The sequence below is a fragment of the Cetorhinus maximus genome, chromosome 5 (genome assembly GCF_964194155.1).
Source record: "Cetorhinus maximus chromosome 5, sCetMax3.hap1.1, whole genome shotgun sequence".
Taxonomy (NCBI): domain Eukaryota; kingdom Metazoa; phylum Chordata; class Chondrichthyes; order Lamniformes; family Cetorhinidae; genus Cetorhinus; species Cetorhinus maximus.
This window is the reverse complement of record NC_135883.1, coordinates 93,699,509-93,987,866: the sequence shown is the minus strand read 5'-3', so window position 1 is coordinate 93,987,866 and position 288,358 is coordinate 93,699,509. Positions and strand designations below refer to the sequence as shown.

General features: G+C 43.6%; 1 protein-coding gene and 1 long non-coding RNA gene across 3 annotated transcripts; one reads left to right on the top strand and one right to left on the bottom strand.

Annotated features, from left to right (window-relative positions):
* The first annotated feature begins 58,478 nt into the window (after window positions 1-58,478).
* Window positions 58,479-275,181, top strand: lama4 (laminin, alpha 4). 2 transcript variants are annotated; one of them, XM_078542209.1, is made up of 40 exons: window positions 58,479-59,127; window positions 75,439-75,540; window positions 106,090-106,217; window positions 111,466-111,546; window positions 113,698-113,912; window positions 119,768-119,868; window positions 125,312-125,492; window positions 125,854-125,940; window positions 128,152-128,303; window positions 134,038-134,148; window positions 136,277-136,388; window positions 144,582-144,746; window positions 145,127-145,320; window positions 152,847-152,963; window positions 157,331-157,479; window positions 165,029-165,170; window positions 176,323-176,419; window positions 178,207-178,323; window positions 180,693-180,875; window positions 183,752-183,891; window positions 185,591-185,755; window positions 185,887-186,032; window positions 190,629-190,791; window positions 203,121-203,254; window positions 211,929-212,100; window positions 219,624-219,755; window positions 221,324-221,463; window positions 226,735-226,870; window positions 227,654-227,791; window positions 228,790-228,923; window positions 234,307-234,459; window positions 252,364-252,517; window positions 255,932-256,125; window positions 256,836-257,025; window positions 260,306-260,461; window positions 262,051-262,210; window positions 262,539-262,669; window positions 262,867-262,960; window positions 268,639-268,758; window positions 272,064-275,181. In XM_078542209.1, the coding sequence occupies exons 1-40, from the start codon at window positions 58,948-58,950 to the stop codon at window positions 272,207-272,209; spliced, it is 5,712 nt and encodes a 1,903-aa protein (XP_078398335.1). In that variant the 5' UTR covers window positions 58,479-58,947; the 3' UTR covers window positions 272,210-275,181. The 2 variants fall into 2 exon arrangements, with proteins under 2 accessions (XP_078398335.1, XP_078398336.1); XM_078542210.1 differs by lacking the exon at window positions 58,479-59,127 and adding an exon at window positions 59,294-59,990.
* On the bottom strand, window positions 64,924-72,878 carry LOC144680319 (uncharacterized). Its single transcript, XR_013576535.1, has 3 exons — window positions 72,444-72,878; window positions 65,772-65,956; window positions 64,924-65,028 (listed from the first exon to the last, which is right to left on the bottom strand). It is a non-coding gene; the product is annotated as an uncharacterized LOC144680319 (long non-coding RNA).
* Window positions 275,182-288,358: the final 13,177 nt, after the last annotated feature.

Genomic DNA, 288,358 nt, shown 5'->3' with positions numbered 1-288,358 from the left:
CTGGTGACAGAAGCTCTCTTCAGGCGGGTATTGACTTTCTTTTATTTCCATACGGACGAGGCCAGCCAGCTGCGCGAACCGGAGGCTTTGCAGAAGTGATGGCTGGGTTCCCCGGTGTCCAGGGTGCCATCAACTGCACACATGTGGCCATCTAGGCACCAGCAGGTCAGCTGGGTGCCTTCATCAACAGGAAGTGATTCCACTCCATGAATGTGCAGATAGTATGTGACCACAAGATACAGATTCTGCAAGTTTGTGGAAGATACCCTGGCAGCTCCCAAGATGTGTACCTCCTCAGACACTCCCAGGTGCTGAGGCTCTTCAGTGCTCCACCCTCACTAATAAGCACCGAGACACTAGCCGCCGAACTAGAACCAACTGAGGTGCTGGTACCTGTGCTGGTGCAGGTGCTTCTGGAGCATGGTGGTCCTCCGGTGTCAGGGGTAGCTCCTGAAGGTCCTGTGTTAGGCTGCTTGGTGGCAGATCTAAGGGAGAAGAAGGACATGTCATTAGTTAAAGTCATCACATGTCACTGTACATGCCAGGCACCCTGGCGAGACAATGGAGACCTGAATCATGGTGCCATCATCTTTCAATGATCAATGAGGAATCCAGTCTGAAAGCTCCCATCAATGATGAGACTACACAAAATTGTTTGCACCATCCGAAACTCTCACCTCCGTGCACTGCACTCTTAACTTCACCTGATACCGCAACCTCTCCGCAGCCGGTTGACCGGGGTGCATGCCACCTCTCGAGCTTCAAGGCCTCCTGCTCATATCTGTAGAGGATGAGGAGGCTTGGGGATCCTGCACCAGTCTGTGACCTCTCAATACTATTATGGGTTGTCTTCTCCTGAAAGGACAGAGGAGCATTGATCAGTTCACTCTCTACCTGTAGCACCGTTGCAGCCTGGCCAACCCCACCTGAGGAGCACCTTGCAGGGCACACCCGAGTGGTAGCTCCTGAGTTGCAAGGCACTCAGCCCAAGCAGCCAGGGCTCACCCCCTTGGCCAGCTTCAGCATCATTGACAGTTGGCACTCAGACCCTAACACCCCTGAACTCCATGGTGGGGGGGATGGCCAGCCCAAAACAATTCAACACACTGAACCATGCCAACAGGGTACCCTCACTTCCTGAGTGCAGCATGTCATTAAACCTCTCCTGGCACTGCACCTAGGTGCTCTGCACCACGTCGTGACTGCACACCCCGGGCTGCCACCTCCTCCCATGCCCTCTTTGTGAGGTGGAGTGGCCTCCTCCTCCCATCTCTGGGGACAAGGGTGTCACTTCTGGCAGCCACCTCCTCCAGGAGGGCAGTGAGGCACTCAGTGGAAAAAGGGGAGAGGGCCAAGTGCCAAGCTGACCTTACCTAGCACCCACATCTTGGTTTGCATCAATCTCGTTGCAGCAACTCCGATGCAGGCAGCCTCCCTGGAGCTGCCTGTGCCATTTTTGAACCAGCCACCGTGTTGCCATCGAAATCGGCGGCCAACGGGCCCCTGCCCATGCGGGCCCCTGCCCACGCCCGCCCCTTCTTGAACATTCTGCAGCCGGCGTTCACATTGGGCGGGTCTTAATTGGCCCGCCAGCATGAAATCACGGTCACGGCCCAGTCGCTGGCGATGGTCCATTTCGCAGCCACTCCTGCTCACCCCCGGCGAGCCCGCCCAATGAGGGAAAAGTTCTGCCCTTTGAGTATGTTTGGAATAATGAATGTTCCACATATTTCCCAGAAATGCAGCCATATCTAGGTTCCATATAGATTCCCATAGCAACATCATTTATTTGGGGTGGTTGAGGTGCATGGAGTTAAAAGAGAAGTTGCCCCATGTGAATACAAGTTCAACCAGGTGGAGAGGATGGTGGTGGATTGCGCATCTGTACAAGGAAGAAACAAAGAGCTCTCAGACCACCTTGATGGCGGATGGAGGTGGAGAGGAACTAGATATCCCTGGTGAAAAGGAGATAGATGGAAACTGGAACTGTTAAAGTGGTAGAGTGTGTCAAAGAGTTACAGATGAAAGAGACTGGACAGGAGAAGAAAAAGTATAGTCAAAGCTGGAAGTAATCAGTTCCACAGGGGAAGAACAGGTTGAAATGATGGGTCTACCAGGGCATTTCTGAAACCCTGGATCCTTCTGGTGCACTGTCTCTGGGTTAGAGGGACCACACTCCTGCTGCTGATATCCTCAGCCACTTCCATCCACATCTGCTTGGTTGGAGAGGGTGTCCTCTTCCTCCCACCCTTGGGAGAGCTCACCTCACTGCACCCCATCAGATTCCACAGCAGGACCTCCAGGTAAGAGTGAGAGACCCGGGAATTAGGTCTCTATTCCTGTTGTTGCTGCAGCCTCATAAGTCCAAATACTGGTGAGCTTTCCTTACCCATGTTATGGTCTCTTTAATTAGAAATCCTTCCTTTTAATGTAATCCGTTCCTAATTGGTAGGGGAGCCTGAAGGTGGTTTACTCTGGTGAAGAACAACTGCCAGGCATGCAATTCAGAGTTAAGTTCCAGAACCAAAAAGGGTGTTGCTGTTCCAGCAGAGACCAAGATTGTAGGATTCTGCTCATTGAATCTGTTTCTCTCTCCACAGATGCTGCCAGAACAGCTGATTATTTCCACCATTTTCTGCTTTTATTTCAGATTTCCATCATTCTCAATAGTTTGCTTTTGTGCACAGTTGGGCATTACTTAAGAACATAAGAACATGAGAAAATTCTTAAAATGCATCCAGGAGAGCTTTTGAAGCCAGTATGTAGAAGGTCCTACAAGAGAAATAAGTCCTGGACTTAATTTTAAGGAATGAAGCTGGGCAGATGATAGAGATATCAGTGGGGGAGCATTTTGTAGATAGTAATCATAACTCTGTTAGATTCAAGGTTGTTATGGACAAGGATGGGCCAGAAATCAGAGTTTTAAATTGGGCAAAGGCCGATTTTAATACGACCAGATATGATTTGGCCAGAGTGGACTGGGAGCAGCTACTTTTAGATAAATCGGCATCAGAGCAGTGGGACTCATTCAAGAAGGAAATAGGGAGAGTACAGGGACAACATATTCCAGTAAAGATAAAGGGTGGGACCAACAAATCCATGGAACCCTGGATGCCGAGGGATATACAAGATTGGATAAAGAGAAAAAGGGAGGTTTATGGCAGATACCGAGGGCTCAAAACAATGGAAGCCCTAGAGGAGTATAGAATGTGTAGAGGGGAACTCAAAAAGGAAATTACGAGAGCAAAAAGGGGGCATGAAAAGACATTGGCAGGTAAAATAAGGGAAAATCAAAAGTTATTTTACAAGTACATTAAGAGTGAGATGACAACTAGGGAAAGAGTAGGGCCCATTAAGGACCATAGTGATAATTTGATTGTGGAGCCGGAAGAGGTAGGTAGGGTTCTAAATGAATACTTTGTGTCAGTGTTCACAAGTGAGTGGGTATGGAAATCAGGCAGAAGGACTGTGATATAATTAAAGAAATTAGCATAGAAAGGGAGGAGGCTCTAAGTGGTCTGGCAGACTTAAAAGTAGATAAATCTCCAGGCCCAGATGAAATGTATCCCAGGCTGTTGAGTGAGATAGCAGGGGTGCTGACAATAATTTTCAATACCTCTCTGGCCACTGGAGAGGTGCCAGAGGACTGGAGGACAGCCAATGTGGTATCGTTATTCAAGAAGGGGGGAAGGGATAAACCAGGGAACTACAGGCCAGTTAGTCTAACCTCAGTGGTGGGGAAACTATTGGAAGCAATTCTGAGGGACAGAATTAATCTACACTTGGAAAGGCAGGGATTAATCAAGGACAGTCAGCAAGGTTTTGTTAAGGGGAGATCATGTCTGACCAATTTGGTTGAATTTTTTGAAGAGGTGACCAGGTGTGTGGATGAGAGCAATGCATTTGATGTAGTCTACTTGGACTTCAGCAAGGCTTTTGATAAGGTCCTGCATGGGAGACTGATAATGAAGGTAAGAGCCCATGGGATCCAAGGCAATTTGGCAAATTGGATCCAGAATTGGTTGAGTGGCAGGAAGCATAGGGTGATGGTCGGGGGATGTTTTTGTGACTGGATGCCTGTGTCCAGTGGGGTTCCACAGGGATCGATGTTGGGTCCCTTGCTGTTTGTGGTATATATAAATGATTTAGACTTGAATGTAGGAGGGTTGATCAGTAAGTTCGCGGATGACACGAAAATTGGTGGAGTGGTAAATAGTGAAGAGGATAGCCTTAGATTACAGGAGGATATAGACGAGCTAGTCAGATAGGCTGATCAGTGGCAAATGGAATTTAATCCGGATAAGTGTGAGGTGATGCACTTAGGCAGGACAAACAAGTCACGGGAATACACAATGAATGGTAGGACCCTGGGAAGTACCGAGGGTCAGAGGGAACTTGGTGTGCATGTCCACCGGTCCCTTAAGGTAGCGCGACAGGTAGATAAGGTGGTTAAGAAGGCATATGGGATACTTGCCTTTATTATCTGAGGCATCGAGTATAAGAGCAGGGAGGTTATGCTGGAACTGTATAAAACGCTGGTTAGGCCACAGCTAGTGTGTTGTGTGCAGTTCTAGAACCCGCATTATAGGAAGGATGTGATTGCACTAGACAGAGTACAGAGAAGATTTACCAAGATGTTGCCTGGGCTGGAGAGTTTTAGTTATGAAGAGAGATTGGATAGACTGGGGTTATTTTCATTAGAGCAGAGGAGATTGAGGGGGCACATGATTGAGGTGTATAAAATTATGAGGGGCATAGATAGAGCAGACAGGAAGGAACTTTTCTCCTTGGTCGAGGGATCAATAACCAGGGGGCAAATATTTAAGGTAAGGGACAGGAGGTTTAGGTGGGATGTGAGAAAGAACTTTTTCACCCAGAGGGTGGTGAGAACCTGAAACTCACTGCCTGAAAGGGTGGTAGAGGCAGAAACCCTCATAACATTTAAGAAGTATTTGGGTGTGCACTTGCGATGCCATGGCATACAAGGCTACGGGTCTAATGCTGGAAAATGGGATTAGAATAGTTTGGTACTTGTTTGACCGGCACATACTCAATGGGCCGAAGGGCCTTTTTTCTGTGCTGTAGACCTCTATGACTCTATAACATAGGTAGCCCCCATGGTTGAATGGGCTGCTGCAATCACTTTCAAACTCACAAATGTGCAGTGGCATTTTGCCTTTGAAACCTTGGTACTTACAGTGATTATAGGAAAGGAGTAGGCCATTTGCCCAATAAAGACACTAAATGGGATGATGCTCACCCATCCTATGTCATGAAGACTGTAATCACAGAAAATGGTTCGTCTTCAGGGACTAAAGACATTTTGGAAGAATTTGTGCCTTAAAATACACTGTCCCTTAACGGGTTAATGCAGGACTCTAATTGCTATTCCAAGAAGAAGCACCCTTTTACAAGAAAGATTAATTAAGCAGTTTTAATCAGTGGGATTTGTTTTTTTTTGAGAAGGGAAGGACCGACTACTTGAGAAGGAAGACAGCAGCTTTTTTGCAGTCCAGAGCCAGTCCACAGCCAGAAGTGAATACACGCTGCTCCCAAGTCGCTACATGCTTGAATAAAGTGTCCTTGAGTGTTCCTCGAGCCTGCATGAAAAGCAGTACCAGAGTCATTGATTGTTTCATGGATCAGTGCTGAGAGTCCAACTGTACAACCTGGATGCCATTTCAAGAACTCCACCGTCTAACCTTTGCCTTTGACCCTTTAATTCACCTTTAATGTTTGGTCGAATTCCAAATTTCTCTGTTTCTATTCTTATTTCATTGCTCCTATGTGCCTGCATGTGTGTGTTAACTGGATTAAAGCCAGCTAGTTTGGGTGCTTTGTTGTATAGTAGTTTGAGATGTTAATTAGATAAATGTAAGGAGGAATAGGTAAAGTGTAATTTTGCATTTGTTGAATAAACCATTCAAAAGAATGGGTGAAATATTGCACCTAGCTGGGAGATGCTAAGCAATGTGTTTATATTACTAATAAAATTGGTGGAATGTAAGGATTATTGTTAGGAGAGCTAAAATTAAAAAACCTAAATGGAAAATTTACATTCAAGGGAAAAGCTAGGTATAAACAGAAAAGAGTTTGTGTGTGTAAGTCAGAGGCATTTAAGATCTAACCAGCCTGTAAGCCTATAACTGAGTCTGCAAAGGGAACAAATTGAAAGGAACCTCATTTTGAATCCATAAGGTCAAATGTGATTTGCCTGGTGTCTGTTTAAAGTCTATGGGTTACTGTTGCCTTGGTGAAGATTTACCTGGGGATGATTAATTTGGGGATTTGTTTAAAAGTTATTATGGTAGTAACATGTAGACATGTCTATGTGTTTAATTTGTTGTTCAATTAATAAATGTTTAATTTAGTTTTATATTAAAAAGTCCTTTCGAGGCTCGGTGGCCTTATTCCTGAATTCAGAGCTGCATCCTAAACATATCAGTTGAAAATATAGGTTATGACAGTTGTTCAAGTTTCCCTCTGGGATTTAAACAGCTCAGCCTTTACCAACTGATGTGTCATAGCAACTGGGGGCTCTTGGTGGGATTATATTTGTAATTCATTTATTGGTTTGGAATTGGTGAATCTTAAGGTTATGAGTACAAGAAGCACTTTGAATTCAGGACTTGGAGGTTTTTTATAAGTGGTCAGGCTGCAAGATGGCTTTTGAAATTGGGTAAGACTTGTCTGGGATTAGAAGATATAACTCTGATTGGATTACAAAACATGTCCAAGAATAAGTTAACAGAGTTGGCAGATAAGTTAAAATTATGGTTACCTGTAGGGGTGAAGAAAGCAGATATAATTAAAGGTATGGCACAGGATCTACAGTTGGAAGTGATACCTGACACTAGTGAGTCACAGCTGGAGGTAGTGAGACTTCAGTTAAAAAATGAAGATGCTTGAACCTGAACAAGCAAAGGAACTGAAAAATCTTGAATTAGAAGCAAAGGAAAGAGAAAGGGCATTTAAAAGGGAGGAAGCAGAAAGGCAGGAGAAAACAAGGAAGCTGGAACTGGAATTTCAGGCAAGAGAGAAGGATAAAGAAAGATAGACAAGGGAAAGAGAGAGAATTTTAACTGAAAATGTTGGCAGATAAAAAAGAGACACCAGGAGGTGAGAGAGGACTTATCTCCAGAGTAAAACTCAGTGGAGAGATTTTTAAAACTTTTTCAAAGTTAGAGGAAAAAGATATTGAAGCATTCTTTATTTCATTTGAGAAGTTGGCTAAACTAATGAAATGGCCATAGGAAAACTGGACATTATTGTTACAGTCTAGGCTGGTGGGTAGAACGCATAAGATATATGCTTCACTATCTGAAGAAGTATCAGTGAATTATGATGTGCTGAAAAAGGGCATTTTGAGTGCATGTGAGTTGGTTCCTGAGGCATACAGGCAGAAATTTAGGAATATGAGAAAACAGCCTGGGAAAACGTATATTGAGTTTGAGAGAGTAAAGCAAAGTAAATTTGACCGGTGGATACGGGCATTAAAAATAGAGGTACCATATGCAGCTCTTAGAGAAGTAATTCTTTTGGAAGAATTTAAAGATTTAATTCCTTCAATAGTGAGAACTCATGTGGAGAATTGAGGGTTCAAATGGTAATCAAACAGCAGAGATAGCTGATGATTATGATTTAGTTCATAGAGCTAAACCTTTTTTCCTTTACCCTTTTAAATCCAAAAAGGATAGAAAGTGGGAAGGCGAAAGAAAGGTAGGTAGCCAGGGAAGAGAAGGAGTAGCTGGAAATTCCCGGGAAGTTTTTTTCAGAATAAAAAGGAAGGTGCTGAGGGTAAGAGTGACATTTGAAAGTTCAGGTGTTTTCATTGTAATAAAGTGGGGCATACAAAATCAGTGTGTTGGAAATTACTGGGAAAATCTGTTGGAATTATTGAGATACAGAAAAGTTCTGGAAATAAAAGTGCTACGGGTTCTGAAGTACAGGCACAGGAAAAACCAATGGTTTTCTCCAGGTAAAACAGAGAATCAGTGATAGTTAAGGAAGTGGGAATGTGTTCAAAATTTACCCAAGAGAATGGGCAGACCTATATTGAATTTGACAGGGTAAAGCAAAGTAATTTTGACCATTGGATATGGAAATTAAAGGTAGAGACAACGTATGAGGCTCTTGGGGAAATAATTCTCCTGGAAGATTTTAAAAATTCACTTCCTTCAGTAGTTAGAATCCATGTTGAAGACCAGAGGGTTGCAACAGCCAGAGAGGCAGCAGAGATGGCTAACAATTATCAGCTGGCCCATAAATTAAAACCCTTTTTCTGTCACTCCCACAAACCCAAGAAGGATAGAAGGTGGAAAGGTGAAAGGAAGGCAAGTAGCCAGGGAAGAGAAGGCACAGCTGGGAATGCCCCATGAATTCCTCCTCAAATCGGAAAGGAAGGTATTGAGGGTGGAGATGATGTTCAAAGGCCTAAGTATTTCCATTGTTACAGAGTTTTTGTCCGCCACCATTCACGACTGGATGTGATAAGACTGCAGAGCTTAGATTTGATCCGTTGGTTGTGGCATCTCTTAGCGCTGCCTATCACTTGCTGCTTATGCTGTTTGGCACGCAAGTAGTCCTGTGTATAGCTTCACCAGGTTGACACCTCATTTTTATGTGTGCCTGGTGTTGCTCCTGGCATGCACTGGTACTCCGGCACTCTTTATTGAACCAGGGTTGATCCCCTGGCTTGATGGTAATGGTAGAGTGGGGGATATGCCGGCCCATGAGGTTACAGATTGTGTTCAACTACAATTCTGCTGCTGCTAATGGCCCACAGCGCCTCAAGGATGCCCAGTCTTGAGTAGCTAGATCTGATGGAGGGTATCCTCAATGTGAAGCCCGGATTTTGTCTCCAAAACGACTGTGCGGTGGTCACTCCTACCGATACTGTCATGGACAGATGCATCTGTGGCAGGCAGGTTGGTGAGGATAAGGTCAAGTATGTTTTTGCCTCTTGTTAGTCCCCTCACCACCTGCCGCAGATCCAGTCTAGCAGCTTTGTCCTTTAGGACTCGTTCAGTAGCGGTGCTACCGAGCCACTCTTGGTGGTGGATATTGAAGTCCCCCACCCAAAGTACATTCTGTGCCCTTGCCACCCTCAGTGCTTCCTCCAAGTGGTGTTCAACATGGAGGAGCACTGAGGGAGGGCGGTGCGTGGTAATCAGCAGGAGGTTTCCTTGCCCATGTTTGACCTGATGCCATGAGGCATCATGGGGTTCCCGACTCAATGTTCAGGACTGCCAATAAACTCCCACGCGACTGTGTACCACTGTGCTGCCACCTCTGATGGGTTTGTCCTGCCAGTGGGTCAGGACATACCCAGGGATGGTGATGGTGGTGTCTGCGATATTATCTATAAGGTATGATTCCGTGAGGATGACTATGTCAGGCTATTGCTTGACTAGTCTGTGAGACAGCTCTCTCAATTTTGGCACTAGCCCCCAGATGTTAGTAAGGAGGACTTAGCAGGGTCGACAGGGCTGAGATTGCCGTTGTCGTTTCCAGTGCCTAGGTCGATGCCGGGTGGTCTGTCTGGTTTCATTCCTCTTTTGTGACTTTGTTGTGGTTTGTTACAACTAAGTGGCTTGCTAAACCATTTCAGAGGGCATTTAAGAGTCAACCACATTGCAGTGGGTCTGGAGTCACAAGTAGACCAGACCAGGTAAGGACGACAGATTTACTTCTCTAAAGGACATTAGTAAACCAGATGGGTTTTTACAACAATCGGCAATGGTTTCATGATTCGAACGCTCCTTCAGCTAGTCTACCAAATAAGAACCACCACCACATGCAAGGGTGGCAGGCTCCATACTAGATAGCTGGCAGGAACATTTGTTTGGTGAACAACATGCACTATGTGCCATTTCAATAAAGTTCAATGATAAACAATTCACTCATAACATCATGGGTTACCCTGCACCTGCAGAATTAATGTAGCACCCAGAGGCTTATTGAACAGAAACACATTTAATGCTGTGGTGCCTAGCACACATAATACAAATTAAATGGGAAGTTGTTATCCATCACACCAAATGATGTTTAATGTAACACTGGGGGAAAAAATATCACCAGTGATAAGTCCGTGGTGTGCTTAAGGTGCTTTAAGTTTTCGCGTGCGGGTGCTACATCTAGGTGCTCCCCTCTCGCTGGCACTGGCATTGGAGATATCCTGCTCACTCTGCTGTCCTGTTGGCCTTGATGACCTTGGCGGGCATCCTCTGACCCTTAGAGCCTGTGCATGGCCCCACCTAGGAGGGAATGGCCAGTGGCACGGCTGGCATCTCCTCAGTCGCTGCAGCCTCATCAGATGCCACGGTCACTGGCAGAGGGGCGGAGGAGCTGCTGCCATCACCTGGAACACCCTGCGAGGAGCCTGCAGAGACAACAAGCAGCTCATGCGCCAAAGTCAGGTCGCTTTGGACCTCCCTACTCACAATTGATGGATGGGCACCTAGCTGGGATACTGGGTGCCCAATCCATCTCCCACATTGACAGTGACCACCTGAGGTAATTGCCGCTGTGTGGGCTTGTAGGTCCGAGCGCATCCCCAGGGAGCCCTGGTTCAGCTCCTGGAGTAGCCTCTCCATGAGAGTCGCCACTCTCTGCACGGAGGAGGCAGTGCGCTCGGCCATGAGGGTCAATCAGCCACCGATTGAGCGTGTTCCTGGTCCCCAGCAGTCCTCCTACTGCCAGCATCCTCTGCCTCCACCTGCACCTCAAGTGAGTGTGAAGTGCCCTCACCGCTGTGCAACAAGATACTATCCACCGACCTAATGCCCACCAAGGTGCTGTTATCTACACTGGTGCCTGCTTGGCTGAGAGGATGTGACACTGGTGCGTTTCCATGGCTGTTGTCCTCTGGGGTCAGTGGTGGACCTTCAGGCTCCTCATCCTGATGGGCTGCTGGTGAGCCTGAAAGGAAGAATGAGGACATGTCATTAGTTGAAGTCATTACGCTGTTACTGTGCATGCCTGGTACCCAGATCAGGGTGCCCTCGTCTCCCTATTATCAATGAAGATTTGATGTTTGATGTTCACATCAATATAGAGACTACAGTGGAATGGTTGCAATGACAGACATTCTGACCTCAGTGCATTGCACTCTTACCTCCCTGTGGCACCCCAACCTCACCGCGGCTGATTGACCTAGGCGCATGGCGCCTCTCCAGCTCCAGGGCCTCCTGCTCATATCTAGTTGGGATTAGAAGGTGGGGCAGTCCTCCACCAGTCCGCAGCCTCTCTGCATTGATATGGGATGTCTTCTCCTGAAAGGAGAGAGGAGCATTGATTAGTCCACCCTGTACCTGCACTGCCATTGCAGCCTGGCCAACCCCACCTGAGGAACACCTCACAGGGCTCAGCCCATTCATGGCCCTGGAGCCGCAAGGCACTCATTCCAAGCAGCCAGGGCTCACACCCTTGCCCAGATGCTGCCTCATTGACATTTACCACTCACACCCTAAGACCTCTGAGGTCGCTCCTAACTGCTGTGCTAAGTGACCCATGCCAACACGGAACGCACCCTTCCCGATCGCAGGAGATCATTGAACTGCTAATGGCACTGCGCCCATGTCGCCTCATCGCATCATGGGAGCTCGCCCTGGATGCCAACTCCTCCCATCCGTGGGAACAAGGACCTCTCTGCATGCTGCCACCTCCTCCAGGAGGACAGCAAGATATTCATCAGAAAAACGCGGGGCCGACTGCCCTCCCGCCTGCTGTGTTCACCAGTTACGAGCTCCATGATGAGGTGCATGTGCTTCACTGGCAGCTATTGCCGGGTCGCCATTGGACCTGGCGGACTTTGAGCTCCTATCCCCACCCGCCCCTTCTTCACTGTCTTATGCTGGGTGGGCCTTAATTGGCCCTCCTGCGTAAAATGGCATTGCGGAGCCGATCACAGGCGGCAGTCAGCTTCCTGACCGCCCTCGCCCCCTCCCACCGAGCCTGCACACCGACTGTAAAATTCTGGCCAACGAGTAGTTTGGGGATAAAATAGTTAAAGTCCACAGCATATCATCCACAAACACAAGAAGCTTTAGAGAGGTACCATTAAACTCTCAAAATAATGATTAAAGCATATTGTCATAAATGTCTCCATGATTGGGACAAAGGACTGGACTTTCTTTTATTTGTTACCTAAGATTCACCAATGAATCTACTGGTTTTAACCCTTTTGAATTAATTTATGGACATGTGGTAAGAGGTCCTCTGAAATTAATTAAAGAAAAGATTTGAGGACAGAAGGACGAATCCTCTGTTTTAGGTTATGTGTTCATTTTCCAGGAATGGCTCACGGGAGACTACAAAGTAGGTCACAAGCATCTTAAAGTTTCTCAAACTGAGATGAAGGAATGGGCAGATATGCAAGCTGTGACCTGAATATTACAACCTGGGGATGAATTATTAGTTTGTTTTTATTTGTTCACGGGGTGTGGGCATCGCTTGTTAGGCCAGCATTTGTTGCCCATCCCTAATTGCCCTTGAGAACTGAGTGGCTTGCTAGGCCATTTCAGAGGGCATTTAAGAGTCAACCACATTGCTGTGGGTCTGGAGTCACACATAGGCCAGACCAGCTAAGGATGGCAGATTTATTTTCCTGAAGGACATTAGTGAACCAGGTGGGTTTTTATGACAATTGTTTCATGGTCATCATTAGACTTTTAATTCCAGGTTTTTTTTATTATTGAATACAAATTTCACCATCTGCTTTGGTGGGATTGGAACCTGGGTCCTCAGAGCATTACCCTGGGTATCTGGGTTACTAGTCTGGTTACAATAGTGCTATGCCACCGCCTCCCCCAACATGGTATTGTCTTTACAGGAGGAACCTCCGAAAGCACGATTCAGTAGTCCATACAGGTAATTAAGAAGTTTGGTAAAGTAAATTATTGGGTAGACAGCCCAGATCATAGGAAAAAGAAGCGGGCTGTATCGTATCAATATGTTGAAACAATACCATCATAGGGAGGAGGATAAGAAGGAGCAGGTATGTCAGGCTGTAAGTACAGTCAAAGATGGAAGAGACAGTGAGAGTGAGGCAGAAGAAGACTTAGGCAGATCACAAATTAAACCTCCTAATATCCAGTTAGCTAACACTGAAATATTAGGACTGTTAGACACCATATTTTCATACCTAGAAGCAGGAAACAAGAGGATCTAGTGAGATTACTTACAGAACTTAAAGGAATCTGTGGGGTTAAACCAGGATGTACAACCTTAGCCATACATGATATGGGTGTAGGAGAATCCCCTCCTATAAAACAGCAACAGTTTAGGGCCAGAGAAACAGGCTCAAGTAAAAGCAGAGATCCAGTACATGTTAGAAAATCACCTAATTGAATCCAGCCAAAGCAGCTGGAGTTCCCCTGTTGTGTTAGTGTCTAAACCAGATGGTTCGACCAGATTCTACACAGGCTACAGAAATGTCAGTGCAGTAACTAAAGAAGATTCCTCTCCAATTCCTCGTTTGGAAGACTGTATTGACAGAGTTGCTGTGCCATGTTTCTTATCAAAGTAGATCTGTTAAAGGGATATTGGCAAGTTCCTTTAACACCCCGAGGTAAAGAAATATCAGCCAGAGGGTCTTTTTCAATGCTGACTCGTGCCATTCGGGTTAAAAAATACTCATGCCATTTTCTAAAGACTAATGAATCAGGTGGTTACTAATGTTCCTTACTGTGTGGTTTAATTGGATGATGTAATGACTTACAGCAACACTTGGAAAGACCACTTAAAACAATTGGAAGCTTTATTTAACAACTACAGTCAGCAAATCTAGTAATAAACCTTGCCTAGAGTGAGTTTGCAAAAAGTGCGAGTAAGTTATCTAGGGCATATCGTAGGCAGGGGCAAATGTTGCCAAGAACAGCGATAGTACAGGCTTTAATGGAATTCCCTGTCCCTAAAACTAACTTACAAATTAGGAGCAGGAGTAGGCCACTCAGCCCCTCGAGCTTGCTCCAACATTCAGTAAGATAATGGTTGATATGAATGTAACCTCAACCCAATATTACTGTCCACCCCGATAACCTTTCACCCCCTTGTTAATCAAGAATCTATCTAGCTCCGCCTTAAAAATATTCAAAGACCCTGCTTCCACCGCCTTTTGAGGAAGAGAGTTCCAAAGACTCACAACCCTCTGAGAGAAAAAACATTTTTCCACATCTCTGACTTAAATGAGCAGCACCTTTTTTTTAAACAGTTCTAGATTCTCCCACAAGAGGAAACATCCTCTCCATATCCACCCTCTCAACACCCCTCAGTGTCTTAAAGGTTTCAGTTCACTCTCCTCTTACCCTTCTAAATTCCAGTGGATACAAGCCTAACCTGTCCATCCTTTTCTCATAAGACAACCCGCCCATTCCTGGTAATAATCTAAATCAGCCTTCCCTGAACTGCTTCTAATGCATTCTTTAAATAAGGAGACCAGTACTGTACACAATACTCCAGATGTGGTCTCACCAATGCCCTGTACAACTGAATCATAACCTCCCTACTTTTATCATCAATTCCCCTCGCAATAAATGATAACATTCTATTAGCTTTCCTAATTACGTGCTGTACCTCCATACTAAACTTTTGTGATTCATGCACTAGGGCACATAGATCCCTCTGAATTTCAAGAGCTCTGCAATCTCTCACCATTTAGATAATAAGCTTCTTTTTTATTCTTCCTGCCAAAATGACCATTTCACATTTGCCCATATTATACTCCATTTGCTAGATCTTTGCCCGCTCACTTAACCTATCTATTCACTTTGCAGCCTCATGTCCTCTTCACAATTTACTTTCCTATCTACCTTTGTGTCATCAGCAAATTTAGCATCCATTCCTTCAGTCCCTTCATCCAAGATTTATATAAATTGTAACAAGTTGAGGCCCCAGCTCTGATTGCTGTGGCACACCACTTGTTACATCTTGCCAACCAGAAAAAGACCCGTTTATGCCAACTCTCTGCTTTCCTGTTAGCCAGCCAATCTTCTATCCATGCCAATATGTCACCCCCTATACCATGAGCTTTTATTTTCTGCAATAACCTTTGACACCTTATCAAATGCCTTCTGGAAGTGTAAGTGCAGTACATCCACCGGTTCCCCTTTGTCCACAGCACATGTGACTCCTTCAACATCTATAACATCTTTCATAATAACTTCTAACATTTTCCCCATGATGGGTGATAGGCTAACTGGCCTGCAGTTTTCTGCTTTCTATCTCCCTCCCTTTTTGAATAAAGGAGTTATATTTACTCTAATAGAACCTTCCCTGAATCTAGGGAATTTTGGAAAATTAAAACCAGTGCATCAACTATCTCACTAGCCACTCCTTTCAAGACCTTGGGGTGAAGTCCATCGAGACCTGGGGATTTGTCAACCCGCAGCTCCAACAATTTGCTCAATACCACTTCCCTGGTGATTGTAATTTTCCCAAGTTCCTCTCTCCCTTCCATTTCCTGATTTACAGCTATTTCCGGGATGTTACTTGTGTCCTCTATAGTGAAGACCGAAGCAAAATACCTGTTTAATTCATCTGCCATCTCCTTACTTTCCATTATAAATTCCCCAGATGCACGCTCTATAGGACCAATGTTCACTTTGTTAACTCTTATTTCAATATCTTTAGAAACTCTCACTAGCCGTCTCTATATTACTCGTTTGCATTCTCTTATATTCTAATTTTTCCCTCCTTATTAATCTTTTTGTCATTCCTGCTGTTCTTTATATTCTTCCCAATCTTCTGACCTGCCACCTGTGTTTGTGTAAGTAAATGCATTTTCTTTAAGTTTGATAATGTCTGTGACTTTTTTATTTAACCATCTTGGGAGAATTTGTGTTTGAAAAGACACTGTCCATTAGAGGGTTAATGCAGGACTCTGATTGCTATTCCTGGAAAAAGCATCCTTTTACAAAAAAAACTGTAGACCTCTTGACCCACATGAATTGTGTACAAAAGGGGTCACATGAGTTCTATGGCTCTGCAAAAAATGCATGCCTGGAACTTTCTTTTAAAAAAAGTGTTTTTGTTTTGCTTGGAAAGGAAAAGCACAACTGCTTGAGAAGCAAGACAGCAGCCTTGTTTGCAGTCCAGAGCCTGTCCACAACTGAAAGTGAATACAAGCTGCTCCTAAGTTGCTATGTGCTTGGATAGTGTACCAGAGTCATTGAATGTTTCGCTGTTCAGTGATGAGAGACCAACTCTATAAACCGGACACCATTCCAAGAACACCACGGTCTATCCTTTGCCTTTGAACTATTGACTTTTAATCTTTGACTGAATTCTTCCATTTCTATTTTTATTTCATTGTTTTTGTGGCCAGGATTTCCCGATGGTCAGGCAAGCTCAGCGGGTGGGCCCAAGGAGCGGTCAGGAAGCTGACCACCGCCTGCGATCGGGCCTCGATCGCGATTTCACCTTGGCAGTCAAATTAATGGCCAATCAACATGAAATGCACACTGCAGCGCTCAGCACTGCCAGGGTGCGGCCAGGAGGAGAGCGGGTGCATACGCGTGGGTGCGCAGAGCTGCCTCAGGAAGCTGAAGATTTTCCAAATAAAAAATAAAGATATTAAAAATGTTTTAAAAAATGTCCCCTCAGTTGACTCTGTCACATGAGCAGGGACATGTTAGAGATGAGTGCAAAAAGGTTTTTCTTTCATCGTTGGCCGAAACCTCATCCCGCCTGAAGAATGAGGTTTCACCAAAAATGTAAAGGCCGCTTGCCCTTTTCGCCTGCCCGCCAACCGAACAGTTGGATGGGCAGTGAAAAATTTGAATCAATTACTTCATTAAGGGCCTTAATAGGCCGCTTAATTGTCAGCGAGCGCACTGCCAACTCCCACACGCGCCTGCCGACCGAATTATCACGTGTCGTTTTATGCTTGTTTGGGTCAGGCGCGCGACCACCCATTGAGTGCAATATTCTGCCCTGTGTGTGTGTGTGAGAGAAACCGAGAGTATCTCGAAAGAGTTAATTAGTATAATTTCATATTCCATACTGTATTTTGATAAGCTTTGCCTTTCTATTCAACAAAACTGGTTTAATAATAAACTAATAAGTTTGTTGTTTATTGAAAGAAGCCTGGTTAAAGTCTCTTTTATTCTGAGTAACAGTAGTGGTAAATAATTGGCCATTTTGGTGAGTGAATTGAACATTTAAACTAATGTTGCGGCCTGTGGAGTAGTGGGGCTAGACCAACTGCACACTTCTCGCATCCTGGTCTTAAAGCCTACAATAAATCTGAATGGCTATGTTTCACGGTGAGTCCTTTGGGTGCAGGACAAAGTCAGTAAAAGACTAGAATGTTGAGCTGTGAGAAAACTATGGAGAGCACATAGGGCCCCCTAACTTTCAGGCCCCAGGGCATTGTAACTGGGGGGGTATCCTAAAGATGCGCTGAGGACCACACCCCACCCCCAACCACAGACGTCCCCAGTAACCAATGCCCACCAACTGCCCGAGAAGTTAAAATTTCCGTTGGGCAATGGCCCTGCAATCTGACCCATCTGAAAGTACGATTTAATTGGCAAACTTTGGATGGTTCTGACTGTCCTACTGGAATAGCTACCCAGAAAAAGGTAGAAGAATTAAAAACACTTTCTAACTCCTGGGTAATTATAGTACTGACCACCCCCCCCCCCCCCCCCCACCCCCCAGGGGACTCCCCACACTCCCGCTGAAAATCAGAAATGCCCCCACCGACCACCTGACACCCCCACACCAGCGACGACCCGACCTCCTCACTCTGACCACCTGCCCCTGACAAAGACCCAACACCCCCAATGACCACTCAAAACCCCCCTCCACTGACCACCAGACCCCCCCCACACCATCACCACTGGCCACTCGACCCCACCAATCATCTGACTCCCCCACCAAATGACCACCTGACCCCCCCAAATATCCGATCCCCAACCCCCTGACCACCCGACCCCATTCCCCAAGAAGCACCAGACCCCCACCCTCCCACTGACCACCCAACATCCCCTTTCCCAGCTGACCCCCACACCCCCAAACATATGGCCCCTCCCCCTGACCACTCAACAACACCCCCATCCCCAATCCTACCCACTTACCTTACAAAGCTACATTCTCCCTGGCTTGAAAGTGGCTGGATCTTTAAACTTAACGCTTTGCCAGTCGTTAGTGTCGTACAAAAAGGGGTGTGGCCTCCTTATCTCTAACTGTGCGGCTCTCAACTGAGGCCTCGGGAGCGCGCTGCCCAGCACAGTTCTCACCCGGCCTGATTTGGAAGGTCGAGCGAGAAAGGATAGCCTGGATTTCGAGGCAGGAAGCTAGGGACGGAGTGGAAATCGGACTCCGATTGCCACTCTGTAAAACTTCAGGCCCAGGATCTGCTTACGTACGTTAATGAAATTGCTAAGTTGTAAAGCACATTTTGTTCAACAAATAAGTCTGCGCAAGTGAAATTGAACATGCTTTTTGTATGTACCACAAATCTGAAGACACAGAATTGTCCAAGTCTGATAAATTCTTTCACAGATCTCACTGACGTAAGAGAATATAGGGACTTGCATTTTCAGTATTCTGTTGACGTCTTTAGTCTGCAAGCAAAGCATGCCAGTAAATGTTATGAATGCAATCAAGATTACGCTTCCCGAAATGTTACTGTTGTTTTGAGCGCTACTGTTATTAATGAAAGGCCTAAGATTGTGAGAGACTGTAACTCGATCTATGAACAACAGAGAAATCATTGATATTCTGCATTGATACCATGGTGATTAGTTCACTAGCTATTTTAAGTTGATTCTTACTTGTCTCTCCCCTCTGGAGTAACTGTCTCCTCTGGAGTTACTATTCTCCAGTTAGTTAGCTTTTTCACTTATCTTCTATCATGTGCTTTATGACTAAATGGTGACAGGTCAAGGTCAGATTGCACACAACTCCAGTTATTATATGTGTGATATAATGGAAGGTACATAGGTTTTATTTTACTCCAGAGTTCAGCTGCAATACACTTCAAGCACATGCAAACTTATCCAAAGTTGGTATACAAATCTCATGAGTCTTCAATAGTTGACTGCAGCATCGCTCTGCTCCCAAGAATTAAATCCAAGCCCTTTAACCTCTAAACATGACCAGCTTGCCAACTAGCAAAAATACAAATACATGCTTTGTACAAGCAGCCTGATAAATCCCTCGATACATTAGACTACCAAAGAAAATAGACAGGATATGACTAAATTAATACATTTTCGTCAATTAGACCAACAGGAATTACCATCCCCCCCCCACACACACACACCCAATTAGCACAAGGAATTGAATTCCCACTCCAAGACTAACTTGATGCTAACTCAAACATTAAAATAAAATTTAACATGTTCAACTGGCATCAGATCACTTAAAGCAAAAGGTTTCTACAATTATGGTAGAATTTCCCGTGCCTGCTGGTGTCGGGCGTGTTTGCCGGCATAAGCGGACAATATGGCGAGAAGGCCAAAAAACAGTTTCGCTGCATCGTGAAACCAGTTTGCAATCGTCCACTCTGCCCATCAATGGTGGGCCATGTTTCCTGCCATCAGACATCAGGGACCTCATCGTAAAACATCTGCATATTGTTATAAGCCCAGCCCTCCAGAATCATCCCCCTACGCTAGATCATCCGAGCACAATCACACCGACGTATTTCACAACAGCATATATAAGGTGTGCACTTGGTGGGCTGCACTTCAGGGGGGGGGGAACTTGGAGGTGAGTGCACAGTAACATTGCGCAGCCCTTGCAAGGGTCGCCTGTTGGACTTCAAGGATGAGATGCGTTGAGGTGGTGGGGACAAGGACCACCCTGCATTTGATGGTGGTGCACATGCGGGGTGGGAGGGAGGGAAGTGGCCGTGCATTACGGAAAACTTATATAAAGTGACCATTTCTCCACAGTTGATACACATTGTGTGGCCACATTGGAGTCAGGCCTCTAGCTTATCTGCCCACTCAAGCAACACAGAGACATGAAAGTGCCACCAAGTGCTCCAGAGCTTTTCACCCCTTGGACACAGACTGCAAACTAATGAGCATTTTAGTGAACTGCAGAACATTTGGACGACCGGGCATGTTGTACAATTTCTTTGCTGGCCATGGAGCAGTCACTGATGGAGGCGCTCACAGCCCCTTGCAATGTAGTCATCCCGGTTTGGACCAGTTTCCCCCAAGGTTCAAGCTAACAGTGCAGCCTTGCAGCGCGGGTTAGGAGAATGCCTGCGCCTGAGCTGAGAGCATGGCATGCAGTCCAGTGGGCAAAGCTACCACCAATTGGTCAGGTGGAGTAGAGGAGGTTGGGATTTCGGGTAGCCATGCTGTGCACTAATCTCTGGCCATCCAAGTGTTCATCAGCACTCTCTGGGATGCATTAAGGAGACTTCAGACTTAACCAGGAGAGGTTCTTAGAACACCCAAGCTAACCCACTCATTTATTTCTTTCATTCTGCAGGAGGAGTACATCAGGAGCTTGGAGCCTGATGAACTAGCTATATGCCTCATGGTGTACAGAGAGCGGAGATGAAGGAGGAGAGTGATGGAAGCGCCTGGCTGTGCAGATGGAGGAACAGCACCATCAGAAAGAAGGGGCGGCTGGAGCTCCTGCACATGCCACTAAGAGCCACAGTGAGCCATTGCTAGCCGATGTCTAGCTAGACCCAGGATCTAAAGACGCCACTTTTCATTCCTGCAGATGACCGAGAACCAGTGTCACCGAACACCATGCACATCTAGGGAACTGGTTGGCCACATCTGCCAGCTGCTGCAGGATTTGGTGCCACGGGGACATGGAGGGCATCCACTGCCAATGGCCGTGAAAGTGAACACAGCGCTTAATTTTTAAGCCAGTGGCTCCTTTCAGGGTTCCACAGGTGACCTCTGTGGGATATTGCAAGCCTCCAACCACAAATGCACCCATGAGGTCATGGATGCCATCTTTGCAAGGGCACACAACTTTGTGCATTTCACCCGGGACCAAGAGAGCCAGGATACAAGAGCAGTTGGATTTGCCCAGATCTCAGGTTTCCCACAAGTGCAGGGTTTCATCGACTGCAATCACATGGCGCTCAGATCTCCATCGCAACAAGCGGTCAACTATATCAACCGCAAGGGCTTCCATTCTCTGAATATTCAGCCGATGTGCGACCACCAGAAACACATCCTGCAGGTCTATGCACAGTTCCCAGAGAGTGTCCATGACTCCTACATTCTCAGTCGGTCACAGATCCCTGACATCTTCCAGGGTCCACAGAAACTGCAGCGATGGCTCCTCGGGGACAAGGGCTACCCGCAGAGGACGAAGCTGATGACACCCATGTGGTGGCCTCAGACTGCAGCAGAGCAAAGGTATAACGAGGCTCATGCTGCAACAGGTACATTGGCGATTTCAGTTAGGCATTTAACAAGATCCCACATGGCAGACAGGTCAGAAAAGTGAGGTCCTATGGGGTACAGAGGAAAGTGGCAAGTTGGATCCAAAATTAGCTCAGCGACAGGGAACAAAGGATAATGGTGGATGGATGTTTTTACAAATGGAAAACCATTTCCAGTGGTGTTCCACAGGGCTCAGTGTTAGGGCCCTTGCTCTTTGTTGTATATATTAATGATTTGGACATAAATGTAGGAGGTATGATTTGGAAATTTGCAGATGACACAAAAGTTGGCTATGTAGTTGATATTGAAGTGGATAGCATTTGTCTCCAGAATGATATCAATGATTTGGTTGGCCGAAAAGTGGCAAATTAAATTCAATCCAGATAAGTGTGAGGTAATGCGTTTGGGGAGGGCAAAACAAAGCAAGGAAATACTAAATAAACGAGAAGATATTGAGAGGGGTTAAGAAAATGAGAGACCTTAGAGTGGATGTCCACAGGCCCCTGAAAGTGGCAGGACAGGTTGATAAGGTGGTTAAGAAAGCTTATGAAATGCTTTCCTTTATTGGGTGAGGTATTGAATACAAAAGCAGGGATGTAATGCTGGATCTTTATAAAACTCTGGTTAGGCCACAGCTGGAATTTTGTATACAATTCTGATCACCACATTACAGGAAAGATATAATTGCTTTGGAGAGAGTGCAGAAGATTTACAAGAATGCTGCCAGGGCTCGAAAATTGCAGCTATGAGGAGAGATTGGATAGGCTGGGGTTGTTTTCCTTAGAACAGAGGAGGTTACAGGGTGACCTAATTTGAGGTGTATAAAATTATGAGGGGCCTAGATAGGGTAGACAGTAAAGACTTGTTTCTCCCGGCTGAGGGATTCAATTACCATGGGGTATAAGGTGATTGATAGAAAGATTAGAGGGGACATGAGGAATAACTTTTTCACCCAGAGGGTGGTGGGTGTCTGGAATTCACTGCCTAAATCAATGGCTGAGGCTGAACCCATTTAAAAGGTACTTGGATCTGCATCTGAAGTGTTATAACCTGCAAGGATGTGGACCAGGTGCTGGGTAGTGGGTTTAAAATGAGCAGCTAGTTTCTTTTCATCTTTTTCTGGCTGGCACAGACATGATTGGCTGAATAGCCTCTTTCTGTACTGTAACTTTTCTATGGTTCTATGGCTCTTCTAGATTTGTGGAGGATGATGACGACATGCAGAGAGGAGACACCTTAGATCCTCTCATTGCATCTGTGAACATTTAACTCCAGTCTGGCTTATGGCAGTGCACATACCCTCTGTGACAAGGTTCCTGTCATGGAGGCGCAGTGAAGGCTCCAATAGACACTCGATTGCAGGGGAATGATGATGACATGCAGTGAGGGACACTCCATAGATCTTCATATAGCCTCTGTGAATGTCTGACTCCTGTCTGGTCGAGGGCAGCTCGTTTGCGCTATGTGATCAGGGTCATATCACGGAGACTCAGTGAAACTTTAAATGCACCTGATCCTTTATCAGCCTTCAGCACCACTGGTCACAGATCCTGAAGAGATGGGGGCAGCCCCTCCTTATAGGCGCTGAAAGTGCACAGAGAGAAAGATGGAACTCTGTGACGCCTGCCCACAACATTGCAGCAGCAATGACAAGCACCAGCAGGCATCAGTAATGTGTCCAGAGAGTGTGAGGCCAGACCATCACTTTGCTCTGAATGTTACACACTGCACAGGGAAGAGGCCCTGGACTGAGACACCTGCCTTTATCTTGTGCAGGAATCAAGGTTTCACATCTGAGTGATACGAACATTGCTCATCAGAACAAGAAGCCATAGGCAGGGAGACATTCTTGGGAGTTTATTGACAATAGTGAACATTATGTATAAGTGATTAACACCCATGCCCAGGCTATCAAACTATATCTTCTTAACCTTCCTAACCTTGCTGCTACGTCTTGGTGCTCCCTGGACATCCACATCGGCGGTGGAGGCAGCCTGCTGACTGCTACGCCCTGCCTGTGATGACCTTGGCGGGCATCCTATGGAGAGCCAAGACCTGGAGTGCCCCAGTCTGCTTTCAGTGTCCTATTGTGTGGCAGTGGCACCCTCCTCAGCCTGTAGAGCTGAAGCTGCTGGAGACACGGGATGAGGGGATTCGGATGGGCCAGACACTCTCAGGGTCACCTGGATGGATGGCCCTGAGGTGTACACCCGCTGATCCTCCTCCCTATGGGTGCCCAAGGGCCCCTGGCTGACTCCTTGAGGAAAAGGGGTAGCTGGAGTGAGATCGAGCTGCCCAGCGCCCCTCTTGCATACAGACTGTTGGAGACCAACTATGGGTCAGTGATGGAGTTCAGCCTGCACAGCAGTGCAGGAGTAACGTCCTGGACCAAGGTCTCCATGATGGCCACCATCCTACCAGTGTTAACCTCGGTGCGTTGGCATGCCGGCGCTATCACCTCAGCCTGAAGGCGGATGGACTCCTCCATCGTGCCTTGCAATCTGAGGAGTGCAGCAGACACCCCTTCCTGATGTTCCCGAGCTTGCCTTTGCAGCTCCAGCAAGTGTGACACGACCGAGTCCAGAGACTCGGACTCAGCAGATTTCTAGCCTCTAGCAGTCCACCGAGTGCCGGAGACCTGGGAAGTCCCTGCCTCTGTCTGCTGTGGATCAGGCAGCGTAAAGTGCTCACAGATTTAGATCCTGAGGCTACTCTAAAGCTATGTGCAACGAAGTGTATGTCCCTGTGCCAGTGGAGGGTGTAGGTGAGCGCTGTGACGGGTCTTCAATGTTATTGCCTTCAGATTCATCTTCAGAGGTTTCTTCAGGGCTTGATTGGAGGCCCTGGATTGCGGATTCCATCAGCTGTTTCCCAGATGTGCCTGTGAAAGCAAGGAGAGATAATTAGTGCATGGCATGTGACTGCAGAACAGGACATGCCACTCACAGCATGGATGTTTGATGTATGTTGCACTGCTGGATCCTCACTTGGTAGAGCACCACCGACCTCACCATCAGCACAGGACTGGGCCAGATTCTCGTCGGCCAGCTGAATGGCTCTATTTTCAATGTCCTTGAGGACCTTGATTTCAGACATTCCTCCACCAGTCTGCAACCTCTCTCTCTTGTTTTGTGCCAGATTGTCCTGCATGAATACAAATGGAGAGAGTGTAAGCAGGACGCCTGCCAGGCCAGATAATAAGTATGCTTGGCATGTGTGGGTGGTGAGTGGTCTCACGGATGGAGTGAGGACAATGAAGATGTGTATGAGAGAGTGAATGGTTATGTCCCTTGAACTGGCAGTGAGTGAGATCGCTGTGGATGTGTGCTGAGTTTGTGAATGTGTGAGTTGAGAGTGATGAGAAGAGTGACTTACCCTGGTGGAACGGAGGAGATCATTCATCCTTTCACCACTGGGTGGCTGTACCCTTTTGTAGGATGTTGGTGCTGACCACCACTGCCACCGCCTCCCATGCTGGATTAGTGAGGTTGCTGCCCATCCTGTGGCCAGAGCAGGGGTAGAGGACGACACGGTGTGCCTCCACTGTGTCCAAAAGGTGCTCGAGGGAAGCATCATTAAACCGGGGCAGAGGGGCTGCGTATCCTTGTTTTTTGGGGCCATGTCTTCGTTGCAGCAGTCATGGGCTGGAAGCACTGAGAGGTGTGCGCACAGCTGCACTTTAAATATGGTGCCCGGTGTGGGAAGGCAGCGTGATGACGCCATGGCGGGTGAATGAGAGCCCACTTGCCATCAAAACAGCGTGTTTCCCGGGAATGCATAGCTAATAAGGCTGGATTGGGATGATACGACGTGAAAAGCCACCATTGTGGCCGGTGGGTAAAATGCCCTTTGTCCCACCCACTACCACACAGTGCAAATCTGGGACAATACTGCCCTTAATTTCCATCAAAGGTTATCTCAATGTAGCCAGCTGGGGTGAAACTGTTCCATTTTACATGTTGCCAACTTTCAGAATGACTTGGTACATAAAAAAATATTGCAAAGATCAGGCTACAAACCTATATAACTGACTGATCTGCTCTTTCTCCATCTATTTTAAAAGAAATACTATAGCACCGAGGTTGCTCCTCCTAAATTGCTTGGTGGCATTGATGTTTAGATTGAAAACTTGGATGCTTTACTATCTGGCCAAAGATTTTATGGTCCAGGAAAAGCCCATGGAATAAAAGGGCCAGCGACAGTGTTGATATGAAATTAGCTAAAGGACAGAAAGTAGAGAGTGGTGGTGAATGGTTGTTTCTTTTGAACTGGTGGAAGGTATACACTGGTGTTCACTAAGGGTCAGAATTAGGACCACTGCTTTCTATATCAATGACTCAGATTTGCATTTACAGGGCACAGTTTCAAAATTTGAAGATGACATAGAAGCTCAAAGTGTAGTGAACAGTAAGGAGGCGGGTAAGAGACTCAAGAGGACATAGACTGGTGGAATTGGCAGACACATGGCAGATTAAGTTTATCACAGAGAAGTGTGATACATTTTGGTCTGATGGAAAAGGAGAGGCAATATAACGTAAAGGATACAATTCTAAATGGGATTGCAGAACAGACAGACCGGAGGGTATATATGCACAAACTGTGGAAAGTGGCAGGGCAGATTGAGAATGCAGTTAAAAAAAGCATACAGGAACCCAGGCTTTATAAATTCAGGCTTAGAGCACAAAAGCAGGGAAATGATGATGAACCTTCATAAAACATTTGTTCGATGATAACTAGAGTATTGTGTCCAATTCTGGGCACCGCATTTTAGGAAGGATGTGAAGCCTAAAGAGAGGTTGCAGAGAAGATTTACGAGGATGGTTCCAGGGATGAGGGGCTTCAGTTACATGAATGATCGGACAAGCTGGAGCATTCTCCTTAGAAAAGAGAAGGTTTCCAGCAGATTAGATAAAGGTGTTCAAAATCATGAGGGATCTAGTCAGAGTAGAGGGCAAGAAACTGTCCTCATTGGTGGAACCAGAGGACACTGTTTAAGGTGATTGGCAAAGGACCCAAGGGCAACATGAAGAAAACTTTTTACACAGCAAGTGATTAAGACCGAAGACACTGCCTAAAAGGTGGTGGAGCAATATTCAATCCTGATTTTCAAAAGGGAATTTTGGAGGGAATAATAACACTGCAGAGCTACAGGAAAAGGGCAGGGGAGGGTTAGCTGGAATGCTCCAACAGAGAGCTGACATGGACTTCACTGGCTGAATGACCTCTTTCTGTGCTGTGACTGTTCTATGATTCTATAAAAAGTCAGTTCAAACAAGGTGTACCATAGGAAGTTGTAAGAGAATAACTTGGCTGGTGCAACTATTTAGAATACTTCTCATGTCTGGGCTCCGGTTCAATTTCTTTAAAAATTAAATAATCCCTGTGCCTAATTACTGTAAGACGCCCCATGTGAAATTAATTTAAGCAGTTCCAAGCCCCTTAGTGGGCATCAGTATACCACAAACGAGGCCCATTATTTGTGTCTAATTGCCACTAAATTGATTATCCCACTAAAGAGAGGCTGTCATGCTGATGGAACTGCTGATTTTAATAAAGCTACGGCAGATCTGCCGATGTATTTGATGCCAGATTAGAGCAGGATAGAACCACAATGTTCATGACAAAGCTGACAAATGTATCTTTTATGCCTGGATTTAATATAATCCATGGATGCTCTGTTTGGTTTCTGCTAGGACCACTCAACTCCAGATCTCGTTGCATCCTTGGTCTAAACATGGACAAAAGAACTGAATTCCAGACATGAGGTGAGAGTGAAAGCCTTTAAATCAAGGCAGCATTTGACCAAGTATGGTATCAAGGATTCCTATCAATGAGAATTGGGGGAAAATTCTCCACTAGTTGCTGCCATACCCAGCATTAAGAAACATGGAGATAAAAGCAAAAAACTGCGAATGCTGGAAATCCAAAACAAAAATAAAATACCTGGAAAAACTCAGCAGGTCTGGCAGCATCTGCGGAGAGGAGCACAGTTAACGTTTCGAGTCCATATGACTCTTCAACAGAACTAAGTAAAAATAGAAAAGAGGTGAAATATAAGCTGGTTTAAGCAGGGGGTGGGACAGGTAGAGCTGGATAGAGGGCCAGTGATAGGTGGAGATAGCCAGAAGATGTCATAGACAAAAGGACAAAGAGGTGTTGAAGGTGGTGATATTATCTAAGGAATGTGCTAATTAAAGGTAGAAAGCAGGACAAGCAAGGTACAGATAGCCCTAGTGGGGGTGGGGTGGGGTGGAGGGAAGGGATTGAAATAGGTTAAAAGGTAGAGATAAAACAATGGATGGAAATGCATTTAAAAATAATGGAAATAGGTGGGAAAAGAAAAATCTATATAAATTATTGGAAAAAAAAGGGGGGATCAGAAAGGGGGTGGGGATGTAGGAGAGAGTTCATGATTTAAAATTGTTGAACTCAATATTCAGTCTGGAAGGCTGTAAAGTGCCTAGTCGGAAGATGAGGTGCTGTTCCTCCAGTTTGCGTTGAGCTTCACTGGAACAATGCAGCAGGCCAAGGACAGACATGTGGGCATGAGAGCAGGGTGGAGTGTTGAAATGGCAAGCGACAGGGAGGTCTGGGTCATGCTTGCAGACAGACCGAAGGTGTTCTGCAAAGCGGTCACCCAGTCTGCGTTTGGTCTCTTCAATGTAGAGGAAACCGCATTGGGAGCAACGAATGCAGTAGACTAAATTGAGGGAAGTGCTAGTGAAAAGCTGCTTCACTTGAAAGGAGTGTTTGGGCCCTTGGACGGTGAGGAGAGGGGAAGTAAAGGGGCAGGTTTTGCACCTTTTGCGGTTGCATGGGAAGGTGCCGTGGGAAGGGGTTGAGGTGTAGGGGGTGATGGAGGAGTGGACCAGGGTGTCCCGGAGGGAACGATCCCTGTGGAATGCCACCGGGGGGGGTGGGTGAAGGGAAGATGTGTTTTGTGGTGGCATTATGCTGGAGTTGGCAGAAATGGCGGAGGATGATCCTTTGAATGCGGAGGCTGATGGGGTGATAAGTGAGGACAAGGGGGAAACAAAAACAGAATTACTTGGAAAAACTCAGCAGGTCTGGCAGCATCGGCGGAGTAGAAAAGAGTTGACGTTTCGAGTCCTCATGACCCATAGCCACACCTTTTAATTGGAGGAAGTGAGAGGAGTTTAAGGAGAAATTGTTCAGTGTGAGAACAAGTTCAGCCAGACGGAGGGGAGTAGTGGTGGATGGGAATTGTTCGGGCCTCTGTTCGAGGAAGAAGCAGAGAGCCATCAGACCATCCTGGTGGGGGATGGAGGTGTAGAGGGATTAGACGTCCATGGTGAAGAGGAGGCGGTTGGGGCCAGGGAACTGGATATGATGTAGGGTGTCAGAGGAATCACGGATGTAGGTGGGAAGGGACTGGACAAGGGGAGAGAGAATGGAGTCAAGATAGCAAGAAATGAGTTCCGTGGGGCAGGAACAGGCTGACACGATCAGTCTGCCAGGACAGTCCTGTTTGTGGATTTTGGGTAGGAGGTAGAAAAGGGCCTTCTGAGGTTGGGAGACTATGAGGTTGGAAGCTGTGGAAGGAAGATCTCCAGAGGAGATGAGGTCAGTAACAGTCCTGGAAACAATGGCTTGATGTTCTGTGGTGAGGTCATGGTCCAGGGGGAGATAGGAGGAAATGTCTGCGAGTTGACGCTCAGCCTCTGCAAGGTAGAGGTCAGTGGACCAGACAACAACAGCACCACCCTTGTCAGCAGGTTTGATGACAATGTCAGGGTTGTACCTGAGAGAATGGAGTGCAGCAAGTTCAGAGAGAGACAGGTTAGAGTGGGTGAGAGGAGCAGAGAAATTGAGACGACTGATGTCACGCCGACAGTTCGCAATGAAAAGATCAAGAGAAGGTAAGAATCCAGAGGGAGGGGTCCAGGTGGAGGGAGAATATTGGAGGTGGGTAAAAGGATCCGTTGAATGGGAAGAGGACTCCTGCCCAAAGAAGTGAGCACGGAGACGAAGGCGGCGGAAGAAGAGTTCAGCATCCTGCCGAGCCCGAAATTCATTGAGATGAGGGTGCAAGGGTATGAAACTAAGTCCTTTGCTGAGCACTGAACGTTCAGCATCAGAGAGGGGAAGGTCAGGGAATATGATGAATACAGGGCCGGGGCTGGGATTGGAAGACGGGATGGGGACAGAGGGACAGGCAGGGGTGGAGGGTCCTGGATGGGTTGTGGTGTTGATGAGTTGTTGGAGCTTGCGTTCCTTTACACCTGAAAGAAAGAGACAAAGTTTCTTGTTGAGGCGTCGGAGGGCTATCTGTACCTTGCTTGTCCTGCTTTCTACCCTTAATTAGCACATTCCTTAGATAATATCACCACCTTCAACACCTCTTTGACCTTTTGTCTATGACATCTTTTGGCTATCTCCACCTATCACTGGCCCTCTATCCAGCTCTACCGGCCCCCCCCCCCCCCCCCCCCCCCTTAAAGCAGCTTATATTTCACCTCTTTTCTATTTTTACTTGGTTCTGTTGAAGAGTCATACGGACTCGAAACATTAACTGTGTTCCTCTCCGCAGATGTAGCCAGACCTGCTGAGTTTTTCCAGGTATTTTTATTAAGAAACATGGCTTTGGTTGTTTGAGTCAATCATCTCAGCTCTAGGATTTCATTGCAGGAACTCCACAGGGTAGGGTCCTAGGCCCAACCATCTTCAACTTTTTAATCAATGACCTTCCCTCCACCATAAAGTCAGAAGTGGGGATGTTTACTGATCATTGCACAATGTTCAGCACCATTCCAAACTCCTCATATTCTGAAGCAATCCATGCCCACATACAACAAGACCTGGATGGCATCCTAACTTGAACTGATAAGTAGCAAATAACATTCACGCTGCACAAGTGCCAGGTAATGACTTAGGAATACAGGACTTAGGAGCAGGAATAGACCATTCGGCCCCTCAAGTCTGCTTTGCCATTCAATAAGATCATGGGTGATCCGGTTGTGGTCTCAGCTCCACTTTCCTGTCTGCCCCCATAAACCTTGATTCCCTTGTCCATGAAAAATCTGTCTAACTCTGCCTTGAGTAAATTCAATGACCCAGCCTCCACTGCTCTCTGGGGAAGAGAATTCCACAGACTAATGACCCTCTGAGAGAAAAAAAAATCTTTCCATCTCACTCCTAAAAGGGAGGTGTCTTATTTTTAAACTGTGTCCCCTAGTTCTAGTCTCCCCATAAGAGGAAACATCCCCTTGGTATCTACCCTATCAAGTCCCTTCAGAAACTTATATGTTCCAATAAGATCACCTCTCAGTCTTCTAAACTCCAATGGGTATTGGCCCAACCTGTTTAATCATTCTTCATAGGATACGCCCTTCAGCTCAGGGATGAGTTGAATAAACCTTCTCTGTACTGCTTCTCATGCAATTATATCTTTTTGCAGATAAGGAGACCAAAACTGTACACAGTATTCCAGATGTGGCCTCACCGATGCTCTGTTCAGCTGCAGTAAAACTTCCCTAATTTTATATTCCATTCCCCTTGTAATGACCATCTCTAACAAATAAGAATCTAACCATTTCCTTTTGACATTTAACAGCATTACCATCATTGAATTCTCCAACATCAACGTTCCAAAGAGGCAGTCAACATTGACCAGAAACTTAAATGGACCAGGCACCTCCTCATCTCCTGACTCCCCAAAGGCACAAGTGAGGAGTGTGATGGAATACTCTCCACTTGCCTAGATGATGCAGCTCCATTAAAACTCAGGGAATTCAATACAATCCAGGAAAAAGCAGCTTGATTCCATCCACCACCTTAAACATTCACTCCATCCACCACCGGTGTACAGTGGCAGCAGTGTGTATGTGATAGCGTAGTGGTATTGTTGCTGGACTAGTAATCCAGAGACCCAGGGTAATGCTTTGGGGACCTGGGTTTGGCATATGGTGGAATTTGAATTCAATAAAAATCTGGAATTAAAAGTCTAATGCCAACGATTGTTGTAAAAACCCATCTGGTTCACTAATGTCCTTTAGGGAAGGAAATGTGTCGTCCTTATGTTGTCTTGCCTACATGTGACTCCAGACCCACAGCAATGTGGTTAACTCTTAAATGCTCTCTGAAATGGCCTAGCAAGCCACTCAGTTGTAACAAACCGCTACAAAGTCACAAAAAAGGAATGAAACCGGACGGACCGCCCGGCATTGACCTAGGCACCAGAAACAACAACGACAATCTCAGCCCTGTCGACCCTGAAAAATCCTCCTTACTAACATCTGGGGGCTAGTCCCAAAATTGGGAGAGCTGTCTTACAGGCTATTCAAGCAACAGCCTGACATAGTCATCCTCACGGAATCATACTTTACAGATAAGGTCCCAGACACCACCATTACCATCCCTGGGTATGTCCTGTCCCACCAGCAGGACAGGCCCAGCAGAGTTGGCAGCACAGTGGTACACAGTCAGGAGGGAGTTGCCCTGGGAGTCCTCAACATCAACTCCGAACCCCATGAAGTCTCATGACTTCAGGACAAACACAGGCAAGGAAACCTCCTGCTGATTACTACGTACCGCCCTCCCTCAGCCCGTGAATCAGTGCTCCTCCATGTTGAACACCACTTGGAGGAAGCACTGAGGGTGGTAAGGGTGCAGAATGTACTCTGGGTGGGGGACACTCAATGTCCATCAGCAAGAGTGGCTCGGTAGCACCACTAATGACTGAGCTGGCAGAGTCCTAAATGGCATAGCTGCTAGACTGGGTCTGCGGCAGGTGGTGAGGGAGCCAACAAGAGGGAAAAGCATACTTGACCTCATTCTTACCAACTTGCCTGCGGCAGATGCATCTATGCATGACAGCATTGGTAGGCATGACAACCACACAGTCAGTGTGGAGACAAAGTCCCGCCTTCACATTGAGGATACCCTCCATCGTGTTGTTTGGCACTACCATTGTGCTAAATGGGATAGATTTTGAACAGATCTAGCAACTAAAGACAGGGCATCCATGAGGCGTTATGGGCCATCGGCAGCAGCAGAATTGTAGTTGAACACAATCTGTAACCTCATGGGCCAGCACATCCAGCACTTTACCATTACCATCAAGCCGGGGGATCAACCATGGTTCAATGAAGAGTGCAGGAGGGCATGCCAGGAACAGCACCAGGCATACCTGAAAATGAAGTGTCAACCTGGTAAAGCTACAACACAGGATTACTTACGTGCCAAACAGCATAAGCAGCAAATGATAGACAGAGCTAAGTGACCCCACAACCAACAGATCAGATCTAAGCTCTGCAGTCCTGTCACAACCAGCCGTGAATGGTGGTGGACAATTAAACAACTCGCTGGAGGAGGAGGCTCCACAAATATCCATATCCTCAATGATGACCAGTGCATCAATGCAAAAGATAAGGCTGAAGCATTTGCTACAATCTTCAGCCAGACATGCCGAGTGGATGGTCTATCTCGGCCTCCTCCAGAGGCCCTCAGCATCACAGATGCCAGTCTTCAGCCAATTCAATTCACTCCACGTGATATCAAGAAATGGCATAAGGCACTGGATACTGCAAAGGCTATGGACCCTGACAATATTCCGGCAATAGTACTGAAGACTTGTGTTCCAGAACTTGCCGTGCCCCTAGCCAAGCTGATCCAGTACATCCACAAAACTGGCATTTACCCAGCTATGTGGAAAATTGCCTAGGTGTGTCCTGTACAAAAAAAGCAGGACAAATCCAATACGGCCAATTACTGCCCCATCAGTATACTCTCGAGCATCAGTAAAATAATTGAAGGGGTGATCAACGGTACTATCAAGTGGCACTTGCCTAGCAATAACCAGCTCACTGATGCCCAGTTTGGGTTCTGCTGGGGCCAGTCAGCTCCTGACATCATTCCAGCCTTAGTTCAAACATGGGCAAAAGAGCTGAACTTCCTGAGGTGAGGTGAGAGTGACAGCCCTTGACATCAAGGCAGCATTTGACCGAGTGTGGCATCAAGGAGCCCCAGCAAAACTGGAGTCAATGGGAATCGGGAAAATCTCTCCGCTGGTTGGAGTCATACCTAGCACAAAGGAAGATGGTTGTGGTTGTTGGAGGTCAGTCATCTCAGCTCCAGGACATCACTGCAGGAGTTCCTCATGGTAATGGCCTCAGCCCAATCATCTTCAGCTGCTTCATCAATGTCCTTCCTTCCATCATAAGGTCAGAAGTGGGGATGTTCGCTGATGATTCCACAATGTTCAGCACCATTCGCGACTCCTCAGATACTGAAGCAGTCCATGTTCAAATGCAGCATGACCTGGACAATATCCAGGGCTTGAGCTGACAAGTGGCAAGTAACATTCACGCCACACAAGTATCAGGCAATGACCATCTCCAACAAGAGAGAATCTAACCATTGTCCCTTGAAGTTCAATGGCATTACCATCACTGAATCCCCCACTATCAACACGCTGGGGGTTACTATTGACCAGAAACTGAACTGAACTAGCCATATAAATACTGTGGCTGTAAGGGCAGATCAGAGGCTAGGAATCGTGCGATGAGTAACTTACGTTCTGACTCTCCAAAGTCTGTCCACCATCTACAAGGCACAAGTAAAGTGTGATGAAATTCTCCTCACTTGCCTGGATGAGTGCAGCTCCTACAACACTCAAGGAGCTTGATACTGTCCAGGACAAAGCAGCCCGCTTGATTGGCACCACATCCACAAACATTCACTCCCTCCACCACCGACGCACAGTAGCAGCAGTGTGTAGCATTTACAAGATGCGCTGCAGGAATTCACCAAGGCTCCTTCGACAGCACCTTCCAAACCCATGACCACTACCATTTAGAAGGACAAGGGCAGCAGATAGATGGGAACACCACCACCTGGATGTTCCCCATCAAATCACTTACCATCCTGACTTAGAAATATATTGCTGTATCTTCACTGTCACTGGCTCAAAATTCTGGAACTCCCTTCCTAACAGCACTGTGTGTGTACCTACAATACATGGACTGCAGTGTTTCAAGGAGGCAGCTCACCACCACCTTCCCAAGGGCAACTAGGGATAGGCAATAAATGTTGGCCCAGCCAACGAAGCCCACATCCCGTGAAGGAATTTTAAAAAAATCTACAGGGTGCACCGCAGCAAGCCTGGAACCAAAGTTTGGTGGGAAAAACTGTAGCTGAACAATGGGCTACCTTCAAAGAAGAATTGGGTCTGGCACAGTCAAGGTATATTCCCTCAAAAGGGAAATGTAAGGCAAATAAATACAGAGTTCCCTGGCTGAAAAAGGAGATAGAAATTAAGATAAAGAAGAAAAAGTGTGCTTACGACAGGTGTCAGGTAGAAAATACAACTGAGAACCAAGCTGAATACAGAAGGTTCAGGGGAGAGGTGAAGAAGCAAATAAGAGAAGTGAAGAGGGATTATGAGGAAAGACTGGCAGCCAACATAATGGGGAATCCCAAAGTCTTCTTTAGGCACATAAATAGTAAAATGGTGGTAAAACAGGAGTAGGGCCAATTAGGGACCAAAATGGGGATTTACACATGGAGGCAGGGCTGAGGTGTTAAATGAATACTGTCTTTACCAAGGAAGCTAATGCTACCAGGCCATGGTGACAGAGGAGGAAACTGTAACCAATAAGGTTAAAAATTTGTAAGGAGGAGGTATTAGATAAACTGTCAGTACTTAAAGTTGACAAGGCACCAGGACCAGATGAGGAGCATCCAAGGATATTGAAGGAAGTGAGTGTGGAAATTGCAGGGGTACTGGCCATAAGCTTTCAGCCTAGACTCAGAGGAGGTGCCGGAGGACTGGAGATTTGCAGACATTACATCCTTGTTCAAAGAAGGTTGTCAGGATAAGTCCAGCAATTATTGACTAGCCAGTTTAACTTCAGTGGTAGGGAAGCTTGTGAAAACAATTATTTGGGATAGAATCAATAGTCACGTGGAAAAATGTGGGTTTATTAGGAAGTGCCAGCATGGATTTCTTAAGGGAAAACTATGTTTAACTAACTTACTGGAGATTTTTGAAGAGGCAACAGAGAGGGTTGATAAAAGTAATGCTGCTGGTGTGGTGTACATGTACTTCCAAAAGGCCACTCAACAGACTTGTGATAAAAGTTATAGCTCATGGAATAAATGGTACAGAGGCACCGTTCATTAAATTTGGCTGAGTAATAGGAAACAGCAGCTAGAATTTTAAGCTTGACGGGTGAGCGTGTGCCCGGCCAGACCGAGCATGCAATGATGCGTGATGATGTCGGCCGAGTGCGCCGATGTCAACGCAGTCGCGCGATAGTTCGGTCAGTGACAATTAAAAGGCCTATTATGGCCATTAAGCTATCAATTGAGTTTAATTTTTCACTGCCCATTCAATCTAACGGTTGGCGGGCAGGCAAAAAAGCCAAGCGGCCTTTGCACTTTTTTGGAAACCTCATCCACGGGCAGGATGAGGTTTCCAAAAGCAAATACAAATAAAAGAAAAACTTTATTTTTTAATTAAAAACATGTCTTTGCTCATGTAACAGAATCACATGAGGGAACATGTTTTATTAAATCTTCCTGGTGTTCAATAATTTGTTCAATATATTTTTCATCTCCCTAAGGAAGCTCCATGCCTCAGAGAGATTATTCTGTGCTCTGCTGCTTGTGTATCACGCTGGGCGGGCCTTAATTGGCCCACCCATGTAAAATCACCGAGCACTGCCGATCGCAGATGGCGGTTGGCTTCCCGACTGCCCCCACCCGCCCCCGCCGATCCCACAGCCAAGGGCAAAATTCTGCCCGGCGAGTAATGGTTAATGGATATTTTTCAGGCTGGAGGAAGGTTTGGAGTGAGTTCCCCAGAGGTCGGTATTGGGACCCTTGCTTTTCCTGATATATATTAACAATCTAGATCTTGGTGTGCAGGGGACAATTTCAAAGTTTGTGGATGATACAAAACTTAGAATCATTTTGAACTGTGAAGAGAACAGTGTAGAACTTCAAAAGGACATAGACAAAATGTTGGAGTGGGCAGATAGGTGGCAGATGAAGTTCAACACAGAGAAGTGTGAGGTGATTCATTTTGGTAGAAAGAACATGGAGAGACATTAGAAAATATGGGGTACAACTCTAAAGGCTGTGCAGGAGCAGAGGGACCTGGGTGTATATCTGCATAAGTCATTAAAGGTGGCAGGACAGGTGGAGGGAGCAGTTAATAAAGCATACAGTATCCTAGACTTTATTAATAGTGGCATAGAGTACAAGAGCAAGGAAGTTATGTTGAACTTGTATAGGACACTAGTTAGGTCTCAGCTAGAGTACAGTTCTGGGCACCACACTTTAGGAAGGATGTGAACACTTTGGAGAGAGTACAGAAGGCGTTCACATAAATGGTTCCAGGAACGAGAAACTTCAGTTATGAAGATAGATTGGAGAGGTTGGGACTGTTCTCCTTGGACAGAAGGCTAAGAGGAGATTTGATGAAGGTATTCAAAATCACGAGGGGCTAGGCAGAGTAGATAGGGAGAAATTGTTCACACTTGTAAAAGGATCAAGAACAAGTGGGCACAGATTTAAATTGATTTGCAAAGGAAGCAAATGCGATGTGAGAAAAAAACTTTGCCACACAGCCAGTAGTTTGTGTCTGGAATGCACTATCTGGAAGTGTGGAGGAGGCAGGTTCAATCGAGGCATTCAAGGGGGCATTAGGTGATTCTTTAAATAAAAACAATGTACAGGGTTAAGGGGAAAAGGCAGGAGAATGGCACTGAGTCATAATGCATTTTTGGAGAGCTGGTGCAGGCACGATGTGCCGAATGGCGGCCTCCTGCACTGTAACAATTCTGTGATTCTGTGAAGCTACCAAGCCTCCTTAGCCAGCACCTTCCAAATCCACAGATTCTACTACCTAGAAGGACAAGGGCAGCAGACACATGGGAACACCATGTTCCCCTCCAAGTCACACACCATTCTGACTTGGAACTATATCATCATTCCTTCCCTGTTGCTACTTTAATCCCTGGAATTTCCTCCCTCACAGCACTGTGGGTGTACCTACATCACATGATCTCCAGCAGTTCAAGAAGATGGCTTACCATCACCTTCTCAAGGGCAATTAGGAATGGGCAATAAATACTGGCCTTGCGAACAAAGTGCACATCCCATGGATGAAATAAATAAAAGAAAGTCCAAAATTTTGCAGACAAGTGGACCGGAGTATGGAGCATCCCATGTTGGAATCCACTAACGGTTAGATTATGGCCACAGTAGCGCTAGAATTAAAGTTTATGCCAAACATCAGGATTACACTAGGAAAAAAGGAGCTGTCCCTTAACATTCTGAAGTCCAAAGGCCCAAACAGAGAATCTACAACAAAGTTTCAACCACTTAGCTTGCCAGCAGAAATTTATATGAATCTGTGCTTTTTAGGCAGAAATTTTAATACAAAGTTAGTCATCATCTGTAACTTTTTTCAGACATCAGTTGGATTTTCCTCTTCAGATGTGTTTTTGTGGGGCAGGACTACTGGCCACACCTGACATCACTGCAACCCTAGGGCATTTTTTCATTTTGGGGTACATTACCCTTGCATGATGGGCTTGCAATGGGATTCGCAGTCAGAGGAATTCACAGTCAAAGGGAACACATAAATGTAAAAGTTGAATATCAAGCAGTGTTACAGCACCAGAAGAGGTAGTGAGAGACCCTAAGTGGAGGAATGCCCTGAAGCCATCTGTTGCAGCTTCCTAAGCCATGGTAAGTATGTGCTTGAGAGCCAAATTGCATCAAAATCCAGCCTCCACTATGTTTTTCTCACCAGAGATACATTTTTAGAGCATAGCCTATCCCAGGCCTAACACAGTCACAGGGAGGGCAGGCCAAAGATGGGTTGGGGTGTGCGTGGGGCTGGGGGTCATGTGGTAGGTTGAAATGGGGCAACCAGCAGTGGCCCCAGCAGAGACGGGAAAAGAGAAGTTTAGCCTAGAGCAATAAACTTACTGTTCAATTTTTCATCCTTCTCTATTATTACCCTGCCCAATGTCTTGTTTCATTTGTCTCTAACAGCACCTGTTGTGCCACTAAATATTTTAAGAAAGTGTAAAATCATTTCTTTTTACACAAAATATCCATCAGCTTAATGAGTAAAATATTCAATATCGACCCCAAGGAAGTAAATAACTCAAAAAATATGCTGACCCAAATCAAAACTTTCCCCCTGAAAAATGTTGTTAGTTTTGCAAAAATAAGTGGGGCTCTGAGGTGGTGGCATATTGGTATTGTCACTGGGCTAGTATTCCAGAGGTATAGTATACCTGGGGGTCTGGGTTTGAATCCCACCATGGCAGATGCTGGAATTTGAATTCAATAAAATCTGGAATTAAGAAGTTTGGTGATGACCATGAAGCCATTGTTGCTTGCCATAAAAAAACCACCAGGTTCACTAATGTCCCTTAGGGAAAGAAATCTGCTTTCCCTACCTGGTCTGGCCTATAAGTGACTCCAGACACACAGCAAGTGGTTGACTCTTAAATACTCCCTGAACAAGGGCAATTAGGGATGAGCAATAAATGCTGGCCAAGCCAGTGACACCCACATCCCATGAATGAATAAAAAAAACATAGGCCGTGGTTTTTTTTCACTGCTGAGCTTGCCAGTCCATACATTTCTGTTATTTTACTTTCATAATTGAAAATTGCAGGCTTTTGAAGGTTGAAGCCAGACAACAAGTTTGGAATCCAACCTTTGTGTGTGCCTCATTTGAATCGAATTTCATAATGCTGCTCCAGTATGAGGGATAAACCCTGTTTAAACTGCATAGCTTCTTGTTGATTAGAAGTTTTTTTAAACTCCATGTGACAAACTGTTCCAACAGGAAAAGATGATCTCACAGGGTGAGTGATTACAGGATGTCAACTCATCAACTAGTAAGCACGGAAAACATCTAATATTTCAGGGAATGGTAGATTGAGTGAAAAAAAATCAAATATTATGTCTGCTCTAGTCTTTTTTTTTCAAAATGCCATCAATTCAGCTGCACAAAGCTAACCAAATGGAAACGTGATACGCAATTGAGTAGCACTCTCACCATCCATGTTTAGGTTTTCCACAATTAGTGAAGTATCAGGGAAACTATTGCATATTCATTGAGTCAAACTCAACTGCTGCTCCAGTTTCGAACACACAGCTGGATAGGGTTGGAGATAAAAGCTTTTGGACAGAATGATCAAAGATGCATAGAGAGCTGGCAAAGCTGTGTTAAACCTCAAGCTATGCAGAGAGGGCTATATCAGAGTTACTCTAGTTAAACATAGATCAGTTCATCATCAGATGTTTATTGTCTTTGTTGCATTAGCAATTTAGAATTTTGAAAATGACTGCACTCAGTTCTACAACTATTTTAATGGTGGTATGATACAGTAAGCACCAAGTTGTTTGCTAATATGAAGAAGGTGGTCAGGGAATTTCAATTATTTGACTTTTTAAAAAAGGGATACCATGCATTCCATAATAAAAGTATAATTTTGTTTCGCAATTTTTGCTTATTTATTTTCAAACTGCAATATAGGCCCAGAGCATGGGATAATTATATTAATTTTATGGAGAGCCCTTAATTACACAGAAGTATCATTCAGGGACATTCTTAACCTTTAAACTGAAACAGCAAACAATGTGCCTTCTGTACTGGGGCTTTAGGAAACATTCAGTAAAATTAGGAATTTTTAATTCAATCAGCATAGCTTTGAAGTTCCCAATCATGTCAGAAGCCTGCAATCGTCTAAAGTTGAGATTGGAATGGATTTCTAACATGTATACAGGCATATTTTTGATTAAATGATTCAAGATAAGGATTTTTGAGCATGTCTCAAAAGAAACACTTTTAATACATTGCTTGTATATAATAATGCCCCAACTCTTCTATTGGTTTAGGAAAATTCATCTATTCTTCATAGCTTAATGCTTCTTCCCAATGTAAAAAGGCACATAGAAGGTGTCTTATGTAACTAAAGTATGTGCCAATATAGGCGGCTTTACAGAAATTTGACAAAACTAATTAAAGAGTAACTGCTCGATTGGTAGATTCCTGGTAGGTTGTTGGGCCTAAGTTTGAATCCCATATTTAATGATCTAAATTAGATGATGGAGAACTGGTCCCAGTGCTGGACCTGTTCAAGCAAAATAACCCGACTCTTAAGTGGAATGAATGTTTTAAGTCACCCAGGTTACCTACCTGCCCTGGAATCAACGATTTCCGATTTTGCATTTGGCAAGGAAACCACCCAAAGCTGGTGGCATCCTTGTTAGTGTATGTGTGTCAGATCACAATGACAGCAGTAAGTATGCCTGAGCCAAATTAATACAGTAGAAAAGATCTGCAACAGACCTGAATGAAAATATATATTTTAAATTTAAAATTAAACCTTCCCTGTGGCACAAGGAGGAGCAGGAATAATGCATCTCTGCACTGTGCAATTAAAGTTTACTGTTTCCCTGCTGTGGACTCACTACTCTCCCTTTCAGGGATCATCAGCTGGCCAATCTTGCTACCTACTTGTTGTCAGTGGGCTCAAAACCATACTTTGCTGCCCAGAGCAGGTTGGAAGTCAAGTGACTTGTTGTAAATGTGGTCCCAGGCATTAAAGATTAGAAATTCAACAGCGTTCATGCCTGGGCACCTCATCCAGAGAGTGTCAGCAGCCTGAACTCAAATAGTGAGTTCAAGAAATCAGAAATTTTAGGGCTCAGAGCTCATGATTATGTAGCAGGTGCAGCAGCAGGAGCCCGAGTTAGTTTGTGCACCAACGTTCAAGTAAGTAATTGGGTAAAATCATGGTGGTCTGAAGGAAGAATGGCTGAGCCTGAGGTGCTGTCAGAGATTGGGAAAAATGATCGTGGGGACCTATAGTATTTTTGAGGGGGGATCAGGAGGGCTGCCAACTGGGGAAAGAAGGGTTACGAGATGAATTAGGAGGAGGATTGCTGGTATCAGCAGTATTGTTGGGTGTTAGGTGTGCTGTGGTGTCTGGAGTGCTAGGAGATCAGGTCGGGAGTGAGGTCAGAGATCTTAAGATCAGAAGAAGCAGTGATTAAGGTGAGAACTGCCCTTTAAGAAATTTTGTTGCCTTATTGTAGGTTTTCTAGGAGATAAAAAGCTCTAATGCTGGTTGGTTGCCTCAGGATCAAAGCAAAGTTGCAAAAGTGAGCAGAAGCAGACATTAGCCCCTTAATTATGTATGTTTATAGGTTAATGCCTGTTTCTGACATGGTTAAATGATACCTCTTCTTTGGCCTTTAGCTAAATGGTACCTAGCACGGCCAGTATCTCAATTGTTTGTGTCGGGTCTGGATGCTATTTTGGACATAAAATGGCACCCAAATTGCTGCACGCCCGGGCACTATGGTGCCAAATTTCTAGCCCAAAATATCAAGGCCTTATTTTCTGGAGGTGATGTGGTCACGATGATGTGACTTGTGAATGAGTGATATTATTCTGTAATTTCATCGGCTGATCAAACATATATTGAATTGTTTAAAAGGGACTTTAAAAACAAAGCAAGCAAGCACACTGAATTAAGATGGCTGTCACAAGTCACCTGATGCCTGGTATTATGAGTTGACCAGTTTTCCGGAAGATTCTAATTTAGAATACAACTAATATGTGCCCAGATATCTTCATGGAATTTCACATGTGCTGATGTCAAGAACCTCTTCGAAAGATTTACTGAAACTGTACTGGACTTCACATTTGTATTTCTATAATGCTACCTCTCAACCAAAGACAAAAAATCTACCAGGACAATAGCTATATGAAAAGGTGTCCTTCTTATTTCATCAAGGTGGATAATGCATCATTCAGAAGTCAATGGCAGGGACATTATGGAACCTAATCACCTTGGCCATAAAATAATAGTCCTGGTGGTTTCAGACATGAGCTATGAAAATATCTCCTGAAATCATTATGGGGAGGGAGGACATGTGACTGGAGTAACCATTTTTCTGCGTGTCTTTTAATACAGCACATAAGCTGCTAAACAGTAGTCTGGGAAAAAGCTGCCAAGGGGAGGCAGTAATGCTTTCCCTCTTCCCCTTCTCTCCCAAGATAAGAACCTATCTCAGTTACAGTTTAAAAATCCAGCCCAGAGATAGTAAATTTCCATTGAACGGAATCTCAGGTGCAAAAATCATTGTCTTCTGGAAAAGATGGATTACGTTTTAAAAATAAACTGTCTCTGGCAATTGCAGTTTTACATGTGCTTCAAATCCTGGAGTTTCAGGATCACCATGGAGAAAACTTGTCGCAGTCACAGATACCAGCTTATAACAGCAAACTCTCTTTTTATTTTGCACTGAACGTTAATTTGGCTAAGAAAGTACCTGCCTGCTGTATAACTTACAATTCTGCATGTCCGTGTGTGTGTGCGTGTGTGTATTGCGAAGATCGGACACAGGTTTACCTTTTTAAATATCTTTATATCTTTACCTGGGTGGGTTTTTAACTCAGTAAAAACCAAACCCTTTATGTTTTAAACTCAAGAAAGCCTCCCAGAATAGTTTTTTTGCAATCAGGACGTAAATGTTTAAGCACTGATAATGGCAGAATCTTCTGTTCGGTGAGCGAGGGCAGGGCCCGCTCGCCAATGCGTAAAATGACACGGGGTGAGGTCGAGCATGTGTTCCAACGTCACCCCGCGTCATTTAGATTTTCAGGTCGGCGGGCTATTACGGCCATTAAAAAAGTAATTGAAATCATTAATGGACCTGCCCGTCCAACCTTAAGGTTGGCGGGCAGGCCGGGAGCCCTGGTGGGCTTCTGAAAAAGCGTGAAACCTCATCCACGGGCAGGATGAGGTTTCAAAAGTGATTTAAAAATCTCAGAACATTTCAAAATAAAAGTTATGGACATGTCTAACTCAAGTGACAGTGTCACACGAGGGGTCATGACAGCAAAAAAATTTTCTCATCTTTATTCGAAGTTTCAAATCTGAGCTGATCTCCCTGAGGCAGCGCTTTGCCTCAGGGAGACCTGTGCGCTCTTCCGCGCGCATGCGTGAAGGAGCGCACGCCTGGCTCAGGGAATCTCCCCCCACCAGCACAGGTTCCTGGCGGATGTCGCCTTGGTTGGCCCGCCCATATAAAATGGCGGCACACCCCCAACTGGGGGCGCAGATTGGGAACCCGCCCACGCCCGCCCATTCCTGCACACACCCCCCCCTACCCCCGCCAACGGGGGGAAAATGTTGCCCAATGAGTAAATATCTTCATCCTTACAAATTCACAAAAAAAAGCCTGTTCCAGCCATACCTGGGGTGGTTGGATAGAAGAGTCATTTTTCTACCCCTCTTCACATGGCTATAACAGAAATATGGGGGCTTACATCCACGATTTGAATCAAAAGGCAACGAGAGCAATTAGATGTGGGAAATAAGTTAATCCCTACACATAAAATTAAAAAACCAGTCCAGGCTTTCTTGTGTACAGTGCTACAGTACTAACAAAATGTCCAAATTGAAAGCCAGTGCCTTTTCTAGAACAGGTGAAAATTACTTTTGAGGATTTAAAGGTCCTGTCCCTCAGGGAGCTGAAAAGTGTAGCGAAAGAGTTGAATTTAGACTTTCGCCCAAAAGCCAGGAGATTTGAAATGTTAAAACTGGTTGCCAGAGAATTGGATTTAAAACCTGAGAAAAGTGAAAAAGAAAACAAAGCTTTAGCAGAAATGCAGATAAAACAGACTAGATCTAAAACTCCAAGCATTGGAAAGCGAGAAGGAAAGAAAAACAGAAAGGGAGAGAGAGCAAGCTTACCAAAGAAGACAGCAAGAAAAGGAATTAAGACTACATGAATGGCGTAGGGGGGGTAAAGGCTGCCAAGGCAAGCTGGAGAACAGTATGCCCGAAAAGTCAGGGGCAGTTCAGAGAGGCTGGAGAAAGGTAACAGGGATCTGCCAAGGTGCAGGGAACCAAGGGAAGCTTGAAAGGCCTACAGGGGGGCAATAGAACTTATGAGCATTGGAGTGTCTCGGGGAGAGCCACTTGATGTTTAAAAAGACTGATGCCAGGCCCGTAGGAGTAAAATGAGTCAAGATAGAAACCGAGGAAGTTAAAAGGCCGAAGCTAGGCCAGTGGAAGTAAAAGAGGTCCTTGAAGGGCCCGTAAAGGTTTAAAAAGATGAAAGAAGAGAGCCGGTGATTTGTTGGAAGACTCGTTCATGGTAGATTTAAGTGGGGACCAGGGAAGTTCCAAATAAACCAAGAAAGAGTGAGGGTGATGCCCCACTCAATTGAAGAGCCACTGGGGAGTACAGCAAGAGCTGGCCATCTATTCAGGGGCAGTAACCTTCCAGTGGGCATGGGACAGGTTTGGGTAAAGTCCATTCCCAAAACAAAGGAGGAAAGGGAAGGAATATATCCCAAAACAAACGACACTTGTGGAACACATTAGGGAAATATCCACAAAACCCATGCAGGGTTAACCACTGGTAAACAAAATGAAACAGACCAAGTTTTAAACTTCAACCAGTCCAGTAGTGTTGATGGAAAATTCACCAAAGGTGAAGTGCCAGCACCAGTCCAGAATTCTTATAGAGATAAAAATCAAATTATAGCCCACTAACCTCCTCAAAATCATACTTGGAAAAGTGCCTGGGTTTGAGCTAATAAATTCACAGATTATAGACATGTGCAGCGTGGGGTTAAAACTGATCAGAACAGACCAGGCTAGCAATCAGAGACTGAGAGCCACTATGCTTTTTTTATTCATTTATGGGATGTGGGCGTTGCTGGTTAAGCCAGCATTTATTGCCCATCACTAATTGCCCTGCGAAGGTGATGGTGAGCTGCCTTCTTGAACCACTGCAGTCCATGTGATGTAGGTACATCCACAGTGCTGTTAGGGAGGGAATTCCAGGATTTTGAACCAGTAGCAGTGAAGGTTATTATTTAAAAATCCGGCACATCCGGAATTTCCATCAAACGGACCCTCAGGTGTAAAAATCATCAACTTCTAGAAAAGACAGATTACGTTTTAAAAATAAATTATCTCTGGCAATTCCAGTTTTACACAGGCTTAAACTCCTGGATCTTTAAGATCATCACGGAGAAAAATTGCCACAGCCACAGAAACCAGCAAAGGACTTTATAAACAGTGAATTCTATCGTTTTTCTTTTTGTATTGAACTTTAATTTGGCTAAGAAAGTAACTACCTACTGTATAACTTGCAATTCTGCATATATGTGTGCCTGTGTGTGTGTGTATGTGTCGGTGTGTGTGGGTGGGTGTGTTGCAAAGGTCAGAAACGGGTTTACCTTTTTAAATAATTTTGTATTTTTCTCTGGGTGGGTTTTTAACTAAAAAAAAACCACCCCCTTTTTGTTTTAAACTCGAGAGGCCTGCCAGACTAGTTTCTTTGCAATCAGCATGTAAATGGTTAACCACAGACATTGAGTAAATGCCTTTGTCCTTACAAATTCACAAATAAACCCAGTTATGGTCAGACTTGGAGTGGTAGGCTATGGGAGCCATTTTTATCTCTCCTCATGTGGCTGTAATAATGTTCTAACTCATACCACGTCTCACCCATTCAAAAAATGTCCCAGAGTTAAAATCAGGCTTTTTTTTCCCTATGTGCAGGAGCAATTTGCCCACCAAAACTCACTAGCTGTTGACCAAACATGCACTTAAATTAATAATAGGCTTGAGAAATCCATAGCCTGGACTTTACATCCTTCCTGGACATTGTGGTAATTACCATAAAAGTCAGGAAAAGCAAAGATATATTTTTTAAAACTTATAATTTTCACTGGAAATATTCAAAGTCAGATAACAAACAGGACTCAGTGCTGTACAGTCTGTACCTCAAATTCTTCAATAACTGGCCCAATTCATACAGTCATTCACTTCATTTATTTTTAGTTCAGAACATGCTGTCAGTTCGGCAGAAACAAGGAGATCTTTCATCTTTGAAATTTTTATTAAGGTCACATAGCATCCTGCATGAATATTCATTTATTATTTTTGTTATTAGCAGCTTCCTTTCACCACTTGCATACATTAAGTTTTACTCTGCATTCAGTAGTTCTTTGTAATCTCTTTACCACTGGCTTTGAAATCACTTCGATTTTGTTAACATACAGGTCTTGGATGAGTAACTTACCATTTGTTCAATTATATGCTAGTTCAAATGTGCCAGGGTGATGCTTTGGCATGTAGGTTGAAAAATCATATCGTGTGATAATGGGCATGTCAAGGCACGCACATAAAATTCCTGTTGTCCATTAGCTTCACAATGATACTAATACTTTTCTAATAACTGGAGTAAAATAGTGATCAGGAGGATTTGATATAAACACATGAGTATGCTTGTAACTAATATTGTACCACATAATAACTATTCTGTTGTAGAAACTACATATGTTATATTGCAGCTTTTAACAGGTTGTGGTACTACAATTAAAATTATTAGCACGGGTGCCCGAAACTTTGTTATGCAGTTGATTTGATTAGCAATTTGTTTCTTTTGAGGAAGAATATGATATTTTGCTCTGGTGAATGTGTCTTCTGATATTTAATGTCCAAAGTAATTTGAGTCATAGTTCAAAATCAGGAATGAGTTTGTCATCCCATTACCTTGAATGAACGCAAAGGGGATTCAATTCATACCAATTTAAAATAGGGCTTCAGATTCAGTGGCCAGGATCTTCCAAGCCTGCCTGTGGTGGCAAGCTTGGTGAGTGGGTGAACTTAATTTGGCAGGAGGCCAAAAATCAGTTTCCTGATGGTGGAATGATCTTTTGCAATTGAGCTCTGGGGATTTCAAAGGCGGGTCGAGCTGCCCAATGACCAGTGTTGGGAAAGCCTTTTTTGCATGTATTTCCATGTCATGCATGCTCTTTAAAAGGCCAGCCAGCCAGAATTAAGTGGCCCTTCCAAATTAAGTTCTCTGCCAGCGAGAAATTTGAATGTTCGCACTTACGACTGCATATAAACAGCACGCACCTGGTGAGGTCGATTCTTTCTGGACTTTGAAGTGAGCAGCCACTGTTTTGGCCTTCTTGGGGACCGCTTAGAAATAACAGCCTGTTGATTGAGATCGAGTGGCCATTGTCCAAGCTGAGCGAAGGCTGGACAGGGGAGGCAGGTTAAGCGAGAAAGGGTGGGAGGGTTGCCCGGAAATAAAAAGCCAGACTGTACCGGAGCATGTTTAGGAGGGTATCCAGGGAAGGAAGCAAGACTGTCCAGGGTTTGTTTAGGAGGCTAAACATGTAATACATGCCTTGATTTCATTTTACGGAGGTGGATGGCCTCTGTCAGTGAGCATTGTAGATTGATGGGTCTAAAGTGCATAGGCTGAACCTTTGGCTCGGCAAGTGGGGGTGGGGCCCGGTCGCCAAGGCATAAAATAAAGTGTGGTGATGTCGGGCATGTGTCCCGACGTCACGGCGCATTATTCAGGCTTTCAGTTCAGCGGGCACGCTATCAACTTGGGTGCGCGCCCGCTGAACTGTCAAGGGCCTATTAAGGCCAATCAACTGTCAATTAAAATAATTAATGGAGCTGCCCGTCCAACCTTAAGATTGGCGGGCAGGCAAAGACCTCAGGCGGCCTTCGCATTTTTCATGAAACTTCATCCATGGGCAGGATGAGGTTTCATGAATGATTTTAAATTTTGAAATTTTTTTTTAATGAAACTAGTGCACATGTCCAAGCTCATGTGATAGTTTTACATGAGGGGACTCATCTGAATATTTTTTTAAAATCTTTTTTTCTGTTTTTCACACTCAAATTAATCTCCCTGAGGCAGCTCTCTGCCTCAGGGAGATTTCTGGGCTCTTTTGCGTGCATGCGCAAAAAAGCGCACTCCCGACTCAGGCAACCAACCCCCTGCGCCCACACAAGGAGCGCACAGTGCTTCCAGGTGCGAGTCACGCTGGGCAGGCCTTAATTGACCCGCCCACATAAAATAGCGGCACGGACCCGATCGGGGGCGCCAATCGGGCAAACGCCTGCCTGTGTCCGCTCCCGCACCGCTCGCCCAACAGGCAGAAAATTCTGCCCCATGGTCCATGTGCTCAAGAATTTGGTCCTGAGTGTTTGAATGAGGGTACTAGGAGTCAGAGGGTATAGTCACAGTCAAAGGAGGGAGTTGGATCAGGTCGGGTGGAAGGGGTGCTCGGCTCATGGGCGGATAGTGGATGGTCCCATGGGAGAGTAGCGGAAAGTCAGAGTAAAGCTGGCCTCAAGAACAGGAGGGGTCAGGGTCCGGAGGAGCATGGACACCTCGACAATTATGGGAACGGGGGGAGAGCAGGCATGTCCACATAAATGATAATTGGGTCCAGGGTAACTGGGTGAGGTTAAATGATTACAGGAGGGAGAGGAATGACAAAGCGGTGATTGTGGAGGATGATGGAGGGAATCTGGTGGGTAACAGGGGGAGGGTAGAAGGTGCTTGGCACATTGGCAAAACAGACACACACCATGCAGAAGCTCTCAAGGTTGTTGTGCAGTTCATAAAACCTCTCAAGCATTCGGTATGGGAGGAGTCTCTTTATGAGTTGGAGGAGTTAATGCCTTGTTTTTTGGTCTGAGCAAAGGGGCACCCTATGAATTATTAGTCCACTCCATGGAGAACCAAGCTCAGCTAAGTTCTGCTCTCGAAGTTCCAACCCCCAATAAACCAGCATTGCTCCATGACTAATGGGTCACAGTCCAGCGGGAACCTACCAAGGTCTGGAGCTGCTGTACATTCTGTGCAATTTGCCATTTGCTGCTATCAGAGACAGGGATGAAACAAGGGAGGGAGGGAGGAAGGGAGAGAGGTAGATGCCTCCAAGGGGCATGGCTGGTGGACGGCAACAAACCCCAAATTCAAAACCTCCATTCTCCAGGGCGAATGGTCATGGCTGACAAGGGCTTATGTGATAAGGCTTTCTCTCATGCCAAGTCAATGGTCTCTCTGTAGAGTCTCAAGGGTAATGGAGGCAAGCTGAATAGTGTCTGAGGGCGGGTTCTCACACATGTCATTACCCCAGTCAACGTGCAATATCTCCATGAAAAGCCTTGTATAAACAGGAGGAACACTCATATGTGGCCTTCACCTGGAAGGAGTGGGGTGGGGGGTACCATGTCTAGATGGAAGCCAGGCACAGGGTTTAATATTAGCTTTGAGGCTCAGAGATAGTGGCTAATTCTACAAAGCATATGTTCACTAGATTGATTTCTGCAATTTATTTACAGATCCACTGAGGCCTAGATGATGCAGGCTCCAGGCAACCCTACCTTTCCACTGGCTCTTGTCCAGATGAGGAGAAGGAGGGAATGGCACAGGTTGGCACAGGGCCTGGAGGAGCAATGGCATGGGCATCAAGAAAGCAGGGCCTCCAGAAGATCAGGATGCTGGTGACCAGGGACCAGTGCGATGGTGAGCATTGGCCCGAACTCACGTATATCACAGGTGGTCCAGCTACCCTGCAGATGAACGTATGGCAATGCCAGAGGTGCTTTAGGATGTTCCAGAATGTGGTTGCTCACCTCTGCCAGCTTCTCCATGAAGATTTGCACCCACAAGGACTTGGAGGCGACCCCATGCCAGTGACATTAAAGGTCACTACTGCCCAATATTCTCTTCCAGGGCTCTACTGGGGACCTGTGCAGCATCTCCCAGTCAGCGACACATAGTACCTTGGGAGGTAACAGATGCTGTCTTTAGAAGAGCGCGCCAATTTGTTCAATTCGGTCTAGATCCCAAGAGCCAAGCAGTGAGAACATTGGGGTTTGCAGCATTTACAAATTTCCCACAAGTGCAAGGAGTATTGACTGCACACACTGAAAGCTGCCAGGAATCAGTTAGTCACATTCATCAACAGGAAATGCTTCCACTCTTTGAACATGCAGCTTGATATTTGAACACACAAGACAAATCCTGCATGTTTGTGCTTGGTTCCCAGGGAGCTCTCATGATGTCTACATTCCGATCCGCTCTCAGGTGCTACAAGTCTTTGAAGGATCTTAGCAATTGCAGGGCTGTCTCTTTGGGGACAAGGGATACCCCCAGTAGGCTTGGCTGATGATGTCCGCAGAGTGCCGCTAAAAAGAGCTACAAAGTTGCACATGCCTCAACAAGGGCCACCATTGTGCAGACAGTAGACCTCTTAAAGATGACATTTAAATGTTTGGACCACTCAGGCAGGGCATTCCAGTACTCCCCACAGAAAGTGTCCCAGATCATTGTTATCTGCTCCACCCTCCACAACTTTGTGCTGCAAAGGGGGTGATATCTTTGCAGAGGGAGATATGGAGTACTGAGATATCTCCTCCAATGATGAGGGCATTGTATGGATGCTGATTACGAGGGCCAGGGTGTCACAGAGGCACATGGCAGAAGCACTTGCAAGGGTACAATGCAGCAGACAGGCCCATGACAATCTAATAGCCAACAGATTCCAGGTAGAATAAGCTGCTGATGCTTTTCATTTACTATTTGGTTTTCTATCCTCTGCTAGCTGGCAGCATACTGCTTTGATGTAACCCAGATTATATTTTTCTGTCATGTACTTTGATTTATGAAAGCTGAATTAAATTGCATAACTTAATGTCTGCCTTTGGTGCGTTTGGCGCCCTGAGATTGCTCCTTCATGCACCTTGATTAGAGAAGTTCTTGCAACTGGTCCCTGATCGCCAATCACCCATAGCAACCCTATATCCCTTGGCATCTTTATCATCACAAAAAGTATCGAAGTAACTTTGCAGTCCACTTAATGATAGTGCCTCAGCTACACTATGGGATGTTGAGGACCAACCCTCCAATTGCTGAGAGTCCTAAAAATCTCAGTCCTAGATGCCCTTAGTATTACTGTGAGACTGTTGTAGAAGTACAATAAGAAAGGAACTTGTGATCAAAGACATTAGTCTCCTTTATCTCTTACCATCCTGTTGATTTAGGTTAGATAAGAATAAAAAGAATCCTTTCTGTGAATTAAAATAGTCAAAAGAATAATGAGTACAAAACATAGGGACGGGCCAGTCAGGAGCAGGCATGGGCGGGCACAAAGCCGATCACCGCCCACAATCGGCAGCGCACCACCATTTTACGTGGGTGGACCAATTAAGGCCCGCCCAGCGTGACGCATGGTTGGTAGCGCTCAGCGCTACCTGTGTGGGCGGGGGGGAAGAAGGAGATTCGGGGCCTGCGCTCTTTCACACATGCGTGTGAAAGAGCGCAGAAATCTCCCTGAGGCACGGAGCTGCCTCAGGGAGATTAAGTACATATTGAGATTTTTCAATAAAGAAACATAAAAATTATTTAGACATCCCCCCTCATGCGATAGTGTCACATGAGCTGGGACATGTCTATGAAATGTGAAAAAGTTATTTATCTATTTAATGGATGAGGTTTCCTGAAAAACGCGAAGGCCGCTTGGGCTCTTCGCCTGCCCGCCAAGGTTGGATGGGCAGTCCTGTTAATTATCCTAATTTGTATTTTATTGGCCTTAACGGGCCTTTGACAGTTCGGCGGGTGCACAGCCGCATCTGGCGCACGCCCGCTGAACGAAAGATCTGAATGATGCACAGTGACATCGGGACGCACGCCGAAAAGAAAATTCATTTTACACGTCGGCATGTTGGGCCTGCCCCCGCACGCCGAAATGAAAATTCTGCCAGGTCCCTTGACTTATTTTCAGATCTCCAGAACAAAGCAATATTGCCACAGTGGGTGAGGATCTGCCCTGACCCAGCAGGATGGCAATACCTCAATAGGTAGTAGGCTGAAACGTGGATAAATGGAGCTGCCATTTATTAGACAAAATGGCAAAACTCAATTCTAAGAGACATGCATATCTGGTTAAACAAATTATTTTCTTTTGGCAGGGTCTGGCTTTAAGCGATCAATGCAATAAGGACTCATTTCTTTTTGGGGGGAACTAAAGACAACCTGTGCATTTCCCTCATGTCCACTGTGAGAAAAAAACAGTTTTTGATTATTAAATGACTCCCCAGAGGAACATGTGCAGAATTATGCATGAGTGGATGTGCATATTTGAAAATGGGATTTGGAACTCTAGGTCTGTCACTTTAAAGAGAATTTTTGAAGTATCACCACAGATTTTAGAGAAGAGATTCATTAAGAAAATAAGATTTTCTGCATTACATAAATTGATGAGGAAAGACAAACATTTTTATTTGTATTAGTCAGCAAAACCAATTATTTATTTGGTAACGCAGACTAAAGTGAATTCATAGAAAAGGTGAAGTTGCATTTTTTCTCGTCCCGCGGAGTCACATTGCTCATATTTCTGCAGCAAAAACATTTTATAGAATGCCAAATGCCTGTTAAGACTGAACACAAAAGGAGAGATAGATTATCTTCTCTATTCGATGCACAGAAGTTGTTTATAAAATATAATATTTCTGGCTCAGTTGGGCCTCCACTCTTGGGAGGGTGAAAGGGCTTGAGCTGGCACGGCGCCAATGATGCATTCCTGCAGGTGCTCAAGTCCCCCTCAGCTGTAAAATTGATCTTATCCCTGGTATTTGGATGATTTCAGCCTTTGATGGGCATTCTGGTCTGCTGCACTTATGCTGCTCATGCAGCGCCTCAGGATTTTCCAGGCCACTGTCTCCAAGCTTCACAGGTGTTCTGATATTTAAAGAATAGGTGTGTAATCAGTACACTCTAGATTATTGCTCTCACAAACAACCACTGTTTTATAACAAAACACTTAATATAAAACCTTCACCAGAATAAAGCTTTTGAAATTTTCCTCTAGCTTTTCTTCTAATAATTTTGAAATAAAAAGCTGAGTGGAAACAGAAAAATATTCCAGACAGTCATTCAGCTAACTAAATGATAATACTGTGACCTAGGAAATTCAATTAACATTATTTATATACTTTTTCTATTTTGTTTAAATCCTATTGGGCAGGATTTTGCCCTTGGCGGGGGTGCTCGGCGAGGTTGGGCAGGGACGGATGGGAAGCTGATCGCAGGCGCGCGATTTCACGTGGGAGGGACAATTAAGGCCCACCAAGTGTGGAGTGTGAGCAACAGCACTCAACGCTGTCTGTGCAGGCGGAGAGAGGAGGGCAAGCAGGCCTAGCGCAAACTTCGCACATGCGCGCGAAAAGTCCTTCAATCTCCCTGGCGCATGGAGCTGCCTCAGGGAGATGAAGCGCTATTTAAAAAAAATATAAAGAAAATAAAATTGCCATAAAACATGTCTCCTCATGTGACTCTGTCACATGAGCTGGGACATGTTTTTAATTCGAAAATAAAATTTTTATTTGATGTTTATTTGCTTTAGTAAACCTTATCCCGCCCATGGATGAGGTTTCCTAAAAAATGTAAAGGTCACTTGGCCTTTTCGCCTGCCTGCCAACCGTTCGGTTGGACGGGCAGCATGAATGTGAATTTAGTTAGCTTCTTAATGGTCTTAATAGGCTTTTGAATTGTTGGCGGATGCGCAGCCGACTCCGGCGCGTGACTGCCGAACAAAATATTGTGAGACTGCGTGATGATGTCGAGAGGCTTGCCTGACATCATCGCGCGTCATTTTACGCTTGAGCATGCGCCCGCACACCAAGTGTAATATTCTGCCCATTTTATCTGAAATAGAAATTTCAAAATTCAAAGTTTGGCTCTGTACATGCCACCAATCTTGGCATTACAAGAGTTAGATGATGACAAGGATGATGTATCTGTGGCAGTGCAGTACTACCTCAGTATTACTGGTCTTTTCGGAGTGGTGCTTGACCCAAAGACCTTCTCATTTGGGCAAAAGTGCCGTTACTGAGCCAAGGTTAATTGATGTAACTTCCCTGTCACTACTTGCATTGTTTCTGGAAATAATTTTTTTTTTCTCTGAAATTGAAATTCATGTCTAAGTATAACCTTTCAGCATGGCACCTCTTCATCTTCATGCTAAAATTGTACATTGGAACATTCAGGTGAACTCGTGTGTATTTCTGCTAGGAGAATTTAAATTACTGATATGTTCACCTGAAGCTGTCCTCTTGCTGCTGATTGCAAAAATGTTATAATGTAAGTGTGAATATATTAGCCTTCAGAATAATGTGCTGCAATAATGAGATGTGTAACAGGGTTATTTAACAATAAGTAAATTCTCTGCATGAATCTATGATGCCTGCATTCAGCACCATAATACATTCAGCCTTTTTTCACTAAGGTGATGGTAAAAATAGATTTTCAATGCATTTATTTTCTGCCCTCAAATTACAAACTAATTTGGGGTCCCAAAGCAGGACCAAATTGAATGGGATTCAGTAAAAAAAAATGGCCACTGGGATGCAAAAGTGAATTCCCACCTCCATTTCCATTCCTGGTTATTCTTAGCATCATAGGAAAAAAGGCAGGTCAGGAACCTCATATGCTGCTGTTTAGAAATTGCTGGCACCGTTGTAGAAGTGGGCATTTCAGAACTTCTGGAAATTTCATGGAAGTGGCCACGTTTTGGAAGCCCCACTAAATCACACCCTCAGAATGGAGGCATGAACCATGGATTGGAGGCAGGAAGAGTGTAAAAGGTGAGTTCATCATGAACTGCTGTAGCCTAAATTGTATTTGTGTTTACTAAAGCGAGTGATGACAGTGGTGTAATTTGAAAATGTAAGTGCATATTAAATAATGTGATTGCCAGGTTAATACTTCTGACAATTGGCATGCTGTCAAGTGAAAGAACAGTACTGTAAAAGTAGAAGTCGTTGGATGCTGTAGAATAGATTAGCCAATGGAGCAAGTGCTTTTCTGCATTGTTCAATATTGAAAGGCTAGCCCAGTGTGAGATCTAAAGCTAATTGTTTAAACTCTACAAAATGCTTTCATTCACTTTTTGTAGACCAGCTCAGCCATCTGTTCGGCTATTTGAAAGCTTTGACTGATGTAAGAGCTTTTGGCTGCCTTCAAAAGCACTAATAAATCCTCAAGTGTATACTTTGTTTATTCAGTTGTCCTGGGGAATTTGAGTGAATTTGATGGCTTTGACAGATTTATGAACTTCTAACTTGGCTAATAGTTGTTCAAAGTGACGTTAGTTGATGGGATTCTGAAGAGTATACTTTTTATAACTGCCTATTTAAGGGTGTTTGTTTATTTTGACAGATATATGAGCTTTTCAATGAATTCCAAATGTTATTTTAGGGCTTACAAATGCTGTTTATGAAGTAGATACTGGGTAGAGGTGGGGGAATGAGTGGAGTAAGGGGGTAGGGGTATGAGGGAGGTAAAGGGAGGTGAGGGGGGAACAGTGGTGTGAGGAGGGTAGGAGTACGGGCGGTAAAGGTAAGGGGCATTTATACTGATCTGCAGGTTTAACTTCATTTGGAGGATCTTCTGATGGCAATGAGGAATGGGGCTGATGTTTCTGGGAATGGAGGTAGGCCTTTAAACCCATTTGCCATGGCATTGGCTCACCTCTCCTCCACCTCAGGCTTCCAGTGGCAGGCTCAACTCCAGGCCATATCACCTTCCAAGATATGAAAACCCCACCTATTGGCGCCACTGGGACAGAAGTGGATTCATGATATCGAGGTTAATTCCAATTCCTGCTTCCACCCTCCAATGGGAAAATTCCAGCCTTGGCCTAGGTATCCCAGATAAACCTCTAGGAATTCTGCCAGGCTAAAATTAATTGGATCTGCCCCAAAAATTCTTAAAAGATTGATTTACCAGCATTAATATTTCAGCAGTTATATTCCATAATATTTGAAGAATTGCTGCTAGTATATTATACTTCTACAGCTTCAAAATGACCATGAAGCAAGATAGATGATAACATTACTTTCAAGTGAACTTTCGCTCCCAAAAATCTTTACCATCGGCTGCTTTGTTGTGGAATCAGTTTATAATATTACAGTATGTTACAGGGTTTCATAAAAATATCATGAACAGATAGAGAAAATAATTAAAGAAGGCTAATGGAATGCTGACCTTTATATTTAGAGTATTAGAATATAATGCATTAGAAGTCATGCTTCAGCTGTACAAACCCAGGTTAGACCGCTTGAAATATTGTGAGGAGTTTTGTGCATCACACATTAGGATGGATATATTTGTCTTGGAGGCTGTGCAGCCTAGATTTTCCAGAATGCTACCTGGATTCAAAGATTAAATTAAGAAAAAAAATTGCACAAACTAGAATTTTATTTCCTGGAATTTAGAAATTTAGATGGGTGGTTTGAACAAAGTCTTCAAGATTTTAATGTGTACAGAATTTAATTTAGTTGATTTAGTTAATAGATTTCTGTTAAGCAAAGAGATTAAGGAATATGGGGGAAAAGGCAAGTATATGCAATTAGGTCACAGATCAGCTAAGGTCTTATTGAATGACAGGACAAGTTCAAGGGCCTAAATGGCCTACTCCTATTCCTGTGTTCCTTTACTGGTGGGTGCGGGGATGGGTAAAAAGGCATTAATCAATCTTACTGTACCTTGTGGATATGACATTCTGATAAAGGGTCTACACATGAAACATTTCCTGGCCTGTTCTCTCCAAATGTGCTGCCCAACCCACATATTTCCAGCACCAGCAGTTTTTTGTTTACAAAACTGTAGCAACTCACCTTTTGGCGATATTGGGGCCTCAACGATTTACAATCTACATTAGTGACTTGGATGAAGGGAACAACAGTATTATGGCCAAATGTGCTGATGATATAAAGATCAGTGGGAAAGCAAGTTATGAGGAGATACAAAGAGTCTGCAAAGGGATATAGTTAGGCTAAGTGAGTAGGCAAAACATTGACTGATGAAGTATAATGTGGGCAAATGCGAGGTTGTCCACTTTGGCAGGAAGAATAGAAAAGCAGAATATTATTTAAATGAAGAGTGGCTTCAGAATGTTGCAGTACAGAGGGATCTGGGTGCCTTTATACATGAATCACAGAAAGTTAGCATGCAGCTACATCAAGTGATTAAGAAAGCAAATGGAATGTTGGCCTTTATTGCAAGGGGGATGGAGTATAAAGGTAAGTCTTGCTACAGCTGTACAGGGCCTGGAGTACTGTGTACAGTTTTGGTTTCCTTAGGTAAGGAAGGATATACGTGCATTGTAAGCAGTTCACAGAAAGCTCACTTGGCTGAATCCTGGGGTGAAAGGATTGTCTTTTGAGGAAAGGCTGAGCATGTTGGGCTAAGGTGATTGTATTGAAACATATAAGATTCTGAGAGGGCGTGACAGGGTGGATGCTGAGAGGATGTTTCCTCTGGTGAGGGGATCTAGAACTAGGGAGAACAGTTTAAAAATAAGGTGTCCCCCATTTAAGACAGAGATGAGGAGGAATTTCTTCTCTCAGAGGGTCAATAGTCTTTGGAATTCTCTTCTTGGAATCTGGGTCTTTGAATATATTCAAGGTGGAGTTAGACAAATTTTTATTGACAAGGGAGTCAGGCAGGAAAGTGGAGTTAAAGCCACAATCTGATCAGCCATGGTCATGTAGAATGGCGGAGTAGGCTCGATGAGTTGAAAGGCTTAGGCCTGCTCTTATTTCTTATGATTGTAAGTAACTTCTTAAATTTAGGATTACTAACTGCCTCCTTTCAGAGCCCAAATTGTATGTAAAGTTATGTAGAACAGAAGATGGCTATAGGGAAAATCATGAAATGTTGCAAATCCAGCTTTTTAACATATAGCTCAAATGCTATCCAGGGGATTTTATTTGAAGAGCTTGTCATTTTTAAGAATACAAGTAGGGAAGAGTTTTTTCTTGCATTATATCTGTCTCTATATTGCAAAATATAACCAAATTATTATCATTAAACAGAATCTGGGAATGCTCAAACTTACAGTATTGGCTAGATGTTATTTCCCTCTGTGTAACATGTTATATACACTGAGGCTCTTGTTCGCTAGTTTCACAAAATACTCTTTGTATCTGTGGAAAATTCCTCCTTTCTATGGATTTATTCATTCTTAGAGAAGGAAGTACACTATCATAGCATTCCTGCTCAACTGAATAGCTTTTTTTCTGGAAAGCAGGATTATAAGCCTAATAAAATAAAGTTCTGTATCCATTTTGTCTTTTTTGTCTATTTCTTACAATTGTGACTCTTTATAAGTTTCAACTTTCTATTTTACATTAATCTGGTGAGCCCCTGTATGGCATAACCTGGAGAAATTTGGAAGACATACAGGCAGGAAGCTGCTGTGAACTGTAGACTATTTGCAAAACTCTTGGCTGTGGGTTTGGGCAGCAAACTGAGAGACTGAGGCCATTGGTCTGAAGATGAGGGAGAGCTGAACATGTGAAAAAAGCCAGAGCTGAATATAGACTGAATCTGTATCCTGATGAAATTGAGATAAGGTGAATGAGAACTGCGGGATTTTCCTGCAATACAAATCTCTTTTGACTGAGTTTGTTCCAAACGCTACCCAGCTGTACGTTGTTTAAGAGGAGCCTCTGGGGGAAAAAGCGGAGCAGAAGCTGGGAAAGGAAGTGAAAGCATTTTTTTTAGGGCTGTCATTAGACTGCCTTAAAGTGACACATCTGGCAATTGAAGACAGGGGGGAATAAAAACAACTGAAGCTACAAAGCAGGAGGAGCAAGCAGACTCTAGAAAAAGCCGGAGAACAACTTGAAGAAGGCTGTCAGGAGAAGGGGAGGAAATGGCTTGGCTTTCACCCTGGCTGTGTGCTTTCTCCCTAAACATGTTTGGATTGTTTTACCTAGCTACTGGCTCTGGGGAAAGCAGCGGTCTTTCTATCAGTACAGAAGATATTACCACGGGGAAACCTACCATCCCTAGAGACCAGCATCCATTGGACATAGGGAATCTTTATGATGAGGTAACCAACATATTTTACATAAGGGACTTGTTAATGTTGATGCTTCCTCAGGTGAAAATGGACATTATAACTGCTTAAGATAAAGTATAGCAATAACATATTGGCCAAATTGTTAGCCAGCTATTTAAGAAAACAAACATAATTTAGAAATGAGGGAAATTGTATTAAGGGTGCTAATTGCTTAAAATCCATTAGCTTAAATGCAAAGTCTGTTTTTTTACTTTTCTGCTATTGTTCTGTTTTTCCTCTTTATTGTGTTAGTAAAAGGAAATGGTTACTGACCTTTCCATTGCCTGTGCTCTACATTGCTTCTCTCAAAGTGCCACATTCCTCAAATATATATCAAATCATGCCAGTTTTATCTGCAAGATTAATTACTGTAAAAAAAAAATATATATAAATGTATAGGCCAGTCTGGTTCTTCTGGTTCTGTCAAGTTGCAGCTTGTAGGTGAGGAGGAATGAGTTAAAAATCCTGTTTATTGTGAGCAGGATTTATTCAGCGAATAGGGAATAACTAGGACATTGGAGTAGTAACTGGAGGTAGGGACATTAAAAACAGGAAATTAAAATCAATGCCTGGAAATACAAGAAATGAAAAAGCTGGATAAGGGAAAAAGGACTGAAGAGAAGCATATGGAGAAGGGAGGGGAGGAAGTGCCATCAATCAAGCAGACAGGGAAAGAAAAAATAACTACACTGGATATCAAATTTAAATCAAAAGTTAAACTACAAAGCAATGATAGTCTGCAAGCAAACATAAACTTTTGAAGATGGAAAAAAGGACACAGCATTTTCGTGGGGGAGTAACTTCCGGAAGTGTTTATTTTGTGGTTTATTTCTCCTTCCAAATCAAATGCATATGTGCCTGTATTCTGCTGATTCCTATGAAGAAAAATAGTCATTTCTAAGATAACAGAGGAGTCATTAAAAATAAGGATGTAATGATAATTGTAAAATGCAACCAACATCAGGAATTCTTCTCCTACCCGATTTACTTGCTTCTGAATATGGATGCAGACATTTGGGAAGGGGGCAGCAGTGAAGGGAAACTATGATCAGCAGGAGGTGTAATAAAAGCTGTCCAGTCTGATGGGAGTTTCTCACTACTCTGGAGAAAAACATATCACTGTTTCATGTGAGAAAATGAATAGCAATCTATCTGAGCTATGGCAATCTGTGGAATGTGCTACATACTTCTAGGGTCAGGAAAAAATGTTTTCGACATGACACAAAGACCACAGTCACTGAATTCAAACTTCAGAGTGCAAGCACAAAGTCAGTCATAAATTGCCATACATTCCACTGCGGCAAGTGACCTTAATTCTTCAAGTAGATCCCATGCCTGACAAGCAATTAGTTCAGTGAAATAAGAAGAATGACAGTCCTCAAATGGAGTTAGCAAGAAAGTAAAAGTACGCATGAATCTTGTTGCAAAAAGTTGCTATGAAATCAAAACCTATGATTTAAGTGTCAAAAACAGACATGATGCAAATTTATCTGTTCTTGGTTGAGACTGATACCATAATTTACCTTTTGTATTAGCGTTTTTGTATAGTTTCAATTCCAGAAGTGAAACTAATACGTTTTCTGATAACAGCAAGTCCAAAACAAGCAAACACTACTCTTCCTCCAAACACACAAGTTGGAAACACAATATACAGCTGAAGGAATTGTGTACTTAACTTCAGTGGTATGTGTGGCCTGCTTTGAGGCCCAATTGGTTTGAATGGGGTCAAGTTCTGTTTTTGTTAGCCAACACACACAACTGTGTACGTATAATGGTGACTTCCATACCTCCCATTCCAAGTGTGGCCCAACATTATAATTACACCTGTGAAAGTGTTCCAGCTCCTAATAACATCCCTTGTAGCCTTTATAATTGAAATATTGCTATTTTACTTGCAATATGGAAAAAAATAGCAAGATAAGTTTGGATCCTTCTATGCTAGCCACTTGCAGTCTTGTGGAAACCAAGCTAGCCAAAGCAGACCCTAGCCACCTAGTTAGTTATTGATTGTAAAGGGGATTGATTATCCTATGTAATTTCATTCAGACTAAAAATCATAAGTGTACACTCATGATTGGGAGGCTTATTGACACCTAATAATTCAATATCACGGAATTGTATTTTTATGGAATTTATTCTTATCAGAGGTTTTGGGGCTTTTTCCTATTAATTTGATTCAGGTTTCAAATCTGTTTATTGTGCTATTAAAATTTCACAGCATTCTTTGCCAATGTCTCTTATGGAAACTAAATAGAGGCCAGAATTTTACAAGGCTTTTGGTGGCAGATTGGGAGGCAGAAAGGCTGACAAGATGGGACAGGAAGACATCAGGGGAAGTGCCCCAAATCTTCCTGTTGCCATCATGCCATTTTGCCAGTGGCGGCCAAGGTGATGGATCACCACTCACTCAGAGCCCAGTTGAACCACTTAAGCAGCCAATTAAGGGAAGCTTCCTGCCTAGCCATTTTGCCCACATTGGGGTGTCCACTGTTGCATGGGAAAACTGCTGGATGAAACAGGGTGGCCTCCCAGCAGGCTCTGGTTGGGTGGAGGGGGGGCCTTCTTTTTGGGCACTCCATGGCCCACGGAAAGAGCCCTGACTAGCGTGGCCGTGTCCGTAGCAATTGCGCCGCCTGTGCCTCACAACCCCTCCTCCCAGTCACCAGGGCCTGCTTGTCCAGCCTCAGCTTCTTCCAAACCCACTTAGTCCACTTCAAGGGAGCCTTGACCATCAAGGTGCCTTCTCTCTGCAGCCTTGGCCTGAGCAATGGCTGCAGCCAGTGGGGGTACTGCTAAGCTGCTGGCCCTTTGATTGAGCTGGCAACTCTTGGAGGCAGGCTGCCACACCAATTAGAGACATTGGGCATCACAATGATTATGCTGCCCTGTGTCCTTCCACCATCTGAAGTGGGATCACCTTCCACTTTCAAACATGGTGAGAAATTTCAGTCCAGAATGTACACATCCCTCATTTAGCTTTTGCACATGGCTACTTGACAAATCTTGTAATGTAAGATCACATGATCTTGATACCCAATAGCAGAGGAGCGTGGGCTACCTCTGTAGTCAGCAGTCTTGAGTTAGAGTCTGAAAAGTAAAGACAAAGTTTTGAGTTGTAAGCACACAAGTGTAGCTGCTGAGTTCCTTTTGTAAATAAACAGAGTGTGTTTCTTCTAAGAATGGTCTTCAGATCTTCTCTGTCTTGGTACCAACTCGGTCAGCCTGAAATAAGGGTGCAACCCGGATCCTTTAGCCCCAACAAACCAGGGCACTGGATCCAACACCACTCCTCTCACTTTTTGAACTGACTTTAAAGTTGAAATCATTAACTTTGATTTGTTTTCCTTTCACAAGATTGTAAGTGACTAGATAATAAGTAAACAATTCTGTTGAAGAATTATGTTTTTTTTGTCCATTTAGTTAGAGTATTTCAGTATAATGTGAGCTCACAGTTCATCACCAGTACAAATTGGTTTACAATTTAGGCTAGTGTAGTCCAGTGCTTTGTTTTTTTATTCCTTTTGAAGTAAAAAGTTAAAAGTAAAGATTATTTTGAAAGTATAATGTTGGTAAAAATGAAGATGTAAAGGGTGAAGGCCATGAACATTTTAGTCAAACTGGCGGAGCGCTGATTGGTGTTGCTGGTGTCAGGGATTCCATGGTCAGAATTTTGCATCTTGTGGGCGGGTGTATGCCCAAGCCAAACGAACATGAAATAGTGTGAGATGACATCAGGTGAGCGTCCCGAAGTCATCCCGCATGTGAGCAATCTTCAGGCCTGTGGGCGTGCGCGGGTGTCGATGCCATGCCCACCAACAATTAAAAGGCCACTTAAGGCCATTTAAAAGGCAATTGATCCTGGTTTCACATTGCCCTGCACAATTTCGAGCTCACCGCACGGGTAAAACGGGCAGGCAGGCAGCCCACTTTTAACGAAACCTCATCCAAGGGCGGGATAAAAATGGTCAGCAGCATTGCCAGTGTGAGTAGTGAGGAGTTTAGGAGATAGTTTGCTGCTGGTTGCTTACTTGAACTTGACAGCTTCATCTCTGTCCTGAGCTTCATTCTTAGCATATCTAGGCTTCATTTCAGGACTCATTGGTGTCTCCAAGTTCCAAGGAGGATTTTGACCCTCCAGGCACCCGACAGCCTTCTGTGACCTTGGTAATGGGGATTAGGGTCTCCGCTGGTGGCATCTCCTCTGAGGAGGAAGAGAGGGGCAGAAGGGAGAGGAGGCCAGGTGTCCAAATGCAGCTTCCAGGGGAGCGACCTGCGGGAGAGAGGCGCAGACACAAGGGGCGCAGGGACAGCTGGTAGTCCAAGACATAAGGGGTGCAGAAGACACCACTATCCAGGGTTCACAGGCAGTGATACAGCTACCTCACTATGTCCGAGGTGCAATGCCAAAGGCGGCTCCGCCTCTCCAGGGAGACTGTGACCTCCATTTGTCAGATGATTGGGCCTGAGATCAGCTCCGACTGTGTAGGTGGACACCCCATGTCAGAGGCTCTGAAGGTCACAGTGGCCTTCAGCTTCTATGCCTCCGGCTGGTGTATTATGAGGGGCATAGATAAGGTAGACAGGAAGGAACTTTTCCCCTTGTTGGAGGGTTCAATAACCAGGGGGTATAGATTTAAGGTAAGGAGTAGGAGGTTTAGAGGGGATGTGAGGAAGAATTTTTTCACCCAGAGGGTGGTGGGAATTTGGAACTCACTGCCTGAAAGGGAGGTATAGGCAGAAACCCTCGTAACATTTAAGAAGTATTTGGATGCCATGGCTTACAAGGCAATGGGCCTAATGCTGGAAAATGGGATTAGAATAGTTAGGTACTTGTTTGACCAGCACAGACTCGATGGGCCGAAGGGCCTTTTTCTGTGCTGTAGACCTCTATGACTCTATGACTCTATGGCTCTTTCCAGTGGTCAGTGGGGGATTTTTGAGGAGTGTCCGAATCAGCTGTCCACAATTGCATCAAGCTGGTGACTGATGTTCTGTTCAGGCGGGTCATGACATTTATTTATTTCCGTACGGATGAGGCCAGCCAGGCTGAGCGAGCCAGAGGGTTTGCAGCAATTGCTGGGTTCCCCCGCACCCAGGGTGCAATCGACTGTACACATGTGGCCATCAAGGCTCCAGTGGGTCAGCTGGTTGCCTTTGTCAATAGGAAGGGCTTCCACTCCATGAACGTCCAGATAGTTTGTGACCACAAGACTCAGATTCTGCAAGTCTGTGCAAGGTACCCTGGCAGCTCCCATGACGGCTTACATCCTCAGACACTCACAGGTGCCAAGGCTATTCACTGCTCCAGGTTGACTGGATGGATGGCTGCCGGTTGTCAAGTGCTATCTGTTGAAGAAGTGGTTAATGATGCCTCTCTGTCACTCAAGAACGTTATAATAGGAGTCATGCCTCCAGAAAGGCGGTGATAGAGAGGACCATAAGTCATCTGAAGATGCGCTTCCGATGCCTGGACCGTTCAGGGGCTGCACTACAATACCCCCAGAGCGGGTGTCACTGATAGTGGTTGCAAGTTGCACTCTCCACAATCTGGCTCTGGCAAGGGGAGACCCGCTGGACAAAGAAGGAGAAGAGGAGCTTCAGGCAGCTCCTCAGGCCACAGAGGATGAATCCAGTGGTGAGTCAGAAGAGGAGCACGATGAGGAGCACTCTGAGGGTGTGGAGGCAGACCTCTGGATCCTTCATTGAGGCAGGGAGACCAGGGACGCCTTGATCAAACGCTCCTTCAGCTAGGCTGTCAGAGATCTGCTTCTGCCTCATGCCAGGCCTGCTGCCTCCATCCCGGTTGTCTGAGATGACCCTTTCATTTGAATCCAAAGTCCATTCACTTTAGAGCCACTTACATCCAGCATGAGACACTGGCTTGCTCTGCACCTAGAAAACAAGTAAAGCATACTCAGGCCATTAAGACAAAAGCAAAATTTATATCATATTGGCGCTCACATCAAATTAACGTAACTATACATTGTGTTAATGGTCACATCAGTAATCATATTAACAAAACATGGCAGAACAGAAGATCACCCGTGAACAGTCCCTCTTGTGCTCATGGTGCCTTAAACTTATGATTGTGGGTGATGCGTCTTGTTGCCACTCCAACCCCCTCTCTGGCAGCAGCATCGGAGACAGCCTGCTGACTCTGCTGTCTTGTTGGCCTTGATGATCTTGGCAGTCGTCCGCTGGCCAGTGGAACCTGTGATGGCCCCGCCTGGGAGGGAGCGGCAAGTGCCACAGCTGGCCTATCCCTACACATGGCCGCCTTATCAGAGCCACGATCACTGGCAGAGGGGCAGAGAAGCTGCTGATGTCAACCAGAGCGCCCTGAGAGGAGCCTGTAGAGATGACAAGCAGCTCGTGTGCCGATATGGTTCTCTGGCATCAAGTGTGACTCTTCAGGGGCTGCATTCGTGGGCAAGCTGCTGATTCTAGGGAGAAGAAGGACATGTCATTAGTTTAAGTCATCACACTGTCACTGTACATGCCAGGCGCCCTGGTGAGACAACGGAGATCTGCATCATGGTGCCATTGTCTTTCAATGATCAATGGGGACTCCAGGTTTGAGGCTCCCATTAATGATGAGACTACACAAAAGTGTATGCAGAATCTGACACTCTCACCTCTATGCACTGCACCCTTATCTTTGTCAGAGACCCCTGCCTCTCCACGACCGGCTGACCAAGGTGGGTGGCGGCTTTCCAGCTTCAAGGCATACATGCATACATCTCGTACTCGGCAGAATGAGGAAGTTTGGGGGGCCTCCGCCTGTCTTAGATCTTTCGTTGGTGACAAGGCTTCTCTTCTCCTAAAATGATAGAGGAGCATTAATTTGTCCACTTTCTAACTGTAGCATCATTGCAGCCTGGCAAATCCAGCCACACCACCCCCCCCAAGCCACCTTGTAGGGCACATCCGAGTTGTGGCCCTCGACCCACAAGGCACTCAGGCCAAGCAGCCAGAGCTCACCCCATTGGCCGGCTCCGGTGTCAGTGACAGTTGGCACTCAGGCTCTAACACCCCGGAGTCTGGGGGATGGCTAGCCCTTATCATTTCTTAGTTGTGGGTAGCAGAATTCAAAGGGGCTTGCAGGTTGTCAGCAATCCCACAATATGCATTCCAGCAGACTACTAGGATTCCTGAGGGACTGCCTGGGTGTGTGGCAGTAGCTCCATGGAGCATGAACTTGCTGTTCTTGCTCAGGATGACAGAATTCATGCTGCCACCACTGCCACACCATTAGTACCCTTGCTGTTGCCTGTCAGCCATCCAGTCTAGACTGCTACCACTGATACCAATGCATTGCAGTCCGTAGTCAGACCTTCAAGACTCAGCTGGCTGAGGCCATCCTGCAAGGCAATCTGCAGTCCCCCCAACTAAACATCAGTAACCTTCCTCCGGCCATAGTGCAGCTGCTGAAATAGTTCTGCAGGCACGAAGAGAGTGCACAAGGATAATTGGTTGAGTATTGTGTGGAATATTTGATATGTTTTGGATAAAGATGGAATGGAATAGCTGTTTTGTGGTGTCATTTATTTCAGGATTGTGGAAAGATGACACTGTGTTGGCGTGTAACAGAGGGCTGTGGTAAGATGGGGACCAACTGAGCAACAGGAGTCTGGGATTTTATTCAGGGGAATTGGATTGTGATGGTGCACTCAAAGATTGCCTGTCTGAAAGGTCAGCTGCGTCCTCCCTTCCTCTTTATTCTCCTTCTCCTGAGGAGTTCCCTTCATGATAGCCAAGTTGTGGATGATGCAACAGGCTAGAACAATTTGGGACACACACTTGATGAATGTTCCTCCTGAGCAGTCCAGGCAGTAAATCATTGCTTCAGCAACCTGATAGTCTGCTTGATTACATTCCTCATAGCAGCAAGGCTTGCATTGTCTGAGTGCTGACATGGATCTTGTGGAAGGGAGTCATCAGCCATCTGTAGAGCTGATAGCCCTTTTCATCAAGCGGTGGCATAGTGGTATTATCACTGGGTTAGTATTCCAGAGACCCAGGGTAATGCTCTGAGAACCCAGATTCGAATCCCACCAAGGCAGATGGTGAAACTTGAATACAATAAAAATCTGAAATTAAAAGTCTAATGATGACCATGAAACCATTGTCGATTGTTGTAAAAACCCATTTGGTTCACTAATGTCCTTTAGGGAAGGAAATCTGCTGTCCTTACCTGGTCTGGCCTACATGTGACTCCAGACCCACAGCAATGTAGTTGACTCTTAAAATGCACTCTGAACAAGGGCAATTAGGGATGGGCAACAAATGCTGGCCTAGCCAGTGACATCCACAACCCATGAACAAATATAAAAAAAACTAGCAACTACCATTTGGTTTAATGGTAGTTGAAAGACTGAGAGAACAGCAGACTGGCACAGGATGAATGCATCATGGCTGCTGTCAGGATATTGGGCATTCACCAGTATGATGTTCTGGGTGTTGTCGCACACTAAATACAAGCTGGGTGAGTGTTACCCTTTGGGTTTTGGTACTTTTCAGCATTTAGATGCAGCACCTTCAAAGCCATGGCTCCTTGCACCATGGGGAAGTTTACCATCCTGACAAAGCTACATGTCCATTCCTCCTGCTTCTCTCGATCTAAACAGAAGACAACGAAGTCCCCTTTCCAGGCATATTGAATCTCTGTGATCTCCCATATACAGCGATTGACACCGAACTGTGAGATGTTTGCTGAGTCACCTGTTCCAACCTGGAAGGATCTGCTGGTGAAAGATTTAGCATCATGGTCACCTTGACAGCCCCTGGCAGCAGCATCCTTGCCCTGTGCTGAGGCTGAGTATGGCTGGTTACAAGAGATAGCAAAGTTAAATGAGCACATCCTTGGTGGAACCAGGAGTTGCCAAAGACATAGCTCCTGATTTAAGCACAGGGAGGAGAAGTGCTTCCAGAAGACCCAGTGGATAATGTCTCCCTACTGAGAGCTCTCATCCACCTCCTTCAGCTCCAAACTTGGCTTCTTTGCTTCCTTTGCTCCATCTCCCTCTGACTCTGTAGCCCAAAAGGAACTGCAGTTATAGCACCCATGGCCGGGAGCATGCGGTGTACTCAGTGACCTTTCCATTACCACTAATGCCATCCCAATGTCCAGCAAACTCTCTGCAGCTATTACCACCATTTTTGAACAATCCCAATAATCTAATATTTCCACAAACTCTGCAAGAGCCAGGAGATAGTAATAAACAACTGATCTGTCAGCTGGATGGGAGTCTTTAAATAGCACTGGAGTGTGGAGGGGCCATAATATTGCTGAACACACGTTAGGCTGTGTGTGTTAAAGAGAAGGCATTAACTAGAGTGGTGAGGTCGAAAATGGCAGGTTAGGCATCAAATTAGCTTTATGCTGACTGACATCACAATCTGCCTCCTCTGCATAATTTCGGTCCACGCACATTACACACGGGCTATCAATCTCAAAAACATTGTGCTCTGCACTGGCAGCACTGGAAGTGGGATGCTCCACATCAAGTTTGGAGCAGATGCCATTTTTCATTCAAGCTGGTACCTCAGAGTAGAATTTTACAACCAAGGAATCTGAATGTATATCATTTCAACTGTCTAATGTTACTCAGTGGAAAGGCATTGGCAGCTGTGAACAGAGAGACCAAAGAGTTGAAATACATAATTCCTTTGGCAGTGAAAGTGCAGGTAAATAAAACTATAATCAGAACTCCAACGGAATGTGTGGTTTTATAAATAGTAAATGAGTCATGACAAATGTTCACAAAAGATTGGTTAGGTCATTGCTAAGAGACATTAAAGCCATGTAGCAGGTACAGGTGCTAGGGATCCCATCGACTTCAGGTTGCCCACTAAGCCGCATGCAATCCTGACTTGGATTTATATCTCCATCCCTTTATCATTATTGGGTCAACATCGTGGGAAACACCATTTTTGGAACATCATCACCACAAGGACTGCAGCAGTTCAAGAAGAAACCAATCATCACATTCTCAGGGCAGCAAGGGATGAGCAATAAATTCAGCCTTTCCGGCATTACTCACTTCATCAAAACCATTTTGAAACAGCGTAACCGCACTAGGATTATGCCAGCGATGACAAGGATTGCACTCCTCTTTTTTTCTTTTCTTCCCTATCTTTCCTGAACACATTGGGCAGGATTTTTCAGATGATGGGGTTTCTTGTCCTGCCACCCGATGAGTCAGCAGGGCACACATCCCTGCCAATCACATCCTGCCCCCAGCCATTTAACACTCAGAGGAGGGTGGAAGTCCCACTTCAGAATGCTGCCGACCAATCCAATTGATGGGAACTCTGTAGTCCGAGCAGTGCCAGTGCTAGCAGTGACCAAAACTGGAACTACAAGCAGTTGACATATTTCAAGCCCCAAGTCCAGGACTAGGTAAGTACGAGGGTTCTCATGGTGGGGGAAGGTGGTGATGCCCGGGGGCAGGGGCGGGGGTTTGTTTAGTCTCTTATTTTCCAATTCTTTTTCAAGCTTTTGAATCTTTTCTTTCACTCAGTAACTACTCTGGTGAGTTCAGTTGTCTTTGTTTCAGAGTTATCTGTGGAATCCCCATACAAGCTTAACAACTTCAGCTAGACATTCAGTTCCTTTCAGAGTCTTTCTTTCATGGTCACTGACTGCTCCTTAGACTTTTCCTGTTCACTTGATAGATCCCCAATTTGTTTCTTAGAATTTTCATTTTCTGCTTTTAAAGTCTGAATTTGCTGTTCCATACTATATCTCATCTCTTGTGTGCTTCAGATTGGATTGAGTTCAAGAATTTCATTGCTTTTTCACAATGACGTTCCAACATTTCATCAGGTTTAGTTGTTAATTGAGCCAACTGCTCCTAGTCATCAGCAATTCTTTTGTCTGTCCCAAGCATTTTCTCGCGAAAATTAACAGAGACTTCTGATACCTGAAGTTCATCAAGATCTAATTTTTCATTAGCAAACTCATCTTTCATCCATGAACACTGATTCTCTGCACTGATCAGTTTTCCCTTAGCAAAGCCTAATTTCTATGCGCTATACTTCAAGCCCACATTCTTTAACTGCATGTCTGCTAATTGTTTCTGAGGCTCTTCACACTCCTTTGTGTGAACTTCTATTTTCACTTGGGTATGCGACAGAAGAGGTAGAGAACTTTGCATTCATTGCTCCCAATGCGGTTTCCTCTACATTGGAGAGACCAAACGCAGACTGGGTGACCGCTTTGCAGAACACCTTCGGTCTGTCCGCAAGCATCACCCAGACCTCCCTGTTGCTTGCCATTTCAACACTCCCCCCTGCTCTCATGCCCACATGTCTGTCCTTGGCTTGCTGCATTGTTCCAGTGAAGCTCAACGCAAACTGGAGGAACAGCACCTCATCTTCCGACTAGGCACTTTACAGCCTTCCGGACTGAATATTGAGTTCAACAATTTTAGATCATGAACTCTCTCCTCCATCCCCACCCCCTTTCCGATTCCCCCCCCAGCCTTTTTTTTCCAATAATTTATACAGATTTTTCTTTTCCCACCTACTTCCATTATTTTTAAATGTATTTCCATCCATTGTTTTATTTCTACCTTTTAGTCTTTTTTGATTCCTTCATCCCACCCCACCCCCACAAGGGCTATCTGTACCTTGCTTGTCCTGCTTTCTACCCTTAATTAGCACATTCCTTAGATAATATCACCACCTTCAACACCTCTTTGTCCCTTTGTCTGTGACATCTTTTGGTTATCTCCACCTATCACTGGCCCTCTATCCAGCTCTACTTGTCCCAACCCCCCTTAAACCAGCTTATATTTCACCGTTCTTCTATTTTTACTTAGTTCTGTTGAAGGGTCATTCGGACTCGAAACGTTAACTGTGCTCCTCTCCGCAGATGCTGCCAGACCTGCTGAGTTTTTCCAGGTGTTTTTGTTTTTGTTTTAGAGAACTCTTTTTCTGATTGTCGAATAGGAGATGCAAGTTTTCTAATTTTTGTTGCTGCTATACACAAAAATTCAACATCTTTTCCTTTTCCTCCTGCAATCTTTCGTTTTGCAGTTTGACCTCTGCATATTTCTTCACCACTTTTTCCACCAGCTCATCCTTTCACACGTAGCATTAAAAAACTCACTTTCCATTTCTTCATATATACCTTTGGAAATGTGATGTTTTTCCAAGTTTTTTTCCAAATGTACAACCGTTTTCGTCAGCTCTGCAGTCTCTTTCCTGTACGTCTTGGCTTCATACTGGAGTATTAAACATTGCTGAGTCTTCTCTGCCAACTGGTTCTTCAGTTTTTGCAGCGTGAATTAATGTTGCTTCTCTTCGTAATTTTCCAGAGGAATAAATTTTGACCTGAGGTGTAGCATGTGAGGGTCTTTCAACAGATTTTCCTTTTCTTTGCAAAGCTCAATTGCTTAAGAGCATAAGAACATAAGAAATAGGAACAGGCATAGACCATTCGGCCCCTCGAGCCTACTCCGCCATTCAATAATATCATGGCTGACCTTGTTTTTTGATTTCCACATTGCCATCTAACCCCAATAACCTTTGATTCCCTTGCCTAACAAGAATCTATCTACCTCTGCCTTAAAAATATTCAAAGATGCTGCTTCTACCACCTTCTGAGGCAGAGAGTTGCAAAGTTGCACAATCCTCTGAGAGAAAAAATTTCTCCTCATCTCTGTCCTAAAAGGGCGACCCCTAATTTTAAAACAGTGACCCCTAGTTCTGGACTCACCCACAAGAGGAAACATCCTTTCGACGTCTACCTTCTCAAGACTGTTCAGGATCTTGTATACTTCAATCAAATAACCTCTCATTCTTCTAGACTCCAGTGGAAACAAGCCCAGTCTGTCCAACCTTTCTTCATAAGACAACCCACTTATTCCAGGTATCAATCTAGTAAACCTCCTCTGAACCGCCTCCAATGTATTTACATCCTTCCTTAAATAAGAGACCAAAACTGCACACAGCATTCGAGGTGCGGCCTTACCAATGCCCTCTATTACTGATGCATAACATCCTTACTTTTATGTTTAATCCATCTCATAATAAAGGATAGCATTCCATTAGCCTTCTTAATTACTTGTTGTACCTGCAATCTAACTTTTTGTGACTCATGTACTGGAACACCCAGATCCCTCTGCATCTCAGAATTATGCAGGCGTTCTCCATTTAAGCCTTTTTGTTCTTCCTGCCAAAGTGAACAACTTCACATTTTCCCACATAAACTCCATTTGCCAGATCTTTGCCCACTCATTCAACCTATCTATATCCATCTGCAACCTCATGTTCTCTTCACAACATACTTTCCTAATTACCTTTGTGTCATCTGCAAATTTAGCTGCCATGTCTTCACTCCCCTCATCTAAGTCATTGATATAAATCGTAAAAAGTTGACGCCCCAGCACAGGCCCCATATTTTCTTGTAATACAACCGAGTCTCCTCTACTTTGTTCTGCTATTCTTCCATTCTGCTGCTCAAGACAGTCTTCATTTCTTCATGCTGCTGAAACAGTTTTAGTTGTAATTTTGAACTTTTTCTATAGTGACAGTGAGCGGGATTTTCCGGGCCCGCTGTGGCAGGACCCGCCGTGGGGGATGCGGTGGCCCAGCCAAAAGTCCATTGACTTTCGGCAGATCCAGATGATCCCAGCAGTGGGTGGGGCTGGAAAACCCTGCCCTGTGTTGGCATGAAATCTCCAACAATCTTGAACCATGCATTGCAATAAGTATACCTAACTACCAATAGGAATATAAAATATATATGCATTCCCCACATCACTATAAAAACAGCTCAAAATTACAACTAAAGCTGTTTCCCATTTCATTACCTTGTAAAGCAACTAATCCCTTGTTGTTGTGAGCTAGTACTTAGAACCTAATTTCACAATATCTTTGCAAATACAGAAAAGCAAATGAAAACACTGACAGAATGTGCAGCAGATTTGTTTTGAGTCACTGAAACTAAAAGCTAATTTTTAGAATTTTCTTAACAGAGACTATTGTTTGAAGGAGACATTACAAGATCTTATACCCTTCGATAATATGTGTTGACACCTATTTAGTGTGAACGTGGCAAACATTTTTGTTGGTGATACTGGCCACCTTTTATAGATTTAGCTTTCTTGACATGGACATGTTTCAAGAAATAAGGCTATTCATGATATAATTTTATATAATTACCTCAAAAACTACCTCAAAAGCTGAGCATTTTGTTATGTTGCTCTCTCTGCTGCTCCCTGTGTTGAGGAGGTATAAATAAAATTGTTCAGTAATGCTGCTTGCTGCAAATCCATGTGGTGAATTCTTCTCAGTGCAACACACAACAGAAAGGTGGTGACAGGGCCGAGATGGAAATTTCTTGTACATTTCATTTGAAACATTAAGAGCTGAAGAACATTGTGACATATTTTTGGATCTCCTAAAGTTGATTTTGAGGAAGATTGAGCAACTTGGAATATTACTCTGGATGCACATTGTGTTCAAGTACACAGTGAGTCAGCACAGTATGTAATTGAAAAAAAAATGGCACTGCAGACATAATTGTGGACAAAGTGATAATTTGACCTTAACAAAGAGGATCAGTGTAATTATGAATGAAGGTTAAACATTTGGCTGAAAGCAAATAAAGGAGATGAGGATAAAGTAAATGTTTTCCTCATCTTGATGGGGCCAGATGCTTTTGAGATGATATATAACCAATGTTGCCCACAGGACTCCAGTACTATGGACTATTCTGAAATTAATGAGATTCTGGATTGACATTATGGCATGACTAAGAATGAGATTGCACTCAGAGATGCATTTCAGGAAAGAAAGTAGTTGCCAAGTGAAATGGTTGCAGATTACATTCTCAAATTAAAGAAACACCCTTGTCACAGGGGGTATGGCATGATCTTAGAAATCAACATTAGGGACATGTTTGTAGGAGGCCTAAAAGACAATAAAATCCAGGCCAAGCTTTTGAGCAAGGGCAATAAGTTGATGTGGAAGGAGACTTTCAATGAGGCAACAGCTATAGAAAAGGCAGAAAGAGATAGTTGCAAATTGCAAGGGAATTCTTTTCCTAAGCCAGCAGGGGAGGTCCACTGGATTCCAGTGGGATCCAGGCAGCCAAGTTTGCAGTCTCAGAGTCAGGAATGTAGATGCTACAGTCGCCATAATAGCCACCAATCATTTAAATACCCCAATTTGTAGTCAATGTGCTCTGCCTGTGGGAAAATTGGTCATATACAGATGGCATGCAGGAGTAGAGGAAACTGGAAAGTTCCAGGTCATGGTAAAGCACCAGGTCACAGCCACACCAGGTCAAGGTCATGGCATCTATCTGTTGCATATTGCACTGAGAAGAGCTCACATGTAAAGCAATTTCTCCATGTTTCTTAACATGCCCCTGCCAGGTGCTAACATTGGGTTAGTGGCTGAAGCACTGGGGCCAGCCTGGGATTGAACACTGAAATTGAAGCCAACCACTGGACAAGGCAGGGGACTACAGTACCAAGCAGGTGAGGGTGCAGTGCAATAGTTAGGCTGGGAATCAGGGCATTGGGTCAGGTAGTGGTGCAAATAGAAATCAAAGCCTGGAGTAGACTATGGAGTGGGCACTGCAACAGGCTGGGTTAAAAAAAACTTTGAGTCTCAAGAAACAGTGAAGTGGATTAGGGTCAGTAGTAGAACTTTTATGTAGATATTTTCTTTTGTCAGTTCAGAAATGTAGTCCTAGATTCTCCTCTGAGCTATCACTCATTTTGGGGTAGATTTGTAACAGCAAAGAGAGGAGAATGATTTCTTAAAGGCTAGCACCTCAAATCTGCCAGAGAAAGTCTTCACCTGAAATCTCTGCCGATAAAGCTTCTTGTTCCCTTTAAGGTTCCCCAAAAGGCCATTGCACCACATTTTAATGGGATGCAGAAGCCTAACCCTTTCACTGCACTCCCCTCCATTCCTGCTCTGAGTCTACCTCAAATAATTACTGGCAGTATATCTGTAGTGGTAAGAGCTGCTGCATGATATCCTTGAGATTGATACTATGTTGAGGAGGTCATTTTGTATTGTTGGATTCCTCTGACATGGAAACAGAAAGCCAGCCCTGTATATATTTACAGCTGAATATTGATCTCACTAAATTGTTTTGTTATCACAAAATTAAATATTTAACTTCATACATGATAAGATTAGTGAAAGTGCAGAGAGTAAAGTTTTTGATTACTTTAGTTGGTTGTTTCTGGGCTAGTTTTTATTAAACACTGGTTTGTTTTTGATTATCCTGTTCAGTTATACAGTATTTGACATCTTGTTGCTGCTCTTTTTCAGGATTGTACCAAAGGTTTCTACAGCACAGATTATGGAGAATGTTTGCCTTGTAACTGTCATGGCCACTCAGAACAGTGCCTTGATTATTCTGGAATCTGCACTGTGAGTAGCTGCAGCTTTTATTAACTGAATATTGTTAAGTTGGATTTTTATCTTAATGGCATTTATGATTAACTAGTTCCAACTGACTGCATTACATTTTGCAAGTTACCCTGCTTCACTCTCCTACTGATTTCTTTCATTCCCTATCTGGCAGTTTTAATGACCCAGATTCAGATGTTTTGCCAGCTGTTTCTTTTCAGTTTACACTCTATGTTGATAACATATGGCTCTGCTCGCTAGACAAAACCAAGCTGAGAATGATTGCAGACAACATGGATTTGTCAGACACTTTTTAAGCAGGGCATTTTTTTTTTTTGTTGCCAAGTAGTCACAGTATGGTGTTTTTGATAAGACGTCTGAAAGGTAGTAAAGCAAGATGTCATCAGTTTCTGACTTACTACTAAATAGGGATAAGGGAACTCTTCCTAGTTCACACTTTTTATCAGTTGATCCAGTTATCCCAACCTGTCCAACTGGGAATTAGTTTTGAATCATGAAGCAATTATTTAAAAGTTAAAAGTGCAAATAAGCCCTTTGCTTGTGCTGAAGTGATCAGTTGTTTGAGTTTTGGCTGAAGAGTTAAATCAGTTTAAGCATTAATCAGTGTCCAGTAATTGTGACCCACTTTAACTGAGGCAGAAGGATTTGCTTGGTTTTGACTTTTTTAGCCTGTTGCTGCACTTCACCCTGCTGGAGAGCTTTTACGCTGTTTAGTATGTCTGTTGTTTGTTCAGCCATGCACTGCTCTTATAAAACGAGTAGCCTGTGTTCTAAATGGCAAAAGCTGAGGCTATGGGCTAGATTTTCAAGGAGTCAGGGAGATTCCGTGGAGAGGTGATAATGTTTGCCAGGACCCAATTCCGGGATTCCCAACTCCACTCCCGGAGTTTCTGAATTTCAGTAGGCACTTTTAAGGATGCGGAGTGGTTCGGTCATGTGCCTGCACCCTGCACTCCAAACCTGGCTTGCTCCATCACATGGATAAGCGTGTCCGAGTCGTCCACAATTTCATAAAGTTGAGCGTCAGAGCTGTCATGCATCATAGTCTGCATGAGGGATCCTTTCGAAAGATAAGTTCAAAAGGCCCTCCTCATTCCCCCATGCCAAGGTATGACCCCAACCACCCTGCATGACCCCTCATGCTCCCCAAGCCAAGTTATGCCCCCTATGGCCCCACATGCCCCATGCCAAGTTATGTACCCTGCCTACCCACTTGGCCCCTCAACCTGCCATGCCAAACTATGGCACTTCCATGCCATTCACTGACTAGACACACAGTGTAGAACCAATAAAACCTATAATGGCAATAGGATGTGTGAAAAAACACTAGTCATTCCGTGATAACTTTACACTTTATTAAAAAAAAAACTCCTTTTTACTATAGTCCATCCAGACCGTTTAACATATCAATAGCAGAAACTAAAAGCACTTGAATCCTCTTTATCTTGCGTGAATAAACATTGTGCAGTTGACGGAAGAGGTCAGAGAGCCAGAGCTGTCAATCAAGCAATGTTTTCCCTTAGGCTCAGCTGTTTCAACAGGTTAATAAATTTCTTAGCTCTAAGCCAAACCTTATTTTTTGGTTTCTGCTATTGATACTTTAAAGGATCTGGATGATTGACATTTTTATTCACCTATAGTAAATAGAGCTTTTTGTTAAGAAAGTAAAAGGTTATCAATGAATGACTTTTTTAAAAAAGCTTTTTTCACACATCCTATTGTCACTATGGCGTTTATCGGTTCTATACCATATGTCTAGTGGGTGAATAGGCATGGAAATGCCAAAGCTTGTCACTGGGGCATGAGGGGCCATATTAAGTTGGGTGGGGGGCATACTTCAGCATGGGGGAATGAGGGGCCAAAGGGTGGATGTGGGGGCATGACGTGGCATGGATAAGGCATGGAGAATGAAGGATGAGGGTTAGAGGGCTTTCTTTTTTCATTATAACTGGGACAAGGTCCCATAGCACCAAGGCGAGCCTTTTAAACAGCCCGCCTCAGTACTTGACAGCCCTTGTGGCTGCCTCCAAACCTTTTCCTAGGTCAGTTGGCCGACTGCAGCCCACACCCACACCTCCAACCCACTCCCCTATCCTTCCTGGCACTTCCTTCTGAGATGGGAGATTTCCCAACTCCTGCTACCCGCCTTAAAGATGAAAATCCAGCCCTATGAAACTGTTTTTTGAGGTTATTATGCAATCATGTAATACATTTATAGGATCTGTGTTTCTTGGAAACGCTTAGTGTCAAGAATCTGATAAAGGACCTGGAAATGCAAGGGAAGAAACCAGATTACAAGCTAGAAAATGGTAAACAGATGGATGTTGGCAATGATACCCAAGCAACACATGCAAATGGGGGAACAGAAATAGGCAGTCACTGTGGAACTTGAAAGGACTTTAACTATGTAATGTATCTAGATAGAAGCATTAGGAACAAGAAACCAGAACTGAAGGCTGTAGCCGGAACACAGTAAGAAACTAGAATGTAGTAGCAATAATAAAAATAGTCAATGGTAATAAACTTAACATTTAAGAGTATAGATTGTTCAGAAAAGTATTCTTTAGTGGGTTAATGATGTTGAATCTGTGAGCTTCTCTGGTTAGGCAAGTCCAATATGAAATACATCAAGCTAACGCTCGGGGCATGCTGTATATATCCAGGTCAGCATGAAGAGGAGGAGAGTTTGCTTTATGAAGAAATAAAAAGGCATGTCAAAGGACAAAGGAGACTTCAATAACCAAATATAAGCTAAGAAAAACAAAGCAGTTTAGGTCACGATTTTCCGTGCCCACTGGCGTTGGCCGTGTTCAGTGGCGCGAGCGGACAATATGGCGCGACGGCGTGAAATCAGTTTGCGATCATCCGCTCAGCCTGCCGATGGCGGGCCACGTTTCCCGCCATTGGATGTTAGGAACCTCATTGTAATACATCTGCATATCATCATAAGGCCAGCCCGCCAGAATCGTTCCCGCCCCCTGTTGGATCATCCGTGCACATCCGTGGGAAAACATGCCAACATGTTTTGCAACAGCACATATAAGGCGTGCACTTGGTGAACTGTAATTCGCTCAGGACTTCAAGGTTTGTTTGCCTACCTTGCTTCAGTCAGCACTCGCAGTCATCAGCGCCAGGCTTCACAGGCAGCACCACATCACTTTTAGGGAGGTGCACAGGCAGGTCTCTACCTACCAGATCAGCTATATGTGGGTGGCTTTTCAATGGCTGCAGGGCTAGGGCTTGCTTGGGAAAGGGGAAGAAGTGGCCTCAGGCAAGGGAAGAGGCTGCAGGATGAGAGCTGGACTGGGGAAGTGGGGTATCCTAGGGTGTGTGTGGGGGCACATGTTGATCTGTACAAGTGGCCTCAGGATGGTGAGGGCTGAGGAGGCAGTCTCCAGAGGAGATGAGGCCAGATTGACATTTGAGGGTATGTGTGTGATAATGGGTGGTGACGTCCCTTGAGCTGGCAGCGAGTGAGATGCCAGTGAATGTGTGATGGGCTTGAGTGTGTGAGTTTAGAGAGATGGTTGCCATACCTTGGCTGCAAGGATGAGATCATTTATCTTCTATCTACATTGGATGGCCAACCTCTTCTGTGCGACATTGGCACTGATCACCACTGCCATCGCCTACCAATCCAGAGTGGTAATGTTGCTGCCCCTCCTGTGGCCAAAGCAGGGTCGGAGGACATCAAAGTGAGCATCTATGGTGTCCAAAAGGTGCTCGAGGGCTGCAGTTTTCTTATGTTTCAGGGCCATATCTTCTTTGTTGCAGTCCTGGGCTGGAAGCACTGAGCGCAACTGTACTTCAAATGTGGTGCCTGGCGTGATGAAGTGGCGAAGTGACGGCGTGGCAGGCGAATCAGAGCCCGCCCGCCATCAAAACAGCGTGTATCGTGGGAATGCATAATTATTGCGGCAGATTTGGGATGATGCAGTGGGAAAAGCCACCATTGCGGCCGACGGGTAAAACATAGTTTTTCCCACTTGCTACCACACTTAGTGCAAATCTGAGATGATTCTACCCTAGAGTCAGAATTGATAAATGAAATGCATAACTGCTTCCTTCATTATTCAATGCATCAAGGTAGTGTGGAGAATTAGTGCTCATCTTGATCTGGCATTTATTATTGGCTTGGGTAATGTGCAGAAAATGTATAATGCTCTGCTCAAAGCACATCTTGAACAGTGCATCCAGTTCTACTTAGCAAGAAATAAGAGACATTCAAGCACTGTATACAATGTAGAGATGAACCAGATGAGGCCTATCCCCAGGACCAAGGATTAAGGATATGAAGAAAGACTAGAGGAAGTTGGGCATTGGAACTTGTAAAACATTACTTTTTCCAAACCCTAAAGCTTCATGAAGATTCTCAAAACAGCCATACAAGCACAATGACAAGCTATCCACCAGGTTGTCTGTGTGAGGAGAGTGCCCCAGGCTGCTTTATTATAAATCCTGTTCAGTGGTTGCTGAGCATGGGCACTGTAGGTTGAATTTTACAAGGTTGGGTGGAGTGGGCGGAGGTGGAATGAGTTTTGGGGGTTAAGCGGGGAGGCAAAAAGGGGGCTACAATCTTAGGGGGAGGCCCCTGATGCATACGAGCACCCCCCCCCCCCCACCCGCCAAAGGATGCACCCCTCCTTCCTTCCCACCCTTTCACCAATTTTGGTGAAAAAAAACTGCCTTCCCACTCTCACCCTCCTTCCACTGGCCAGCATATTATGGCACTAGAGGTGTTTTGAGGTCCTTAAGTGGTCATTAATTGGCCACTTAAGGGCCTCAATCGGCCTAAGGTCAGGCAGGCACCTTACCCAACCCCGCATATTATGGACACCGTATCAGGAGAGGGCAGGAAGGTGGCAGGATACCCACCTGTTATATTTCATATGCCCGCCATTGAAATCCAGCCACATGTGATATGTTGGAGTAGCTGTATCGCCACTTAAACTGATGATCTTTATCAAATGCTAACCAAGAGAAACAGGCACAGGTGCCCAAATGATGTCTGACTGTATGAAGCACTGTGATCACTCACAATATAAAGTTTGACATACGGTGCTTTTATTCGAGCTAAAAAACAGATTACTCTGCAGGCCAACTGAAGACCAGGCTTGTTTTTTCCAAGCTTTTTTAGCTTTTTTTTGTTGAATCCCTAGCCTCAAGCCTTTGAATATTTTCAGAATCAAGCATTTAGGAACAGTCAGCAACAGGAATTTTAATGGGTATCCTGGGATATATGTTCAGCAGATGTACGAGGCTTCAGAAACATCTCTCTGATCTTTTGAAAGGGTTACAATCACCAATGGACCAATATGATTTTTGATCTAATTGATTTTTGGTCCTTTGTACCATTCTAACCCGACTGAAGTTTGGTGTTTATTTGTACTAAAATCAATTCCATAAAACCATCAAATTTATGCTATAAGAATACTTTAGTGCTATTATTCTCCTGCTGTGCATGTTGACCTGGCCTTTAGGCAAATTTGATCATTGGTGAAGATTTTTTATTGATGTTCTGAAAAAGTTGGATCACAAGCACTGCCTGGTCTCCATAGAAAGCTATAACCTATAATTATAATTATAGATTGCTGTATTTAGCACCTGTGCACCCACATGCAATTTTAGATATTATTTGTGACTAAAACTAGCTCCAATATTCACAAAATGTTGTTTTGTGATGTTTATCATTTCCATGTGAGCTAGTTACTCTATTGAACAGCTGATAAGAGGCAAGTAACATTCACGCCACAGAAGTTCAGGTAAGGTCATCTCCAACAGATAATCTACGCATCTCTCCATGACGTTCAATACATTGCCATCACTGAATTCCCCACCATCAACATTCTGGGGGTTACCATTGATCAAAGGCCTAACTGGACCAGTCATATATATATTGTGCTACAAGAGCAGTCTGAGAATCTTACAGCAAGTAAATGATTTCCTGATTCTCCAAAGCCAGCCCACCATGAAGAAGGCACAAGTCAGGAGTGAGATGGAATACTCCCCACTTGCCTGGATGAGTGCAGTTCCAACAACACTCAAGAATCAACACCATGCAGGATGTAATTAAGTAAAGGTTATTTTCATTTTCTTTGCTGTTCAAAATGGTTGTTGGCTACAGCAATGTATGTATGCCGCATGGGAAATCAATAAAGCTGGCAAATAGATGTAGGGATCCAATATTGATAGTCTACATCAAACGCAGAGAGGCAAAAGATGGCAATAGAAACACCCTCTATCCCTGCCAAACAGGGTTTCATCTCTGTTCTCTCTCCATTCCACATCTTGGTTTCCTGCTATACTGAACAACATTGTTTTGTTATGTTTGCAATATCAGCTTGAATAATCACTATGGCTCAATTCTCACAACTAGTGCAAATGAGCAGTTTATGAAAACCCCAGGTCCCAGCTCTCACCTGCCTGCTGCTGAGAAGGTCACTCAGATGTCCTTGAATCATTCCTCCACGTTTTGCAAATGTATTTCTTCTGTGCATGTATGGTATAGTATATGTGCAGGAGAAATAAACCTGCAAGGTTTTGTGGGGTTGTTTTTAAATTTTCTAGAAATGTAAACATGGGGATCACTATATGAGCCGCATGAATAGAGGACTGAAACACTGCTGATTTTCTTTGCCCTTTCTCCTTCTCTGCTCTTCTGAGGCCATTAACTCCTTTCTCAGTAGCCATTTCATAGATACTGAGTGCCCTCTGTCTGTTGACAGTGAATGCCAAGAAGTTATTTGACTTCAAGAAGTTCAGAGGCAGGGCCCTGTGACAGTCACATGCATGATCCTGTTCCCTCACCTGATATGCGCATTGCACACGTACTTTCCAGCAGCAGACACTTATCAGTCTACAGATGAACTAGGGCTGTTTTCCATTCCTAACTCAGGCCACTAGAACCAATCATAGTGACACACATTTCTGTTCTTGCTCAGACCAGCAAGCTCAGAACAGAGTAGTCTTCAAACCTAGGACTTCTCTGGTGCTTATGATTTATCCAATAACTGAATAATACTCAATAGTACAGCTAGGGAATGCAAAGAATTTCAGTTCTAACAATGTCTTGATCACTAAATTCTTGGTGCTACCTTCTTTATATAAGATTACATAGGATATATGGCACAAACAGGCCATTCGGCCCAATCAGTCCATGCTGGTGTTTATGCTCCACTTCAGCCTCCTCCCATTTTCTCTCATCTATTTATATCTTGTGCACCATATGCTTGAATCATTATCAATGATTAGATCCAGAACGGTATGTGACTACCCTGAGTTTGGCAAACTGAGTAAAAATATTGTAAACCTCTGATAACATATATTTAGTTTTTCCTCTGCTATTTTCTCAGTCAATTCCAGTTATAATCTCGTAGTTGACTTGATTACTGGGCTCTTTATTCATTATATCCTTCCCTCCAATCCAGAAGGTTTATTACAGCAACCAATAAATACGGTTCATTCACTATTCTTGCGCTATCCCGTGAATGACAGGGCTGGCGGGCATTAACAGTGGGCTGAAGCACTGTGGGCCTGTCTGGCTCAAGCATTGGTTTATCAGATCTGCAACAGGGCTCACTTGCCTACAATCATTCATCACTGGATCTGTCAAATTGCCATCTCAACCCCAAAGAGACCTAACATCCTTCGCCTGAAAGCATTATGACTCATTGGCCATTGGAGAATTGACAAGCACAGGTTTGGGCCCTTGCTAAGTGGATAGCATATAATAGTAATCCCTCATGAGTAGCATACTGATCAGCACAACTCACTGTGAGTGAATTGCCATTGATCTCTGGAGCACAGTATAGGCACATGTTACAATATACCTTATTATAAGATGATTCCATTAGTTATAGATTACAGTTGAAAGAAAGGTAGGGAGCAGACAGGACAGGAGGCATGGATTTTAAAAATTAATGTTGTAATAAGGCAATCTATTCAACTATAATTGAATATCATTTTAAGGCCCTGGTGATTTTGCAACTGTTGATCTATTTTCAATATTTTAATGTAAAACCACAATGCCAGATGAAAAGAGTATGCCAAATAAACAGAGAATATGGTGAAATGGACTTTTGTTGCCTGGAAACATTAGAAATAGCTTGAAAAATAAATGATGGCTTGTTGAGAAAAAAAACGAGCTGTCTAGCCAAAAAAGTGGATGCATAGCATCCTAATATGGCCATTTTGCTTGTAAAACATGCAAAAGCTTGCTAAGTGTTGCCAGACAACCATAATGTCACTATATTGCTATCATTGTTGTTTGCCAACCACACAATCTATGATGATGTCATTAGAGGCTCATAATATCCTGACTAGCTGGCAAGAAATTTCCCTTTGGGGCAGCACGGTTCTATAGCTGACTATATATTTAAAGTGACTCTCTCCCATCTAAGTTAACCTCATGGAAATAAGAGTTAGTTGTGAGATATATTCTTTTTAATTCCAGAGTTTTAACATTTTTTACCGTTATATATAGTTTAAGGGGGAGGTTCTTAACAACCCAGGACGTTTTGATAGAAGGAACTAAATGTAAGTGTGGATTGGGTATCATGTTGCTCATGGTACATTGGAAAATATGTCAGATTGAAGCCTTGGTGTGCCTTATGTCAGTTACTAACTGTACTTACTTTGGGAAAAAGGTGAGGAGCACACATACATTACAGAAACAAATTCTCTGTCAGTAAATGGATTTTTTTCAACCCTAGTCTGAATTGCTTTATGCCATGCTAGAGCTAAAGGGGACAGGAAATGGTGCTATGCAGGCCTAGAGTTGTTTTGCTTGGTCTTGCTGCATTGCCAGCTGCAGCAAGCCCCAGCTGCTGGAGTGGCCTGCATGGCACACCCCTTCGAAAAGGGTACACGAGTGGACATTCCCAGTGTGCATTAGGAGCTTGTGATGGAGAGTTATCCTTACAACACAGCAGTTCTGCCCTGCTCCTTTCTATTGTGTTCCATTTTGCCCTACAAGACTGAGGGCAGAATGTCAGCGGTGATGTTGCACTGTATTTGGGCGTGTTATGAACAGTGAGGATACATGTCAGGACTTGCCCTTCTTTTTAACTTCTCAATTGATTGTACATGGTTTTATGTAATTTTTAAGGATGTAGGTATTTACTCAATGTCTGTGCTTAACCATTTATGTGATTGCAAAGAAATTAGTCTGGCAGGCTTTCTCGAGTTAGAAAGAAAAAGGGGTTCATTTTTATTGAGTTAAAAACTCACCCAGGTAAAGGCATAAAAATATTCAATAATGTAAACCCACACCCAATCTTCACAGCACACACACACAATTACAAGCTATACAGTAGGAAGTTACTTTTCAGCCAAATTAAAATTCAACGCTTAAAGGTAAAAAATAGAGAATTCAAAGTTTATGAGTTCTTTGCTGGTATCTGTGGCTACAGCAGATTTTTCTCCACAGTGTTCTTGAAGGCCGAGAGCTGAAGCCCATGTAAACTGCAATTTCTGGAGATGGTCTCTTTTTGTTAAACATAATCCGTCCTTTCCAGAAGTTGATGACTTTTGCACCTGAAGTTCCCTTGGTTCGAAAATTTTCTATCTCTGTGCTGGATTTTAAACTGTAAAGAGATATCCTAAAAATGGAAGAGAAGGCGAGAGGGGGAATATTACTGCTCAATTGGCAGGTTTCCTCCAGACTTCTGCTTAGCAGCTTGCATTAAGTAATAAAAGAGATTTCAAAAATAGCTATTCTAGTCACATGACCTCTCTCTCCCCATCATGATTTCAGAAGCTATTTGCTTAGCTCATGTCTGGACAGACCATGGCTATTGTTTTACAGCCTAACTGATTAGCTTCTGTAATGTCCCAACTATTAACTCTGAAATGGTCCATTATCCATCTTGATGAGGTAGGAATACCTTTCCATATAGCTATTGTCCAGGTAGACTTTCTGTCTCTGCCTGGGAGGTACTTTTATAGAATTGCAAATGGTGAGAAACAGTGCAGCTTCAGTTCATCCTTTGAAATAGCTCTTGACATCAGCAGGTGTGAAATTCCATAGGAGGACGTTAGGGCATGTCTTAATTGTATTCCACATTGGAACCTTCCAGAAAACTGGTTAACTTTTAACACCAGATGTAGCAGCCATCTAAACTCAGTGGTCGGAATCATCTGGCCCTGTTGGCAGCAGGCGTCATGCGGGAAGAGGGTGACAATATGGGGAGAAGGCCAAAAACCGGTTTCACGCTGGCGTGAAAACACAGCAGGATGGTGTCCACCATGGCGGAACGCGAATCCTGCTGACAGCTGACATGGACCTGACTTGCTTTCCCGGTAAAGGAAGGCAAAGTGAGGCCTGACTGGAATCACCCCCATGCCAGATTTATCATTACGCCGGCAGGAAAACACACTACCCTAGAACAAGCCTGGACAAGTGAGACATGCAGAATTCAGGACTTACCATTTGGATCTTGCTCAGATCGTGGACATCTGAGGAGAAGAAGATGCTGGATCCCTACACCTACCGGACCCTGGAGGAACGCGTGCATCGCATGCTGGGTGGATTCTCATGGACATGGCTCTGCTGCAAAGCAGCTCACCGAGGGTGGGAGGTCTCCGTTGACGTTTTAGGCTCACTTCGGAACATCATGGTCTTGGCCATGGGCAGCAGTGGATGAACTGCGTGAGGTGGTGCGGGGAGGGAGGCCCAGCTGTGAGCGAGAAGGAAGGTGTACCGGAGGGGTGAGGTTGGGGAAGTGTGGCGGGGGGGAACAAAGGTGTCGAGGTGGGGTTAGGTTGGGAGGGGGCGGGACAAAGTTGCCCGGGGGGTGTTGAGGTTGGGAGGGGGATGCAAAGATGTCAGGGGGTGAGCTTGGGAGGAGGAAGGAGGGAGTATGGGAGGAGGAGGGTGTAACAGGGAAGAATGCAGTAAGTGGGGAGGTAGGTGTAAGGTGGGAGCAAGGTGTAAGGGAGGGCGTTCAGAGTGGAGAAGGAGTTTGGAGAGGGGAAGGTGTCCAGGGGGAGGAGGGAGTTCAGAGGGGGAAGGTGTGCCAGGGGGAGTTGGGAGTAAGGAGCAGGTATGTCCAGATGAACATGCAAGGGAAGGGGCTATGGAGTCAATGACTGCCTCCTGCAAGGCAAACTGAGGGTGGGCATGGGAGGAGGGCATGCTGAGTATGAAAGGAGGCAGAGTCATCTGGAAGGAAGGGAGGGTGAGAGTGTATCAGTAGTGGCAGATGAGACGGCTAGGGTGATTGGTGGGGACTCGAAGGCAGACACAGGCCCTGGAGGTGGGCAGGAAGAGGTGGGGAGCTCAATGTGGCTGGGGGTGGGATTCTCAGAAAGATGGGAAGCATTCATGTTCACCTGGACATCGTGGAAAGATAAGGGTTCAGGTTCATAGGTGACAGCGGGGAGGTGGAAGGTGATGCTAGGGGGGTCAACAATGATGGGGGAAAGAACATGGATGACTCAGCGAGGGTAAAGGACAGGGGAGCTAACAATGTATTTCACTATTACCATGGTTTTGAAATCAAAAGTGAGTGGAGCCTCATGTTGGACAGGCACTGGTGCTGCACGGGAGTGTGATCAGTGGGTGGGCGGAGATGCAGGTCAGCTCAGATGGACAACTGAAAGTGAACCCCAGCAGGCAGCACTGAAAATGCTCAGGGCAGTGAGATGAGTGTAAGGGATGAAGGTTCCACATGTGTGGAAGAGTGCTTGCACGAGGCATATTTCTCCCTCCAGAATCACTCGTGGTCTGGCTGCGTGCAGCTGAATTGCTGGTACCGGGGCGGGTCAGGGGGGATGCAGTGGGAGCACTCACGAAGCATGTCAATGAAGCTGAAGGACAATATTACACAATGAAAGTGAATATATTTTCAGATTATAAAGTGACAAAATGTGTTCACCCATGCAACCACTTGGCATCAGAATTTATTCACTTTTCCAGGCCTACCTCTTCTTCTAGGTGCTGCCCTGACATCCGCAGCAGGGGTGGAGAGAACCTATGCAATGATTGGCCCTGTTGCCTCTGATAGCTTCGGTGTGTGTCCTCTGTAGATCCTAGGCCTGGAGGACTTGGCTTGCTTTGGCTGTCCTCCTGTGGGCCAGCTGCTCCCTCAGCAGTGACAGAGGACAAGATGGAGGGGGTCACAGGCAAAGGGTATTTGGAGGGAGCGGACCACCTCTGAGTGGATGATCCAGGGGTGTCCAGTTGTCATCCTCCTCCCTTTGGGTGCCTGAGGTCCCCAGCCTGATTCCTTGAGGGGAAGGAGTACCTGGAGGAATATTGAGGTGCCACGTTTCACTCTGGCATTGCGACTGCAAGAACTCATGGCTACCATGATGGAGTGTGGCTCTGCAAGCATCTCTGCATTCTGCTGGAAGAGGGTTTCCATGGCATTCGCCATCCTTCCCATGGACCTCTCCATGCACGCACATGTGGGCAACACTTCATCAAAGAGCAGGCGGACACACTCCTCCAACTCGCACGTCACTCTGTTGTGGGCTTCCAACGGCTCCACATGATGTTCCCCCGCCTTCTGCTGATTCTCCAGGATGAGTTGGAAGGCCAAATCCAGAGGCTTGTCATCTGAATCAGATCTCATAGATGCCTCTTCCCCAGCAGTCTTCCAAGTGCCGGGAAGCTCGGCTGAACCTGCTTCCTCCTGCTACGGACACGAGTCCGTGCGGTGACCACCAGATTGTGAACCTGAGCCTCCTCTAGATCTAGGTCCCACCGAGGTGTGTCTCTGTGCTGGTGCAGGGTGTGGGTAAGCGTTGTAACAGGTCTTCCCGGCTTGTTATTTCCAGCTCTTCAATGGAGGAGGTGTCCTTTTGGCAGGAGGTGAGGACCAGGATAGAGCAGAAGGACTATTTGGCTGACGGCGTCAGTTGTTTAGCAAATCTCCCTGTGAACCAAAGTGGAGAGTGGAGATAATTAGTGCATTGTAGCAAAGTCAAAAACAGGAGAGGGAGCACTCACAGTTGCATTGAGACAGGGATGATGAGGTGCAGGAACCTCATGTGGGTGTTCCCTGCCAACCTCACCATCGCTGCAGGCGCGGTCCGCATCCTCACCAGTCAGTGCAATGGCACACTCCTCAAAGTGAGTGAGGGGCCTAATGTGGGTCACTCTGCCCCCAGTGTGGGACCTCTCCCTGCTGTTGTGAGCCAGCTTCTCTTGCATGAAAACAGATGGATAGTGTGCAAGAGGGACGCACGGCACTGCGTGGAATGTTAGTGTGGTGAGCGGAGCCATGGACGGGATGAGAGTGCGAGCTCCAGAGGATATGAGTCTGATGGAGATGTGAGGGTGTGTGTGAGAGTCAGTGATGATGTCCCTTGAGGTGTGAGATCCCTGTGGATGTGTGATGGGTTTGTGAGTGTCTGAGTTGAGAGTGATGAGGTAGTTGACTTACCCTAATGGAACAGATGAGATCATTCATCCTCCTCCTGCACTGGATGGTTAACCTCCTCTGTGCTGCGGTGGTGCTAACAGCCGTTGCCACCGCCTCCCAGGCTGGATTGGTGCCTTGTGGATCTCCTGCGGCCAGAGCGGAGTAGAGGACATCACTGCTGCATCCAGCAGGTGCCCCAGAGAGGCGTCACTAAATTTGGGGACTGCCATCTTCTTTGCTTTCGGGGCCGTCTGCTGTTGGAGCCATCCTGATCTGAAGACATGGGCCAGACATTTTCCCTCGTCAGGCGGGCTCGGCGGGAGCGATCGGCTCCGCTCCATGATTTCATGCGGCCGGGCCAATTAAAGCCCGCCCTGCATGGATCGCGAGTGGCAGTGCTGAGCGCTGCCTGTGTGGGTGGGGGGGAGGAGGGAGAGCCGGGCCTGGCACGCAGTTTACACATGCGCATGAGCTGCCTCAGGGAGATTGAAGTGCTTTTTAAAAATACTATTAAAGATAGTAAAAATTTAATAAAACATGTCCCCTCATGTGACTGTGTCACATGAGATGGGGCATGTTTTTAATTTCAAAATAAAGTTTTTATGTAATGTGTATTTGTTTTAGGAAACCTCATCCTGCTTGTGGATGAGCTTTCCTAAAAAATGGAAAGGCCGCTTGGTTATTAATTATCGGTGGGTGCGCAGCTGACTCCGGCACGTTGTGCGAGTGCCTGATGACGTCGGAACGCACACCCGACATCATCGTGCATCATATTACGTTCAGGCGCATTGAGCTGAAGGTAAAATTCTGGCCCTGAAGTAGGCTGCGCTCTGGTGCACTTTAAATATGGCACCAGCAACGAGAAAGCCCTGAGGTGACGGCATGGTGGGAAAATCCAAGCCGGTCGCCGGCTATCTGGAGTGTTTCCAGTGTTTGCATTATTAATGGGCCGGGAAGTGAACGATATGGTGCAAAAACCCGCCATTGTGGCTGACGGGTAAAACGACTTATTTCATGCCCAATCTGGCACCTAGTGTAAACCTGGGATGATTCCGCTCAGTGTCTTTGCTTGCTTTTTCAAAGTCCTTTTTAAACAGTGTGTTTGATCAACTGGTGAAATTAAAGATTAGTATTACTCTTGCACAATTTACATCGTCATGACAGATGATATGCCTGCCACAGCTGAATAGCTGGAGCTATGGGGACACAATGAGAGGCGGGTGTGAGGCTGGTATCATTGGAAGGTGCGTGAGGGTGAGATGGAGTAACTGGATGTTAAGTGTGTCTTGAGTGCCACAAAGTGCTGCTGGCTGAGTGATGCCGCTGTGGTACATTGAGCATTGTGAGTAGTTGATAATGTGGTGGTGTAATAACTTGACAGAGCGGACAGGTTTCAACAATGAACAGATAAACTTTATTACAGAGAGCTTTTCAGGTGCTAAATGCACGATCAGGACTCTCACCAGGAAGCCCCATCCCCCCCCTCTCCTCGTATTGCACATGCTTAGGGCTCATTGGTTGAAGCCTCCCAGAACATCACAGCAGGGGAGGCTATACCTTCAGTTATTACATTTCCTTTTCTTTTAGCTTTGCTACAATTTTTATTTACAGGGAAACACTGAATATCCAATAACATATACATATATACAACTTCAGGTAATTAAAGATCTAGTCTCTGAGGTGCTCTCCTTTTATGTCTAGAGCGCATAGCTCTAACACTTGAGGTTCCTAAACAGGATCAACAGGATCTGGAACTGCAGCATGAAACACATCATTAGAAAGTGGCAGTTCTGGATTTGGCAATTCTACAGAGACATCAGGCATGTCTATTCTAGGTCAATGTCAGCTCAGGAATTGACGGTTCAACGTTAATCACAGGCAGAATAGTTGGTCGTTGGAATGTCTGTCTAATACGAGTATGATCTACATGCTTACAAATAATTCTACCTTCCACTGTTACTTGGAAAGATAATGGATCAGTCTCTAAGCCAATGGTTCCAGGAACCCAACAAGGTCCACTTCTGAAATTTTACACGAAAATCGTGTCACCTAGACTGAATGTGCGAGCTCTGCTGTGTATATCTTGGTTCAATTTTTGATTACTCTGATTCTGCTCTACGTTCCCCTCTAGATTTGGAAACACGAGGGGTAGGATTTTGCCCTCATTGGGCGGGCTCAGCGGGGGCGAGAGGGAGCAGTTGGGAAGCCGCCCACCGCCTGCGATTGGGCCGCAACTGCCATTTCACACTGGCGATGAATTAAGACCCACTGAGCGTGAAACGCGTGCTGCAGCGCTCAGTGCTGCCCGTATGGGGGTGAGGGCAGAGGAGGGCAAGCAGGGAACTTCATGTGTGCATGCAGATAAAACTCCATGAGCCATGGGTGGGGGGGGAATGAAGATATATAAAAATAAAAATAAACAATTTTAAAATGTTAAAAAATATATCCCCTCATCACATGACCAGGGACATGTTAGAAATTAGTGTGAAGTTTTTTTTAATGACAGATCGAAACCTCATCCCATCCGCGGATGAGGTTACGCAAAAAATGCAAAGGCTGCTTAGCCTTTTCACTTGCCCCCGACCGTAAGGTTGGACGGGCAGCGAAAAATTTAATTAAATTAGATTGTCAATGGCCTTAATAGGCCTATTAATTGTTAGCGGGTTCTCTGCCAACTCCCGCGTGCACCCACCCACGAAATATCGCACGAGTGCGGGATGACATCAGGACACTCGATCGATGTCATCGCGCATCATTTTACGCTTGTTTGGGTCGGGCGCGTGTCCGCCCAACAAGCAGAAAATTCTGGCCCAGGTTTAATCTGGTATGTAGGTGGCGTTTCATCAATAATTCAGATGGTGTTGAACCCGTAGTCGAATGTGGCGTTGTATGGTAACTGAGAAGAAAGCGGGAAAGTTGAGATTCTAGGGCACCTTCTGATAACCTTTTCATACCAGACTTGAAAGCTTGTACAGCTCTCTCAGCTGAACCATTCAATAAGGGATGGTATGGGGCTGTTTTGGTATGTCTGATCCATTCAGACTCATGAATTTCTGAAACTCTGTGCTGGTGAAGGCTGTACCATTATCAGAAACGATGATTTCAGGTAGGCCATGTATGCTAAAACAGTGACTCAGCTTCTCGATAGTTGCGCTCGATGTTGGCAATTTGACTTTGTGTACATCCATCCATTTAGAATGTGCATCTACAATCAGCAAAAATGTGATACCTAAGAATGGTGCTACATAATCGATATGTAGCCTAACCCAGGGTCAACCAGGCCACTCCCACAAAGCTGAAACGGGCAACTTCTGTTGTTGCTGACACCAAAGACAGTGCTTGATCATGCTTTCAATGTCACTGTCTATGCCTGACCACCAGGCATAGCTTTGCGCAAGCATCTTCGTCTATGAAATGCCTGGATGCGGACTGTGAAGCTCTGTCAAGAGTGGTTCTCTTCCTTGTGATGGGGCGGCAACTCTTGATCTCCAAAAAAAAAAATCCATCTTGACAGTTTAACTCTGTTTTATGGGCATGGAATGGTCTCAAATATTCAGGTACGGGCGAATCTGACCATCCTTGCAAAACAAAGCCTCTGCATTTCGACAATATTGGATCTCTATTCAGCCAATTTCTAATTTGCTTCACACGCACAGGCGTAGAATCCAGGAAATCCAGTAATAGCACAACTCCTTGTGGAACAGGAGCATGTACAATAATATCTGGTAATGGGAGATGACTGAGTGCATCTGCATTTGCAATGTGTAAGCCAAGACAGTATATAAAAATATACGCAGGTAATATCGGAGCCCAATGTTGTATTCTTGCTGATGCTATTGGCAGAATGGCCTTATCCTCACTGAATAATCCCATTAATAGTTTATGGTCCGACACAATGGTGAAATGCCACCCATATAGGTACTGGTGGAATTTCTTCACTCCGAATACCACTGACAAACCTTCCTTTTCTAGCTGGGAATAACCGTTCTCGGCTGTGGAGAAGGTTCTAGAGACAGGGCCAATGGGTCTTTCTGATACATTTTCCATTTTACGTGATACCACAGCTCCTACAGCATAAGGAGGCATCACATTCATGCCAACTCTATCGATGGGTCGTAGTGTGCCAATAAACACGATGAATGCAACAGTTTCTTTACTTTCACAAAAGCTTCTTCTTGTTGTGAATTCCACCATCAACGGTGATTCATTTTTAACAACAAATGTAATAGTGCCAAAACAGTTGATAAGTTAGGCAAGAAGCAGCCATAGTAATTGACCATACCCGGGAAGGACTTATGTTTGGTTACATTGGGTGGTGAGGATGCGTCTTTAATTGCCCGAGTTTTCTCTTGGACCAGGTGCAAACCCATGGCATCCGCCCTGTGACCCAAGTAAGTAACTTCTGGCATTTGAAATGTTCATTTTTCTTTCTTTAGCCGCACGCCGGCTTCCATCAACCTTCTTAGCACCTCCTCTAGGTTGGCTAAGTGTTCGATCTCGGTTGACACTCTGACCAGAACATCACCTAGGTATACTACCATTCAGGGATCTCCTTGTAAAGACTCCCCATTGTTCTCTGGAAAATAGCGCATGCAGGCGATACTCAAAAGGGTAGGCAAGTACACTGATAAAGACCCTTGTGAATGTTAATAGTCATGTATTCTCTTGACGTGCTATCCAGTTCCAATTGTTGGTAGGCATGGCTCATGTCCAACTTTGTATAGGATTTACCTCCAGACAGCTTTGCATTTAAGGCGTCTATCCTTGGAATGGGGCACTTGTCTAGCTTTGTTGTCTTATTCACGGTCAAGTTATAGACCCCACAAATGCATTTGGTTTGTTCAGGCTTAACCACTGGAGCTATGGGTGCTGCCTATTCTGAGAATTGGACAGGTTGGATGATGCCCAGTTTTTCTAACCGGCAGAGTTCTGTCTCCACCTTCTCCTTCAACACAAGGCACAGGTCTGGTCTTAAAGAAACGTGGTGTCACCTGAGAATCCACATAAATTTTGACCTGCACGCCTTTTAACTTCCATAATTCATCCCAAAATGCCGTGTCGTATTTCGTTAGCAGTTCAGGAACTCCTCTTGTTTTCAGGTGAAGTATCTCAGACCAGTCGCGCTTGATTTTCTGTAACCAGTCTCAGCCTAAAAAACTGAGTCCTTCTCCTTTCACTATTACCACAGGCAGCTGGGCTGTCTGTTGCCTATAAGACACTGGTAGTGTGGCAGCATCCTTTACCCGAATAGATTCTCTAGTGTATGTCTTTAATTTAGCTCCAGGTTTACTGGCTTTCTACCTTTGTTATGGTATTTCAAACTGTGCTCTCCCACCACTGTAGTTGAGGCACCCGCATCCACCTCCATTATTAGTGGCTTCTCATTTACTTGGATTGTGACAGTGATAGGTTCGGTTTTTACAGCTGTTACGTTATTCAGGGAATAAATGTTGGTGTCGGCAGCTTCAGGTTCTGCTGTATTTTTTAATGCAGTCATGTTGGTTTGCTGCTTTATGGGCTGTTTTGACTTTGCCTTGCATTGCCTTACTATGTGACCTTTCTTATGGCAGTAATGGCATTCTGCCTCCTTGAATCTGCAGCTGTCTGGTCGTGGTCACCTCCACATCTATAACAACTTAATCTTGGAGTCGCTGTTGAAATGTTTCTCCTCGGCCTTTTCAGGTTTCTATAGCGAACATTGCATCTCACTCCGATGCTCTGGGTCTGTTTTTCACCACGCTCGGCAGTAGGTTCCCGGCCCATGAACAACGTCATGTTGTACGTGTTGCAAAGCCTGCAAGTCTCCCCCTGCACTTTCCATTGCAAGGGTGATTTCTAGGACAAACTTAAAGTCAATGTCGACCTCAGCGAGTAAACAACACTGTATGGAGTTATCCTGAACTCCACAAACTAATCGGTCCCAGAGCATATCATTCATTATGTCCCCAAAGTCGCAGTGTTCTGTTAATTGCTTTAGGTTCACTACATAAGTTGTGATGGACTCTCCCGTGGCCTTAACTCTGGAATTAAATTTAAAACACTGCGTTATTATGGATGGCTTGGGCTGGAAGTGTGTTTTCATGAGGTCCACTAATTCATTATAGGACTTGGAATTGGGGGTCCTTGGGGCCCTCAGGTTGCGAATGAGATTGTATGTCTTACTGCCACATACACTCAGAAGGATGGTTTTCTATTTTTCCTCCACATTAATTTTGTTCGCTACGAAATAAAACCCAGAGCGCTCTAAATACTGGCTCCAGTCTTCCATAGTCGCATCATAAGGATCGATTTTGCCAAAGAGTGTCATGACTGGTGAGTAATCTTTTCTTTTTCTTAAGATTCGATGTACTCACAGTAACAAGGCAAGATGCAGCATCAGAGCTATTTTACCCTCGACGACAAATGTAATGACTTTATGGAGCGGACAGGTTTCAACAAGAAACAGATAAACTTTATTACAGAGAGCTTTTCAGGTGCTACATGCTCGATCAGGACTCTCATCAGAAAGCCCTACCACCCCTCCCGCACTTAGGGCTCATTAGTCAGAGCCTCCCAGAACATCACGTGGCCCCTGATAGACAGCAGGAGAGGCTATACCCACAGTTATTACAGGTGGGTAGGATGAGTCCTGCAAAGATGCATTTACTGGCTTTTACCACCCACATGATGTCATTGAACTTCTTCTGGTGCTGGTGTCAGGCTCTTAGGTCTATTTTCTGCTCCCACTCTCATCTGAAGATGGTCCTTGAAGGCCTCCTAGCCTCCCACAGAGTCATGCCCAACTCCATCTCTAATGCATCCAAAGCTACATCTGTCACCTGGAACCCTCTCTCTTCCCTGGTTTTCATTTTCCACATTTTAAATTCCAACAAAATTATTCAATGTAGCTCCACTTTAAGAGGGGTAGGTTGACCGCCCCACATGCTAGCAACGCAATGCTGATCGGCCCCCTGCCAAGCATCAATACAGTCGGCAGCCTGAAGAGGACATGCTACAATCATGGTAATGTGGTGGAAGCATCAAGTTTGCATGTTAGCCATCTCCAACGAAAGCAACAGCGAGTTGCGAATCATGACCCCTGCGTCCAAAAAACAGGGCACACCGAATTTTAGCCCAAACAGCTACATTACTGAGATTGCACCAGCATTCAAGATGTGCCAGTCTGAACTCTGATTTCAGCTTATAGTTAAGGAAAACATCAGAATTATCCTAAGTGCCTTGTTTTTTAACTGTATGCTCAGTGCATCTGCAAACAGTGACTTTTCCCATTATAACTGCATTTGAAATGCAATTAATTCATGCAGAAACAGGGTCATTAAAGGTCAATTTATCTCAAATACAACACTGACTTGGGCAGAGATATGTCGATTTTGATTTATACTAAACTAGTTACTCACAAAATGGGTCTTTTCAGTAATTATAGGCAACATGCCAATTTTTCAGTATGCTGCTTCAGAGAAATTGTGCTACTGAGTCTTAAGTCTTAACATTCATGAAGGAAGCCTGCGCTTCTTTTCCTTATTCCAATTGTTAAACATGCAGTAAAACAGAAACAAACATATATAATAGTGAAGGGAATTGTTTTTCAGAGTTTTTAAAAAATTGTAAATAATTTTATGACAGTGATTTATTCTCACAAAGTGTTTGCACTTCCGAAGAAAGAAACATTGCAATAGAGCATATAAAAAGTGGAAAACAAATAGTTTCAATTTTTTGGATTATCGCGGTTGCCTGCCAGGATGTATCTGACGCACTTGAAGAAATTTACTTAACCTCTTAATAAAGGACTTCAGATTCCTTAAAAAACAGCAGCTCTTTTTAATCCAACAAGATCAGGGTGTATATCACCTCAGACACTGACTTCATTCAAAGCTTTCCCTTGCAAAATAAATTAAAGGCTTCATTTAGTGAAGTCCAGGGGCATAGACGAGCATATCAGCCCAACAACAAGGCATTAGCAGATATGGTTGGATCATACCCTGTTTTACCAGCTCCTACTCTCCTCTACCAATAACACCCATTAATCTAGGAATATCCTGAAGAGCAAGGATAACTCATCTCTACTATTTAACCACCTTCTTTAAACCAATCCGCAACTATCTCCACCCTGATTTCTAACAACATGTGTGATCTCATGATTTTTTTTTGCTAGTAAGATGCTAGAAACCATCTATTCAACTGCCCTCTCTGCTTTCTTCACTATTCTTCACAAATCTCCCTCGAGAAACTCCACTTTAGCCCTGAAACGTCTTCCTAAGATGAAAAAACAGTGAAAACTGGAAAATAAGAATACTGGTCCAAACTGGTCTTGTATACCTTAAAATGGAACACCAGTGTACTGGTCTGAACTGTTTTTCCTCCACTGTCTTCCAGCATGGGATCACATTTGTGAGTCCCACCTTCTACTTTCTCAAACTAATTCCAATTAAATTGTTGATCATATAACTTCCTTTCCTGGCCCCCATGCTAGTTGACATTGCAAATGGTTCCTTTCCCTCAGGCATTACAAAATCATTACTATCGCCAGATCCTCTTGAAACCACTGACTTTCTCCAAATTGTCTTTCCTCTCCAAAGTCAAAAAATATGTGGAAATGTGATTAAATTTATATCGTTTAAGGGGGGGTGGGGCAGGTGGAGCCCCCCGCCTTAAACAGTATAAATTTAATCACATTTCCATTCCCTTCAGCTCTGAAGAAGGGTCATATTGACTCAAAACGTTAACTTTGTTTCTCTCTCTCCACAGATGCTGTCAGATCTGATGAGTTTTTCTAGCATTTTCTCTTTTTGTTTCAAATTTCCAGCATCCGCAGTATTTTGCTTTTATCAAAAAATACGCTATTGTCTTCCAAACCCTTGTCCATATTTCCCTCAACTCCCGGTTGAAATCACAAAAAATAACTGCTGTAAACTGAACTTAAATCTTGTCATCAAAGGGTCCCTATGTTATTAAATCCCAGTTCTAACTTTTAAAGGTGAGTTTAGTTTGTTTTAGCAGAGCAAATGCAGCAATTTCTTAGCGCTCACTGGGAGGTTGAAAATGAGTTCTGGTTTTTGCAAAGCTAACATTCGAGCAGCACAGATTGTCCAGCAGCTTGTGACGATTCCCAATTTAACAGCGTATCACCACAAATTGCTAGGTTCTTCACACACAAATAATGGGTACCTCATTTGCTTTGCCATTTTTACCAAGCAAATTCTAGGTCAGTCTCTCTTTGGACTATGCAGGACCCTCTTAGGGGTTAGTTTTCCTGGATTCATCTTATCACCTTAAACTATGCAAATGATTCTGTTATGGGTCTTGCCTCTATCACTTGATGTGGGATGAGACATTTTGGATATAAAGAGACATTAAAGAAACTGAGCCCCTTTTTATTAGAACTAGAAAAGAGTAAGAGGAGAGTGATATAGATGTTCAAAATTATGAAAGTTTTTAACAAATGTACATCAGGAAAAACAATCGATGACAAACCAGAGGGAAGAAATTTAAGCTCATTGCCAGGTAATCAAAGGCAGGGGTTAGGAGAGGAATGCCATACCATATACTTGGTGATAACTGAATCCATTATAGCTTTTAAGAGGGAAATGGATAAATATTTGGGAAAAAGGTTACAGAGAAAGGGCTGGGAACACAGCTATGTTGATAGTTCTTGTAGAGAACTATTATACATATGTGAGCCTGGATTGTCACTTCTGTGCTGCAAAATTCGATTACTTTCAATAACTAAAAAAAGGTTTTTATGCCTTTTTATGCATTTGTTGACACCTGCATAGCATCAAGCTGCAGGTTTATCCTGTACTAGTTGGAATGATTTATAGCAATCAACTGGGGATACATTGGACTGTGCAGCCTCCAGTTTTTAGGCACTAGGCATAATATAATGATCACAAATAGAGTCCAAGATGTCCCAACAACCTGCGATGGAAAGTGTGCAGGGTACTACCTTGGTAGGGGAATAGAGAAATGAGATAGAAAGAAATAATTCCACTAGTTGGGGAGTCTAGGACTGAGGGGCATATCAATAAGATCCAGACATTTCAGGAGTGAAATTAGGAAACACTTCCACACACAAAGACTGGTAGAAGCATGGAACACCCTTTAGCAAATTGATGCTGGCTCAATTATAAATTACAAATCTGAGATTGATAGATTTTTGTTAACCAAAGGTATTAAGGGATATGAGACAAAGGTAGGTATATAGAGTGAGGTCACAGATCAGCCATGATCTCATTGAATTCAAAAAAATACATATTTATGTAGCATTTTTCCCAACCACTGGATGAATCAATGCACTTTTCAACCAATGAAAAATTTATGGGGTGAAATTTTACGGCAGCGGGATTTTACGTTCCCGCCCAAGCCAATCAGGTTTAGAATGTCTCACCGCATTTTACGGCCCTGTCCCCGCTGAAACGGGGCCGTAAAATTCTGCCCATGAAGTGTAATCGCTGTTGTAATGTTGGAAACGTGGCAGCCAATTTTAAGCACAGCAATATATTGGCCAGGATACCGGGGATAACTGCTTTTCCTTGAAATAATGCCATGGGATATTTTATACCCACCAGAGCAGGCAGATGGGGCCTCAGTTTAGTGTCTCATCTGAAAAACAGCCCACCAGCAGTGCTGCACTCCCTTAGTACTGCACTGGAATGGCAACCTGGATTCTTGTTTGGCAGAACAGGACCGTGGGGTTGAATGGCCTACTCCTGTTCCTAAGCTCCTAAGTTTCTGTTGTAAATGATAAACAGGAGGCCTCCTTTGCTCATACTTGAAGCAGGCATTAGTCTATTTGCATATTAAAATAAGGGGCTCAGTGTTGGTTTCTGGTTCCTGCTGCACCTTTGATTTGCTGCCAGTAAAACCAACTTAATAGGCAAGTGAAAAAAAATATAAGTGCTCAGCATAATCATGATCCCAATCCCTAGATCTCTGAAAACCTTCCTAACCATGACTTCCAAACACCCCTTCCAGATACCCCTCCAACCTTTCCTCAGCTGCAACCGTCTAGCCTTACCCATCCCCCAACCCACCTGCCCCCAACACCATTCCTGACCCCCTAACGGTATTCTGAAGGCTTGTGACCTTCCTACCCAATGCCTCAATGAATCCCAATCACAGACGCTGTCCACCCATTCTTCCTCCAGACTCCCATGATCTAACTCAATCTTTTACCTGAAATTGGAGCACTAACTTGTGTGGGTTCCTACCACACCATTTACACTATAATGAAATCTGAGGCTTAAAATCTGCACTCCTCAGACTTCACCCTTTGAGCTCAAACTATTAACACTGTGCAATTGACATGGTGCTCCAGAGTTCATTCTCCATTGTGGTTTCAGATAGCCATAGTGCAAGAAGAAACCCAGACAAAATATTAAAGCGCCATGATCTCACCTCATCTCCTCCGAAAGAAGTTAATCAGGACAATGTCCTCAGCCCAACTATCTTCAGCTACTTCATCAATGATCTTCTTTCTACGACAAGGCCAGATGAGAGGCTACTTGCTGATGATTGGCCAGTGTTCAGCTCTATGTTTTAGAGCCTCAGATACTAAGGTAGTTCATGATCACATGAAGAAGACCTGAATAATATCCTGGCTTGGGCTGTGAAATCATAATAACATTTGTGCAACACAGCAGGCAATGATCCCCTCCAACAAGAGAGAGCCTAACCACTTCCACTTGACATTTAATGGCGCAGCCATTGCCAAATTCTCCACTATAAATCTCCTGGTCATCAACATTGACCAGAACTTCAACATGGCTAGTTATATAAATGCAGAGCAGGTGAGAGGGAAGGCGTTCTATGGTAAGTAAATCACCTCCTGACTCCTAATATACATTCTGTCAAGGCTCATGTTAGAAGTTTAATGGAGTATTCAACGATCTTCAGGATAAAGCAATACACTTGATCAGCATCTTATAAATTAGCCTAAATCTCCACACTGGAGTCTTGTAGGTGCACGGTGTACACTCTCCATGATGCACTGCAGCAACTCACCAAGGTTGCTTCAACCATCACCTGGAAGGGCAAAGGCAGCAATTGTAGTTGCATGAGACACCGTCATCACCAAGTTGCACACCATCCTGACTTGGATATTTATCACTGTTCATTCATTGTCACTGGGTCAAATACTGGAATTCCCTAACTAACATCATTGTGTGAGTACTTGTACTACGTGGACTGCAGCGGTTGAAAAAGGCTGAGCGCCACCTTCTCAGGGCAACTAGGGCTGGGCAATTACATCCAAAAGTTTATTTTTTTTTAAAGATTTGGAGAACTTGTTAAATTTATTTATGCAGGAAACCAAACTCATTGAACGCATTAAAGGAGACACAATGCCAAAGAGGTAATGTCACTGGATTAGTAATCCAGAGACCCAGGGTCATGCTCAGGGAATATGGGTTCAAATCCCTCCATGGCAGCTGGTGAAATTTAAATTCAATTTTTATAAATCTGGAATTGAAAGCTTGGTGACCATAAAACTATCATCAATTGTTATAAAATACCATCTGGTTCATTGTCCTTTATGTAGGGAAATCTGCTGCCCATACGTGGTCTGACCTACAGATCCACAGCAACTGCTGTCAGAGATGGGGAACAAATGTTGGCCTTGCCAGCAATGCCCACATCCCATGAAAGAATTAAGAAAGAGAGAACATATGGATAATGAAGCTAAACAATACTCAATATAATTAGCACTTTTCTTAGACAAATATCACCACCTTCAACACCTCTTTGATCCTTTTGTCTGTGACATCTTTTGATTATCTGCTCCTATCACGGCTTGCTTATCTCCACAATCACCACACCGTCAACTTCTCTCTTCCCCCCCCCGCCCCCCCCCACCTTAAACCAGCTTATATTTCTCCTTTCTCCTAACTATGCTTCAGTTCTGCCGAAGGGCCATGAAGGCTCGAAACGTTAACTGATTTCTTCTCCACCGATGCTGCCAGACCTGCTGAGTTTTTCCAGGTAATTCTGTTTTTGTTTTGGATTTCCAGCATCCGCAGTAGCTTTTAGCTTTTTGTTTTTATCTCAATATAGGGTACATTTTCTATTTATACCGCTGATATAAATATGTAGTCAATCCAAACATGGAGAACAGAATTGTTTGAAAAATAGGAATAAAATAGTGAAGAACTCATCCCAAAGTAAGGTGAAACAACACATAGTAATGCTGTGAAATTGGAGAGGATGTGATATATTCCTAGAACAGTAAAAGAAAATCTTAGGTTTGTTGTAGTAATGGAAATGCCTGTTGTAAGTTTTCACATCATTTTCCTGTTGACAGTGTGGTGTTAAGAAAATATTACTTGTTCTGCAGCTAGTATTTATTAGGATATAAGGCACAGTAAACAGGTCATTTGGCCCAGCCAGTGATTCACCAAATAAACAAACCTTCCAGGCTGAAGTCCATACAGTCAGAAATTTTATAATGGAACATTTTCTAATGAAGTTGGGCATACTGTACACAAATTAGATCCCCAAACCCTGGAAAAAAAATCATGGGGATAGAGTTGGGCATAGTTGGCAAAATGGGTGTAATTTATGCCCAAAATTGGAGCCGTTTTGAAAATTTTTTTTCTTGAATGCCTATTCAAACTCATTTGCATGTCACCAAACACAAAATCTGCCATGAACAAGCACAATCAGCATTGTATTAAAACATATATTTTTTAAAAGTGTTCCTTTAAAAGAATATTCCTTCAGTATTGCTGAAAAAAGAGACATACTGTCAAAGCTTTTCATCTTGCACCCATCAGGACAAGCACAAGAAGGCCAAGGGCTGCATTTTCCAGTTGGGGTCGAGGCCCACTCGCCAACGCATAAAATGTCACGGGGTTACATCGGGCATGCGACCTGACGTCACCCCATGTCATTTACATTTTCAGTTTAGCAGGTGTGCAGCCGAATCGACTGCCCGTGCCACTGATCTGTCAAAGGCCTATTAAGGCCAGTTAATGAGCAATTAAAACAATCAACTGAGCTGCCCATCCAACCTTAAGGTTGGCAGGCAGGCAAAGAGCCCAGGCAGCCTTCAGAAAAAGCACGAAACCTCATCCACGGGCAGGATGAGGTTTCATGAGGGTTTTAAAATTTGTATAAAATTTTTAAATAAAAGAAATTGACATGTCCCAGCTCATGTGAATGCTCAGGGAATGCCCCCCACCCCCCACCCACCCGCCCGCGCAGGGAGCACACAGCCCTTAATTAGCATGCCCATGTAAAATGGCGGTGCACCCCAAGTAGGGGCGCCGATCAGGAACCTGCCCATTCCTGCACAACCACCCCCAACAGGGGGAAAATGCTGCCCCAAATTTCAAAAGAAGTAACAATTTATACTGCATGAGAAAAGGGTGCTGATTGGTTGTTACGTCAACTCTGATTGATCGAGGCGTTGCCATGGAGAATACACCTGGGAATTATTGTCCCCTACACTTTTGTTTAATTTTTAAAAAATTCCAACAGGGATAAGGTGCCGGGGAGATTCAGCAGTCTCTAACTCAAAGAGACTAGGATGTGCTTATACAAGTAATGCAGAAAGTTAGCATGCAGGTGCAGCAAGCAATTAGGAAAGCAAATGGCTGTTGGCCTTTATTGTAAGGGGGTTGGAGCACAAGAATAAAGAAGTGTTGCTGCAATTGTATAGCGTTTTGGTGCGACCACATCTGGAATATTGTGTGCAGTAGAAACTCTACCCCCATGATTTTTTTCCAGAGTTTGGGGATCTAATTTGTGTACAGTATGCCCAACTTCATTTCATAAAGGATATACTTGCATTGAAGGTGGTCCGGCGAATGTTCACTAAATTGATCCCTGGGATGGGGGGTTGTCCTACAATGAGAGGCTGCACAAATGCAGTTTATATTTTCTGGAGTTTAGAAGAATGAGAAGTGATCTCATTGAAACCTACAAAATTCTGAAGGGGCTTGATAGGATGGACGCTGAGAGGTTGTTTCTACTGGTTGGGCAGTCTAAAACATGTGGGGCACAGCCTCTAAATAAGGGGCCAACCACTTAGGATTCAGATGAGGAGAAATTACTTCACGCATAGGCTTGTGAATCTTTGGAATTATCTGTCCCAGAGGGTTGTGGATGCTCCATCATTGAATACATTTAAGGTTGGGGTAGACAGATTTTTGATCTCTCAGGGAATTAAGGGATATGGGGAGCAGGCAGGAAAATGGAGTTGAAGCCCAAGATCAGCCACGATTGTATTGAATGGTGGAACAGGCTCAACGGGCTGAATGGTCTACTCCTGCTCCTATTTCTTGTGTTCTTGTGTACTAATACTGAGACACTTCTCCTGAGGATGTGGAGGCCTTTCAACACGAACAGCAGTGCCCCACAATCGTCTGCTCTGTGACCCCATATGACCATTCCAAGCCAACAGCACTAAGGCCAGCAATGCATCCTGCATTGGCGAAGGAACCTCTGAGGACCAGTGCTGCCACGGACATCACCAATAATGAGCTTGAGCCCATGAGCTTGCTGCCTTTTACACTACCATCTAATTGTACGGCCATGACAATGACATGCATGTTCTTGGTCACAAATATTTAATAAAGCTCCTCAAGACAATCTGTCACACAGAAATCCAAAGTAAAGAAATACTCATGATGATCTATGTGTGTCTATGGTGTTTTCTTAATTCTTCTACATGTGCTGCATCGTGGTTCCCCTCCTTAGCTGCCAGTTGCTCTGGAAACAGGCTGGTGACCTTGATGACCCTTTGCCTGGGATGACCTTGGTAGGCATCTGCTGGTCACCTGAGGCCATGAGGGTCCTGGCATTTTGAGAGATTTCTGCACAGGGAGAAGAGGCTCAGCTGTCTCTGCGGCACCCTGAGACATTACTGTCATTGCCAGAGGGGTGGAGGAGCTACTGTCCCCATCAGGAGCAGCTTAAGAGGAGCCCCCAGATGCAGTAGGCTGCTGTTCATCCTCTGTCGTAACGTCCACTTGTATCTCCCTGCTTACCTGAGAGGGACGAGGGCCTTGTGGAGACTCCAGGTGTCTCATCCACCTTTGGAATTGACACTGCCTGATTGAGCTTAGTGACACTACTATGCCTTGCAGGTCTGCATGTATACCCAGCATGCCCTGAATGTGCTGCTGGATCTGGCTCGCCATGAGTGTCACCAATCTCTCGATGGAGGGAGACACTTGCTTTGGTTCCTCCTCTGTCCTTGACAGGGCATGTATACCCACTGGAAGCTCCACGAGATCTTCACGCCACTCGCATTGGACAGCCAACAAATGCTGGGCTTGATTGCTAGTCTATTGCCTGTTTGGTGCTCAAACCAAATTGTGCTACCCTTTCAGCTGACGCACAGATACCCAAGGTTTTCAGGCTCCACCTCACTTCTTTCCACGCGGTGCTGCCTTTCCTCCGGGCTGATGGGCAGCCAAATACTAGATGCTGACCATCAGGATGTCTTCAGCACTGGCAGCAGCCCTCAAAATGTAGTGCCGTAACCTCCTTCCCGTTCATGGCCCAAGCCCGCCTGGACCACCAATTTGTCAGCGGTCCTGCTGGTTGGTCGCTAATTGGCTGACCGGCACATAATGGCGGGCAGGAACATGGAGCAGAGTGGGATTGGGAGTACTGTGTGCTTCCACTCCCATCGTCGTGAGCCCGCCATAATCCATAAATTCCAGCCGCATCAGGTAAGCACATTATAACAGCCATCATACTGCAATGAAGAGCAGATCAGGGCAGAATTAAGGGCGCATTGTTAAGACAGGTTACTCATCACCTGAAAGGAATAGAACAGCAAAAAGTGGAATTTGCTTTGTTCTGTTTCCAAGCAAGTAACTAATTAAGCAAATTGGACCAACAGGTCATCGCATAGCTTGCATATGATAATGTTTTGCTGAATTTTTTTCCTCCACAAGCTAAAGAAGTCTATCAATTATTTTTTTTCTCATCACTGTGTCGAAGGAAAACAAGTGTATTTAACAGAAGCATAAGCCTGTAAAACTAAAAAACTAGAAATCCGTACAGCACATACATCAGACATTCGGCTGGTACTACATGAATAACCTATTCATGTTGGTTTAAAAATTTAAATAAATATTGCAAAGGGATAAGTTACTTTAGTTGCTTTTGGTACACGATTGCAATCTATTACTCAGTAAATGATGAAATATGAATTATTTATCACTTTGTATTTCAGAACTGTCAGAATAACACAACTGGAGACCACTGTGAAAAATGTCTTGATGGTTATATTGGTGATGTTGTCCAGGGTCATCATAAATCTTGCCAGCCTTGTCCTTGCCCTCTAAGTATACCTTCAAATAAGTAAGTGAAGAAAAAACAAAGATCTATTTACTGCATTCCTGCAATTGCTGTATGCTTTATAAAGTGGTGTAGGCTGTATAAGCAAGCTAAGTAACACAGATCTGATGTATGTAATGAAAGAATAAGAACAAAAAGATTAGCTTAGCTTAACATGTGAAGCATATGTGATTGTCATCATTTGGAGGTCCTATAGAGCTGACCATCACCTGACAGGAGTTAAGAATACAACTTTAGAGATGCTGAATTCAAGAGATAATAGATGTATATTGGCTTTGAAAAAGGGCAATATTGAAAACTGAAACATTACCTGCTTGACAGTGGACTTCAGTGCGCCAGAGTGGCCTTGTCTCATCTGTGTGACCTTGTATTCTGTACAGTCAAGTTTCACTCTTTGGTCCTTGAAGTAGGCTCAGATCAAATAGCAAAATTTATGTTTTGAAGTGTTTCCATGTAAAGCAAATGTGCCAATAGAAAACTTCAAAATAATAAAATTTGAGATATAAAGGAAAATATTCAAATTTTTAATGTTAAAATCAATTACAATTAGCTAGTTTATACTGAAGAATTATCACCTCTCATTTCTTATAAAGCATTAATTCACTAAAGTAGAGTCCCTCTGATTAGCCATATCAATAAGTGCAGCCATTGAATATAATAATGTTAAGCTTGGTCGACTGTAACATAGGGCAGAATTTCCTGGATGGCGGTGGTGGGGGGTGGGGTGGGGGGTGGGGGGGGGGGGTGGTGGAGCGGGAGCAGGCACGGGCGGGTGCGGACCTGATCGCTGCTCGCGATCAGGTCCACACTGCCATTTTACGCGGGCAGGCCAATTAAGGCCCGCCCAGCATACTTCTCGACTCCCGTGCATAGCGGGAGTGGGCGGGCGCGCCCAACCCGCCGGGTCCAATGGCGACCCTGCGGCCTGTATAAGGGGCGGCCTGGCAGCCATGGAAAGGCTACTCACAATGGCTGGGTGAAGGGCTCTGCACAGAGGCAATGGAGGTTATGCAAGTCCGGATGGTAGGCCATTGGGGCAGGCCAGTCTGGAGGGTAGGGCGGGGGGCCAGTGTGCCCCTCGTTTTTTGGATGACTGCCTTGCTGCCTTTTTGGAGGAGGGAGGTGCTGGTTCCCCAGGACGGGAGGAGGAGACCCACCCACATGATGAAACGTGCCTGGGAAGAGGTGGCGGAGGTGGTGAGCTCCCACGATGTGGTGAAACGCACCTGGATCCAGTGTCGCAAGCGCTTCAACGACTTGTTGTGCTGTGGAAGGGCGAGGACAATGTTGGCATTGGTCACTTAACCCAGCAGGTCGGCTTTTTCTCCTGCTGCCACCCCCACCAAGTCTGAGTGTAGTGACTACATTGAATCATTGACAGCATGTGTCCTTTGCTGGGCAGGCCAGCAGATATTGTCCATACCGAGGTCAGCCTGAGAGGGTGGTGAAGAGATGGGTTCTGCACCGGCAGCATGTGGTACACTGAGACCCACATTACTGTTTTGAGGGCAACCTGGAGGAGCTGCACCTAGGTGCAGTGCTGGAACTCCAGGACATGTCAAAGTCAGGGTGATGACATGCTGGGAGGGGAGCTTCAAGGTGGCGTGGCAATGAACCATCTGCTGCCCTCTGCACTCCATGTGCTTGTGCCTCCTTGCCATGGAAGTATATACTGTGTGGTGACTAATGTGATGTAGGCAGCATGTGGCCTGGGGGAGTTTGGGGAACAGGCCTAGCACCTTTGTGTGAGTGTTCAGCGACAGCGGGGTGAGGAGGCACTGGAGACCTGATATGTCCCACTCTGGTTGGGATGGACCGTGCGCGAAGAGAGTCCATGTACAATTTGCATAAATCAATGCTCTTCTCTCATTTTCAGGAGAAGACTGCACATAATGCTACAGACTGGCGGCGGCCAGGCGCAGTTAGTCATTCTCAGCTGGTTTGAGCAGAAGGTTCTGGATTTGGAGAGGCACTATGCGCCCAGGTCCACTGGTGTCGGTGAGGCTGGGGTGCCATGGCCAGGTATGTATGGCCAGCAGTGAGGTCAGCTTTGTTCCCCCAACAGACCTAGCAGTGCTGAATGTTCAGTGATTTAATTTGGCAACATGGCTTGACCATTGCTTATGGAAGGATGAGTGCACAATGATCCAGGGGACAGGGATGCACATTGACATTGTCTCCACTTTAACTAATCAAACGTCCTTGTTCTTCCTTTCAGCATCAGTGGAGCAGGGCCGGGAGGAGGAGCAGCAGAGGCCCCCTCTCACACCTGAGGGCCCTGAAGTCTCACCAGCATCACACCACCTCTGCCAGGCAGGCACCAGCGCAGACACTAGCACCTCGGTGGGAATTAGAACATCAGCTAGTGTCCCGGGGCACAGCAGTGAGGGCACTTCACAGTCATTGGATGAGCTGGCAGAGACAGAGAGTGCCCATGGCGCCAGCAGTCAGAGGACTGCAGGGGACCAGGCACATGTTCAGTCGGTGCCTGATGATGTGCCTCTGGAGTCGTCCAAGATGCAGCAGGTGCAGGAAATGCGGCCTAGTGTGTGGGAGCATCTGGGGGAGATACATGAGGCTATGCTTAGCTTGGTCTCCGTGGCGGAGGAGTCTACGCAGACAATCGCCAAAACAATGAGCCATATGTCCGAGCGCCAAGCGTCCTCCATGGAGAGAGTGGCGACTCTCGTGGAGAGTCAGGGCTCTGACCAGGAAGCCCTCACGTTGGCATTGACCTCAGCTGGTCTGTGCCAGTGTGGGAGATGGTGTGGGCACCAAGTTTCCCAGCTCAGTGCCCATCCGTCCACGGTGAGCAGGGAGGTCCAAAGTGACCTCACCTCGGCGCAGCAGCTGCCTGTCGTCTCTGCGGGCTCCTCTCAGGGCGCTCCAGATGAGGGTGGCAGTTACTCCGCCCCTTTGCCAGTGACCGTAGCATCTGGTGAGGCTGCGATGACTGGGGAGATGCCAGCTGTGGAACTGGCAGCTCCCTCCCAGGCAGGGCCAGCACAGGCTCCACAGGCCAGAGGACGACCGCCAAGGTCATCGAGGCCAACAGGACAGCAGAGTCAGCAGGCTGTCTCAGATGACACTCCCAGCAATGGGGCAGCACCAAGACGTAGCACCCGGAAATGTAAACATGAGTCACCTTAGGCACACCACGGGTTTATCACTGGTGCTTTTGTGTTGGCCCGAGATAAGGTCTTTATGATTTGCTTTGAATTGGAACACCCTTGTCATTTTGTTTCATTAAGTTTCTTTGCTTGTGATATTAAATTCAGACATGACTGAGGGTGACCATGGCTGAGGGTGCCTCTTTTCTTCTGCAGGTGCATGGTTTCCAAAAATGTTAGGAGTGCTTTGAGGGACATTCAACTTTATTAACAAGGCACTTAGTTACTGTTCCTAACCTGGAAGATTTTGCACTTAGGTATCGAGTATGGAGCCTGCAGCCCAGGCTTGTTCTGGAGGTCCGTATGTGGTGTGCTAGCTGAAGGGTCGTTGGATTAAAGCCTCCTGGGTGTCCCTGCCTCCCTGCAGTATGGCCAGGTCAGCGTCTACCCCGAGCATTTCCCTGTGCCTGCTCATCCTCAGACTCACTGCTGGACTCATCGTGTGCAGCCTCAGCCACTGCATCAACGTCTTCATCGTCCACTGCATCCCCCCTTTCCAGCGCAAGATTGTGGAGAGCGCAACATGCAACCACTATCACCGACACTGGAATGCACCCCCTGAGCGGTCCAGGCATTGGAAGCGCATCTGAGAAGACCGATGGCTCTGTCCACCATAGGTTTTGTGGAGGCATGGCTCCTATTGCAACGCTGCTCAGCTTCTGTTCGTGGATGGTGGGGAGGCGTCATGAGCCACCTTCTGAGAGAATAGCCCTTGTCACCCATTAGCCATCCATCAAGCCGGGCTGGAGCACTGAAGAGCCCCGGCACCTGGGTATGTCTAAGGGTGTAGGTGTCATGGGAGCTGCCTGGGTACCTTGTACAGACTTGTAGAATCAGCATCCTGTGATCACACACTATCTGCACGTTCATGGAGTGGAAGCCCTTCCTGTTGACAAAGGCACCTGGTTCACCTGCTGGCGCCTTGATAGCCACATGTGTGCAGTCTATTGCACCCTGGATGCGGGGGAAGCCAGCAATGGCTGCGAAGCCTCTGGCTCGCTGTGCCTGATTTGCCTGGTCACAGCAGAAGTGGATGAAGGTCAATGCACGCCTGAACAGAGTGTCTGTAACCTGCTTGACACAAGTGTGGACAGCTGATTGGGAAACACAGCAAAGATCACCCACCGAGCCTTGGAAGGAGCCAGAGTCATAGAAGCTGAGGGCAGCTGTGACCTTTAGAGCCACTGGCATGAGGTGTCCACCCACACAGTTAGCGGAGATCTCAGGCCTAATCATCTGACAGATATAGTTGACTGTCTCCCTTGAGAGACGGAACCTCCTTCGGCACTGCACCTCAGACATATCACCGCCTGTAAACCCTGGCAGCAGGATAGTGGCATCTTCTGCGGCCCCTTCCTCCTTGGTCTACCTCTTGGCCCTGCACCCCTTGTGCCTGCGCCTGTCCTCCAAAAGGTGCCTCCCCTGGAGGCTGAATGTGCACTTCTGGCCTCCTCCCCCTTCTAGCCCTCCCTTCCCCCTTAGAGGAGGTGCCTCCAGTGTAGAGTTCAGCTCCCATTCCCAGGCTAAGGAAAGGCTTCCTGAAACCTGCAGGCCCAAAAAAGATTCCTCACTGCTGACCTAAAGATTGTGAGTCCAGACCAAGCAGCTGGTATGAGTTTTGAAGTATTGCAGATCACACAGGCAAGTTTCAATAACTTTGAAAAATCAATACTTGAGAGAGCACACTCGCGACCCCAGTGAACCCTCTTATCCCGCCCATGGATGAGGTTTATACAAATGTGTCCTACCCGCTGCCCATTGCACCCATGCGCCAACCCGAAGATTGCACGGGCACCAAAAAATTGCCGTCAATTGGTGAGTTAAGGGCCTTAAGTGGCTTGTTAATTAATGGCGGGCATGTAGCGGATACCATCGCGCGCCCGCCCAATGAAATATCCCAATGGCACGTGGTGACGTTGGAACGCTTACCCGACATCATTTTATGCGTGGACGCGTGGGGCCCACCCCCGCACGCCAACGGGAAAACCCTGACCACAGAATATGGCAAGGGTGGAAGCAAAAGCTTTAAAGTTGCTATGAAAATGGAATTAACTTTTTTGTATTTTCTTTCCATTTTTCAGTTTTGCTGTTTCCTGTATGATTAAAGCTGACAAATTGCGATGTTTATGTCAGGAAAATTATGCTGGATCCAGATGTGAAAGGTCAGTATTTTTTATTTAATTGTTTGCACTAAATTGTCTGTGGTAGGGAAAAGTAATTTAAAATCTGGGAGCCCCGCAAGAGTTGCTGGATTGTCCAGAGGTTGGAATACCAGTGGTGCTGCCTTTCTCACATTACAAAGTAACACTTACAGCACAGAAACAGGCCATTCAGCCCAACAGGTCTGTGCCAGCATTTATGCTCGACACAAGCTCCCTTTCACCTTACGTCATCCCACCCTATCAAAATATCCTTCAATTCTTTCTCCCACATGGAATTATCATGTCTAACTTGGATTTGAAGTGTCCAGTCAATTGGCTCGATATTTTTTGTTCTGATATTTTGGGGAATTTGTCATCTTCATTGCATTGAAGGTAACCTGAAAGAATGGATCATATGCTCATTCGAAGAATTTGCTTATTTTCATTTCTGATTCAAAATGTAAATCAGATAGGTTATATGATGGGCGGGTGGGTAATCACTATGTACATTTGCTGTTTTAGCAGTGAAGATGACAATTGCCTTAAAGATTGGAGAGCTTAGATCTAAAGATTCAATCAGATAAAAAGACAGTGAACATAGCTCCTGAGGGGTAATGGTTTTACTGGATATAGCCATTACATCTCCTAACCATAGTGCTGTTGTTATGTAGTTCTGAGCTTTCAATGGTTGGGTACTGTGATCATCCTTCTCTCTTTGTTCTACACAGAATTAGCCATGAGTAGTGGACATATTTGTGCTGGGCCCTGCTGCATGGCAGTGACTGTAGATAAAGCAAAGACTTAAAAGTGTATTGCAGTAGGTCTCTATGCCAGATCCTTCCAGTCAACTCCACTCTATGGTGTACATAGTGAAATTCCCTGTGGGAAACATTACTGATTATCAGAGTCTTTTAATGGAGCATCTAGGTTTATCAATTACAGCTATAAACTGCCATTAGCTTAAACTGTAGTGACCTTAGTCTTATTACCTTGTTTCTACTGAAAAATTTATTTCCCCAAAAATTGTTGTGGCATGCCTACAAATGAAGCTCACTATTAATCAGGCTTGGCCTTGCCCATTTTCTGCAGTGATATTTTGTCCTGCACATTGATGGAATTGGGGGATGGAAAAGATGTGACAACCTCTACAGGACGTATGGGATCTGAGTGAGCAGGACAAGCAACAATGTATCTCCTTAACTAATTGGATTTAAGGGTTGTTAAATTTACTGTACAAGGTCTGAGAAAGTAAGTGTAAGCCAGAGTGGGTAAATTCAGAAAGAGAAATAAAGAGAGAGAAGGATTGGATTAAGAGATAAGAGAGACAAGGAAAAGTAAAACAAAAACATACTTTTTTAAATCCAACGACATTTAAAATCTAAAGGAATGCTAGGCCACAATTGTTGTAGTTACTTTTCAGTGCCAGAGAGGTTGAGCGGCAGTAATTAACACTTATGGCATTGTTTAAAGGATACTTAGACTAAAGCAGACAAGCCCTAATTTTCTGTGATGGGTTTGATTTGTATTTAACCTGCAAATACAAAAATGTCACATTCACATAATGCATTTGACTGAGAAGCCAAACAATGAGATGATGTTTTCACAAAGCTACTTTTGGATATCCACTTTAACTTGTGTATCTTCTCTCATTTTTATGTTGACAGAAATTTTTGGGCCATAAACATTTTACTCTGTACATCCTCTACACTGCCAAGCATTGTCTTGGTATGTAGAGGAAGCTTTATTCTACATTGACAGCATATTATAATTAGGAGCAATGCTCTCTCAAATTTCTCTTTGCTCTGCGCGGGCCACATAATTGCATTATGTAATCCTTTCAGATCACCACAAGGAGGCGCATGCATGCACCTTAAAGGAAACATTGCCTCGTACATGGTCTATTTATTCCTAGTGCAGTGCATCCTGGATTGCTGTGCAGTCATGCAGGTTAGAAGGAGCATTAGCTGGGAGTACTTTATGAGGCTTTTCAGTACAAAAGTAGAAAATGTTTCAATGCCCTACAATGACAGCCTTCATTTTAATAAGGCCTTCTACAAAAAATGCAAAGCATTTTAACAAAGCAATTACCATCCAAATATGAAGACCCCCAGTTGCATCACAACAAAGAGCAAATGCATTGTTTGTAGTTTTAAAAATGCTTGTTTATTCCAGATGTGCTCCTGGTTACTATGGAACACCTTTGCTCTATGGAAGCAGTTGCAGAAAATGTAACTGTAATGGTAACTCTGATCCCAATCTCATATTTGATGACTGCAATGAGGAAACAGGGTATTGCCGCAATTGTGTGCGAAATACAACAGGCATTCACTGCGAACGCTGCGCTCCAGGTTACTATGGAGATGCCGTCAATGCTAAAAACTGCACAGGTGTGTACATCTATTTAAATAGCTATTCACTAATCATAGTAACTTATGAATGCAGCTGGAGACCTTCAGAGTAAAACAGATTGACCAATAAACATTATTAATTCATTTAGTAACACTTTGCTAATGTGTACTTAATTACCAAAAGTGACATGTATGCACTGGCAAAATGTGAAACCAATGATTTTAGAAGTTAGAGTCTGAGTTTTGAACGAGAAGTACGAATGCACCTTTCGGACTCAGAATATAAAATTCCACAAGTTTAGATGTAATTTTTTCGTGCATTGTCTACTGTTCCTATCCTTTTAAGAAAATAAGGCTTTTTTAAACCCCACGAAAGCCTTTTCCAAATAATTTTCTTTGAGGATGGTTAAACAAATTCCTGGTGGAAGCAAGGTTCTAATTATGAACTTTAAATGGTGGTAATGTGAGCAAGGAAATTTTCCTTGTGGAAACATGGTGAGAACACCATAGGCAAGCAAGTCATACGCTTTGCGAATAGTCAGGGACCAACGCGTCAATTTATATCCAAAACTATAAAGGTGACTTAGATTCCATTGTGATTAGCTCACTAAATTTTCACCTCCATGCCCAAGTACGAATTTACTCCATGCTGGACTAAACATTTTAAAAACCATTTTTACATGGCTCGCTTGTCTTCTCCGAAGCAACTGGATAGCCTGCTCATACTACGTACCAACTTGAATGATAAAGTGTTATCAAAGAAAAATATTTACACCATTAATTTATATCATATAGCCTGAGTGAACAGCTAATTATCCACAAATGAACACTTAATAACACCATTTTATTTCATGGTAAATCAACATAACATGCAACAGATGGGGCAGGATTTTCCGGCCCTGCCCACCACCAAGGTTGCCTGGTCCCACCGAAAGTCAATGAATATTTGGCTGGGCTGCCTAATCTCCCGCGGTGGGTCCCTCCACAACAGGGCTGGAAAATCCCAGCCATGATTTGGTTCACTTAGTTCAATCAATAATTTCTCTTTGCACAACAACATAAAATATTACAAAATGTATGCTTCCCCATATCAATGGGTCATCCTGATTGACCTAAGCAGAACAGCCCCTAACTGCCCTCCTTCATAATTAACCTCTAGGTCTCACACAAGCTTGTTGATGCTGCTCTCTTTTTGAAAACACAATTCATTTTGTGTCCCTATCTTTATCTCCCTGTGCTCATAACCTGAGGGGCTGATTCAAGACAGATAACAAAAATAGAAAATGCTGGAAATACTAAGCAAGTCAGGAAGCATCTGTGAAGAGAAAAACAGATCTGTGACCTATCATCAGAAGAGATAACCCCTGTTGAGTGCCTGGGGCCCGGAACCTTCCACCATAATGCGTGCAGGATATGCATCAATTATAGATAGACTGTAAAAAGTAAACAATTTGTTAGTCTATGGGGATTGAAGTTAAAACCTACTTCAATAAAATAAACACCTTTTATGTCACTGCTCTGAAGCTTGTCGAGATACACTTTGCTTTAAAATACAACGCTTTCCAAATCCTTTCTGTGGAAGAGCAGATAACATACATAATAACTGGCCAGAATTTTATGCTCCAATGGGTTTTTAGGCAGAGGGGAGTGAAGGTACGGAATACCCACCCCCCGGGTTCCAGTCCAACTCGACCAGACAGCGATTTTATATTGGGATGGCTAAGGCCTGCAACAGAAAGCCTGCCCTTGCCCCAATTGAGGCCCTTAAGTGGCAAATTATTGGCCACTTTCCCTCCCAGCCTCAGTTTTCAGGCTGGCGAGAGGATTGAACTTGCGTGGGGGGGAAGGCCAAAAATCCACAGGGTTACATCTCGGGTGGGAAGTGGTGGTGTTGGGGGAGGCAGGAAACGCCTCCATCAGAAGCCCTGTTTAGAAGTTGGGCACCCCCCCACCCCGGCTTTAAGGTCTGCTAGCTTCTGGACATCCCTCCCCACCCTGGCCTCTCCCCCAAAACCCCAATTGCGCCCATCGTGCCCCCACCCTCGCGGCTTTCCCTACCCTCCATGTCCCGGATCCCTTGAACATACCTGGGCTTCCACTCCCCATACTTAGGCTCCGACGTCCTCCTGTCTCCTTCTCTGTCCACCGCAGGGGTGTCACTGCAGGGACTGGAGCGCTGCCAGCCAATCCAATTGTAGAAGCAAGACCTCGCCATACGAAAAATTCAAGTCATTGTCCTAAACTTAATATTTGACATTTATTAGCAAGGCTTAGTCACAAAATAATGTAGTCCTTTTTGATCTGGACTGCAACTGAAACTGTTCAAAAATGTGGTTATATGAATTACAACAGATTACAATGGCAAGTTCAGCTGTGGAATTTTTAAAGTAGCAGCCTCTCCTGAAAATCATATAGTTCCTTTAATGCATGCTCACAAAGCCTCCTCATCATTCTGTTTGTTTTAATCTAGTTTCTTTTGTTGTAAACTATATTTGATCACTGCCATAATGAACTCAATTCTAAAAATGCTCCCATATGTATTCTAATCAAGATCGGAATCCCATTCTATTTTCATATGCTCCATTACATTAGTGAATGGTTCAATTACACAATTTCAAACAACAGTTACAGTGGGAATTAAAAACAGGTGGACATTTATCTAAATATCTAGCATTCAGAAAACATTTCTAAAAATTCCTGAGGAAGAGAAACAAGAATGTTCAAGTGCTTCCATTTTAATAGATGGAGAATCATCAGAGGAATGGACCATCAATTTCTTAATATGTGCTCCTAACCTGCAATTCTCCACACTTCAGTGGGGAATTTAGGGGTCTGCAGGGGCAGGATAGGATGCAGCATATGAATGGGGGTTTGCGGGAGGGTGAGTGTGGGGAGGCCAGCAGGGAAGAGGTAGATGGCTCATCCACCCAGAGGATAATTGAGTAATTTATGTTGCCAATTAAGGGCCCCTTCCCAATGCCATTGGCAGTTGGGCCCTTCACTGGGTGGGGAGACTGCTTGGTGAACTCTGGAGGCCTCAAGGTGGGCTCTAGGGTTGGGGAGGGCCTCCTAATCGGATAACCTTCAGAGGGGCCCCCACAGTGGCAATGGTCACCCCTGCAGCAACACCCACCCCGCTGCTCTCACCAACCACAGTCTCATTGCTGGGACTGAAGAGTTGCAGACCCTCTGATTGGCTGGAGTTCATAATTAGCTGTCTGATGGACAGAAAATCCAGTTGGGGCTCTCCCAAAGGGCCGAGTCAGAGTTCTCCTGTGATTTTCCAGCCAGTCATCAGGGTCACCACCACCCTGACAAGACCCTGGCCTGAGAGTGTACCTTCAGGAAACCCATGCTTAAGCTTCAACAACACTCTGAAACTCGACACTATCCAAGACAAAGCAGCCTACTTGATCAACGCCTTATCCACCACTGGTGCATAGTAGCAACAGTCTATACCATCTACAACATGCACTGCTACAGTTCGCCAAGCCTTATTCAGTACTGCAACGTCTACCACCTAGAAGGACAAGGGCAACAAATGCATGGGAACACCACCACCTGCAGTTCAAGAAGGCTGTTCACCACCATCTTCTCAAGGGTAATTTGGGATGGGCAACAAACACTGGCCCTGCCGGCAGTGCTCACATCCCAATCACAGAATCACAGAATCACAGTGCAGAAGAGGCCCTTCGGCCCATCGAGTCTGCACTGACACGTGTAAAACACCTGACCTACCTACCTAATCCCATTTACCAGCACTTGGCCCATAGGCCTTGAATGTTATGACGTGCCAAGTGCTCATCCAGGTACTTTTTAAAGGATGTGAGGCAACACGCCTCCACCACCCTCCCAGCCAGTGCATTCCAGACCATCACCACCCTCTGGATAAAAAAGTTTTTCCTCACATCCCCCCTAAACCTCCTGCCCCCTTGTGACTGACCCTTCAACTAAGGGGAGAAGCTTCTCCCTATCCACCCTGTCCATGCCCCTCATAATCTTGTACACCTCAATCAGGTCGCCCCTCAGTCTTCTCTGCTCCAACGAAAACAACCCAAGCCTATCCAGCCTCTCTTCATAACTTAAATGTTTCATCCCAGGCAACATCCTGGTGAATCTCCTCTACACCCCCTCCAGTGCAAATCACACCCTTCCTATAATGTGGCGACCAGAGCTGCACACAGTACTCCAGCTGTGGCCTCACCAAGGTTCTTTACAACTCCAACATGACCTCCCTACTTTTGTAATCTATGCCTCGATTGATAAATGCAAGTGTCCCATATGCCTTTTTCACCACTCCACTAACATGCCCCTCTGCCTTCAGAGATCTATGGACACACCGCCAAGGTCCCTTTGTTCCTCAGAACTTCCTAGTGCCATGCTGTTCATTGAATACTTCCTTGTCAAATTACTCTTTCCAAAGTGTATCACCTCCCATTTTTCAGGGTTAAATTCCATCTACCACTTATCTGCCCATTTGACCATCCCGTCTATATCTTCCTGTAGCCCAAGACTCAACCTCACTGTTAACCACCCAGCCAATCTTTGTGTCATCCGCAAACTTACTAATCCTACCCCCCACATAGTCATCTATGTCATTTATATAAATGACAAATAATAGAGGACCGAGCACAAATCTCTGTGGTACGCCACTGGACACAGAACAATTTTTTTTAAAATCAGTTAGGCTCAGTTGGTAGCATATCCACCTTCATGTCAGAAGTATGAGTTTAAAGTCCTATTCCAGGAAATGAGCACACAATTTAGGCTGATACTTCAGTGCACCACTGAGGGAATGCTCCATTGCAGGTGCTTCTGTCACTTGGATGAAATGGATGTCTGTCTGCTGATTCAGGTGGACATTAAAGATTCCACAGTGCTATTTGAAAAATAATTTTTCTGGTGCTTTTCTTGCACCATCACCACCATTGTTGTCTTTGGGATCTTGTGTGAAATATAACTGTTGCCTCCACCTACATAGCAATTATAATTACACTTCAAACTTAATTAATTATGAATTGCTTCAGGGCATCCTAAGAGATGTGAAAAGTGCTGTATAAATGTAAGTATTTCCAAATAACCTAAGATGACATGTAAGATTGCATTGAGGCAGATACAACAATCTGGAATTTCATGGAAAGTTTTGGCCTAACTATGACGCAACAGTATTCTTGCATTTTTGGTGAAAAGAAATATGTGCAGAACTGATTTATACTGGTTTTATGCTGAAACACTGGTACAAACGAATAGACTCAATTGTTTATGCAGCTTCCAAGGTGTATCTGCCCAATCCTCTTCTGCTTATTTATATAGGTCTACTCTCTGTGGGAAAGACACCTGAGTTTCTTATATTTAGGATTTATATCCCAAAATTCAGGTACAAGCCTTTTCACGAAAAAATTGGTTTTAATTGTTCGGACGTTTGTTTTCCACCCTGACACACTTAGAAGGATCAAACAGTTAGAATGTCTTCTTAAATGGCTCGCCCCAGTTCTGCACAATAATAGAAAAGGAAGGGGAGCAGGAAAGGCAAGAGACACTCTGAGAACAAGGCACCATAATGCAAGATAGCAGCCCATTCAATACTCCTATTTGTGGCACAATATTTGCATGCATTATGGTGGTTTTTACATGCCAGTGTCAGCAAAATGATTCCTGCAGGAAATTATGTCATAGATTTCTGGTGAAATGCTTAACCAATGTAAATTTGTACATAATTTCTATATAAGTACGATCCAAGAAATTTTGGGCCAATGTCTACTACTGCAGAAGCTTGTTTATCATGAATATGCAGCATTCAAGTGCCTCAATTACTCAAAATTTGTCAACTTTCCATTAGCCAATGTAGATTGTAAATTACCTTGGAATTAAAAAAAATCTTTGCTTTCTAAAAGACTGTCCCTGTCAGAAATGTGGCACGAATGAATGTGATCATGTTACCGGGCAGTGTCGTTGTAAACCAGGAGTATCAGGAGCCTTCTGTGACCACTGTGAGGTGAGTGTATCAATTAAAATTTAGATCATTGGTATGATAATATGGGATAACTAATCAATTTCCCATGGCATTGCACACAGTCAAAGCCACGTACAAGCAGGACTGAAGGGCAGGAAGATAATTTGAGCCAAGAAGAAGGATTGAGGGAGTAGGATGAGGAGCGGAGAAGAGGTGAGGTTGGTGAGGAGCAGACATGTGGAAAAGGAAAGAGGAGGGACCAAGGGAAGAGGAAAAGAGGAGGAGAATGTGGGAAGGTGAATAGAAGGTGAAAGACAGGGAAGGGTGAGGAAGAGGGGACGTGAGAGAGGATGGTTGAAGTGAATAGTGAGAATGAAAGGAAGGAACAGGAGCAAGAAGCAGTGGAGCAAAGCCTAGAAACTGTCCAAGGATGATGAGATATGAGTTCTCACACTGAACCAGACACAATATTTTCATCAAAATGTAGGGGGAGGGTAGCTAGCATGTTTCATGAGAAATACTTTCTACACATCATTTCACTACCACTAAACAGTGGTTTATATGTTGGGGTCACTTAAATGTGCATGTGCTCATAAAAGTTACTCATGCAGCTGATTTCCATTCCTCCGAACAAGTTGGCTGGTGGCACTGAGGGTTTCCTTTTTTAGTGCTTTCTTTATAATTAAAGTGAAGAGAAGGTTTCAGTGCTCATCAAATGAAGGGGTAATTGTAAAGCTTAAGAATTCAAGTTATCTCCAGCTGTTTGGAGAGTGGTGCAGAGGTGGGATGGAGCAGGGAGGTTTGCGGTAAGATATACAGTGAGGCTGTGCCATTGTACATCATGGGCTGAATTCTCCGGTCGGCGAGCAGAGGCGGGGCCCGCTCTCCGGCGCATAAAGCGACGCGTGGTGATGTCGGGTGGGCGTCCCGACCACCGCGCGTCAGTTAGATTTCCAGTTCGGCGGGCGCGCAGCCGTGTTGTGAAAGGCCTATTAAGGCCTGTTAAAAACTAATTTAAGCAATTAAATGAGGCGAAGAACCCAGGCGGCCTTCGCATTTTTCATGAAGCCTCATCCACAGGCAGGATGAGGTTTCATGAAGTGTTTTAAAATTCAATAAAAATTTTAAAATAATTCTTTGACATGTCCCAGCTCATGTGACAGTGTCACATGAGAGTACATGTTTTAAAAGTTTTTAATTGCTTTATTTTAGTTTTTAACTGTCAAATTGATCTCCCTGAGGCACCCCTGTACCTCAAGGAGATTTCTGTGCTCTTTCCCATACATGCATGAAAGAGCGCCCTCCAGATTCAGGGAATACCCCCCTCGCCCACACAGGGAGCACTCAGCGCTTCTGGACGAGTGTCATGCTGGGCGGGCCTTAATTGGCCCACCCACGTAAAATGGGGGCGCGGCCCCGATCGGGGGGCATCGGTCAGGGGGCGCGCCTGCCCCTGCACAAACCTCCTCAACAGGGGGAAAAATTTTTCCCCATGGGTTATGTAATGTTACCCTCACAGAATCACCTAGGGAAAAATTTTCCCCCCATTAGGGGGGTTTTGTGGGGGCGGGTGAACCCAATTGACGCCCCTGATCGGGGCCTCAGGGAGATCAGTTTGATCATGAAAAATGAGAAGGCCGCCTGGGCTCTTCACCTGCCTGCCAACCTTAAGGTTGGACGGGCAGCTCATTTAACTGCTTAAATTAGTCTTTAACCGGTCTTAATAGGCCTTTGACAGATCAGCGGGGATGCAGCTGACCAGAGAATTCAGCCCCTACAGATGTTGCACTGACAGAATGTTGCAGCCTCACCACTTTAATATATCATATCTTGACAAATTAAAAGGATGCCAAGTTTGGGAAAACATCATTTAATGATGAAAGCATTTAAATTCAAGCCTCTTAAAGACCTCTGTTACCATATGGAAGCTTTTGCTGAGGCCTCCAGTATGACAGATGCCAATCTTCAGCTAATTCAATTCACTCCACGTGAAATGGCTAGAAGCACTGGATACAGCAAAGGCAATGGGCCATGACAACATTCCAGCTGTAGTATTGAAGATTTGTGCTACAGAATTAGCTACACCCCTAGCTATGCTGTTCCAGTACAGCTACAACACTGGCATCCACCCAGCAAAGTGGAATATTGCGCAGGTATGTCCCATCCATAAAAAGCAGGACAAATCAAACCTGGCCAATTACCACCCCATCGGTCTACTCTCAAACACCAGCAAAGTGATGGAAAGTGTCAATGACAATGCTATTAAGTGACACTTGCACAGCAATAACCTGCTCACTGATGCTCAGTTTGGGCTCCGCCAGTGCCATTCGTCTCCTGACCTCATTACAGCCTTTGGTCAAACATGAACAAAAGTGCCGAATTTCAAAGATGAGGTGAAAGTGACTGTCTTTGACATCATTTGACAAGGACCTTTAGTAAAATTGAAGTCAATGGAATCAGGGGCAATGAGGGAAGGATTCATACCTAGCACAAAAGAAGATAATTGCAGTTGTTAGAGTCCAATCATCGCTGTAGGAGTTCCTTAGGGTAGTGGTCTGGGCCCAGCCATCTTGAGCTGCTTCATCAATGACCTTCCCTCCAACATAAGGTTAGAAGTGGGGATGTTTGCTGAGTGCACAGTGCACAATACCATTCACAACTCCTCACAACTGAAACACACTGTGCTTGCATGCAGCAAGAACTGGACAACATTCAAGTTTGGATTGATAAGTGGCAAGTAACATTCACGCCCCACAAAATTTCAGGCAATGACCATCTCCAACAGGAGAGAATCTAATCAATTCCCCTTGACATTCAGCAACATTATCATCGCTGAACCCCCACCATCAATATCCTAGGGGTTATCATTGATCAGAAACTTAATTAACTCACCTCCTGACTCCCCAAAGCCTGTCATTGATCTACAGGGCATAAGTCAGGAGTCTGAGGGAATGCCTGGATGTAGCTCCAACAGCACCCAAGAAGCTTAACACCAGGACAAAGAAAGTAACTTGATTTCCAACCCCCAAACACCACCTTACACATTCACTCCTTCCTCCAACAGCACATAGTGGCAGCAGCGCGTAATATCTACATGATGCACTGCAGCAACTTTCCAAGGCTCCTTCAACAGCACCTTCCACACCTGAGACGTCTACCACCTGGAAGAATAAGGGTGGGAAGTATATGGGAACAGCATCACCTGCAAGTTCCCCTAGAAGTCAGACTCTATCCTGGCGTGGAACTATATCACTGTTCCTTCACTGTCACTCAGCCAAAACCCTGGAATTCTCCCCTTAACAGCATTGTATCTTAACTGCAATGAGATCTTCTAGTTTCTCCATAGGTCTAGAAAAAAGGTGGCATTATTGGACTTCTGTATCTTAAATCATAATGGCTACTGTCCAAATGGAGAGAAAGAAAATGAGTTCCAAACCTAAAGTAAAGGTACAAAAAAATTTAATAGATAATGGTTATTAACGGCAAAATGATGCTCTTTAGCATCCGTTTTCTCATCTTCCACCGAGCCATCGTGACTCCCCCAGGATGGTGCCTCAGCAATCCAGTAATCAGTTAGAGGACAGATTGTTGGACTACTGTGAAACCCTGAAAGTCTCTTTGAGTCCTGGTATCCACAGCCATGATGGCAGCAGTCTGAGACTGCATGGCAATTGCATGACTCCAGCCCGAGCTTCCACTGTAGGACACAGATGTCGGGTGGTTTCTGTTTGTGCTGCAATGGAAGCTGAATTATTGGCCATAAGGTGCTGGATCATAATTGAATCCACCAATATTCTCACAAATTAGCCACCACATCCATGCTGGAGAGGATGAACTCCAAGTTCTGTGCTAAGCCCTGTGCAGGGCGGCCGCCTGCTCCTCAACAGTAACTGGAATATCTCGGGCAGACTGGTCAATGCACCACACATTTCACTGTGTCTACCCATCAGCCTTTTCCCATTTGCTGCCCCATTGGAGCTCTCACCTGAGTTCACGATAGTAGAACTGGTGTGCAACCTTGCATTCTGGTGAGTTGGCACTAGTGCTGCCTTTACCCCCTGCCTTGTCTGTAGACTACCCATGCCCAGTGACTCACCACGTGCAGATCCCATCTCTGTGCTACCCTCTAACATATGCACAGTGCCAATATCTGAGCTGGTGGCTGCAAGTGTAATGTTGATTGATGGTTTCATCAGTATTAGTCTCTTCTTCCTCTTTCACTTCACGCTCCTGCATCACTGCCTGGCTAGGTGGTAGACACTAGAGGTAGGCTTGTAGAAAGCAGGAGATGCATGGTTATAGCAAGTGCAGATTGGGAATCAGAAGAGATTGAGTGATGGGACAGAAGTGAGATGTGAGAAGGAGGATTAGGTAGGAGCATGCCTCATCTTCAATGGTTTCAGCCCTGCTACTGACCATAACCTCAATCATGGACGCTTCAATGATAGCAAGCAAGTCTCTTCCATTGAGGTAAGAACATGCAGCTGTTACTATCCCCCACCAATTAGCTACTGCTGCCTTTGGTTCTGCACCACACTGGAGATGGCAATGGAGAGGAAAATGTGTCAGTGAGTGTGGTTCAATGTTTGGGTAATGTGGCTCTCATGATTAAATAACTGCCAGTGTGCACAGGCAGTGAGATCTGGGTATGAGGCTTGCAGCAGTGCTATGTGTGTGAGTGTGTGGGGGAGATCTGAATGTTGGGTATGAGTCAGGATTAATGGAGATTATTAGATGATTGAGAGATGGGGGTGTGGTTTAGCAGTTGATGGAATGTTTGAAGATGAATTCACTAACTTTAACTGCTCATGTGGTGTCATTGAACTTCTTTGAGCATTGCATCCAAGCTCACAGATATTGACCAACTATCTGCTCCCATTTATTTCTCAGAGTTTGGGTAGAAGGCCTGTAGATTCCTGTCGATCTCTAGGACCAAGGCCACCAGTGTTGCGTTGGAGAGCCTTGGAGCCCATTCTCTGCCTTCTTGTGCCATTCCAATGTCTTCCTCAGGTCAAAGTCACATCTGCAATGAATTTCGGCACCTGTTGCAGCCAAAATTTCCCCCAGCCCAGCACCCCCTACCCCACCACCACTACCTTTAAGAGGTGCAGGCTTGCTATTCTCACAGGAACTTGCACCCCTTACTCAGGTATGCAACCGCACATCTGTATGCCTAGCTGGCTGGCTGCATGCTTCATTCATGTAAATGAGCGGGCAGTACAAAGTTGGCATGTTGCCTGTATCGAAACAAACAGACACAGGTTAATTGTGCATCACGATCCATGCAGCAATTTCCAGGCCTTATCTAATATTTCCCCCACTGTGTTTTTTAAGTTTAAAGTTATGAAATAAATGTATCAGGAAATATCCTGCACAAAATGACTACTAATCTTCTTTTGGAATCTAGCTCAGCTTAATAAATTCAAATCTATGGTTAAGCGTATTATTATTTTCAATTGTTTTATGTTGTATTCCTTCTTTATAGATTGGCTACTATGGATACAGCAGTTGTTCAGGATGTTTGAGATGTGAATGTGCTCTGGCTTCCAAGGATGAATATTGTGACCCTTTGAGTGGGCAGTGCAGATGCCTACCCGGAGTCACAGGAAAGCTCTGTGACCGCTGTCTGTATGGGTTCTGGAACTACGGACTAAATGGGTGCCAGAGTAAGTTTTTAATCCACTGTATTTATTAGAAAGAGAGAAAGACAAAGGCTTTACTGACAATAGCAATCAACAAGAAAACAAGAGAATGAAGGAAGTCAGAAAAGGAGAAAGGGAAGAATTTAAAGTGAGCACTCTTACTGGCAGTTCAAAACTAATCCATTGTGTGAAGCACATTGAGACATCTTGATCTAATGGCAGTGTGTGATTGCAAGCATTATTGTTAACTCATACAGAAAAAGATCTTAGTATTATTCACTGCACTATTTAATAAAGATGTTGCATCTATTTCTTAGTCCAAACTCATAAGGCCCATAATCACGAGTTATAATTTCAGGACTTCATTTGTTTCTCTTGCCTGCAGGGTGCGAGTGTGAGGGGCACTGTGACAGTGAGACAGGAGAATGTTTGTCAGTGCCCACCGAGCCTCCGACTGACTGCTCTGTTGTCAGTAAGTACCTTCATGCAGCTAAGCCCTACACCTATAATTCCAGATGGCCCCAAAGGTTGAGATTTTCTACAACTATGTTAAGTTAAAATAGGATATTGCATGACATCCTTGCTTCTGCAGGCAGTGACAGCCCAAAATACAACTGTGTGCCTCCCTTTTCCAGTGCATTATATTGGCCTGGCACCTATCGAACTGATCTGCCAATCACAAGGTTTGCAGTGTACTTAAACAAGCGATATGATTATCCTAACACTTAGCTACACCTGAAATTCAGGCACCTTTTGCTGGCTCCCCTGGCAGGACTGTAAAATTCTGCCCCTGATATTCTCTCATGTGAGTGCTGCATTGTACTGATGCATAAGATTTAACTTTATCATGTACTTGCAATGTTTAGTAACTATTTTAGTTGGATTTTTATGATTTAGCATATTATTTGGACTCGTCACCTATAAATAATCATATAATTTATATTAAGTATTAATGATACATATGAATCATGAAAAGATTTAGGATGACATCTGATCCCTATGGATATTTTTCTTCAGTGGCAAGTAAAAGATCTTTAAAAAGATTCATTGCAGGTACAAACATAGGATCAGCTGCTAAATTCAGGCTAAGCCAATTTTCAAACAATATAAGTGGATGGGATTTTAAATCATTTGTTAGATTTCATTTCTTCCTTGTCCTTTTCCTGAAAGTTCTTGACTCCTTGTTGTAGACATCTTCCACTACCCTGTCCATTATCCAAACGTGTTTTGAGTCAGTGTGGCCAGGCTACTTCATTATAGTGGCCTTAGTGGAAACCCCAAACTTGATCTCACTTTATGTCAGCCTATATTCATAACTACTAAGACTCAATTAATAACAATGAAGACTGGGAATCCTGGCTGATTTTCCCCTGCCCAATTATGGTAGGCAGGGAGGTCTTGTGGAGCTGTTGCGGAGTGTCCCTATCTCTGAGCCAGAATTTCCAGGTTCAAGTCCAACCCCAGGACTTGATGGGCATAGAAAGTGTATTCATGACATGGCCAAACATGTTGATTATCAACCTGTAAATCCTTCCAATACACCTATGTAGGCAGTAAGAGCAGGAGAGTTTCCAGGTCAGCCATCTGCAAAAGGCAACAGCAGACCACAGCAGTATCTTGCCAAGCATGATCATGAACCAACACAGAGATCCATGATTGTCAACATCCTTTCAGGGCATGGTACCTATGGTAATTATGGTTTATTTAGTGTCTAATATACCTTGAAGAATAAAGCTTGTTAAGGAAGATCACATGATCCTTAGTACCCAATAGGAGAGTAGCGTGGGTTACCTTTGCAGTTAGTAGTTAGTAGTGTAGAGATAGAGTTTGAGTTGAAAACACGTGTGTAGTTGCTGCTGAGTGCCTTGTAAATAAACTTAAAGTTTCTACCTAAGAAGTGTCTGCGGGTTAATTCTATTAATAGTACCAGCTTGGCCACCACTCACAACAAAGCAGGATTGAACACTGAAGAGAGAAAGAATCAGGGTCGCAGAACCCAATTGGATTGCATCGGCTATACAGCACGGAAACGGGCCATTAAGCCCAACTAGTCCATGACAGTGTTTATGCTCGACTCGAACCTCCTTCCACCTTTTCAAATCTAAATCTACCATCGTAGCCCACTATTTCCTTCTCCCTCCAATGCTGTCTAGTTCCCCCTTAAATGCATCTATACTATTTGCTTCAACCTCTCCTTGTGGTGGCAAATTCCACATTTTTACCATTCTTTGCATGAAGAAGTTTCTTCTGTATGCCCTATTAGATTTCTATTTTGATGGCTTCCAATTATGTGCTCCCCCACAAAAGGAATCATTCTCTTTCTATAGTTTAAAAGACCTCTGTTTGGTAACCTCTCAGCCTTCTTGCCAGCTTAGAATAGGTGAGCTAATTTACCCTAGAGATGAGATTGAATCTAGAAAATCCTAGTCTGTATAACTGTGTAATAAATATTCCTGGAACATATATACATGGTGGATATCCATATGTCTATTAAGAGCCATATTAAAAAATAGGATAGGTTGGGGATAGACAACAATGTAGCTCTGACAATATGGCTTACATTCCCCTTTGACCCTATAATTCTATCACCTTTGAAAGACAAGCTGTACGGACCCTGTGCTGTTTCTGATAACACTTTACAATACTTGCCTCTAACTCTGTATCTGTTCTATTATCTAACCAGGATGTGACAAGTGTATCTGGGACTTAGTTGAAGACCTAAAGCTATCAGGATCATCGCTGGAAGAAGCTAAGTCCAGTGTTCTAAATGTTATTACTGGAGATGCCATTAATAACCGTTTGCAACAATTCAATTTCACAGCAATCCACTTCGATGTAAGTGCCAACAATAATAGTCAAATAGAGCTGGGACTCTCAATGAAATTCATTCATAATTTTTGTACTTTTTGTCTTAATTACATATTTTACTGCTGATGAACCAGTGGGATATAAAGTGGACTTTGAATTTTATACATAGAATTTTGTAAAGCTGGAAGAAGGGGCAGCTGGGGCCCCTGCACGCAATAGCAAAGAGCCACAGTGAGCCGTCATTGGTTGGCGCCCCCCCTAGCTAGACCGAGGGTCAATAGACGCCATCTTTCATTCCTGCAGATAACCGAGAACCAGTGTTGCCAAAGACTGTGCATGTCCCGGGAACTGGTTGGACACATCTGCCAGCTTTGGCGCCACGGGGACATGCAGGGCCTCCACTGCCAGTGGCCATGAAAGTGGTTGTGGTGCTCAATTTCTACACCAGTGGCTTCTTTCACAGCTCCTCAGGTGACCTCTGTGGGATATCACAAGCCTCCACCCACAGATGCATCCATGAGGTTATGAATGCCATCTTCACGAGGGCACACAACTTTGTGCATTTCATCTGGGACCAGGAGAGCCAGGAAGCAAGAGTGATTAGATTTGCCCAGATCTTGGGTCTCACAGGTGCAGGGTGCCATCGACAGCCCTCACGTGGTGCTCAGATCTCTGTCCAACACGTGGTCGACTATGTCAACCTCAAGGGATCCATTCACCGAATGTGCAGCTGGTGTGCAACCACTACAAACGCATCCTGCAGGTCTGCGCAGGGTTACAAGGGAATGTGCACAACTCCTACATTCTCAGTCAGTCACAGATCCTTAACATCTTCCAGGGTCCACAGAAGCTACAGGGATGGCTCCTCAGGGACAATGGCTACCCACAGAGGACGTGGCTGATGACACCTGTGCAGTGGCCTCAGACTGCAACAGAGCAACGATATAACGAGGCTCATGCTGTAACTTGCAACCTAGTGGAGCAGATCAGCGGGATGCTGAAAATGAGGTTCCACTGCCTGGACCGGTCTGGTGGAGCCCTGAAATATAGTCCACAGAGTCGCCTGTTGCACCCTTTACAATCTGGTGCTGCAACGGGGAGAGGAGCTGGCTGAGGAGGAGATGCACGAACTGGAGGGCATCATCATTAAGCTAGCCAGAAATATAAAAACAGATAGTAAGAGTTTTTATAAATATTTGAAAAAAAATAGGGTTAACAAAGTGAGCATTGGTCCTGTAGAAAGTTGAGTCTGGAGAATTGATAATGGAAAACAGGAGATGGCAGATGATAGAGGATACAAGTAACACCCCAGAAGCAGCTATAAACCAGGAAATGGAAGTGGGGAAGGAAGTCTGGAAAATTACAGTCAGCAGAGAAGTGGTACTGATACAGGCCAGTTAGCTTAACATCTGTCATAGGGAAAATGTTAGAAGATATTATTATAGAAGTTATAGCAGGGCATTTGGATAAGCTTAAGGTCATCAGACAGAGTCAACGTGGTTTTGTGACAGGAAAATCCTGTTTAACCAACTTACCGGAGTTCTTTGAGGAAGTAGCGTGTTGTGGATAAAGCGGAACTGGTGGATGTACTGTACTTAGATTTCCAGAAGGCATTTGATAAGATACCACATCAAAGGTTTTTGCGGAAAATAAAAGCTTATGGTAGAGTGGGAAATATATTGGCATAGATAGAAGATTGGCTGGCTAACAGGAAGCAGAGAGTAGGCATAAATGAGTCTTTTTCAGTTGGCAAGATGTAACAAGTGACATGGCACAGAGATCAGTGCTGGGACCCCATCTGTTTGTAATTTGTGTAAATGAGTTGGATGAAGGGATTGAAGGGGTTGTTGCCAAATTTGCTGTTGACACAAAGATAGGTAGGAAAGTAAGTTGTGAAGAGGACATAAGGAGGTTACAAACAGATATAGATAGATTAAGTGAGTGGGCAAGGATCTGGCAGATCGAGTATAATGTGGGAAAATGTGAAATTGTCCATTTTGGCAGGAAGAATAAAAGAGAAGCATATTATCTAAATGGTGAGAGATTGCAGAGCTCTGAGGTGCAGAGGGATCTGGGTGTCCTAGTGCATGAATCACAAAATGCTAGTATGCAAGTACAACAAGCAGTTAGGAAAGCTAATAGAATGTTATCATTTATTGCAAGGGGAATTGAATACAAAAGAAGGGAGGTTATGCTTCAGTTGTACAGAGCACTAGTGAGACCACATTTGGAGTACTGTGGAGTATTGGTCACCTTACTTAAGGAGGAATGTAAATGCATTGGAAGCAGTTCAAAGAAAGTTTACCGGACTAATACCTGGAATGGGTGTGTTGTCTTATGAGGAAACTTTGGACAGACTAGGCTTGTATCTACTGGAGTTTAGAAGAGTAAGAGGCAACTGGATTGAAACATATAAGATCCTGAGGGATGTGGAGAGGATGTTTTATCTTGTGGAAGAATCTAGAACTAGGGGTCACTGTTTAAAAATAAGAGGTCGCCCATTTAAAACAGAAATGAGGCAAATTCTTTTCACTCAGAGGTTTGTGAGTCTTTGGAACTCTCTTCCTGAAAAGATGGTGGAAGCAGAGTAGTTGAATATCTTTATGGCAGAGGTGCATAGATCCTTAGTAAGCAAGGAGATAATAGGTTATCGGGGGTAGGTGGGATGCAGATTTGAGGTTACTATCAGATCAGCCATGATCTTATTAAATGGTGGAGCAGGCTCGAGGGGCTGAATAGCCTACTCCTGCTCCTTGTTTGTATGTTCGTATGTCTCCTCCGATGAGGAGGACATGCTGAGGGTCAGGAGATCCTCAAAGGCGATGATGACGGCGGTGAGTCCGTCGCACGGGCCAGACGAGGCAGGCGCACTCAGGACTCCCTCATAGCTGCTAGATTTGTGGAGGATGATGAAGCCATGCAGAAAGGAGACTCCAAAAGATCCTCACGTTACATCTATAAACATTTGACTCCAGTCTGGCTTTTGGCAGTACACTCTATGAAAATGATCCTGTCATGGAGATGCAGTGGAGGCCCTAATAGTCTCTCGATCTCAGGAGGATGATGACAACATGCAGTGAGAACGCTCCATAGATCTTCACATAGCCTCTGAGAATGTGTGACTCCTGTCCGGCTGAGGGCAACTCACTTGTGCTCTGTGATCAGGGTCATTTTATAGAGACGCAGCCATGAAACTTTAAAAGCATCTGATCCTTTGTCCGCCTTCAGCACCTGCGCCCTTCAGGATCACAGCGTCACTAGTCACAGATGCTGAAGAGATGGGGGCCAACCCCACCTTAAAGGTGCTGAGAGCACACAGAGAGAATGACGGAACTCTGTGACACCTGCCCACGACATTCTGGCAGCAATGACAAGCACCATCGAGGTGCAGGCATCAGTAACGTATGCAGGGAGTGAGGCCAGACCATCACTTTTGACTGAAGGCTGCACAAAGAATAGGTAAGAGGCCCTGGACACCTGCTTTTATCTTCTGCAGAAAGGTTTCACATCTGAGTGACTGCTCATCAGAACAAGGAGCCATAGGCAGGGAGACATTCTTGGGATTTTATTAACAATAGTGAACATTATGTACAAGCGATTAACACTCCTGCCCAGGATGTGCAACTGCATCTTCTTAACCTTCCTAACCCTGCTGTTACACCTTGGTGCTCCCCGGACATCCATATCCACCCTGTCTGTGATGACCTTGACGGGTGTCCACTGGAGTGCCCCGGACTGCTTTTGGTGACCTGCTGTGTGGCAGTGGCACCATCCTCGGCCTGTGGAGCTGAAGCTTCTGGAGTCACAAGAAGAGGAGATTCGCTTGGGCTGGACACTCCCAGAGTCACCTAGGTGGATGGCCCTGGGGTGTGCACCTGCTGATCCTCCTCTGAGGGCCCCTGGCTGACCCCTTGAGGAGAAGGGATAGCTGGAGTGAGATAGACCTGCCCCGCACCCCTCTCACATGCACACTGTTGGAGAGCAACTATGGCATCAGCGATGGAGTTCAGCCTGCGCAGCAGTCCTGGACCAAGGCTTCCATGGCGACCACCATTCTACCAGTGCTGACCTCAGTGCATTGGCACGCCAGCGCTATCACCTCAGCCTGAAGATGGATGGACTCCTCCATCGTGCCTTGTAATCTGAGGAGTGCAGTGGACATCCCTTTCTGATGTTCCCGAGCTTGCCTTTGCAGCTCCAGAAACTGTAACATGACAGAGTCCAGAGGCTCATCATCTGACTCAGACTCAGCAAATATCTGGCCTCCAGCAGTCCTCCGAGTGCAGGAGACCTGGGAAGTCCCTGCCACCACATGCTATGGATCAGATGGCGCAATGTGCTCACCAGATTGTGACCCCGAGGCTATTCTAAAACTAAATCCCACCAAGGTATGTGTTCTCTCCGCTGGTGGAGGCTGTGGGTAAGCACTGTGATGGAACTTCAAGGAGGGTGCCTTCAGATTCCTCTTCAGAGGTTTCTTCGGGGCTTGGTTGGAGGCCCTGGGTCTTGGACTCTGTTGGCTGTTTGGCATATGTGCCTGCAAAAGCAAGGAGAGATAATTAGCGCATGGCAGTGGCCTGTGAAAGAGGACACATCACTCACAGCATGGTTGTCTGATGGATCAACAGAAAATGCTGGAAAAACTCAGCAAGTCTGACAGCATCTGTCAGAAGAAGGGTCATACGGACTCTCTCCACAGGTGCTGCCAGACCCGCTGAGGTTTTCCAGCATTTTCTGTTTTCGTTTCAGATTTCCAGCATCCGCAGTATTTTGCTTTTAGCTGTTGTCTGATGGATATTGCACTGCTGGGTCATCACTTGGTAGAGCAGCGCCAACCTCACGTCAGCACAGAACCGGTCCAGATCCTCACCGGCCAGCTGGGTGGCTCAGTTTTCAAAGTCCATGAGGACCTTGATTTCAGATATTCCTCCACCGCAAAGCGACCTTTCCCTCTTATTGTGTGCCTGCTTGTCCTGCAAGAATAGGGGTGGAGAGAGTGTAAGCAGGACGCCTGCCAGGCCACATGATAGGTATGCCTGGCATGTGTGGGTGGTGAGTAATCCCACAGTTGGGATGAGGATAATGAAGGTGAGTGTGAGAGAGTGAATATTGATGCCCCTTCAACTGGCAGCGAGTGAGGGCCATGTGGATGTGTGATGGGTTTGTGAGTGTGTGAGTTGAGAGCGATGAGATGAGTAACTTACCCTGGTGGAACAGAGGAGATCATTCATGCTCTTGCAGCACTGGGTGGCTGCCCTCTTTTGCAGGGTGTTGGCACTGACCACCGCTGCTACCGCCTTCCAAGTTGGATCAGTGAGGCTACTGCCCATCCTGCAGCCAAAGTGGGGGTAAAGGGCATCACAGATACCCTCCACTGCATCCAAAAGGCACTCAAGGGACGCATCATTGAACCTGGGAGCTGCAGTCCTCTTGCTTTTCAGGGCCATGTCTTCTTTGCAGCAGTCGTGGGCTGGAAGCGCTGAGAGGTGTGCGCGCAGCTGCTCTTCAAATATTGTAGCCGGCGTGCTGAAGCAGCGAAGTGACAGCGTGGTGGGCAAATGAGAGCCCGCCTGCCATGGAAATGACATGTTTCCCTGGAATGCATAGTTAATGCGGCAGTTTTGGGACGATACGGCGTGAAAAGCCGCCATTGCGGCCGGCGGGTAAAACATTATCACACAATGCAAATCTGGGACAATTTCGCCCAATGTTTCTGGCTTACTCCCAACCTATTTATCATACATTATTTCTTACAATGCAGACCCAGATTGCAGAGATGAAGTTACAATCAGAATCACAGAAACTTAAGATAGAAGATATTGAAAGAGAAATCACAAACCTTATCGCCGATCTCAACATGCTATCTGAAAAGGTGCGTACCTTTGATTTGACTTAAAGACAATTTATTTTGTTGTAAAGATTACATATTTTGTTACGTTTATAGATCTTACTAATGAAGTTAATTTCAAATAATTCATTGTTATGATTCATAAAATACTAATCTTTTAAAATTTTCACTCAGGCATGTTCAATAATTTTGCAAAATAGTCACAGTTTATATTCCTCTAATTTTTATAACCTTATTGAAAATTAATGTTCTATAAGAACTTCATACTTGCTCACCAGTAATGTTCTGTAGACTTGGATGATGCAGGACCAGTGAGTACCCTGTGCTAGCCACTCACAGCTGAGAAGCTTAGCATGTGTTCTGAAAAGGGTTCCGCTCCATGAAAGTGCAGATTGTGTGCAACTATGCTGAGACCACCATGTCAGTGAATGCTTTCCTGGCAGCAGCCACAATGCCTTCATTCTTAGGCAGTCTGTCATTCCCATCATCTTTGGACTGCACAAAAACAAGGGAGGCCCCCTATACAAATGTTTCCTCTCTCTCCTCCGACACCTGACCATATGAGGACAATGTGCCTACAATGCAAGCCATGCCACCACCAAGAATGAGAAGAAGCAAACCATTGACTTTATCTCCCAAGTCAACTTTGGGGAGCCCTATCATACTCACAGGAGCATCTCTTCAAATATGTGGTGGTCTGTTGTAGACTTTATACACTCACTATTATGAGGGTGCAGCCCTTATTACCAGGCACACGGAGGCTACCTCAGGAGGGGGAGGCAGGGAGGAGGCATGTGAGACCCCTTCACCATGGACGGGCTGCCTGTGTGCATCCACTCAGGCTCATGTTCCCTTAGGACATCAATTCCCCAACTTTCAATCCATCTGCTATGGACCATCACAGTGTCCTTTTGGCCAAAATCCTGCAATAAAAGCCACCAGCAAAACTCCTTTTCATAGCAACTTTAGCCAACAAGACATTTAAAAATAGACACAAAACAGGACTATTCACTCTTTTTTAATCCTTTACTGACTGTTTTGCTGTCTGGTAGAAGGATGCTGATTTTCAGTGGGGAAGATTACAAATGGCATTAGTAGATGTTTTAAAACGTATCTGGGCATTTGGGGCTCAGCTTCGGACTGTAGTGCCTTGGTATATGTGGTAACAGTCTGGGCTGGCTGGCTGAATGGCACCAGCAATGGCACTGGCAGAGTCATAGTGATGGGATCACAAATGCTGTCACTAATGCAGGCGTGTGCTCCATAGAGCCACTGGCACTCCCCTGGATGACACCTCAGCAATCCTAGCTATCTATTGGAGGACAGATTGCTGGACTGCCATGAAAGACTGAAAGCCACTTTGAGCACTGAGATACATAGCCATGAAGGCAGCAACCTGAACTGAACCTGCATGGCAGCAAGCAGCAACCTCATGACTTCAGTATTACCTTCCATTGCAACACCAAGACATTGATTGACTTGCACTGCTGCAGTGGAAGCTGAGTCATCAGCCACCCGATGCTGCATCATGGCTGGGTCTGCAAGTGCTGTCATGGGGCTTCTACACTGGAAAGAAGAGACTCTCAGTTCTGGGTGAAGACCAGTGCCATAGCTCCTTGACAGCCACCTACGCTACAGGCACTCAGCAATATATTCTGTGTAATGATTAGAGTTCCCCTTTCAGGGAAACAGGCTGTCTTTAAGAGGTACAGGCTAGCTGCAACACATGCTAACCATGCCCCTTGTTGAGCATTCAGCCAGCCAACAGCACAGGCTACAGTTGACTGTTACTCAAGAGTGCATAGGTCACATTAATTGGCCAAGGAATCAAATAAACCAGTGTTTTCCAGACAAATGACTGTTTACATGTAATCAATATCAACAGAAGTAAGTCATCCCATTTAAAATTAGCATTTTATATTTCATTTAGGGTTTGTCTATTTCTTTATACTCAGGCCCTCATGTTATAAGAAAGAAGTTCTTGATGGATACAGCAATAGAAATTATTTTCGTTTCATAATTCTCAGTGCCTATCCCTAGTACAAATTCCTATAATCATGTAAAATCTATGCCTTCTATTTAATGAAACTAACTGGAACCTATTCTACCACAATAAGTCTTTACTACTATCAATCTAATTTTATTATTTTAGGAAAACATAACTGTCTCTAATGCACAGCTATTTGACGAGGAAACAGCCAAAATCAGTGACCGTGCCAACCAGATCAATGGACAAAGTATTACTATTGCCAATTTGATCCAAGGTAAAAGCCAAATTTATTTTCTTTGAAAAGCAAGGTTGACACTCACCTGAAGTAAAACTGTCGAGCATTTTCATCATATAATGTGTGGGTTTAAGAAAGGAAGAAGACAGAGAGCACAACATGAAAGAAGTTTGCATTCAGGGCTGATTTATATTTAATGCAGAATGCCTGACTCCTGCTCTAATTATAGTCATTAATAGTCATCTGGTACTACAGAACTTGAGTAGTGCTGAAAAAAGACACATTTTCATCTTGCACTCATCAGGGCAACTTGCATTTACATTTGGTTTTCTTGTGAATTGTACTGTTGAGTGCAAGATGAAAAGCTTCGCCAACATGTCTTTTTTCAGCAATACTCAAGTTCTATAGCTATGAACTAAATAGTTCCATTTTGTCAGTTTGCGCATGTGTGTTTGTATTTTCTTTCCTGGTATTCACAGTGGAATGTTTTCAATTCTTGCAATGGTAGGTAAAACTTTCATGGGGAACTATTTGGCAACATCCAAATCCTGACAGTTTGGTGGTAATGTGCTAATGTCCAAACTCCTGTGTAAACATTTGTCCATGTTCATAGTTGGCACAATTCTATGTCGGTTAGTGGAGGGATGGAATGATCCATTCATTTTTTTCTCTGGAAGAGTAAATGGACTGTTAGTTCCATTCTGAAATATATATTTGTCCTCTGAAGCTATCAGTATCTGGTCCCTTCCGGTTTATTATTTAACACACTGTGTATTGCTTAAAGGCATGTTACAGAAGTATGTTTATGCTCCTTGGTAGTGTAGAAATGTGTGTTAGTCAACTTTCCAACTCTCAGATCCATGACAAATACCCAAACTTTATAGCCTCTGAAGTTCAAACCTGCCACAATAAAACCTCATCTATCACTTGGCTTTTACCATTCAGAATTAATATGTGCAGTGTTAGTAATTTGTTTGGAAACTTACTATGAATATTTCATTCTACTTCTTCCTTTGCAATGCCATACAGCATTGAACGTTGCAACCATTTGAGATTATTGGGCCAACTCACCCTATGCTTCTTTCTTCTACCTGGAATATTTATTAAATAATTTACTTCACTCAGTTTCTCTTCAATCCTGTAAGGCCCATTAAACCTTGCCTTTAACGATTCACCCAGTACTGGTAACAAAACTAACACCATTTCCCCAACAACAAAATGAGCTGTGGCTTTCCTATTCTCCTTCCCTTTCATCACTTGCTGTGATATCTTTAAATAGCTAACTCACATGCTCTGTTCAATCCTTCTCTGAAGTTTGATATATCATCTAGGAGAGTAGTTTCAGAAATTTGACCCATCAATTTCTTATGAATCAACTTTAGTGGTCCCCTTACCTCATGACCATACACTAATTCAAAAGTACTAAATCCAGTCCATGCATTAGGAGCATCCCAATAGCAAATAACAAGATTGGAATTCCCCTATCCCAACCCTGTGGATAGTCCAGACTATAAAGCCGCATCATGGTTTTTAAAGTTTGATGACATCTTTCCAAAGCCCCTTGTGATTCAGGATGGTAAGCTATTGACTTAAACTGTTTTATCCCCAAACTGTTCATTACTACGTTAAACAGCCGTGCCATGAAATTTGAACCCTGATCTGATTGTATTTCTTTTGGCAAGTCATAGCTTGTAAAAATGTAGTCAACTTAGTGAGGTGAGAGTGATTGCCCTTGACATCAAGACAGCATTTAACCGAGTATGGCATCAAGGAGCCCTAGCAAAACTGGAGTCAATGGGAATCAAGGGAAAAATTTCTATTGGTTAGAGTCATACCTAGCACAAAGTAAGATGGTTGTGGTTGTTGGAGGTCAGTCATCTCAGCTCCAGGACATCACTGCAGGAGTTCCTCAGGGTAGTGTCCTGGGCCCAATCATCTTCAGCTGCTTCATCAATGACTTTCCTTCCATCATAAGGTCAGAAGTGGGGATGTTCGCTGATGATTGCACAATGTTCAGCACCATTTGTGACTCCTCAGATGATGAAGCAGTCCATGTCCAAATGCAGCAAGACCTGGACAATACCCAGGCTTGGACTGACAACTGGCAAGTAGTTTGCACACACAAGTGCCAGGCAATGACCATCTTCAACAAGAGAGAATCCAACCATCGCCCCTTGACATTCAATGGCATTACCATCACTGAATCCCCCACTATCAACATCCTAGGAGTTACTGTTGACCAGAAACTGAACTGGACTAGCCATATAAATATTGTGGCTACAAGAGCGGGTCAGAAGCTAGGAATCCTGTGACAAGTAACTCACCTCCTGACTCCCCAAAGCCTGTCCACCATCTACAAGGCACAAGTTAGGAGTGTGATGGAATACTCCCCACTTGTTTGGATGAGTGCAGCTCCCACAACACTCAAGAAGCTTGACACCATCCAGGACAAAGCAGTCCACTTAATTAGCATCACGTCCACAAGTATCCACTCCCTCCACCACTGACGCACAGCAGCAGCAGTGTGTACCATGTACAAGATGCACTGCAGGAATTCACCAAGACTCCTTAGACAGCACCTTCCAAACCCATGACCACTACCATCTAGAAGGGCAGCAGATAGCTGGGAACACCACCTGGAAGTTCCCCTCCAAGACACTCACTAACCTGACTTGGAAATATATCGCTGTTCTTTCACTGTACCTGGGTCAAACTCATGGGACTCCCTTTCTAACAGCACTGTGGGTGTATCTACACCACATAGACTTCAGCAGTTCAAGAAGGCAGCTCAGCACCACCTTCTCAAGGGCAACTCGGGTTGGGCAATACATGCTGGCCCAGCCAGCGAAGCCCACAACCCGTGAATGAATTTTAAAAAACTCTTCCACTATTCTTTTGCTGCAATATTTCTTAAAGGTATCAAAGAATCACAGAATCACACAGTGCAGAAGAGGCCCATTGGCCCATCGAGTCTGCACCGACACGTGAGAAACACCTGACCTACCTACCTAATCCCATTTACCAGCACTTGGCTCATAGCCTTGAATGTTATGATGTGCCAAGTGCTCATCCAGATAATTTTTAAAGGATGTGAAGCAACCTACCTCCATCACCCTCCCAGGCAGTGCATTCCAGACCGTCACCACCCTCTGGGTAAAAAAGTTTTTCCGCACATCCACCCTAAACCTCCTGCCCCTCACCTTGAACTTATGTCCCCTTGTAATTCATCACTTCCGTAAACCTTGTAGTCACATTCATTATTGTCAGCAAGTACATATTTCCACTTATAGTCTTGCGGGGGTGGTGGGGGGTGGGGTCCTACACAATCAATTATAGCCTTAGTAAAAGGTTGCTCAAATGCTTGAATTTGAATCAAAGGTGCCGGCTTAATCACTGCTTGTGGTTTCCCTATCACCTGTCATGTGTGACATGATCTACAGAATTTGACTACATTTCTATGCAGTCCAGGCCAATAAAAATGTTTTTGTATTTTCGCCTGTGTCTTTCTATTTCTTAACTGTCCCCCCTTGGAATTTTATGAGGTATTCTCAGTACCTCATTTCTATATCCAGATGGTATAACAACCTGATGCACTTCCATCCATTTTTCACCTGCTGAAACTTGGTGCGGTCACCACTTCCTCATTAATACATTACCCTTAAAGCAATAACATTCTGAAATACATTCTGCTTTGTTTTTGAGTAAGCTGTCTGATATAATTGTTTATTCATGGATATTTTTGTTGTAGCTCTACCAGCTGCCCTGAGCTAAACACTTCAGCTGCATTCTCTTCTATTCTGTCTTCCTGAATAATCTTATCAAAGACAATATCAACTAACTGACACCTTTTCCCTGCCTTTTAACTTCCTCTTCTTTCTGTTTCAACCTGTAAGCTTGGATCACATTACTATACAATCTGGAAACAATCCAGGATGCTCTTTCTGCAACACTTGAAAGCACCTCTACAGGCTGTTCAACTACTGTAAGCATCACCCATATCTGTGACCCAGCTATATCATTACCTAAAATAAATTGAACCACTAAAATGGCCAATTTTTCCACTAATCCAACAATCATCTCACCTGTTTTCCACTTATCCTTTAAATTTACCTTCCACAATGGGATAGATTTAGTATCTCCATGAACCCCACTTATTATCATCTGTTCCTGCAATACACCCTCTGAACAATAAATATCACTATCCCATAACATTAAGGATTGACTAGTCCGTGTCTCTTAAAATTATAATATCTTTACCTGCTCCACCCTGTACACATGGAAAGACTTCCCCTTCACGTACAAAAACTTTAAACATTTCTGCAATCTATTCCTCAGAACTGTCTTGGGTAAATTGTGAACACATACCCACTTCTTTATCTATCACTGATTCTCCCTGTTTTACCTGTACACAAACCACTGTTTTTTCTGTGCCTGAACCTCAGAACCCACAGTACTCTTACTTTCAGAACTTTTCTGCATTTCAATTATTGTACCATATATTCCCAGTAACTTCCAACACATTGACTTCATGTGACCAGTTTCATTACATTGAAAACACCTGTGTTTGAATGTCACTCCTACCCTCTGCATTTCCCTTTTTAGTCTGAGAAAAACATTTCCTGGGAATTTCCAACTATTCCTTCCCTCTTCTGACTATCTACCTTCCTTTCACCTTTCCACTTTCTATCCTTCTCTGATTTAAAAGGGTGGCAAATAAAAGGATTTGATCTATGAACTAACTCATAATCATCAGCTATCCCTGCTGCTTGTCTTACTGTTTTAACCCTCTGTTCCTCTGTATGAGTTCTCGCTACTGAAGGAATTGAATCTTTAAATTAATCCAAAAGAATTACATCTCTAAGAGCTGCATATGTTGTCTCTGCCTTTAATGCCCATATCCACCAGTCAAAATTACTTTATTCAACTCTCCCAAACTTAATATAAGTTTGCCCAGGCTGTTTCCTTATATTCCTAAATTTATGCCTCATGAACCAACTCATATGCACTCAAAAATAAAAACAGAATTACCTGGAAAAACTCAGCAGGTCTGGCAGCGTCGGTGGAGAAGAAATCAGTTAACGTTTCGAGTCTTCATGACCCTTCGGCAGAACAGTTCTGCCGAAGGGTCACGAAGACTCGAAATGTTAACTGATTTCTTCTCCACCGATGCTGCCAGACCTGCTGAGTTTTTCCAGGTAATTCTGTTTTTGTTTTGGATTTCCAGCATCCGCAGTAGCTTTTAGCTTTTTGTTTTTATCTTTGCACTCAAAAATAGTCTTTTTTACTGCATCATAATTCACTGACATTTCTTCTGACAGTGAAACATAAACCTCATGAGCTCTACTCACTAATCTAGACTGTAAAAACAATGTCCAGTTTTCTTGCAGCCATTTAATCTGTTTAGCTATCTTCTGAAATGAAATAAAGAACGCCTCTACATCCCTTTCTTCAAATTTTGGAAGAGCTTGCACAAATTTAAATATCTCCCCACTGGATTTTAGGTTGAAGGTTTTTTCATCATCAGAACCTTCTTCATCATGTGAGGTCTCTTTCTTAAAGTCCAGCTTTTTAAGCTGGTATTCCCTTTCTCTTTCCTTCTCCCTCATCTCCATTGCTAACTTTTCCCTCTGGAGGTCAAGTTTTCATACTTTGATTTCTCTTTGAAATACTTTGACTTTTCTCTCTTTCTCTTTCTCTGCTCTTTCTTTTTCTGCTGCCTCTAGTTCAAGTTTCTTTTTCATTTCCATTGCTTGTTCACATTCAAGCTTCTTCATTTGTAACTGAAGTCTCACTGCCTCTAGCTGTGACTCACTAGAGTCAGATATCACTTCCAACTTCAAATGCTGTGCTATCACTTCAACTATATCTGCCTTCTTTGCCCCTACAGGTAATCTCAACTGCAACTTATCCACCAACTCTGTTAACTTCCCCTTAGATACTTTTTGTAACCCAATCAGAGCTGTATCTTCTACTTCCAAAAAATTTTTAGCCATGGATACAGCCATTTTTGCAGTCTCACCGCTTTGAAATCCCACCCACCAACTCTAAAATTCAATGTGCTTCGCGTACTCATAACCTTAGGATTCACCAATTCCAAACCAATCAAAGAATGTAAATATCCCACAAAGAGCCCCCAATTTATTATGACATGGCAGATGATATGTGCCAGGTGGACCAAATCCATGAGGGAAACTTAGTCGCGCTATTACAATGGTTTTGCAATTTGTATTTATTATGAGATGTGTGCACTGTATTCAGAAGTAATAAGTCCACCAAGGCCTTTAGAGGTTTTAGAAATTAAATTAAAACATTTATTAGCAAAATATAAAAGATTTCAAGCACATACATAAGACTAGAATTACTACTATAACTCCTATTCATACTTACTCCCACTTACATTCCCTTTTAGGCAACTGTCCAAAATAGATTTTAGATTTAAAACAAACTCAGCAAGTTTACACAATACCCTGGACTGTGGAATTCCAAATGGCTTTTCTCCAGCTTCAGTTCCGTTAGACAGCAGACTTATGCACAAATGCTTGAGGCTTCTTAAAGGCTTTTCACACACTCCAAGTAGATCTAACATGGCCTTCTCCTAACACATAGCCTTTCATCTCACTTTATATATGTTTCTCTTTTTAATATGTAAATTATATTGTTCCATGTGTCTTTGAAACTGTATCTTCCTCATAATATAAAAGCTTTCATGTTGTCACTATATATTGTCAGTAAACTTTGGAAAAAATAAACACATTCCTTAGCCTTACTTATCTGGCTAGTTGTAAACAGGCTAAAATCCCTTTGAAATCCAAATATCCCTTCATGTATCTAAAAATCAAAATTTCCTTCATAGTTTACATGCTAAGCCAGCATCCATGTTTCCTCACTAGCACGTCAAGCACCTAGCTTCTTTTGATTTAAACTTTCAGTCTACATGACTCCAAATGTAATTAAATCACACACAAACAGTCCCAACTATACTTACCCCCATAAACCTACTTCACAATAAACCAAAAAAAAATTATGAAAATTATTATACTTTCATGACAAAGTAAATCAATAAATAAATAAATTGGATTAAAAAAGCAGTCAAGAAGGAGGAGAGAGTTCATGGTCTGAAGCTGTTGAACTTGATGTTAAGACCAGAAGGCTGTAAAGTGCCCAATTGAAAGGTGAGGTGCTGTTGCTCCAGTTTCCATTGGACTTCACTGGAACATTGTAGCAAGCCAAGGATGGTTATGTGGGCATGAGAGCTGGATGCTGTGTTGAAATGGCAAGCGACAGGAAGGTCTGTTTGTGGACTGAGCGAAGGGGTTCCGCTAAGCGGTCACCCAGTCTGCGTTTAGTCTCCCCAATGTAGAGGAGACCACATTGGGAGCAGCAAGTACAGTAGATCAAATTGAAGGATGTGCAAGTGAGGTGTTGCTTCACATGAACGGAGTGTTTGGGGCCTTGGACAGTGAGGAAGGAGGAGATAAAGGGGCAGGTGTTGCACCTTCTGCGATTGTGTGGGAAGGTGCCGTGGGAAGTGGATGAGGAGTTGGGGATAATAGAGGAGTGGTGTTATGGAGGGAACGGTCCCTACAGAATGCTGACAGGGGGTGGTGAGGGGAAGATGTTTTTGGTGGTGGTATCATGCTGGAGTCAGCAGAAATGGCAGAGGATGATCCTTTGAATGCAGGGGCCAGTGGGGTGAATGTGAGGACAAGGGGGAACCTATCATGGTTCTGGGTGGGAGGGGAAGGGGTGAGGGCAGAAATGTTCATTTTTTTATCCTTTTTCCCAAACCTCCCCTCCCCTAACAGCACCATCTGTCACTTGTTTTTATGTTTTGCTTTCACAGAGTGCTGACCTTTGTTTTGCTATTAGCACCTTCTGCTATCTTTTCTTTATGCCACTATCAGCACCTTCTTTACTCTTTACCACTACCGTTAACACTGCCTTTGTCTTGTGTGCATGTCATCTTTGTCAATCTCTCCTTAGCTGTCACCTTTCCCTGACCTTCTATCTCATTCCACCCACACCACCCCCTGTTAAACAGTATAACATCCATCACATTTCTACTTCTCTTTAGCTCTGAAGAACAGTCATATGGACTCGAAGCATTAACTCTGTTTCTCTCCCCACAGATGCTGCAAGCCTTGATGAGATTTTCCGGCATTTTCTGTTTCTATTTCAGATTTCCAGCATCTGCAGTAATTTGCTTTTATATTATCTCATTTTGTTTTGCAGATATTATTGAAGGCCTAAGTAAGTATGGAACAGAAGAAGAATTTTCAGCTGAGGAAATCAACAAACTCTTCCGTGAGGTGAACAAGTTGTTGGATGAGATGAGAAATCGGAACTTTTCTGACCAGAAACCACTTGCTGAAGAAGAAAGAACAATAGCCCAGAGTTGTATGTTTTATTGATTCACATTAATGTTATCTCTTTAACACTGAGAAAGAAACATACATTCAACGATATGGTAATAACTGAACACTATGTTGTGTGAAATAGATAAAAGCTCCCATCCTTCAGATGAGTAGACAATCACCTTTCGTAATTGTACCTTCAGTCCAGAGAATCCTCTTTGTTCTTCATTTGGTTCATGCAAGTTCAGTATTCAGAGGGCTGTATTATATGTAGCTATTTTTAGCTAATCTGTAACACATGTTTTGCTTCCTGCTCCACTCCCTACACCCTACTCCAGACCCTCCTAAATTCCCAATTAGTGCATGTTTGGGCATTTCAAAACACCAGTCTGAAAAAATGTTCAATATTTAATTACTTTCCAGTGCTAGATCGTGTTCATGGGCTCCAGGGTGTGATGATGGAAAATAATGACTCAATTCATAGAATACAGGACAATATTACTGATTACAATACCAATGTCTCAGACCTGAAGGAAGCACTTGAAGGTGCAATCAAGATTGTTCAACAAACAGAGGAGAAGAACAGAGAGAACATCAATGGATATCAAAAAAAAGAGGTGAACCTAATACAGTAATACTCCAGTTCAAACATTGAATAATAGCTCAATTTGTTACATATTGTAAAATGCAAACGTGATCTGCCTGTATTTACTGTTGACATAATATTTATTTCTGTGCTTACCGAGTGGCCTTAAGGTGAAAAGTAAATAAATATCAAGGGTTCATTGATCAGAGTATGAATATTTACCATATCCTATTTGAACAACTTTCTATGCCTATGATGAGGGTGGTAGTGCATAGAAGACATGTGCCTGATGACACAATGAGCCTTTTTTAAATCATATTTACATCTATTCTAATTGATGACTTTAAAGAAATTGGGATAAATTCACCAATCCTGCACTCTCAGTAACGTATGAGTATCAGGTGAATTTTTCCTCCTTTACCAACATTTGGATTGTTTTAATTTAATATATTATTTTTCCATCCATTTCCATTTTTTGTCAGAAAATTGTTGTATTTTAGCAAATATGATTAATCTCAGAGGGAAGTTATTGAAAACACCTGTATGAGGAAGTTGAATTAATTTACAGCTTAAATGACTCATTCATTGATGCACCCTGAGTACCGATGACTACTTCAATTCATCTAAGGCACCAGGAGGGATATAAACAAAATGAAACAAAAACCCATGTTTCCAATGAGCTATTAATTTGACACAGATGTAGAGTGGTACAAGCAAAATACTCACCTGTCCTTTGGAGTTCTAATCCTACCTATAATTCGAGAGTCAGCTTTATTAGCATTGCAAATGACTTTGATGGAAAGTTTGTGTTATGGAAAGAAGAGACAGGCAAACTGTACTTCTTTCCTCTCGCCAATTGTTCTTAAGCAGAAGGTGTTGTGAATTATTTTTAAGATATGCTGTGGTGTGTTTTCCTAAACCCTCAGTTTATATGATCCAATTTACTAATAATTCTCAGGAACTCACATTATGATTCACTCACAAGGCTAGCGTAGTGATTGTTGCTTTAAGGCCAGCCTTACTGAGTAAGGGTCAGATGGTCAGAACAGCCAATCAGCACCAAGTGTGGGGAATCTCATGATGGAGTGTATTGTAGCCTTGCTAGAAGCAGGCAGCTAGTCCAACAGCTCTGTAAATAAAGTTCGTTGATCAACTAAAGAAGCCTCTCGGTAATACATTTCTACATCTGATAACGATCCTGGCACTGCCTCTTGCCCTACAACTGTGAGTATCTCATTTTAAAGATTGAAAGAAAGAAAAAGGTATACTCACCAGGATGCCTCTCTTCGGGAGGATTGACACATTTGACTCCTCCGCGGCGGAATTGAGTCAATACATCGAGTGCCTCAGGTTTTATTTCCAGGCCAACAAAATAGGGGAGGAGGAAAAGTGCAATGCAATTCTCTTGAGCATCTGTGGGAGTCAAAGCTACAACCTTATTTGCAGTCTCATAGCCCCAACCGTGCCCGACTCCAAATCGTTTAGTGAGCTCGTGGATTTAGTGAAGGGCCATTTTCAGCCCAATCCATCAGTCATTATGCAAAAATTCAAGTTTAATACGAGGGTGAGGGCCCCAGGCGAATTGATTGCAACTTATATTGCTAAGTTGAAGCAATTGTCAGAGCATTGTGATTTCGGAGAGACCTTGAACGACATGCTACAGGATCGATTAGTTTGTGGCATGCACAACACCGCCATTCAGCATCGATTGCTTGCTAAAGTCGATATAGCTTTTAAACGAGCAATGAAGATAGCACAGGCCATGGAAGACTCTGAAAAAGATTTGCAGGAGCTACAGAGCTTGCAAAATGACACCGTTTACCAGTTAGGGCGGGAACCTGTAGCCAGACGTGGTGCCAAAACTGCTGAAGCAGCCGCAAATTGGGAATCATTCCCAATCACCCAGAAATCAAAAAAAAAATGCCAGAGCAATCAGGCAGTGATCCTGAAGTTGAAATGTTACTGATGTGGGGACTACACTCCTGAAACATATAGATTTAAGGAGGCCGAGTGCTATTACTGTTGCAAAAGGGAACATTTGATAAAGCAGTGCAGAGAAAAGTCCAGACTGCCAAGTAACCAGCCAGCAAAGATGTTAGAAGTACATAACCTGAAAGAGCCTGAGGTAACTGATTCTGACATTCACTCTCTTTTTAATCTTAAAGCAATCAAGGCAGACCCCATTACTGTCACACTCCACAAGAACAGGAAGCCTCTGGTTATGGAGGTGAATGCAGGGGCATCAGCCACAGTGATGGGTGAGCGCACATTTCACTACCTGAGAGAAAGTACTTTGAGCCTGGAGAGAACTTCTGCCCAGTTGAAGACTTACATGGGAGAAGACATAAAAGTAAAAGGCACCACCATGGTACCTGTGAGCTATGGGCAGCAGTCAGCCCAGTTCCCAGTAAAAACAGTGACTGGGGAAGGACCAAACTTTCTGGGCTGTGATTGGCTAAAAGAAATCAAGTTAAATGTGTCTGTGATTTTTCAAGTGTGGGCAGGAGGTCTGCTAGATTTGTTGAAAAAATGCAACAGTGTTTTTCACAACGAATTATCAAAAATCAAAGGCTTGCAATTCAAGATTTATGTTGATCCAAAGGCATCTCCTCGATTTTTTAAGGCAGGACTGGCACCTCAAGAGAAAAAGTGGATGCTGAGTTACACAGGTTGGAGGAACTAGGCATCAAACAGCGGGTTCAGTTTTCGGAATGGACAGCACTTATCGTTCCCGTACTGAAACCGGATACCGGATAAGACCATCCACATTTGCAGCAATTATAAGCTAACAGTTAATCAGGCTGCTAAGTTGGATAAATATCTAATTCCAAGAATTGAAGACTTGTATACAAAGCTGGCAGCAGGTCAATCCTACGCTAAATTGGATATGAGCCACTGTACTAGCAACTCGAGTTGAACAACACATCCTGAGGGTATGTCACAATAAACACAGACCTATTCCAGTATGTGTGCCTCCCTTTTGGTGTGTCTTCGGCTTGTGCAATATTTCAAAGGACAATGGAGAATCTGCTACAGGGTCTACCACGGGCTGTAGTATACCTTGGTGATGTCCTCATAACTTGATCAACAGAGGCCGAGTATTTAACAAATTTAGAGGAGGTATTAAAAAGATTTCTGGAAGCGGGAGTTCGCCTAAAAAAGGAGAAATGCACTTTCCAAGCCACCAAGGTTACCTATCTGGGGCACCATGTAGACACAAGGATTACACCCCATGAAAGAAAAGGTTAAGGCAATAAAGGAGGCGCCTTCCCCCACAAATATCACCAAACTCAAATCATTTTTAGGGATGGTAAACTACTACAGGCAATGTTTACCCAACTTATCGACTGTACTAGCCCCCTTTCATGTACTGCTGAAGAAACACCATCATTGGTCCTGGAAGGCTCCACAGGAGGCAGCCTTCAACAGAGTAAAACAACTGCTGCACTCCTCAACCTTGCTAGTGCATTTCGACCCATCTAAAGAATTGATATTGACCTGCGACACCTCTCCATGTGGCATTGGGGCAGTGTTGTTCCATGAAATGGATGACGGCTCTGTGAGGCCAATATGTTACATATCAAGAACCCTTTCAGTGGCCAAAAAAGGTTATTCACAGATCGAGAAGGAAGGACTGTCAACAGTCTTCAGAGTTAGAAAATTCCACCAGTACTTACGTGGCAGACACTTTACTATCAGTCTCCAATCATAAACCTGCTTTTGAAGACAAGGCTATCCTGCCGATAACCGCGGCAAGGATTCAGGCGACGGGCATTAATTCTGTCTGCCTACGAATACACTTTCAAACACCGACTGGAATACACATAGCAAAGCTCTTAGCCGCCTACCCTTGCAAGAAAGCATCATGTATGCTCCTGTACCCCAAGAAATCGTCCTTGCATTGAATTTCTTAGACATGTCGCCTGTCTGCGCGAAGCTGATCAGGAACTGGACCAATCGAGATCCACTTCTGTCCAAAGTGAGAGATCAGATACTTACAGGATGGTTAAATGAGCCAGTCTCTGAGGAAATTAAACCATTTTTTACCCACAAATACGAATTAAGTTGTCAGGATGGCATCATACTCTGGGGAGCAGAAGCAGTTGTTCCTGCACCAGGTAGAGAACTGCTCCTATCCAGAGCATTTCTAAGACGAAAAATCTCACCAGGAGTTACACATGGTGGCCTGATATAGATGCGGATATCGAGAAGCTAGTCAAGCACTGTCAACAGTGTCAACTGCAGCAAAAGTTGTCAGCCGCAGTCCCCCTACACCCTTGGGATTGGCCTAGCCGGCCATGGGCGTGGATCCATCTTGACTACATGGGTCCATTCCTCGACACAATGTTTTTGCTTATAATCGATGTACGCTGAAAATGGATGGAGATTGTTGAGGTGAAATCACCTCCGTCGCATGCTACCATCGAAAGATTACACCAATGCTTTTCGACTCACGGATTGCCCAGAGTTATTGTATCAGGACAATGCAGCTGTATTTACAAGTACTGAATTTCAGAACTTCACCAGCCTAAATGGCATTAAACACATCCAAACTGTGCCTTACCCAGCATCAAACAGATGACCAGAGAAGGCTATCCAAACTTTCAAGTCAGGATTTAAAAAATTGTCAGGAGGAACCTTGGAAACCAAAATCTCATGCTTCCTACTCTGCTACCACTCCGTATGCAACCACGGGAGTTCCACTAACAGAACTGCTTATGAAGCGTCATCTCAAAACGAGACTGTATTTCCAAATTTGCCAGGAATGGTAGAGAAGAACCAAGGTAATCAGAAAACAAGCCACGATTTGCATAGTAAAGCCCGAAAATTTATGGTAGATGAAGTCGTATATGTAAGAAACATCTGCAGCAGTCCAAGTTGGATCCCATGGATTATTATCTGTGAGACCAGGCCCCTTTCATACCAAGTAGACATGGAAGGCCAGATCATTCGTAGACACATGGATCACCTGAGGAGCAGGGAGACACTTCCACAGTCAGTGTTGCCACTAAGGAATGTTATCAAACCCGTAAGCACTGACGTACCTGATCAACCTGTTATAGACATAACTGATGTTTCAGTTTAATCAAAAACTGCCTCTGCCAAAAGAGGTCCCCGTTATCACAGTTCATGTTAGTACCTACCTTGTAGGAGAGCCTCAGGCTATAGAATTACACTGCTCTACCCGGAACAGAAAACCCCCTCAATGACTTGATTTGTAATTGCTGGGCCTATGTATATAAGTGTATAATCTGGATTCATGACAAAGTGAAAGTGTGATCATTTCTAAGGTTTTTGATATTGTTTTCTATTCACCTGTATAAAGTAATTTGTGTAAGTAATGTAAAACAAAGAAATAAAGGGGAAGGAATGTCGTGATCGTTGCTTTAAGGCCAGCTTTACTGAGTAAGGGTCACGTGGTAAGAACAGCCAATCAACACCAAGCGCGAAGAATCTCATAAGGGAGTGTACTGTAGCCCTTCTAGAAGTAGATAGCTAATCCAACAGCTCTGTAAATAAAGTTCATTCTTCAACTAAAGAAGCCTCTTGGTAGGACATCTCTACAGTTAGTTTATTTATATTCAAAACCCGGTGGGGGGAAGAAGTGTTCACAATGTCCCACTCCACTATGCACACAGTAAGGTGGGATAGTAAAAAGGATGTTTTACAACTAGGCATAGTTACAGTACAAGAACTACAGAGATAAATATTAGTCCAATGAGGAGTTCTTTCGCATAGGAGCTCGAGTTCAGCTGGCTGAAGACCAGGGTTGTAGAGTTCTACAGTTGGTGCTGATGCCATAAAATGAAGTTGGTACACAGAGAGTGGGTCAGTTCTGCAGGCAATGTTAGAAAATCTTCCAGCAGAGACAGGCTTCAAGGAGCAGGCTCTTGTTGAGCCTGGAGTTCTGCTTCTTGACAGTTCATTATTTGGATGTTAAACAGCAGACTGAGGATTTCTCAGTTCTCAATGGAATATAGAGATTTCAAAATAAAACAGAAAATGCTGGAAAAACTCAGCAGGTCTGGCAGCTTCTGTGGAGAGAGAAACAGAATTAACATTTTGAATCTGTGTGATTCTTCTGACTCTTCTGAAACATTAACTCTGCTTTTCTTCCCACGGGTGCTGCCAGACCTGCTGAGTTTTTCCAGAATTTTCTGTTTTTATTTCAGATTTCCAGCATCCACAGTATTTTGCTTTTATCTGAGATTTCAAAATGATCACTTGAGTCATGTGATCATTTTTTTCTCTACAATGATTTCAAAAGGGATGTTTATCCAGTGCCTGGAACTTGCTTTGATTTCAGGACTGATAATGTCCTAGCTAGGAGCTTTTGAAAGAGTTACCACCTATATTGAGGTTCTTGTGTCAGGAAACCATTGGGCAAAATTTTTACCTCGGCGGGCGCATGCCCGACCCGCTTGGCCGTAAAATGACACGCGTTGACGTAGGTAAGCGACCCAACATCAATGTGCAATCGCGCGATATTTCGGTCAGCGGGCATGCACCAGAGTCGGCAGCATGCCCGGCGACAATTAAGGCCATTAAAGGATCAATTTAATAGAATTTTTCATTGCCCTTGCAGTTGGTGAGCAGGAGAAAAGACCAAGCAGCCTTTTTGGAAACCTCATCCAAGGGCAGGATGAGATTTCCAATATGAAATAAAAATGAAATAAAATTTTTCAGATTTCACTTATAACATGTCCCTACTCAGGTGACAGAGTCACATGAGGGAACATGTTTTATAACATTTTTTTAATCTTTATTTTTTTTAACTCTTCATCTCCCTCAGGCAGATCTGTGCCTCAGGGAGATTCTCAAGCGCGCACTTGCATACATGCGCAAAGTTCACGCTCACCCCACTCACACTTCCCCCCCCGCCGCCCGCACAGACAGCGCTGAGCACTGCCACTCGCGTTTCATGCTGGGCGGGCCTTAATTGGCCCACCAGCATGAAATCGTCTTCCAGCCTTGATTGTGGGCGGCGATCAGCTTCCCGACCATCCCCGCCAACCCTGCCCGACAAGAGCTAAATTCTGTCCATTGTTTAGGCAGACCCTCTGACTGTGCTAGGGGGGTAAGATTATCAAGATGCAAGTGCTGTCCATTGTCGCCTTAATGGTCCCTTAGTGAAATGGACCTAGACAGTCCCAGGTGTGGGATGAGTCTGTTAACAGCTCTGTAGATATAATAAATTTCAATCTGCAAATCCCTGATTTTGTGATTATAATGTCCTTAAAATTGGATGTGAGATTCTCTAATGATCAGAGGAGGATTATTTCGTTCTTGTGACTCCTGTTTGTCATGTAATTTGTAGCAGCCATCTTTTTTGATCAGCAGAAAATCCATTTTAAAAATAGCAAAAAGAATAAAGTTTTTATAGATACAGTTTTAGATTTCTTTTCATGCCATATTGACACAACACTTGATACTGCATTACCAGGCAATTCATAAGGGAAGCTGTATAAGTACATTTATAAAACTCCCTAGAACATTCCTACAATTATAAATTATCCACTAATGTAAATTTTCTAAATACTTTTTCTTCTTCCACAGAGACTACGAAAAGTATTAAAAAAACATTTTGATGCTGTTAACATGACCCTTCAAGTGGCTAATGATGGCTTGATAGACACGGAGATTGCTATATCAGAACTAGAAAACAAGATTGTGGTAAGACAAGACAAACTTTAATAACTGGCTAATGCTCAGTAGGTGTGAAGAGAAATGACTGGGCCAAAATATGCTTACATTTTATTAGAAACTCACAAGAAAGGTTTCTGCTGTTCAACACTGATGTTAAAAAGTTACTAATAGGTATGGTTCTGCTATAAATAGAGTTCATGAAATCTTCCTCCTGGCTGCCTTTAAAGTTCCCTTGCAAGTCGTCATTCTATTATGTTTCCTGCCTATAGGGATCCTTATACTAGTGACAGCAGAGGCAGTATATAGATATCCTGCTTCTGACTACACTAGTATGGAATGGTCAACTATAATTTCTTGTCACATCCTCAGAATTTTCTAATGTAATTCAATGAATTACTTTTGAAATGCATTCACTGTTACATAGTCAATCGCAGCAATCAAGGTCCCACAACATAAATGAGATTAATAAGTGGTGGTGCTGGTTGAAGAAGAAATAATGGCTAAGACACCAGGAGGATTCCCTGCTTTTTTTCACATTTGGGATTTTTTCCCTCCACCTAAACAGGTAAACATGGACCAAAGTTTTATGGGCCCCCGCTGATGTGTTTGCAGGTGGGTGGCCCATAAAATTCCCCGGGTGACCATCCTACTGTCCTCCTGCCCACCCCTCACCTGCCCACAATTTTACAGTGAGTGGAGGTGGGGGGTGGTATGGAAGAGGCCCAGGACAGCCTGCGCTTCCATACCACAATTGAGGCCCTTAGGTGGCCAATTAACGGCCACTTAAGGGTTGCTTCCCACCCAGCCTCAGTGTTGAGGCTAGTGAGAGGGGGTGAGGGACAGGTTACCCAGCTCGAGCATCGGGTTGGGGGGGAGGGTGCATCTCCATTACTGGCCTCCTTTTGAGATCAGGCACGCCCACCAATCACCCACGCCCTCCACCACCCACCACCCATCACCAAGGTCTGCATCTCTGGGTGTTTCCTTTCCATCTGCCCCTCAAATCATGACCCCACTCTCCTCTCAGCCATTTCTTGGGTCATCCCTCCTGCCCCATCAAGAGACATCCGCTGGCATTTACCTGCATCCTGGCTCCAGTTTTTTGACTCTGGGACTGCTTTTAATCCCAGCAGTGGACACTGCTCAAGGTGCTACTGCTGGGATTACAGAGCTGTCAGCCAGTCAGATTGGCCAGCAGCTCTTTGAGGCAGTACTTCCGCCTGAATGAGGGGCAGAAGTCCCACCTCCAGTCGTTAAATTTCTATGGGACAGCTGGGGATACATTTCCTGCCAACTTCAATGGTGGTGGTTGGGAAACACTGCAGTGGGAAACATTCTACCCAAGGTCTCAGTTTAATGTTTGGGGACATAGTGGCGTAATCATTGGACTGGTAATCCAGAGACCCAGGTTCATGCTCTAGGGATATGGGTTCAAATCTCAACACGGCAGCTGATGGAATTTGAATTCAATGAATAAATCTGGGAATTATAAAGCTAATCTCAGTAATGGTGACCATGAAACCATTGTTGATTGTTGTAAAAACACACCTGGTTCACTAATGTCCTTTCGAGAAGGAAAGCTGCCTCCTTACCTGGTCTGGCCTACACGTGACTCCAGACCCACAGCAAGCAACTCAGTCCAATGGCAACAAATGTTGGCCTTGCCAGCAACGCCCACATCCCATGATAGAATTTTTAAAATGTCCTATAATAAAAACAGAAAGCGCTGGAAAAACTCAATAGGCCTGGCAGCATCTGTGGAGAGAGAAACAGAGATAAAATTTTGGGTCGAATATGACTCTTCTTCGGAATTTCTTTGGAACAAAGGGTCTGGATGTTTGATACTTTTATTGGCTTTCAGTCCAGATATTTTATTCATAGGATAAATTTATCAATGGAATACAATTTTTCAAGGCTTGTTTTACATATTCCACTTTACGCTGTGATGTTCATTGGTTCTAGAAAGTGTACAGTGGGTCAATGGGCATTGAAGTGCCAGGGCTTGGCATGAGGGGCCATGGGGTGGATGGATGAAAGGGCACAGCCTGGTATAAAGGGCATGAAGGGCCTGAGGGGGTGGATGAGGGGTGTAACTTAGCATAGGGGCATGAGGGGGACTGTTTGATCTTACCTTTTAAAAGGTCCCCTCATGCACATCAGAGTTCATGACTCCTCCAAGGGGCCATGAACCACGTGTCTTTAAAGACCTACACGGACTCCATGAAAATTGCAGAGGAGTAGGGGTTAGCTATCTCCGCAATCGAGCCGACCTGGTCGGGAGTGCTGGATGCAGGCTTCTGACAGGAAGCCCACACCCTTTAAAGGCACTCCCAAAAATCGCACAGCCCGGGAACGGTGTTGGGAATCCTGAAATTGGGACCGCCCCCGCCCCCCCCAACACCATTTTTAAGGGACTCCCAGGTCGACCTGACTCAGTGAAAATCCAGGCTTTATTAGAACAGAATGGGATTGGAGATGAACAGCATTCAAAATGGAATGGAATAAAGGGGAGAAGGGGAAACACATGGGTTCATAGGCAGATACGTGAGGGAAGAATAGAATAACCTGGAAAGTGCATGAGTGGGAAACAGAAAAATGTTAAATGGCAGAAATGATATTAATACAAGACAATCAGAAGCAACGTAAGGGAAACAAAAGACATTTATGAGAAAAGAGACATGCCAAAACTTTTTGTCTTGCACTCATCAGGATACTTCACAAGAATACTAATATAAGGGGAAGACACCAAGTTATACTGTATGAGAAGAGAGTGCACTCTCTTGAGTGCAAGACAAACAGCTTTGACGTGTTTCTTTTTTTAGCAATACTCAAGTTCTGCACTACCAAATGACTACATTTATGAGACACAGAGAATTTGTGAAAAGTTTAGGAGGTGGGGATAAGTCAGGTAGAATTGGGAAACATGGAAAACTGACAATGCTGCTCTCCACAAATGCATCTTGACCCGAACATTACCAGCACTTTTTTTAACAGCAGCCCGATGTCTGTCTAGCCACAATGACACCACCTAGTGGCGACAAAAATAAATGCAACTGAATTATTTCAGTGGCAATTTGCTCAAAATTGACCGAGCCCACACAATTTCAATTACAACAAAATTTCAAGTTCAAGTTACCTCTAGATAAATCGACTTTCCACTGATCATTGTGTGAGTTTTAAAAAATATTGTGCTGGAAGCCGGCCCTGCCCGCAAAACCAGCCACACTCACCAGATCAAATGAATCGCCATTTGGAGGGTCTGCCAATTACATTTCTTGGCAGGCCTTTGAAGAGGCTCTTAAAATTAAGTTGTATTTTTATGTACAAGGCACCAATAGGCACCTTTTAAAAACTTCTGAATTTTTTTTTGAAATTTGCAAAGAAACTGACGACTGCTCGCCAATATAACTAGCAAATGGTACTTTATAGTTTTTAAAGGCATTTTCAGTCATTTAAAGTTGTTAGTGGACTAGATAGCTTTTTTTGTGAGAAACCCATTTTCAGCCGTAATAATAAAACACCACTAAGTTACCACTCTTAAATATATCAAAGAATATTTTTAAAGCCAGATAACTCTATTCGGAATGTGATGTAGAAAAGATGATTCCCGAGTTAAGTCCCAAGATAAGAAAAGACAAGAACAAGGTAATATTGCTTAGGAGTGGTGGACAATCAATGTAGGACAGATTTCAGGAAGCACTCCTTCAGGCAAGAATGATCAATAATTGGGTCTGCCAGGTTAGCAAGTGGACTTGAAAATTCAAGACTTATTTAAATTACAATTTGAAGAATGAATGGGAAGGAACATAGGGATGAAAAACCTCACCCATTACCCCCATCACCATCGCATACTGTAAAATCACAGGCAACGTGCTCACTATGTTCTGATGCAGGATAGATAGACGTTACAACATAGAAATGATGAGGAAAATTTGGGTTTAATTAAAGCAATTTGTTTTTGGTCTCAGAGATTTAGATGGGATTGAAAATAAGAACTTTTTATTGAAGTCACTGGCATTGCCTGCTTAAGGGTGAATTGTCACTTCTCATCTGCTTTAAACACAATCCATTAGCACATAACACGTCAGTTTTAAGATTTTGAGGACTACAGTACTTGTGCTATCTTTTCAGTCTGATAAGGATGTTCACATCTGAGCAGTGGACGTTAGGCAGCTCTGTAAATTTTCAATGAAGTGGAAGTGTTCGGAATTCAAGATCTTTTCAAAGCTTGCTTACCCCTGTATCCCCTCTGTCTGAAAATATTTAGCTTTTTAATAACTTCAAACCATTATAGCAAATATCAAAAAGTACTTGCAAAGTTTTACTTCTTGTCAAATGGAATTTTAAAAAATCTAATTATCTTGTTTTGCTTTTTTGAATGGTGTTTGTTTCAGAACCTGTCTACATTTCATGCCTCAATAGATGGTGCTCATAAGCTACTGAATGAGAAACTGACTAATCTCTCTACGTATGACAAACCCCTGGCTCTCCGTGCTATAGAATTCGCCAAAGTGCTTGACAAGATTGCCTTAGAATTGACCAAGTAAGTTGTACGCTCCAGTGCCTGTACGTAACAAAAATGCTAGGATAGTAATAACATTGCTGGGAGCAGCAATAAAACGAACAATGGAAAGAAGAGATAGGAGTTCATGACACTCTCATAAACACATATTTTATTCTTCCTAATGGCTATCCACTCCTAAAAGAAGATACAAGATATATCCAGTTGTGCATCTGTTATGGAGTCACACATTTTTAACGAGACCACAGCTTTACAAGACAGAGTTGTATGATGTTGAAATGTGTCTTGATTATTATTTTGTTTGTAGTCCCTAGGGAAGGACTCAGACTTAAGTTTTACACTTATCTTAGCAGTTTTCTATCATGAGATGATAGTTTGTGCCTAGGTGGTCAACGCGGTGTTAAACATCGCTTGGTGTGGCTCAGGAGCCCCACTCTGGCATGGCAGTCTCTGCTGCATTTGCTACAGGTGAAAACAATGGGCTGAGAAGGTGCAGGATTCACCGGTCTCTTTTTTCTCTGGGCCGCCTTCTCAGCCAGCTGAGCTTTCCCTTTCTCCTTGCTTCTTCCAATGCTCCTCCAAACAGCCAGCTTCTAGTAGTCAGGGCCATTGGCGACTGTTTCCCAATGGCCTGTGTTGATGTCCGCCATCATATCTCACTTGCACATGTCCTTGTAGCAAGGTATGGATGTCCAGCAGGCTGTGACCTATTGGCTAATTCACCGTACAAAAGGTCCTTGGGTATAGCAAATTATTCATTTGATGAATGTGGCTGAGCCTGTACAGGCGTTGTTGGCTTAGCAATGAGTGTATGCTGATGGAATTAACACGTTCCAGGACCTCTGAGTTGGTGACCTTGTCCTGCCAAGAGATGCTGAGGATATTTCTGAGACAGCGACGGTGGAACCTGTTCAGTCTTTTCTCCTGCCTAGCACAGGTTGTCCAGGTTTCAACACACAAGAGGAGTGCACTGAGGACGCAGTGCAATTTGGTGTTCTCAGTCAGGTGACTGTTGCTCCACACTCTCTTACTCAGCTTGGACATAACAGCTTTTTCAATACTTGTGTTGATTTTAGTATCAAAGGGACAGATAGCAGGTGATTGTGGAGACTAGATATGTGAAGCTATGAACAACCTCCAGTATCACATTGTCAATGTTGATATTTGGCAGTATGGCAACATCCTGGACCATAACATTTGTCTTCCTGATGCTGATGGTCAAACCAAACTCTTTTTTTCAGGTGTGAGAGAGTCTGTCTATTTGCCACTGCAGGTGATCCTCAGTATGCAATGTTAGTGCAGCATCAGCAGCGTAGGGCAACTCTGTGATGAACATTTGATGTACAATTGTCCTGGACCTTAGGGGAGCAAGGCTGAACAGCTTTCCATCAGTTCTGGTATGTAGATAAACACCCTCCGTAGGTGACCTGAAGGCATATGACAGCAGCAAAGAGAAGAATCTGCAAAATCGGAACACAACCTATTTGACCTCACTGCATATCTCAAAGTGTTCTCATCACAACTAACCTTACCCATCATGTTGTCATGGAAAGAGGAGATTAGAGCAACTTCAGAGGGTAGTCAGTTTTCTTCAGCAGTTTAAATAGATCACCTCTGCTCACATGGTTGAATACCTTGGTGAGATTGATGAAGGCCAGTTATGGTAATCTCCTTTGTTCATGGCATTTCTGTCCAACTGAGAAGACCATGTCAATTGTGGGTTTTCCGGTTCTGAAAACACACTGGGATTTGGGATAGATTTGTTCGGCCAAGATCTGCAGTCTGACACGGGCAACATGGGCAAATACTTTTCCCAAATTGCTCAGGAGGGAGATGCCTCGATACTGGTTGCAATCACTGCAGTCACCCTTGTTCTTGTACAGGGTCACAATCTTTGCATCACGCATATTCTGGGGCACTGTCCCCTCCCTCCAGCAGAGACAGAATTCGTGCAGATGCTGCAGGAGTGCTGGTTTCAAGTTGTCACAAGGCTATGCCCTTTAATTTTTAAAAATATGATTTTTCAACTTTATATGATTGGAAATTTTTCAATTAGAAATGAGTCAGAACAACTACTTAAAAATATAAGGCCACCTTCCAAGGTTAAGGTGAAAAACAAACAAATCACTCTCAGGGGAGGGCAAAGAGAGAGACATTTCCTATAATTCAGAGACTCATCGAAACTCATCACTGTTTAAGGAAGAGACATTAAAATGCAAAGTCCTGGATATTGAAACATTGGCTGCCACAGACAGATCCAACCAAAACTATTTGGAAATACACAATGGGTGAAGTATTTCAGGCCGGGCTGCAGCCACTGTGGAGAGATTATTGCAAGAAATTTTTCAGCAGAGGAAGCAGGCAGAAAGCTGGGCTCTCTCCCCCTTTTCAAACAAGTGTATTACTCAGATTGGAAGCCAATGGGTAGAATTTTCCATGCCCACTGGCATCAGTCATGTTCCAAGGCGTCAGCGGACAATATGGCAAGAAGGCCAGAAATCAGTTTCACAATGTCATGAAACCATTTTGCGATCGTCCACTCAGCCCATCGATGTCGGGCCACGTTTCCTGCCATCGGACATCAGGAATTTCATTCTAATACGTTGCATATCGTTATAAGGCCAGCCCGCCGGAATCATCCCCCAGGTTGGATCGTACGCTCGTATCAGCAGGAAAATACGCTGGTGCAGAACATGTCTTGATAAGTGTGATGTGCAGAAGTCGGAACTTACCACCAGGCCCTTTCTCGCATAGTGGACATCCGCGGAGCAGAAGATGCTGGAGCACAACAGCAACGGCACACTGGAGTAACATCCATCACATGCTGGATGGATTCTCATGGACATGGCTCTGCTGAGAAGCAGCTCACAGAAGGTGGAAAGTCACCATTGAGGTTCTACTCACAACGGATGATGGTCGAAGGGATGGAGAGGAAGGTCCAGCTGTGGTTAGGAGAGGAAGATGTGCCAGGGGTTGGGAGATTAAGGTCTAGGATCGACTGGGAGAAGAAGAGGTGTCATGGGGGAGTGGGAGGAGGGGGAACCTAAGTTTTTGGGTGTGAGGTTGGGGGGGGCAGGGAGTATGGTGGGAGGAGGAGGTACCGGAGGAGAATATGGCAATGGGGGAGGTAGGTGTAAGGGGGGGTGGAAGGTGTGGGAAGGAGTTCGGGATGGGGAAGGGGCTTGACGGGGGGAAGGACACTACCCTGAGGAACTCCTGCAGTGATGTCCTGCAACTGAGATGACTGACCTCCAACACCACAACCACCTTCCTTTGTGCTAGGTATGACTCCAACCAGCGGAGAGTTATCCCCCTGATTCCCATTTGCTCCAGTTTTGCTAGGGTTACTTGATGCCACACTTGGTCAAATGCTGCCTTGATATCAAGGCCAGTCACTCTCACCTCACCTCGGGAGTTCAGCTCTTCAGTCCATGTCTGAGCCAAGGCTGTAATGAGGTCAGGAGCTGAGCGGTCCTGGCGGAACCCAAACTGGGCGTCAGTGAGCAGGTTATTGCTGAGCAAATGCCACTTGATAGCACTGTTGATGACCCCTTCCATTACTTTCCTGATGATTGAGTATAGACTGATGTAGCGGTAATTGGCTGGGTTGAATTTGTCCTGCTTTTTGTGCACAGCACATACCTGGGCAATTTCCCACATAGTAGATGCCAGTGTTGTAGCTGTACTGGAACAGCTTAACTAGGGGCGTGGAAAGTTCTGGAACACAAGTCTTCAGCACTATTGCTGGAATATTATCAGGGCCCGTAGCCTTTGCAGTATCTAGTGCCTTCAGCCATTTCCTGATATCATGTGGAGTGAATCAAATTGGCTGAAGACAGGCATCTGTGATGCTGGGTACCTCTGGAGGAGGACAAGATGGATCATCCACTGGCCGATGATTGTAGCAAATGCTTCAGCCTTACCTTTTGCACTGATATGCTGCGCTTCTTCATCATTGAGGTTGGAGATATTTGTGGAGCCTCCTCCTCCAGTTAGTAGTTTAATTGTTCACCACCATTCACATCTGGATGTGGCAGGACTGCAGAGCTTAGGCCTGATCTGTTAGTTGTGGGATCACTTCGGCCTGTCTATCACTTGCTGCTTATGCTGTATAGCACGCAAGTAGTCCTGTTTTATAGCTTCACCAGGTTGACACCTCATTTTTAGGTATGCCTGGTGCTGCTCCTGGCAAACCCTCCTGTACTCTTCATTGAACCACGGTTGATCCCCTGGCTTGATAATAATGGTACAGTGGAGGATATGCCGGGCCATGAGGTTAACAGATTGTTTTTGAGTATAATTCTGTTGCTGCTGATGTCCCACAGTGCCTCATGGATGCCTAGTCATGAATTGCTAGATCTGTTCAAAATCTATCCCATTTAGCACAGTGGTAGTGCCACACAACATGGTGGAAGGTATCCTTAATGTGAAGGCAGGACTTCATCTCCACAATTACTGTGCGGTGATCACTCCTATCAAAACTGTGATGGGCACATGCATCTGCGGCAGGCAGGTTGGTGAGGATGAGGTCAAGTATGTTTTTCCCTCACCACCTGTCACAGACCCAGTCTAGCAGCTATGTCATTTAGGACTCGGCCAGTAGTTGTGTTACTGACCCTCTCTTGGTGATAGACATTGAAGTCACCCACCCAGAGTACAGTCTGCACCCTTGCCACCCTCAATGCTTCCTCCAAGTGGTGTTCAACATGGAGGAGCACTGATTCATCAGCTGAGGGAAGGCAGTACACAGTAATCAGCAGGAGGTTTCCTTGCCCACATTTGACCTGATGCCATGAGACTTCATGGGGTCCAGACTCAATGTTAAGGACTCCCAGGGCAACTCCTTCCCGACTGTATACCACTGTGCTGCCACATCTGCTGGGCCTGTCCTGCTGGTGGGACAGGACATACCCAGGGACGGTGATGGTGGTGCCTGGGACATTATTTGTAAGGTATGATTCCATGAGGATGACTATGTCAGGCTGTTGCTTGACTAGTCTGTGAGACAGCTCTCCCAATTTTGGCATGAGTTCCCAGATGTTAGTAAGGAGGACTTCACAGGGCCAACATTCAGTGTTTCTTCACCTGAGGGAGGGCAGCACATGGTGGTTTCATTCCTTTTTTTGTGACTTTTGTAGCAGTTTGATATAATTGAGTGGTGGCTTGTTAGGCCATTTCAAAGTCAACCACATTGCTGTGGGTTCTGGAGTCACGTGTAGGCCAGGCCAGATAACAACAATTGATAAAGAACTTTAGTGAACCAGATGGGTTTTTCCAACAATCGACAATGGTTTCATGGTCATCATTAGATTTTTAATTCCAGATTTTTATTGAATTCAAATTCCACCATCTGCCGTGACAGGATTTGAACCTGGGCCCCCTAAGCATTACCCTGAGTCTCTGGATTACTCGTCCAGCGACAATACCACTACGCCATTGCCTCCCCCACTCCTTCTCACCTGGTTGTAAAAACATGCTTGATGAGCTCAGGTGGGATTGCATCTTCATTTGGAGCTTAGCCCATGGCAATTGAGTCAATAGCTTTGCTAAGCTCCTCCACTGAGAGTTCAATATCCAGTTCTACCATAGTAGGCAGGCTCTCTATGGTATCTACAGCTTCCTTGGTGACCATGTCTCCCTAGAGTACAACTCATGGTGGTTTGCCACACATATCTCCAGATGTTTATTGCAGTCGGTGATGACCTTACCTTTTGGTTTCAATGGAAGTGCTTTTTCGCTGATGGATCTGATGCCTTTTTGATCCCAGCATACATGCAACTAGCATTTGTTATGTCAAAGGACATTTGCATATTCTGGCATATTTGTAATCAGTAGTCATTGGCACGGTGCCTAGCAGTCTGTTAGAATTGACTTTGAGCAGCTCTTAGTGCATTCAGAGTATTCTCACCCGGATCTGAAACAAGCAAAGTAAACAAAAAGAAAGAAGATGCTAATTCTTCAATTGGCACACTGGAACGTCAGGACCATGTACATGGGACTGATAGATGACTTGCAGTTGGTCAACATTGCCCGCAAGACAACTGTGATCAACATGGAACTTCATAGGCTGAACTTCAGCATAGCATCTCTACAATAGACCAGGCTTGCCGAGAGTGGATCACTGAAAGAAAAGCTTTACACGTTAATCTGGCGAGGTAGAGTTCAGAGGAAATGTGTGAGCAAGGTGTAGGCTTTGCTATAAGGAATGAGCTGCTCTCAATGCTAGAACCTGTACAAATGCTTCACAATGTGTCCTCTCCATCCACCTTTCCAGTTAACCTCATAAGTCTCTATAGTCCAACACTATGCTCCATTAGGGAGAGGAATATCTCGTTCTATGAGCAGCCTGACACTGCTATCAGCAGAATCCTTAAGACAGAGCATCTTTACAGACTGAAAGATTTCAACACAAGATTGGGCACAGACCATGAAACATGGCCCTCCTGCTTCAGACATTACAGCTTGGGAAAGATAAATGAGAACGGACAGAGGCTACTTGAGCTTTGCTGCTACCATCAGCTTTGTGTAACTAAGGCTTTCTTTCAGAATAAACCATGCTACCAAGAGTCCTGGTGACATCCAAAATCAGGGCCTTGGCACCAGCTGGATCTGATCATCACCAGACGTGACTCGACAGCATTCCCAACAAAGGTAGCTTTGACATCACTGACTGTGATACAATTCACTCCATGATTAGCACCAGGGTTAAGATGCAATCATTGAAGCTTTTCCATTCAAAGCATCTTAATGTCAGCCATACTGCCTCTCCAGATAAGAACCAACAGTGACTTGAATCAATTGAACAGGCACACAACATCATTCCACACAGCATGCAGAGTGAAATGGAATGTATTAAGAGACACTATCACAATACCGCAGTCTGAAAATATGAGGAGCAAGAGCGGAAAAACACCGACTGGTTCAAGGCTAACATTGCTGTAACGGAACCTGACATTGAAGCCAAGCGATCTGCTCTTATTAAGTTTTATACTTATTTATGTGACAATACACTTATTTATTTGACAACATACAACAATGTGTTTTAATGTATTTTTGTGTCAAATGATTATGGTGGTATTGCAAATCACGAAGGTGACGCAAGAAGGGTTTACTAATGTCATTGGACTCTGAGCCGAAAATGTCTGAAACTATATTCCAGAGTTTGTAATTCTACGCATTCTCCTCCCGGCCCACAAGGAAACTATAAAAACATTTTTAAAAATTTGGCCGGGTTGACTGCAGCTCAGATCCTGCACAGTCAACAATTGACAATGCTGGCCTTAATCATCCCACAGTTAAACCAACACTTGCATCTCTAAAGCATTATCAGAGGATGGTTCTGCCATTTTTATTAGGTCCCTGCTTCTCTGGAACAGGCAACTAACCCATGCCTGAATTCAGACAAGTACAATTTCTGGATCAGGAATGCATCAGGAATGTGCTGCAGACCCATTACGCTCTCTGAATCCCCTGCCCGCAATGTTCCCACCCAGTGAATGGTGATTAAAGTTAGCTTTTATGTGTTACCATGTATAAAATTAGTTATAAAATGATTTTGTTCTTTTAACAGTATTTTGAAGAGTAATGATGCAAATGGTATTGTCCAGAAGGCTATAAATGCTTCAAATGTCTATGATAATATTGTCCAATATGTAGCAGAGACTGAGAAGAATGCAACTGCTCTGCTCAATGCTGCACAGCGGGCTGAGGATGTAAGTGTTTTAATTTTATTTTGTCCGATATACTGTAAAAATTAATTCCACACACTTCAATAACACCATTGACATTTAAATGTGTTTAACAGGTACAATTACATATTGTTTAACTACCTATTTTTCTTATTAAAATGAGAGTGAATTTTGTTCTATTGATAGCAAAGAATACTAAGGCATAGAATTCACTTTCTGTAGTTTCAAGTAACTCAGATGTTGCATGTAATGTAAATCACTACATTTGGTGTAACTCCAACCACTTTTATGTCAGTGGAATATTCCTATCTCACACATTAGCCATTCGTGTCATCTCTGAATGAAGTTGCCAAGATGTGCTGATTTGTTGGCAGAATTGCTGAACTTACTGCAAACATTTAAACTGCTTTTATTATAATGGATACAAATGTATTAACAGTTTTATTCAGCAACAGTTTTCTTGCAGTATTCTCTTTATCTTAGCAGCAAGATGACTTGGGGATAGATTTTGTGTCAGCATTAAATGGAAGGAAAATCAGGCTGCAAAAATATACAACAGCTGAATCACATCTCAATTTAGCTGCATTGTCTCAGCTTGGACTACCCCAAAAATGTGTTTGACAGTGGAGTCAAGTTGGGTGCATTGGAATTGCCATATTGCTTCAGAATGCAATGAGCATTGATGTATAATGATAAATGGTTTGACGTGCATTGAAACTACTCAATAATCTAAAAATTGTTATTGGTTTGCTATCAAGGGTTAACTAATCGTGTGTTTTGGCACAGCCAATGGTAAATGCTGAGTTGTTCAAATCCCAAAGGGAAACTTGAAACAGCTGCCACAACCTGTTTTGCAATTTGCATAAATTTCGAGATGCGTGCCTTGAATTAAGTGGTAATAAGACCACCAAGTCTTATAGGCTTTACAAAACTAGATTAAATGTTTGTTAATAGAAGAAATTATTTTAAGCACATACATAGATCCACAAATTACTGCCATGATAACTTCTAAATCACCTACTTAATCTGACTCCCAGTTATACTTTTGTTAAGTAGGACACATAGGGCAGAATTTTCTGCTTGTCGGGCAGGCCATGTGGGAGTGGGCTCAGGTGGGCACAGATCCGATCACCATGCACGATTGGGTCCACACCGCCATTTTATCCAGGCGGGCGAATTAAGGCCCGCCAAGCGTGAAACGCGGCTCCCAAGGACAGCAGGAGTAGGCAGGCGGCGATGGGACGGCTATGACTGCAGAGTCCAATGGCGACCAGCCCGCCTGTTTAAAAGAGCTCCTGCAGCCTTGCAAAGGCTGTCAAACATGGCCAGAGTGCTGCTGGTGAGCGGGCCAGGCAGGAGGGAAGGGCAGGGGGGCACAGTGCCCCTCGTTTCTCAGATGATTGCCTTGTCAGCGGGAGGTCCTCGTTCCCAGGGACAGGAGGAGGAGGAGGCCCCCCCGACGTGGCCAATTGTGCCTTGGAGGAGGTGGTGGAGATCGTGAGCTCCCGCGATGTGGTGCAATGCACCTGGATCCAGTGCCGCAAGCGTTTCAACGGCCTTTTGTGGTCTGGAAGGGTGAGTACCACGTTGGTGTTGGTCACTTAACCCAGCAGGTAGGCTTTCCCCGCTGGCCACAGCCCCCCCACCCCACCTCTGAGTGCAGTTACTGCACTGAATCATTGACGGTATGTGTCCTTCGCTGGGTGGGCCAGTAGATATTGTCCATGCCGAGGTCACCGTGAGAGGGTGGTGATGAGATGGGTTCTGCACCCGCAGCATGTGGTACAGTGACACCCACATTACTGCTTTGGGGGCAACCTGGAGGATCTGCACCTAGGCCCAGGGCTGCAACTGCAAAACATGTCAAAGTCAGGGTGCTGCCATGCTGGGAGGGAAGCTTCCAGGTGGCAGGGAAGTAATCCATCTGCTGGCCTTTGCGTTCTACGTGCTTGCACCTCCTTGCTTTGCAAGGTTGGACCGTGTGGTGCCAAATGTGATGTAGGCAGAATTTGGCCAAGTTGGGGGGACGGGCCTGGCATCTTTGTGTGTGTGTGGCAGCTATGCGGTGAAGAGGCACTGGAGCCCTGCAATGTCCCACTCTGGTTGGGGTGGGATGGCAGCAAAGAGAGTCCAGGTACAAGTTGCACTAATCAATGCTCTTCGCTCCTTTTCAGGAGAAGAATGCACATAATGCCGCTGAGCAGATGAGGACTGGCAGAGGGCCGGCCCAGTTGTCCATCATTATCAAGTTCAAGCAGCCGGCCCTCAATCTGGAGCGGCGCCATGCGCCCAGGTCCACCAGTGTCAGTGAGGCTGGGGTGCCATGGGCAGTTATGTTTGCCCAGCAGTGGGGTCACCATTAGTGTCCCAGCAGCCATGGCACTTCTGAATGTTCAGTGATTGAAGTTTGCAACATGGCTTGACCATTGCTTATAGAAGGATGAGCGCATAATTATCCGGGAGCTAGGGATGCAGATTGACATTGTCTCCATGTTAACTGATCCAATGTCCTTGTTCTTCCCTTCAGCATCACCGGAGCAGGGCCGGGAGGAGGAGCAGCAGAGGCCCCCTCTCACACCTGAGGGCCCTGAAGACTCTGACCCACCAGCGTCACACCAACTCTGCCAGGCAGGCACCAGCGCAGATACTAGCACCTCAGTGGGAATTATTTTATCGCCAATGACCTGGGGCACAGCGGTGAGGGCACTTCACAGTCGCTGGAGGAGCTGGCAGAGACAGAGGGTGCCCATGGCACCAGCAGTCGGAGGACTGCAGGGGAGCAGGCACATGCTCAGTCGGTGGCTGATGATGTGCCTCTAGAGTCGTCCGTGAGGCAGAAAATGCTGTAAGTCCAGCAGGGTGTGCGGGAGCATCTGGCGGAGATACATGAGGCTATGCTTGGCTTGGTGTCCGTGCTGCAGGAGTCTACGCGGACCATCAGCGATGCAATGAGTCTCATGGCCGAGCGCCATACTTCCTCCATGGAGAGAGTGGTGACTCTCGTGGAGAGGTTCCTCCAGGAGACCAATCAGCACTTCCTGGGGATGCGCTCGGACCACCAAGCCCTCACATCGGCATTGACCTCAGCTGGTCAGTGCCAGTGTGGGAGATTGTCTGGGCACCAAGTTTCCCAGCTTAATGCTCATCCATCTACGGTGAGCAGGGAGGTCCAAAATGACCTCATGTCGGCGCAGCAGCTGCCTGTCATCTCTGTGGGCTCCTCTCTCTCTTGGTGCTCCTGATGAGGGCAGCAGCTCCTCTGCTCCTCTGCCAGTGACAGTTGCATCTGTTGACGCTGCAACAACTGGGGAGATGCCAGTTGTGGAACTGGCAGCTCCCTCCCAGGCGGGGCCAGCACAGACTCCACGGGTGAGAGGACGACTGCCAAGGTCATCGAGGCCAACAGGATAGCACAGTGAGCAGGCTGTCTCAGATGCCACTCCCAGCGAGGGGACAGCACCAAGACGTAGCACCCAAAAGTGTAAATTTAAGGCACCTTAGGCACACCACGGGTTTCTCACTGGTGCTCTTGTGTTGGCCCCCAATGACGTCATGATTAGTTGGTGTGATGTTTAACACCTTAGTCATTTTGTTTCCCTAAGTTCATTTTGTTATATCATTAAATTTAGACATGTGACCATGGCTGAGGGTGCCTTGTTTCCTCTGCAGGTGGATGGTTACCTATGATGTTATGAGTGAGTTGTGCCACATTGAGCTTTATTGACAAGGCCCATAGTTAATGTTTCTATCCAGGCAGATTTAGTACTCAGGATATGGAGCCTGCAGCACAAACTTTTGTTGGAGGTCCATCGGTGGTGTTCTAGCTGAAGGATCATTGGATTAAAGCCTCCCAGGTGTCCCTGCCTCCCTTGATTATGCCTGGGTCAGCGTCTACCCCTTCAGCATTTCCCTGTGCATGCTCATCCTCGGACTCACTGCTAGACTCATCATGTACAGCCCCAGCAACTGCGTCTATATCTTAGTCGTCTACAGCGTCCCCCCCTTTCCAGCACAAGATTGTGGAGAGCGCAGCATGCAACCATTATCAGTAACAGACGATCTGGGGGGTACTGGAGTGCACCTCCTTAACGGTCCAGGCATCAGAAGCACATCTTGAGATGGTTCTCTCCATCACAGCCCTTGTGGAGGTGTGGCTCCTATTGTACCGCTGCTCAACTTCTGTTCTTGGATGGCGGAGAGGTGTCATGAGCCACTTTCTGACGGGATAGCCCTTGTCACCCAGCAGCCACCCATCCAGCCGGGCTGGAGCACTGAAGAGCCCCGGCACCTGGGAGTGTCTGAGGATGTAGGCGTTAAGGGAGCTGCCTGGGTACCTTGCACAGACTTGTAGAATCAGCATCCTGTGATCACACACTATCTGCACGTTCATGGAATGGAAGCCCTTCCTGTTGACGAAAGCACTGGACTCACCTGCTGGTACCTTGATGGCCACATATGTGCAGTCTATTGCACCCTGGAGGGGAAGCCAGCAATGGCCGCGAAGCCTCTGGCTCGCCCTGTCTGGCTGGCCTGGTCCCAGCGATAGTGGATGAATGTCAATGCAAGCCTGAACAGAGCGTCTGTCACCTGTTTGACGCAAGTGTGGACAGCTGATTGGAAGACACCACAAAGATCACCCACTGAGCCCTGGAAAGAGCCAGAAGCATAGAATTTGAGGGCAGCTGTGACCTTTAGAGCCACTGGCATGGGGTGTCCACCCATCCAGTTAGGGGAGATCTCAGGGCCAATCATCTGACAGATATAGTTGACCATCTCCCTTGAAAGACAGAGCATCCTTTGGCACTGCACCTCAGACATATTGAGGTAGCTGCTTCACCGCCTGTATACCCTGGCAGCAGGATAGTGGTGTCTTCTGCGGCCCCTTCTGCCTTGGACTACCTCTTGGCCCTGCGCCCCTTGTGCCTGTGCCTCTTCTCCGAAATGTGGCTCCCCTGGAGGCTGAATGTGCACTCCTGGCCTCCTCCCCCTTCTAGCCTTCCCTTCCTCCTCAGAGGAGGTGCCTCCTGTGGAGAGTTCAACTCCCCTTCCCAGTCTAAGGGAAGGCTTCCTGAAACCTGCAGGCCCCAAAAGGAAGTTCGCAGTAGACTGCTGACCTGAAGGTTGTGAGTCCAGACCAAGCAGCTGGTATCAGTTTTGAAGTATTTCTGCTCTCATAGGCAAGTATCAGTAACTTTCCAAATTAAATATCTGACTGAGCACATTCGCGATCCCAGTGAGCCCTCTTATCCTGCCCGTGGTTGAGGTTTATACAAATGTGTCCTACCCGCCTGCCTGTTGCGCCCATACAGCGACCTGGAGATCGCACAGGCCCCGAAAAATCACCATCGATTGGCCCCTCATGGGCCTTAAGTGGCCTATTAATTAATGGTGGGTGCGCATCAGAGATCATCGAGCGCCCGCCCAATGAAATATTGTGATGGCACGCAGTGACGTCGGGACACTCGCCCAACTTTATCTTTCTGATAATTAAAACCTCTCATAGCACTAAGTTTTATCAGTAATCTTTGGGAAACTTCACCTGGCCAGGTGATACATTACACCCCCTCCTTTGAAAACAATCTAGGCTGGTTTATTTAAAAATGCAAATGTCCTTTTACACCTTACATTCTAAACTTGCCCAATGTTTACATCAAAGCCTTCAGACCAGCTACCTTTAATGTAATTAAGTCTCACACACACATACACACACACATATATAGACACAGATACCACTATTTTGCAATAAATTCCAATAACATTATATCTTCCTGACATCATGTCTGTGGGCTTCCAAAGGTCCCAAAGAATGCTACTTAACAGCTAATTTATTGATTTGAATAGGTACACTGTGCACTTCAATACCACACAATGAGTTATCCAGTGGGAAGCCACGTTAATTAATACAAAGGAGCATTTATTAAGTGCTGCGACAAGTCATTCAGACCTTGAATAATAAAGGGAGCTAAGGTCAACTGTTACTGAAGCAACTTTTCTCAGATGTGCAGCCATGGGGATGAGTAAAAGGCAGGCTCAAGGGAGAGCTGAGGAAAGGTCAACTCAGTGAGGGAGTGAAAGGACAAACTATGGGAAAGGTGAGCAACCGTCCACTTCGACTTTCACAGAAGCACTATATGTTGTAAGCATGGAAATAAATCACTGAAAGGCTATGGACATCAGGAGGCACTGTCAGATTAAAGACATTTTCTAAAATAAGCCAACATATTTCCATGCATGCCAAATATCTGTCACAAGTAATTAAGCAAACAAGTTTCCTTCTAATAATCTTTCCATTCTTTCCTGATGTAACATACTAAGCTGCAGCAGGTTCGAACATCCCAAGGAATGAGCTTTATGCATGGAGACACTCTAATATATGATCTGCTTACAATTTTGAAGTCCTTTCAGCAAACTGAGTGCACAACAACGATTCTCAGCAGAGGTTAAACACAAGGAATATGCAATTATATGCTCAAGTATTCAGGATGTATCTGGAATTGAGCAATCATTTGACATTATCATTGATCTATGTACTTTCATATTTATGCTGCTTTTCTGCTTGCAAGGCAAGATTTGTCATAGAGCCATAGAGTTTTACAGCATGGAAAGAAGCCTTTCAGACCATCATATCCACACCGGTCATCAAACCCCTATCTACTCTAATCCCATTTTCCAGCACTTAGTTTGTAGCCTTGTATGCTATGGCGTTTCAAGTGTTCATCTAAATACTTCTTAAATGTTGTGAGTGTTTCTGGCTCTACCACCCTTTTAGGCAGTGAGTTCCAGACTCCAACCACCCTCTGGGTGAAAAAATCTTTCCTCAAACCCCATCTAAACCTATTCCTGCTTACCTTAAATCTAATTTAAACCTGAAAAGTGTGAGGTGATGCATTTTAAATGGTTATTGACCCTTCCACTAAGGGGAAAAGTTTCTTCCTATCTACCCTACCTATGGCCCTCATAGTTTTGTATACCTCTATCAGGTCCCCCCTCAGCCTTCTCTCCTCTAAGGAAAACAACCCCAGCCTATCCAATTTCTCTTCATAGCTTAAACGCTCCAGCCCAGGCAACATCCTAGTGAATCTCCTCTGCACCCTCTCCAGTGCAATCGCATCCTTCCGATAGTGTAACAACCAGAACCGCACACAGTACTCCAGATGTGGCCTTACTAATGCTTTATACAGCTCCATCATAACCTCCCTGTTCTTGTATTCAATACCTCGACTAATAAAGACAAGCACCCCATATGCCTTCTTAACCACCTTATCTACTTTCCCGCTGCCTTCAAGGATATATGGGCATGCACACCAAGTTCCCTCTGATCCTCTGTACTTCCTAGGGTCCTACAATTCATTGTGTACTCCCTTGCCTTGTTAGTCCTCCCAAAATGCATCACCTCACACTTTTCAGGATTAAATTCCATTTAATACTTGCCCATCTGGCCAGCCCGTCTATATTGTCCTATAGTCTAAGGCTTTCCTCCTCGCTACTTACCACACCATCAATTTTTGTGTTATCTGTGAACTTACTGATCACACCTCCTACAGTCATGTTTAGATTGTTAATGTACACTACAAACAGCAAGGAACCCAGCATTGAACCCTGTGGTACGCCACTGGATACAGGCTTTCAGTCACAAAAACAACCTTTGGCCATGACCTTCTTCCTCTGGCCACGAAGCCAATTTTGAATTCAATTTGCCAAATTGCCCTGGATCCCATGGACTCTTACCTTCTTGACCAATCTCCCATGCGAGACCATGTCAAATGCCTTACTGAAGTCCATGTAGACTACATCAACCGCACTACCCACATCTACACATCTAGTCAGCTCCTCGAAAAATTCAAACAAATTTGTTAGATACGATCTCCCCCTGACAAAGCCATGCTGTCAATCCTTGATTAATCCTTGCCTCTCCAAGTGGAGATTATTTCTGTCCCTCAGAAGTTTTTCCAAAAGTTTCCCTACCACTGAAGTTAGACTCACTGGCCTATAGTTCCCTGATTTATCCCCACCACCCTTCTTGAATAATGGTACCACATCAGCTGTCCTCCAGTCCTCTGGCACCTCTCCTGTGGCCAGAGAGGATTTGAAAATTAATGTCAGGGGCCTTGCAATCCCTTGCCTCCCACAGCAACCAAGGATACATCTCATGTGGGCCTGGGTATTTATCTACTTTTAAGCCCACTAAAACCATTAATACCTCCTCCCTCTCAATGCTAATTTGTTCAAGTATATCACAGTACCCCTCCCAGATTTCTATACTTACATTGTCCTTCTCTATTGTGAATACAGATGCAAAGTAGCCATTTAAAACCTCACTCACGTCTTCCACATAGATTGTCACTTCAGTCCCTAATGGGCCCCACTCTTTCTCTGATTATCCTTTTGCCCCTAATTTACTATATTTCAGATAGGAGACCCACACTAGGAAGATCTAAAACATTTCAGGAAACTGGTACCTTCTAAAGAGGTCACTTCAGACATCATAGATCAGCAAAGCTTCAAGAGATTGGAGTTGGTGAGGCTGGAGACATCGTCCAAGTTTATTGGTTGTGGCATAAATTTTATTTCATGTATTGTTGACCCATTCTGAGACAGGCACAGCCACAGTAAGTAAGCCACAAAGAGTATTGCTCAATGAAGGTGCTTACTTGAGGCAGTATAACGACATTTAAGAGTAAATTTTTATCTTTATGACATGGACAGTAATTCGTTGAAGGAATGAAAATCAGAATGAAAATTAAATCAATTGCTTAAATGGGTGGGCAGCATCTTTTTAGAAATGGAAAGTTGCTGCCACAGCTGCTATCACTGAGAAAACCAATGCTTCACAGTATTATTATCACTACCATGGTCAAGCACAAATACAGCTACTCATTGTATAGAATCTGAATAGCAGGTTTGAGAATGTAGCACATGGTGCATCACACTGCACAGGTGAGAAGGAGAAAGTGGTAGTGTATGCAGGACAGGCAACAGCCAGTACATGTCCAGCCCAGTTCCTGAAACCTGAGGCTGCCCTACATATCTGAAGAAAGCTGTAGTGGGCACATCCAATCATTAATGGCCTTCCTTGGTGATTTGTCATTTTGAGCTAACATGCAGGTAAAGGCTGCCTCAGTTGCCTCATGAATATTAGAGTGTCCCTTTAGTTGGCCAATTGTGCAGACCTTGAACTCCACCCAACCAAAAAGACATTCCTTCCACTTTGAAGTATCGCAGTTTTCCACTCTCTGACACACAAACCCTCACATCTTCATCTGGCCTCATCTACTCTGGAGACTGCCTCCTCAGCCCGCACTATCTTGAGGCCACTTGCACAGATCAACATGTGCCCCCCCCCACACAACCTAGGATACCGCCCCTTCCCCAGTACAGCTCTCGCCCTGCAGCCTCTTCCCTTGGCTGAAGCCTCTTCTCCCCCTTCCCCAAACAAGGCCTTGCCCTGCAGCCAGTGAAAAGCCACCCCCGCCTTACAGCTGGTTTAGTAGGTAGAGACCCGCCTGTGAATCCCCCTAAAAGTGATGTTGTGCTGCCTGCGAAGCCTGGCGCTGATGACCGTGAGTGCTGCCTCAAACAAGGTAGACAAACAAACCTCGATGCCCCGAGCGATGTGCAGCTCGCCAGGTGCACGTTGCTTATGTCAGTTATGTAACACGCTAGCATACCCAGATGATCCAGCATGGGGGGATAATTGCAGCAGGCAGGGATTATAATTATATGCAGATGTATTAAAATGACATTCCTGACATCCAGTGGCGGGAAACGTGGCTCGCTATTAATGAGTGGAGTGGGCAGTTGCAAACTGGTTTCATGGTGTCATGAAACCGATTTTTGGCCTTCCCGCCATATTGTCTGCTCATACCCGCCATGACACCCAACGCTAACGGGGACAAAAAATCCTGGCCAATGACTTCAGTGGAGTGTGAAGGCCTCCCATCTCCTGTCCTATTAATGAGGCATTAAGGCAACCACCTGAGGTATTCAACTGTTGGAGATGGCTATTAAGGTTAATCACTTGGACAGTGGAACCTTGGCTAAGATGAATTTCCAGACATGAGCTAATCAATACACAGGAATACACAGATGATAACCTTATTTGGAAACCCTGGCAGTTGGAAAAGGAAGGTCAAATAACAAGTCAACCTTTTGTCTATTTTAAGCACATGTTTTCTCAGCAGAACTGAGGCCAAGCAGTTTAAAGGGCTGACCCAAGTGGGCGCCCGCTCACTCTCTCCCCCTCCCCCACCCACTCTCTCCAACCCACCTGGTAGGCTTTGAGCCCTGTTTGCTAAGTGTGACCATCCAGGGATGCCCCACTGCAGACAGGTTTCTTAAAAAAATTCAATCCAGCACTACTGTCTCCAGAAGAGCAACCAACTTAGAAGCAACAATATCACTGAATTTAGCCTGAAGCCAGCCAAATCACCAAGTTACAGACTGAGTCTTCTTTTTACTTTTTATGGGCTTTAATTTGGCCAACCTACCCGTCCCCACACTGTATTCTGTCCTTGTGTCCATGCCAGCTTCGAGTGTGTGTGTATGTGTGTGCATGAAAGTCGGAGCATTGTTCATTATTTCACTTAGATCAGTTTAAGTACAATAAAGCTAACCTCTTAAGGACTCACTAAATTGGCAAGTTTATCCCCTTTCAAAGAAAAGATCTTGTTGCGGTCAAACAAGGAGATAGATAAAAGAGAAGCCATTCGACCCCTCCTCACCTAATCTTAAAGATATAAAGGATGGCCTTGTCCTTGGCTTCTCCAGGGCAGAAGGTCAAATTTTCAGACTTCATTCCAGAGGCTTCAACTTTGGACTTTTTTTTGCCAGTGCTTCTTTCCATCCCGTATAGTGATGTTCCAACTATAGCACTGCCAGATTTGCCTCAGATACCCTGAACTGCTCACTCTTGGAAGTCTGTCAAAAGCCTACCATTGATGAGTGATAAATCCCAACTCAAGCAAATGAGTCGGTGTTGCAGAGGTGTCAGAGAGTATACAGAAATTCCAATTTGCCAGAACAGTATTGCCAAAAGGAAAATCCAGCCTAATGTTTTGGTACCTAGTAAGATAGCAGGTCATTCATGATGTGAACTTTCTCTGACAGTTGAGACTGATTGGAATGTTCCTTGCCCAGATAGAGAATGCTTCTCAGTTGGACATGTTATTGTTTACAGGCTGTGGAAGGAATTCAAACGCAGAGCACATGGCTCAGAAACAGCAGTGAGGTAATTCTGAACAAAGTGAAGGAATTAGCTGAAACCATGGAGGACAGTAAGTATATTCAGTCATAGTAGGAGTGCTTTTTCAGGCCTCCTGCACCATCCTCCCCACAGTCTTCTCTCTCAGGGCCAGCATCAACATCTGTTGTTAATACCTTCCCTGCCCAATGAACAATGATTATCTCTGGAAATAAATTCTAACAAATTGCCTGTTGCTCTACTCAACAGTAATTCAATTTTGGTTTGCCCATTAAACATCCTGGATAGTTAGATGCAGTTCTGTGACAAAATCAATTTGTATGTCTATGTATTCACTTGACTGAGATGTGAATACTGACTTCCCAAAGATTCCATTTGAATCAGTGTGCATCTGGCATGACTTGCTCAACTTCAGTGAGCTCAGAGAACTTAAAAGTGCTGAGCTGCAATTCAAATTGATTGTCCTCTCTGCACCTCAGTCAGGTACTGGAGAAAAATACATGGCTTGTGCAGTAATTTGCACACTTCTCCAAAGCTGTTGCGAATCATCCATCTAAAGTGAACCACCATTGTGTTGAATTTGTAATGTCTGCATGCTTTTTTTTCAATTAGTACGTTGGTGATGCTGACAGGGCTGCATTTATTTTAATCATTCCTCGTTGCCTTGTGAAGTTAGTGGGCCTTTTCCTTGATTTACTGCAGTCCACCTATGATGATGGTGTTAGAACTTCGATACTTAAGGCAGGAGATAGTTGAATTAGAGATACATCTAATATTTGCATGCCTGTATTATAAATAAAACAAAGTGGAACCTTATTTTGCAAATTTTTACAAGAAATTGCGCCCAGTTAAAACTATGGGCTGAATTTTACATGCCCCCAGTGGGTGTGTTTCCTGCAAGGGGGGTGGTGGGGGGCACTTAAAATGGGGTAGACGCCCATCCCACCACCTTCCCACCCACCTCCGAGCTCACCTCCATAATACGGGGGCAGGCAGGTGCCGAAATCGCGGGGACACAGGGTGGGGGGGATTGCGTTCCATTCGCATCCCCGTAGTATCCCGCCCTACATTTTAGGCAATAGAAGAACTGAAGGAATAGTTTTTCAGCTTGGTACCTGAAATAAAATTGGCCTTGCAGATTGACTGCACATTGTAGAAACTACACAAAATGTGTCTTTCCTATTGAACAGAAATGAAAATCAAGCCAATTCTGTAATGGGAGCTCAATCTTGGGGCAGGCAGAAAGTTGAATATCTATCTCCAAATTTCTAAGAGAAACTTTCACTGAGGGGTAAATATTTTGCAGTTCCCATGACTTTTCAGTGTAAGATTTGCAATATCTGGCATTTTCATGCTCAATGGTCAATATGTGGAACTATGTAGAAGGCAGTGAAAGTTAGAAATTTTAATTTTAAGTTGTTGATTAAACATTTTTTGGAAAATGGTAGCAATATTTGGGATTACCTAATCAATGAACATGATTGTTTTTGATCCTGTATTGCCCTTATGTTACTAAAAAAATTGCGACATGGGGAAGGGAAAGTGAGGGGCTTTGTTAAGAATGTCTCATGAGTTAGGAGTTGGGAAGGAATTTTCCTGAATGCTTTTCCAAAAATTGTAAAATTTCTCTTCTATTTAATGCCCTCTCCTCCAGGAGTTAACATTAGTAGTGATTACAGAAGGACGTGATGAGGTTGCACAACCTTTGGGAGAGGGTGTATCGGGCCTGATGGTCTTTGCTCACCTTTTTATATATTCATACGTTGCGTATGCATTTTTTGTTTCAATGCCACTATGTTAATTTAAAGTTTTCACTATTAATTTTATGTCACTTAAGCTTATTTTGTTAACTTCCTACAGATAATGAGACAGCTTTTCATGATACCAGGAGCCATGTGAACGCAGTTATCAGCAAGAAAAACGATACAATGAGCCGTTTACTAAATGCTGTAAACCAGCTGGCATTGATTGAACCAAGTAAGTACTTCTCCAAATATATTTTTCCTTGAGGTACAACAATTTTCATTTATGTAGCAGCTTTAACATTGCAAAACAAGCAGGGGAGGGGGAGATTGACTGTAGCTGGTCTCATATAGTATGGCAAGGCCAGAAGCCTCTGTGCTGATATTTATAGATTTCAAATTCAAAATTGACAGCTAAGCATGAGAAATCAATGACCCTGCAATCAAATGCACAGATTTTCCAATCTTTAAAATGTAAATATTGCCCCTCTGCCCACAGGATGAATGCGCACGCTTTGCATTCAGCAAATCTATGGTGGAAAAGAAGGGAAGTGTCTTGGACAATGCTTGGGAAAACCTATTGTACATCACCCATCACTCTTGGTGCAAAATTGGAGGGCTGTAAAAGTGGGCAGAGGCCCGGAATAAGAGATCCCAACCCATTTTCTGGTGCCACTTGCCCCAATTAGCACAAAAAAATGGAAAGTCCTGGCCCAAACCTTTGAAATTTGCATTCAATGCTATTTTTTAGAGGGAAGTGGGAATCTCCACAATAATGCCAATTTGTAAAAAGATGTCAAGGTATTTGGTTATAGAATACCATTTCTAGTATATAACTAATAAGGAATTACATATGTATTTTGATGTGTCAACACCAATTTCAATCATAGCAGTCTAACATTATTTGTAATAGGAAGCACAGTATTAGTTCACATTTCCGCAGTTTGCAGGCAAGGAGCTGGGTCTCACTGCTGTTCACATTGTTGGGTATGGGATGTGTCAGCAGAAGTTGGTGTCACTTTACATTTTTCGGTAGAGCTTTGCAGTGGCTACTTTTAAACTTCAGCTGATATCCATCTTCATTGGTGCAAAACCATCTCTTTCAGGTGGTCTCACCTTCAGTCCACCAGTATCTATTCACCCACTTTATTAATGCATTTTTGGCATTGAATCAGTGCCTAAAGACCATAAGACCATAAGATGTAATTAAAGAATGTAATTAAAGTACAGAACAAGGCAGTATAAGTCAGAAAGTGTTTTGTACACATTTTTCGCATTTTACACAATTCTTTCAATAGGCTTTTCAATGTTTCTAAATAAATTTACATGCGTTAAGAACATCATTTTAATCTCTCTATCACCACAACCCGCCACATCCTTTACTGTCATTCACGTACAGCATTATGAACATTTTACACCCTTCCCCTCTTGTAACACCAAAAAACTCTGTGCCCCTTGTTCCATCTGCTTCATTATTAGTGACCATTTTTCAGCCACTTGAGTCTTGTCCCCTCAGCCTTCCCCAGTTCCTTCTGCCTTATCAGCTTCCTCCCTGTTTTAAAAAGCTTCTCAATCCTACCATCTCTGAACATACAATTAGCCTCACTCCAACTGTTGTTGACCTTTATTGCAAGGGAGATGGAGTACATAAGTAGGGAAGTCTTGCTCTACCTGTGCAGGGAATTGGTGAGACCACACCTAGAGTATTGTGTGCAGTTTTGGTCTCCTTATATAAGGAAGGATATACTTGCATTGGAGGCAATTCAGAGAAGGTTCCCTAGGCCGATTCCTGGGATGAAAGGTTTATGAGGAAAGGTTGAGCAGGTTGGGCCAAAATTCATTGGAGTTTAGAAGAATGAGAGGTGATCTTATTGAAACATGTAAGATCCTGAGTAGGCTTGCAGGGTAGATGCTGAGAGGATGTTTCCCCTAACTAGGGAGCCCAGTTTAAAGATAAGGAGCCTCCCATTTAAGACTGAGATGAGGAGATTTTTTTTTGCCAGATTCTCTACCCCAGAGAGCAGTGAAGGCTGGGTCCTTGAGTATATTCAAGGCTGAGTTAGACAGATTGGTGAGCAACAAGGGAGTTTAGGGTCGTGGAGGACAGGCAGGAAAGTGGAATTACAGCTGCAGTCAGATCAGCCATGATCTTATGGAATGGTAGAGCAGATGTGAGGGGTCAATTGACCTAATCCTGCTCCTATTTCTTACGTTTTTACGTAAACCTCCATTTTCCCTTTTCTTACCATCTATTAATATCACTTTTTTTCATGAAAGGCATTTAGACGCATTCTTCTTAGATGTGAGGAAGAAGATGTGAAAATTGTTGAACAAATACTTAGCAATATCTTAGGCTGATGGAGTATCTTTAAGAATTAAATAGGTATCAATAATCTTGAAGCACAATTTAAATAGATCAAGAAAAACAGAATTCTATTAGCTCACTTTTCTGCAGTTGGCATTAATGAATGGATTAAGCCTCTTTGAGCAGACAGGCCAGGCTCTGGGATATCTCCTTGCTCCACCTATGCCAAAGATCCAGTTCCATAATAATGGAAAATCTGACTCAAGATATGCATTTCTTGACATATATAAACATTTCAGGTAGTAGGAACCAGGTGACGCAATCAAAGCTAATTGCAGAAGAAGCAAAGGATACCGCTGAGATGGTTTTACAGACTGTCAGTGCTATGGGTGAATTGGTGAAAGGTTGGCCGCAGAATCTTAGCATCTCTGCTGATGATGGAACTGCTTTCAAGAGGACAGTGAGCTTAGCTGGTGACACAGGTACAGGATGGTTATCTTCAGCTCCTATGTAGTTTACTTTCATGCTTAGAAATTTTTTTTTAAACTTTACAAAAGTGCCTGATTATGGATTTTACCACTTGTAATGGTGATCTAAATGAATGACATGTGCCTGCATTGGTCTCTCAAATAATTTGAATTCAAGCTGTATGCTTCTGTCCTATATTGAACAACAAAAAAATGACTTTAAAGAATCTGTACTAAAATGTAATCAAGTTTTCTGAGAAGTTGCAGTTTTAAAATTAAACTTTATTAAGGTAAAGTGGCATAATGGTTACATTATTGGACTAATGATCTGGAGACATGAGTTTAGTCATACCACAGCGGCTGGAGAATTCAAATCCAATTAGTTAAATAAATCTGGAATGTTTTAAAGAAGTATTAATGATGGTAATCATGAAACAACTGGATTGTAATAAAAACCCATCTGTTTCACAAATGCCCTTTAGGGAAAGAAATCTAGTGTCCATACCCAGTCTGGCTTTTTTGTGACTTCAGAGCTACAGCAATGTGATTTTTTTCCAGCATTTTCTGTTTGTGATTAATTCTTAACTACCTACTGAAATGGTCTAGCAAGCCATTCAATTCTACTTAAGTAGATGGCTGGTGACTCACCACCACCTTCCCAAGGGCAATTAGGGATGGGCAATAAATGCTGGCCTTACCAGTGATGCTCACTGTGAATGAATAAAAAACGATGGACAGCTATTATGATATTTGTAGTTTTTGGCATTAGTCAAAGAAATATGGGGATGGTAGCATGGAAGTTAGGAACTTCTTCAATTCATAATGCATGGAAAAATACATTTAGCCAAGCCAAGCCACTCAATTGGGTTCCTGACTGAAATGGCATAAATAATTCTTGTTGAAGTGATTTGATCCTGTACTTAAAATGAAAGAGAGGTAGTAAATAAACTTTCAATTCATGCACCAATTATAGAATTAAAGTTATAGTTTTAATATTGCATCAGTAACATTGGGGCTGCATGCTCATTTTTTTCAGTGGGAGTCACTCCCTCCAATGGGATTGTTTACCAGCACAAGCAAAGCTTGCCAAAACAGCTTGACTCGTAGCTCACCTGGCTATAAATGCAAAATTCAGCTTGGCAGAAGCTTTTAAACAGCTTCAGCTCGCCTTATAAGCTGAGGTTGTGATGGCAGAAAAGTAGACTGAGTTCTTAACGATAGTGCACTGGAGACATGAGCAAGGTATGAAAGCTCTATTGAGGATGAAGGCCACATTTCATAAAATCACAGTACTGCTGCTTGGATAGAGATCACTGACTGAGTCAAAATAAGGCAACAGAATGCTGATATAGGGAGCAAGGTGAAGGTTAGTGTGCTGCTCACATTTTCACACATTTCATAGAATGCTATTTCTGTGACCAGATACCACCTGAACAATAAAAGAGCTCAAATCTTTCTGTGCATGAAGCTATGCCACTTTCATGCAGAGTCCTGATGAGCACCATAAGCAACATTTTTCACTTTAGGGCGCCCTGTCACCTGGAAATAGTTTCCTCTTACAAAAAACAATTACCACTTGTTTGATGTATAAATGTAGGCTTCCCAATATGGCAGATGCCACCAGACGTGGCTTGCAAGTATCTGGCAGCATGTAAATTTCCTATGGTAGTAACTATTACTTCTATGAGAAGAGTAATTTTTAAGTGCAGGTCATTGTACAGCAGTTAATGCAATGCTCTAGCAGCCTGCCTTGTGGAGGTCTATCCAGCAAAACATGACAAAAAATAGCAAATAGAACATGAAAACATTAAAAAAACACAAGAACAGTAATCAAAAATCTTAATTCCCTCTGTCAGATGCTTAATTCAGCATGCCAGGTTCTAGGACTCTAATTGGGCCCATTTGTTTTTATGAATGAGACTCCTGCAGTGGGCAGAATGTCAGAAAAAGACATATGGGTGGAATTTTACACCGGCGGGATTTTACAGTCCCGCCAAAGTCAATGGACTTTTGAAGGGCTGATTACATTTTATGGCCCCGCCCCCGCTGCAACTGAGCCATAAAATTCTGCCCATAAAATTTTGTATTGAGTGCTTCATCAGCTAAATATTTCAGTCAGTTCACATATGTTGGCAGGGTGGCCTTATTTTTTTAGTACTGAAATCTCATTCATATGCAACAAAAAAATGGTTACATGATCTTGCTCCTGATTCTGCAAGCTTGCCCCAGTGTATTTTCTGACATTCTGCCCACTGCAGGAGTGGGCCCAATTAGAGTCCCACGCTGAATTAAGCTTCTGACAGGGGGGATGAAGATTTTTTGATTACTCTTCTTGTGTTTTCTTTACGTTTAGATTTCACGTTGAAGAAACATTCCAAGGGCTTTCCATAATCCATGCACGTTGCTTTAATGGGCTGCTAATTGTACTTCTTCGACATCAGCAATGCACTTATGACTTTAAAATTATGGGTCCAAGCAGACTAATGGGATTATAACAATCTGTAGTGCAAATATTATGTTGTTGCAGATCAGTATTCCATATGTGTTAGTCATTTTTGCTAATCAGGCTCTTACATTTCTTTACATTAGGTATCATACTAAGCTTTCCATAGTCATTATGTCTGTTTAAATATTAGATGTTTTCTGTTATTTGCACCATGTTTGCTAGGTAAAATTTTGCAATGAATAGAGAGCTAATATTTAGGGTTTTCCACTGCTCTATTCCATTAGCCATGGCAATAATGGTAAAATGAAAAATGAACAACCTTCTGCTTTACATGTTATAATAAACTCAGAATCCTCATCAACTGCTTCCTATAGGTTTCTCTTGGTAGTTTCCAGTCCTTTGAAACTATGTAGCTTTTAACTGTTCCATTTCTGTCACGTTCCAGTGGAAAATCTGACAGAAATAGTACCACAGATCTTGGACAAACTTCGAATTGTGGAACAGAAAAAGCCAGCAAGCAATATTTCTGCCAGTATTCTGCGAATTCGCGAGCTCATTGCACAGACACGGAATGTGGCCAGCAAGGTGAGTAGGCCTGCACACTATTTTGATGAGTAGAACATCCTGTTAATTCTTTGATACTCAGACATGGTGTTCGTCTTACTTTAAGCGAACTTAGACCACATAGAGTGTATATTGAATCAGATCAATATGCTTATTCTTCATAATTATTTCAAAGCGCCCTTTGTTGCTAAATACATTCAGGAGAAAATTTTTCAAGTTTTCAATGTCTCAGCCAATGGCCTACGTGCTGTGAAATGACAGAGAATTTCTCACAATTATGGATTACTTATGAATAGAAAATCCTAGGCAGGACACCTTGATTTCTTCAGGGATGCAGCCATTTTTACAAATTAATTTCCCATTTTGTAGCTCATTGCTTATGGATTTACTGAATGGCTCAGTCCCAGCTGAGGGTATGTGACCCAGGCCTCACGGTGAACTTTCCACATGGACTCTCCCTCCCACCACACACCTCACATGCCTGAGCATACTGAACTAAAATTTGGACTAAAAGTTCGTATTGGCCTGAATTTCAAGCTTCCCTGCTGGCAGATTTTAGGCGAGGGTGGAGGGGGGCAGGTGGGGTGGAGGGTGAAAGCATTAAATTGATGGAACGGGATTCCCTCCGGGTTTCCACCTGCCCTGACCACAGCGATTCTACAGTGGGACGGGGAAGGCCTCAAGGGAGGATGCCCATCTTTGCACCAATTGAGGCCCTTATGTAGCCAACTATTGGTCACTTAAGGACCATTTCCCACCCAGCCTCAACTTTTCTGTTGGCGGGAGGATTTACCTGGCTTGGTAAATGAACAGACTTAGATCTTGGGCGGGAAGCTTGTTGGGAGGAGGACTGGTGGTTGGGAGTGGGGTGCCTCCATCAGAAGCTCCCTTTGACTTCGGGCACCCCCCCTTAAGGTCTGGTGGCCGCTGGACCTCCCTCCCCCCGCAACCTCTCCCCTGACAGCCTGACCACCCCCTTTGCACTCCCCCAGGCCTTCCCTACTCTCCCCACACTGGGACCCCTTAAATTTACCTTGCCCTCCAGTCACAGGGATTAGGCTTAGGCATCTTCCTGAAGTTCATCTTCAGTCCATTGTAACTCTTGTTGCTGCAGGGATTGGCCAGTAGCTCTCTAAGGCAGGACTTTCTCACAGGTGAGGAGTGGAAGTCCCGCCTGCAGCAAATTGATTCTCATTCGAGCGTGAAATGGCTGCAGGGCACTCGGAGTCGGCGGGGATGTGTTCCCCACCGACTCTTTGGATGGTGGGAAGGGAAACCCCGTCATCTGAAAAATTCAGGCTTTAGTTATGTCATTCAGTGTAGGTAAAGATTTCAACAAGGACAACTGAGTATAATTATGTATATTAAAGTATGCTGTTTAGTCTTCACACAATTTCCGCTTAATTTTTTTTCAACTTTCTCCTTAATATGATAGAATGGAATGCTTTGGATAGGGACCAGACTTACTCTGTGACTGACTTACATAAAGCGGGCTTGTTTTATCAGGTTGTGTCATCCCTCACTTGCCTAATAATAAAACAGTTCAGGTTAAGACTTGGCTTCATGAATCCCACTCCCTCTTTAATTAACATGCAACACTAGAGATTGCATCTTCTTTGTGTAGTCAATGTCTAACAGTTGCTCAGTTACAGATTACAGATGTACAGGTTTACTGACAATATCAGTTCAAGAAACAATTGCTTTCCTTGTTTCACTTCAGGTTCAAGTCTCCATGAAATTTGATGGTCAGTCTGCTGTAGAAGTCAATTCAAAATCAAATTTGGAGGAGCTCAAGTCTTTTACTTCAATGAGTTTGTACATGCAAGTTCCTTCAGATCACGCTGCCAACCAAGATAGATTCATCATGTACCTTGGAAACAAGAATGTAAGATCATGTCAATTTTGCTATAACAGTCCAAAAATGTGTTATACATAAGGAATATGTATACAAGCAGAATTTTGCTGAATAGGCTTAATTAAGTTTTATGTTTGCAAATGTTTTCTGCTATTTTCTAGGGAAAACAAGAATATATTGGACTGAGTATCAAAAATGACAATTTAGTTTATGTTTACAATCTTGGAAATGGAGATGTTGAGATTCCGTTGAACTCAAAACCTGTGAGCACCTGGCCAAACTACTTCAATTTAATCAAAATAGAAAGGTAATTGCTATCTCTTATGGACAAAGTAATTTTTTGGTGAAAGCATTTCAAAGTATATGTTTTCAGTATTATCTGTCAATTTTTAAAAATTCTTTGTTCATGGGATGTGGGCATCACTGGCGAGGCCAGCATTTATTGCCCATCCCTAACTGCCCTTAGTCAGAGAGCATTATAAGAGTCAACCACATTGCTGTGGGTCTGGAGTCGCATGTAAGACCGACCAGGTAATGACAGCAGATTGAGTGGCCAACCTCCACCACATTAGTGAACCAGACAATCTTTAATTCCAGATTCTTATTGGATTCAAATTTCAATTTGTGCCATGTTGGGATTCAAATCCTGGTCCCCAGAGCGTTACCCTGGGTTTCTGGAATACTAGTCCAGTGACAATACCACTATGCCACCGCCTCCCCTTAAATTAATATGGGCAATGGTAAATTAGATCTTTCTTTTCAGTTTATGTCCAATGCACAGACTTAATCTTGTGGGATTGGGTAGTGCAATATTTGAGAAGATTAGGATTTAAATATATATTATCAGACGTTTTGTGGGCTGAATCAGATCATAACAGAGGCGGGAAATCCAAAAAATGGCACAACACTCTTTGCTGATCTGAGGGCAGGAGGAGAGCGATGGGAGGTGGGTTAATGAACTCGCCCGCAGCAGCAACCAGGCCAGTTAAGACACTTAAGGGGCTCATTAGGAGCTTGCCTTTGAATCTTTGCGGGCAGCCTTCAGAAGCTGTGTAATGCAGACCAGCTCAAGGGCAGCGAGAAAAGGATCAGCTGCATTTTGAGTAGAGAAGATCAACTTATAAGTTGCTGTGAAGAGGCCTAGTGGAGCAGAGGGGCCTACCCCATCACATGAAAAGTCAAAAAATGATTACAAATTCTCATGTTCCTACCCTATCCTGGGCTTCATGCTACCATCTGCCCTCTGAAATGTGAAGAAGTCTGCACTTTCCATTTTTCCTACTTTAAAAATGGCGGCTGCAGCAATGGCTACCAAAATGAGTCAGAACATAGCCTGCATTTTTAGTGACCCTTCTCTCATCCTGACCACACCCCCCAGCCCCTGTCCTTGGCCAGTAATTGGCTGGCAGACCCATCCCTGACCCAACTGATAGCTTACCTCCACCAAAATACTGGAAAGTTTCTACTTCCCACTGGGGGCTGATCCGTGACCTGGGAACGAACCCACCTCCCGATTCCTAACGTCACTATGAAAATCTGACCGTAATATTAAATTTTTAATCTTTGCTGCCTGAGTAGGGAAGATCTGCCAGGGCAGATCAAAACCCATTAAAGATTTGGCTTGATTTCACTCCTATACAGTGGAAAGTTGATATTCAATATTATAAAAATTGGGCAAGTTCCATAATGGACAGCTGACTCACACTGCCAGATTACTACCTAGACAATAAAAATGAAAATTTGCCACTCACTAACTTAAATGTCCACTTCTGATCATGGTTGCAGTACTGTCTACAAGTGCACTGCAGTAACTTGTCAAGGCTTCTGTAGTAACATCTCCTAAATGAGTGACCTCCAACAACTGGAAGGACAATGTCAGGAGCTGCATGGGAACCTCTGTGCCTAACATCTGTCAAGGGAAAAATGTTCAAAGCTATTATTAAGGATGTTATAGCAGGGCACTTAGAAAAATTCAAGGCAATCAGGCAGAGTCAACATGGTTTTGTAAAAGGGAAATCATATTTAACCAATTTATTGGAGTTCTTTGAAGGAGTCACATGTGCTGTGGATAAAGGGGAACTGGTGGATGTACTGTGCTTAGATTTCCAGAAGGCATTTGATGAAGTGCCAAATCAAAGATTATTGCAGAAAATAAAAGCTTATGGTGTAGGGGTTAACATTTTGTCATGGATAGGGTGTGACTGCAGGTGAGGTGGGTATGGGGACCCGGGGGTAACGTTCGAGGAGCCTCAGCCCCTGCAACTGTCCGACAGTTATGAGGTTCTTGAAAGCTGTGTGGGCGAGAATGGGGACTGCAGGCAGGATGAGCGAACTGACCATGACACCATGGTACAGGGAGCCATTCAAGTGGGGGGAGAAAATAGGAACATAGTAGTGGTAGGGGACAGTATAATTAGGGGGATAGATACTGTTCTCTGCAGCCCTGAGCACAAGTCCTGAAGGCTGTGTTGCTTCCCCGGTACCAGAGTTAAGGACATCTCCTCAGAGCTGGAGAGGAACTTGGAGTGGGAGGGGAGGGATCCAGTTGTCGTCATCCACATTAGTCCCAACGACATTGATAGGACTAGAAAGGAGGATCTGCTGAAAGAATTTGAACAGTTAGGGGCTAAATTAAAAAGCAGAACCTCCAAGGTAATAACCTCGGGATTACTACCTGAGCCATGGGCAAACTGGCATAGGGTAAATAAAGTCAAGGAGTTAAATGCGTGGCTCAAAGATTGGTGTGGGAGGAATGGGTTTCAGTTCATGGGGCACTGGCACAAGTACTGGGGTAGAAGGGAGCTGTTTCGGTGGGATAGGCTTCACTTGAACCGTGCTGGGACCAGTGCCCTGGTGAATCGAATAACTAGGGCTGTAGAGAGGGCTTCAAACTAAATAGAGAGGGGGAGAGTTCTGGAGAGGGGATACGTAGGCTTACAAGCGAAAGAATATGGCTATATTGCAGGGAAGCTATTTAGGTAATGCTACCCAGAGTGTGGCAGGAAGGGACAGAGTGTGCAAACATAAAAACAGCAGCAAATAGGGTCAAAAGGGGAGAAAGATGGTAAAAAGGCAAAATGAATGGCTCTTTACTTAAATGCACATAGTATTCGGAACAAATTAAATGAATTAACAACACAAATAGAAGTTAACGGGTATAATCTTATAGCCATTACAGAGGCATGGTTACAAGAAGTTCAGTGCTGGGAACTAAATATTCAAGGATATGTGACTTTTTAAAAGGACAGGCAGGAAGGAAAGAGTGGTGGTGTAGCTTTGTTAATATGAGATGGAATAAGTACGATGGCAAGAAATGATTTTGGATCGGACGATGTAAAATCTATATGGGCGGAGGTAGAAAATAACAAGAGGAAAAAGACAGTGATGGGAGTAGCCTATAGGCCCCCTAACAAATAGTTATACTGTAGGAAAGATAATAAATCAGGAGATAATGAGGGCATATAAAAAAGGCAGTACATTAATCATGGGTGACTTTAATCTTCATGTAGATTGAGAAAATCAAATTGGCGGAGGTAGCCATGAGCAAGGATTCATCAAGTGTATTCGGGACAGTTTCCTAGCACAATATGTTGTGGATCAGGCTCTTTTGGATCTGGTAATGTGTAATGGGGCAGGTTTAATAAATGATCTCAAAGTAAAAGTTCCCCTAGGAAACAGTGACCATAACATGGTAGAATTTAGCATTCAGTTTCAGAGTGAGAAACTTGGGTCAGAAACAACTGTGCTAAACTTAAATAAGGGTAATTACAAACGAATAAGGTAGCAAAGTTGGCTGGAGCAGACTGGGAAAGGAGTTTAGCAGAAAAGACGGTTAATAGACAATGGCAGACATTTAATAGTTCGTGGGCAGGGTCTTCCGGTCGGTGAGCAGGGGCGGGGCCCACTCACTGACACGTAAAATGATGCGTGGTGATGTTGGGCAGGCGTCCCGACGTCACCTCGCGTCATTTAGATTGTCAGTTCGGCGGGCACGCAGCTGACTCGACTGCGCACCCGCCAAACTGTCAGCAGCCTATTAAGGTCATTAAAAAAGTAATTAAGGTAATTAATGGACCTGCCCATCCAACCTTAAGGTTGGCGGGCAGGCGAGGAGGCCTTTAGAAAAAGCATAAAACCTCATCCACAGGCGGGATGAGGTTTCATGAGGGATTTAAAAATGTAAGAATATTTCAAAATAAAAGATATGGACATGTCCCAACTCATGTGACAGTGTCACATGCGGGGACATGGCAGCAAAAATTTTTTCTCAGCTTTATTTGAAATTTAACAGCTGAGCCAATCTCCCTGAGGCAGCTCTTTGCCTCAGGCAGATCAGTGCGCTCTTTCACATGCATGTGCAAAGGAACGCACTCCCGGCTGAGGGAATCCCCCCCGCCCGCACAGGGAGCACATAGCGCTTCCTGGCGGACATCATGCTGGGCAGGCCTTAATTGGCCCGTCCACGTAAAATGGCGGTGCACCCCCGACCGGGGGCGCCGATCAGGAACTCGCCCGTCCGCGCCCGCTACCGCACATCCCCCCCAACGGGGGGAAAATGTTGCCCCATGACTCATGACAGAAATATATCCCAGTGAGGAAGAAGGGTTCTAGGAAGTATATTCAAGGCTGAGATAGACAGATTTTTAATCAGTAAGGGAATCAAGGGTTATGGGTAAAAGGCAGGAAAGTGGAGTTGAGAATTATCAGATCAGCCATGATCTCATTGAAAGACAGAGCAGACTCGATGGGCCGAACGGCCTACTTCTGCTCCTATGTCTTATGGTCTTATAGTCTTAACAGAAACTCTCAATAGTTCACTCCTCATTGACAAGACTTTCAGCTTTCTGAATTGATCAAACCAAAGAAGAATAATGTTTATATGTGCTCTTTTCCTTTCTGATAGAGTTGGAAGACATGGAAAAATACAATTAACCGTACCTAGCCCAGGAAGCACAGCAGAGCAAAAATTCATCCAGAAAGGAGCCGCTGAAGGCAATGATTCCCTGCTAGATCTGGAAGCTGATGACATGGTTTTCTACGTGGGGGGAGTACCTCCAGATTTCCAGGTATGCTGATGCTGAGTCAATTCTTGTGGTGCATTCTAAACTTGCAGCGTTTCTTCCTTTTAAAGTTGTTAACATTTTACAACTTTCACAAGCTTCACCTACATGTGAACTACCACAAAGTGTGTCCAAAACAGCACTAACAATTAATTGCTTTGGCACCTTTTGTTATCTCAGTCAAATTGCAACGAGATAGAATTCAAAAATAATTATCGTAGTCCTCCTATTTTTCCCCTGACCCCTGTATTATTTCACCTTTATTCCCAAGCTTCTTCCTGGGCAATTCTTCTTTCAATTTCTGAGATGGATTGTCTTATTGTGAACATGGTACTCCTTGACTGACTGAAAACTGATGAAATGCAATCACTGCAATAGATACATTTGCTGCTCAAATGGCCTGATTTGAAGCTAATAGAGGCCAATCAGAAGCAGAACTCCTCTATATTGGGGAGACCAAATACAGACTGGGTGACTGCTTTGCAGAATACCTCCGTTCAGTCCACAAGTATGACCCAGACCTTCTGGCCATTTGCCATTTCAATTCACCACCTTGCTCTAATATGCTTACATTTCTATCCTTGATCTGCTGCAATATTCCAGTGAAGTCCAATGCAAGCTGGCGGAACAGCACCTCATTTTACGATTAGGCACTCTACAGCATACTGGACTCAACATTGAGTTCAACAACTTCAGACCATGAACCCTGTCTTACATTTTGTATTTTTTTCTCCCAAATGCCAGTCTGTACCTTTGTATTAATTATAGTTTGGATAAACATAGGACTGTAACTTTAAGAATAATCCTGTGTTGTAAGATCACATGATCTATGTAAACCAATTAGTTAGCAATGCAGGGAACCTCTAGGAGAGAGTTCTTTAGTTGTGGAGTTTGATGCACACGTGTAGTTGCTGCTGCTGTCTTGTAAATAAAGTTAAATGTGTCCACTGAGAAAAGTTGTCTGGAAGATAAAATCTATAACAAACTGGCGATGAAGATAAATCAGGTATGTGCTGTACCTCTCCCAGCAATTGTTAGTATCCAAGTTCATTAAAAAGAAAATAAGATATATTCATCTGAAATGTCACAGTTTTGCAGAATCGATCCCTTTGAGCCAGCCACAGATGACTGATCTAAATATATAGAACACCTTATGTTCTACTTTCAAGCCAACAAAATCATGGGAGAGGAAAAGAGGAGAGTAATTCTCCTGAGTATTTGTAGGAGCAAAACCTACAGTTTAATCCAAAGCTTGACAGCTTCCAGTGCCCCAGGTTCAAAGACTTTTAGTGAATTAGTAGACCTCATTAAGGGACATTTTCAACCCAAGCCCTCAAGTCACAATGCAGAGGTTCAGGCTCAATTCATGGAATAGAGCCCCTGGGGAGACCATTGCTACCTACATAGCGAAATTAAAACAACTAATGGAATATTGTGATTTTGGTGAAACCCTGAACGACATGCTCAGGGATTGTTTAACATGTTGCATGCAGGAGGATGCTATTCAGTGAAGATTGCTGGCTGAAGTGAATCTTGACTTTAAGAAAGCGTTAGAAATAGCGCTTGCAATGGAAATGCTGTAAGGGATTCACAAGCAATTCAAGGGGTGCAAAATGGCACCATTCTCTGAGTTGGGCAGGAACAGTCAGCTGAAAATGACGCGAAAAGCCGGGACTCCGCCATGAAGTGGGAAACAGCCCCACTAACCGAAAAACGAGAGGAAACAGCTTAGCAACAAAATTGAAACTAATTTTATCATCGTGGAAATGATCATTCTCCTAGTAATTGGCAATTTTAAAAATTAGTGTTATTTTTGTCACAGAAGTGGACACATAATGAAATAGTACAAAGTGAGATTTAAACAGGCTTCCAAACAACAATTGAGGTCCAATGAAGCATATGGTGTAGAAGAGCCAGAAACAACCAATTCTGACATTTATTCATTATCCAACATTAAAGTTGGAAAGACAGAGCCAATTATTGTCATAGTGCAAGTGAATGGTAAACCCTTAAAAATGGAAATAGACACAGGTATTTCTACAACTGAAATAGGAGGACGCATTTTGAGATATTTAAAATGAAGATGATCAACAATTAAATTTGGAACAAACATCTGCCAAGTTGAAAATGTACACAGGTGAAGAAATCCAGGCAAAAGGTATCACCAGAGTAACTGCTCATTATAGACACCATTCGGCATAACTGCCAGTGATGGTATTAGAAGTTAGAGACCAAGCTTTCTAGATCGAAATTGGTTGAGGGAAATTAACCTTGATTGGCCAGTGAGATTTCAAAAGGAAGTTGTTTGAGTTCCTGTCTTGAAAAAGGAACGTGGCAAGATACTTCAGAAAGAGCCTGGAGAGTCCAAGGACTGCAACAGGATGAAAAAGGAATGTGTGAACATTCGCCAACCTGAAGAAATGAAGGCTGTCTTAAACAATGACATGGGAGAACAGCAGAAGAAACCCAAGGAGACTCTGCTGAATTACAAAATTCAAGATGAAGTGAGTGAGCTTCGCAAAGAAAAGAAAAACCTGTTGAAAGATCTTCACACTCTACAAGGGTCCGTTCAGTCAAAGTTTGTGCCTCTGGAAAAGAAACAGGAAGAATTTAACATCTCTCTGAACAAACTGAAGAACCAATTGGCAAAGAAGACGCAGCAATTTTCAAGGTTTCAGGAGGAAGCCAACAGGTACAAAAAGGAAACAAAAGAACTGAAGAATCAGCAAAATGAAGCTAAAGAGGCTTTAAAAGCACAAGTCAGAGCTTTCCAAGATGTGAGTAGATAATGAAGTCATGAGTAGCTCAACTACTGAACTAAGACAAGTTGAGATTGCATCTGAGAAAAGTGTGGCCGACAGTGGAGTCAAAAAGAAGGCGAAGACTAAACTCTGTGGTAAAAAGAAGAAGACACGTAGAAAGAGGATGCAGAATTACTGATAAGGCACCGACTTCTTAAAAAATCACACTGTGAAGGCTTCAGCATTGCTCAAAACTTCCCAGCAACATGCTGTCACTGCTGAGAATACAATGACACAACAACAAATAGCCAGAATGCCTGATGATGGATTAAGTAGTTCTAAAGGCCTGACCATCTTAATTAAAACCAGTTTGTTGTGTACAATGTAAGCAATAGTCAACGTGATTCACCGAAACCCGAAAGACATGTAATCCACTACAGTGTACTTGAAGTGAATGGTCTAGAAATATCAGAACCTTGTATCTGGACTTCAGGTATAGTTGAGCCACAGCAAGGGCTGACACAAGTCAATCCAGCAATACAAGTACCAGTTTGCAGCATTTGCTTATCCAAGATTTCCAAAGATACCTTTGCCTTTTTATTAAGGCACCGTCTTTGGACAAGACCAAGCCTAATACTTCCCAATTTAGAGGGGAAGGTGGAGAATAGTCAAGGGAACCAAAAAGCTACTCGTGATTTGCATATTCATGAGTGACAAGTTACTGTTAGAGAAGTAGTATACGTAAAGAATTGCGGTGGAGGACCAAAGTGCTTACCTGGCAAAGTAAGTCCTATGACCATACCTCTGAAAACAGAGGGCCGGATCACCCATAAGCATGTGGATCATTTAAGAAAAAGGAAGATACCCCAACAAAATGATGTTCCACCTGTAATCATTGCTGAACTAGTGGTTCCTGTTGAAGTTGCTTAACCAAGGATAGACATGTCCGATGTCTTTGACGGAGTGGAAGACACTGAACTGCAAGTGCCTAATGAGGTACCTGATATTAATGCAGTTCCAGAGAATGTGTTTCCTGCAAAATAATCTGAGGTCGTGGAGCTACGACGTTCCACACGGATCAGGAAACCACCTGAAAGACTGAACTTGTAATTTCATGACCTTGTAAATCTTGTCATATCATGGGATAAATATCCTTGTAAATATAAAATGTACAGAAAAGTTAAAGGGGAGGAATGTAGTAATTATAGTTTGGATAAATGTAGGGCTGTAACTTTAAGAATAATCCTGTGTTGTAAGATCACATGATCTGTGTAAACCAATGAGTTAGCAGCACAGGGAACCACTAGGAGGGAGTTCTTCTTTAGTTATGGAGTTTCATGCACACGTGTAGTTGCCGCTGTCTTGTAAATAAAGTTAAATGTGTCCACTAAGAAAAGTTGTCTGGAAGATCAACTCTATAAGAATCTTATTCTCATGCTTTCCTTCCAAACAGTGCTGACCTTTATTCTACTATTAACTTCTACTCTGGACCAATGCTTTGTTCTTCTAATACCACCATCCCCACTCTCTTTGCCTTGTGTTCCATGACATTTTCGTAAATAATCTCCCCTGCCCTTTAACCTATCCGTGACCTTCCCTTTTTTCTCCACCTGCCCCTCCCCTCTTTTTCAACAGCATAAAACATTTCTGCCTTTCTTCAGTTCAGAAAAGGAGTCATATTGGACTTGAAACATTGGGTGGAATTCTCCCATCCCACCCGCAGCAGGTTTTGTGGCGAGTGGTAGCGGAGAATCCAGCAAGAGTCAAAGAAATCAAAAATCTGTCATCGTAAAAACAGGTTGCAATTTTCCCAAAGGCGTTTTCATGGTGGGTCAGCTATCTCGCCACCTAGTGGTGCAAACGCCATTTGCATTCATTAGCATGTCATGAATGCTCATTAAGACAGCTGTTCGCTGGAATCTTACCATACCTTCCAATCTTCCGTAACACTAGTGGGAAATTACATTGGTATCAAACCCATTTGAAAAGGGATGGCATGCACAAGTCAGACCTCAATTCGCTGGTAACTTCGAGGTGATTGGAACATACCTGCCATAGCTAGCGCTGCAGTGGTCTTGTTGCAGTGAATGCCACTCTGCTGGGGCTGTAGGGTTGGACTGCTCTTTCTCTTTGCTTTCATTGTCCCAAGGAACACCACTATGCTGTGGTACTCATACAGGCCTCCACTTTCAGAGGCTAGCAATTCAATCGGGAGTGGGCTGTGAGGCGAGGGGTCGGGCTGACAAGCACGAGGGTGTCAACGAGGGAGGGAAAGCTGTGGAATGGTAGTCAGGGGGAAGGGTGAATATGAGGGGGGACTATCTGGGGTCACCCTCTAACCTCTTGTTGTTGCCAGAGTGAGCAGGAGTCTGCTTAGAAAGAAAGGAGGAAGACTTTTTTTTGCAAAAATATACTTTATTCATAAAATATCTTCAACCACATTCCAAACCATTTCAAAATCACCATTACCAAAGTACAATCAGGTTCAACTTTTACAACATGTATCACAAGGTGCATCAGTACAAACAATGAATATTACAATCATTTTCCGACATTCATTTTGAGCTGTACAGCCCGAGGGGCTCTACACAGTTCCCAGCCCCTCGGTGCACTGTGGCAGAAAGGTCTTAGGCAGCGACCCTTCCCTATTGGGCCTTTGCGGCAGCTGCCCCAAGCTTTAGTGCGTCCCTCAGCACGTAGTCCTGGACTTTGGAATGTGCCAGTCTGCAACACTCAGTCGGGGACAACTCTTTGCGCTGGGAGACCCACAAGTTTAGGGCAGACCAAAGAGCATCTTTCACTGAGTTGATGATCCTCCAGCTGCAGTTGATGTTTGTCTCGGTGTGTGTCCCTGGGAACAGCCCGTAGAGCACAGAGTCCTGTGTCACAGAACTGCTCGGGATGAACCTCGACAGAAACCACTGCATCTCGCTCCAGACCTTTTTAGCAAAGGCACAATCTACAAGGAGGTGAACAACGGTCTCTTCCCCACCATAGCCACCTTGAGGGCAACGTGCCGAGGGAGTGAGACTCCTGGTGTGTAGGAAGGATCTGACGGGGAGGGCCTTTCTCACCACCAGCCAAGCTACGTCTTGGTGCTTGTTGGAAAGTTCTGGCGATGAGGCATTCTGCCAAATGACTTTGACAGCCTGCTCGGGGAACCATCCCACAGGATCCACCTTCTCCTTTTCCCTCAGGGCCTCTAAGACGTTACGTGCCGACCACTGCCTGCTGGACTTGTGGTCAAAGGTGTTTCTCTGCATAAATTTTTCCACGAGGGACAGGTAGTACGGCATGGTCCAACTACTTGGAGCGTTCCGCGGCAGCGAGGCCAGACCCATCCTTCGCAACGCCGGGGACAGGTAGAACCTCAGCACGTAGTGACACTTGGTGTTTGCGTACTGAGGGTCTACGCACCGCTTGATGTAGCCACACACAAAGGTGGCCATCAGTATGAGGGCGATGTTGGGAATGTTTTTTCCCCCTTTATCTAGAGGCTTGTACATCGCGTCCCTGCGGACACGATCCATTTTCGACCTCCAGATAAAGCGGAAGATGGCTCGGGTGATCGCCACCACGCAGGAGTGTGGAATGGGCCAGACCTGCACCACGTACAGCAACAGCGAGAGTGCCTCACACCTGATGACCAGGTTCTTACCCGCAATGGAGAGGGACTGTCGCTCCCACATGCCCAGTTTCCTTTTCATCATAGACACTCGCTCCTTCCAGTTTCTAATGCATGCCCTGGTCCCTCCGAACCATATCCCCAGCACCTTCAGGCCTTTAGCCCTGACGGTGAAGGGGACAAAGGATCGGTCAGCCCAGTTCCCGAAGAACATGGCCTCGCTCTTCCCACGATTTACCTTGGCTCCTGAGGCCAGTTCGAACTGGTCGCAGATGTGGATCAGTCTGCGCACCGACAGCGGATCCGAGCAGTAGACGGCGACATCATCCATGTACAGGGAGGCTTTGATCTGAGTGCCTCCACTGCCTGGGATCATCACTCCTCTTATGCCCAGATGCTTCCTGATGGACTCAGCAAAGGGTTCTATGCAACACACGAAAAGAACAGGTGAGAGAGGACAGCCCTGCCTGAATCCAGATTTAATCGGAAAGCTATCTGATTCCCACCCATTGATTGAGACTGCACTACTGATGTTAGTGTAGAGTAGTTGGATCCAATTGCGAATTCCCTCCCCAAACCCCATTTTGGAGAGCACATCCACCATGTAGGTGTGCGATATTCTGTCAAAAGCCTTCTCCTGATCCAGGCCGATGAGGCAGGTATCCACACCCCTGTCCTGTACATAGGCAATCGTATCCCTGAGCAGCGCTAGGCTGTCAGAGATCTTCCTGCCCGGCACAGTGCAGGTCTGGTCAGGGTGGATCACCAATTCCAGAGCGGATTTGACCCGATTGGCGATGACCTTGGACAGAATCTTATAGTCCACATTCAACAGTGAAATGGGTTGCCAATTTCTAATTTCCTCCCTTCCCCCCTTGTGCTTGTAGATGAGGGTGATAATGCCTTTCCTCATGGATTCTGACATACTGCCGGCCAGGGGCATACTCTCGTACACTTCTAGCAGGTCTGGGCAGATCCAGTCCCACAGAGCCGAATACAACTCCACCGGCAAGCCGTCGCTTCCGGGAGTTTTACTCTTCTCGAAGGACTCAAGGGCCTTAGTCAGTTCGTCAGGAGTTTGCGGTTTGTCCAGGCTCTCCCGTGTACTGTCGTCTTAGACCTCCGTGATATAGGACAGGAAGGACTGGGAGGCCGTGCTGTCCGTGGGCTTCACGTCACACAATCCGGCATAAAAGGATTAGCTGATCCTCAGAATGTCGGACTGTGATGACTTTACTGAGCCGTCTTCTTCCTTCAGGCTGCTGATCACAGAGCTCTCTCTGTGTACCTTTTGGAAGAAGAAACGTGAGCATGTCTCGTCCTGCTCCACGAAGCGGACTCTGGAACGGAAGATGATCTTGGAGGCCTCTGAGGCAAAGAGCGAGGCTTGCTGGCTCTTTACCTCTTGGAGTTCCTCCTTGACATTGACCCCCATCGACTGCACCGGAGCAGATTCTGCATGTTTTTCTGGAGTCGGGACATTTCCCTCTGTTCCTTTCTAGCTTTCTGGGTGCCTTTGAGAATGAAAAACCTCTTGATGTTTCCCTTGATCGCTTCCCACCAGTGTGTCAGGGACTCAAAGAGGGGTTTCACGGTTCTCCAACCTTTGTAATCCCTCTTGAGCTCCTCAATGTTCTCTGGGGTCAGCAGTTGCACGTTTAGCTTCCATGTCCCCCCCTGCCCACCCTCTGGTCCTTCTCTAAGTGGCAAGAAAGAAAGGAGGAAGACCTCCTTGCGACGAAAGCCACTGAAAGCCAATGGTTTCATGAGCACTGTTAAAGGGCTACTCAGAACTTAGTGGCTACACATCACAGTCACATGGGAATGTAGAATTTGAGAATGCAGGCAATAGTGAGGGAGGCACAGCTGTATCAGATATGGCATTCCATCAATAAAAGCCTGTCACGTGTTTACCAGATTTGACGCTCCTAATGGCCCAAAAGGCATCCACTCATTGACCCTGAACAACTGATTGGTCATTAATATGCCACATCAGAGATTGTAGCAGAGCTAGGTTGGGTCACTCATCTCACTTAAACTTTAGCATCCCACACAGGGCTCATGATGTTACATATCTCCGGTGCCATCTTGGTCACCTTGATCTGTGTGCTAGATCAGGAACAAGATGGCATGAAAGTAGGGCAGGAAAAACTAAGGACCCTTACAGTCTCAAAATGTGTCATCCTCTGAGCTTTGTTTTTGTGTCCTTTAAATCATTAATGTCTTCAATATTTCCCTTCAGGGAGAAGGCAAAAGCAGATAAGGATCCAAGGCTCAATGTTGCCTTTGTCAGGGTCCTAATGCAATGCAGGAGGCAAAGGAGGGAGAGGCAACTCCATGGGCAGCTCCAGCAAGAAGGACTTGGTCAAATGGAGTGAAAACATGGACAGGAGGGTCAGGAGGAGAGACCCAGGCGACAGGGTCAACTCACCAGACCTAGGGTTTATCGTCCAAGTGTCTCCTATTTACAGATGAGTGAGACGCAAAGCCATGCACCCCTGTGCTTGTCCTGAGATCTGGTACATCATATATGCCACATTCTTTGTGAAGACCTGATGCCACGTGGAGTTGGAGGGTATCCCTGCCAGTGACTTTGAAGGTGACAACTGGACTCAATTTCTTGGCCTCTGGTGCTTTCCAAGGAACAACAGGCAAGCTGTGCAGCATCACTCAGCCCACAACACACCAATGCATAAAGGAGGTCACAGAGACCCTTTACAGGAAGGCCCATTATCTCAGGTTTGCTCTGGACAAAGATAACCAGGCTGCAAGATTCACTGGCTTCATCACTATCTCAGGCTTACCAAGAGTGCAGGGTGCAATAGACTGCACCCATGTGGCTATACAGATTCCATGTCAATAGGCACTAATGTTTATAAACCACAAAGGCTACCATTCCATCAGTGTACAACTGGTGTGTGACCACCAGAAGCACATACTGCACATTTGTGCATGGTACCCTGGGAGTTGCCATGACTCCTACAACCTGAGTCACTTCCAGGTGCATGAGATTTTCGAGGGGCCATTACGTCTGCAGGGATGGCTGCTTGGGGATAAGGGGTACCCACTTAAAAGCTGGATGATGACAATGGTGTGTCACCCTTGGAGTCGTTCTGAGGAGAGGTACAAAGCTGCTCACAGCTTCACACGCTCCCTTATAGAGCAGACCATGGGGCTTCTGAAAATGTATTTCAGATGCTTGGACCGCTCAGGTGGCTTACTCCAATGCATTCCCAACAGGGTTTCTCGTATCATTGCAGTGTGTTGCACCCTTCGCAATCTGGCTATGTAAAGAGGTGACCCCCTGCCAAAAGATGAGCTGGAAGAGGATGAAGTTCTGGAGGCCCAGGAACCTCAGGAGGCTGCTGATGGTCAGTATGAGCACGATCATGCCATGGAGGAAGGAAGACATGGGAGATGTGCCCGTGATACGTTAATCGCTGACAGGTTCCAGGAAGGGCAAAGTCAAGTGAAGGAATATGGCCACATCTCTCCTAGCCCTCAATGCCATCTTCTTTCAACTCTGGGGATGTCCACCCACTTGCAGCAAGAATGAGTCCTGCATTCACACTTCTGGCCTCACAAATCACCAGGCCATGACCTCTGTTTTGGCCTATGGGGCCCTTTGAGTGAGCTCACTCTGAGAACTGAGAGCCCACTTAGAAACAAGAGCGATGCGAGAGAAGACTTGAAGCCTTCGCTGCCACCTAATGATGCAAACACTGCTGCAACTGAGATGTGGACATGCCTAGGGATCTCCTCCTCCCATGTATGTCGTTTCTTCTGCCACTACTACTGAGGAGGCACAAATGCTGCTAGATTATCAATGCTGATGAGCTGCCCTCACTCAATGGGGTTCTTTGAGGAAGAAGGGTTAGAAACGCTTACATCACACACCTCCAATAAAAATTTAAACACATCTCCCTGACATATCACAAGGGGTGTGGATATTAGTTCAACTGAGGTTGACATCACAGGACTGTGAATCTCACAGTGGGACAGTATCACTGAGTGGGAGGAAGGCTAAACCTCGAAATAAGAGGACTCCAAAGTACAAAATCACAACACCTTCAGTTGACAGGAACATTCACATAACCATCAAATGTATTAACAAAAGTGCAATTTAGTTACATGTCTAGCACACCCGTGACCCAAAAGTGACATCAATTTTTCTTAACTTTTCTAACTCTGGCATTACTCCTGGGAGCAGCCCCGACATCTGCAGAAGAGGTGGAGGCAGTCTGCTGACTGCTTTGTACTGATGTCTGTGATGACCTTGGCGGACATCCTCTGGTGGCCCGTGGCCTGGAGGGCCCCTGCCCAATAAGGGTCACTTGCTCAGGGGCAGAAGTGCCCTCAGCCTAAGAGGCTGGAATGGCTGGGGTCACAGGCAGAGGGGGCTGTGAGTGGCTGTACACTCTTGGAGTGTCTTGAGAGGAGGCTCTCAGGGTATCTGGCTGACACTCATCCTCCCTGTGGGTGCCCAGGGACCCTGCCCTGACCCCTGCAGGAGGTGGTGCACCCGGAGGGAGGTCAAGGTGCCTCGTCGTCATATCACCTACATCCTGATGGTGCCCACCAGGGTGTGTGGCCACGGAGAGCAGGCGCGAGGACAAAGTCGGCAAGACTTTGCTGGACAACCCACTAATGGTTGCATGAAACCCCTGAAAAGAGTAGCCATTTGAGTGCATGATGCCATGATGAGAGTTTGATATTAGAGGGTGTTGAAGGATGACTTACCCTGACTGAGCGGATGAGATCATTCATCCTCTTCCTGCATTGGGTGGCATTTTGGGCGCAGGTGTCAGTGGTGCTGACCTGCTCCGCTACGGTGTTCCAGGCCCGAGAGGTGAGGCTGCTGTGCTTCCTGCAGCCAGCCATGCGGTAGAACATGTGCTGTTGTTCCTGCACCCATCTGACCAAGGCCCAGAGGGCCTTGTGGGTGAAATCGGGTGCCAACTTCGTCCTGAGGCTCTTGGCATTTCTCTTATGAGTTGCAGACATCTCTGGTGGGCTGGAGAGATTGAGATTGTGTTGGACAGGCGTTTAAATATGGCACCCAGACCTTCGAACCCAACAGCTGACGGCGGGTGGATGAATCAGCTCTCGACCTGCCAGATGATTCGGAGTGAAATGCGCCCCTGCATGAGTAGTGAGGCTCCAAGCGCAGAATCGGGCGTGAGTTGCCACTGTTCTGGACACTGCCGAAACCACCCACCATCGCACTTAGTTTCATTTTGAGAGAATTCTGCCCATTAATCCTGTTTCTCTCTCCACAGGTGCTGCCAGAACTGCTGAGTTTTTCCAGCACTTCCTGTTTTTATTTCAGATCTCCAGCATTGCAGCGTTTTGCTTTTATTGTATGCTTTCCCATGTGTCTACCGCATTTTATGCTGTGCTTGTATTTTTTTCCTTTTGATTATAATGCTTATCCTGGATAAGTTTTGATGGCGTTAGGAGTTATTTCAATAGACTTCCACTTCCTCCAGGCATATTAACCAGGTTTCCTTTTTATGAATTTTCTATTGACTCGAAACAGTTATATAGCTCATGTACTGCTGCCATAATGAGATCATTATTGAAGTAACTTCTAAGTTTTGGAAGATTTAGGATTTTCCCTGGGAGTGAGTGAAATCGAAATATCTTGCTAGTCTCTAATAAGAGCAGTAATTAGTCAATTAGATTATAGAAAGAAGTGAACTTTAAATCATTTTGTGAAGCAGTGAATCATAATGTTGTTCAACCACATTATGTAACTTCTTTGTACTACTTATGCATTGTCTTTCTTATTAAACTGTCAGAATATTCATAAGCAGGAGACAGAATAATATCCTAATAAGGGTGACAGCAAGATGACAGGTTGACAGAATAACATTAAATGCATGTCACTGTTTCTGTGCCTTGCCTTCCATAAGGTTAGGGCTGTGTTTTGCACGTTAATGGAGCTTTTTCTGTCTTTATTGTCACAGCTTCCTGCCAGCTTAAACATTCCTGGCTTTGTTGGCTGCATTGAACTGGCCACACTTAATGATGACATAATCAGCCTCTACAACTTCAAGCAGATATACAAACTGAACACAACAACCAACCGACCCTGTACAAGGTAAACAGATCACTGTATTTGTCACACTCTGGCAAGGCATGGCGTTTTCACTTTTGTAGCACCAGGGACAGCATCTTCGGTTGGATGTGGGGTGGGGATCAGGAGAAGGGAGCACAGACCCATGATCTTGTATCACCGACCATTGTGCCAGTTTGTGCCGCGTTCCGTTTTTAAAGAGGCCAGGTCAGGGTCAGAGTGGCTATTTGCCACTTGTGGGCAGGTAGTCAATTTAGGCCAATTAAGACCCCTTTCTCTTGCAGACTGAGATTTCCAATTGGCATGCTGGCTTTGCACATTGGGCTGAAACAGTGCCAATGTGTCAAGGCAACCTCAGCAGAAAAGCAGGGGCCACAATTAATCCTACAAGGGACCCCCCACCTGCACCCATCATGGGCACAGCTGCAGCCGCTGGCCGCCCTGTGGAGATATTGCTCCTCCACAATCGTGGCCAAGCAGCTGTGGCCATTTAGAATTTAAAAGTAAAACTGGCCTCTTCAGAGGAGGAGGACTCTGTGTTGAGGTGCCCTCTCTCTCTCTCTCCATCTCAAATGAGCAGCTTCCACCTCCGCTGGTGGGGCTGCCAATGTAGCCGTGCTGGGGGGTCTCCCAAGAGCCCTTCAGCCTTGGGACCCACCTTGAGGACAGTGAGCCTGCTCCCTGCCATTAATTGGCTGACACATTAAAAATTGAGGTTGGAATGTGAGCCAGAATCCATTTTAATCAATCTTAATCTTATAATAAGATATAGCTTGCACTTCTGATAGTCAAGAATATTAAATTGGTGAGAAGCTTAGCTGCACAGACCAGACAGGCCCAGCTTCAGTTCCCAATTAGTTGATATTGGCTCGGATGGCATTAAGTTCTGGCATTTGGTTTCAGTGCACCTCCTTCAGTGTCAAGGTGCTTGTCACCCAAGGGCTGCCCTCACTACCCCCACCCATGCTATCACCACACAGCCCCCACCTCCCCACCCTGCACCGGGTCTCTGTCTCTCCCCAAGGTCATGTGCTTTCTTCTCCTGCAAGGAGTGAAAGCAAAGAGTTCAAAGTTATGAGTTAGAAGTGGCTTGTGTGGCTAGGAGGGAGATACATCACCTGTGGAGGGTGGCAGTGAAACTGCAAGAGGGCAAGGGGATGATGGTGAATGTGAGTGTTGGCTGGGTATGTGAGGAGATGGCTGGATAGAGAGGAGCGAGCGGAGCTGCCAGGTGTGTTGTTCTGAGTCATACTGTACAGGAAATGCTAGGCAATGAAGGTGATTTGCCTTCCTAATTGCTTGCTGTACCTGCCTGTTTTCTTTCATTGGCTGGTGTACAAGGACACCCAGATCCCTTTGTACATCCACATTTCCCGATATATCACCATTTAGATAATTCTCTGCCTTTCTGTTTTTCGCACTGAAGTGTATAACTTCACATTTATTCATGTTATACTGCATCTGCCATGTGTTTGCCCACACACACAACTTGTCTAAATTGCCCTGAAGCCTCCTTGCATCCTCCTCACAACTCAAAACCCCACCCAGTTTTGTGTCATCAGCAAACTTAGAAATATTACATTTAGTTCCCTCACCCAAGTCATTTATATATATCGTGAGTAGCTGGAGCCCAAGCACTGATCCCTGCAGTACACTACTAGTCACCGCCTGCCACCTGGAAAAAGATCCATTTGTTCCCACTTTCTGTTTCCAGTCTGTCAACCAATTCTCAATCCATGTCAGTATATTACCCCCAATCCCATGTGCATTAATTTTGCTCACTAGCCTCTTATGTGGGGCCTTTTAAAAAGACTTCTTGAAATCCAAATACACCACATCCACTGGTTCTCCCTTATCTATTCTACTAGTTACATTCCTAAAAAACTCCAGTAGATTAGTTAAGCATGATTTCCCTTTCATAAACCCATACTGACTTTGTCTAATCCCATTAATGCTTTCCAAGTGTTCTGTTACCACATTTTTTTATAATAGACTGTAGCATTTTCCCCATTACTGATGTTAGGCTAACTGGTCTGTAATTCTCTGTTTTTTCTCTCCCTCCTTTTTTAAATAGTGGGGTTACATTTGCCACCCTCCAATCTGTAGGAACTGTTCCAGAGTCTATAGAATTTTGGAAGATGACCACCAATGCATCCAATATTTCCAGGGACACTTCCTTTAGTACTCTGGGATGTAGATTACCAGGCCCTGAGGATTTTTCAGCCTTTAATCCCATTATTTCTCTAGCACCAATTTTTTTATTAATACTGATTTTCTTCAATTCCTCCCTCTCACAAGACCCTTGGTTCCCTAACATTTCTGGGAAATTACTTATGTCCTCTTTTGTGAAGACAGGACCTAAATATGTGTTCAATTCTTCTGCCATTTCTTTGTTCCCCATTATAATTTCCCCCATTTCTGACTGTAAGGGACCTACATTTGTCTTCACTAATCTTTTTCTCTTCACATATTTATAGAAGCTTTTGCAATAGTTTTTATGTTCCTTGCAAGTTTATTCTCACACTCCATTTTCCCCTTCTTAATCAATCTTTTTGTTCACTTTTGCTAAATTCTAAACTGCTCCCAATCCTCAGGTTTGCTGCTTTTTCTGGCAATTTTACATGCCCCCTCTTTGGATCTAATAGTATCCCTAATTTCTTTTGTAAGCCATGGTTGAGCTACCTTTCCTATTTCATTTTTGCGCTAGGCAGGAATGAATAACTGTTGTAATTCATGCATACGTTACTTAAATATTAGCCATTGCCTATCCACTGTCAACCTTTTTAGTAAGGTTTCCCAATCCATCATTGCCAGCTTGCACCTCATACCCTCGCAGTTCACTTTATTTAGGTTCAGGACCCTAGTTTCGGATTCAACTTCTTCACTCTCCATCTTAATGAACGATTCTATCATTTTATGGTCAATCTTCCCCCAAGGGACCCCGCACAACAAGATTGTTAATTAATCCTTTCTCATTGCACAATACCCAGTCTAGGATAGCCTGCTCTCTAACTGGTTCCTCAACATATTGGTCTAAAAAACCATTACGTACACACTCCGGGAAACCCTCCTCCACAGTATTATTGCTAGTTTGGTTTGTCCAATCTATGTAGATTAAAGTCACCCATGATTACAGTTGTACCCTTATTGTATGTGTCATTAGTTTCCTGTTTAATGCTTTCTTTTACATCTCCATTACTGTTTGGGGGCCTATAGACAACCCCTACCTATGTTTTCCGCCCCTTGGTGTTTCTTATCTCCACCCAAACAGATTCCACATCATGATTTTCCGAGCCAATATCCTTCTTCACTATTGCGTTGATTTCCTCCTTTACCAAAAATGCTACCCCATCTTCCTTTCCTATTTGTCTGTCCTTCCTAAATATTGAATACCCCTGGATGTTCAGTTCTCATCCTTGGTCACCCTGCAGCCATGTCTCCATAATTACAACTATAACATAACAGTTTATATCTATTTGCACTGTTGATTTATTTCTTATTGTGAATGCTCTGCACATTAATATACAATGCTGTTAGACTTGTTTTTTTAACCTTGTTAGTCATCTTAGCTTTACTTTGTACTATGGCCGCATTTGTTTTTTGCCCTTGTGTTTTCTGCCTTCCACTTTTGCTTCTTACCTTTCTGTCTTTCATTTCTATCCCTGTTTCCCCCTCCTCCATCCCTCTGCTCAGGTTCCCACCCCACTGCCATTCTAGTTTAAACCCTCCCCGACCGCACTAACAAACACCCTGCAGTCAGGACAGGCTGCTGACACTTTCATCATTTCTACATGGAAGTGCAATCAGTGATGTAGAGATGGTACCTGCTTTGTTAAGATACAATTCTGTATCTTAATTGTACGATACAATTCTGAAGGGGCATAACAGGGTAGATGTTGAGAGGATGTGGAAGAATCTAGAACTAGGGGAAAATAAGGCACCTCCCATTTAAGACAGAGATGAGGTGGAGTTTCTTCTCTCAGAGGGCCACTAGTGTTTGGAATTCTCTCCCCCAGCGAGCAGTGGAGGCTGGGTCATTGCATATATTCAAGGCTGGATTAGACAGGTTTTTAATCGACAAGGGTGTCAAGTGTTATGGAGGGGCAGACAGGAAAGTGGAGTTGAGGTCACATCAGAGTAGCCATAATCTTAGGGACTAGCAGAGCAGGCTTGAGGGGCCAAATGGCTGACTCTTGCTCCTGTTTCTTATGTTTTTATGTAAGCCATCAGGTAGCCTTCAGGAGAGGAGATTGGCCAGCAAAACAGCAAGATAAATGTGTGTATGTATGTACCCACTGTACCGACCTAATTACTGAGTAGTTTAGTTCTTGGAAAATTATTCCCATATTGTCAAGCAGAGAATTAATCGATAAAAATTATTTTTGAAGGAACTGTTGTTAGTAATATGCTTAAGGAACTAATTATTCAATCAGAGCCTCAACATTGCGTTTAATTGGTATATGTGACCCCACTAAAGCAACAGAATGCCCTTTTCAACCATTCTGTCTTGTCAGTTTCAAATCAATTCCATGCAATTACAATTTGTCAAGCTGCTGTTTCTGTGCACTTTCAAGATGTTGCATCATCTGGCTAAAATCCCTTGCAGGAAAGGAATTATCCAGACTATGATGGTATTACAGAAAAACAGCTGGTGCAATATGCTTTCTGTTACGGATATGATTAAAAGCGCACATTATAATGGACAATACAACATTAATTATCAATGAATTTGAATAGAAAATGGGGTGATGATGTAATATTCTAGTGTTACAGCGTTTTGAGCAATGGAACATAGAGCATGGAATCAATCCTACAGTTTCCATATAACTGATACCCAATATGACGAAGACTTCGAGGAAGATGCTTTCCCACAGGAAGAGAGAAATAAATTGAAGGATCAATCACTCTAGGTTGAATTTCACCTCCAGGCTTTTGACTCAAGAATGAGATTGGCTCAACCCGAGTAGGAAAGTGCATACCTGCCGTCTCAGTCAGTACATACTACATAGCAATCAAGGTGGAGCAAAAATTAGAAAATAAGTGACAAGTCTAAAAATGATTTAAAGAATTCAAACATTTGTATCATTCATATGATAAAATATGAGCCCCGGCACAATTTAAAAAGATGTAAGTTGGGCACAATGGCCCCATTATTTATCGTGAGGCTGGGGAAAAGCAGGGACACATGTTTTGGGGGGCAAAGATGGAAATGCCAGGAATTGGAGGTCCTGCCAAATTTAACAGCTTGGCCCCTTGAGCATTTGATTTACTCCGTTGCCCACCTGGCAGCCAGCTGATTGAGAGCCAACTGTCAGATGGGAAAACCAGCCACATCCAGCAATCTGAAATGACTGGGGCATGGTCAGGGTAGGGGTGCAGGGTGTGGTGAGCACATGGAGCACAACAGCATAGAGACAAGAAAGAAAAGATCAGTGCATTGCGGTGAGTTGTCAGAAGGTGGAGGGGAGGAAGGCAGAGAGGGTGCCAGGAGATTGCAGGCGGGGAGCTATCCGCCTGAAGTTCGTGGCCGCAGGTTTGCTTGTTGGGCTGGACAAAGTGCTCATGTCCTCCTGGCACACAGGCAGTACTTTAAAAAACACTTGCACTTCCCTTTGGTTGCTACGTTTCCCAAGCCTTGGGAAGCCCAGCCATCCAATGTTAAATTTAAATGGTGACTCAAGTCTGAGGAGCGGAGCCTCATTCACATATAATACTAATCACAGCCCCGCCTCTTCAGATTGCACACCCACAAACCCACCATGCTTAAGCTGGCAGTAGAAGCGTTCACTACAGATTTTACACGTCAACTTAAAACCACCCACCCATCAACACCCGCCCCCATCCCCTCCCAACCCTTTTCCTTCCATCATGTTGGGGTTAAAATTGCACCCAAAGGGTGGAATCTTCAGAAGGCAAGGAAGGAGCCTGAAAATTAGATGGGTTGACACTGGGACTGAAACCTGACACCTTCTCGCCTCCACCGGTAATAAATTTTGGGCGGGATGGTCCTTGCTGGACCTTCCTGCCTCACCTCCACTTGAGACCCTTGTGGCCAATTAACACCCATTTAAGGGCCTCTTCCCACCTCCGCTACAATTTTCACAGCTCCAGGAAAATCTGCCAACGTGTGGCCTGCACAACTAGTTAAACTGGAGAATCTCTCAATCTGCATGACCAAGGCCACGGACATGGGGTAGGAGGGGTGGCCTGAGAGGCACACCCCTGCCCTTGCTACCAACCCCCATAGAACACCTCTCGCCATGACCCCCATCCCACAAGAACCCCCTACCCATCAGCACTTACCTTTTTCCTGGGTTGCTCTACGATCCGAGGACTCTGGGGTTCAGGAGGTGCGGGAGGGGGGGGCGGGTGAGGGTGTTGTTCCAACAATAGCTGCGTCCTCCTCCGTAGCACTGCTGAGTACAAGAGCTACCATCCTCTAATTGGCCAGCAGCTCTCGGTGGGCAAGATGTCGTATCCCAGGGTCCTCAGTTGGGAGGAAGGCCCCCTGCAGTCCCCTTAAGTGCCTGATGAGCAGAAGATATGGCAGGCCTGAATCCTAAGAGTCAGCTCGGGTGTATCACCGTTATTTCAGGCAGCACACGAGACAGTTGCTGGCCCACTATTTCCGAATTCCAGTGAGGAAGAGATAGCAGCCTGTGGTGGGGCAATGTCATCATAATGGTAGCTGGGGGTTGTGTGGGTGAGGTGGAAGCAATTACAGCTCAGAGCTGCCACAGATTCAAGTAATGCAGAAACTTCACTAATGTTGTCACACGTGAGGTTAATGAGCTCTGCCAGCACTCCTGTCATCTGCTACTGATGCTGGGAAGGCAACCTCACTACCTGTACGTAGGTTGATGTCTGTCAAACCATGAGATCTGAATCTGCTACTAGAGGCAACTGCAGAAAAGCTGAGACCTCATCCAGTACCTGTTCCAACCTTCCTAATTTTGTTCACTTGCTCAGCTGGTACAATGTCAGCCAGACGATTAGATTCTGCCCTGCAGTCAAGGATGAGAACGAGGGAGAGGCAGTTCAATGGTGGTTTAGTTCTTTAAAATGCTAAAGCAAATACAAGTACTACTTTGCATCTACTCACCTGCAGAGGGCACAGGCCCACAAACCTTGCCATTGCCCACTATCACTGCAGCTTTCTGACCCATCAGGCTGAGTACTTGCTCCTTGAATGCAGTGTGCTACCTTAAACCTAGGATCCCTGTCACTGAAAGGCTGCCTCTTTTTGATATTCTGTGTAATTACAAAATTAACAGCATTAAGAAAAAGCAGGTTTCTAAAGGGAATCTCCCAGGAGGCAATGGCCAGCTGAATTACCAGGGAAGACAAGTATCTAAAGGACCCTATAAAATGAAAACAGTGAGGAGAAGATCAGGTGGAAGAGTTAGAGAGCTATTGAACCATGGTGCGCTGAATTAAATCAATTAAATTCAAAGCATCCAAAAATGTTAGTCACATTATAAAGGTTCTCTTATTTATTTCTGTGACTGCTAATACTTTCTGTCTCATGATATTGTGAATGAAGTATTTTGAATAATGAGGTGATACAGAAACAGCATATTGCATGCTCAAAGCAATATGCCATGTTGTGCAATGAAGTAACATGAATACATTTGCACCTGCGATTCATTATGGGCAGGATTTCCCCCCCACCGTCAGGGGCGAAGTTGAAGGACGGCCGCGCACAGGCGCCCCCAATCGGGGGCACGGTGCCATTTTACGTGGGCGGGCCAATTAAGGCCCACCCAGTGTGACATCTGCACGGAAGTGCTATACACTCCCTGTGCAGGCAGGGGGGGGAAATCCCAAAATCGAGAGTGCGCTCTTTCGCGCATGCGCACGAAAGAGCACATTCATCTCCCTGAGGCTAAGTGCAGCCTCAGGGACATCGGCTCTAAATGTAAAAAAGCTAAAAATTGAAAAATGAAATTTCCTTAACACTGTCACATGAGTTAGGATATGCCCATAATTTTTACAAAAACCTTATTAAAATTTTTTAAAACCTACATGAATCCTCATCCCGCCCGTGAATGAGGTTTCATGCTTTTTCTAATTCCCGCTGGGGCTCCTGGCCTGCCCACCAACCTTAATGTTAGACAGCCAGGTCCACTACTAAGTTCAATTACTCTGTCATTGGCCTCAGTTGGCCACTGACAGGTCAGTAGGTGCGCAGCTGACTTTGCTGCGCCCCCACCTATCGGAAAATTTAAATGGGGTGCAGTGACGTCGGGAGTTCTGCCCGATATCACCACATGCCATTTTATGTGTCGTTGAGCGGGCCCCGTCCCCTGCTCGCCGACAGGGAAATCCTACCTATGAGCATTTTTCCATCTTGCTTGTAAGGGAAATAATTGAGTGTAGGCTTCCCCCAAGGGAGATGAAAAATGATTCCAAGATTCTGATCACCAGTGATCAGATCAAGTGCACAATTGGCAGGGACTTGAAGTATGTCACCTGAAATCCTATTTAGCCTGATGATGTTATCCATCTCTGATGGGGGAACTGGAGGAGGAGATAAATTTACTGATGGTGAAGATTAACAAGAATAAAACATAATATTCATTATAGGGTTGCATATTTGCAAAAGTAATAGAAATGTGTTATCATCTGTTACTACTGTTGCACAGATCATTTCAATCCACATGTGTTTCATTCCTTTCTCCTCTTGAATTATTTGTAGGTACAGACTCTCTTTTGCCCAGAGTAGGACAGCAAATTTCTTCTTTGACGGCTCAGGCTATGCTTTTGTGCGTAACATACAAAGGAGAGGGAAATTCAACATAGCGACTCGGTTCAATCTGGACATTCGCACACCAGCTGACAGTGCCCTCCTGTTACTGATGGTGAAAGGGGTAAGGACAACCAGCACCATGCAGGAATAATTTAATAATGGCATTTATTTTGATTCTTTAGAAAGTAAAATACAATTAACCAAAAAGAAAAATAACAGGGAAACTTTATCAAATTATGCTCTAGGCACAGAACTTCATACACCGAGAGTGTGTTAAGGAAATTTGAGCATAAAGGTTAGTGTTGCATGGAATTTTCCATCCAATATTGAATAATAGAAATTAAAATTAATAGATGGAAAATCCTGTGGTTGAATTCCCGATTTGTGTTCTCAGAGCCTGAAATTAAATTTCATAAAATCCTCCTCGCATACTTAAATATCTTGTGATTCATTTAAATTCATTGTGCTATTGAATAATGTGAACATTTAGTATACTAATCCACCCCACCATCTGTCATTAATTTGTGTTTAGCAACCGGATTAATGTTGGCCTGTCAGCAGAATGAATATGGAAATCACAAAATTCTGCTTGTGATTTTACCATTGATCATTTTTGTGCCCATTAAGAAGAGACAACAATACCACTTGTACTGTTATTAAATATAGCTGTGTAACTCTCATTACCAATGCAGAACAGGAGCAAAAACATGCATTTATTAAACAACTTTAACATTCCAAAATGCCCCAAAATGCTTCACAGAAATGGATGCTCAGCCAAAGAGGGAAAAATGACGAAGGGTAATCAGAAGCTTGGTGAAGGAAACAGATTAAATTGTGACAGCAAACATATTCTACTATCCTCATAAAATTTTGCAAGATCACAAGGAGCTTTGACCAATCTTAGACGGAACCTGTATAACCCTTTTAATAACTGCTAGTGAAAAACTAATGATTTATTTGGAACAGTAGTAGTAATATTATCACAACCATATAAAAGGGCTTTGTAGAAGCAAAAACATTAACAATATGAGTAAGCCATCAAAATTGGATAAATTTCCATCATATAAGTTTCCATTAAATTCAAATGAGAATTTTACTCCCATGTCATGAAGAGATATTAATGTATATAATGTTATTGGAAATTATTTTAAATGAGACTTGTAGTAGGGTCTGTGTCTGTGAGGTTGTGTGTGTTAATTGGATTAAAGCCAGCTAGTCTGGGTGCTTTGATGAATAGTAGTTTTGAGATATGAAACAGTCAGGCAAAGAGTGCATTTGAAATTTGTTGAATAAACCATTCAAAGACTGGGGTAAAATCTTGCACCTATCTAGGAGCCACCAAGCAACATGTTTATATTACTAATAAAATTGGTACTATGAAAGGGGTTTTATTGTTAGAAGAGGTGGAGTTCAAAGGACCTGGTGATACAATGAGAATTTACATTCAAAGGGAAGGCTAGATATATACAGAAGAGTTTTGTGTGTGGGAGGTAGAGGCATGTGATATCTAAGTGCCTGTAAGCCTACAACTGTCTGCAAAGGAAACAAATTGAAAGGAACCTCATTTTGAATTTGTAAGATAAAATATGCTTTGCCTAGTGTTTGTTTAAAGTCAATGGGTTATTGTTGTCATGGTGAAGACTTTAGGAGTGATTAATTTGGAGATTTGTTTAATAGTTATTATGGTAGAAATTTGTAGATGTATATGTGTTTAATACCTTGTAAAATTAATTAATGTTTAATTTAATTTATACAAACAACCTCTGGAGGCTTGGTGGTTTCATTTCTGAATTCAGAGTTGCATCTCAAACATACCAATGGAAAATATAGGCTATGATACTTGTTTAAAGTTTCCCACTGGGATTTTAAATAACTCAGCCTTTACCAACTGCAGTGTCATAACAACTGGGGGCTTGTCCAGGATAATATTTATAATTCTTGATTGGTTCGGAATTGGTACACCTTAAGGTTACAAGGATGAGAAGCACTTTGAATTCAGAAGTTGGTGAGGTTTTTTTAGAAGTGGTGAGACTGCAAGATGGCTTCGGCAATTGCTAAGACTTGTCTGGGAGGAGAAGATATAACTCTGATTGGTTTGTAAAAAATAACCAAGAGTAAGTTAACAGAGTTGGCAGATAAGTTAAAATTGAGGTTACCTGCAGGGGAAATCAGATATGATTAAAAGTATAGCACAGCATCTACAGTCGGAAGTGATACCTGGCACGAGTGAGTCACAGCTGGAGGCAGTGAGACTTCAGTTTGAAATGAAGAAGATTGAATTTCAACAAGCAAAGAACTGAAAAAAACTTGAATTAGAAGCAAAGGATTTAGAAACAACATTTAAAAGGGAACAAGTGTAAAGGCAAGAGAAAGAAAGGAAACTGGAACTAGAATTTCAGGAAAGAGAGAAAGAGACAGAAAGAGAATACCTGTTTAGAAGGCTGGAAGTTAAAAAAGAGATCTTGGTTTCTGAGGAGAGTTCTTATGATGGAAAAACCTTTTACCTAAAACCCAGTGTGTAAGATGTTTAGATTTTTACAAGCTCTTCCAAAGTTTGAGGGAAAAGATGTTGAAGCATTATTTATTTCATTTGAGAAGATAGCTAAATAGATGAAATGGCCACAGAAGCACTGGATGTTATTATTACAGCCTAAGTTGCTGGATAGAGCACATGAGGTATATGCTTCGTTGTCTGAAGAGTTATTGGTTAATTATGATGTGGCTATTTTGAGTGCATACGAGTTAGCTCATGAAGCTTACAGGCAGAAATTTAGGGATATGAGAAAACAGCCTGGGAAAACTTATATTGGGCAGAATTTTCTGCCTACCGGGCGGGCAGGCCCGACCCAATCTCCAGCAGGCGGTGAGCTGATCCCCACCGGAGAAGCGGGCCCTGCCGCCATTTTAAGTGGGCGGACCAATTAAGGCCCGCCCAGCGTGACGCCCAGCGGGAAGCGCTATGTGCTTCCTGTGCGGGTGGGGGGGGATTCCCGAAATGCGAGAGTGCGCTCTTTCGCGCATGCGCAAGAAAGAGCGCACATCTCCCTGAGGCTAAGTGCTACCTCAGGGAGGTTACTGACAGTTGTACAAACATTAAAAATAGAAAAATAAAAAAATCCTTAACATCTCCCCCTCATGTGACAATGTCACACGAGATGGGACATGTTATTAAATTTCACTAAAGCTTTATTAAAGTCTTTTAAACCCGACATGAAACCTCATCCCGCCGGTTCAGAAGCCCACCGGGGCTCCTGGCCTGCCCATTGTCAATGGCTTCATTTCGCCATTGACAGGTCGGCGGGCGCATAGCTGATTTTGCTGCGCCCCCGCCTTCCTGAAGATTTAAATAGAGGGGGATGACGTCGGGAGTTGCCCCTGACGTCATCCCGTGTCATTTTACACGCCGGCGAGCAGGCCCCGCCCCCTGCTCGCCGAAGGCAAAATTCAGCCCATTGAGCTTGAGAGGGTAAAACAGAGTAACTTTGGCCGATGGATACGGGCATTAAAAAATAGAGACAACATATGTAGCTGTTAGAGAAGTAATTCTTTTGGAAGAATTTAAAGACTCAATCCCTTCGGTAGTGAGAAATTATGTAGAGGAACAGAAGGTTCAAACTGTACGACAAGCAGCAGAGATAGCTGATGATTATGAGTTAGTAAACATAGCTAAACTTTTTGTTCCTCATCCTTTCAAATCAGAAAAGGATAGAAAGTGGGAAGGTGAAAGCAAGGTAGGTAGCCAGGGAAGAAAAGGAATGGCTGGGAATTCCCTGTAAGTTTTTTTCTCAGAATAAAAAGGAAGGTGCTGAGGGTAGGAATGACATTCGAAAATTGAGGTGTTTTCATTGTAATAAAGTGGGGCACACAAAGTCAGTATGTTGGAAATTGCAGGAAAAATCTGTTGGAATTATTGGGATACAGAGAAGTTCTGAAAGTAAAAGTACTGTGGGTTCTGAGGTTCAGGCACAGGGAAAACCAATGGTTTGTGTACAGGTAAAACAGGGAGAATCAGTGATAGATAAAGAATGTGTTCACAATTTACCCAAGAGAATTCTGAGGAGCAGGTTGCAGAAATGTTGAAAGACTTTGGGGAGGATTTTTCGTCGTGGGGGTTGGGCAGAGCAGGCACAGGTGGGCGCGCAGCCGATCGGCTACGTGCTGCCATTTTATGTGGGTGGGCCAATTAAGGTCCGCCCAGCTTGATTCACACCAGGAAGCGCTGAGCGCTCTCTATGTGGGCGTAGGGATTAGGCTGAGTCGGTGCCTGCGCTTTTTCGCGCATGTGTGCGAAAGAGCGCAGGAATCTCCCTGAGACACAGAGCTGCCTCAGGGAGATTAGTTTGCTTTTTAAAAATTTTAATAAAGACAATAAAAAATTTAGGACATGTCCCCTTGTGTGACAATATCACATGAGCTGGGACCTGTCAATGAGCTTTAATAAAAACTTTCATTCAATTTATAAACACTTCATGAAACCTCATCCCGCCTGTGGATGAGATTTTGTGATAAATGCAAAGGCTGTTCACCTGCCCGCCAACCTTAAGGTTGGGTGGCAGCTCCGTTAAGTATATCAATTGACATTTAAATGGCCTTAATAGGTCTTTGACAGTTTGACGGGCGCGCAGCTGAGTCCAGTGCGCACCCGCTGAACTGAAAATCGGAATGACGTGCAGTGACATCAGGACGCATGTCCGACATCACTGCATGTCATTTTACGCGTCGGCGAGCGGGGCCCTCCTCCGCTCGCCGACCCGAAGATTCTGGCCCTTGTATGTGAAAGTCTTTCCATGTGTACAGGGTGGAATAGGTAAAGATGTTACAATGTTAAGAGACACAGGGGCGAGTCAATCTTTAATGTTGTGGGATAGTGATATTTGCTGTTCAGAGGGAGTATTGCAGGAGCAGGTGATAATAACTGCGTTTCATGGAAATGCTAAATCTACTCCATTGTGGAAGGTAAATTTAAAGAGCAAATGGAGGATAGGTGAAGCTATTGTTGGAGTAGTGCAAAAATTGCCCATTGCAGGGTTCAATTTATTCTGGATAATGATAGAGCTGAATCACAAATGTGGGTGATGCCTAGGGCAGTTGAGTAACCTGTGGAAGTGTTTTCAACAGCAGTGTTACATAAGGAGCCTCCTGGATTGTTTCCAGATTGTGTGGTGACGAGATCAAAAGCTCATCTGGAAGAACAAGATAAACAAAGAAGGCAGGCAGTTCAAAGGCAAGGAGAAGGTGTCAAAATCCAATTAGCTGGCACTGTCTTTGATAACGTTGTTCGGGAGGAAAGACTATAGAACAATTCAGCTGAAGTTTTTAACTTAAAGAGGTTAGTTGGGTTACAGAAAAATGAATAGCAATTAAAGCAGTTATATCAGAAAACTTATTCAGAAACAGAAGCAAAATGTATTCCAGTATGTTATTACCTTAAGGGCAATGTTTTAATGAGAAAATGGAGGCCAGATCATGCCTCAGCAAATGAAAGTTGGAGGGAGATGCATCAGTTTGTTATCCCATTAAGGTATAGAAATCAGATTCTGAGGATTGCTTATGAAATCTCAATGGGGGGACATTTAAGAATTAGGAAAACACAAGAGTTAGGAAGAGATACAGAGGTATTTTTTTTGCCAGGATTGCACAGGGATGTAGTCAAATTCCGTAGAACCTATCATACATGTCAAGTAACAGGAAAACCACAAACAGTGATGAAGCTGGCACCTTTAATCCCAATACCAACAGTTGAAGAACCTTTTACTAGGGCCATGATTGATTGATTGTGTAGGATTTCCCCCCCCCTCAAGACTAAAAGTGGAAATCAGTACTTACTGACAATAATGGATGTGTCTACCAGGTTTCCTGTAGCGATACCTTTAAGAAATATTTCAACTAAGAAGATTGTGGAGGAGTTAATTACATTTTTTACAAGATATGGTTTACCTAAGGAAATGCGTCAGATCAGGGGTCAAACTTCATGTCACAGCTGTTTCAGGAAGTAATGAACAGTTTGGGGATAAGACGGTTTAAGTCAACAGCTTATCATCCGCAGTCACAAGGAGTTTTGGAAAGATGGCATCAAACTTTAAAAACTATGATGAGAGCGTACTGTCCGAATTATTCACAGGATTGGAACAAAGGAATTCCATTCTTGTTATTTGCTATTAAAAACGTTCCTAATGCATTGACTGGTTTAGCCCTTTTGAACTAGTTTATGGTCATGAGGTAAGGGGGGCACTGAAATTAATTCATGAGAAATTGGTGGGTCAAAATTCAGAAACTATTCTCTTGGATTATGTATTAAATTTCAGGGAAGGATTGAACAGAGCATGTGAGTTGGCTACGAAACTTTTAAAGATATCACAGCAAGTGATGAAAGTGAAGGCAGATAAGAAAGTTAAAGCCCGCAGTTCTGTTTCTGGAGAGAAAGTATTAGTTTTGTTACCAGTGCTAGGTGATTTATTACATGCAAGATTTAGTGGGCTTTACAGAATTGAAAAGAAATTGAGTGAAGTAAATTATTTAATAAATCCTCCAGATAGGAGAAAGAATTAGAGCAGCCTTTACCAACTGCTATGACATAACATCTCAATGTGATCATAATTATATTAGTTGTTTTGGCTAATATCAGATGAGTTTTTAAGTCTTGGAAATCTAAAGAATGTATTACTCCCATGTTCACTGCTCCCAGATAATACGTTTGAAATGGACAGCAGGGCAGTCTGCATTTGATGGAGAAAACATGAGTTAATATGTGATTATGATTCCATCACCCTTCACCTTTTACTGGCCAGCCTGCTGTCTATTTCAGCCATGACTTGTTTATTCTTATTTTAGATTTCCAGAATTTGTGGGTCAGAATTTTGCCCTTGGATGGCGTGTGGGCCCCATCGGCTCGGCGGTGGGTGGACAGCCAACCCCCGCCACCGAAACGGGGCCAGCCACCATTTTGAGTGGGCGGGCTGATTAAGGCCCGCCCAGCGGCCTGCACGACAGGAAGTGCTATGCGCTTCCTGTTCCGGAGCTGGGAGGGAATCCCCATCTGTCAAAGTCCTGTCTCAAGGAGATTCGTGACAGGTAAGTAAAGTCTAAAAATAGAAAAATATTAAAATTATTAACATGTCCCCTCATGTGACAATGTCGCACGAGATGGGACATGTTAGTAATAAATACTTAAAATTTATTACATTTTTAAAAAACAGACATGAAACTTCATCCCGCCAGTGGATGAAGTTTCATGAATAATCTGGAGCCCACTGGGGCTCCTAGCCTGCCCGCCAGCCTTAAGGCTGGACGGGCAGGTATTTAATTATCTTAACTAGCCTGTCAATGGCCTCAATTGGCCATTGACAGGTCGGCGGGCGGACAGCTGATTTCGCTGTCCGCCCGCCTTCCTAAAAATTTAAATGGCCCGGGATGACATCGGGGATTCCTCCCAACGTCATCCCGCGTCATTTTCCCCTCGGCGAGCGGTCCCCACCCCCAAATCACCAAGGGGTTTTTATTATTAAATTATTTGAATTCTCTATTAAGTACTTCTGAATGCCACAGTACTTTTAACTCATTTGCAATGACATTTCAAGGCATGCTTGAAGCATATTCTCATTCATTTGTTTTTAATACAAATATATTTTTCTATACTTCTCTCAGGATATGTTCTTCAGTATGGAAATGCAAAATGGTTACATACGCTTGGTTTATGATTTTGGATTCAGCAAAGGCCCTGTTGTCCTAGAGGATACTGATAAGAGGAAACGTATAAATGATGCAAAATATCATGAGGTAAATGATACAAGGCAGGATTTGACTTCTTTGGAAACTCAAGGAATGCCTCAGGTCTAAAATGTTTCATAAATGTAAAATGAAAGTTTAGATTAACTATTAATCATAGAATATTGTATTAAAATGTATTAGTAAGGATGGCTTGCAATTAATATTTGAATAATTCAGCTTGTGATATTATCATTGATCACTTCTGTGCCTATAATAAAAGGACAACATTACCACATGTACATTATTAAATATAGCTGTGTAATTTTCATTATCAATGCACACTAGGAATTTTGTCACTTCTTGCCTGGGCCAGTGGATTGAATGGGTCCATTGGCAAATTACTTGACTGAGGAATAGACAAAAGCATTCAGTACCAAAAGAATTAAATGCTGAATGACCAAATAATCCTTTTGTCTAGGCTAGTTCTCTGTATGCTTTAAAATAAAGTGAGGTAATAACTTAATTAGAACAACACGCAAAGGAATTTTGCATAACCAGATAATGCTTCATAGATTTGCAACCTATGTTCACCTGACCAATATTATCTTCATCTAATACCACAGATCAGCTATAAATGTCTATTTGTGCTGACACAGATTGGCAGCTGCTTTTCCCTATAATGCCAATTACTGTAGTTAAAAATACAATTTATTTCAAATGCTTTTAATAATTTTGATGTGAAAGGGTCTACATAAATGTACATATTATTGTTTTATCTTGATTGATATTGTCCCCATGCTCGCTGGTCTACATTGGTCCCAGTCAAGCAATGCCTTGCTTTTAGAATTCGCATTCTTGTTTTCAACTCCCTTCATGATCTGGGTCTCCCTATCTCTGTAATCTCCTCCAATCCCACAACCCCACGAGGTACCTGCATTCCTCTAATTCTGGCCTCTTGAATGTCTTCAATTTTAATCACTCCACCATTGGTTACCATTCCTTCAGTTACCTAGGCCCCAACGTCTGGAATTTCCTCCCTCTCTGGCCCTCTACCTCACTTTCCTCCTTTCAGACACTCGTTTACGCATACCTTTGACTAAGCTTTTAATCATCTGACCTATCATCTCCTTATGTGGCTTTGTTTTATAATGTTCCGAGTTGTGAAGCAACTTAATTTAATTTAATAAGTTAAAGACACTATGCAAATATAAGTTACTGTTGTTGGTGATTGCAAGTATGGATGAAAAAGTGAATTCAATTATTAAGTGTCATCGAGGAGTTTGCAAGCCACTCATTCAGGAGGAAACATGAGTTCCTTTCCAAAACTGAACAAGACAGTTAAGGGGAGAATTTGTTCATGTAGTTCTGCTTCAAACAGCAATACACAGACTTGGTTGATTCCCCAGGGGTAGGCAGCATGTGTGCCACCACCTGCAAAGTCCATGCAGTGTTCTTCAATGATATCAATGAGATGCTATGCGAACAAACTTTTACCCTTCAGTATTTTGTACTTCATTTCAAGTTTTATTTTATTTTTACATATGTTGGCTATTCTGAAAGCAGCCATTGCAGTGTATGCATTTTAAACCTTCTGTTTCTGAGGAGGTCTATTAAACCAGGTTTGTATTTTCCTTCAGGTAGCATTCATTTACCATAATTATAAGAAGATGATCCTGCTGATTGACAGAATCAATGTAAAAAATGTTGAAAATGAAAAGAAGGACATGTATTTCACTGATGTCTATGTTGGTGGAGCTCCTGCTCATGTCTTATCAAGGTTAGTTAATGTATAGTTTAAATATTATTTTTTAATCTGCTTTGCAGAATTTTCATACAATTACCTTAAAAATAATGATTTTGCCTTACCCTGAACCTTTGTAAAGTATTCTAACTGAATTATCTAAAAAATATTTAAATAACCACACAACTAAGCAAAATATTTCAGTTATGTTAATGTTTACTCTTTTATTGAAAAATTCACATTTGAAATAGAGCAGTCAAATGAACTCCCTTTCCTTGACGTATTAGTTGAGAAATCTGCCAGGGTGTTCACCACCATGGTCTACCGCATGGTCATTATACGCGTTGGGACTTTTGCAGTTCCATGCGCTTTAAGATTGGCCTTATCAACAAACTCGTAAGTAAGGCCCAAACCATTTTCTCATCATGCTAGCTTGATGCTGAAATAGGGTGCATCAAAGACATCCTGCAGGATAATGGCTACCCTGATCAGATCATTTCACGCAAACTCACGAACGAGTTCAAGGCCATCACTTTTGGCACTGAATGTTGTCCAGTCTAACTTAGATTATCCTGGAAGGGCAAGGTATCTCAAAAATTTGAGCAACAGGTGAAGCTAGCTGTTTCATGCTGCTTACTATGCAGTAGCAACACGAGTGGTATTTGTCACTAATAGGATGCTGCCATCAAGCCAAAAAGACTTTCTTCCTATCACACAAATGAGTAATGTGGTATATGAATTTCAGTGCCAATGTGATGCTAGATATGTATGCCGTACGTCCCAAAGACTGGTGGATTGCATCAAACAGCATGTCCCTTCGGCTGTTCACAACGAGCAAGGTACAGCCTGTACTCTACTAGCCCATGCTTGCAAAACTCAAAACACAGTGTCGAACATTAGATGCAATTACACGATTGGACAACATTTGATAAATAATCTTCAGTGTGCTAAGAATTACATTGACAATCAATTCAGATTTCCGGCATCTGCAGTATTTTACTTTTATTAATTTAAGATTGTCAGTTGGGCTTGCACTGTGGCGCTTTTGCATCTTTTGGAAGCTATATATATTAATGCACAGAGCTCTGTTCTTTGCAGACAGAAAAAACATGTACACACATTGTACCTGTTTCAGCTACACAAAGTAAGTGACAACCATTCACTGGTTCATTCCCCAGGGCAATGTCTTGACCAATCAGAGTCAAGCTGCCTGGTTCAAATTTCAAACAATATTTGGCAGTTAACTGTCAGTCACCATTAACAGGTGCATTCATCATGGAAAAGCCTCTACCAATCAGAGTCCACTTGCCAACCAATCAGCATTCTCTTCTCACATAGTATAAATATATTGTTTCCCTGACATTGGTATTTTCTTGCAAATTATCCTGATGAGTGCAAGACAAAAAGCTTCGACAAAAAAATCTTTTTTTCCAGCAATAGTCAAGTTCTGTACTACCAAATGACTATTTGTTTGCTCTTCTTATTCATAATTACACGGTTAAGTCCCTGATCAAACCTGCCTGTATAGGCATTACAAATATTATCAATGCTCAAATCATCGGGCAGGTCTAACCATACTTGAAAAAAATAGACACCCCCCATCATGCAGTACATAGGCTGAGGAGAAAGTTTTAGATTAAATATTCCATAGCATGAGTGACCCTGCAGGAAGATGAGAAGCCAGAAGACTAGAACAAGTCAAAAGGAAGAAGAAAGGGAGACAAAAGTCAGGAGGCCCACAATCAGGGGTCTGAAAGTAGCCAACTGCTTCTCTATTCTGAAATGTGAAGAATTTGATGGAAGATCAGTCTCCAGATACTGTTTCTGAAGGAAATAGAGATGGTAGATATTATATGGACCACTTTTGTAATGTCTGATACAACTTGACTCGTACTACTTAAAGAACCAGTAAGCACAGGAAAAGACAAATAGATAATGTGAAGGTATTGGAATATAACAAAAACTCAGATCTAGTATTCTCTGGAATATGACCTGTGCCAAAAATTAAGCTAGACAGACAGAAGATAGTTTGGCAGCTGAGCATGTGATTGGAAGAGTGGCATAGAAGAAAGCTTTTCAGGTCAGTGGCACATTTTGGATGGTGCCTGGATAGGCTTTTCCAAGTACCTTTGTTAGGACTTCGGAGTATGTGCAGGTGCTATACCAGAGGAATAAACTCTATCTGAACCAAACTGTTGATAATTTCCTGGCAGACAAACTTGATAGTTCTATGAATTTTAAATAATAATTTTAGTGGTGCGTAATGAGATTATTGACATTAGGAGTATATTAGGAAGTGTTATAAATAATTATAGTGATCAGGAAAAACAATTTTCAAATAACAAGTTCAAGAAAATCGGTATGGCGAGACATACCTTAACAGAAAAGCTAAAAAACAGGAGCAGGGAAGAATAAGATAAAAATTCAAGGCAAAATGACACTGAGGAGTATGAATAGGTCCAGTTTCGGGAGCATTAAAGAGAATAAACAGAATGAAGGAATCGGGATAAGATGTAACTTTGATAGAAGCTTGACCTTATTAATGCAGGACTGGGAGCAAAATATCCCTAGTTATAAAACACTTGCAGCTGTAAGAGTGAATCTGTTTATCAATGGTAGTGTTCAGATGGAGTCTCTTTGGATTGAGTTGAGAAATAACAAAAACTACTTATTTTAAATAGCATCTTTAATGTAATAAAGTGTCCCAAGGTGCTTCACAGGAGCGTTATAAAACAAAATATGATGCCTAGCCATATAACAAGATTTTAGGTCAGGTGACCAAAAGCTTGGTTAAAGAGGTATGTTTTATGGAGTGTCTTAAAAAAGGAAAGTGGGAGAGAGAAGCAGAGAGGTGTAGCAAGGGTATTTCAGAGCTTGGACATAGACAACTGCAGGTGCAGCCAAAAAAGGTGGAGCAATTCAAATTTTGGGGGGGCTCAAGAGACCAAAATTAGTGGGGTGCAGTTATGTTGGAGGATTTCGGAGCTGGTGAAGATTATGAAAATAGGGAGGGACCTATAAATCACTCCTACCAGTGACCTCTTTCCTTTGCTATTTCTTATCTCCACCAAAACTGATTCTACATTTTTATCCTCTGAACCAACACTACTGTACTGATCTCATCCTTTATTAATAGAGCCACCCCATTTCCTTTTCCGTTCTTCCTGTCCTTCCAAAATGTCAAATACCATTGAATATTTAGGTCCCACCCATGATCGATTTGCAACCACGGGCAGAATTTGGACCTTGGCGGGCAGGCTCAGCGGGGTCGGGTGGGGGGTGGCTAGGAAGCTGATCGTCGCCCGCGATCAGGACCGGACTGTGATCTCATGCTGGCGGGCAGATTAAGGCCCACCCAGCATGTAACTCGAATGGCAGCGCTGAGCACTGCCTGTGTGGGCAGGGGGAGGAGGGTGAGAGGACCGAGCACGAACTTCGCTCATGCGCATGAGTGAGCACTGCATAATCTCCCTGAGGTACAGAGCTGCCTCAGGGAGATGAAGCGTTTTTAAAAAAGAAAATGAAGAAAATAAAAATGTAATAGAACTTGTCCCTGCTCATGTGACTCTGTTATTAATAAAATTTTAAAACTTTTATTTTATTATTATTATTTGCTTTTGGAAACCTCATCCCAGCTGTGGATGAGGTTTCCAGGAAAAAAATGCAAAGGCCGCTTGGCCTTTTTGTCTGGCCGCCAACCGTTAGGTTGGATGGGCGGCAAAAGATTTAATTAAATTAATTATTTAATGGCCTTAACAGGCCTTTTACTTATTGGCAGGCACGCTGCCGACTCCAGTGCGCGCCCGCCAACTGAACTATCGCGCGACTGTGCGTAGATGTCAGCAAGCTTGGCTGACGTCAACATGCGCCATTTCATGCTCAAGCGGGTCAGGCGCACGCCTGCCCATCAACAAAAACTTCAGCCCCATGTCTCTGCAATGGCTATCACTTCATAGTTATTTAATTCTATTTATGCTATCAATTCATTCATCTTGTTATGAATGCTGCATGCGTTCAGATAAAGAGCCTTTAATTGTCTTTTTACCTTTTTTTCCCTACTCTGACCTTATTTGCTGGTGCACTCCTATGTTTGTATACCCTGTCCCTTCCTGTCACACTCTGTTTACCATTGTCTGCATTGATACCCTGTACTATTGCCTTGTCCTTTCACTTTAACCTTCCAAATCTCTCCTCATTTGAACCCTTCACCCCACTATTTAGTTGCCCAAAGTCTAACCATCTGAAGCATAATCCAGGTTCATAACAGTAATATCCCTTTTGATATAGGCTGGATATTGTGTCTCCTGCATGTGTGCTCCTATTTGCTTCTCTACTCTTTCCATAGGTTGACTTGAAATTCTTTAGTAAAACAGGACAATATGTAAATTGTTAAAGATGAATTAATTTACAGACAACTAGTGAATGTAAAGAGTGATAGCTAAGGTCAAAACTCGTTAATTTCAATAAGCTTTAAATCCATCCTTTTCAATAAGAAAATAATAAATCTTAATACATAATTGCATGTGAGTGGCTAACAACTTTTTCTTGTCAGCCTTCTGATTCTAACTGGCTCTGAGCATAAGATTAAGTTTTCACTTGCTAGGATGTTCTCTGACTTAACTGTTTAACTGACCTTGATAATGGACTTTTCTCTTTTTTATGTTACCACCTATAGGAAGTTGGAAGACTGTCCTTCTGACTGATACACGATTCAAGATTCACCAGTAGATCTGTCAGTAAAAATCAATGCCCTCCCACAAGCATCGGCTTTTGACAAACATTCCATGTTAGGTGCAAGTGAATAGGCCATAACAATGATAATGTTTATTGCTATTGGATGTTTGCAGGGAGCCTGGGGCGATATAGCAAATTAACTGTGCAGAGAGTGTATGTCCTACTCCTGCTCCTACATCCCATCCTCTGTCATTATGCAAGCACATTATCAATGCCTGGTTCATTAGTGCCTAATCTCCTTTTTGTCTCAGAGGCTGCAGCATATGGCTGTAAGGAGAATTCTAACCCTGTGGTAACCCATTTTAATTTAAAACACATGGCTTAAAGGTAACTCATTTTCAAATCCTTTGTTTGAATCCCAACACATGACAGATACCCATTAATTACTGTGACAGAATTCATTATATACTGCAGGATTTTGCTACAGAAATTTCACTGATAACAAATTAGTGTTGTTTCTTTTATGCCTCGCATTTGCTGTTAACCAGAGATCCCAAAACATTTGTTATCATAGTCAAACATTAAAAATAATGAATTTATAATCTCAACTTCAGTTTCTGTTTTTCTGCATAGTCTAAAGTCATACATAGCTGTGGATGCTGGATTTCGGGGGTGCCTCAGGAGTTTCCAGTTCCAAAGGAGAGACTTCAATATACTAGAGGAAGAGGAGACATTAGGAGTCAGCAGTGGTTGTCCGGAGGAATCACTTGTAAGTGAATCCCTGTATGACTGATGGGGCTTGGAGCAGTATTGGGTTTCTGAATGTAACTGACATATCATAGCTTACATCAAGGCCCCACCAGATAGAAAATTAACACATTTAAAAAATAAGTTGCCTTTCTTGTAATTTTCCTTGCACAAAAAGTGTCAACTAATAATGGAAACTCATCTGAGCTCTACCATTTGTTGCAACCCTGTACAATTTCCACGTGGTAAGCATTTGACTTCAAATAAGCCACCTTGGGCATTTTGAGAGAAAGGAAACAAGTTTAGTTTAAACAAGGCTGCGTGTGGAATTGCCACAACTGCAGAGGGCGCACTTCCTTATGCGGGCTGGTAAGAAACTTGTATCCTGCTATTTAATGGCATATTCTTTATGGTTTGTTTGGTTTGTGGTACCGTAATTGATTAATCCTTGTAAATTGATCGAAAAAGCCTTTCCATTTATACTGGGTGCCAGAATTTCCCCAATTCCTAATCCTTCTCTTCTACACATGAAGAGAAATCGGAAAGCAACAGTGCAGAATCCCAGTTCTGACAACAAGCAGTCCAATTAGACCATAAGTGGAAGCCTTGAGATACATTTTGCAGCAGTTCTGTTGTGGGTCACGGATTAGGGGTACAATGATCCCAGGCCATATCTGACTAAAGAAAAAACATTCAGCCAATGATTAGTTGTATAGCTGAAAGTGTTACTTTTGTCAAAAGTTTGCTTTTGGACACAGTTGGTTCTTCTAAGTATATATTTCAATATTCTACTTCCTGCCCACAGATGTCACGCATGGCTTATTTCAATGGGGAGGGTTTCATCTCTTCCAGCGAAAAGATTACACCATTTTCAAACTTTGAAGGAGGCTTCAATTTTAGGACATTACAATCCAGTGGACTGCTTTTCTATTACAATGAAGGCGTGAGTATCAGAGAGAAATTTTAAAGGGGAAGTCAAAGTAGAAGTACTTCCCATATTTTAGAGAAAATGTCTTTGTGTTTTTTTGTAGAAGTACAAATTTTATTAACTGAATGGAAAACCTTCAATCGGGGTCCATTCCTACAGTTTTGTTGATACCACAATAAGGATTGTCCTTGTGCATTCCCAGTTAAACATTGGAAGGGATATTAATCACAGGGTATGAGGTGAATCTTTAAATCTTTCACCTCAACTCTTCATCAAGGAATTAGTGGAAATTTTTTTCCTCCTTTAGGGTACCAGATGCTTGAATGTGTCTTGTTTGAACTATCTTCCATCAATCGATTTGATTACATTAACACTTACGCTGCCAACCCTATATTGGGATACATATAAGTATGAATGTTGTAACCTCTCTTTGCCAAAGCCATTAAAGAGGAATGTACACCACAACATTGTGAACTAGCATTTATTATCATGGCTAGGATAATATAATTAGTAACAAGTGAATGTTAAACTGTGAATACACGTAAAATAATGAAATAGATATTACTAACTGACAGAATTAACATCTGATGTTGCAAAGGCAGTTCAAGAATATTGCAGTAACTTAGCATCACTGACTTCTATTTATTGTAAAATGTGTTCAATTAACTGACAAAATTAATATTTGAATGTTTTCTTAGCATTAATTGGGCTTTGCTTGATACTAATAAGTTGATAATATGCAAGGCAGTAGTATGATGGCACAACTTTAAGATGATTACAATAAGAATTAAGGGGAAGGTTTTAACCCCGGTCCCAAAAAGTGAAAGGAGAGCGTGGTTTACATCACACCATCAACTCCCCAACTGAAATCTTTTAAGTATTTTTCATAACCATGTAACGTAAATAGTCACTGATGCTTTACTGTGAGTTATACACTTTTATGAGGTCAGTGTCACAGGCAGTGGAGTACCACCAATGCTTCCCAATGGTTATGCTTGTAAATCTCTTTTCAGCCTGATATCTTCGCCCTCTCACTGGACAATGGTACAGTCATTTTCAAAATGAAAGAAACAACAATACAATCAACAAAGAAGCAATATAATGATGGAAGGAATCATTTCATTAGAGCAACTGTCACCCCATCAGGGTAATCATCTTCTGCTCTCATGTATTTTGATACTGACTATGGATTAGTTCCAACTCAATGGCCAGAATTTTCCAGTCCCTCACGCCGGGGGGATCTTCCAGTCCCACCGATGTGAACGGAGAGCTCGCCGGCCCCGGTGCAGGTGGGGCTGGAAAATTCCGGCCAATGTCATTAACAAAGAAACTCGAGCCATCTCAAAATGTGAAACAAGCTGAGTTAGGTCTAGTATGTGAGTTTTGCTGCTCTGGACAAAGTTGTGAAGCGCTGCCCTGCACAATCAGCTATGTTATATCTGACTACAACAGTTACATCTATGATTTCATAAAAGGAAGGAAAAGAATCAGGTAGTTAAAATCTTTCATTTTGATCATTCCTATTTTCAGAACTCTGTAGGGTTTTAACCTTAACTTGTATTCTCCTAACAGCTCACCTCATCCATAGGACATTAAGGCTGTCGGCTATTAAAAATCATGTGCACATAGCAGTCTCAAGCCTCAGGAGTGAATACTTTATTCTGAAAAAGAGTCATATTAGACTCAAAACATTAATTCTGTTTCTCTCTCCACAGATGCTGACAGACCAGCTGAGTTTTTCCAACATCTCCTGTTTTTATTTTGAATACTTTATTCTGGTTGTTTTATTCTTAAAATGCTCAAATTAATATAAAGTGTAAGCAAGGATATCCCCAGTGATGCAACTGATAAACATACTTTATAATGAGGTAATGGAGGGAATTTCCTCTGTGACATTGTCCGAAATTAAATAGGAGCATGGGAAAATGGATTGACCTATCATCAGTTCTTCACCCTAACTGGGATTTCTTATCCCCCACACCTCCCAATAGGATGGCATTTCCCGTTTCTTCCCCCAGCCTATCAGATGCAAATGGTGTCAAAGGCAGGAACTAGATCATGAAAAAGTGATCTTATTAGCATCTGTGTTGCTGCCAACTTCCAGGTCCACAGATAAAAGTGGTGGTTTGCTCTGGAAATTGGTAGAAACTGTCCTGAGGTGACCCATGGAGGGAGTGGGCCATATAACCACCTTCTCTACCTTCATTCTACCTTCAAGCACTTATCTGTTGAAGGCCGTAGACTCTGACAAGGCCTTTATTGGGTCTTGATTTTGAATCTCCATTTATCAGCATTCCCACTACAATACTACCAGGATCTCGATTTTTGCACTGGCAGACCTCTGCTTTATAGCAGGAATTAATCCTGGAGACCAACAACATATATGTTTTCTTAGAACGAGGATGAATATGATGGCTGGGCAGATAACAGAAATTGAAAAATGTCCTGTTCCCCAGCATTGACATTCACATTGATGAGTAAAGTAAGTCACCAAACAGGTTAATAAATTACATTGTTCTGCAAACGCGTAGAGACCAATGCCATTTTCATAGCACTTCAAGACACCAGTATTTGTTATTAAACACTAAAATAGTGGCCTGGATCTTGCAATCAGTGGCAAAGATATGGCGCTCAATATTGTTACGACCAATCCCCGGGCGAGGTACCCCAAATTGTTATGCTCCCGGATGAGGAGGGATGAATTGGCTCCCTTTCTTTATTCAACCCTCTCGGTTGGTCGCAACAAGGTTAATTTAAAAAAAGATCCCTTCCCTTGTGGACACCTTTTCCCAGTCCAAATGTATTTATGTTTTAGAAGGAGCTAATTTAACCAGGCTTTCTTGAGTCAAAGAAAGAATAAGTTTATTTGTTACTAAAGCCCATGAAAAATAATAAAAACACAACACACATATACACAGATCAGACATGAGAAGTTGAGTCAAAAAATAAAAGTTAAAAAATGGTATACAAATCAGTCTTTGGCTTGCCCGTGAGGAGTAGATGGTGAAATGTTGCGGTCGTTAAGTTGGGTGATTCCGGTCGAGCTGATTTTGGCAGTTGAGCAGTTGGTTTGGAGACATTTGGTTCTGCAAGTTAGCTGAAGGAGTTGTCCTGTTTCCTTTTTGTCTGTGTCTTTGCTGACTTGCCTCCAGCCAGAGAGAGAGGCTTTAACCTGCAAGTTGCAGGGATGCCTAGTTGCTGTTCTCACAGCACACGCTAGCACACCAGAACTAGAACACACAGATCAGGTTTGCAGCTGGTTTTTTAACCCCCATGCTTGTGTATTCCTAGAAGGGAAAAAACAAACATGTCTTTTGCCTGGAATCTGGTTTTTTTTCAACTCAGGTCATGTCCACATTCTGAGACATTATTCAACAAGAGATGGTTTCTGCTAGGATGTGGTAACCAGTCTCCATTGTCTCCACAGGCACAGGAAATTAGAGTTCAGTCTTTTTCATTGCCTCTCTCCCTTTCAAGTATTTCTGTCTGAACTGGGCCTTGACACCTTTTTGGATGCAACATTCCAGGGCCTGTCTGGACTAGTCGGTCAAGTATAATCCACATAGGAATTTTCCAGAAAGTAGTTACTTTAAAATCTTAGCCAGCTTTTATTTGTATGTCCTTTTTAAAAAAAAAACACATCTTGCTCAAAAAGTTCAATATGCCTGTAAGTAATTTGGGCTATGATCCGCTGACATGACACCATTCACTGTGCAGACAACTGTCCATAGACTTTTGAGTAGCAAATTACTGTCGTTAGGCCTCTGTTGCATTGCACTTCCCTCTACAGAGAATCTGTGAGTCAATCTGATTCTTCAGATGGAAGAATCCTCACAGAGGCAGATTCTAAACCAGGAAGTATAAATCAGATTTCAATCTTGTGTAAAAAATGAAATAACAAAAGGGGAAGAAAGTTGGGATTAGGGAAGAGAGAGATAAAAAAGACAAAGAAAGAGTAAAATAAAGGTTTTATTTTTAAATCAATAATCATTAAATTCTGAAGTTGTTGGCCAGTTTACTCCATAATGAAGGTAAGCTCTGTTAGTCTCATTGTTATTCTCAATGCAACATCTGGACCAATATTTGTTCTTTGTCTGTATAACAGAGTAAGCCATGACTCAATGAAACTAACGTTTTTCTTCCTGCAAAGGAACAGATATTCCACACAACTCAATGCAACCACTATGATGGTAATATTAAGCTACATTAATGAGCTGTTACATCTTACAATGGTTTTGTTGTACTTTTTGTAAGTAGCCCTGTATCTCCCATGAATTAAAAGCTCCAGCCCTTTGATTTGCTGCCTCTAAAGAAACTGCTCTCATTTTGAGACACACATAATCCATAGTTGCTAATGTTGACTACACTTTCTTCTCTCCAACCCAATCCAGAAGATGGCATTGTCAACACAACACACTTGAGATAGTCTCAGATTTCAGATTAATTAACTCGATGCATTTATATAAATTAAGCAAGAATGCCACATTCAGAACAGCACAAGCATGCAGCATAACAGAAGGAAAGAGTCAAGGGCTGGAAATCCATAGCTTTTGATCATGATTGGAGAATAGATCGGAGAAGTTAGGACTGTTTTCCTTAGAGAAGAGAAGGCTGAGAGGAGATCTGACAGAAGTATTCAAAATCATGAAGGGTCTGGACAGAGTACAGAGGAATAAACTGTTCCCACTCATGAAAGAATTAAGAATAAGAGGGCACAGATTTAAAGTAATTGGCAAAAGAAGCAAAAGCGATATGAGAAAGAAGGTTTGCACACGAGTGAGTGGTTAATGCCTGGAATATACTGCCTGAGAGTGAGGTGGAGGTGGGTTCAATTGTGGCATTGAAAAGGAAATTAGACTGTTATTTGAAAAGGAAGGATGTGCAATGTTAAGGGGAGAAGGAAGGAAAATGGTACTAAGTGAAATGCTCATTCACAGAGCTGGTACAGACATGATAGGCTGAATGGCCTCCTTCTGCACTGAAACAATTCTGTGATCATGGTAAAGGATTGCTGACTCTGGTTTGACAATTTCAGGAGATTTTGCTGTATGAACTGCCACCTCTGCCAACTTGCCCAGTTTTTGCTCATCTATCGGTCTCCTTATTTAAGGAAGGATGTAAATGCATTGAAAGCAGTTCAGAGAATGTTTACCAGGCTAATACCTGAAATGGGTGGGTTATCTTATGAGGAAGAGTTGGACAGGCTAGCCTTTTTCCTGCTGGAGTTTAGAAGAATAGGAGGCAATTTGATTGAAACATATAAGATCCTGAGGGGTCTTGACAGGGTGGATGCAGAGAGGATGTCTCCTCTTGTGGGAGAATCTGGAATTAGGAGCCACTGTTTAAAAATAGGGGTCGCCCATTTAAAACAGAGATGAGGTGAAATTTTTTCACTCAGAGGGTCATGAGTCTTTGGAACCCTCTTCCCAAAATGGTGGTGGAAGCAGAGTCTTTGAATATTTTTAAGGCAGAGGAGGCTAGATTCTTAGTAAGCAAGGGGATGATAGGTTATCAGGGGTAAGCAGAATGCAGATCTGAGTTTACAATTAGATCAGCCATGATCTTATCAAATGGCAGAATAGGTTCGGGGGGGGCGAATGGCCTACTCCTGCTCCTTGTTCATGTGCAGCATCTTCCGGTTGGCGAACAGAGGCGGGGCCCGCTCGCCGACGGGCGGGATGAGGTTTCATGAGGGTATTTAATTTTTTATGAAATGTTTCAATAAAAGTTATGGACATGTCCCAACTCATGTGACAGTGTCACATGAGGGGGCGTGGCAGGGAAATTTTTTTATCATCTTTATTTAAAGATTTCAATCGAAGCTGATCTCCCTGAGGCATGATAAATCCTCACAGTACGTCTTCCTTGACAGGTGGGATGGTGAGTATTCCAAGGACTCACTGAGAAGATGACCAGAAAATAAATGTAGCGCATTTTTTAAAGTGTTTGGCTTCATTTTTCTAATTATTTATATCTACACTGAATTTTGGAAATAGTCTTAAGATTTAAATGAGTTAGTGATGACGATAAACATGTGTAAACTTATTTGGCTTTGATTGTAGAAACATAATCCCTTAAGGTTATATCACCAAATATGTGCAAACTATAGAATAACTGGGATTCAAAACCACACTTCTTATCTTTTAGCTTGGGAAATGTGTTCTGGAGGATCTGACCTCATATGGCTTTAGCTCTTGCATTATGATGATCAGATGATCACTGACCATCAGGTGTCCCTCTTGGATTAGTTACTCAACGTAAAGCACAAGTGACAACATTTCAATGTATAATTGACCAAATAGGTCGAGAAAAAAACCCCGTTAAACTGTGATTAAGTAGCTTTTTGTGTGCTTGCCCTAATCTACCATTGTTTTATTAACTTGCATTGCTTTGAAGATGATATTAGTTGCAATTCATTTTCACAATGCAGTACATCAACAAAATGATATTGAATTCTAGTCCAATGCTGTATGCTCATTGATATATAAAGTAACTTTGTGACATGTAAATTTCCCCTCATTTTTCTTCAGTTGTATGTTAATGGTGGATGACAAAGATAAAACAAAAGATGATTGTCCCGCAGAGGAAACAGTACAACCCAAAGGAAAATTCTACTTTGGAGGCTCACTCCACGACCAGTACGTTAATTTCACAGGCTGCATCAGCAATGTTTATCTCAGCAGGTCAGAGCTTCTTTATTTTGTCATGGACAGATTTTATGTGTTTCTTTTTATTGCCCATAAGCAATAGGTTTATATGTAAGGGTGTGTGTTTTCTTACCCTTGGAATGATGCCCTAATTTACATAATTTCCAGCAGCAAGCTTTTGTAAGTTTACAATAAAGAAGGTTATTTATTATCACACACTTGCCTGGAGGTTTAAAGTGCAAAATCTCACTGACTTCACTCTCATACACACTATCGCACACATGGGGCTGCATCTTACCTATTTCGGGCAGGCTGGGCGGGAGCGGGCAGGGATGGGCACGGAGCCAATCGTAGCCCACGATCGGCTGCGCACCGCCATTTTACGTGGGTGGGCCAATTAAGACCTGCCCAGCATAACACGCAGCTGGTAGCATTCAGCGCTACCTGTACGGGTGAGTGGTGGAGGGAGAGTCGGGGCCTGCAGTCTTCCGGGCATGCGCATGAAGGAGGGCAGCAATCTCCCTGAGGCATGGAGCTGCCTCAGGGAGAATAGGTTGATGAAAAAAAATTTGTTGTAAAAAATTATTTAAACATGTGCCCTCATGTGACAGTGTCACATGAGCTGGGACATGTTGTGAGTGTAGCAAAATTTATTACATTATTTTATAAAACGTTCAGGAAGCCTCATCCCGCCTGTGGATGAGATTTCCTGAAAAACGTGAAGGCCGCTTGGGCTCTTCGCCTGCCTGCCAACCTTAAGGTTGACAGACAGCATTGTTAATAAGGTTAACTACTTTTTTAATGACCTTAATAGGCTGTTGACAGTTCGATGGGCGTGCAGCTGCCTCTGGTATGCGTCCACCTAGCGAAAGATTGAAATGATGCATGATGATGTCGGGACACATGCCCAACATCATCTCGCGTCATGTTGCGCGTCGGCGTGTAGGGCCCGCCCCTGCGTGCCGAAGGCAATATTATGGCCATGAAGATTAAATACAAATGATGATAATACAATACAATTTCAATTTTGACTGTCTCAGTTTCTTTTGTGTCAAGCCTGTTATTGCTTAGATGAGTTGATACTTTAGTTGGAGTGAAGGCCTTGTAAAGCAGAGCATTCTCTGTAGGCTGTGAGGCTTCTTGTAGTCAAATTTCCAAGGAGGTTGGTTCCCAGGTGAACTCAGGGTTGGAACAGGTTGATGGGGAAGTCCTTCCCCAATTTTCAAGGTATTGCTGATGGCTGCTTAGATGACTTGCTGCTGATTTGCTGGATTTCTCATGGAATTCTGTCTGCAGAACAGCTTCTTGCTGTTATTTTTAAAGCAACCAGAAAACATGGCTGTCTCATCACATGGCCAATTACAAGTGTAGGACCATTTTCTAAATAAGGTGGGTGGATAGGTTGATTATACATGTGTGTTGTGGATTTCACACCTTGAAAGTTTGAGAGGGCTAGTATCTTTGTACCTGAATTACCCACTCAATTTGAAGTTACCCTTTAAACTTAGTTTTAGGAAAAGGCATTGAGTCAACATCAGTCGGAAAAGTTCCTATTTTTCCCTATTGAGACAGGGCAGTGTTCAATCCACAAGAGAAGTCAGCTGATCCTTGGGCAGCCATCTTTTTCCAGCCATTTATAGTCAGTTTAAAATATAAAAATTAGTTTGAAGTATGTAATATACTGAGATATGATTATTTTGACTTCATGGGCTGAATTTTACATTGATCAGGCGGGCACACACCCGACCTGATCGGGCATGAAATCGCGCAAGATGATGTCGGGCGAACGCCCTGATGTCATTGCGCACTCGCGCAATATTTCATTCGGCAGGCACACGCAAAAGGCGGAAGCACGCCCGCCAACAATTAAGAGGACAATTAAATTAAGCCCATTAACAGTGTGATTGTCTGCTATTTTACGTGGTCCGTCAAACCTTACGGTTGGTGAACAGGCAAACTGGCCAGGCGGCCTTTATATTTTTCATGAAACCTCATCGAAGGGCAGGATGAAGTTTCCATTATGAAATAATATAAAAATAAAAATTTGTGGGTAGTATTTTTATCACCTATATTTTCAGGTGCCTGATGATGATGCTCGGACATTTTATTACTGCTTTTTAAAGCTTTATTGGAACATTTTCGGGTCTGCAGGTCCCTGAGGCAGCTCTCTGCATTCAAGGAGCTTTCTCTCAGCGCATGCCCATGCCCGCCCTCCTCCTGCCTCCACCCTGGCAACACCGAGCTTTTCAGCATGCACGTCACGATGGCAGGCCATTAGTTGGCCAGCCAGCGTGAAATCGAAGTCGGGGGCCAATCGTTGTCAGAGGTCCGTTTCCTGGCCGATCCCAGGCACGCCGAACATACCCACCCGCCAAACCAGAAATTCAGGCCCATGTGTGTGAGTAACTAGATGGAAAGCTTGGGAAGAATTTATCCTCCGTCAGGGGGGAAGTGCAGGAACGGGCGCACCTCCGATTGGTGACCCCGATCGGGTGCGCACCGCCAATTTACGTGGGCGGGCCAATTAAGGCCCGCCCAGCGTGACGTCCACCAGGAAGTGCTAATCGCTCCCTGTGCGGGCCGGGGGGAGGATTCCCTCAGCCGGCAGTGCGCTCTTTCGCGCATGCGCACACAAGAGTGCACTCACCTCCCTGAGGCTAAGTGCTGCCTCAGGGAAATCGGCTCAGAATTAAAACTTTTAATATAAATGTTCTAAAAATTTCCCTGGCATGTCCGCTCATGTGACACTGTCACATGAGTTGGGACATGTCCATCACTTAAACTCAAACCTTTATTAAAAATTTTTAAACCCTCATGAAACCTCATCCCGCCTGTGGATGAGAGTTCATGCTTTTTCTGAAGCCTGCCAGGGCTCCTGGCCTGCCCGACAACCTTAAGGTTGGACGAGCAGTTCCATTAATTAGGTTAATGACTTTTTAAATGGCCTCAATAGGCCATTGACAGGTCGGCGGGCGTACAGCTGAGTCGGCTGCGCCCCCGCCAACCTGAAAATGAGGATGACACGGGGTGACGTCAGGAGTTCCGCCCGACATTATCCCGCATCATTGTACGCATTGGCGAGCGGGCCCCACCCCCGCTCGCTGACCTAAAGATCCTGCCCCTTATGATAGTTTCGTTAGAATTACACAATTACTTGTGATCTTGTTACATTGTTAGTAAAGGACACAAGACCATAGAACGTAGAAGCAGAAGTAGGTCATTCAACCCATCAAGTCTGCTCCGCCATTCAATGAGATCATGGCTGATCTGATAATCTTTAACTCCACTTTCCTGCCTTTTCCCCATAACCCTTGATTCCCTTACTGATTAAAAATCTGTCTCTCTCAGCCTTGAATATACTTAACGACCTAACCTCTAAAGCCCTCTGCAATAAAGAATTCCACAGATTCACTTCCCTCTGAGAGAAGAAATTGCTCCTCTAAAATTCCTCCAGCAGTGCTGGGGATTGGGAAGAATAGTTTACAAGAAATATGCTCAGAGACGGAAAAGTTTTTCAATATTGGTTCCTGGAAAATAAATAGTATGTTCTTATCACTCATAAGTAAAGAAATAGGCTGCCTTTGGTAATATCAGTTACATGTGCAAAATGTGTGCATATGGGATTCAATCCTGGCAAGTAGTTCAGAGGGGAGAGAAGCTGAGATGGAATTAGAAGTTAAAATGCTAGTAAGGGAGTCTGGAAGGCAGAGGAAACATAGGCTAGATAAGAAAGAAGTGAGTTTAGCAAGGCTAAATGGAATATATTTTAATGCAAGAAGCTTGAAGAATAAGACAGGTGAGCTGAGGGCACAGATAGGCGTGTGGGAGTATGATATCATAGCTATGACTGAGACTTGGTTAAAAGAAGGGCAGGATTGGCAGCTCAACATTCCTGGATATAGGGTATTCAGATGAGGTAGAGAGGGGGATAGAAAAGGAGCCGAGGGGGGTGGGGGGGTCGCAATACACAATATTGATCAAGGAATCAATTATGGCAGTGAGGAGGGATGATATCCTGAAAGAATCAGCAAATGAGGCCACATGGGTAGAAGTAAAAAATACAAAAGGGGCAAACATGCTGTTGAGTGTGTACTATAGGCCCCTAAAAAGTCAGGGAGAGATAGAGGATCAAATATGTAATCAAATTTCAGAGAAGTGTAAGAATACTAGGGCAGTAATAGTAGGGTATTTTAACTACCCAAATATTAACTGGGATAGTTTAGTGTGCAAGGTAGGGAAGGAGCAAAATTCTTAAGCTACATCCAGGAGATTTTTTTTAGCCAGTACGTAGAAAGCCCAACAAGGGATGGGGCAGTTCTGGACCTAATATTCAGAAATGAGCCTCGGCAGGTGGAAGGCGTATCAGTAGGGGAGCATTTTGAAAATAGTGAACATAATCCAGTTAGATTTAGGATAGTTATGGAAAAGAATAAGGTTGGGCTGGGAATAAAAGTTCTAAACTGGGGAAAGGCTAATTTTACTAAGCTGAGATTTTTTGGGCCCAAGTGGACTAGAAGCAGCTACTTGCAAATAAAACTGTGTCAGAGCAGTGGGAGATATTCAAGAAGGAAATAGTGAGAGTACAGGGCAAATATGTTCCCATAAAGACAAAGGGGGGACCAAGTCTGGAGAACCATGGATGTCAAGGGACAGAAAGATTAGGATTAAGAAGAAAGAGAAGCTTATGGCAGATACAGAGGGCTCAATACGGCAGTCACTAAAGGAATACAAAAAGTGCAGAGGGGACTCAAAAAGGAAATTAGGAAAGCTAAGAGAGTGCATGACAAAGCATTGCTGGGTAGAATAAAGGAAAACCAAAGGGTTTTTAAAAAATATATAAAAAGCAAGAGAATAACTAGGGAAAAAGTAGGGCCAATTAGGGCCCATGGAGATAACCTGTGTGTGGACCCGGAAGATGTGGGTACAGTCCTGAATGAATGCTTTGTGTCGGTCTTCACAATGGAAAAGGACGACACTGTACAGACATCAGGGTGGAGACTGTGAAACATTAGAAGGAATTAACATAAAGAGAGAAGAGGTACTAATGGGTTTAGCGGCCCCAAAATTGGATAAATCCGCAGGTCCGGATGAGATGTATCCCAGGCTGTTGAGGGAGGCAAGGGAAGAGATATCAGGGGCCCTGGCAGTAATTTTCAAATCCTCTCTGGCCGCAGGTGAGATGCCAGAGGACTGGAGGATTGCTAACATCATCTCATTATTAAAAATGGGAGGAAGGGATAGTCAGGAAATTACAGGCCAGTCAGTCTAACCTTGTTGGTGGGGAAGTTACTAGAAAGAATTCTGAAGGATAGAATATATCTGGACATGGATTAATCAGTGATGGTCAGCATGGATTTGTTGAGGGAAGGTCATGTTTGACAAATTTGATTGAATTTTTTGAGGAGGTAACCAGGAGTGTTGATGAGGGTAATGCATTTGATGTGGTCTGCATGGACTTTAGCAAGGCTTTTGATAAGGTCCCTAATGGCACACTGGTCAAGAAAGTAAGAGCCCACGGGATCCAAGACAAAGCGCCACGTTGGTTCCAAAATTGGCTGAAAGGCAGGAAGCAGAGGGTGATGGTAGAGGGAAGTTTCTGTGACTGGGAATCTGTTTCCAGTGGGGTTCCACAGGGCTTGATGCTGGGACCCTTCCTGTTTGTGGTGTACAAAAATGATTTGAACTTAAATGTAGGGGGGTATGATCAAGAAGTTCATGGATGACACAAAAATTGGTAGGGTAGTAAATAGTGAGGAGGATAGCCATAAACTGCAGGAGGATATCAATGGACTGGTCAGGTGAGCAGAGCAGTGGCAAATGGAATTCAACCCAGAAAATTGTGAGGTAATGCACTTGGGGAGGGCTAACAAGGCAAGGTATTACACTCTGAATAGTAGGACCCTAGAAAGTACTGAAGATCAGAGGGACTTTGATGTGCATATCCACAGATCCCTGAAAGCAGCAGGGCAGGTAAATAAGGTGGTTAAGAAGGCATATGGGATACTTGCCTTTATTAGCCGAGGCATAGAATACAAGAGCAGGGAGGTTATGCTGGAACTGTATAAAACACCGGTTAGGCCACAACACCACATGCATTTCTGATCAGCACATTACAGGAAGGATGTGATTACACTGGAGAGGATGCAGAGGAGATTTACCAGGACGCTGCCTGGGCTGGAGTGTCTGAGCTAAGAGAAAAAAACGTATAGGCTGATGTTGTTTTCCTTCGAGCAGCGAAGGTTGAGGGAACCTGATAGAGGTGTGTAAGATTATGAGGGACATAGATAGGGTGGATAGGAAGGCACTTTTTCCATTAGTAGAGGGGTCAATAACCAGCGGGCATAGATTTAAGGTAAGAGGTAGAAGGCTAAGAGGGTGGTTGAGGAGAAACTTTTTCACCCAGAGGGTGGTGGGAGTCTGGAACACACTGCCTGAAAGGGTGGTTGAGTCAGAAACTCTCGTAACATTTAATAAGTATTTAGATATTCACTTGCATTGCCATAGCCTCCAGGGTTATGGGGCAAGCACTGGAAAATGGGATTAGTGTAGTCAGATCTTTGTTGACCGGCGCAGACATAATGGGCCAAATGGCCACCTTCTGTGCTGTAAACGTCTATGAGTCTGAGTTATGGAAAGAGAGTAATCCAACTTTTCATGATGAAATTGGCTTTTAGCCTTCAATACATCTGATCTGAGTGCTTTTCTGTCATTTATTTTGTCAAATAAACTCTTTCTCTCTCTCTCTCAAAATCAGGTGGAACAGTCAACTGTCTTTGTTATTCAGCCACAATGGTGGTTTCATTGAGATTAGCCATCATTGGCAAATAAAATAGATACTTTCTTAAAAAGATACAGATATTGCAACTTAAAATTTACTTTTATTTGGCTTGTATAATGTAATTTAAATACAAAATGTTGCTTTGTGATATACATAGGTCAGAATTTTCCCATCGGCGAGCGGGGGGTGGGGTCCACTTGTTGACGCGTAAAATGATGCGCGGTGACATCACACGAAACTCCCAACATCACTGCGCCCCATTTAAATTTTCAGGTAGGCAGGGGTGCAGCTAAATCTGCTGTGCACCCGCCGACCTGTCAATGGCCAATTGAGGCCATTGACAGAGTCATTGAAGCAATTAATGGACCTGCCCATCCAACCTTAAGGTTGGCGGGCAGGCCAGGAGCCCAGGTGGGCTTCAGAAAAAGCATGAAACCTCATTCAGGGGCGGGATGAGGTTTCATGTAGGTTTTTAAAAATTTAATTAAAGTTTTTTAAAAGTTATGCACATGTCCCAATTCATGTTACAGTGTCACATGAGGGGACATGTCAGGGAATTTTTTTTCTCTATTTTTAATATTTTTGACAGTAGAGCTGATCTCCCTGAGGCAGCACTTAGCCTCAGGGAGATGAGTGCGCTCTTTTGTGCACATGTGCGAAAGAGCGCACTCTCAGGTTTAGGGATTCCCCCCCACCGCCTGCACAAGGAGCACATAGCGCTTCCTTGCAGGCATCACACTAGGCGGGCCTTAATTGGCCCGCCCACGTAAAATGGCAGCATGCCCGCCTCCGCGTGCCGCTCTTAAACTTCCCCCCCAACAGGGGGAAAATTCTGCCTGTAGTTAATTGTATTAAAATAATCATTTTAGGCAGAATTAATGCAAAATATAAATCTTCTCAAAAACAACTTGCCTAATAGTAAACAGGCAGTCTGTCCCATCTGATTAACCTTTGGGGGGAATTTTATGCCAGCGGGATTTTACTGCCCCACCAAAGTCAATGGAGTTTAGAGTTTCTCGCCGCGTTTTACGGCCCCCGCCATGATGAGGCCATAAAATTCCGGCCTGCAGGTTTTCCTAGCCAGAATTGAAAAAGACAAAACTGAAGAAAAGTATTAAGCAATTTTGCTTTATCCCAACTTTGTCAAATAAAGTATGGCGTACTTAGGGCTGGATGTTGTGGTCCCATGACAGACAGAATCAGGGGGGAAATACTGGTCGCCAAGTGGAAGACGCACCTCTGTTTCTGCCTTTGGAAATTTTTACTAGGACAGGAAAGCGGCGGGCTGTGAACTTGACACGTGCGGGTTTAGAAGCCGATGGTAGCATTGTGCAAGTGGGGACTCTAGATCTTCTGGAATTTTCATGGAGGCAGCCACAATTTGAAAGCCGTCCTACATCATGTCAGCAAAGTGGAGTCACGATCACCACAGGAAGGCCAGTCAGACGGCAACCAAAATTTTTTGCAATCTGAATATTAATCATTATCGTGCCTTAAAATCATCAGAACTTTGCCCAAGAACTTGCTGGAGTTTCACAAGGGAGCAACAGAAGCAGGATGAGGTCCTTGTCACCTCAGGGGCTGTGCACACAACTGTCACCAATGGAGCATCTCTGCCAATAAGACCGCCAATAGAGTGCAGCGGGAAGTGGGTCCAGCTCCCTCACACTTTCGGGCCATTGAAGCAGCGCAGCGGCAGCATGTAACATGAGGAAGAGTGCCCGGATAGCAGGAGGGCACACCAAAGGAGCCACTGCCAAGGAGGAGGACCAGACACTACCCAAAGCAAATGATACACCGCAACATACCCCTCGTAAAACTAGAGGATCTTATTTTAAATTAAACTATCCTAACAAAAACATTTGTACATCAATTCATTACTTAGAGTTGAGCATGTCCATTTTGTTAAATACAGAAAAAGTCTTTGCGGCATGGGGAAGGATTTTCCACACAGCGTGTAGGCGCTCACCCGCCATGACCGAGCGAGAAATAGCACGTGATGACGTCAGGTGAGCCTCCTGAGGTCATGGTGCACTCGTGCAAAATTTCAGTCAGCGGGCATGCGCGAGTGTCGGCAGTGCCCCCGCTGACAATTAGTGTGCCTATTGAGGCCATTAATCAATTAATTAACATGTATTTTTCGCTACCTGTCCAATGTTACGGTTGGTGGGCAGGCCAATCGGCCAGGCAGCCTTTGGACTGTGCGGGTGGGGGGAGGAGGGAGAGTCGGGGCCTGCGCTCTTTCACAAATGCGCACGAAAGAGCTCAGAAACCTCCCTGAGGCACAGAGCTGCCTCAGGGAGATGAATCTCATTATGAAACATTGAAAAAATGAAAATGAAATTATTCAGACGTCCCCTCATGTGACAGTGTCACATGAGCTGGGACATGTTTATGAATTTTGATTAAAAAAATTTATTTCATTAATAAATCCTTCACGAAATCTCATCCCGCCTGTGGATGAAGATTCAGGAAAAATGCAAAGGTTGGACAGGCAGCCCTGACAATTACTTTAATTAGCTTATTAATGGCCTTAACAGGCCTTTGACAGTTCGGCAGGCGCGCAGCCAACTCCGGTGCACGCCCGCCAAACTAAAGAACAGAATGACGCACGGTGACATCGGGACACACGCCCAACATCACTGTGCATCATTTTATACGCTGGTGTGCAGGGGCGGGCCCCGCACGCCAAACAGAAGATTCTGCCCATAGATTTTAAAAGACCCAGGCAAAGTAACACAATACCCTGAACAGTCAAATTCAAAGTGAGTTTTCTTCACTTCAGTTCTTGTAGGCAGCAACTTGAGGCTTAGAGGCTGGGGGCTTCTCACACTTGTTAGATCTTAGAACTCCTTTTTCTTTTATGTAACCTAATCTCCTTTATATAGGTTTTTCCCTTTTTAATGTAAATCCCATTGTCCCAATATGTCTTTTCAACTATACTTTTCCAATAATAAAAATCTTTCAGAGTACCAATTTTATCAGTATTCTTTGGGAAAAATAAACATACTGGCTTCTTCTGGCTAAGTGTAACATTTCACCACCTCTTTTGAAATTCAAATTACTCTGGTTTATCTAAAAATGCAAATTTTCCTTTTACACCTCACATTCTAAAACTTCAGCCACGTTTACCTATTTAACATTTCAAACCTAGCTTCTCTTCTTGATACCTCAAAGTCCCCAGACCAGCTGTCTTTAATTCAATGAACTCCCACACACCACACATGACTCCTACCTTACAATAAATTCCAAAACATAATGAAAATTATTATATTTTCCTGACAGTAACTGTTTGATCCGCATTGGTCTTGATAAAGGTGATACGAGATTGTCATCACAATTTGGGTGTTTGATTCAAACCTAATCTCCAACTTCAAATTGCGGTTTCCTTATGTGTGTTCATTTGTTGAAGTACATTTTTACTTTACCTTGTCACTTTGCGATTTCTTCTGCTTTTACTCTGACATTCACATTGGATAGTGGTGAAGTCTTATGAACGATCAGTGGCATGTGACAGTTACAACCAGTCATAAGTTCAGTCAGTATCTTCATTCAGGGAGTGTAGGGTGGATCAATATGTGTGAAGTAGGATATGAATGGAATGTTTAAACATTTTTCATTCCAATATATTAGCTTTCAGACTGTCCTTTATGAATTATTTCATGCCACCATTTCATCGTGAGTTGTAGGGCCAACAATCTTCAGCTGCTTCATCAATGACCTTCCTTCCATCATAAGGTCAGAAGTGGGGATGTTTGCTGATGATTGTTCAGCACCATTCACGACTCCTCAGATACTGAAGCAGTCCATGTCTAAATGTAGCAAGACTTGGACAATAACCAGGCTCGGGCTGACAAGTGGCAAGTAACATTTGTGCCAGACAAATGCCAGACAATGAATATCTTCAACAAGAGAGAATCTAACCACTGCCCCTTGACATTCAATGGCACTGCCATCACTGAATCCCCCGCTATCAGCATCCTGGGAGTTACCATTGACTAGAAACTGAACTGGACTAGCCACATAAATACTGTGGCTACAAGAGCAGGTCGGAGATTAGGAATCCTGCAATGAGTAATTCACCTCCTGACTCCCCAAAGCCTGTCCACAATCTACAAGGCACAAGTCAGGAGTATGATGGAATACTCAGAATCACAGAATCACAGTGCAGAAGAGGCCCTTCGGCCCATCGAGTCTGCACTGACATGTGAGAAACACCTGACCTACCTACCTAATTCCATTTACCAGCACTTGGCCCATAGCCTTGAATGTTATGATGCGCCAAGTGCTCATCCAGGTACTTTTTAAAGGATGTGAGGCAACCCGCCTCCATCACCCTCCCAGGTAGTGCATTCCAGACCGTCACCACCCTCTGGGCAAAAAAGTTTTTCCTCACATCCCCCCTAAACCTCCTGCCCCTTACCTTGAACTTATGTCCCCACTTGCCTGGATGAATGCAACTCCCACAACACTCAAGAAGCTTGACACCATTCAGGACAAAGCAGCTGCTTGATTGGCACCCCATCCACAAACATTCACTCCCTCCACCACCAATAAACAGTGGCAGCAGTGTGTACCATCTACAAGATGCACTACAGAAACTCACCAAGGCTCCTTAGGCAATACCTTCCAAAACCACGACCGTTACCCATCTAGAAGGACAAGGGCAGCAGGGGAACACCACCACCTGGAAGTTCCCCTCCAAGTCACTCACCATCCTGACTTGGAAATATATCGCCGTTCCTTCACTGTCGCTGGATCAAAATCCTGGAACACCCTCCCTAACAGAACTATGCATATACCTACACAACAGGGACAGCAGCAGTTCAAGAAGGCAGCTCACCACCAATTAAGGATGGACAATAAATGCTGGACTAGCCAGCGAAGTTCACATCCCGTAAATGAATTTAAAACAAAATTATGTCAGATGGTGGCAAATTTCCTTGCCAGGAACTTTTTAGCCAGCGCTTGGTGCTGGGTGCAGAGAGTGAACTTTCTACTATAGAGATACATCTGCCCATGTTCACAAGTGTAGATGCAGGCTGCTTCCCGCTCTCCAGTAGAGTATTTGCTTTCAGTTTCCAACAATGGGCATCATATGTAAGTGATTGGCTGTTCACTTCTCCCATGCTTACAGCTTCTTGCTTCAGTTTAGTTTCTCTTTCTCAGTTACCACACTCAGGCTGAACTAACTGCACGCAGAATAGCAAAGAGACAACAGACACACAATTACGCACCAAACAATTGAACAATTAACCACTATACCTAATGTGGTTCTCCATAAGGTTGGCCACTCTCTGATGGCAGGAGCTCATGCAATTGAAGGTCCGAGATATGGTTGAGCTCATCTGCTCTATGGCAGCTTGCTGGTCATGAACTCACACAGCCTCAGGGAACACCAACAGATGACTACACATCTGCTTTTGCTGCTCCAAGTATTGAGACCCAACCTTTGCCTCCTCATCCCATCCTCACTGCCCAGCTGACAGGAGGGGAACAGTCCCTGTGCTGAGCTTCTGTGCTCACTTATAGCACTGTCCTTTGATCTGCGGCTGCATGACAGAGTGCAGTCACTTGCAAGGGAGAGCAGAGAAAGTGGGCCAGCAGTACATCAGTGTTGGGTGCCTAAGGCAGCAGAGTGAGGACTCAGAGGAGCCTATAATGTGTTGGGAGTTTACTGAGAGTTCTTTCATGCTGTGTCAGCAGGGGCAGCAACCTCTTGGCCAGCAAAGACATGAAAAATGAAAAAGCATTCTCAAATTCCAACTTCAGGCAGCACTTCCAAAGCACCTTGGTCAGTTTCAATCAGAAGCATACACAGTTTACTTGCCGTACAAAGATGATGGCTAAGGCAGTCCTGGTATTGTACCCGCACTGAGATCAGCCCACCTGCACCTCTGTTTCCAACTCCATCTTACCACTGGAGGCAGGCCCATCTTGAGGATGTCCCGCATGAAGATCCCTTCTGCTGGCACTGCCAGGGTGAAGGCAGGAGTGTGACGTTGGAAGGAATCCCAACTCTCCATTCCCACCTGCAGTGGGAAAGCCCAGCCCTTCATGTAAGGCTTTGCATAAGTAAATATATTAAAATTCAAGATGTAGAACTTCCTTCCCAACTTGAATAATAAGTCATTCCAAAATATGTCACTTTGCTACATTTCCAGTGCGTAGCCTGGAACTAAAATATGTTGTAACTGTAGCTGTGCAAGTTCTGGATGACCCTGAAATATTTTTCTCAGACTAGTAACCTAACATGAAATGCAGTCTGCAGTCTGTACTTCGTTTCTTAAATATAAAGGAAACCCACTGGATACAACTCATATCAATTACTTCAGATACAATTTGAAAGTTCATGTATCATGTTATTCTGGTGTTTTTTCACCCAGAAAAAAAGGGACATTACTTTAGCTACTTCTAGTAATAACTCCCCAAAGAGGTTTTGAGCTATTAGTGTGCAGCTGAGGAGGAGGATGAACCATTTTTAAAAAGTTACGAGAATTGTGGTCACAGATGTGCTGTTACTGGCCTACTGCCTTTTTCAAATATCAGCAGAAATAAAGTTCATGATCTCAAGTACTAGGCTTATTTCCAGAAAGACATAGGTCTCTGATGAAATTTTGTGTTGGAAAGAACCGTAAAACTTAAAGTGGGGCAATTTTGACTTTGTGCAGTAGTGTGAAACGGGTGACGGTAAATCGACAGCCCATTTAACATCCCTTCTGATTTTTTTTTTATTTCTGTGGGCTCCAGTTTTTCATACAAAAAAAGGATTGAATTACAAACTATAATTCTAAAAAATACTGGTAAAATTTTTGCCATCCCATGTGGTTAAAACACAATTTAACTTATCTGATTACTGTAAAATACTGACCTCGAACATGGTCATATGCTCATGACTTTTTGAGCTTCTTGTTTCTTTGGACCATTTAGAAGCCATTTCACAGAATCACACAATGCAGAAGAGGCCCTTCGGCCCATTAAGTCTGCACCGACACGTTTGCCAACTTTTGCATATATATATATATATATATATATATACATACACATATAAATATTATATATATCAGTTATGATATCAAAGAGATTCTTGCCTAATGAAAGAAGCTGAAGGCATTTGTGGAGACCTGCCACATGAAATTTTGGATTTTGGCTGTGGTCTCAAAACTATCCTGGGGTGTTGCCTTGGAACATCTGCTGGTTGTATATCAGTTGAAAGAGCCTGAAACTATAACATTTTGTTCCTGTAGCTATGTAAGTTCTGCATGACCCTCCCCAGGCTTGTAATCTAAAATGGAATGCAGTCTGTACTTTAACTTCTTGGATCTAGGCCTAAAGAAATGCTTTTTGAACAATCAGAGGTCAAGATCTCTCTTTGTTCTGAGCTGTTCCTATTCATTATTGTCAACAGAATGATCTTCCAATAGATGATATATTGCAGTAAATTCTTGCACTAAACTTTACGCAGGCTTCACAGTTTTGGAAAATATGAGATGCTGGGATCAGGAGACAAAAAAAGTAAATGTCATGGGTGCTGGTTTCTGCAAAAGGTCTCCAGGCTGAAATATAAGTTTTGAAGTCTGGTAACTATTGTTAAGGGCAAGTTAACTACGAAAATCTGCCCAAAGTATGGCCTTCATAGGCCATCAATATAATGGCAAATGGGCACATCAACGTAAATGCTTTACTGTCTAAACAAAACCAAAATGTCGCTAAAGATAACCAAGTTTTGCTTTCAATTTTTTAATGGGCTTAGGGAGAGTCAAAACGATCAAACTATGCAAAAATGTAGAAAACAACATGAACTGTTTGAATGGCAGGGATCCTGTCAGGCTGACAGGGGTTTCACCCACTGGTCAGAGAACTGGTGGGGTACCCCCGTGAGTACCATGGGGGAGGCCCAACACAATCAACTTCCCTTCAGGCACCAGCGTGGCCACCATCAGGTCTTCCCCATAACTGAGGTCACCAGCACAGAAAGTCCCACCAGCCAAGAGCTAAAAGGAGGTCTGTAGCTCCTCATGTCGCCAGCGCCTGCGAAAGGGGTGATTACTGGCAGCAGTGCACTCACCAGAGGCCCTGGATCATTGTGGAACCCGAGGCCACAGATGCATGAGGGCGAAATGGGGATCACGAATGGGGATCGCAAGGTGGGGTGGAGAAACCAGGGGTGTCAGAAGCAAGGGCAGGGGCTGGTTTTCAATGGCCACTCTCCTGCCCGACGCCCGGCTCCTCCAGAATGCCTGATAGCAAGGGATCTCCCCCACCCCGTATCCCCGGGAGACCACTGGTAGTATGAGACCACTAACTTGGGGTGCGCTCGGGCACAGGACCCGTGATGGGGACGCAAAAGGTGAAAACTGGACCTGGGGGCTGGGAGGCCTGTGCTCATTGTCATAAATGAATTTCTCATCGTTGTCTAAACTGAGCAGCCAGAGCTTCAGACCTCTCTCTCCCTCATGCTGATTGGATGTAAAGGCCGTCTAGCAATGCACTTCATTTTATATATGAAAAAGAAATGAACAAGTTATAATGTATGAACAGATCTGCAGGTGTTCTGCCAAGGTCTTTCTTTAGAAACTCTCATGTTATCTTCCCTTGAGGTTGCTAGGACCTGTTGAATACATTCTACTGGGGTAACCAATGAGAAAAGATAAGTCTGTGCATTCAGTGTTTAAGTTAGTCACTGCTCCAGTTCCTCCAATCACAGGTTGGCTTCCTCCTGCTCTTGCCACTCGTCCACAGACAAAATCATGATTGGAGGAGCAGCAAGGGCAGGAGAGAGAGATCTTGTGATTGGACCAGTTATTCTGGCCATTCTCGCTGGCCAGCATGCAGGAGTCTTTCAGCTGCACTGAACGATTTGTGATGACATCTTTCAGGAGGCCAAGGAGAGAAAATAGAAAATGAAGCAACAGGAGGGTGCCTCCACCAGTAACGAGGCCAGAGCAGGGCCAGGGGAACTATCACTTAGCTTCAGGCCAGGTCAGACCCAGCTGTCATCGATGTCCACAGCACGAGCTACCCCCAGGGAAATGTAACTTCACTTCTCGTGATACTGAGTTATCCAGAGCAAGGTGTGGGAGTGCTGCGTCAGTGTATCCGGGGAGGGAGGAGGGAGCTTAGGCAGCAGCAAGTGAATGGGACTGACCCCTCTCCTCGACCACCCCCCCCTCTCTTTCCCTTCCACCACTCTCCAACAATGCAACAATGCAAGCTGCAGCATGGAGACAGTCTTTCTTTTCTATATAGAACAGGTAGTCGAAATACATAAAACAGGACTTGAAAGGTTGTCTTGCAATCTGGGTTGCAAATATTGAATTTTTCCTCCAAGTATGAATTTGCTGCCACTGTGTACATATGGCGCAGTGTACAGAACATGTTAATGAGGCAGTCACCGAAATCAATCTTATCATCTGCACAGTGTTATAAATAGGATATTCTCCTGTCAAATTAACAATATTGCACAATGCTGTTAAAAGAAAACTTGTACTTTCTGGTTTGTTTAATAGTGGCAGTAGGATCACCAGTAGGACACACAAACTAACGTTACATTATATTGTTGCCACTCAATATTAATGACCTATGCAGCATATCTATTGTTATTTGTATTTGTTACTAGATATTTGTAACCATGTGCCATCAATGGGTGTTATCATTTTACTGGGACATTTTTGTGATTGTTTGGTGAATTGATTGGTGAATCTTAAAAGGGGAAATAATTAACATGCATGATTGAGGGGAAGGGTTTCGGGATGGGGGTGGAAGGGGGTTGGAATAAGGGGCCCAGAAACAGGAGAAGCCCTTGATTTCTTACCCTGGCCCTGCTCAGGGATACTGGATGTCAATTGGCTGATTGATGAGCCTAATTGACATGCCACCAGCAACAGCTGGAGATCCTACATCAGTCCCTTCCGCCCTCCGAATTTATCAAGGGAGGTTTGGCCACCACAGGGTGATGGACGTAGGGCCTCTCCCATGATTAAGTGGGCCCAGCTGCTATGTCTCCCACTATAATGCCCACTGCATTAAATCCAGCCCAATACTCAAAACAATAGCACAAGGACACTGGCAGAAACAAAGGAAAAAAACACTGATGACACAGCTCACAACATTGTGCTATTTATGAAGAATCTTTGGAAAGCTCTTAAAGGGACAGGATTTTTTTCCCATGAGGTGATAGCAGTTTCTTCTTTGCATGTAGAATTGAATATGTAATATCTTGGTTGTACAGAACTTGAATATTGTTGAAAAGAGGCATGTTGCCAAAGCTTTTTTTCTTGCAATCATCAAACACAAGAATACCAAGTTTCAAATTATCACAACAATTTATAGTGCAGGAGAAAAGGGTGCTGATTTGTTACCAAGTTGACTGTGATTGGCTGAGCCGTTGCAATGGAGAAGACAATGTGGAATAATAAGCTCCTCAAGCGACCTGATAATTCCATAAAGGCGCAAGGCTTGAACATATTCCTTTTGTTTACAGGGAACATGTTAATGTGTGTGAATGTATGTCGCTTCTAGCAAGCGTAAATGGACTATGTTATGTGCTTGACTGATTACCTTAAACTGGTACATAGGCTGTATGTCCTAGTAATTGCCTAATTGAATCCTTTGGTTGTTCATAATAGGCAGACCACACTCTGCACTCAACTGGCCCATGTTTACAAAATCCAAAACATCTACTGTTAAATGTGATTCTGCAATTGGGCAGTACTTGCTGAACAATCCTAAGTATGTCCATAGCTGCACTAACATCCAATTTAAGGTAATCAGTTGCACACTCAAGCTAGAAGCAACATATATTCATTTGTAGGGACCCATTCTCTGCAAACAAAAGGAGTATGTTCAAGCCTTGCTCCTTTTTCGAATTACCAGGGAGCTTGGGGAGCCTATAGCTTCCTATTGTTTTCTTCATGACAACACCTCATCCAATCAGAGTTGACTTGCCAATCAATCAGCACCCTTTTCTCGTGTAGTATAAATTGTAATCATTTGAAAATTGGCAGTTTTACATTTGTCCTGCTGAGTGCCGGACAAAAAGCTTTGGCAACATGTCTCTCTTTTCAGCAACATATCTTGTAACATTTATTTTGGATTTTCTCCTGATTAAGTGGTTTATTGAGATGTTTGACAGATGTGTTTTTATACTACAAATGTAACAGAACTGATAAATATATTGAAGTAGAAGATTTCCAGAAATACACTGAAAAGGTACAAGCTTCTCTACATGGCTGCCCAGCTGAAACTCTCCCAGCAGCAATTATTCATAAACATCAAAAGAACATTGCTAAAGCCAAGAGAGGCCGTGGTAGAAAGGTAATCATTTCTTGTCTGTGTTGATATTACTGTCCATCAAAGCTTTAGCAACTTCCATGAATTTGATAGCAATTATTTACTTCCTAGGCATCCATATTAGCTTTTCGCTTGCCTCAGTGACATGATCCTATAATAGAATGCATGTTTATGAAGAAAAAATGATACCTGACAACTCAAAATTTGTCATGGACTTAAAAGAATTGTCACCAGATTTCCATTTTTTCACTGTTACTAATTTGATGAAGCTTTCTTCAATTTCCTGATTTGCTGTACAGATGTCCACAGGTTACAGCTGCGAATCACTTTTAATAAATTGAGAATATCTCCACACTCAGAAGCAATATTCAAAATAATACATTATTGGAGATAGCAATTAGACATCTAAATAAGAATACTGTGGAATTGAAGTTTCCAGTGTTCTGAAGGAGTTTGACAAAGCCGATGCAGTCAAATTGTTCATAATGGCAAAAATTTTCAAAATGAAGAGAAACAAGTTAAGAATTCGGAAACTCAGAGGAAAAAAATCAGATGGATTTTTCTTTTGCATAGAAATAGCAATATTTAATCAGTTACCAGGAAAGACTATCAAAGTAAACAGTACAAATAGCTTGAAGAGGCAACTAAATATGTTTGAGAGATTTGAGGGGTAAAATGAAAAGATTGACTCAAATGGTTGTTTCTTGTTTCCAAAATATCTTGGGGTCTATCTTCTTGCTTCAGATGATGGGGTTGTCTGGCTTCAGATGATTGGGTTGTCTGGCTGCAAGAAAAATTGGGTGGTGAGGAATAGAGACCCCTAACAGAGGTGGCCTGATTTTCCGTAAATAAATGGATGTTAAATCATGCATGTTCCCTTATAGGCAAAAGCACAATAATGCAGATACTGGAAATATGAAATGAAAACAAAATTTACTGAAAACATTCAGCAAATCAGGCAGCATTGTGGAAAGAGAAACAAAGCTAACTTTTTACGTTGATAAGCTTTCATCAGAACTGGGAATGTGTTTATAGACATGTGCTTCTTAATGCCTGATTGTCCTCTACATATAGCACTGAGGTGGTACAATAGCCCAGACACAGAAACTGTAAAATTTGCTCTGTTATGATGCAACCATGAACTAGCGTAGATAGACTAGTAGAGAAAATAATGGGACTGAAAGTTGATAAATCCCTGGAACCTGATATTCTACACCCCAGAAAGAGTTAGCTATGGAGATAGTGGATGCATTGATCATCATCTTCCAAAATTCTATAGATTCTGGAATAGTTCCTGCAGATTAGAAGGTAACAAATGTCGCCCCACTATTTAAGAAGGAGGAGAGAGAAAATGGGTAATTACAGGCCTGTTAGCCTTTCATCAGTAGTAGGGAAAATGCTGGAATCTATTATAAAGGATGTGATTAATAGAGACTTGGATAATAATAGTCTGATTGGGCATAGAAACATGGATTTATGAATGGCAAATCGCATTTGACAAACCTGTTGGAGTTTTTGAGGATGTTATTAACAGCATTGATAAAAGGAAGTTGGTGAATTTAGTGTCTTTGGATTTTTAAAAGCTTTTGACAAAATCCCCTGCAGGAGGTTAATTAGCAAAATTAAAGCACGTGGGATAGGAAGTAATATACTGACATGGATTAAGGATTAGCTAACATACAGAAAACAGAGAGTAGGAATAACTGGATCATTGACGGCTCACAATGGAAGCAGTGTGCTCACCAAGGCTCCTTACACAGCAAATTCCAAACCCATGATCTCTACCATGTAGAGGAACAAGGGCAGCGGATGCATGGAAACACCACCATCTGGAAGTTCCCCTCCAAGTCACTCACCATCCTGACTTGGAAATATATCGCCGTTCCTTCACTGTTGCTGTGTCAAAATCCTGGAACTCACTCCCTAACAGCACTGTGGGTGTACCTACACCACATGGACTGCAGCAGTTTAAGAAGGCAGCTCACCACCACCTTCTCAAGGGCAATTAGGGATGGGCAATAAATGCTGGCCCAGCCAGTGATGCCACATCCCATGAATGAATATGAACAAAATTCTTGCATTTGCGGGCTGTGACTAGTGGGATACTGCAAGGATCAGTATTTGGGCCCCAGCCGTTTACAATATATATCAATAATTTGGATGAGAGAAGCAAATGTAATATTTCCAAGTTTGCTGATGACATGACGCTTGGTGGGAATGTGAGCGATAGAAGGGTGTTAACAGCCTTCAAGGTGATTTAGACAGGTTGAGTGAGTAGGCAAATACATGGCAGATGCAGTATAACATGGATAAGTGTAAAGTTATCCAGTTTGGTAGGAAAAGCAGAGTATTATTTCAATGGCGATAGATTGGGAAAAGTTGATGTACAAAGGGATCTGGGTGTCCTTGTACACAAATCACTGAAAGCAAACATGCAGGTGCAGCAAGCAATTAAGAAGGCAAATGGTATGTTGTCCTTCATTGCGAGAGGACTTGAGTACAGAGGCAAGGATGTTTTACTGCAGCTGTACAAGGCCTTGGTGAGACCACATCTGGAGTATTGTGTGCAGTTTTGGTCTCCTTACCTAAGAAAGGATATACTTGCCATAGAGGGAGTGCAGCGAAGGTTCACCAGAGTGATTCTTGGGATGGCAGGATTGTCGTATGAGGAGAGATTGGGCCAACTAGGCCTGTGTTCACTGGAGTTTAGAAGAATGAGAGGGGATCTCATTGAAACGTATAAAATTCTGACGGGGGATGGACAGACTAGATGCAGGGATGATATTTCCTTTGGGTGGGTGCTCTAGAACAAGAAGTCACAGACTCAAGATATGGGGTAGACCATTTATGACTGAGATGAGGAGAAGCTTCTTCACTCAGAGGGTGGTGAACCTGTAGATTATCTAGCACAGAAGGTTGTAGAGGCCAAGTCGCTGAATATATTTAAGAAGGAAATAGATAGATTTCTGGACTCTAAAGGCATTAAGGGGTATTGGGAGAGAATGGGAGTATGGCATTGAGATAGAGGATTAGCCATGATTATATTGAATGGCAAAGCAGGCTCGAAGGGCCGAATGACCTACTCCTGCTCCTATATTCAATGTTTCTATGTTAGCCTTTATCGCAAGAGGAGAGTAGTGAAGTCCTGCTTCAATTGTATAGAACCTTGGTTAGACTGCACCTGGATTACTGTGTGCAGTTTTGGTCCTCTTACCTTAGGAAGGATATTACTGCCAGACAGCAAGTGCAACAAAGGTTCACCAGACTTGTTCCCAGGATGGCAGAGAGATTGGGAAAACTGGGCCTATATTCTCTTGACTTTCAGAGAATGAGATGTGAGCTCATTGAAACCTACAAAATACTTAGAGATAGGCCTACACCTGCTCCTATGTTCCTATGTTCTTATGTGACTAGTTTTCAAATGTTCTTTTGGCAAAGGTGGACAGTGATAAAGCAGAATTAATACAAGCTCCAGTAGTCCATAGTCCAAAGATAGAAGGAAATAACCTGCAAGATGATGCACGTTGCTATCTACCAAACAATCCCAGGACAATCCAACATGCATATCAATATGGAGGAATTCCCAACAGCCGACAGGAGATTAATGGATTCCCTGAATTTTTCAATCGCAAGTGAGTAAATGGAACTGGAATGTATTTTATGTGGACCAAAGTTCTGTTGAGATTGAGCTGGCAGTGACTGTACCTGCAAAAAATAAAATAAAATGGAAGAAATCAGTTCTGATGGACCCCTTCATCATTGTGCCTATGATGGGGGCCTGTGTTAACATTTAGGATGCTGCTCCCACAAAAGGATGGGTTATCAGTGGCATATTTAGCTGGCTTTGGAGGAGAGGAGCAAAATCCCCAGCCAGCAATTTTTTAGCTATGCCTTTGCAAGGATAGTACATTCAAATAATTTAATAAAAACTGTTTCAGTGCTGATCTTCAGACGTCCAAGCCTCAATCCTGAACAGCATCCACAGGTGAAGCCTATATGCTGGGTGCCTCTGAAGCTCAATGATGTGGAAAATCAGAAAATAAGGGCTTCTGTCCCCAGTCACCCCACACCTGCTTATGCTCCTTAGTAGGGCAAGTAGCAACTCCCTTGCAAGGCCAGGATCCAGTGCATCGAGGTCCCAGTCTAAGTTGTGGCTCTTCTAATGAACTCCCACCAGAGCTATGCCAGGAGAGTGGTTGAACCGTGTTAGATTTTTTTGACCCTAAGATGTTCTGATAGTGTTAAAATAGGTTGTAAAATAGCTCGAGAAATGTAATGGAAAAGTCATTGCATCAATTTGGATTCATTTTATTAATTGTTGTAATGGCATTTGTATTTTCAGATCTCATTTCTCTGTCAGTGTGAGAACCCAATCTTCTCATGGACTTATATTTTATGTGGCGAATAAAGAGGAAGACCAATTCATGACACTTTTCATTGCCCGTGGTCACTTTATTTACTCATTCAGCAATGGTCGTGAAAAATTGAAAATAAAAAGTATAGAGAAATATAATGATGGTCTCTGGCACAATGTAAGTCAGACACAAATTTTCTAATGAGAATGCTTTCTAGTTCTTTACTGTTTGAAAGGACATACATAATACTCGTGCGTAGTAATGTGCAATCTGTTGTGATGTATAAACAAAAAAAGCTTTTATCGAGAAAATGCACTGTATTACTGTATTTGTAATTAGAATATCAGCATTCAGTGTATACTTGTACTCTTGCATTAGTGGCATTTTCCCAGTTCACAAAGATGGATTGGATGCATATTGTACCCAGACAGTAACCCTATTTTACCTTTTTTGTAAAAATGCATTTAGTCCTAAAGCTACATGTCACCCCTATTTCAGCTCCTGTCTCAAAATATATAAAGAACTAGCTGAGTGAGTACTTGTTTTTAAATCAAAATATGTGTGTGTCCAATGGTAAAGCCAGTTTCTTACTGGCCTTAATCACCCCTGCATTCGTAACACCATAAAATCAGGTAAGTACCATAAAAATGGGGAATGTCACTAAAAAGCAAATTATGTGGTCATTATCACATTGCTGTTTATGGGAGTTTGCTGTGTGCAAATTATCTCCCACGTTTCCTACATTACAACAGTGACTACACTTCAAAAGTACTTCATTGGTTGTAAACATTTTGGTGCATCATTGGGTCATGAAAGGCTCTATATAAATGCAAGTCCTTTTTTGCTTTTTAAGTACAGCAAAGTACGCCGACATTGACTTAGCCCAATATGGACAAACACATCCCTGTTCCTAATTGCAAAAATAACTTGCTACTAGGTAATCAAAGATTGGCAGTGAAAATACCATATGCATTGGTCCTATACAGATCATCCATGCCGATCATTGGGTCCCTCAGAGTCATGATATTAATATTTACCTTGTTGAGCTCTGAGGGGAATTTATAACTATTTAATTTCCATAAAGTAATTTAAAACCATTCATGTAGTAATTTTCATTCTGATTGTATGTTATTTATTCAGTGGTTCTCAAACCTTATTGGTTGAACAGCCCCTTTTCAAATAGATCAGCAGTCATGGGCTCCCCCATCTAAATTATCATCTTATATGATACTCACTTAATGAAAATGCTGCATGTAAAGATAGTTTTCATTATGTGTTTAAGAAAGCAGATATTTTTTTTGCAGATATCAGTGGGATGGGTGTACTTGCTTCTCATTGCAGAGTCAATGGCAGGAACACAGAGAGAACAGGACCTCAGGGGAAATACAGCATGGAGGAAGTACTAGGGGAACAGGATCACAGGAGAAACACGGCCCAGACAGAGCAGGAGCCTGAAGAAAGCAGAGCACAGGGAAAGCACTGGTGGGGGGCATGAGAGCAGAGCATGAATAGAGCAGCAGCACAGAGAGAGCAGAGCTGGGCCCAGCCAATGCTCAGTTGCTTACTTTTGAACATGGTGCCCTGGGCTCATGCCCGCATTGCCCATCCATAAGGCCAGTCCTGCATCAAAGACTCCCTGAAAGGTCACTGAAGACCATCAGAGTCCGCAGACAATGGTTTGAAAACCTTTGTTTTAATTGATTGTACAGCATCATAGCATTATTCTTTCAAAAACTGGTTAATGAGAGTAAAATTATTATCACTTGCCAAGATCTTTCTCCTGTAATGCTGTTATTCATATGTGATGCCTCAAGGATATATGCAGAGACATGCAGCAATATATTTAGAGGTGTCCTAATTTAGTAGCAAACTTAGGTTTTTCATACTTTTATTATTGTCATACAATTGTTTACAGAAGGACTCCATTCAGCCCATTGAATCTATGTCGGCTCTCCACAGAGCAATCCAGTCAGTCCCATTCTATCCCCATAACCCTGCAAGTTTATTTCCTACAAGTGCCCATCCAATTTCCTTTTGAAATCCTTGATCATCTCCACTTCTACCACTCTCATGTTCTGCCAGCATCAAAGATCTATGCACATGAACCCCCAGATCCCTCTGTTCCTTCTCACTCTTTTGAGCTGTGCCATTGAGCCTATAATGTGTCTCTCTATCCCTTTGGCCAAAATGCATCACCACACACTTCTCTGTTTTAAATTCTATTTGCCACTAGTTTACCCATGCTAGCCTATGTCCTGTTGCAGTTGATTAGCGTCATCCTCACCTTTTGTCACTCCTTGAAGTCTGGCATCAGTTGCAAATTCTGAAATTTTACTTTGTATTCCAGTATCCAAGTCATTATATAAAGCAAAAAGAAACAGTGGTCCTCATACTGATTTTTGGGGAACACCACTGTCCACTATCCTATAGTCTGAAAAATAACCATTTGCCATGTTTTCTTCCCTTAAGCCAATTTTTTTAATCCAGTTTGACACGGACCTTCCTATTCCATGAGCCTAAATTTTGGTGAAATTCAAATAATTGTCCTTTTTGTATTTTCATCATATAGAGGCTGCCGCTCAGAGATCACCACCAAAACTTCACAAGAAACCAGACTAACGTTAGCCTAGATTCCCCTCTCCAATTTTCCCTTCATTCCTGCAAGGTGATGTCATATCTCATACTCAGCACCTTCTGGTTGAAACAGCTTTATTTGTGATTGAAGTGTACTTCAACTCAACTAGTGTCTGTCCCCATTACATGGCACTGCATCTTAACATCAGTATTCAGAAAGTTCACTGGAAAGGCCATAAATTAGGTTGGATCTGGTTTTGCCAGGTCTCGGCATTTCTTGAATATTTCCTGGATGGTCTGTTGGGCAACGGACCCTCGGAAAAAAAGGCCATTGACAGAGGATGGTTCAGTGCTCTGTTACTATGTCAAAAAATGTTGTATATGCTGCTCTCAGAAGGATTTGATGTATAATGGTATGTCTGTCAAAGGGATTAATTGGGTCCCACTAAAGGCCAAGCCTATTATTGTAGCCAAGATTCCTGAAGAAAAGATGATTATTTTTTAAATTTGGCCCCCTGACAAAGGGAGCTGAATGGGGGTACTTTGACATTGTTTCCATGAAAATCCAAAAGCTCCTATCAACTACCTCTTTCTATCTCCGTATGCAACCTGTCATGCTCACCATTAGCAATCAAATGAAGAAACCTTCCCAACATTGTGACTTTTATCAAAGGTAATGGTAGAGATCACGGGCAGAAGGATCTGGGCATTTACAATGGTAAATGTCCAGATTCCTGTAACGTTTCCTGCAACTTTTCAACCTCAATATATCATATAAAAAGAATTGAACAAAAAGAAACAGGAGAAACTTCAAAGCTCAAGAACTATTTTTAATGTGCTATGTCTAACTAAGCTAAAATCTTCTGTTTTTTGTTTTGCTCAGGTCATCTTTAGACACGAAAATAACAAAGGTCACTTAATAATAGATGGCCTCCACATTCTGGAGAATAGTCTCCGCAGTCCTGTTTATCCATGGCATGTAAATGAACCATTTTATGTAGGTGGTGTGCCACTAGGAAAAGCTGTCAAAAACATTCAGGTAAATTACTCTTGCGCTACACTGTCATAGTAGAGTGGCAATGAATAGGTTGTGGCATTGGATTTATGTATCTTAAGTACATTCTGTCTTTGCTGCAGGCCAATCTGGAAGAATATCAGCCATATGTGTGCTTTTAAAACAGAACTTCTTTAGCTAACAGATTATCAAATAATTTTCACTTTGCAATGAACGGAAAACCAACAGCCGCCCGTTATACACTCATTTGATCTGACTAGCCATTGTACACTCACCCAAATTTTTCATTCCATTGATTTCAAAACTTTCAAAACTTCTCCAATATTGTTGAGACTAATTTTCTGAAAGTTTTTTTTCTTCAAAAGGACAAGGTTTTTATAATTGAATTTCCTTTTTAATTCCTTTTATTTTTGATGTCTCCATGGTCCAAATTGCCAAATTATCTTCATCGTCCCGTATAAAGAGGGATCATTAAGAAATGGAGTTTAGTGACTGGCTTCAGAGGGCCTGGAGAGTCACTGTAAGAAACAGGCTATTTGGCCCATTAAGTATTTTTCCTCTATATGGGGCATCTAATTCTATGCCGCTATCCTGCTCATTTTGTGTACATTTTAAAATTGTTCTTTTCAAGCAAATATTAATAAACTCTGCAGTTTAGAGCATGTCCTGACCACTATCTGTTGTTGAATCTGTTATCAACTGTTGTTACCAGATCATTGACTGATGCTCTGGATAGGGAGGGTGTGGAAAGGTGAGGGGAGAATTCTGGCATTGTCACTGCCTAGGAATTGAAGGGTTATTTAGCTGACTAGGAGAAGACATCTACAGTGTGATATCCATCAAGATTCTTCTTACTGCCCATCTATCTAGCTGGAAATTGGCAGGAATGGATACTTGTGATCTGGCAAATTTGTATGAATTTAGCAAGTGCCATGATTTCCCTCTGGACTAATACTGGTCATTGGAGCCTACCACCTCCTCTGGGATTTTCTGCTATGTATTCCTGTTAAGGGAGTGTAATTTGTTACAAATGTGAGGTTTTATAAGATTGTTATGTTTTGGGACTGTGTCTTTAATTGGCACAATGTGGCACCTGAGTAGTTATCCCCTTTGCCACTTGTGCCATGGTCTACTCCCACCGTCTAAGTGGCCCCTGACTCAAACCGCCCATGGCCCATACCGCCCAACCCAAAATCCAGCAAGATCTGAAATTTGGCATGGCCTTGCTCCCAAGGTTGCCAGTTTTGAGACACTGTACCTTTACTTTAAATTATCTATTCAGTTTCAAGATAGAATGAAGTTGGGAGTCTAAAAGGTGGATAATTAGCATTTCTACCTGGATAGAAGGCCCATGTAATTCAAGTTACCATGAAGATTGGCTTTGAGAGGGGAAGCATCCCTAGGAAGCCATTGTAAGATCGGGTTACAGGTTTTCCTAAGAATATCACTGAACTTCCACCCAATATAATGGAAAAAGCTTCACCAAGCAGTCCCTGCGCCATAGTCAGTGAAGGCTATACTGCAAGTGTAACAAAGTGCAATATATTGGTTTGAACATCTGGTGACAGTGCAAATAATTTTATAATGAATTAATTAAAATACTTTTTTCTCAGATCAAATCGGTCCAAAGTTTTAATGGTTGTCTTCAGAACTTCCAGCTAAATGGGCAGTGGCTTTCACCAGCTGCCCAGACGTTTGGTGTTACACCTTGTTTTGAAGGTCGAACTGAATCTGGAACATACTTTTCCGCAGAAGGAGGATATGTGATTCTGGGTAAAGCAAACAGACAAATCCTACCATTCATCATTTTTATAGGGATAAATAGAAAGTATAATGTTTTTTCAAAGTAGGATGAAAGTGGAGACTTTGGAGATTATAAAATGAATGCTATTCACAGGGGGTGTCTTTAACCAGTAAAAGGAAAGAGGTTTAAAAAGTCCCAGGCAAAACTGTTACATCCCAGAACAGACAGACACAAGACTTAGCTCATCTGGAAGCTTGATTAAAAAAATTGAAACTTAATACCAAATTGCTATTACAGCATAAGTGATACATAATTTGTTATTGTGTAATAATCAGAATTTTTGTACTTGATTTTCAGATGATTCATTCAATTTAGGATTACAATTTGAACTTGTTTTTGAAGTTCGTGCTAGAAATCATTCAGGAATACTGTTACATATTCACAGTTACAACCGGAAATTCCTGAATCTCTTCATGGAATATGGACAGGTAAGGGAGTAAAAAGCAATCTAGGCAAAGTTTCCTCCCACTGCGCATATGGGGTCACCTAGGTGCAAAGCAGAGAATAAAGTTGAGCAGAGAAAGTTGTGTCGCAGTAATGGAGCCAACCTGACTTTCAGTCCATTAATTTAGAAATGCTTATGTGTTCCTGGCAAGTTTTCACTCTAAATTTTATTTCTTTGCAGGTTTCATTAAAAGTCAGTAATGGAACTGCAGAATTTGAAACATCAGTCACTCCAAAGCAAAGCCTGTGTGATGGTCGATGGCACAGAATAGCAGGTCACGAATTTAATTATGTCACTAATATTCATTTACAAATTTTCCACTGAACTCTTAAACTCAAGAACATAATACATTTAAGAAGCTAATATCAGAGCTAGACAGTAGCTGCAATGATCTGAATTAGGGCAGAATTATTTTTCCTTTGTTGGCAATAACTAAATTTGAGTTCATTCATTCAGTCACCCACTCTGTTTCCATTTTTATTATGCCCAGTCATCTGAGATCAACTTTATTCAACAATGATATTGACACCTTCTTGTTAACTTTTTTTTTGTGCTCATCAAAGTAATGGCCATTGATTCTAAGACCATAAGACCATAAGACATAGGAGCAGAAATTAGGCCCTTCGGCCCATCGAGTCTGCTCCGCCATTCAATCATGGCTGATAAGTTTCTCAACCCCATTCTCCCGCCTTCTCCCCGTAACCTTTGATCCCCTTACCAATCAAGAACCTATCTATTTTGGTCTTAAATACACTCGATGACCTGGCCTCCACAGCCTTCTGTGGCAATGAATTCCATAGATTCACCACTCTCTGGCTAGAGAAGTTTCTCCTCATCTCTGTTCTAAAAGGTCTTCCCTTTACTCTGAGGCTGTGCCCTCAGGTCCTAGTCTCTCCTACTAATGGAAACATCTTCCCCACGTCCACTCTATCTAGGCCTTTCAGTATTCTGTAAGTTTCAATCAGATCCCCCCTCATCCTTCTAAACTCCATCGAGTATAGACCCAGAGTCCTCAAACGTTCCTCGTATGTTAAGCCTTTCATTCCTGGGATCATTCTTATGAACCTCCTCTGGATCCTCTCCAGGGCCAGAACATCTTTCCTGAGATACGGGGCCCAAAATTGCTCACAATATTCTAAATGTGGTCTGACCAGAGCCTTATAAAGCCTCAGCAGCACATCCCTGCTTTTATATTCTAGTCCTCTCGAAATAAATGCCAACATTGCATTTGCCTTCCTAACTACCAACTCAACCTGCAAGTTAACCTTAAGAAAATCCTGGACTAGGACTCCCAAGTCCCTTTGCACTCCAGATTTCTGAATTCTCTCCTTATTTAGAAAATAGTCTATGCCTCTATTCTTCCTACCAAAGTGCAAGACCTCACACTTCCCCACGTTGTATTCCATCTGCCACTTCTTTGCCCTTCTCCTAACCTGTCCAAATCCTTCTGCAGCCTCCCCGCCTCCTCAATACTACCTGTCCCTCCACCTATCTTTGTATCATCTGCAAACTTAGCCAGGATGCCCTCAGTTCCTTCATCTAGATCATTAATATAAAAAGTGAAAAGTTGTGGTCCCAACACTGACCCCTGCAGAACTCCACTAGTCACCGGCTGCCATCTTGAGAAGGACCCCTTATCCCCACTCTCTGCCTCCTGCCAGACAGCCAATCTTCTATCCATGCTAGTACCTTGCCTCTAACACCATGGGCTCTTATCCTACTGAGCAGCCTCCTGTGCGGCACCTTGTCAAAGGCCTTCTGGAAGTCCAAGTAAATAACATCCATTGGCTCTCCTTTGTCTAACCTACTTGTTCCCTCCTCAAAGAATTCTAACAGGTTTGTCAGGCATGACCTCCCCTTGATGAAACCATGCTGACTTTGCCCTATTTTATCATGCACTTCCAAGTATTCTGAAATCTCATCCTTAATAATGGACTCTAAAATCTTACCAACGACTGAGGTCCGGCTAATCGGCCTGTAATTTCCTGTCTTCTGCCTGACTCCCTTCTTAAACAGGGGGGTTACATTAGCGATTTTCCAGTCCTCTGGGACCCTCCCTGACTCGAGTGATTTCTGAAAGATCACCACTAACGCCTCCACTATCTCTTCAGCTATCTCCTTCAGAACTCTGGGGTGTAATCCATCTGGTCCAGGTGATTTATCCACCTTCAGACCTTTCAGTTTTCCTAGCACCTTCTCCTTGGCAATAGCCACCATACTCACCTCTGCACCCTGACTCTCTTGAACTTTGGGGATGTTACTCGTGTCTTCCACCGTGAAGACTGACGCAAAGTACCTATTCAGTTCCTCCGCCATTTCTTTGTTCCCCACTACTACTTCTCCAGAGTCATTTTCCAGCGGCCCAATGTCCACTTTTGCCTCTCTCTTACCCTTTATATATCTAAAAAAAACGTTTGCAACCTTCTTTTATATTACTGACTAGTTTACCATCGTATTTAATCTTCTCCCTCCTTATTTCTTTTTTAGTTGTCCTCTGTTGGTCTTTGTAGGCTTCCCAATCCCCTGGCTTCCTATTGCTCTTCGCCGCATTGTATGCTTTCTCTTTAGCTTTTATGCTGTCCCTGACTTCCCTTGTCAGCCATGGTTGCCTCGTCCTCCCTTTAGTATGCTTCTTCTTCCTAGGGATGAATTTTTGCTGTGTCTCCCAAATTACTCCCAGAAACTCCTGCCATTGCTGTCCCACTGTCTTTCCTGCTAGGCTCATCTCCCAGTCAATTCTGGCCAGCTCCTCCCTCATGCCTCTGTAGCTGCCTTTATTCAACTGTAATACCGTTACATCTGATTCCAGCTTTTTCCTCTCAAATTGCAGGGTAAATTCTATCATATTATGGTCACTTCCTCCTAAGGGTTCCTTCACCTTAAGCTCCTTTATCAAATCTGCCTCTTTACACATCACTAAATCTAGAATTGTCTGTCCCTTAGTGGGCTCCACCACAAGCTGCTCCAAAAAGCCTTCTCGTAGACATTCCACAAATTAATTTTCTTGGGATCCACTACCAACCTGATTTTCCCAGTCTACCTGCATATTGAAATCCCCCATGATCACTGTAACCTTGCCTTTCTTACACGCCTTTTCTATCTCCTGGTGTATCTTGTGCCCCACATCCTGACTACTGTTCGGAGGCCTGTATATAACTCCCATTATGGTTTTTTTACCTTTGCGGTTCCTCAACTCTACCCACACAGATTCTATGTCATCTGACCCTACGTCATTTCTTGCTATCGATTTAATTTCATTTCTTACTAACAAAGCAACCCCACCCCCTCTGCCAACCTGCCGATGTTTTTGATAGGATGTATATCCTTTGATATTTAGCTCCCAGTCCTGATCCCCTTGCAGCCATGTCTCCGTGATGCCCACCACATCATACCTGCCAATTTCAATCTGCGCCACAAGCTCATTTACCTTATTTCGTATACTGCGTGCATTCAGATACAACACCTTCAGTCCTGTATTTCCCGTCCCCTTTCTCATTGTTGTCCCTTTATCTGATGTGCTTGAAGTTAGATTCCTAGCCCTTTCCAAACACTCTGTCCTATTTTGTGTTCTGGAGACTTTAATAGCCTCTCCTGGGCTCTCCTTTCTTTTCAGTTTTTTCATAATTTTCCATGAAGTTGAATCCACCCTCCCACATGCTAACCTGCTGCTTTGTTTCCCATTAGTCATACTTCTTGGAGTTTTACCCTTCCCTCCCCCCCCCACTTTCTAGTTTAAAGTCCTGTTGACCATCCTATTTACCCTTTTCGCTAGAACATTGGTCCCAGATCGGTTCAGTTGGAGACCGTCCCAACGGTACAGATCCTCCCTCCTGTTCTAATACTGATGCCAGTGCCCCACGAAATGGAACCCCTATTTCCCGCACCACTCCTTTAGCCATGTGTTTACTTCCCTTATTCTCGCGTCCCTATGCCAATTTGCACATGGCTTGGGGAGTAATCCGGAGATTATAACCCTTGAGGACCTGTTCTTTAATTTAGTTCCTAGTTCCTGATAATCCCAAAACAGGTCCTCTTTGCTAGTCTTACCTATGTTATTTGTCCCGACGTGGACCACAACAACTGGATCCTCCCCCTCCCTCTCCAATATCCTTTCAAGCCGGTCAGAGATGTCCCTCACCCTGGCACCGGGCAGGCAACATACCATGCGGGACTCTCGATCCTGTTTACAAAGAATGCTATCAATTCCCCTAATTATAGAATCCCCTACAACTACTATTGTCTTTTTGCTCCCCCCTCTTGAATGGCCTCCTGTGCCACGGTGCCATGGTCAGCTGGCTCATCCTCCCTACAACCCTCTTCCTCATCCACACAGGGAGCAAGTACCTCGTACCTGTTGGACAAGATCAAGAGCTGAGGCTCCTCTGTTCCTGAACACAGGATCCCTCTACCTGCCTCACTTGCAGTCACACCCTGCTGACCCTGACCACTGACCGAACTTGAGGTACTTAATCTACCGGGTGTGACCACCTCCTGAAACAAAGCATCCAGGTAGCTCTCCCGCTCCCGGATATGCTGCAGCGTCCAGAACTCGGACTCCAGCTCATCAATTCTGAGCCGGAGTTCCTCCAGCAACCAACACTTGCTGCAGATGTGGTCACTGCAGCTCGCAATGGGATCTGCCAGCTCCCACATCATACAGCTACAGCACATCACCTGCCCAGCCATTTCAACTTAGATAATTAATTTATTAATTAGCTATGCAGTGTTTTTTTTTCAAATTTGGTGCAGATTTCCTACCAACCAATCAGGTCATAGCTTTCCTGTGATGCCACTTTTTCAGTTTTGGCTTCAGTTACTCTGTGCCCCGAGGTCACGCTCCGGTTCTAGGAAGTGGAATACTTTCTACCTCAGGCACCCAGTGTCAACATTAAGCATTATAACACGGTTAAACACCAAATGAAGATTTCTATATACTCTGGCTAATAACATACCTGAGCACAAACCACAGCAGAGCACACCCTAATGGAGGAATTTCCAAGTGTTTTGTCTTTGTTGGCTTCAAAGGTTGTTGCTTTTATATCTTGTGACTCTTCACTTGGAGAAGAGCGTGAAGTTGTGGAAGGATTTGCAGATTGATTAACAGGCTGACAGATCTCCTTCCATGGCTGGCCTACATGGGTATAAGCTATTGATCCAATAGGGACAAATATACACAAAAAATGCTGGAAAAACTCAGCAGGTCTGGCAGCATCTGTGGAGAGAAGAACAGAGTGAGACTCGAAATGTTAACTCTTGTTTCTCTCTCCACAGATGCTGCCCAGCCTGCTGAGCTTTTCCAGTATTTTTTGTTTTTATTTCAAACTTCCAACATCTGCAATATTTTGCTTTTATCTTAGGGACAAATATATAGTGTGATTTAGTGTTCCCATTAATTTACATCCATCCCAAGTTGCTGACAATATCAGATATTGATAATCTGATTTATGATTTATGAAGGAGGCAATTGTGCCAAAACATCTCTTTTCAAACTTCAAGGCTCACAAAATTCAGACAGGACAAATCATCAAGTGGGAAATGCAAGTACAGGTAGGATTAAATTGCCTGGACTTGATGGGTGAGACCTGAGGCACCACAAGTGGCCCAGAATGCATATTTTGTGCATTCCTTTCCTAATGCACTAATGTGACACTTTTCAATTTCCTATTTTCTCTGAGTGCCATTGTCAATTGGTGCAACATTAAGTATGTGCAAAAGTATGTGCTGTGGGCCCATACATTCTGGAAACCGGATTGAAGCTGCCATAGCTCATTTTACGTAGTATCCTTGTAGCCGGCAATAAGAGACTTGAATCAGTTCTAACCCAGGTCCCAGAGATGAAAAGTCAATACTAAAACCACTTTGTCACCCAATCCATCTTATATATTTAAGTAATGACATTTTGCCGTCTTTTCCTAATATTTTATCTGAGACTTTATTTTTCTGCTCATTTAGTTATCAGAGATTCAAATGTCGTGCAGTTGGATGTGGATTCTGAAGTAAACCATGTTGTGGGGCCAATAAGTTCACACTCTTTCAATACCAAGGAGCCAGTATTTGTTGGCGGAGTGCCAGGTAAACACAGTGCTTGAATCTTTTCTGGGCATAAATGGAGGAACATTGGAAAGGGATTATTTTGATCTGGACCTACTTTAATGAAACTGTTGTATTGGGCAGAATTTTCTCAGCTCTGTGAAAGTGGGGCTGGAGATGTGGGTGGGATGGAGGGGGGGGGTGGTCAGAGTGAGCTGTGTGGCGACGGTTCCCTGGAGATTCCTGCCATTGGGGATGCTTCCCGGGGCAGGGCGGGATGCGGATCGGTTGTCCATTCCACAGAGGTGGGTGGGCAGCTAATTTATATACGTAAGGCTGCAATTACAGGTGTTTTTTGGGTTTACCGGAATTTTGCCAGTGGAAGCAACCCTCTGCAATGTCGGGAGCCCACAAGCTCAATGGAGGCAGCCTCCCTGCAGCAGTCCAGGGGGTTATCAGAACCTGAGGCTCCATACCCCATTGATGGGACTGCAGGAAGGAAAGGTCACCCCCAAGGCCCACAGAGAGTGTAACCCTCCATTCCGCAGGGCCTTCCACGCGGACCTTTTCCCACAGGGAGCTCTTATTCCAGAGGAGCAAAGGGCAGGTGCTGACGATGTCTCTTTACATTATCCTAGGATTTGTAGGGCTTCCCCAGGGAGGCAGTGCAGGTCCTTCACCTGCAAAGGTGTAAGCCCATTGCTGTGTTTTATGAGATAAAAGGGTACATTCCCAGCCTTGAGGCTCTTTTCCTTCAAGTTGTAGCCATGTTGCTTCAATTCAGTATGGACAATGCTGTGTGGACCAATGCTGTTGGCTTTATGTTGGTAATATCCATCAGACTCCTGATTTGAGCAGTCTTAGCAGCAAATTGAAGAGGAATCAACAAGTTAAGTTTACATTTGTTTTGATTCACCAAGTAGGCCCTGCGGTATTCTGGCTGCTGTTATCTACTGGTCTGCTGCCACGTTCAAATTTCCTCCTCTTTTTGTTGTTGCTTATCCTTGTCAGAGGTGCTTGCAGTTATGCACTTCAGATATAGTTCTGTTGCCCAGTACTTAGGCACAGAGGTGAGGCAGGTAAATCAACCTTAAATTGATTAAGGGTAGTTTATCCCCTTAAAGGATGAATGTGAATGCAACTTGGATTCATTATAATTTTATTTTAGGAGGAAGAGGAAGAGCTCTCATTAGCATTAACAAAGCAGTATATCACAAATAGGTGCAAGGGAAATGTGGTCGATGCGCAAAAACTCAAATATTGGATGTGGGATTGATCATTTTCAAGTCTCAGTTGTGCTTTGGACAAGCTCAGTAATTTTATAATATCCTGCTCAATGTTGACAAAAGCTAGAATTGCTAGCTCAAATTAGTTAGATTGAATTGAGGACAAAGGAAGGAAGGTAGTCAGACTGTACCGAATTGCATCTGTGCCTGCCTGTGACTGTATGATCGCACACGCTGCAGAATGCAGCCTTTCTGCTGCAATTCAGTAGAAATTTAGGAACACAGGTAGGCCATTCAGCCCCTAGAGCCTTTTCCACTATTCAATAAGATCAATGCTGATCTGTTTCTTAACTCCATCTGCCTTTCTGTACTTCTTAATACCCCTGCCTAACAAAGTAATTAAAAGTAGTATTAAATCATGGAAAGCCTGAGCTTTTTCTGCTTGAGAGGAGGTGATTATGAGATGTACTCATAGCGACATATAAGATAGTAAATGGTATAGAAAAGGTAAACATATAGCATTGCTACAAATTAAATAGCAGTAGTAGAATAGGAGCGAAGAATGAGTTTGAACCGGCAAAAAACAATTTTAAGAGGTTTAAGATTTTTTTATGAAAAGAGTAATCAACACATGAAACAACTCCCGGTAGGGAATTGGAGGTAAAATTCTAGCACATATCGAATGATGTTGTGGGGACCAGATCCTTTCGACATGAATGAACTGAGATAGGCCAAACAGCCATCTTCATCAGTACCTACTTTGTAGCGTTGTGAGAAGATTTTTGAGAGGGATTTTTATTTATTTGTTTGCGGGATGTAGACTATGTCAGAAAATAATGCAATTATTGCCCAACCTTAGTTTCTCTGAACAGATACTGATGGGCAACTTTCCACTGAATCAGAGAATCACAGAATTGTTACAGTAGAGGAGGCCATTCAGCCCATAGTGTCTGCACCGGCTCATAAATGAACATTATGACTTAGTGCCATTCTCTTGCCTTTTCCCTGTAACCCTGCACATTGCTTCTATCAAAAAATCATCAAATGCCCTCTTGAATGCCTCAATTGAACCTGCCTCCACCACACTTCCAGGTAGTGCATTCCAAACCCAAACCACTTGCTGTGTTAAAAAGATTTTTCTCACAGCACATTTGCTTCTTTTTGCAAATCACTTTACATCTGTACCCTCTCGTTCTCAATCCTTTTATGAGCGGGAACAGTTTCTCCCTATCTACCCTATCCAACCCCTCTATCAAATCTCCACTTAGCCTTTTCTCCAAGGAGAACAATCCCTACTTCTCCAATCTATCTTCATAACAAAGTTTCTCCCTGGAACCATTCTTGTAAATCTTTTCTGCAATCTCTCCAATGTGTTCACAGCCTTCCTAAAGTATGGTGCACAGAACTGTACACAATACTCCAGCTGAGGTCTAATGAGAATCCTATACAAGTTCAGCATAACCTCCTTGCTCTTGCACTCTATGCCACTATTAATAAAGCCCAGTGTACTGTATGCTTTATTAACTGCTCTCTACACCTGTCCTGCAAACTTTAATGACTTATGCATATATACACCCAGGTCCCTCTGTTCCTGCACACCCCTTAGAGTTGTACCCCTTATTTTATATTGTCTCTCCATGTTCTTCCTACCAAAGTGTATCACCTCACATTTCTCTATATTGAACTTCATCTGCCACCTGTCTGCCCACTCCACCAACTTGTCTATGTCCTCTTGAAGTTCTACACTGTCCTCCTCACGGTTTACAATGCCTACAAGTTTTGTATTGTCCACAAACTTTCAAATTATCCCCTGCAAACCAAGATCTAGATCATTTTTATATATCAGGAAAAGCCAGGGTCCCAATACTGACCCCTGGGGAACTCCACTACAAACCTTCCTGCAGCCTGAAAAATATCCATTAACCATTGCTCATTGTTTCCTATTACTCTGCCAATTTTGTATCCACATTGCTACTGCAGTCCTTGTGGTGTTGGGAGGGAGGCAGTGAAATTTGAATGGGAATTGTGGTCACTGTGTTTCAGTCAGTTTGAAAAGCATTTTGTAATTATTAACTAAAGCAAGGGCAGCTTAAAGAATAATTTTCTGTTTTGTTTTCTTAGAGTCACTACTCAGCCCAAAACTGAGCATGCGCCAGTCATTCACTGGTTGCATGAGAAACTTCATCATCAATGAAACTCCTGTCATTTTCACCAAAGCTGCACTGGTCAGTGGAGGAGTCAGAATCAACTCATGCCCAGCAGTCTAGTGCTTGCAAACACTGCTTCTGCAATCCATACCCAACAGCCTGAAGGAAAGCTGAGGCAATATCACATTTTTACACTTGGGGGTGCAGTAATTTATCTCAATTCAACAATCTGTCAGCCATTAATTGTTTTAGTCACTTCCTTCATCTCATTGTTTTCCAGTTTGTCCATGTGCTTTTTTCACTTCATGATTTCTTTCAACAAGTTAATTATAATTAGAACCAATAAAGTTTCTTTTTCAGTTTGTCTCATCAGGGTTGAAAGTGCTAAGAATACAAATCTAGGCCATCAAAAGGTCAAACTGTTAGTTCCAGATACTGAACGTGAGATTGCAACGTTGTTTTTGCTAACCACACTGTTTTAAATTAATACCAGTTATGACGATCCCACTTTATTATGTGCACCTGTAAGACCAATAGTGGCTCAGATTATTCAAGTCTGTTACTGATCAGAGGGGGTCAATTACATGAACATTAATGCCCACATTTCTCTTAAGAAAATAAAATAAAAACCACTTCTCACTGACCCTACAAGACCTCACACTCCACCATCCAATTTCCTGTCTAGCAGGTGCCTCTGTTGCATGACATACAGGCAAGGACCACTTGCCTTGGCTGGCTAAATGATTTGAGTTGGTGATTTCGAACAGAGCCTCCTTGGCCCCAAGTAGCAGGAGTCCCACACAATCCCACTTCCAGCTGTGGGCCTCAATGGACTTTTGGGTCTAATTAAATTCAAATCACTCCATAAGGGAAAATACTTTTTCAGAAGGTATTTTCCACAGAATTTAAAAAACTGATGGGATTGTTGAATGAAAGGAAGATGTGAATACCCTCCAAATCTGATGTTATATCTGTACAATGTTAATTTCAGTTTATCTACTTATATCTGTAATATATTCTGATATCTTGTATCAGAATGATGGCAGAATTTTGTAGTACCTATCCAGTATAAGGACTCAGAAGTTATCCATAATTTTAGGAATTATCGTACTTAAAACTAATGAGTTGATGTTCACGGGGCATTTGAGTTGCAAATATCTGTTAACGTCTTGTCCTTTTACTATTCAGTTTGTACCTCAAAGCTGCATTCAATTAGTGCACATGGAAAGTGGATTAAGTGGATAACTCTTTGAATATTAATAATGGCCTCTTTTACAGGAAAAGGCTAAATTGATTGATTGATCTGGAAATTAGGATTCAAAGGAGTTGTTCTGGTCACAAATCACAGTCATAAATTAACAGGTATTTGGAACACAAATGCTATGTTAACATCTGCCTATTAGTGTTCTTTGCATAAATTGAGAGGGCAGAAATTTCCTTATTTTGTCACAGTTAACATTTACATGTAATTTTGGATATCAGGAATAGAGGGGGATCAAACACATTTTACCCATTGCCTTCATCACTTCAGTTCCGCCACCAGTTAATGGGAAGTTGAATGCTGCAGGGACCTCTTGTGGTAGTGATGTAGTATAGCACTGTCACAATTTTATAATTTTCCAGGGGTGCATTTGAGATTAAAATGCATTTGTCCATTACAGCCTTCCAAAAACATAAATTTGAATTCAGTAAAATTTTGATATTCAGATTTCCAAAATGATATTAACCTTATTATTTCCATTTACACTTTTTTGTCATTTTTCCACCGCACCCATTCATGCTGGAAATGCACACATGCACTGAACATAGTCACCCATGTATCTGAAGTGGACATTTTGTGGGAAATTGGAGCAGAATCTCAAAGGAGCCATTGCTGCAGTTACAGCTGGAGATTAGAAGAATCCCTGTGGAAGTGCCAGGTGTCTTCTTTACTGACAGGAGTGACAACTTTCTTATTCACTAAATGGGATAGATTGCACAGCCTGACCATGTGCTTTAATGAAATGTTTAATATAGTCCTCTATATAAAACCTAATTGTCACAGGCTTCTCTTAATATAATAATATCTTTCTTTGAATAAAAATACCATTAATACTTACAACTGGTATACTGTACAATTCAAAATGGGGAATTTATTTTAAAAGACAGCTGTAAATCCATTGGTTGGCTCTTCAATTGCATACTAACAACAATGTCTGAACTTTGAATACAGTAGATGTTTGCCCAATTCTGGATGTGTTGCATATTATTGTAAACTCATGGATGATACCCATTCAATATATAACCAAATGTAATGATGCGTATGGATTAAGTATTGCATTGGTCAAATGATCATACCATAGCAATTCGTTACCTTAGTTACTGATTGATTTTGTGCTTTTAGAGTACAATTTTTAAAAAAACTAAAACAAGAAATGAATAAATCCAAGAAATAATAGCTTTCACAGTCCCAGCTCACCAACCTGTCTCAACATTAACACTGTTAATATTCTAATCTAATGTCTTAAGTAGCACTAGGTTTAAGTGTAGGCACACTGTAACAAAATCACAATTTTGCTTATGAAAATGTCTTTATTTAAGTCTGTGTTTTGCCCTTTCCATGGCCATGTAATTAAAGTGAGCCTGTCAATAACATACAGTATTCACTGGGGAAGTAACTGTCAGAATGAGAGCAGCCAGAGACTAATCCTACTGCTATGGGATGTCTGGCTCACAAGCAGAAAAAGACAATGGAAATATGATGCTGAGAGCGGCCATAGAGACCCAAAAATAACATATATTTCAAGCCCTGGTGATGACACCAATCTCAGACTACAACAACAAGATTCTCTGGAACAATCAATCAGTTTTACCTCATGTTGCAAAAGCAGCCCATCTGCTGAGTATTACTGCCCCTTCTTCCATCACCTTGTGCATGTAACTGTTAAGATGTACACATCGATATCCAGCCAGCTTTTCTCTGCGCTTACTGAAAATTGTCTTTGGGCACTTGGTAAATATACATGCATACATCTACTGTTATGCTTTGAAATGTTGTCTCAAGTAATTATTTACAACACTGACCTAATAAATTGCAGAACTTGATTTGCAAATTTCTTGTTGAGAACCTTTCATTTATAAAAATTGTGCAACAAGCTTTTGTTATTTAAAGAGAATTTCAAGCATTTCTTGTATGGAAAATAACGATTCCTCTGTTAAAGTGTGAGAATTTTGTAATTTGTTCAAGTTCCATTGAATGTTAATTTGACAGGGTTTTTAATCATAAAATATAAGGCGTGGAAGCATTTTTTTAGAAGACAACCATTTAATCTGTCCAATGTTAAAGAGCTAATAACTTTGCAAAAGGTGTGCTGAGGTGGGGAGCTAAAGGATGATACTCACAAGATTCAACAACAAGATTCTCCAGAACAGTCAATCAGTTTTACCTCACTGTTGCAAAAGCAACCCATCTGCTGAGTATTGCTGCTCCTTCTTCCATCACCTTGTGCATGTAACTGTTAAGGTGTACACATCGATATCCAGCCAGCTCCCATGCAACAGTGGTACAGGGACGTCCACTGGGTGCAAAGGGAGTGGGAATCATTGATGTATGTCATACTTACACTTGTCCCTGATTTTCTGGTGAGTATGGCTGTGCCATAGGAACTTTGCATTGTATTAATCTCGTTACAACAACAACTTGCACTTATATTTTTGCATGGTAAACTTCCCAAAGCGCTTCACCGGAGCCTTAATAAACAAAATTTGACACCAAGCCACCTAAGGAGGTATTAGGGCAGATGACTAAAAGCTTGGTCAAAGTGCTAGGTTTTAAGAAGCACCTTAAAGGAGGAAAGAGAAGTATAGAGATTGAGAGGTTTAGGAAGAGAATTCCAGAGTTTAGGGCCTTAACAACTTAAGACACACCCACCAATGGTGGAGAGTAAAATCCAAGATGCTCAAGAGGCCAGAATTTGAAGAATGCAGATATCTTGTAGGTTTGGAGGAGATTACAGGTATATGGAGGGCGAGGCCATGGAGGAATTTGAAAACATGTGTCATGCCCAGTACAGGCATGTCATATTATGAATTTTCAGTCAAAGCTCTTTAAAGATTGGACACAAACAAGCTATTAAGATGGCTGAGATAAAAGCAAAAAACTGCAGATGTTGGAGGTCCTGCTTTCTACCCTTAATGTCACCTATTAGGACATTTCTTAGCTAATATCACCACCGTCAACATCTCTTTGTTCTTTTGTCTATGACATTTTTGGCAATCTCTGCCTATCGCTGGCCCTCTATCCAGCTCTACTTGTCCCACTCACCCCTCCTTAAACCAGCTTATATTTCACCTCTCTTCTATTTTTCCTTAGTTCTGTTGAAGAGTCATACGGACTCGAAATGTTAACTGTGTTCCTCTCCACAGATGCTGTCAGACCTGCTGAGTTTTCGCAGGTGTTTTTATTTTTGTATTAAGATGACTGCTGCAAATCATGTGATTTTTGGCATTTGAACTACAGACAGTATCAAGTCTCCGGTGAATACCTAATTAAATGTAGACATTGGTGAGGATACAGCTTCTTGTGGAATTCACACATTTCATTAAGGATGGGCCAACGCTTAAAGACGATGGAATTTCTGGACTGCCTGTGTCCATGTTTCATGCCAGACAAAAGGGAAGATCAAAACTCAATGGCCACTATCAACTTCCCATTGTATCATAATGGCCTCCCCCATCCAAACTAGAATGGGTGGGCCTCAATGTTAATCCAATGGTCATGTGATTGAAGCTGATTTCAGGAACCCCACCTTTATTACCCCAGGTGCCACGTGCAGCATTTTTCCTATGGCGGGCGGGCTGGGCGAGAGTGGGCGCAAAGCCAATTGCTGCCCGCAATCGGCTCTGCACCACCATTTTACACAGGCAGGCCAATTAGTCCGCCCCGTGTAATGCGCGGGCAGTAGCGCTCAGCACTACCTGTGCAGGCGGGGGGAGGAGGGAGAGTCTGGGCCAGTGCTCTTTTGCGCATGCGCACGAAAGAGCGCAGCAATCTCCCTGAGGCACGGAGCTGCCGTGGGAGAGTGAATGGATAATAAAAGTTTAATAAATGATGTCAAAATTTATTTAAACATGTCCCCTCATGTGACTGTGTCACATGAATTGGGGCATGTTTTTAAAGTTAAGAAAATGTATTTATTTATTTTATAAAAGCTTCGGGAAACCTCATCCCACTCGTGGATGAGTTTTCCTGAAAAACGCAAAGGCCGCTTAGGCTTTTCGCCTGCCTGCCAGCCTTAAGGTTAGATGGGCAACGTTCTCAAGTGCTTCAATTAATTTCTTAATGGCCTTAATAGGCCGTTTACATTTCGGGGGGCGCGCAGCCGACTCTGGCATGTGCTCGCCGAACGAAATATCGCAATGGCACGCAATGATGTCGGGACGCATGCCTGATGTCATCGCGTGTCATTTTACGCATCATCATGTCGGGCCCGACCCCAAACACCGATGGAAAAATCCTGCCACATCAATTGTCGGGTTGTCTGAGAACCAGACTCTGAAACTAGCTGCAAGTCATCAAGCAGCCAAATATTTAACCTGTTCCAGTATCAAAGTTCACCTGAGAACCAACCTCCTAGACATTTGGCTACAAGAAAGCTTGCAATTTGGAGGGAACCCTTCCTTTCACAAGACCCTCACTTCAACTTAAATCATCAAATCCATCCAAGAAACCACAGGCCTGCCAGGAGGCAGACCGGAAATCGTAAATCAGAGACTGAATTACTGTAATCTGTAAAAGTGCACTATCTTTACCTGTATCCAATCTGTGTGAGTGTTGGAGGGGTGTGGGGGTGTGTGTGTGTGTGTGTGTGCGTGCGCATACACGTGTGTAAGACCAAGTGTGTAATGTTGCGTTTATTTGGGGTAAGTGTGTGAAAATGAATAACCTTTATTTTAAACTCATGAAAGCTTGCTGAAGTCTTTAATTGGAATTACACATTACCCATCCCAAGGGTAAGAAAAGACACACCTCTTTCCATACAAACATACTGAATTATGGGAAGAAAGAAAACAGATACATTCTTTCAGTGACACAAGGATGAGAATTTTAAAATAAAGATGTTGCTGAACAGGGAGCCAATGTGGATTGGTGAACAAAGGCTAGCACTACCATAGTGTCAGGAACAGGATTTCAGACTCTAAGTGGTTGAGTTCAACATTTGCAGGACTGTATTAATGTGCACAAAAGATCTCACTTTTATAGCTGGGCACAAAGCACATACAATTCTAGTCGAAGTAGAGCGGGTAAGTCTTTTGCACACCTCCTATCAAGAGGGCATGTCTGAGGGAGTTAGCAAGCTACCTACCAATTACACCTCTAATACCTGCAACAAATCTGGCAGCTGACAAGAGTTCAATTAAAGGCCTTACTAAGGTCCAAAAATGTTTTTCAATCAAAATTAAACCAAACCAGAATTTGTCTCTGCAATTTGGGATGGGGGTCTATATCATTGACCAAAAGTGGCCAGCATTCCTCCACCCATACTTCTGTTGTCATAGCAGGATTCTCAGAATTTTGGGGCCAAGATGTGTAAAATGTAGGTCTATCAGTGTCCTGAGCTTAAAAAAGTCACTGAATCATCTAATAATTGCAGAAATAATAGGAATCTGAAGTTAATTTGTCATCAGACGTTTTACTGACACAAATAGACTAGCAACCTCAAATGAGAGTCACCAGTTATGAAACAACTTTTCAGAACGCAACGAAGAAATGAAGAGCCTTAGCGTCTGGCACCAACTTCAAGATTTCATCTGCTGAAACTGAATCACAGGTGCTGATGGATGAACTCTTAGGAAGCCTGTCCACATTGTAAGTTTGAAGGTCTTCCCATGGTTACATAGACATCAATAGGCACATTAGTAATTGTCAGGCAGTGACTCCCATTGCATCTCCTAAGTTGCCTGTGTAATACAATCATTGGAGTTAATACACATTTCTATTGTCACAAAATAGAAAGCTTTACACCAATTTATAAGGCCTCAACAGTTAACCTTATACTGAATCTTCACAAAACATTAGGGGTAACCAAAGAGAAATGTCATGTGTTTTCCTCTTCATCCATTTTACAGACTATCACCATCACTGACACTTTTACAATTGGTTACAAAACTTATGACTTAATACTTACATATTATAGTGTTTTTAATTTTACAAATAGTTTACTGTTGGAATGCCTTTTTGAAAAAAGATTCCAAAGACTCCACATTCTAACATAAAAGGGAAGAAGAAAATTGTTAAAGATAGGGTAAGATTGTTAATCAGATCTAAATTACTTAATCTAAATATGAGGGGAAAAAAGTAAATTTGAGTGGATATTTCAAACACCAAAGGCAACAAAAAATAATGGAGCACCAAAGGAAAAAGGAGTTGATAGAAGCATTGGAAAAAATACTGCGAGGAACAAGAATTTTTGTTTTGGTCAATGTGTCTGATATGTGTAGAAATTTGCTGGATCTTTCCATGTGCTGGGGTCTCTGTCCACCTGGTGAAAAAGTTGGGGGTGCACCTGTCCTGCAGGGAATTATTGACCGTTAATTGGTCAATCAAATCAAATGATCAACCAAATGGCCAGCTTCTGGGATAAAGGTGTTCATTTCTTATTCCCAGCAGTAGCCATTCAACTGGCCCATGGGCGGCTGCGCCCCTAAGCAGTCTGTCAAAGTCATTTGGTGGAATGCCTAATTGCCAAAATATAGCTTGACTGGTGATGAGAAGGGCAACCCCCCCCACCCCCCCATCTCCATCAGATCCTTCCTTGCTGCCTCTGCGCGCTGTTCTTGAGATGGGATTTTTCTCAGTCACCTCCCGATAACCCTGAGCCTATACTCTAATGGATAGGTAGTCCCAGTTAGACAAAAAACAGGAAAGAACTGTAGTAAGCTATATGGTTTTAGCTGCTTAAACTGTAGTAGCAGTACGCACACTTTGGAGTCCCTATGTCTGGCCTCTGCCACCCTACACTTAAGGTCTTAAGAATTAGTTACATTGGAGGTATTCCTCTGCGAAGAGAGTGTTAATTTCTTATTAGATCATTTTTCCCCCCAAAACTATACTTTATTCATAAAATTTGTAGAAGTACATTATATAACAGTTCAAATTGGACATTACATAAATTGCAATGCAGGTCAGTATGTTTCAATACAGTATATGAAGTGCCTCACTATATTTGCCATTACAGTTTATATTTACAATGTAAATTTATATTTCATGTCAAATATTCTCTGGTGCATATAGCTTGAAGGGTTTTACAGGAGTTCCAATCCCTCAGTATATTGTGGTGGAAGGGCCTTAGTTAGAGGCCCTCTGTGGTGGGAAAGAGACTGTCACCTTCTGCAGCGGCTTTTGTCGATGTTCATCCTGAGCAGTTCTGTAACACAGGACTCCCAGGGACACACACCAAAATAAACGTCAACTGTTGCTGCAGGACCATCAACTCAGTGAAAGATGCTCTTTGATCTGCCCAAGTTTTGAATACTGGCACATTCCAAGGTCCAGGACTATGTTCTTAAGGATGCACTAAGGCTTGGGGTGGCCGCCAAGGCTCAGTGGGGAAAGGCCTCTGACTAAGGCCCTTCTACCACAATATACTGAGGAACTGGAACTCCTGCAAAACCTTTCAAGCTGTATCCACCAGGGAATATTTGACATGAAATATAAATTTACATTGTAAATATAAACTGTAATGGCAAATATAGTGAGGCACTTCATGTACTGTATTGAAAGATACTGACCTGCATTGCACTTTATGTAATGTCAAATTTGAACTGTTATATAATGTACTTCTACAAATTTTATGAATGAAGTATATTTTGGGGGGATAAATGACCTAATAAGAACTGAACACTCTTTTCCCAGAGGAGTACATCCAACTTAACTAATTCTTAAGACCTTAAGTGTAGGGTGGCAGAGGCCAGGCATAGGGACTCCAAAGTGTGTGCACTGCTACTACAGTTTAAGCAGCTAAAACCATATAGCTCACTACAGTTCTTTCCTGTTTTTTGTCTAGCTGGGACTATCTATCTATTAGAGTATAGGCTCAGGGTTATCTGGAGGTGACTGAGAAAAATCTATATTCCTACCGACAGGCCTACCACTCAAGGTTCAATTCCACAGAATTGGCCTGTCTGATCATTTGTCAACAGTGCCCTGCAACACTGCAGGTCTGACAAGTTCAGGGACCTAATTACTGATCCCCTATAGAGTGTCGATTTGGTTCCCAGCTCCCATTGCCAGGTGCATCATTTTGATGCTTCATCCAGAAGAGACTCCACACAAAGCTTGAAGGAAAGGGAGGGAATGATAATTATGATTCATTTTAATTATATGGAAAAAAGGGGTGAAAATCTTCCCTGAAAAATAGAGTACATTTATAATGCCAGTTCAGTCCTGCCTGTTAACGCAGCAGGTTGAAACCAAGGTACCCAATGAAGTATGGTTTCCTCCCTATTTTCCACCACTGCATCTAAGGGGATGGACTCTTTGGACATCTGGGGCAGCAGAATAGCAATCATTATGTTCAACTTGATCTGTCAGCATCAGCTGAAGCAATAGATAAAAGAAACAAATTTACTAGATTTTTGAGCTCTGATTTTTGCAAGGAAGTTACATTGGAAAACAGAATAGGGGATGAGAGAAGTCTATGTAAAAACCGAACAGTTTCACAGATGTTACATTATAGAGGAATAATCAACTTCCAGACCCAAATGGTGAAAGACTTACTGGATTTTTTTTTACATGAATGAAGGGCAGATACCAATAAGTTCCATTTATAGGAAAGATCTTACATTTATACAATGTTTTTCACAACCTCAGGATGTTGTGCTTTCCCACCAATTCAGTTGTTTTGAAGCGTAGTTAGTGTTGTACTGCAGGGAAACATGGTAGTCAATTTGCACACAGCAAGGTTTCACAAACAGCAACAAGATAATGACCAGATAATCTGCCATAGTGATGTTTGTTGAGGGATAAATATTGGTCATGGGTCACCAAGAGAGCCCACTTGCTCTTCTTCAAATAGTACCATGAGATATTTTGCATCCAACCTGAGAGGGAAGGCAGGGTCTGAGTTTAATGTCTCATTTAAAAGGCAAAATGATGGAATAAACTGTCACCTCACACAATGGACTTAAACTTGAAAGGGTGGAATGGGATAAAGGCTTAGTGCCAAAGCATGTGGAGAAAAGAAAACATAGTTGTGTGGATCCTAAGCACAAATTTATATGGTGGGCCTACCTGAATAGCAGACTACTGTTTTAAGTCTTCTTTAAGGTTATCATTCTTCTATTTCTATCTGATATTCTATTGTTTAATTGTTCAAACAGTGCATGCTGAAGAATATGGCTTAGAGGAAATACTAAGCTCAATATCATAAAAAAAACATTGAAAACTAACAGAATGACTATATCTATTGATATTAATCCCTGATCAATACCAACTGTTATTAAATTTGTGCAGATTTTTTTTGTGGGGCAGATTGGGTTGTACACATCATCTGTTTATCCACAAGTTTTTTTTTATTTTTTGCACTCAATAAGCTCAGGTTAGGTAAGTCACATATCAAGACTGTTAAACAGGCTAGGTCTTAAATTTTTTTGATTACTAAGCTGCTGCAAGTGTGATCTGATAATAGCATGGTGAGGGCAACAGAGCATCTGGGACCTTGGTGAATAATGGGACAAACAATGTATCTCCTGAATCAATGAAAATAATGAATTGAGAAATAAACAGGGCAAGGAATGAGAGGAAAGGAGTGGGCAAATTCAATGTCAAATCAGGTACAGGAAAGGAAATAAAGAGAGAGAGAAAAAACCTGGATTAAGAGAAAATAACGAGAAAGATAGGAAGAATAAAGAAACAAATTCTGAAGAACTGTTCTACTCAGAATTTAGTTGCAGTAAGAGACTCCCAGGAGACAACAGCGGAAACACTTTAGGGATATCCTCAAAGCATCCCTGAAGAGGTCAAACATCCCCACCAACCCATGGGATTCCTTGGCTTGTGACTGACCAAATTGGAGAAGATTCATTAGGGAAGGCATCAAACACATCAAGAGATTTCATTGGGAACAGTTATGTAAAAGTCAAGGCATCAGAGACAGTACACAAACTTCCCAACAAATCATTTACCTGACCCTTCAAGCACCATGTATGTGAGAGTCTGCAGATCACTCATTGGACTTATCAGCCATCTCAGAACCCATCGAATAAGAATGAAAGCAAGTCATCCTTAATCCCAAGGGACTGCCTAAGAAGAAGGCTTCGTTCATATGCTTTTACCTGGACCAGTATCTTGACCCAAATGTCCAAAGATCATTAACATGTGAACTAATTCTACATAGAAATGGCGAGAGAATTCTCAGCACAATAATTTTACACCATGTTAATCTGACAACGCATGGAGGGTAAATGCAGTGCTGTGTTACAGTTAGTACAAAATATCCCCAGCGCACTTGCAATGTTATGTTTAGAAGGTGTCGGTTCTGCTGCCTACACTCTCTAAACATGTTAAGTATGACTACTTAAGTACAAAAACTAAGCCTGATCACACTCCAATGCTGTACTGAGGAATTGCTGCACTGTTAGAGATGCTGTCATTCAGACAAGATGTTAAACCAAGGCCCCATCTGCCTGCTCTAGTGAATGTAAAAGATCCCATAGGACAATTTCAAAGAAGAGTTATTCTCCTGTCCGGACCAACATTTATCCCTCAATCAACATAATAAAACAGATATCTGATCATTATCACATTGCTGTTTGTGGGAGTTCGCTGTAAATTGGCTGCCCTTTCCTACAGCACTGAACTTGAAAAAGGATTTCATTGGCTGTAAAGTGTTTTGAGATGTCCGGTGGCTTGAAACGCACTCTGTAAATGCATGTCTTTCTCTGAAGTGGGAGAGGGAGCTCCAAAGCCATCTCCTAGGCATTGGAAGCTGATTTCATTGGAAAGCTGTGCTGGCTGACTGCACACTGCAACTACCAGCCCGGGGCTCTCAGGGGCAGCATCGGACCCATTAAGTGAAGTGAGAGAGAGATGAGGGCGTTTCCAGTGGGAGAAAAAAAATGTGCGGCGATGTGGAATATCTTACCGTCCGTGACGGGGCGATGGAAATATCTCAGCGCAAGCTTCCCAGTCTGAGGTGGAGGCCAGGCGCTGCTGCACGGCTCCCGCTTCACCCTGCCGCTCCCCCGACATCAAACAGTCCCCTGCCTCCAGAAACCTCCGGGACTGCACAGCAGCCAACTCACCCGTCATAATGTTAACTTACGAGCTGGTGGCGAAGGGGGGAAGGGGGAGAGAGAGAGAGAAAGGAGCAGTGAGTGTAGAAGAAATATCAACTTCAGCAGAGGCCGCGGCCCAATAAACAAACTAACTCGGCGGCCAGGCCAAAACCATCAACTAGTAATCACATCAGAAAATGCTGCAGACAGTCAGCGGCTCTGAAGAGAAAGGGCGGCGTTTCGGTGTGGCCCCTTCACCCAAACTGGGACCACAGAACAAAACTCAAGGAAGGCAAAGACTGGACAGCCGACTTCTGAGAGGGGGAAAAATAAACCCTCATCTCAGCAAAGGCAGCGAGATTTACCACAGCATCTTCAGCCTTTGTTTCAGATCTCCTGCACCTGCAGCATAGATATATATATATATATATTTGCTTTTTGTTAAATATTTAGTGACCCTCTTTCCAAATATAATTACAAAAATCTTCCAATAGACAATAATAGGAATAAAAAGGCCAGTCAATACTTTTGCGCTCTGAGAAATACCCTCGGAATCGCCCAGTATCAGCTGACTGTTGCTGCCTTTGCTTCATGTTAATGCTATGCTTGCGTGGGTGTGGAAGATCTGCTCTAATATTCTAGGTCGGCATAGGTTCTGTTACCATAAGAGAGTCCTCTCCGTCAATGTACGGGGTCTAATAATGAACAGCCACGCCGATGCTCCTAGTTACAGTAATCAGTCTTTGGTTGAAATGTCTCCCTTTTGCGTCGGCGCCGGGAGCACAGCAGCGGCGCTCAGTGTCACAAAGATACTCTGTTGATGCGCCAGCGCCAGTAACAGGCCATCAGGGCAGCTGCCCTTCAGCCCGGAACGGCACAGTTCAGCACAAACACCCCGGTGTATGTATAGACAGCTGGGAAAAAGCCGGGCCGTTGATAACAAACACCAATTCACACTCACAAAACAAACACCAATTCACACTCACAATCAGCAGAAGGGTGGCTGAGAAGCAGCAGTGACAGTGTAGAACCTGGCCAGCAACCAGCTAACGTAGAACAGAAATGCTAGCATAACCTTGGCTAGAAAACCAACTCGCTGTCCATCAGAAACACCAGTATACACTCAATCAGGAAAGTTGTATCTGTTGAATACCCAAGTTATTTTGAGGGTTGGGGTGGGGTGGGTGGGGGTTGAAGAGAACTTTTGTTTATATAGCTTCCTTCCTGTCTGGACATCCCAAAACATTTCACAGATAATAAATTACTGTTAATAAATAAGTATAGCGGCTGCTGTTTAGTTGGCAATTTGTTACGATCCCAATTCAGACTGATCATTTAAAAAACGATATGAATTCCCCATTAATCAAAGCAAAGGATCGCATAAGGTGTCATGTTCTAAGACTTGTTATAACAAACTAAAATCAACATGACTAAACATTTCTTAGCCGGCAATTAAGACACTAAACTACAGAACAGGTCTTCCCATTAAATTCTTAGCACAACTGAAATCTCCCACACCACGTTTACACATTGCACACACTCTGCATAGAACTGTAGTCTTGTGTACAAAGTCCCAAGCTTCTCCCTGCCCTACCGGGGTAAATATCCCAGTGTCCTCTTAAACGAAAGTCCCTTCTCAATGTTCTGAACACAATCGAATGGACTTCCAGTAGCGAAGCACCCTCTGTCAACTCCTTCATCTGTAACTCTCCACAAGCTTTGTTTCTTTAGATTGGCGATCTGTCCTCACCAGCACTCTGCTTAGTGGTTAACCCTAAAAAGCTCCTGTTGTGGGACACAATAGGCCAAATAGTGGGTTCCTGGGCTTTGTCATTCTATCATTTGGATCTTGAATAACTGCAACAGTTCACAACCTATTGGAACTAGCTGTGCTTACATATTAAAAGCACGCATTAAAGTACTTGGCAATGTCTGAAGCTAAACATCAAAACTGCTCTAGACACCACAAAATCTATGAACAATGGCATGGAAGATCTAATATCAATAACTTTTAGATGGTTTGCTGTGGTAATCATTCTGAGTGATGCTGACAAGCAACGGAAGGCGTCTTATGTCTGTATTTGACAGGGTAATTTAATCTATTGTTTTATCGAGTAATGCTGGAGATTGACTAAGGATAGCATGATAATTCGGAAAATGAGAAGTTCAGAAAGGAAAAGCAAATGTCCATATTCCGAAAGAATATAGAAACTTGAAAAACTCCAAAACTTACATCAGGATATCTGGGAGTAATTACAGCTCTATATAAATTGATCAGATTAACCACAATTGAAGATTAGGAATCACCTAAACCTCTTGGAGGCTGAGATTTTTTTTTTGCAGTATTGCAGGAAGCTTTTGTGTATCATTCAAAAGTTTGATGTGCATTTACTCATCACATTTAGATGTTGGAGCATTAAAGAAATAGACTTAATTAGACAAATTTTCTTTTGTGTTAAATAAAATGTTAATGTTCAAAATCAAAATTGAGAAACTTTAGGCATTAATTAAATCACATTTTCACTTTCACCCTGAAATGTATTCAAGCGATTGACATTTATTTACACAAGTTTATCTTTTAAGCTGTTTGCGTTAAGAGGCATGAATTATTGAAAGAATATTTTACTGCCTCAAAGTCATTGGCATTCATATTTTCGTGAATTCTTAAAAGTAGCCACATGACATTTGAATGAATGAATTCCATTGATTTTACACCTCCTGAAGATTTAAACCTACAGCTTTAAAGGGTTGGAAATGAACCTTGGATCAATTTGGCCAGCCCCTCATCTTCCACCCTCCATAAACTTAAGGTCGTCCAAAACTCTGCTGCATATCCAAACTTGCATCAAGTCCTGTTCACCCATCAACCTTGTGCTTGCTGACCTACATTGGAAGTCAATCAAGCAACCTTTCAATTTTAGAATTCACATCCTGGTTTTCGTCCCTCCATAATCTCACTCCTTCCTATCTCTGTAACCTCCTCCAGCCTTTCAACCCTCTGAGACCTATTGTGCTCCCAATTCTGGCCTCTTGATCATTCCAGATTTTAATGGCACCACCATCATCAGCCATGTCTTCAGCTGCTTGGGCCCTAAGATTTGGAATTCCTTCCCTAATGCTCTCCTCCTCTCTCTCTCTCTCCTCCTTTAAGACACTCCTCGAAACCTGCCTCTTTGGCCAAGATTTTGATCATCTGTCCTACATCTCCTTATGTGGCTCAGTGTCAACATAGAAAATAGGAGCAGGAGTAGGCCATTCGGCCCTTTGAGCCTGCTCTGCCAATCAATATGATTATAGCTGATCCTCTATCTCAACACCATATTCCCGCTTTCTCTCCCTACCCCTTGATGCACCTAATAGACAAAAAATTATCCATTTCTTTCTTGAGTATACTCAGTGACCCGGCTTCCACAGCCTTCTGTGGTAGAGAATTCCACAGGTTGTCCACCCTCTGAGTGAAGAAATGTTTCCTCATCTCAGTCCTAAATGACCTGCCCTGTATCCTGAGACTGTGGCCCCTGGTTCTAGACTCCCCAACCAGGGGAAACATCCTCCCTGCATCTAGTTTGTCTAGCCCTGTTAGAATTTTATACATTTCAATCAGGTCCCCTTTCATTCTTCTGAACTCTAATGAATACAAACCCAGTCGAACCAATCTCTCCACATATGATAGTCCTGCCATCCCGGTATCAGCCTAGTGAACCTTCACTGTACTCCCTCTATGGCAAGTATATCTTAGGTAGGGAGACCACTCCAGGTGTGGTCTCACCAAGACCATGTATAACTGCAGTAAGACATCTCTACATTTGAACTCAAATCCTCTTGCAATGAAGGCCAACATACCATTTGCCTTCCTAATTGCTTGCTGCACCAGCCTATTTACTTTCACTGGCTGGTGTACAAGGACACCCAGATCCCTTTGTACATCCACATTTCCCAATATATCACTATTTAAATAATACTCTTCCTTTCTGTTTTTCCCACCGAAGCGTATAATTTCACATTTATCCACCT

Bases quoted from the DNA above. Each gene is read 5' to 3' on its own strand.
- lama4 (XM_078542209.1), top strand. From the start codon at position 58,948: ATGGCTTGGCTTTCACCCTGGCTGTGTGCTTTCTCCCTAAACATGTTT. The intron at 128,304-134,037 runs GTAAGTGCCAAC...CTTACAATGCAG, and splicing joins TCACAGCAATCCACTTCGAT to ACCCAGATTGCAGAGATGAA. The intron at 152,964-157,330 runs GTAAGACAAGAC...TGTTTGTTTCAG, and splicing joins AACTAGAAAACAAGATTGTG to AACCTGTCTACATTTCATGC.